General features: G+C 51.8%; 5 protein-coding genes and 1 pseudogene across 16 annotated transcripts in view; 3 read left to right on the top strand and 3 right to left on the bottom strand.

Moving 5' to 3' along the window:
• Positions 1 to 20,134, top strand: part of SIN3B (SIN3 transcription regulator family member B) — a 37,707-nt gene extending 17,573 nt beyond the window's left edge. The window contains exons 6-19 of one of the 2 annotated variants that reach the window (XM_059918167.1): positions 2,113 to 2,235; positions 3,306 to 3,395; positions 3,853 to 3,971; positions 7,812 to 8,019; positions 9,314 to 9,430; positions 10,512 to 10,750; positions 11,486 to 11,669; positions 12,430 to 13,033; positions 13,249 to 13,418; positions 15,946 to 16,083; positions 16,372 to 16,464; positions 17,616 to 17,710; positions 17,920 to 18,124; positions 18,224 to 20,134. In XM_059918167.1, the coding sequence (XP_059774150.1) occupies positions 2,113 to 2,235; positions 3,306 to 3,395; positions 3,853 to 3,971; positions 7,812 to 8,019; positions 9,314 to 9,430; positions 10,512 to 10,750; positions 11,486 to 11,669; positions 12,430 to 13,033; positions 13,249 to 13,418; positions 15,946 to 16,083; positions 16,372 to 16,464; positions 17,616 to 17,710; positions 17,920 to 18,124; positions 18,224 to 18,454 (2,616 nt within the window). In that variant the 3' untranslated portion in view covers positions 18,455 to 20,134. Of the gene's footprint in view, positions 1 to 2,112; positions 2,236 to 3,305; positions 3,396 to 3,852; positions 3,972 to 7,811; positions 8,020 to 9,313; positions 9,431 to 10,511; positions 10,751 to 11,485; positions 11,670 to 12,429; positions 13,034 to 13,248; positions 13,419 to 15,909; positions 16,084 to 16,371; positions 16,465 to 17,615; positions 17,711 to 17,919; positions 18,125 to 18,223 lie in introns of both variants that reach the window. The other variant, XM_059918166.1, reaches the window with a different exon arrangement.
• Positions 20,135 to 25,219: 5,085 nt separating this feature from the next.
• On the top strand, positions 25,220 to 27,090 carry F2RL3 (F2R like thrombin or trypsin receptor 3). Its single transcript, XM_059919770.1, has 2 exons — positions 25,220 to 25,328; positions 25,623 to 27,090. Exons 1-2 carry the CDS (start codon positions 25,220 to 25,222, stop codon positions 26,654 to 26,656), a joined length of 1,143 nt encoding a protein of 380 aa, XP_059775753.1. The 3' UTR covers positions 26,657 to 27,090.
• Positions 27,091 to 28,180: 1,090 nt separating this feature from the next.
• Positions 28,181 to 126,092, bottom strand: CPAMD8 (C3 and PZP like alpha-2-macroglobulin domain containing 8). The gene is made up of 42 exons (XM_059919769.1): positions 126,001 to 126,092; positions 122,335 to 122,486; positions 120,589 to 120,611; positions 115,356 to 115,521; positions 115,227 to 115,279; positions 111,651 to 111,668; positions 111,170 to 111,224; positions 109,972 to 110,085; positions 108,784 to 108,868; positions 106,963 to 107,071; positions 104,289 to 104,516; positions 101,982 to 102,152; positions 99,158 to 99,286; positions 92,417 to 92,600; positions 90,951 to 91,123; positions 90,198 to 90,347; positions 89,664 to 89,825; positions 88,016 to 88,158; positions 84,551 to 84,613; positions 74,033 to 74,264; positions 67,846 to 67,999; positions 67,300 to 67,430; positions 62,522 to 62,573; positions 56,917 to 57,215; positions 56,083 to 56,308; positions 54,269 to 54,445; positions 51,122 to 51,203; positions 44,271 to 44,427; positions 44,066 to 44,140; positions 40,550 to 40,715; positions 38,976 to 39,062; positions 38,748 to 38,884; positions 38,209 to 38,364; positions 38,034 to 38,096; positions 37,127 to 37,308; positions 35,278 to 35,365; positions 34,410 to 34,484; positions 33,626 to 33,731; positions 33,427 to 33,537; positions 31,970 to 32,179; positions 31,543 to 31,654; positions 28,181 to 29,214 (listed from the first exon to the last, which is right to left on the bottom strand). The coding sequence occupies exons 1-42, from the start codon at positions 126,090 to 126,092 to the stop codon at positions 29,193 to 29,195; spliced, it is 5,370 nt and encodes a 1,789-aa protein (XP_059775752.1). The 3' UTR covers positions 28,181 to 29,192.
• An 18,640-nt stretch (positions 126,093 to 144,732) lies between these two features.
• On the bottom strand, positions 144,733 to 147,038 carry LOC132364022 (SHC SH2 domain-binding protein 1-like; annotated as a pseudogene).
• A 23,610-nt stretch (positions 147,039 to 170,648) lies between these two features.
• On the bottom strand, positions 170,649 to 193,828 carry HAUS8 (HAUS augmin like complex subunit 8). 2 transcript variants are annotated; one of them, XM_059918163.1, is made up of 11 exons: positions 193,603 to 193,828; positions 190,572 to 190,636; positions 186,853 to 186,920; positions 182,285 to 182,366; positions 178,866 to 178,958; positions 178,059 to 178,153; positions 177,097 to 177,162; positions 176,832 to 176,990; positions 175,332 to 175,473; positions 172,354 to 172,495; positions 170,649 to 171,210 (listed from the first exon to the last, which is right to left on the bottom strand). In XM_059918163.1, the coding sequence occupies exons 1-11, from the start codon at positions 193,629 to 193,631 to the stop codon at positions 171,018 to 171,020; spliced, it is 1,134 nt and encodes a 377-aa protein (XP_059774146.1). In that variant the 5' UTR covers positions 193,632 to 193,828; the 3' UTR covers positions 170,649 to 171,017. The 2 variants fall into 2 exon arrangements, with proteins under 2 accessions (XP_059774146.1, XP_059774148.1); XM_059918165.1 differs by having other exon boundaries at positions 186,865 to 186,920.
• Positions 193,829 to 193,971: 143 nt separating this feature from the next.
• Positions 193,972 to 283,426, top strand: MYO9B (myosin IXB). 10 transcript variants are annotated; one of them, XM_059918153.1, is made up of 42 exons: positions 193,972 to 194,058; positions 211,158 to 212,065; positions 236,673 to 236,767; positions 242,421 to 242,483; positions 242,957 to 243,056; positions 243,322 to 243,422; positions 245,366 to 245,495; positions 248,360 to 248,449; positions 249,818 to 249,934; positions 250,292 to 250,426; positions 252,503 to 252,624; positions 254,628 to 254,769; positions 255,103 to 255,307; positions 256,662 to 256,740; positions 257,817 to 257,906; positions 259,181 to 259,294; positions 260,768 to 260,807; positions 261,882 to 262,004; positions 262,886 to 262,966; positions 264,771 to 264,881; positions 266,618 to 266,740; positions 267,733 to 267,882; positions 267,966 to 268,132; positions 268,797 to 269,678; positions 270,399 to 270,471; positions 270,620 to 270,741; positions 272,519 to 272,652; positions 272,953 to 273,143; positions 274,390 to 274,488; positions 274,599 to 274,772; positions 274,882 to 274,923; positions 275,132 to 275,243; positions 276,004 to 276,077; positions 276,602 to 276,794; positions 276,905 to 277,033; positions 277,233 to 277,338; positions 277,632 to 277,763; positions 279,859 to 279,982; positions 280,490 to 280,537; positions 280,888 to 281,030; positions 281,739 to 281,866; positions 281,987 to 283,426. In XM_059918153.1, exons 2-42 carry the CDS (start codon positions 211,214 to 211,216, stop codon positions 282,400 to 282,402), a joined length of 6,552 nt encoding a protein of 2,183 aa, XP_059774136.1. In that variant the 5' UTR covers positions 193,972 to 194,058; positions 211,158 to 211,213; the 3' UTR covers positions 282,403 to 283,426. The 10 variants fall into 10 exon arrangements, with proteins under 10 accessions (XP_059774136.1, XP_059774138.1, XP_059774135.1 ...); XM_059918155.1 differs by having other exon boundaries at positions 256,659 to 256,740; positions 274,885 to 274,923; XM_059918152.1 differs by having other exon boundaries at positions 256,659 to 256,740.
• Positions 283,427 to 284,435: the final 1,009 nt, after the last annotated feature.

The raw sequence follows: 284,435 nt of genomic DNA, 5'->3' as shown, positions 1-284,435 counted from the left end.
CGACACTGACAAAGCCCACCCTAGAAAAATAAGCATTTCTCTTAGAAAAGCACCTGCCCACAGAGTTTCTTTAAATGGCATTTGTTATCAATTCAGCAGTGTTTTTTTAAGTGTACATTGTGTAATTAGAACTGTCTTGTACATTTTAAAAGATTTAATCAACTTTTAAAAATTACTAAAATGCTCATAATTTGTCATATAGAATGATCTTTTCATTAACTTTTAGATTTCTGTTAAAACTGCAGGAAAAAGAAACCAAAGGTGAAATTTGATATTGTCCTAATTAAACTCGACTGCTTCACGTAGATCAGAGCTTAGCAAAGTTTTTCTATAAAGGGCCAGACAGTAAGTATCTTAGGCTTTGCAGACCAGACAGTCTCTGTGGCAAAGACTCAGCTCTGCCGTGGTAGCGGGAAAGCAGCCACAGGCCCGTACATCATCGAATGGGCATGGCTGTGTGCCAGCACAATTTTATATACAAACGCAAGCCGAGCCAGTCCCTATATGAATGGTCTTTGGGGGTCTTCTGCCTCAGGCATTTGCACATTGGGACGTTTAACTGAAACAAAAGAACTGCCTGAACTGTTAGGGGAAGATCGGTGGTACTGAGCTTGCCTTGCAGCTGGGTGAGCTTAGCTGGGCGAGCAGTGGGTTACCCCCTTTCCTCCCAACCCCCCCCCCCCAAGTCCTACTCAGCGCGTCATATCGTCACCTGTCCCCCTCCTTTAGGAATTGGTGTTTGCACCTGTTCTGGGATCTACAGCAAATACCAGTTGAGAATTATTCCACTTTAGGTTCTTGCAGTAGCCTTGGGTCTTCGGATAACTAATCCCTCCAAAGAAGCTTAATCCTCTAAGGGACAGGTTTTGCCTGTAGTTAAACAATAGGTCTTTATTATTATTATTATGAATATAGAAATAGTACATGCGCATGAGAAAAATCAAGCATTAGTGAGAGCATCAAGTATGAAAAGTTAACTTCCCTTTTTCGTAGCCTCAGTTTCCTCAGAGTTAAGTATTTACAAGTGTCTTATGTATCTTTCCAGAAATCTCCTCTGACTGTGCAAACAAATGTTTATCCTTTTAAAAAAGATGGCCTCCCATTTGTTCTGCCCCTAGGGGTTTTTTCTGTTTGTCATAACAGTGTATCAGGTATGCCTGTCCCTAGCAGTGACACAGTGGACACAGAGACACAGAGCTAACTCATAGCTGACAGTTGCCTCTGTTTGGTTTGGATGCACCACGACTTGTTCACCCAGCCCACGCTTTGGCCTGACAGCACACCCTTCACGTAGTGTCTCTGCGTATAGGCCCCGTGGTGGGAGTGGGTGCAGGCAACGTGAACGTAGTGGGGGTGATTGCAGTGTGCCTCTCCAGCCCAGCCCTGAAGAAAAGCCATGGTCTGTTCACCTTCCCCCTGCCTGCTCTAACTTTCATACAGATGCAAATGCCGAATAGATCCTTCCAGAACCATTCTTCATAAATATTGCCAACACCCTGACCTGTTATCAGTGCTTGGTGTAGAGCCTGGGAGGACTAGCAGTGAGCACCCCACCAAGTGATGACATTGCCCCCAAGATGCGTTTTCTCATTCATAGGAAAGAATACAAACTTGGCTGGAACCCTTCCTCCCCCGCCCCAGTGACCTGGCACCGTCAGCTGCTTCCTCTTGCTGCCAGGGCCTTGCACGTTGCTGGTCCTCTAGCCTGAAATTCTTTTCCTTTCTGTGGTGCACTCGAACACACAGGCAGACACCCTGTCAGTGGTCTGCTGGGTGAGCCCCGCACGCCAAGGCCCAGCTTCAGTGTCTCCCCACTGAGCCCTCCCTCACCTGTCAGGACCCTCGCCCATCGAGGCCTTCCATGAGCCTTCTCCCAGCCTCACAGTGCGTGACTGTGGTGAGCTGGGTCTTTCCTCCAGTAAGTGTGAGCATCTTGAGAGCCAGGGTCACCTCGCACTGGGACAGAGCCCCTGGCCCGTGGCAGGCAGTGCTTGCTGGGTCCATGAGCTGAGCTGCAAGTGGTTCCATGCACTAGGATACATTGAGAACCAGCACTGACGGGCCCGGCTGTGTCTCTCCAACGCTGACCACTTCCTGTGTTTGTGTCCTTAGTTCACAGGAAATGGGCCGTGCGAAATGAACAGTGTCCAAAAGAGTGAGCACGAGAAGAATCTGGAACACGGCAAAAAGCGCTCTCGGCCCTCACTCCTCCGTCCCGTGTCTGCACCAGCCAAGGTAACTGTCAGCTGTGCACATAGATGTGTGCATGCGTGGACACCCAGCAGCCTGGCCTTCTCCGTAGATGAGGAGCAATATGCAGAGACCTGGGGCATGAGGCCGAGTCCAGGCTCCAGTCCAGCTTGAAATTGACTGGCTGTGGGACCTTGAGAAGTCGACTCACCTGTGAGGTGTCCGGTCACCTATTCCCCCTGGCTTACAAGATTGTGTGAGAAGGCGGGTCACCTCCTCTCGCCGAAACCGAATGTACTGCTCAGTCTGCTCCTTTTCACCATCACAGCTCTTTCACAGGCAGGGCCCCTGTGTACAGTTGCGCAGGTCGGTTACTGCACAAGGTGCCCTGCTAGGGGGTGAGAGGCGCTGAGGTCCAGCTCCTGTTGTTCTCATCACCTGTGATGGTGATTTTCTAATTCCATCATTCTTTATGCATTTACTAGTTGGCTTTCTACTGTAAGGAAGAGCTTTTTTTCACCTCCATTTATTTAATTGTGTATATCATCATAGACTCGGGTTATAATCCGTGACTATCACTGTTTATCTTGTTGCCTAAACCGTCCCAGACCTGGCCAGTGGGGCCCTTTGGGCTGGCTCTTGTGTCCTCTTGACACATCCCCATCATTCTTCAGGCATGTGGGAGATGGTTCTGTAGTGTCCTCGATGTCTCAGCAGAGTGGGCAAGTTCAAGTCCCCTTCCCATCACCATCACGGCCCACAGGACGAAACAGGCAGGGGAAGAGGTTTCTGATACAGTATCTAGGGGCATGTTTCCCTGGCTGTTCTTACTCTATGACAATCCCTCCTGACATCAAAAGCACTAGACTGCTGAAAGTTAGATCCCAGATTGTGGGCAGAGTGGTTGTGTGACCCTTCACTAGGTCATGGAGGCTGAGGTGGGTGGTCCTGAGAGGTTCATCCACAGGGGTCTTGGGCAGACCTCATCCAGCACCTGATGGAGGTTCCCATCAGGAGAGCTCAGTGTTGGTGATGTTATGATTCTAATAAAGATGGACCCAGGGGCTGCCCGTGGGAGGCACACAGCATCCATGGCATGGAATTTCTCTCCACAGAAGAAAATGAAACTCCGTGGTACCAAAGATCTGTCCATCGCCACCGTGGGGAAGTACGGGACTCTGCAGGAGTTCTCCTTCTTTGACAAGGTGAGCGGTGGGACCGTGACTTCTGGGCCTTCCCCCGTCCAGGCTGGCCTCGCCCAGCTCAGATCTGAGCAGGCAGGGTTGGGAGCAGGCGGCAGGCGGCCAGTGGTGGGCAGCGGGCAGGAGGTAGCGAAACAGGTGGGAAAGGCAGAGCTCAGAGCCCACACCAAGTTTGGGGGCACGTGTCTGCCACTCAGAAGCTGCGTGGCATCTCTAAAGCTGGGATGGTCCTGGGGCTTCTGTCCAGAGTCAATGGGCAGAGCCAGGGAGATGGCTCTGGGCACATGCTGTCTGAGCCAAAGATCACTGCACGGAGAGCAGTCCGCTGCAGACCACAGCCAGTCCCTTTAGAACACGCCTGTGTTGGTGACTCTGTGTGCACCTGGTGATAGCAGAACCAAGTGTGCTCAGGAGCGGGAGTTGGGCCCAGTAGGGGCACCCTGACTCACTCTCCCCACAGGTGCGCAGGGTGCTGAAGAGCCAGGAGGTCTACGAGAACTTCCTCCGCTGCATCGCGCTCTTCAACCAGGAGCTTGTGTCCGGCTCTGAGCTCCTGCAGCTGGTCAGCCCATTTCTAGGGTGAGCGACACTTCTCGGGGTTCCCCGCTTGGGTTTTGTTTCCGTAAACTCCTTTCACCCTTCTTTCGGCTATTGTTTTTGGAAAACAGTATATGTGTTTTTTTCGATCTTGTCTTTAAGTTGAAGTTGTTACAGAGATCGTTATAGATTCACCGGCAGTTGTAAGAAAGAACACAGAGAGGTCCTGGGGAGCGTTCCCCCGGGGTAACATCTCTAGTCAGTGTCATAGCCAGTATGTTGATATTCACACAAGCCACCCATCTTTTCAGGTTTCCCATTTTACCTGTGTGTGTGTGTGTACAGCTGTATCACCTGTGAAGGCTGGTGTGTCCACCACCACTGTCCAGGTACCGAGCAGCTTCAGAACCACGAAGATCCTTGCGTTGGCCTTTGATACCCATACCCACGTCCCTCCCACACCGCAAGCCCCTGACAACCCCTAAAACCTGTGTTCCTTCTCTAAAGTTATATAGCAAAAGTATTATGTAAATGGAATCACACTGTGTAACCATTCAGGATCAGCTTTTTTCACCCAGCATAATTCCCTGGAGATGCACTATGCTTTTTAAAATTCTAAGAATCAGAAATTACTGGGAAGAATGAAATGACCGCGCAGCATCCCCGCTGCCCCGAGAGAAACTCTGTTAGCAGATCCGTTACCCGCTTCCAGCACGTCCTGCTGCCCTGTGAGAGCTGCCCCCCGAGGGGCCCGGCAGCCTCTGAGGGGCGGAGCGGTCCTGGGGGGTGCCTGCGCCTCGCAGGCCGTGCACCCGTGCTGTGGGCAGGGCAGTCGCTGGCTCCCCGCGTGCTTCCCGCTCCCCTGCCCTCTCATGCCCAGCGAGTTCCTAGCCCGTCTGCGCCTCAGTTTCCATTCTGTCAAAGGGGGATCATAAATATGCCTGCGCAGGGTTTCAGAAAGTTTCAAATGGGCTCTGCCTGAAGACCCTTAAAATAGCATCTCGAACACGGGGAGTTCGCATTATACGTGACGTGTGCGGCGCCCTGTTTAGCCCCCAAGACAGCCCCAGAGGCTGCCGGCCCCTGGGGGCAGCGACCTGATTCCCTTTCTATTAATTAAAAAAGTTTTTTTAACTTTTTTTTTTTAATGTAAAATAAAACACAGATCCAGGAAACCACGTAACAGAAGAACGGCTTAGTGAATCATTATTAGGCAGACACCCTTGTGCCCACCACCCAGGTCACAAATGGACCTTTGCCAACCTGCAGGAGCCCCTCCACCTGCCATCTGAGTCATGCTCCCTCCCTTGCCTTGGGAGTGACCACCTCCCTACACTAATTACGGCGCAGCCAACCCAGGTGGCCACCGCCAGACACACGGCTCAGTCTCACCTCGCGGTCTGGGTTTTGTTTTCTAATACGTCTTGTACGTCCCTCTTCATCTCTAGGTTCCCTTTGCAAGTTTATTCCTTACCGTGTCTGCATCGGCATCCCCATGGCGTGGGTGCATTTTGCCGAATGCACCTTCACATTCCCCCACATCCCCCCTGTCTGTCAGGAGGCAGTGGTATCCTCTGAGTTCTTTCTGTGGTTTATTCCTTTGTTTATTCATTCACCGCAGGTTGCAAAAGAGAGCATCTCAACAGTATTTATCACCTTTTGGTGACCCAAGGTAGATGCTTGATTTCTCCCTTTATTACAGTGTCAGGGTGATGAGTCGCTTTCCTGTCTCATCAGGCCAATTAGGAACTGAAAAGGGGACCAATTTCTTTGGCGTTACATGAACTCATGAATTTAAACACATTCGATGTGTCTCAATACATTTTCAGCTGAGGAAGCTGAGGCCCAGAATGGATACCTCTCACTCTCTCCAGGATAAGCTCTCGTAAGAGAGCTTTGCGTGGTGATGGGCGAGTTCAGGGGGATGCGGCCTGGAAGCCCACCCTTCGCTCATCCTCTGCTCTCGGGATCTGAGTGTGGCTGTTGAGTTTCACATAAATGGCATCACACTGTCAGGCTGGGCTGTAGTCTTCTCTTTTTTTCTTTTTTAAACTCGGCAATTCTTAGACCCGAACGACCGTTTTTAGCGACTGCACAGTGTATGTACCATGGTTTTCTCAGCAGGGTCTGCAACAATGGATGTTTATCTCCAGTTTCCCCCTGTAATCCGTGCTGAGATTATGCTCTTGGGCTGGGATACTCAAAGGTCGAGTTAGGGTCATCAGGAGGTGCTTCCTTGGTGGTCCCAAGAGTGTACACACATCAGGGTGACCTTTTCACTTGGATTAACTTTCTGGGGCTGCTAAAGACCTGTTAACGCTCTGAAAAACCACCCAGAGCAGGGTGGCAGGCGTCACACAGTCTCGGCTAAAACGTGGCTGGTTTTTTACGTGGATTTGGACACGCTCACATCGACGTACATCTGCGCAGCTCAGAATCCAGTGCTCTGAGCTCGGTCAGGGTCAGCTATTCCCGTTTCGACATGTGAGCAGCAGTTAGAGACTCCAGGCGGGGGAGAGGGCCATGGGAGGGTGCAGCAGAGCGGAGAAATGAAGCGGCTTCTGCTCGCGCATCTTGACCTGATGCCCAGCTGGGTTAGCGTTCACGCCCACCCCCCTCCCCACCATGAGGCCTGTGTTTGCATGGGCAAGCTTCTTTCTGGGTTTGTACACCCACGGGCAGCTGAGTGCAGTGGCCCAGAGAGCTGTCACCTGGTGACAGCGTGGCTGGAGTTGGGGCTGGAGTGGGGTAAGCCTCCCCTTCAGAGTGGTTTATCCCGCTGTAACCTCAGGCATCCTCCGCACCGATGTTGATGATGTCTCCCTTCCCTGCATTTCCGTTGGCTTGCGGGTTTTCCTTGTGATCTGAGTTGGCGGGGGTCCTTACAGGCGGGCCGCCTCGGGGCACATAGTTAATGAGGGGAGACTGCCAGGCTTAGTCATGGCAGGATCATCACACCAGCTGTCAAAATATCTGCACCCTTTCTGTAGGATTTGATACTCGTTTAAACATTAATGCAGATGACATTGGGGGTCAGTTGCGTTAAAATCTTCCTGTCGACATGCACGACCATTACGTGATGAGAATTTGTCTAGGGAGGGGGTCTCCCTCGTGAGGGAGGAAGGCCCTGGAGCAGGGAGGCAGATTTTATCTATCAAGGGCCAAGGGTCACTGCTAACCAGCTTCTGGCATTATGCGCAAGCAGCCACAGGCAATACTAAGCGAGTGGCCGTGACCGACTATTTACAGACAGATGTGGGGGAGGTTGACTAGTTTGCTGATCCTTGACCTAATGCCCGGCCTCTTCCAGTCAGGGGACATCGCTGACCCCAGCTGCCGCCAGGCCAGGTCATCTTATCTGGCGTGTTCAAGGACCTCCCGCAAGTGGTGGGGCCTGGTTGGTGGCAGAGGCTGGAGGGCAGATTCACACACACGGCAGCTTCACGCGTGTTGGATGCTCGTCCTGCCTCTCGCCCCTCCTCTCTGATGTTGATTCTGACCATCTTTAACTGCCGGCATCAACGTGAAGCCGTTTTAACATCTCTAGATCATTCTCAGAAGGCCCTCGGGATGCTACTTGCCATTTGTCTTTATTTCTTTTTTTTTTTTAGACTTTTTAAAAAAAAAAATTGAAGTATAGTTGATTTACAGTGTTGTGTTAGTTTTTGGTGTACAGCAAAGGGATTCAGATATATATATTTGTTTATTCTTTCTCAGATTCTGTTCTATTATAGGTTATTATAAGATACCAAATATAGTTTCCTGTGCTATACAGTAGGACCTTGTTGTTTATCTATTTTATATATAGTAGTGTGTATTTGCTAATCCCAAACTCCTAATTTGTCCCTCCCACCTCCCTCCGACTTGTCTTTATTTCTGAAGGAAATTTCCAGAACTCTTTGCACAGTTCAAGTCCTTCCTGGGGGTGAAAGAGCTGTCCTTCGCCCCACCCATGAGTGACAGATCCGGGGATGGAATAAGCCGGGAAATCGACTACGCCTCATGCAAGCGCATCGGATCCAGCTACCGGGCGCTCCCCAAAACCTACCAGCAGCCCAAGTGCAGCGGGAGGACGGCCATCTGCAAGGAGGTAGCACTTCCCGGGGCTCACGTCAGCTTGTGTGCTGCATGCTCCTTACCCCCTCCTGTGTTCCACATGGAAGACCAAGTGTTGATCCCCCCGATAGTGAATGGTGGATGGTGCCGGGATGTGCCAAAACAAAATGCATGGGTAGAGATGACAGTTTCTCACCCTGCTGGTGGTTCTGGCAAGCCGCAGAGCACACGGCGCCAGCATAGGGTTTGGCCTGTTCCTCCGTCATTTAGACTGAGATTTATTTCTGCCTTGAGCCCACTCTGTTCCAGGTTCACTGCCCTCAGCATGTTTCTGTTTAGCTTGACCACTGAACACTTTTTCAGGGTTAGTAGACAGGCTTACTGCATTTCCAGAATTCAAGAGTGCCTGCTGGATTCCAGGATATGTAGTCTGGGAGTCAGCAGACTATGGCCCATGAGCCAAATCCGGCCCACTGCCTGTGTTTGTAAGTAAAGTTTTATTGGCAAACAGACATGCCCATTTGTTTACATACTGCCTGCGGCTGCTTTACCAGGACGAGAGCAGAGTTGAGTACAGGCGTGCCTTGGAGCTATTGTGGGTTTGGTTCCAGAGCACTGCAATAAAGCAAACATCGCAATAAAGCCAGTCACACAAATTTTTTGGTCTCCCAGTGCATATAGAAGTTATGTTTATACTGTACTGTAGCCTATTAAGTGCGCAGTAGTGTTACGTCTGAACAAAACAATGTATATACCTTAGTTTAAAATATTTTATTGCTAAAATATGCTAACCATCATCTGAGCCTTCAGCGAGTCACTGATCACAGATCCCTGTAACAAATATAATAATAATGAAAAAGCTTGAAATATTGTGAGAATCACCACAGCGTGACACAGAGACACAAAGCGAGCAAATGCTGTTGGAAAAAATGGCACTGATAAGCTTGCTCGATACAGGGTTGCCGCAAACCTTCACATTGTTTAAAAAAAAAAAAAAAAAAAGCAGTATCTGTGAAGCGCAATAAAACGATGTATCCCTGTAGACCTGACAGACCAAATGACCTGCAAAACCTAAAATATTTATCTGGCCCTTTACAGAGAAAGTTTGCCAACCCCAAAGTATTGATAGTAAGATTTCTTCACTTGATCAAAGCCACGTTTTCCCTTAAAACCACTTTAAAAGTAATTTTACTATTTGTATGATAAGGCAATTTCCTGTAAAATCAGTATTGTTACTTATCCTCGTATCTTCTACGCTGGACAACACAGTAAACCACTCTGGCAGCGGGGGCCTGCCGCGCTGGTCACGGCATTTCCTCTTGGAGCAGGTACTGAACGACACCTGGGTGTCCTTCCCCTCCTGGTCAGAGGACTCCACCTTCGTCAGCTCCAAGAAGACGCCCTATGAGGAGCAGCTGCACCGCTGTGAGGACGAGCGTTTCGAGGTGTGTGTGCGGGCCCGCCTTCTCCACGGCCCTGCCCTCGCTTTCCCCACTTCATCTCCTCTGCACCCTGGGACTTATCGTGATCCTCCTTGAGCCCTCTGGTCTCCTTTAGAGTATCAGGGATTCCAGTGCTTTCCAGCAGGGGGCAGCTCCTGAAAGCCTCCCTTTTCTGCCTTGCTGGCCTCCAGGCTGGCCAGGCGTTGGTACTGTGTGTGTGTGGTTTCATTAACTAAAATTAGGTTCACTTAAGTTAATTTTTTTAATAGAAATTTTTACCGAGGTCATTGTAGGTTCACATGCAGCTTAAAAAATAACACAGAGTGATCCGGGTGCCCTTTCCCCAGTGGTAACAGCTTGTAAATCTCTGGCACAGTGTCAGAGCCGGGATATGGACATTGACCCGGCCATGATCTTATTCACGTCTCCCTAGTTGGACTTGTATTCGTGGGGGGGCGCGGGGGGGGGGGCAGGGTATCTTGTGCACAAGCACGCGCATGTGTGTTTAGCGCTGTGCGGTTCTCTCACCTGTGGAGCTCCATGTATCCAGCACCACAGCCAAGATACTGAACAGTTCCCCCAGCAGGAGGATCTCTCACACTGTTCCCTTATATCCCCATCCACCTCCCTCCCCAACTCCCAGCATCCGTCAGCCTATCCTCCACCTCCTTCACTTTGTCCTAAGTGGAATCAGTCACACGGTACATAACTTTTGGGGATTGGCTCCCCCCAGCACGCGTTCTGGGGCGTCACCCGGGGGCGCGTCCCTTCCTCTGCATTGCTGAGTGTAACGTGCTTTTGATGCCTGTGGAAAGGGTCAGCCTAGGACCCGTTCCCCTCCTCAGATGGGTCCACCAGTGGTGAGGTCCAGGTGACGCCATCATCGCCCAGGTCTGGACCGGCCCTCTCACCCCCGTAACCAGCTGTGCTCGCTCCAGTCCCCCGGACCCACGTCAGGGCCACCACACCCTGATGTCTGTCGTCCCCTCCTCAGTTCTGCACATCCCTTCTGCCGGCCCAGGCCCGTCCCTAGGGCCCCGCTGACGCCCCGACAGCTGACCCCTTTCTGCTTTCTTTTCCATAGTTAGACGTTGTCCTGGAGACCAACCTGGCCACGATCCGGGTGTTGGAAAGCGTGCAGAAGAAGCTCTCCCGGATGGCGCCGGAAGACCAGGAGAAGTTCCGGCTGGACGACTGTCTGGGAGGCACGTCGGAGGTGATCCAGCGCCGCGCCATCCACCGCATTTACGGCGACAAGGCTCCGGAGATCATTGAGAGCCTCAAGAAGAACCCTGTCACTGCTGTCCCCGTCGTCCTGAAAAGGTGTCCTCGCGCTTCTGACCACCCTGCCTGCTGCAGGGAGCCCCCCAGCAGCTCATTAGTGCTGTGTGTCACGGGTGTAATCGTGAGGGGGTCCCTGGCGTCTCAGTCTGGTTGACTACAGTGTTTTCCAGTCTTGCTTCATCTCCCCATTCCACTCTCGAGAGGAAAGCACAACTGTCAACAGTTGTTTGTGTCCTCCTGGAACCTTTTGCCATGCACATAATCATATCTAAACATGAACATGAAAGGTAACTACTTTAAAGCACAAATGGGACCATCCTGTATCACGGCTTGCCTTTTGTTTAATCATATGTTTGGGACCCTCACTGTGCCGGTGAACATGTATTGGTTAAGCGGCTGCCCTCAGCCAGGTGCTGTGCCCAGCCCTGGGGCTGCAGAGCCAAGCGAGCCCGACACAGTCCCTTCCATTGCAGGGTTCACAGTTGAGCAAGGGAGCCCGGTGGTCGAGCCAGCAGCTGCATAGAGCGCAGTCAGTTCTGTGGGCCAGGACAGCGATGTTTGAGAAACCGTAAAACTGGCTGTGCGGGTTCCACGGGGCCGTTACCCCTCCCACCTTTATACAGCACAGAGCCCACTGCACAGGCCTGGAGCTGGCTGTCCCGAGTGTGGAACGTGTCCAGTGGGTCTGTGGGTGGAAGACAGGCTGGCCCTGCACAGGGATGACTCGGGCGGGTGTCCGGGCTGTCCCTGTGCTGAGCCCCTCTGGCCCTGCAGGCTGAAGGCCAAAGAGGAGGAGTGGCGGGAGGCCCAGCAGGGCTTCAACAAGATCTGGCGGGAGCAGTATGAGAAGGCGTACCTCAAGTCCCTGGACCACCAGGCCGTGAACTTCAAGCAGAACGACACCAAGGCCCTTCGCTCCAAGAGCTTGCTCAATGAGATTGAGAGCGTCTATGACGAGGTGAGGCCCTCCTCAGCCGGGGTCGGGGCAGGCTGCCCGCGCCCAAGCTCTGGCTCTCCTGGCCTCGGGCAGATGGCCAGCTCTCTTGTGTCTCCGTTGCCCTCGCAGGGCTGCATAGGGGTGAGGATGGGTGTTTCCGTAGCACCCAGCATAGGGCTGGCCCAGGAGGCGGATTGAGGCCACCCTGCCATTGTCAGCAGAGGGGGGCGACTAGGGCTGACCGTGCTCTTGTGTGGCTCTGGACTCAGTGAGGGGAGTGGTTGGCGTGGGCTGGTGAACGGGAGCGAGCAGGTGGGAGGCTTGTGCCGGCACCGGGTGATGGCAGGACCATGGAAGGGCTGGTGGCAGGTGGGGAAAGGACAGAGGCAGGGGACGTTGCGGGGTGGTGATGGACCGGGTGTGCAGGGCTGGGGGTGGTGGGGCTGGAGTGCAAGCAGTCGCAGGTCTTCCGGGGTCTAGCCAAGTGTCTGTGAACGGATGATGGTGGGCAGAGGCCCGTGGTCCTCCCTGAGCCTTCCTCACCCCCGAGGCAGCCTGGGTCAGCTGGACGCGAATAATCAGGGTGCCGCTCCCCTCGTTTCCCCCAGCCTCTGAGTGCTGCTGCAGGCCTTGGTAGTGGGAGTTCGGCCTCGTTTTGGTCCCAGAGCTCAGCTGGGCCCCCAGCCACTGTGATGCCCTCAGAGCCCCGTGGCCCTGGACCCCCTACTTGGAGTTCTCCCAGTGGGCCGCTTCCCGTCTCACGGCCGCCCCGTCTCCCCAGCACCAGGAGCAGCACTCGGAGGGCCGCAGCGCCCCCTCCAGCGAGCCGCACCTCATCTTCGTGTACGAGGACCGGCAGATCCTGGAGGACGCGGCCGCCCTCATCAGCTACTATGTGAAGCGGCAGCCGGCCATCCAGAAGGAGGACCAGGGCACCATCCACCAGCTGGTGCACCAGTTCGTGCCCAGCCTCTTCTTCTCCCAGCAGCTGGACCTGGGCGCGTCCGAGGACTCTGCCGATGAGGGCCGGGGGAGCCCCCAGGGGCAGAGTGCAGACCCTGGTGACCGGAAGAAGCCAGCGCCCGGGCCGCAGAGCAGCGCCCCGGAGGAGAAGGGGGCCTCGGGCGAGGCGCCGGCCACGGAGCAGCCGCCGCCGCAGCACAAGCCCCTGGACGACGTCTACAGCCTCTTCTTCGCCAACAACAACTGGTATTTCTTCCTGCGCCTCCATCAGACCCTGTGCTCCAGGCTTCTGAAGATCTACCGCCAGGCACAGAAGCAGCTCCTAGAGTACCGGACGGAGAAGGAAAGGGAGAAACTGCTCTGCGAGGGCCGCCGGGAGAAGGGCAACGACCCCGCCATGGAGCTGCGGCTGAAGCAGCCAAGTGAGCCCCTGGGCCCAGGGGTGACACCGTGGGGGCTTGCCTCTGAGATCCGGGAGGGGAGGCGGGCCCGCCGAGCAGCCGCCCCAGAGCCACGGGCCACGTGCGGTGGGAGGCGGTGAACGTGGGCTGCTCACGTTCAGTGGAGACTCCAGATCCTTCCCGGTGGTGGCCACGTGGGAGCCGGGCCCTCGGTGACCGCGGTGCCGCCCCCTCAGGTGAGGTGGAGCTGGAGGAGTACTACCCGGCCTTCCTGGACATGGTGCGGAGCCTGCTGGAGGGCAGCATCGACCCCACGCAGTACGAGGACACCCTGCGCGAGATGTTCACCATCCACGCCTACGTGGGCTTCACCATGGACAAGCTGGTGCAGAGCATCGCCCGGCAGGTGAGCAGGCGCGGGCGGGCGGCGGGCAGCACCTCCCTGCGCGTCCCTTCCTTCACTCCTGCGCCTGCGGTTGATCCCGTGCTTGGCACCTTTCCTTTTTTTTTTTCAATTAAGGTAGAACTCTTGTAATGTAAAATTCTCCAGTTTTAAGTGAACGTTTCAGTGGAATTTAGCACATTTGCAGTGTTGTGCAACCATCATTTCTGACTAGTTCTAGAACATTTCCATCTTCCCCCAAAGAAACCCTGTCTCCATTAGCAGTCACTCCCCATCCCTCCTCTCCTAGCCCTTTTCTGTCTCTCTGGATTTGCCTGTTCTGGGTATTCCACATAAACAGAATCACATACTATGTGGCCTTTTTGTGTCTGGCTTCTTTCACTCAGCATAACATTTTTAAGGTTCATCCACATTGTAGCGTGTGTTAGTATATCATCCATTTTTATGGTCAGATAACATTCCGTTGTGTGGATGGACCACATTGTGTTCTTCCATTCATCCGTTGATGGACACTTGGGTTGTTTCCACCTTTTGGCGATGGCGACCAGTGCTGCTGTGGGTGTGCGTGTGCGAGGATATGTCTGAGCCCCTGTTGAAAAACCTTTCGTGAGGGTTGTTTGGCAACATGTAAAGAACCTTTGGCCCACTTTTCCTGGCGGGGGAATGTCGGTGACGTGCATCAGCATCACGCACGGCTGAAGGCCAACAAGAGGAAATTGGTCATAAGTATATAAACAGCAAAGCCCCAGACAAGTCGGGTGCGGTCCCGGGACGTGGGTCCTGCTTGGTGACCGCTCGAGTTGTTGTTCAACTTGACTTCCATTTCCTGGTTATCAAGTGAGGCTGTTCATCATAAAGTGGAAAAGAAGCAGAGGAAGGAGTGATGTCATTGCTCTGCCACGCAGGTACAGTTACTAGAAACATTTTAAAGATGGCAGTTCCTTCCAGGTTTTACACATTTCTTATTGAAGTAAAACACATACAGAAAAGTGCCAACTCCTCAGTGTGCAGCCCGGTGGGTCTTCACAAATGGACACCCCACCCGTGCGCCCTCCAGCCACCCCCCGCTCACGGGCACCCGCTGCCGATTTCTGACACTGGGATAGAGTCCCTGGTTTTGAAGCTGTATAAACTCAGCGTCTGGCTATGTCCAGGCAGCGTGATTCTCTGAGATTCCTGTCTGCTGAGACGCCCGTTGGCTCCTTCATCGTCCACCAGGGAAGGGTTCCAGGAAGGAGCTCCCATTCGGGCCCTTGGAGCAGCGCTTTGCATCCCCTGTGGGCCGTATGTGTGCATGACCTCTGCTCCCCCAGGTCGGGTGCAGGCAGGCACAGCCAGCCTTGGGGGAAGCTTCCAGATGCCTGGCCCACTCTGGTCCTGCCCAGGGGCGGGGGGTTGGTGGTAGAGGAGGAGGGCTCTCTCATCTCTCCTGCACCGAGCGAGTCGGCTCCCAACAGGCCACAGCTCTCAGGACGGCGGCCCCAGCTGTAGCACCAGGAGGACTGGACCATATACTTTGACTCATGCCTTTTTAAAAAAAAAAAAAACTCCTTCTCTCCACAAATGTCTCCGGTAAAACCTGTTTTAAAAGATAAAAGACGCAATAAAAATGGAGCTGTTTAGTTGGAGGCATAGTGAGGGCAGGACCCCCACGTGTGGCTCACAGGGCCCCTCCACGCAACCCCTGTAACCTGCAGCGTCGTATCCACACTCTTTACTTCCTTTTATTTATTTTTTAAATTAGCATTTCTTATTTTCAGTAACAGCAGCTAATGTTGATTGGGAATGTGCCGGATGTCAGGCACCGTATGAGACCCACGTATGTCCACGCGTCGCTGTGTTCACTCAGCAGAGGGACACACAGAGCAGAGCCTGAGGCCCTAAGCCTGCAGTAGCCTGTCTGGGCCACAGCTCGCGCGCAGAGGGGCCGACTCACGCCGGCTCCGTCTGACCCTGCGGCCTCGGCTTTTTCCAATCCTTGTGTCATCCTAAGCCTAAAGGTTTTAAGTATGTTTATCGGTATTAAAGGAGTTACTTGTGTTTATGACTGAACACTGGGGGAAGATAATCACTGCTCTTATGATTACCATCCCCATTTTGGCACATTTTCTTTTGTATTTTTTCTGTGCGTTTCTCATACCCAGGCAGGGTTTGCTGGTCTGCTCTAGTTTGCTCTGGTTTGCTCTTGTCTGGTTTGGTCTAGTTTGGTCTCGTTTTTGGTCTGGTCCAGTTTGCTAGTTTGCTCTGATTTAGTCTGGCCTGGTCTGCCCCAGTCTGGTCTGGTTTAGTCTGGTCTAGTTTGCTCTGTCTGCATCCGGCATGGAGGTCGCCCTGCACAGCCCGCTGGACGCTGGTCTTCGCCCCCACCCCGTGGACTTTGCCACACCGTCTCTGGGTCAGGTGGGGGCTCCAGCAGGAGGCGGGAGCGGTGGCTGTGCCTCACCCCTCCTGGCGGGCACACGCCAGGCACCCACCGGCCCTCCCTCCCCGGCAGCTGCACCACCTCGTGAGCGACGATGTCTGTCTGAAGGTGGTGGAGCTCTACCTGAACGAGAAGAAGCGGGGCGCTGCCGGCGGCAACCTGTCCTCCCGCTGTGTCCGCGCCGCCAGGGAGACCAGCTATCAGTGGAAGGCCGAGCGGTGCATGGCTGACGAGAACTGCTTTAAGGTGAGAGGCCAGCCACGCTCAGCCCCACACAAGGCTGGGGGGAGCACGGCGGGCGCCCACGACAGGAGCCCAGTACCGTGTGCTGCTTTCGCTGGGCCTCTGGATGCAGGCCCCGGCCCCGGAGGGCACCACAGGGCCTGTGAGGTGGGCGCCCAGCACGTGGTTCCTCAAGGAAGGATGGGGCTTGGAGGCTGGTGAAGAGGGATCATTGATGACCTTTTGACCTCATCCTCTGCCGGCCTGGGCTGTTCTCGTGGCTTCAGGCTGTTTGTCCCCCTCCTTCCCCAGGTGATGTTCCTCCAGCGGAAAGGGCAGGTGATCATGACCATTGAGCTCCTGGACACCGAGGAAGCCCAGACAGAGGACCCACTAGAGGTGCAGGTGAGGACCGCAGCCCTGTGCTCTGTGCCTTGTACACACCGTGGGGGCCGGGGGCAGCCACAGGCAGCATCGTGGGGCTCCCACCACGGGAGCCCAGGCACATGCTGGCTGAGCACAGGCCGCAAAACGTCCACCAGAGAAGCCTCTGTGCAGGCTGAACGCTCTCCTTGGAAATGCAACAGGAGGTGGGAGTTGCGGGTGGCCTCTCAGGAGCCAGGGGTGTGTGTCCCAGGGCCGGAAGGCCGTGTGGGAGCCAGGCCAGCTTCCCCCCAAACCCCGGCTCCTGCCACCTGCTGCCGACACCATGCCATCCGCCCATGGCCAGCCCAGTCACTCAGACCCCACAGCATGTGGCCGCTGCGCTCCCCGTGCATGAAGCTCAGAGCTCTGGTTGCCCCCCGACCACCAGGAGAAAACCCGCCTGGCCCACACGTTGAGGTGCACATTCCACTTGGTGCCCGCACGCCAGGGAGCAGGGCCCAGAAGCCCCAAGCCGCCTTCACAGAGCTGGGGCACCGCCCACCACAGCCTTGGGGGCTCCCTTCACAGCGCCCTTCGCTGGAAACACTTTCCAAAACAAGGGAGGGTAGGGGCCTGCACACCCGGTCCCTTCCAGAAGTTTCCAGCAAATGTGGTTTTGTTAAGCTTGAGTCTGGAGGAGCCTCGTGCTTTAACAGGGCGGTGAGCAGTTGAAGGATCCCTCGGACGCTGCAGGCCGTGTCTGCCCTGGACCTGGTGACCCCTTCGGGCCCCACCCTTTGCTCACCCGCAACTCCTGCCAGCTCTCTCCCCCTTCCTCCCTGCTGTTTGTGTCCTCATGTCTGTCCCTGCCCACACGTCCCCCAGACCCCGCTCCCCTCCGTGTCAGGGGCCTCCTGTTCCACGTGAACTTACCACGTGATGGATACAGAAAAGTCGTTAAACAGCAGGGATTTATCCACTTAAGCACGAAAGGCCATAAATCATCTGAATGGTGGCCTGGGTGTGTGTGTCCCACTCCAGCTGAGCCCTTTATCGGGAGCTGCAGTCTGCTGGTCTCTGTCACACATCAGGGTCCTCCATAGCTGTTATCCTAGTGCTTCAGGAGGGGTGGGGACAAAGTCCCCGGGAGCCTCTGATGACCTGGGCTGTGTCTCCCTCTGTCCCCCAAGCACCTGGCTCGGTACGTGGAGCAGTACGTGGGGACCGAGGGTGCGTCCAGCTCGCCCACCGAGGGCTTCCTCCTGAAGCCTGTGTTCCTGCAGAGGTGAGCGGACTTCGGGCCCGGGGGCCTCTCCCACCATTGCCAGCACCCAGCGTGACGGGGTTTTATTAGTTTTCACGGAATCAAAGGGTTTGGGTGGTGGTTTTCATTGCTTCAGATTGCGTTTCTCCAGCCCTGGGAGGTCAGGCATCTTCCCAGTGTTTCTGGGCCACAAGGACCTTCTGGTCTGCAGATCCTCCTCTCGCCCCCAGGAACCTCAAGAAGTTCCGCAGGTGGCAGTGTGAGCAGGTGCGTGCGCTGCGGGGCGAGGCCAAGAGCTCCTGGAAGCGGCTGGTCGGGGTGGAGAGCGCCTGCAACGTGGACTGCCGCTTCAAGCTCAGCACCCACAAGATGATGTTCATCGTCAACTCCGAGGACTACATGTACCGCCGCGGGACGCTCGGCCGGGCCAAGCAGGTGCCCCTCCCTGCCCACGTCCCGGGACCCTGGGGGCCAGCCCACAGCTGTCTGGGGTGCCTGGGCCATCCTGATTCTTCTCTCCCCCGCCCCCTGCAGGTGCAGCCCCTGGTCCTGCTGCGCCACCACCAGCACTTTGAGGAGTGGCACAGCCGCTGGCTGGAGGACAACGTGCCGGTGGAGGCAGCCAGCCTGGTGCAGGACTGGCTGATGGGCGAGGAGGACGAGGACATGGTGCCCTGCAAGACGCTCTGCGAGACGGCTCACGTGCACGGGCTGCCGGTGACCCGCTACCGAGTGCAGTACAGCCGCCGCCCGGCCTCGCCCTGACGCTCCCACACGGGCACCACGACTCGCACTTAGTGCAGTTGCTTCCTTGGCCTCCGTGTCCATCGGGCATTTTCATGAACAGTGTGAGGGGAGCAGAGCGTCCCCCAGCCTTGCTGCTATGGGCTGTGAGCTCCAGAGAAGGGCGGGTTGTGTCGGCTCTCGGCCCCACGCTGCCATCCCTCTTGGCTTCCCCGCTTCCTTTGGGCCCGTCCTGTGCCAGACGTAAACCACCCCCCCCCCCCCCCGCACTTGAACTCTAGGGGCTTAGTTCCCACTGGAAGGGGGAGGAGCAGTGCACCGGTCAAGGCACAAGAGAGTGCATTCACATGCCTGCTGGGCTACTCCCGTCACACGTGCCAAATCCCCAGGCTTGGGCACCGCTGGTCGTTTTCTGCGTTTGGTGAAAGTGGGTGAAGAGCCGCGCGAGGGCTCATGTTCGGGAGGGGTCAGCGTTTGAGGGTCCCTGACATCGGAGGAGTCGGGCCCAGGTGGACCTGCTTGAAAAGCATGTCCTTCCCAAGCTTCTAGAAACATTTCCCAAGCTGGGCGACAGCCTGCATCTGACAGTTCGGGCATCGGCTTGGCCCAGCGGGTGCCTGGGGTCCTCAGTCACTTTGAAAGTGAGAAGAGCCCTTTCAGCCAAGCTGTTGGGATCCTGCTTTGACATCCAGACATAGAGTGGGCAGGCAGCACCAGAGCTGCCCAGAAGACCCTGCTCTGGAAAAAAAAGAGACTCAAACCCCATGTTGATCCGACAGCTGGACTCTGGGCACGTGAGGGGAGGGGGCCTGGCCTGCCGCACCCACTGAGCTCGAGTGGTCCCACCCTGGGAGGGCCCTGGGGTGCGGTTGTGTACCTAAGATGGACATTCTAGAAGTATATATATGCACACACATATTTATTCCTTTATGCTCTCTTAGTGGTTGTAAGTTCTACAACGGCCAAGTCCCACGGCCTCTCTGGGGGTGACAGCCCTCTTCGTGGACTTCCGCATACCCGCCCCAACGCCTCCGTTCCGGCGGCCGCCACCCGGGGCGGGTACCGTGTGAGGGGCAAAAGCTTCTTCTGTGCCAAGAATGCCAAGCAGTTCGGGCTAGGAACCAGCTTTTTGAACTTCCTGCACCGTGAGAAGCTCTGGCCGGGCCCCTGACACCATCAGCGAGTGGGCTCCACTGAGCCGTGGGCCTGGAAGAACCCCCGTGCAGCCGCCTCTGCCAGCCGCAGCCCTTGCCTTCCTGCAGCTGAGCTGTGCCAAACCCAAGGTTCCGGGAATCGGAGACGTGTTTCTAGAAGTTTACCTGTGGAACTCGAGGTTTGCAAAGCCTGTGACTCCAGGCCTGGGCGATTCCAAGGCCAACCTGTCCCACCTGGGTGTCTCCTCACCCGGGTTTTCTCACGTGTAATCCATGCACTTTGTACGCACCCTTGTTTTATAAGAAGGAAACTTACCAGAATTCCTGAACCAGACCCTGCCGGCAGCCGTCCTCCTCGGGAGCCCGCAGCCCCTCCTGGGCCCCCTGCCTGGGCCCTACCCCGCCCTGCATGCCTCTAGGGAGCGTCTCTTCTGTTTCTGAACAATTTCTGTTCTGGGGCTTGTTCTTCCTTTGCAGCTGTTTTGAATGTAGTTTTCCTTTTCTATTTATTTGCACATTAAAGTTAAAAATTAAATATTAATCTAAAGCTGTGAGGTTCGGTCAGTCATTTCCCGTGAGCAAATCTGGGGGTGACGTCTCACTGCCAGGGGAGTTGGCCTGACCGCAGGGAGTGTCAGCACAGGCGCGCCTGGGAGCCCTCAGACCCCATGTGGGGACCCCCCGTGGCTTCCCTGTGGCTGCGCAACAGGGTCCTGTTTCCCCCGGGGCACGGCCCCGCCTCCAGAGCGTTTTCTAGAATACAGTAAGTCCCCTACAGACAAACAAGTTCTGTTCCGAGAGCGCGTTCCCAAGTCCAATTTGTTCCAACGAAGTTAGCCTAGGCACCCAACTAACACCATCGGCTATATGGTACTGTACTGTAATCGGTTTATAATACTTTTCACACAAATAATACATTAAAAAAATAAAACAATTTTGAACCTTACAGTACAGTACCTTGAAAAGGACAGTAGTACAGTACAACAGCTGGCATACAGGGCTGGCGTCAAGTGAACAGGTGAGAAGAGTTACTGACTGGAGGAGGCAGAGGAGGTGGGAGATAGTAGAGCTGAAGGACGGTCAGCAGTAGGAGACGGAGGGCAAGCTGCAATTTCACTCACGCCCGACGCTGATGGAACCCACGTTCGCAACTTGAAGGTTCGTACGTAGGGGACTTGGTGTGTTCATTCCCCTCAGTTTTCGTATTTGCTGGAAATGAGAAGTGTTTCCTTCCAGTGTTGCACGTGCAAAACAATCTGAAGACTGCAGCGTTTGCTGTGAGCTTTCTGTGCCTGCCCACCCGCTTCTGACACCAGGTCCAGAAGCCCACAGATGGCAGGGGTTGCGGGGTCTCTCCTTCCTCCAGCCCTACAAAACCACCCTCCGTGCTCTCTGGTCCCCCCTCCCAGCTGCCCCCCTGCCCCCTCCTTTCCTCTCACCTCCTGTGTCTTCACCATCATTGGGTCCCCTGAACATCTCCAGGACCCCCTCCTACCAGCCCCACACCTGCCTCCAGGTAAGAGGGAGCCCTCAGCTCTGCTTAGGGTCCTCTTAGCTGTCCCCCCACCCTGAGGCTTTTGCAGCGCAACTGGCCGACCCCCTCCCCTCACTCCCACTCAGTGCCCACTGCCAGGCCTCACCCATTGGGTCCCTGAGCTCAGTTGGCCCTGCCTTCTGCCCAGCCCACCCTGCCACCTGGCAAGTCCTCTCCCAAGAGTTGTCCCCAAGGGGGACACAAGGGGCACAAGTTGTTCCCAAGGGGCCACAGCTGCCTCCCAGGGACCCGCCCTACACGCCCCTGGCAGTGCACAACTCCCCAGAGGGTCAGAGCTCCTGGGGAGTTTGTGACCGAGGCTTGGTGCTGCCCTAGATGTCTCACATCCAGGGATGGCCAGGGCCCCCTCTGTGCTCCCAGACTGGCTTTTGTTGGAAGCCCTGGGAGGGGAGGCCTGGGAGGCAGATGGTGGCCGCTGCAGCTCCCAGGAAGGACACCTGGTCCCAGGAGAGCAGACAAGAGCAGTCCCCAGGGACCTCTGTGGCCGGGCGGAACTCTTGGCCCCAGGATTCCAGCCCTAGTGGACACCTCCCAGAAGAGTCCCTGCCCTCGAGTGGGCAGTGCCTGTGACTGGGATGAGGTTCCTGGGCAAGAGACAGGAGGGAGGGTCTCCGCTGGCCTGAAAGACAGCAGCTCCACGTGGCAGAGGGGGCTCGGCAAATGCGGATGAGGACCTGGGCCCTGCGCCTACCTATGGCTGCTAATAAAGCAGCCCTCATCCTAACCGCCCTGCAGCTCCCCTTCCGGCCTCCTTCAAGTGGTGCGGAGCTGCAGGACCAGGTGGGCTGCCCTCCCCCTCCCTAGCATGGTGGAGGTGGGGGGTGCCTGTGGTGCTTGGGGCAGCAGTGGAGTTGGGGGGCTCAGGTAGAACATTTACTCTGTTACTAGTGAGGTGTTTGCCTTGCTGGCTCTTTGCAAAATAGAACTAGCGCAATGCACCTGATGTCTTGGCTGAGAATGAGGCTGATTGTCCTAAAAAGCAAGTTGACCTAAAATCAGTCTCAGGAGGCCCGTGGCGGGGGGGAGGGGGTGGGGGTGGGGGGGTAGAACTGGTAGGGGTGGGACTGGTGGGGGTGGAACGTGCCCAGAAAGATCCTGCAGGGATGGGGGCTGACGAGCATGCAATACCTGCAGCCCTGCCGGAGGCTCTCCAGAACCTTCTCCATGCAGCCCTGTGTGCGGGAGCTCCAGCCCACAGGACAGGTGAGCAGACTCAGATTTGGGGTTCCAGGGATGAAGCATAGGGCTTCTGTGGTTGGGAGGGCTGGACCTCAAACCTTGGTGCCCGGCAAGTGGGGGGGGGGGGGTGGTGGTCACAGCACCCACCTCTCGTCCCGGTCCGAGGGTTAATGTCCCTGGCCGCAGGCCGAGGCCCAGCCCGGGAATGAGGCGAGATCCGGGCACCCATCTGGCTTCAAAGTACAACATAAAGAGAACACAATTTCCACAAAGATGGCCACCCCGAGAAGCATTGCCTCGGGACTTGAGGGGCTGAGTCATCGGTGACGTCCATCTTCCACTGGAGACGGTGGGGCAGGGAGGGGACAGCCAGGGAGGATAGGCTTGGGTGAGGGGCCTTGGGGGGTCCAGATGGGGCTGGAGGATGAGGGATCCCAGGACTGGCTTAGGGCTGTTTGCCTTTTTTATCACTTATTTAAATTGTGGTAAAACACACGTAACACAGTTTACCACGCTGACCATTTTAAGCGTACAGTTCAGTGACATAACGTACACCCATGTTGGGAATTCCCTGGCGGTCCAGTGGTTAGGACTCGGCGCTTTCACTGCTGACAGCGCGGGTTCGATCCCTGGTTGGGGAACTAGGATCGCGCAAGCCTTGCAGCACAGCCATAAGTAAATGAGTAAATAAATAAACAAATAAAGTACATCCACGTGGTTGTGTAACCATGCCCGCCATCCATCTCCAGACCCTGTTCATCTTCCCAAACTGAAACTCTATCCTCGACTAAACACTAACTCCCCATTCCCCACACCCCTAGCCCCTGGCAACTACCCTTCTGCTTCTTTCGGTCTCTATGCATTTGGCCACTCTAGGGACTTCATGTAAGTGGAATCATACAGTATTTGTCCTTTGGTGACTGGCTTATTTCACTCAGCACAGTGTCTTCAAGGTTCATCCATGTTGTAGCCTGTGTCAGAATTTCCTTCCTTTTAAAGCTACTATTATGCCTTTTTGGAAACATGAGTTTTTATGGAAAGTGACGCACGGCACAGAAAATTCCAATAGCACAAAAAAAGCTCACAGAGAAGAGTAGGTGCCCAAGTCCCTCTCCCCGAAGGCAGCTGCCCCCAGTGTCCCCCAGGAGGTATTCAAGTGGCTTGTCATCCGATTGGAAACAGCGGCCCTGCACCTCCACGGCTGTTTCCATGGCGGCAGGGGTGAAGGGGGTTTGTTTATGGGCCCCCGCCCCGCTGCCGGAAATTTCCCTGTACAGACGTCTTCCTGACCGTCTCCCTGTACAGACCCGCCATAAATTCCTAGACGCGGAATTCCTGAGTGAAACCACCCTCCTCAGGCTCCAGTCTGCCCTATGCCTGGCCGGGAAGAGCTGCCGGGCCCAGCTTCCCCTGAGCAGGTTCCCTGCTCGCTCCTGGAGGGCAGCAGGGGGTCCCCACCCCCGTTTTCCTGTGCGCTGAGGGCGTCATCATCATCACTGGTCACGTGTGCTGTGAGGCGTAGGTGTGGGATGAATTCGTCATCGGTGCTGGTGGAAACTGCTCAGAAATGAGGGAGAGATTCCTGGCTGAGACCCCCTGCCCTGACTGGAGCTCTCCAGGCCTCGATCCCCGCCGACCAACCCTGGGGCTGGGGGCAGGGACCTCGGCATCTCGGCCTCTGGCTGCACTGACTCTGTCCAGGACTGCTCGGTCATTTCCTGGCTGGTTCCCATGTCCCCGAGTGTGTGGCTAGATTAGGGTTCGCCGTACCAGGACATGGCTGCATCCGACCCCCTCTCCCACCCCTAGTTCACTTCTTCTTCCCTGACCCCCACTGCCCCCTTGGGGTCCACCTGCTCCCAGACATTGCCCCCACCACTGTGGCCCAGCCCTGACCTCACAGAGACCGAGAACCCCCAGTGCAGGGCTCCCCCGGGGTAGGACGGTGTAGCTGCTCTGAGGTCTGGAGAGGGGATCGTATTCAGGAGAGAGGAGTACCCTCCCCTCTGGGTGGGACGTGGAGAGGTCTGAGGGGTGAGGACCCCAAGGGAAGGTGGTTCAGGGGGCTCTCTGGGCTGGCTGGGCCACCTCCCTCTGGCTCACGTATGGCTGTGGCCCCTGGTCACACCTCGGACCCCAGGCTGAGCGTGGGGTCAGGACCAGAGGAGAAGCGGCTTTGAGAACTGGAAATGGGCACCCCCCCAGAGGGGGCTGCAGCCACGCTCCCCTAAGACCCCCAGGACAGCGCATGGTCAGCATCGGGGGTCCTGGCTGAGGACCAAGACCTCCCCAGCAGGCTCACAAGGCCTTCCCCTCTCTGCTCCTTACTCTGCGCCTGCCGGGGGACCTGTGCTGGGGTGTGGGTGAGGCTGCATAAGGCAGGGTGACCTCCACAGAGGGCCAGGGGCATCTGGGGGGGTCCACTCACCTGCTCTGGCCTCTGACTTGGGGTCCTGCCTGCCAGAGTCAGGGGTGGGGTTTGGGAGGAGGAGGCTTCAGGAAGGGCCAAGAGTTCCTGATGGAGGGAGGGGAGCGTGGCACAGAGGGCTGGGCTGTCATGAGGATGGGGCCAAGATGTGATTGGCCAGCAGGAAGTGGCCATTTGGCCTACAGAGGCTTCCTAGGCTATACGGGGGCTGCAGCCTGGCACCTCCTCTCCCATCATACTGGCCCAGCACCTAGACCCCAAGTAACCCCAGCTGCCAGGCCTCCTCAGGCCAGGCTTTGGGACTCCCATGGGCTCGTGGGGGGCAGGGACTGGTTTATCTCACCCGACCCTGTCCCCTCCTCCGCAGGCACTCAGGAAGCTGGGGGTGGGGGGGTGGGGGTTCCAGCCAGGCAGGAAGCCTGAGGTCAGCCGGCCACAGCCCAGAGCAGCCGGCACCCAGCACCGGCAGCATGTGGGCTCTCCTGCTGCTGTGGCCCCTAGCGCTGGGGTTCAGTCTGGATGACACCCAGACCCCCATCATCTACGACGACGACGGGGGCAGCACAGAGAGAGGTGGTGGTGAGTGACCTCGGGCCCTGCCTTGGGACTGGGAGGGCGCCCAGAGCCGGTGAAGGGGAGACAGGGAACGGGGGTGGGGCTTCTCCAGCCCAGCCCTGAGTCCACAGGGCTGGGGGTTTCCATGTCCAGCTCTGTCCCACCAGCCCAGGGGCTCCTGAGAGCTGGGGCTAGGTCTACAGATTCTCAGGGGCAGCGCCATCCAGCCGGGGAACCAGATGAGGGGCTGGGGTGGGGGGCTGACTCCTGGCCTCTCAGCGCTTCTATCCCCTTTCCCTCTGGGCCTCTCTCCCCCAGATAGCACACCGGGGCCCCACCCGCGCAGCTTCCCTGGCCAGCCCTGTGCCAATGACAGCAACACTCTGGAGGTCCCGGGCAGCTCTCGGGCACTGCTGCTAGGCTGGGTGCCCACGAGACTGGTGCCCGCGCTCTACGGGCTGGCCCTGGCAGTGGGGCTGCCCGCCAATGGCCTGGCGCTGTGGGTGCTGGCCACGCGGGTGCCACGACTGCCCTCCACGGTGCTGCTGATGAACTTGGCGGCGGCTGACCTGCTGCTGGCCCTGGCGCTGCCGCCACGCATCACCTACCACCTGCGGGGCCAGCGCTGGCCCTTCGGCGAGGCCGTCTGCCGCCTGGACACGGCCGCGCTCTATGGTCACATGTACGGCTCCGTGCTGCTACTGGCTGCCGTCAGCCTGGACCGCTACCTGGCCGTGGTGCACCCGCTGCGGGCCCGCACCCTGCGAGGCCAGCGCCTGGCCATCGGGCTCTGTGTCACGGCCTGGCTGGTGGCAGCCGCCCTGGCGCTGCCCCTGGCGCTGCAGCAGCAGACCTTCCGGCTGTCGCGTTCGGACCACGTGCTCTGCCACGACGTGCTGCCCGTCGGTGCCCAGGCCTCCTACTGGCGGCCCGCCTTCATCTGCCTGGCGGTGCTCGGCTGCTTCCTGCCGCTGCTGGCCATGCTGCTGAGTTACGGGGCCACCCTGCGCACGCTGGCGGCCGGCGGCCGGCGTTACGGCCACGCGCTGAGGCTGACCGCACTGGTGCTGACCTCGGCCGTGGCCCTCTTTGCGCCCAGCAACGTGCTGCTGCTCCTGCACTACTCAAACCCGGACCCCGACGCCTGGGGGGAGCTGTACGCCGCCTACCTGCCCAGCCTGGCGCTCAGCACCCTCAACAGCTGTGTAGACCCCTTCATCTACTACTACGTGTCGGCCGAGTTCAGGAGCAAGGTGCACGAAGCGGTGCTGCGCCGGGCGCCTGGAGGGGCCACGGCTTCCAGGGAGGGGTGCAGCCCGGCGACCGGCACCCGGTCCTCCTCGTTTGTGTGACAGCCCCTCCACAGGCCGGACAAACAGGAACGAGGTTGCACTGGGTTGAACAGGGTCCCCTCCCAATTCATGTCCACTGAGAACCTCCAACAGTGAGCTTATTTGGAAATAAGGTGTTTGCAGGTGTAATTAGTTAGGATGAGGTCACACTAGAGTAGGGTGGGCCCTAAAAATCCGATGTGACTGGTGTCCTTATAAGAAGAAGACACAGAGACACACAGGGAAGGCCATGTGACCACAGAGGCAGAGATGGGGTGATATGGCCACAAGCCAAGGGACGCCACAGACTGCTGGCAGCCACAAGCAGCCAGGAGACCAGCCTGGGACAGACTCTCCCTCAGAGCCCCCAGGAGGAGCCAACCCTGCCCACACCTTTATCTCAGACTTCTGGCCTCCAGAACTGTCAGAGAATAAATTTCTGTTGTTTTAAGCCACCTGGTACGTGGTACTTGGTTACGGCAGCCCCAGGAAACTAAGACAAGCATTAAATGCAGGTTCCCAGGCCCAGCCAGCTCGCCTGTGTCCGTGTCCAAGGTGTGGACAAGGCGAAGCCGGTGCTGCCTTGGACCCGCTGCAGGACCCCACCCAGGAGGAGGCTCGGGCCCCCTACCCGCTTGTGGCCAAGGCGGCTGGGAGCCCCGTTGGCGGTCCTCGTTCCCAGGATGGGCCTTCGTGTTCTGGGGCATCTCCTGAGCAGTGGAGACCTCTACTCTGCTCCCCAAAGCCTGGTGCAACCCATCACCGGGAGCCACAGGGCTCAGCCTCCTACTGTCACCCTGGCTGCAAGACATCACCTCCTCCTGCTTTCCCATGGTCTGATTCCTCTTCTCAGGTAACTCCCCCACGGACTGGGTGGGTGGAGCGATGCAAGGATTTACGGTGTACACCCAGGGTCACGGGGCTGCAGCTTTGCAGAACCCACCCCCAGCCAGCTGAAGGCTGCTTTGAATCAAGTCAGGGGGGCACCACATGGGGAAGGGCAGCCCCAGACACACATGCACACACACCCTGCCGTTCCCCACCCCAGCAGGCAGCACAGGGCAGTGTCAGGAGGCATCACTTGTGGGGGAGTACACAAGCCCTCTCCAGAGGCAGAGGGGAATGGGTGCCGTTCCTGGGCTCCCCATCAAGTTCATATGTCTCTGGTCTGGGGAGGAGTGAGCCGGAAGCCCCAGGATGGGGGACACACACACACACACACACACACACACACATGCACACGCACACACGCACACTCGCCCATATAAAAGTGAACCTGGGGCCGTGTGAATAAAGTCAACAAAGAATATCATGTCAGTAGCCTGGTGTGATGATGTACTAGAGTCTTCCAAGATGTTACCACTGGGGGAGGCTGGGTAAAGGGTAGCCAGGACCTCTCTGCATTGGTCTGATTTCTTACACGTGCATGGGAATCTATGATTACCCTGGGACGCAAGTGTTCCAAAGCCTCCTCCCCACCCTGCTCTGAAAGGCTGGGCTGTAGATGAAGGAATGGAGGTGAGGGGCCAGAAGTGAGCCGGGCTCCAGCCCTTAGAGCTGCCCCTCAGCCTCCCCTGCCCGCAGGAGGCCCAAGTCTGTCAGGGACTCTATGGAAATGAGCTTTTATTACACCAGCAGCCTCTAAGGCAAGTGGCAACGGGGCCTCGGCAAGGGCACTGTAACCTTGCAGGATGGCAGGGGTCAGGGGCGTGGAAAGTGGCCGGTGCTGCACGACGGGGACCCACAGGCTGGGCAGCCCCCTCAGGGTCTCCGTGCTGTCCAGAGATGAGCAGTGTTGGCTGAAATAAATTACCACCGTGGAGGCGGAAGACAGGAGAATGCAGGAGGGGGAACAGAGAGCCGGGAGGCAGGTCTGAGCACACGGCTTCGGTAGGTCCAGAGCTAGGACACCCTCCCAGGCTGCTAGGAGGGGGACAATCTTCCAGGCAGGGCATTGGAAGATCAGGGGTTCAGAGGTCGAGGTCAGGAAGTGGGAAGTTGAAGGTGCATCGGTCTGGAGCCCAGGACTTTCTCTGCAGAGCCTGGTGCTGTCGAGGCCAAACATTCAGGGACCCCTGGGGTGAGGCAGGGGCCCAGGCAGTCATTCTGCAGAAAAGCAGCCTGTTTCGTTTCTAAGTTGCTGACGCTACGTCCTTGATTTGGCCAGAGTCATGTCCCCTCAGAAACAGGTGTTTGGCTATGAGTCCTTCCCAGAAATGTCCCTTCTCCGGGGAGCAGAACGTCAGGCTGTGGGAGCTGCTCTGGCCACCCAGCCCAAGGGCTGTAGGGTGAGGCGACTGGTACTCCAGCTGCAGCTGGCGAGGTGGCGGGGAGGGGGGTGCCTCCAGCCACCTCGCTGACCATCCTTCCTGTTCAGGTGTGGGCTGAGCCCCCAGGATGCCCACCATCGTCTCTGCTGGTCTGTTGATCGGGTTCGTTTGGAAGCAGGGGTCACCTGGGCAGGGTCCGGCAGCCCCCAGACAGTCAAGTCTCCTGTCAGTGACCCTCTTCCAGTGGGATGAAATCACAGCCAGATCACGTCTTCCTGCTCGGAGCTTTAGGAAGAGAAGCCGCTCTGACTGATGGAGAGAGAAGCCGAAAAATGCCTGTGGGCTGCCAGGCCTGGCGGGGGCGGGACTGCGGACCATTCCCTAAACCCGCCTCCAAGTGGCTCCACCTGGTTGCCTCCGCCCACTGAGACACGAGCGCCCCACCTGGAGCCGGGGTTGGGAGGGACATGGTCCAGCAGGGCCCCTCAGGACCCTGCCCACCCCCACCAGGCCACAGTGATGGGATGGGACCTTCACTTCTGGTAAGAATGAGTGCAGCTTGCAAGGAACCACTGACCAAATAGAAAACTTATCTGTGGAACTCAATCAGCTATGAGAAGGGAGGAACTATTGATACAACACCATGGATGGACAGCAAGGGAAATCTGTTGAGTGAGAAAAAGCCAATCTCAAAAGGTTACGTACCCCACAATTCTGTTTACAAAGCATCCCTGAAATGGCAAAAGTATAGAGCGGGAGAACAGATGAATGGTTGGGGGGCGGGGGGGAGTGCGGAAATTGAGGTGAGTTTGGCTATAAACCTGCAGCTAAAGTGATCCTTGAGGTGATGGGCTGTCCTGTATCTTGACTGTGGTCATGATTACACAGATCTACACATGGGGGAAAACTGCAGACTCAATTGCAAACGAGTGCATGTAAAAGTGGTGAAATAGGAGTAAGACGGGTAGACTGTATTGATCTCAATTTCCTGGTGTTACACTGTAACTCGAGTTCTGGGAGATGTTACCACTGGGGGGAACTGGATGAAGGGCACCTAAGGTCTCTCTGTTATTTCTTCCAACTGCATGTGAACCTATGGTATCTCAAATTTAGAAGTTTAATAAAAATCTTCCCCTCCAAAAGGAAAATAAAAGCAGACCTCTCTCAGAAGACACTGGATAGGGTGGGCAACACTTGGGCGACCTTAAAGTTATACATATGATAATTATAGCATGAGAGATGGGAGGGGACAACACATGGACAGAAACGGCTTCAAAGTTGCTACATTTTGCTGAAAGTGGTTACAATACTCCCACCAAGTAGACTGTGAAAAATTTAAAGATGAATAGTCTTATCCCCAGAGTTACCACTAAAAAAAATCATGCTAAAACAACAATAACTGAATCAAAATGGAATTCTAAAAGATATTCAAAAGAGGGCATGGAAGGAGAAACACAGGGGGGCAAAACAAAATTAGTAAAACAGTAACCCTAAACCCAGCCCTATCGATAATTATATTATATGCATGTGAACTAAACCCAGTGCCTGGTGCAAGAGGACCCACCCCTAAATCTCTGGGACTTTGGTTGGTGCTGGTGGAATAGCTTTCCTACTGGGTTTGCTGAGTGGGGATGTAAACCAGCCTTTGCCACCAGCATGGGGTGGAGAGACCCTTGCCACCAGGAAGGCAGGGCTCTGAGGTCCACCAGTGCAGCCAGCCTCCAGGACCTGGCACTTACCTGAGCTGATAGATCAACCTGTTCTTTAAACCTCTTGAGTTGAGTTTGCTCGACCCAAAAGATGTGCCTCGTCCAGGAAGTCTGCCCAGCAGCCCCTTCCGAGCCTCACCCCACAGGGCTCTCTGGTCTCCTGACCATTTCCTCCATCCTTCCTTCAGGGGGTCAAAGATTCTCTACCTAACCAAACTCCACTTGGGCTCCTCTGAACTCTTTTTCACCTCGGTCTCAAATTCTAGGCTTCCATGTTCATCTCAGCACTGCCCAACTGTAGCAAGAATCTGCTAATATGTCAGTTTAGCCAGAAACCCCCCTCCTCCGTACTGATCGCCCTTGATATCTGATTGGGTTCCTCTTCCTCCACCATCCACCCCCCGCCCCCTGTAATGTCTCATCACCCTGGCCTGCCTTCAGCAACAATCAGGTGCAGTCGGTTTAGCTAGAATATCCCCCCTTCACCCCTGATGTTTCCTCCTAGTAACTTTCCATCCACTGACTGCCACCCCCTACTCCTTGGCTATAAATTCCCACTTTTTCTTTTTTTATTATTAAGAGTTGGTTACAATCTCTATCCTCACTGCAAGACTCCACAGTGCTCCCCCTTGAAAAATATATTCCTTGCGTCATGAATAATTTCTTCTTTAATAGGGGTCCCAGGCCCAGTGGGTCTCAGGGACAGGTCTGTCCTGGGGTCCAGTCCTTGGGAGGGTTCGCTAAGCTCACCCTACACATACAGGCTGCTCTTCTAGGTGTGCTGGGTGGATGGGGGTCAAGGGAGAACGGATCCCCCACCTCATCCCCTGAAACCCTACAGCAGGCTGACCCCCTCCATCAGTCACTCCCACTCCCTGCCAGGTTCCAGGGCCAGTGGAGGGAGGTTGGGGGCGGGCCCAGCTCTCACCTGTCCTCTGTTTCCCCATCCAAGTCCTCATGGCCGGCTGCCACATGCCCAGCGTCCGGGGCACCCAGGTCATAGTCGTAGCTGTACAAAGCAGAGGCTGGTGTCGGCTGCTCTGGAAGGAAGGAGGACTGAGTCGGTAGGGAAGGCACTGGAGGGAGAGGATCTGGATGACCAACAGCCCCGGGGGCCCGAGGGGAGGAGATCTGAGGCCCAGAGCAACAGATAGGAGGTGAGGTCACAAGGTGCGGAAGCGGACACAAATCAGAGATGAGGAGACGCAGAAAAGCACAAAGTTGGGGTGGGGCTGGGGAGAGACTGACCAAGACTGAGGAGATGCAAAGGGACCCAGACGCAAAGAGGAGAAGGTGGAGCGATACATTCCGGGACAAGGTGGGGTCCCCGAGGCGGGGTGTGGGTGGATCCTCACCAAGGGCACAGCGGCTCGGGGGCGCGGGTTCCAATCTCATGCGTCCGCGGCAGGCAGCCTCCTGGAGGTGGCAGGTGCTGGCGTAGACGACACCGTCGGAGCCACATACCGGGTCCCCGCTGGTGGCGCAGTCGCGTGCGCAGCCGCAGCGCGTGATCTTCGTCCCCTCCTCCGGGATGGCTGCGGGACCTCCCTCACCGGGGGACCAGCCTGGCGGGCGAGGTGAAATGGGCAGGGCCCCGGGAACTCCACCCCCCAACTTGATCCCCGCCTCCACCTGGGCCTGGGGTGGGGGAGAAGTCCCTGGGGTCCGGACCACACTCCACAGCGTGGAGACAGTTCCTAGGAAGCCCTGAGCCCTGACCTGGTAGAATTTCACACAAGCATTTGCCTAGTGTTTACCAAAATAAAATTTAAAAAGAAAATTTTTATGTTCATTGCAGCTCTACTTACAATAGCCAGGACATGGAAGCAACCTAAGTGTCCATCGACAGATGAATGAATAAAGAAGATGTGGCACATATATACAAATGGAATATTACTCAGCCATAAAAAGAAACAAAATTGAGTTATCTGTAGTGAGGTGGATGGACCTAGAGTCTGTCATACAGAGTGAAGTAAGTCAGAAAGAGAAAAACAAATACCGTATGCTAACACATATATATGGAATCTAAATTTCAAAAAAAATTGATTCTGAAGAACCTAGGAGCAGGATAGGAATAAAGACACAGACGTAGAGAATGGACTTGAGGATATGGGGAGGCGGAAGTGTAAGCTGGGACGAAGTGAGAGAGTAGCATTGACATATATACACTACCAAATGTAAAATGGATTACTAGTGGGAAGCAGCCGCATAGCACAGGGAGATCAGCTCGGTGGTTTGTGACCACCTAGAGGGGTGGGATATGGAGGGTGGGAGGGAGGGAGACGCAAGAGGGAAGGGATATGAGGATATATGTACATGTACAGCTGATTCACTTTATTATATAGCAGAAACTAACACACCATTGTAAAGCAATTATATTCCAATAAAGATGTTAATAAATAAATAAATGAAAAAGAAAAAGAAAACTTTTAAATTAAAAGCAATCTAAACTCATTTCAAGAAGTTTGGAAAATACAGAAAAGGGTCCCGAGGGACCCCTAGCCCATCCTGTCCTTCGCTGTGGCCGATTGGGGCTCCCGGCCTGGGTCCCGACACCCTCTGGCTTGTGGGGAAGGGGAGGCAAGGGCTCTCCTTTGGGCCTCCCACTTCTACACCCGCCCCCTCACACCCCGCTAAGCCCCGCCTCCTTCTCACTGCCTGCCCACTCTGCTCAACCCCAAGCCCCTCCGCTCAGGCAGTGCGCCCTTGACCGTGCCGGGTCCTCCTGCCTTTACCATGCTGTACCCTCCTCTGCCGCGGGTGGGGTCGGGGTGGCGGGTGGTCGGAAGGGGCAATGGCCCCACGCACTTACCAGGGCCCTGGGCCAAGGCACGCTCCACCTCGTTGCACGCAGGCCCCGCGCACAGCTCCCGGGCGAGGGGACTGCGCGAGCTGACGTTGTAGAAGCGCGTGGCCTCGAAGGCTGCGGGACAAGGGGAGAAGGGTGACCAAGTGATGGATGACAGGGTGAGGGACTGAGCTAGAGTTGTGGGTGTTGGGCGCGGACCTACCAGGCTCGTAGTAGTCGTACACGGAGATGGGCAGCGCCGACGTCCTGCCCACGACGTGCTGGCGGAGCGCCCGGAACCTCACGCACGTCAAACACCCGCTGGGGATCTGCGGGGGCAGCGAGCGGGCTCAGGCTCGGCCGGGGCCACTAGGGCCAGAGACTGAGCTCCGGCCTCTGTGCTCTGTGACGCCGCAAAATGTGGGCCCAGAACTGGCTGATTTCGGGATGCCCAGGAGGCGTGAAACAGAAACGTGATCCCATTTTAATTTTGTGGGTCCTTCCATCCCACTTGGGAAAAACATCTCAGCTGGTCTTTCATCCCCCACTCCCCCCATGGCAGGTGCCCTCCCTCCCTGTGTGTGTGTGTGTGTGTGTGTGTGTGTGGACATTCACAAACTTGTGCAACCACTATCCATCTGCAGAATATTTCCATCACCTCAAAAGGAAACCCTATCCCCATTTGCACTCCCCATCCCCCCAACTCCTGGCAACCACCAATCTGCTTTCTGTCTCTTCACTCCGCATGTTTTTGAGGTTCAAACCATCACTGCTTCATTCCTTTTGATGCCCAAATACTATCCCACACCCCTCCCAACTTTCTGCACCAAAGCAAACTGGCTAGGGCACAGGGCAGGCAGCCGTGCCAACTCTGCCTGAGTTGACTCTCCCAGTTTCTTTTTCTTGGTATGAGATCATTGCAGGAACCACACCGGGCCATGGCAGCTGTGCCCTCGCCAACGTGGCTGCCGTGGAGGCCTCCACCCCCCACCCCCGGCCAGCAGTACCTCATCGAAGTAGAAGAGCACTCTGCGACCAGCCACCTCGTACCTCTTCAGTGCCACGTGCTTGTCGAGGAGCAGCTGGCAGGGAAGCCAGAGGTCAGCGTCTGCCCGGCCCTTCAGACCCCAATGCTCTCTTCCTCCCCGATCTCCAAGGGCCCAAGGTGGGCTGGACCCATGAGGAGCCAAGGCCCCGGAGGCTGAGGAGTTTGCCCACGGTCGTCCAGCAAGTCCCCACGGGCCAGGCCAGGGGGTGGAGGTCAGCACCCAGGAGAGGGCATTCAAGGCTGGTTACCACTGTCCCGAGTGCCTGCTTCCCCTTCCCTGCCTGCAGTCTCCCCTGATCGAGCCTCAGTCCCAGGCCGGGCCTCCCTGTGGCCCCCTAGGCGCCCACAGAACCCTGCCACCTGCTCCTGCCTCACCTGCACCATTCAAACCCCCTCCCCCAGGACAGGCCCTACTTTCCTGTCCCTCCCCACTGCAGACATCCTCAGGTAAGGCTGCTCCGCCCACTTTGTGACCCTCTTCCCCTCCCTCCCCCAAAAGGGGGCCAGTCTCCCTTTAAGTTGAGGATGGTGGCAAATCTCTCCCTGGTATCCGAGATCATCCCCAAAGCGCAGGCAGGTTCGTTGAAGCCTTCCTCTGCCACATGGATAACAGCACAGGTGGCCCACTGAGTGACACCTACTGGGAAAGCCCCCACCCCTCCCCACCTGCCCCTCAGCAGCTGGCCAGCCCCCAAACACCAACTTTGCCCGGAAAGACAAAAGCAAAAAACCAAAACCCGTTTTATGAAGGGCTGGGAATTTGCAACCTGGGCAGGGCCACCAGCCAGAGACCCCGACCCGAGCCCCGCCCAGCAGGGCCACCTCACCTGCTCCAGGCTCTCAACGTCCGCCCGGAACCCCGACAGCAGGGGCACCTCCAGGACCGCCATGTTGGAGGAGCCTGTGTGCATCCACCTTCCGATGAGGGGAGACAGGGAGGCCCTTGAACGCAAGCCCCGCCGTGGAATTCATGGACCTCTCTGTCCCCGCAACCCCCGAGCCCGCCTGCCTGGCAGCCCATCTGCACAGACACCCTTGGCTGGGTCATCGGTCAGCCCATTTCACAGCTAAGACACTGAGACCACAAAGAAAAGGCCTTGCCAAGGGTTCTGGGCCTGACCCAGGTCCAGCGACTCTGGGCTGTGTTTTGACCCGAACTCCATGCTGTGCCCCCAGTGTGGGGAGCTGCTCCATGGGGCTGAGGGAGCCCAGGCTACTGGGGGAGACCCGGTCACTCTCCAGTGCCAGCCCTCAGTTTCCCCTTCTGTGACATGGGGGTGGGGGTAAATATGGCCTCTGGGGCCTGCTATGTGCCAGGCCCTCCCTGTGCTGGGTGCTGGTGACAGGGAGACTGACATTGAGGGAGGAACCTGCAGACTGTGGCCCAAGGGGACAGGGTGGCCACAGCTCCTGGGGCAGGCGGGGGAGGCTTCCTGCAGGGGTGAGGCCTGAGAGATGCTACATCCGGGTGGCACACAGTGGGGGTTTTTTCTTAACACATCTGAGGGAGGAACAGAGATGCCCCAGCAGGCCTGCCGGGGCCAGACAGCTGGGCCAGTCCAGCTGCTTCTCGCTCCCCCACCTGATTAGACGGTGATCACAGCCCTGCTTAGTGGAACCATCCTGAGTCTCACTGTGGAGCAGGAAACACAGCTGGAGGTTTGGGAAGCCACTCAGCCAGGGCTCCCGGGCTCGGACCAAGTTGGGCTTGTTCTTCAGAACTTCCTAAGATGGGAGCCTTGGACATGTGAGGGCTGAGGGTCAAGGTTAAAGAAGGTGTCTGGGCAGCTCTGATGGGCTTCAGGTGCCATAGCTTCCAACCACCTTTGGGGTCCGCCATCGTTGCCATGGTAATGAGCATCCTTTGTGGGCAGCCGCATGCACCCACCACCGAGGACCCTCTGTGGCCTGGTCCTAGGGTCACACCTGGGGCTGGTGGGTCGCACAGGGGCCACAAACAGCCATCCCACCCAGCCCCACCTGTCACTGGGGTTTGCTGCACCCATTCAGAAGCACTTCCATTTCTTTCATGTCAAAAATCATTTGGAGTGTAAGCTTCTGATTGCAAAGGCATCCATTTCGAAGACATCCATCTTGAATAAAGATACTGGCAGCTGTATGACACAACTACTAGCAAAACAACCAGAAGAGGAATCAGGCTGCCCCCACCCACGAAGTTCCCTCTTTCAGAAAGCCCTGGGTAACCTAGATGACGGACCACTTGGGTCACCCTGCCTTCCCCTTCCAGCACCCTAATTCCTGCTCTTAAATTCGCCAATAAAGAGTGAATCCACAAAAATGTAGGCAACCCCCCTCGGACCCCAATATAGGCAGAACCTCAGGTCCATGCCTTCTCTCTGTCTCTCTACCTGTGACCTCGCTGTGTGACCCTCGGGAGGGTCATGTACCCTCCAGGACCTGTGAGTAAGAAATCTTGTTCTTCAAAGTTCCCTGATGGGTGTTGCTGAGGTGTGTCTTGTGATCAGACCAAGGACCACAAGGGCTGGTCCAGCCACAACTTTGGCTCGAGTCGGTGAAATGTCTGTGGGGCTCCCACAGGTAGTAGAGGCCCAGATGAATGCCCGAGGCGTTCCTAGCCAAGAGCGTCACTATATAATACGCCGTCCACCGGTGGACGCCGGTGGCGGTGCCAGCCAGCGGGGCAGGAGGGCTTACCTGGTGCACACCTCCAGGGTCACCGGGTACTCCTGCTGATGCTGGTCGGCTGCTGGGTCGTCATCGTCAGCCGAGGAGGCAGGCGCAGGGGGCCGCCGCTCGGCCTCGGGCTCCTGGAGGTTCACAAGCAGCTGGAAGGACGGCTTGGCCACTGGGTCGGGCACATTGTAGGTAACGTCGATCTGGGGGGGGGTGGGAGGACAGAGGCTGAGGGGACAGGGGAGTGGGCAGGGGAGAGGCAAGGGCAGGGCAAGGTGGGGGACAGCCAGAACGACGACAGTGGTGACATCAACAACAGTTCTGGGCACTACGGTCATTCCATTTCGCCCTGATGGTGTAGGTACGACCATCATCCCATTTTTCCACATTTCAAGCCCAGGTCTATCTGCCTCTCAGGCTCCGTCTCCTATCCACTGTGTTGTCTGGGCTCCCACTTTCCAGATGGAGAAGCTGAGAATGCGAGGGTCTCCTGGCAGACTCGCCCTCTGACCGCTGGCCAGAGCCTAGGAGGCCAGCCTGTCTCCGCCCAGAGTGTGACTAAAGCCTGAGCCTGGTGACTGAGGGGTCGTGGGGAGCGCCAGGCTGGGCATCTCCATTCAGGCCCTGGCAGTGAGAATAACAAGTCCCACCATGGGGGGTGAAGGGAGGGGTCTGCTTAAGGTCAGAGACCACCGGAACGAGGATCAGATGGAGTTTCTGGGGGGACTCCATCCTCAAGGGGGCACATTGCCATCTGCCTTGGGTCCTGCCTTGGGCAGAGTGGATGGCATTTCAGGGGGCTGACAGGCTGCCCTGGGGTGGCTCTCACACACACATCCACCCCACTCAACCTGGCCCAACACGGAGCTCCCTCCCGCCCGCCCCTCCAGGGGTGCCCTTGAAGCGCCCCCTCTCCCCGCAGCCTCACCTGCATCAGGCAGCAGCCTTCGCCCTTGGCGCTCACAAACAGCCCTGTGGGGAGGCTGGGGATCTGGGGAGAGAAGATGCCGTGGTTTCCCCCGCAGACACACGTGGACAGACAGGCAGCAGGGAGGGGCCGCCGTCGCTGCCCACCCCCCGGGCCTGGTCCGGGGAACACGCACCGCCGCCATCTGTAGAAGCTTCTGGTTGGCCCTGTGCAGCTCGAAGGTCTCCTGGTAGTCCAAGTTGGTGGAGGCCAGGGAGACAGTGAGGTTGATGCCGCCCGCGTAAGACAAGATGGCATACTCTGCCAAGGCCTGCAGAGCCACGCAGGTGTCCTAGGGACAGAGCAGGAGGCTGAGGTCGGCCCCAGGAGCAGGAGGTCTGGCCCACACTGCGGGCGCCACGGACCCTCTCTGGATACCAGCGACCCGTGAGGCTGGCACAGAGAGCACTGGGTGTCCGGTGTAGATACCCACAGGGCTGGGGAGCATCTCCATGGAGGTGGGGGCTGGGTCCCTGTCCCAGAGCCAGGCACATCTGTCCCTCGGCCCCATCCTCCTGCCCTCTCTTGGACATCAGGCCCCCAGGGGCTGTGGGCAAGGAGCCGTCCTGAGACTTGAAGCAGCCACTGGCTTCCTACCTGGCTCTTGAGTCCCAAGCCTGGGCCGCAGTAACCCCGCTCAGACCCGAGCCCCTCTTTTGGCCCTTCCTGGCTCACCTGAGTGGAGGAGAAGCCCCCAAGGGCGTTCCGCTGCTGGGACAGCCACTTCACCACAGGCAGGGCAGTGGCCACATCTCCCAGGAGCGTGTAGGTCAGCAGGGCATAGGCTGTCATTTCCACCTCGGCCGAGACCACTGCAACGGAAGAGGCCAGCTGGGGCCCTTTTGACACTGGGACCCAGGACCCGGTGCCCACAGCAGGCACCGCAGGTGGGGTGGCCAGTACCTGTCTGATAGACCCCGTCACTGAAGCTCAGGAACGCATCCTTGTCCACATCCCGGGAACCCGTCAGGCTCCAGTGGGTCACCCCATCTGTAAGGCCAGAACAGGTCAGGGGCCACAACCCCTCTTGGCACTCAGCCTGGCAACCCATGCTGAGTGTCAGCGCATGTGGTCTCAAGAAGAGACATCAGGCGGCTGGGCCCCAGGGGGAGAGGGTACCAGGGGAAGACGGCTGGGACAGGAAGGGTCTTGGGGCTACATCTCAGATCTGCAACTACAGCGACAAACCCAGCCCCTCCTGCACCGTTGGCAGACATCACCAATCCCTGGCTGCTTTTCTGTACCCCGGCAGACATCACTAATCAATGGCCTCCCTCCTGGCTGGGGCCCTGAGGCTGGCCTCAGTCTACCCAACTTGGGGACCAGGAAGCCACTCCGTACTTGCAAAGGCTCCAAAGATTCTGAGCTCATGTGTGGTGTAAAAAGCCCTCAAACCATTGAGAAATCAGCCCTCCCTGCCTCAGATCTTGAGCAGTTAGTCCTAAATTGACACCGCCATCCAACTGGATGGTTTTAGAATTTCGCTTTTTAAGGTTTTTTTTCTTCTTCTTCTTCTTCTTCTTAAGCAGTGAAAGCAATTCTTCAGGTGACATCTTAAGCAGAGAAGCTGGATGGAATCCCAGCGCAGCTCCTGGGAAAGCCCAGGGGTTGGGGGGAAGGAGACTGAGTTTGGGGACCTTCCGAGAAGTCACAGCTCAGTGACTGGGGCTCCCCAAACACAATGGGGAGTCATTTTGTAGATGGGGAGACTGACACTCCAAGATGGAAAAGGCTTTCCGAGGCTCACCCAGTGGTGGGGGGCAGCGTGGGAGCCGGCTGCAGCCCTCCCCTGCCTCCCAGCACCCTGCCCAGTGATGGTTTCCAGGAAGCCTGGGGGATCCTCTACCGGGGATCTCTGAGCACTGTTTTCCCTGGTGGGGGCGGGGTGGCATCCCCACTTCATAGGGGAAGAAAATGATGCTCAAGCTCAAGCCACTTCATCAAATGAAGCCACTAGTAGATGCAATAATGAATGAGTAATAAATGAGTAAAAAAAACCGAGTGAGGGACTTCCCTGGTGGCCCAGTGGTTAAGAATCCGCCTGCCAATGCAGGGGACACGGGTTCGATCCCTGGTCCAGGAGGATCCCACATGCCGCGGAGCAACTAAGCCCGTGTGCCACAACTACTGAGCCTGTGCTCTAGAGCCCGCGAGCCACAACTACTGAGGTCCGTGCACCTAGAGCCCGTGCTCTGCAACAAGAGAAGCCACTGCAATGAGAAGCCCGCTCACCGTGACGAAGAGTAGCCCCCGCTCGCCACAAGTAGAGAAAACCGCATGCAGCAACGAAGACCCAAAGCAGCCAAAAATAAAATAAAATAATTTAAAAAATAAATTTATAAAAAAAAAAAAACAACAACAGAGTGAGCAAAGGATGCCTCCTTAGTTCCATGCACGTGTTCATGAGCTGTTTACTGGGGCCCGCAGTGGGCTGGTCCCACACCGTGTCCGCTGGGGTGGCAGGCAGGGGCACCTACCCTGGGTGATGGCCAGGCTGCGGAGCTTTCGCAGAGCGGCGGGGGCTGCAGGGCTGCGGAGCAGGGTCAGCGCGTAGGCGGTCAGGGCACTGCTGTAGGGGTCCACAGCCAGGGGCGCGCCGGACTCCAGGAAGTGCCTGGCTTTGGCAATGGCACCCCTCTCCTCCTGCGGGGTGCAGCGGGGGGTGGGAATTGGAGCCCTGGGAGGCTGCTCTGCCTTCACCCCACCCACCACGCTTCCGAAGGTTCTCAGGAGATGCCTGGGGAAAGCACTGGATGGCTTGCAGCCCCTCACTTTGTATCCTTCTGGTGCCCCACTGCCTGCAGCCTCAGCTTTCAAAGCCCCATTCCCTTTCTTTTATGTTGGTGCCATGTTTTGCAAATGAAGTCTGAGCACGACAAATCAATTCAGAGACACTCTGGGGGAAGCAGGCAGACCCCTGGCCGCCCCGCCCCATCCCACTCTATCACTAGGCTGGCTTCTAAGACCCCCAGCTCAGGCCCACCTCATCCTCCAGGCCTTGCTTCAATTGTCACCTCCTCCAGGAAGCCCACCAACCCTCATCATGCCTGACCCACAGTGTGAGTGGCTGGAGGACAGAAACCAAGTCCATTGTCCAGTGATGGGCTTAGTTCAGAGAAGCTGCCCAATAATATAGGTTAAATGGAAAAAGGAGTGATTCAAAGCATTCGGGAATTTAGCAAATGAGCAATGGTGCTCCTGTGGGCACCGGTGGAGCCATGGAGTTAAGATAACTCTGCTTTGGTGATTGTTTAGATTGCAGAAAGAATGCTCTCCCAAAGCTTTCCATCTTTAGATCAGGATAAAGCATGGGAACCTCCCTTACGGCACGTTGTTAAGACGTACCATCTCCCTCCCGGGGCATGTATCAGGGACGACAGAGCAAATTAACTGGACCCCAAGCCTGAGCCACATAAGCCCAGAGCCTGGGGTGGGGGTGGCTGGACGCTTTTGCAGAGGTGGAACTGATGTCCTTATAAGAAGAGAGGATGAAGAGACACAGAAAATAGGCCGTGGAAAGACAGGCAGAGATTGGAGTGATGCAGTCACAAGCCAAGGAATGCTGGGAGTTCCCAGAAGCTGAAAGAGGCTAGGAAGCATCCTCCCCTAGACCTCCAGAGGAGCCATGGCCCTGCCCACACACTGACTTCAGACCTTGGCCTCCAGAACTGCGAGAGAATAAACTCCCGTTGTTTAAAGCCACTGTTTGTGGTACGTTGTTACAAATGCCACAAGACAGGAGTCCAGGGGCCTTTATTCAGCCTAAGGCACAGGGGCCTTCACATTCTTAAGTTCAGGAAAAAACACTTGGTTCAGCTCTAGAAAAGTCTGATAAGGTCAGAATGACCTAAATGTCGATTTTACCTAAACAAAAAGCAGAACCAGAGGATGGAGGAGAGGCCCACCTTGGGAACGCCAAGGAGCCTGGGTTCCTCAGTCTCAGGTGCAGGCAGGGAGGAGGCACCCACGAGGCCTGCATCTGCGGAATCCCTTGGTCCCAGGCCAACCAAGTTGGTTGGTCTTCCTAGAGGCAGGGTGTATGAGTCTGCTGGGGCTGCGTAACAAAGTACCACAAATTGGGTGGCTTAAAAAAGTAGAAATTTCTTGTCTCGTGGATCTGGAGGCCAGAAGTCCAATATCAAGGTGTTAGCAGGGCTGGTTCCTTCTGAGGGCCATGAGGAAAGGATCTGTTCCAGGCCTCTCTCTTGGCTTGTAGCTAGCCATCTTCTCCCTTTATCTTCACATCATCTTCCCTCTGTGCTGGTCTCTGTGTCCTAATGTCCCCCTTTGCCAAGGATGCCAGTCATAGTGGATTAGTACCCACCCTAAAGGCTACATTTTAACGTGACTACCTCTTTAAAGGCCCTGTCTCTAAATACAATCACATTCTGAAGTCTTGGGGCTGTTATGTACCGAATGTCTGTGTCTCCCCGCACCCCCACAAATTTATATGTTAAAGCCCTAACCTCCAATATGATGGTGTTAGGAAGGGGTGCCTTTGGGAGGTGATTAGGTTTAGATGAGGCCAAGAGGGTGGAACCTCTATAATCAATGAGGCTGCTTATAAGAAGACAAAGAGACACCAGAGTGATCTCTCTCTCAATCTCTCCCCCAACCCCATCCCACCTCTCTCCATGGTCACGCGCCAAGAAAAGGCCACGTGAGGACACGGAAAGAAGATGGCTGTCTACAAGCCAGGAAGAGATCCCTCATTAAGAACTGAATCAGAGGGCTTCCCTGGTGGTGCAGTGGTTGGGAATCTGCCTGCTAATGCAGGGGACACGGGTTCGCGCCCTGGTCTGGGAAGATCCCACATGCCGCGGAGCGACTGGGCCCGTGAGCCACAACTACTGAGCGTGCGCGTCTGGAGCCTGTGCTCCGCAACGGGAGAGGCCGCGAGAGTGAGAGGTCCGCGCATCGCGATGAAGAGTGGCCCCCGCTTGCCACAACTGGAGAAAGCCCTCGCACAGAAACGAAGACCCAACACAGCCAAAAATTAATTAATTAATTAATTAATTTAAAAAAAAAAAAAAAAAAGAACTGAATCAGAAAAAAAAAAAAAGAACTAAATCGACCAGAACCTTGACCTTGGACTTTCCAGTCTCTAGAACCATAAGAAATAAATGTCCGTTGTTGAAGTCCCCCAGTCTGTGGTATTTTGTGATGGCAGCCTGAGCTGACTAAGATGGGGGTTGGGATTTCAGGATATGAATTTTGGGGGCGACACAATTCAGCCCCTTAACACAGGGCAAGCAAGGGGCTCTCTGGGCAAAGCGTGTGGGATGTGGAGGGTCTTAGGTCACACCAAAGCCTAGACACAGTCAAATCGGGATTGTGAGGCTGAAAATTCTGAGAAGTGCCACAATTCACAATTCATCACCAGAGGATTTAGAATTGACACAGGTATTAGGAATGGTGGAATCCCTACCCCAGCGGCTGAGATCCATCTAAAGCTCTCACTGCCGGGGACATGCCACACCCATCTGGGACAGCCTCACAGAAGTGCCGATGGCCCTTGAGTTCCTTGGGACGTCTAAGCTCTGCTGGGTCTAGTACCGTCCCTGAAGGTTCTAGACTCTTCCCCGCAAAAGCATTCATGAGTCCAACATTTCGTACAGGGCTCCCTGAAGCCAGCCCGTGGGTCCCTGGCCAGGAACCTGATTGGGCCCAAAATGATTCTCCGAATGGGCCTGGGGGCTGTAGACAGTCCTGCGAGGGCTCGTACTCAGGATACAACCACCCCTACCCCACTCTCCCACACGCATGTCCCCCGTGATTACTGCTGGAATCTCTCACACCTCTGCTCAGGCCACAAGAAGTTGGATGTTCTGTGACCATTGAAAAGCATCAAAAAGTCTCATTAATGAGCAGAAGCGGGGCAGCAAGGAATAAATAGAAGCTGAAGATGGCCAGAAGATGCCCAACCTGGCCTGCAGGGGGAAACTGTCCGCTCGCTCCTCCAGCCCGGCATCTCCCGGGCCCCCTGCGCTTACCTCCGAGGCCAGGCCCATCTCCAGGAGCGCGGCCACCACGTAGGCTGTCAGCGGGACTGTGCCGTGGATCCCACCCTGTAAGAGGATTTGTAGGTTTCATCCCAAGCCTGAGGGGACAGTCCCCTGCCCCCACTGGGCCCAGACAACACCGGGGAGCAGCCAGGGCAAGGCCAAGACCCCAGGAGGAGGCTGGGAGGCTGCCAACCTGGATGTCCTTGTTCAGAATCCTGCCCACCGCCGGGAAGGAGCCGTCTGCCCGCTGCTGCTGGACAATCCAGCCCTTGGCGGCTGCCAGCTCCTGAGGGTCAATGAAGATAAAGCTGCGCGCCTGGGCGAAGGACTTCAGGACAAAGGCTGTGAGCCTGAAACAGGATGAGGTGGGGGCTGGGAGAGCCATGGGCTGGGGAGTTGCAAAACAGAGTCACCTCCCATGTGCCCCACCAGGGACTGTGGCACGCTCCCCACATCACCCAAGACTCTGCAAGACAGGAGGGTCCTGCCTGCCCTCGAAGGGCTGTTGTGAGCACTTGATGGAAGTGTGTGGGCACCCAGCAGGACCTGATGATGGAGCCCAGGCTCCCCGTTTGCTCCCTCCCCCCCACAGAAGCACCCGGGTCTGCTCCTTGCCTGGCACTCAAGGCCTTTTTGTGAGCTGGTCCAGTCCCCCCCACCCACCCCCACCCCCGCCATGTGCAGAAAACCTTCCTTGTTGCTCCTCCATAACCACTCCCCAAGAGATCCCAGGTCTTGCTGAGAGATCCCAGGAAAAACTGGCAACCATGTACACTGGACACTTGGGCTCCTCTATAGCCCTAGCCAGCCACAGCCATGGGCTTTCCAGTCCCCAGACCTGCAAATGGCTTTGGAATGGGCACATGCGGTGATGCTGGGAGCAGCTGCAGCCATTTTGCCACCACGAGGAGAGCAGCCGCTGTGCCGAGGATGGCCACAGGGACCAAGGGGAAGAACCAGGAACCCCAGTGGATTGTGGGGCTGCCAGACTGGCCAATCTTGGAGCCTCCCCAGCTCTATGGTGTGAGCAGATGTTCAGAATTGCTTTTTTAGCCAGTTTTCTTTTGTTTGCAGCTGAAAACATCCCACCAACCCACTAGCTTCAGTTACTCAGTTACCCAGGCCCTGGATGCACCATGCTCCTACCTCCCTTCTTTACAGGATGAAGTCTTACTTGTCTCTCAGTGTTCAACCCAGGGGTCTCTCCTCAGAGAAAGCCTCCCAGACACCTCCACTCTGTGATGCGCATGCTGCCTCTGGACCCCCAGGCCCTCCCTCTGTGTCATTGTTTTCTATCTGTATCTCTGCAGCCTGCCCCTTGTCCACCACATCCCCCCAGCCCAACTGTTGCTAGTGCACCCTGAATGGGAGACGATGAAGCTGGAGAATGAATGAATGAAAAAATGAATTCAGGAGAACCACCAGATGGAAACCAGGGAGCCAAGAGGGACAAACAGCAAAACTATCAGCAGGGGAAACACCCCAACTCAGGATGAAAGAGTAATCCATCCTTTTCAAAATCAAGTGGCTCCCCCACCTGACACGCATCAGGATGGCTACTATAAAACAAAAACCAGACAACACAGAAAACAACACGTGCTGATGAAGATGCAGAGAAATTGGAACCCTTGTGCGCTGCTGGTGGGAATGGACAATGGTACAGCCACTGTGAGAAAACAATATGGCAGTTCCTAAAAAAATTGAACACAGAATTATCATATGATCCAGCAATTCCACTTCTGGGTTTATACCCAAAAGAAATGAAAGCAGAGTCTTAAAGAGCTATCTGTGCACCCATATTTGTAGCAGCATTATTCACAATGGCCAAACTATGGAAGCAACCCAGTGTCCACTGACAGATGAATGGACAAGCAAAATGCGGTATTGAGGTAGGATGTAGATGGGCCCCTGGGCTGAGTGGCTGGTGTTTGTCAAGCTGAGTAAATTGAAGCTTGTTTCCCCCTGATATTTCAACGGAAAAGTTAATGGCAGGAGCAGAGGAGAGCTGAGCTCTGCTGGAGTAAAAAGATAAGATGACCACATCTTTCATTCTTGAGGTCAAGGAGACCTCCCCAGCTGCCCATGCACAAAAAAGCTCCTTTGGGGATCAAAAAGGGAGGGAACACTAGCCCATAATTTCTGTTCTGTCAATCTCCCAGAGACCCCCCCCCCCCACACTGGAATACATTTTGGCTAAAAGATGCATGCGCATATCAGGCAGGGCCCTGGGTCAGGTCAGATGTGGAAAACCAAGAAAGATGATTGGTGAGAGGAAAACAAAAACCCGGAAAAACTGCCCCCATATAAGTGATTTAAATCATCTCGCTGGTGTACTCCTCATTAGGGAGGATGCCCGCACTCTTCTCTGGGTGTGTATTTCTGCTTTACAAAGTCTCTTTGTGGAATTCTTTCTCTAAAGACGACAAGGACCAAGGTCCTCTCACCTGCCGACACCAGTATAGCCATACAATGGAATATCATTCAGCCTTGAAAAGGAAAGAAACTCTGCAAAGTGCTATAACATGGACGAACACTGAGGACATTAGGCTGAGTGGAATAAGCCAATCACAAAAGACACTGTATGATTCCACTTCTATGAGGCACTTAAGAGTAGTCCGAATCATAGAGACAGAGAGTAGGATGGTGGTTGCCAGGGGCTGGGGGGAGGGGGGAATGGGGAGTTAGCATTTAATAAGTATAGAGTTTCAGATTTACAAGATGAAAAGAGTTATGGTGATGGACGGTGGTGATGGCTGCTCAACAGTATGAATGTACTTAATACCACTGAACTGTATACTTAAAAATAGTTAAGACAGTAAATTTTCTGTTATGTGTATTTTAAAACAGTTTAAAAAAAGAAAAAGAAAGAAATCAAGTGGCTCCAAGCTCTGTTTCTGTGAATCACCAAAACCTGAAATATTAACCTTACAATGTACCCCAAACCCAGGAGTCAGCTTGTCCTGGCCACTCTCCTTCCAAGATACCTCAAATCCATCCTCTTCCTTCTACCCCCATGGCTCCTGTGTCAGCCAGGCCACCCCATGGCTCCCACTGCTTCCACCAGCCCAGCCCTGCCCCATCACCTACTCTGTATGCAGCAGCCAGAGGGAAATTCCAAACACTGGGGGGCCAAGATGGAACTTAGTTGCCCCTGTGCTGGGAACTGTGGAATTTCCACATTCTGCTACACTGTTCTCTTTATTTTTCCATCTTAAAACACAAACAGGGATAAACAAACTGTGGTACATCCATACAACTGAATATTATTCAGCAACAAAAAGAGCTAACAAGCCACGATATGAGCTAACAAGCCACGATATGACCCGGAGGAAATTTAAATGCATATTACAGAGTGAAAGGAGAAATCTGAAAAGGCTGCATACTGTATGATTCCAACTCTATGACATTCTGGAAAAGGCAAAACTATAGAGACAGTAAAAGTATCAGTGGTTGCCAGGGGCTGGGGGGAGGGAGAGACAAATGTGCACAGCACAGGGGATTTTTAGGGCAGTGAAACTATTCTGTATGATACCTTAATTGTCCAAACCCATACACTATGCAACACAAAGAGTGAACCCTAAACTATGGACCTCAGTTAATAATAATGTAGCAATACTGGTCCATCATTTGTAACAAATGTACATCACTAATGCAGGACAGCAGGGGAAACTCTGTGTGTGTAGGGGAGAGGGGGTGTATGGGAACTCATTTCTACCTACTTAATTTTTCTATGAAACTAAAACTGTTCTACAAAAATAAACTCTATTAATTAAACACACACAGCCCAGCATGACTCAGATTACAGCCATGCTTTGTTCTAAGCCCTCCGGCTCCATCTGGAATAAAATCCAAACTCCTCCCCCTGCTCAGTCTGGCCCTGCCACCCTCTCCTCCCTCATGTTGGACCACTCTCCTCCTCATCTGTGCTGCTCCAGCCATACTGGTCTCCTTCTGTGGCTCAAACTCGTCAAGCTCAGTTCTGCCTCAGGGCCTTTGCACAGGCTGTTACCTCTGCCTGAAATCTTCTCCCTTGGATTTTCATACAGCTCCTCTCTCATCTTCTTCAGGTGACCTCCTCAGGGGCACCTTTCCTGACCACCCCATGTAACTGTGTGCCTCATCATACCCTACCCCCTTAGCATGCTTCATAGATATGAGAAATTATATAGGTGATGTAGTAGCTTTAAAATATATCCACAAATGCCTTGCTTCTTTTCCTTTCAAGCAGTAGAACCCAATTCCCCCCTTCTTGAGTATAGGCTGTACATAGTGACTTGCTTCTACAGAACTTAATGTGGTGGGGACTTCTTGGTGGCGCAGTGGTTAAGAATCCGCCTGCCAATGCAGGGGACACAGGTTCAAGCCCTGGTCCGGGAAGATCCCACATGCTGTGGAGCAACTAAGCCCATGCACCACAACTACTGAGCCTGCTCTCTAGAGCCTGCGAGCGATAACTACTGAGCCTACGTGCCACAACCACTGAAGACTGCGCACCTAGAGCCCACGCTCTGCAACAAGAAAAGCCACCACAGTGAGAAGCCCCCACACCACAACGAAGAGAGTAGCCCCCCGCTTGCTGCAACTAGAGAAAGCCCACACACAACAATGAAGACACAATACAGCCATAAATAAATAAATAAATAATTTTTTTTAAAAAAGTAGAATGTGGTGGAGGTGACAGTATGACTTGGGAAACCAGATGATAAAAGGCATGTGGCATCCTCCTTGTTTTCTCTCTTGGAGTTTTTATTCAAAGGGAAGTCAGCTGCCATGTTGTAAGGACACTCAAGCAGCCCTATGGGATAGTCTTCAGTGAGGAACTGAGGCCTCCTGCCAATAGCCATGTGAGAGAACCAACTTGGAAACAAATGCTCCAGCCCCATTCAAGCTTTCAGATGATGGCAGCCCCAGCCAACACCCTGACTGCAACCTTGGGAGAGATCCTGAGCCAGCAGTGCTAGCTAAGCTGCTCCTGAATTCCTGACCCACAGAACTGTGACTAAATGTTTGTTTTAGATGGTTGTGTTTGGGGGTAACTTGTTACACAGCAGTAGATAACCATTACATCTTGTACAGGGTCTCTCTCTCTTGGGCAATGAGCTCCTGGAGGCAGGGACCATGTGTTTCTTGTTCCCTCAGGAGTAAGAAAAGAGCCTGACACATAGTAGACACTTGAATAAACAAACAAATGGGGCTTCCCTGGTGGCGCAGTGGTTGAGAGTCTGCCTGCCAGTGCAGGGGACACGGGTTCGGGTCCTTGTCTGGGAGGGTCCCACATGCCGCGGAGCGACTGGGCCCATGAGCCACAATTACTGAGCCTGCGCGTCTGGAGCCTGTGCTCCGCAACAGGAGAGGCCGCGATAGTGAGAGGCCCGCACACCGCGATGAAGAGCGGCCCCCACTTGCCGCAACTGGAGAAAGCCCTCGCACAGAAACGAAGACCCAACACAGCCATAAATAAATAAATAAAAATTAAAAACAAACAAACAAATGAATTAATGAATGAACATTGGATGCACCAGAACCTATCTATAACGGATCCTGAGTTTTAAGGAAGTTGAGGAAGCTGGACTGGATCCTGGACTCCCTGGCCAAATATTTAGGGAGCTGCTAACAGGGTATCCATCCCAGTGGGTACCTGGCACCGTAATGAGCACGCCTGCACCCTTATCCTATTGCCTCCCAGATCCCAGTCCAGAGAGGGATGTGTGGTGAGGAAACAGGTTCAGAGAAGTTGAGCATCTGGTCTAAGGCTGCCACAGTTCACACGAGACAGAGCCTGGGTTTGCCCAGCCCCAGGGTGGGTGTTGTTGCCACTGTCCTGTGCATCCTGCAGTTTTGTCCTACAGGGAGGTTTCACAAGGCCAAGGGGGAGAGGCAAGCTGCTGGGTGTCACATTTCCATGACCACAGTAGAACTGGTCTTTTCTTGCTCACTCTGTGTGTGTGTGTTTGTGTGTGTGTGTGTGTGAACTGTGGGAGGACATACAAAGGTCACAGCTCACTATTTCTGACTGGTGGAGGCCTCTGGGAGCTGCCAGGACTTGGCCAGCTTTCAGAGAGTGACTCAGTGGCTTTGGCCAACCCCACAGCGGGTGGGGGCCTCTGCTTGCTAGTGCGTGACTGTGGCCTTGCCTCATGGGCTGTCAGCAAGGCAGGGCCCTGGGACCAGAACTGGGTCAGACGATTGGCTTCTGGGGACTGGGGGACTGAGCAGGTCATCAAGGCAGGGCCCCTCGGGAGCCAAGCGAGTGACACTGCACCACAGTGTGGGCTCAGCCAGCCGTGTTCCTGTTCCCCCGGCCCCTGGCACTGACGCTGGGCAGTGGACACTGTCGATTTAAGGACTGGATACTTTCCATGCCCATAGCTGCTGCAGGCGCCATCAGGGTGTTGCTCTGAGAAGGAGGCCCCACTAGGGACAGAAAGTTCGGGGTGCCCCACTTCCTCAGTAAGCCCCAAAGTGGACGAGGCAAATCCCTGATGATGCCAAGAACTGCTGTGGCCCAAAGATCCCAGGGAATAAGACCCAGGTGCACCCAGGCCCTCCCTGCTCTGGTTGACCCTGAAAGCCAGAGGGAGCCGCTCGCAAGGGAAACCGGACCCCAGGACGTGCCTCCAGAACCCCACAACCCAGCTTTGAGGCAGTGGTCTGGCCTCTCCAGGCCCATCCCCTCCTGCTCAGGGTCACCCCATTCCTGGGTCCAGTGGGCTCTGAGGAGGACCAGAGCGCCAGGACCCATCCTTCAGGGGCCACAGGGCAGGGGTTCAGTTCCTGGGCGCTGTGGCAACAACAGCAGAAGGAGTAATAGTAACTGTCACCGCCGCCAGCTCCACCATGCACAGGCCAGGCAGAACCCACCCCCCAACAATCCAGACCTCTAAACCCCAGGGGCTAGGACCATGGCCATCTCCATTTCCCATGCAGGCTCCTCAGCACCCTGGGGATCAGGCCCCAGGGGTCCTGGCTACGCTGTGCTGGACATGAGGCTGTGGCTTCAAGTGGAAGAACCTCAGTAGCCGTGCCTGGGGAGTGAGGACTCACCACATACTCCCCGACTTGTCCCGCTCCCCGAAAGCACTATAGGAGCCATCTTGGTGCTTGTAGGTCAACTGTCTCTGGTAGCCTGTGGGGCAAGAAGAGGGGACAGCACCCTGGTGTATGGTTGGCCAGCCAACGTCTTACCCCAGGACCCTGAAACGATGCCACACCCACATCGGGGGGCCCTTGAAACTGCCCCATGCCCACATCTGGGGTCCTTGAAACTGCCCCATGCCCACAGCTGGGGTCCTTGAAACTGCCCCACGTCCACAACTGGGGTCCTTGAAACTGCCCCACACCCACAGCTTGGGGGATTGAAACCTCTACTTTATTCTTCTTCTGTTTCCTGATATCGCCCCTTTGTGACTCCTGGTCACACACCGGCCCCTCAGTCATACCTGGGGCAGGGGGCAGTCAGTGAAATGCACCATCTCCAGGCGCCCTGGAGCTTGGTTTGCTCAGAGCACAGAGTGGCCAGAGCAAGGGAGCAAGGAGGGACGAGAGGGAGGGAGGTCAGGTGGGTTATTGGGGCCTCCAAGGCTGGGCTGGGCAGTTGGTCTTATTGTGAGGGCAGCAGGGGGCATGAGTGGAAGGGGTGAGGGGAGCAGGGGATGGGTGTGAGGGGACAAATGTAGTGGGTGGATTGTAGGGTCCGGAGAGGAAGCAGAGAAACTGGGCAGGTGGGGACTGTCTAGGCGAGCACGACCATGGGCTTGGAGCCGGTGGTGGGGACAGGCAGGGAGGGGTTCTGCGGTATAGGCAGAGCTGCCTTAGCTGAATAAGATGTGAAGGAAAAAAAGAAGGATGCCGAGGGCGTCAAGGTTTGCGGCCTGAAAGGCAGGAAGGACGGAGCTGTGCCCATGGAGGTGGGGAAAGAGGCAGGAGGAGCTCTGAACTGGGTGGACAGTGTCCCCCCGCCAAATTAATGTCCACCTGGAACCTCAAAATGTGACCTTATCGGGAGTGAGGTTCTTTGCAGATGGAATTATGCTCCTGGATTAGGCTGGACCCTAAATCCAATGACTGGTGTCCTTCTCAGAGGAAAGAAAGGGAAACACACAGATATAAAAGGGCTTGTGAAGACGGAGGCAGAGAGCGTGGTGATGTGTCCACGAGCCAAAGACCACCTGGAGTCACCAGAATTCCACCAGGACAGAGGCCTAGGACAGATGCTCCCTCGGAGCCTCCAGACGGAATGAGGGCCTGAGCCCAGGTGAGTCCACTGAGGTACGCCTGGCCCTGGGAGGCCAGGGCCCACCCACCTCCAAGACCCTCACAGCGCATCAACCTGAGCCCCCCATCCCCACGGTGGACCAAGCAGACCTGGGGTTCTGAGCAGTCTGCGGTCAGCCGTCACGAAGCCAAACCTTCAGCCCATGGCAACCCCTGAGTTCTCTTTTCATCTGAGAGTTGTACGTTCTTCATAGTAAGTTTTTTCATTTTCTCATCCACAGGGACAGATGGTTCTAGATCATCAGGACTGCCCTTGGAGCACAGTAACTGAGGGAACCGTAACAGGCCAGGAGGCAGGGACCCCAGACTCGCCTTAGGAATCGAGAGGTTCATATGCCTCAGTTTCCCCATCTGATAGGGGCCAGCATCGTCTGAGTCCGGCACCCGCGGGTCCTTTTCGGTGGTAGAAATTTCCAAGGTTGTGCCCGTGGGTTCTCATCTCCCTCTGGCTGGGTCTAGTGCCCTGGCTGCGCCTCGTGCCCCAATCCAGGGGAGCCTGCGGTCTGAGAAGCCCCCGCCACTTGCCCCTGTGAGGTCTTGGGCACCTCTTCACTCCCAGGGGCCTCACTTTGCTCATCTGGGAAATGAGGACCATCAGTGTGGAGGCTGCCGGGAGGGCAACTCAGGGCAGCGTGGATGGAGCGGCACGTGCCTGGCACAAGATGGATGCCAGCTTCAGAGCTGGGTCCAGCCCCCTCCATGCTCTCCTTTCACTTCAGCTCCAGCCCAAGGCTAGAGGCGGAGCCCAGGAGGCCCCAGGACCTGGGGATCAACTGACAACTCCCTTGTTACACAGGTAGGAAACCAAGTTACTGAGAAAAGCAGGCCCTACCCGAGGACACAGAGTGGGAATCCATGACAGAAGTGAGACCCCACCTCCAGCCTCCCCCCACCCTTCCTCCTACCTGTGGGGCCTAGATGTGCAGAGTGGGTGAGACAGGGCACTCAGAGGCCCTGTCCGCCCCCCCCCCCCACCTCCGCCCCCTCCGCCATAAGGCTGTTCCCTACTCTAAGGACCTGAGTCATGGCAATCGAAGATGTTCAGTGCTGTGTTATTTATTTCTGAAGTTCAATGCTGCTTTGTTTATTTCTGAAGAAGTTCAGTGCTGGGGGTTTATTTCTGAAGACGTTCAGTGCTGCATTATTTAGAAAAAAAAATAAAACTGGAAATAACCCCAGTATGTCCAAGAGGAGAGTTCAGTATGTTGTGCTCCATAAATGCACGTGATGAACAAATAGCGTAGCCTCCAAAGGGATTATGAACTGAACACATCCTGAGACCCAGCGGTTTCACCCCACAGAAATTTGGACGTGTTGTCACCAAGTACACTAAGAGGGTGATTAACGGCAGCACCATTCTAAAAGCCCTGAGTTGGAAGCTGCTCCAAAGCCCATCAACAGACACACTGACTATGGTCTCCCCACACAGCAATGGAGGTGAACAGACCACAGGTCCCCACAGCCCAGTGGACGAATCTTATGCACACAGTGCGGAGTTGGGGGTGGAGGGCACGCCATAGGATGCCATGTTATGAGACACCAAGAGTGGCAAAGCTAATCTTTGCTCCTGGAGGGCAGAGGAGTAAACCCAGAGCCAGCAAGACAGGGAGGTTATAGGGATTTTTTTTCCTTTCCAGATGTTTTTTATAATGCTATTATATTGCTCTGGTTGTTCAAAATATCTACATTTTTAAAAGATGCTATTCCTCTCCCCATGGCTGATTACCAGCATTCAGAGCCTTTTCCTAACAGGTGCAGACACCAGGTTCCTATTAACAGAAGAGTGGCCTCTTTCACCCACTTCTTTCCCTTCTTCTCCATCCGCCGCACCTGGCATGTGAGGTGTGGCATGTGACCCAGCATGGTCAAGGCTACCTGCAGCCCCACCCCCTCCACCCAGGCAGTGCCGCCCAGTACCTTGTACCAGGTAATCAGTGGTCTCCCTTTCCACCTCAGGGCTGAGCTGTCGGGTTTTCTGGAGATACTTCAGGACAAAGACGTTGGGTGCAAAGTGGATCATGTTTTGCTCTCCGCAGCCAAAGGGCAGGCGCAGGTGGTTGCTGAGATGGTTCAGAGTTGGCCCCATGACATCTCCTGGTGGGAAGAAAAAGAAGGATGGGCTGGGGACTGGCCTCACCCAGTGCCCTGGCTGTCCTACAGACAGCTTTCCTTAGAAAGAGCCCACTTGTGGCCTAACACCAGCAACCCATCCTCTGATTGCCAGTGCTGCCTTCTGAAACTGGGCTGCACCCTTGCCCACTCAGCCTGCTTGGTCTCCTGGCTTTGGTGAACACCCGCTGGCCCTTTCCTACATACCTCCCTCTGTGTTCTTTAGTTTTAACTCGGGTGTTCTTTCTCTACCTTTTCATTATGTTAAATGCTCTTTCCTTTCTGGCTTTTTAAACAGGTGCAATTAAGGCTATACATTTCCCTCTTAGTACAATTTTGGCTGCATCCCACAGACGTTAAGATGTCAATCCAGCCATGCGATTCCATTCTAAATATTTTTTCTAACTTCCAATATGAAATGTGATTTTCTCTCTAACCATGAGTATTTAGATTTTTTATAAGAAAAAAATCTTTCCTACATGTGTGGTATTGTTGGTGTGTTTTTAAAAGTTCTTTTTTTCTCTTATTTCTGACCTATTGTGTTCTCATCCCTTCAGTACTGTCTTCCTCTCCCTGGCCTCTATGCCCCAAACATTGCTGATGGGCCCTCCGGAATCCCCACTGTCCCCTGATTGCACCTCCCTTCCTTCCTCGGCCTTTCCTCCTGCCCCACTGAGGCTGCCACTGCTCTTGCAGCCTCCTCTTGTGGCAGGGCCTACCTGGTTACTTTCTCATCACCCTATTCTGGGTTTTCCAGCTTCTTCTCCAATCTTCCATCCCACTGTGCTGATGACACTCACTGGCACACAGGTCCCTGCCTTCACCTCCTCTCCATTGCTGTCCATCTGCCTTCTCCCCTACATCCCTCACCTCCATCTGGGCCACTCATCCCCAAGGCCACATTTGACTTGATCTCATGCTTCAGAAATCATAAACTCCAACATCCTCTGATCTGGTCACAACCACCACCCTGCCCAGGCCCCAGGGCTTCCATCCTCTGATGTCAGAGAGACCCAAGACCCCCTCCTTCAGGTCTGTCTGCCTCCTCCTGGCATCTCACCCTCACCTCACCCTTCCAATTCCCAGCACTAGATGGATCACACAGTCCCCACTTTCCACTCCCATGCCTGGGCTATGGGAGACCATCCACAGCCCAAGAGATCCCCGGCCACAGCCTCTTACCCCTGCTCAGTAAATGCTCTAAGCATTTGAAATGGTCCTGCCTGCTCAGCTGGATACCCAGGACCCCCGCCCTCCACCCCATACCTGGCTAACTTCACCTGGCCTTTCAGCCTTCTTGTATATCACCCCAGACCCACTGCCCTCACGGAGTTCACCACCCACCCTCCCGGTCGCCCCACACAGGGCAAGGACCTGCCTTCTCGGCCAGACTAGGAAGCCCTGAAAGTCAGGTTTGAGGTCATCTCTGAGTCTGGCCCCAGCGCCCAGCATGGAGAAGGCACTGGAAGCTGCTTGTCAGGTGAGTGGGTGTGTGGCTGGAGGCCCTGGGGCACAGGTCCCCAGCAAAGCCTGGTATGAGACTGAGCCCAGAGTAAACACTTGTCCCTTGGCCTGGGTTCTTGCTCCTGTCCTCCCCAAATCAGGCTGCAGGGCAGACGTACCTATGATGGAGGCGGCTGCACGCTCGGACCCAGGGATGGCGCTGTGCGGGACCCCCAGGGTGAAGGCTTCACTGTAGCTCTCATCTACTTCCACCTTCCTCCAGATGCGGAACTCGCCCACAGAACCCCAGCCAGTGGAGAAACCGATGAACTGGACCTCTGGTGGCTTGGGGAGGGTCCAGGCCATGATGACAGAGTCATTGGATGGCTCTGGACCATGGCCAACCTGGAAAAAGAGGCCAAGGCTGCTGGGTGCTGGCAAGAAGCATGAAGCTGTGCTCAGACATGGTCAGAGGCCTTGGCCACGCTCATAGGTTGGGGCGGGGTTCTCAAGGGGTCAGAGATGAGAGAAACTAGAGACCACACTGTTCATTAAACACCCAACAGAGACACAAGTGTGGCATCTGCAGGTTCCAAAGTCGCTGGGCTCCCTGGAACCTCTGTATCTTAGCATATGCCTGGCAAACTCCTCTATTTGTACTTCAAAACCCCACTTGGCTATATCCCTCCTCTAGGAAGCTGTGTCAGCTGCTTCTTTGCTATGTCACCTTTGCTTGGCCCAGAAAGAGTCCACAGTCCCCATTTTACCTGTTCTATCCACTTTCTTTCTCCCAGACCACCCACCACCCTTCAGCTCCCAGATCCCTGGGCACTTCCTCTGCCACAGCTCTCACCACCTGTTTTTTGTAAGTAACTCCAGGCAGACTATGAGCAACTTGAGAGCTGCCTTGTGTTTCCCCTCTCTCCTCCCCACCCCTATCACATGTATCAGGAAGCAACAATGCCAGAGGACCAGGAAGTTCCCGTGCCCACCCCAGGGAAGCCCAGCCATGCCTGGATGAGCCCGTTGTGCCAGCTGATCCAGAATGTTCTGAATTCATCCCAGGAGAGGATCTTGGCTGTGTGTGTGCTGGCCATGGGCTCGCCCATCTTGCTGGTGGAGATCCAGGACCTGGTGTTCTGGTGCCCTCCCAGAACGATCTCGATCATGCCCGCCGTGTCCTGGGGTCCTGGGGACAAGGCCACGCGGGCATCGTTGTGGGCTCGCACAGCCACGTCAAAATGGGTGAGGCGCAGCGGCCGCTGCACATACTGGAACTCGTACTTGTTGGGTGTGGAAATGTGGACTCTCTCTGGATGGAGGGAAGGAGAAGGGGTGTTGAGGGGGCACCGAAGCATCCTGCCCCCACCCCCCCACCCATGCCCAGAGCTGAGCATCGGGACCTCAGGGGGCCAGCCTCACTGTGGCTCCCCATGAAGCTGCGGGAAGCATGGTGGAACAGAGCTGGCTTAATGACCGTTTTGTCAATAGCACACAAAAGATGAAAAGCTCACAGAGATAAGTCCTACAGAAGACGTGCAAGACCCATAAGCTGGGAACTGCAAAATGCTGCTGAAACTAAAGACACAAATCAATGGAGAGCTAGACCGTGTTCGTGGGTCAGAAGATAATACTGCAAAGATGTTAATTATTCCCCAAACTGATTTATAGATTCGATCCAATCCCAATCAAAATCTCAGCAGAGTCTTCTGAAGAAACTGCCAAGCTGATTCCAGAATTTATATGGAAACTCAAAGGATCTAGAAGAGCCAAAACAACTTTGATAAACAAGAACCAAGTTTACTCACACCCTCTGACACTGAGACGTACTCTAAAGCTAGAGCAATCGCAAGAGTGTAGCACTGTTGTCAACGTAGACAAATGCTTGATGGAACAGAACAGGGAGTCCAGAAATGGACCCACACATGTATAAGCAACTGATTTTCAACAAAGGTGCAAAAGCAATTCAATAGCAAAAGTCTTTTCAACAAATGATGCCAGGACAACTGGGCCTCCAGATGCAGAAAAAGGAACACTTATCCATACCTTGCATGGGCTTCAGGAAGTAACTCGAAACGGATCATAGCCATTTTATAAACGTAAAACCTGAAACTATAATACTTTGAGAAGAAAATGTGGGGTTGGGCAAAGATTTCTTAGATAAAACAACAAAAAATAATCCATAAAAGGAAAAAGTGATAAGCTGGGCTTCGTTAAAATGAAAAACTTCTGTTCTTTAAAAGACACTATTAAGAGAATGAAAAGGGCTTCCCTGGTGGCGCAGTGGTTGAGAATCCGCCTGTCAATGCGGGGGACACGGGTTCGAGCCCTGGTCTGGGAAGATCCCACATGCCGCGGAGCGACTGGGCCCATGAGCCACAACTGCTGAGCCTGCGCGTCTGGAGCCTGTGCTCCGCAACAAGAGAGGCCGCGACAGTGAGAGACCCGTGCACCGCGGATGAAGAGTGGCCCCCGCTCGCCGCAACTAGAGAAAGCCCTTGCACAGAAACGAAGACCCAACACAGTCATAAATAAATAAATTTATAAAAAAAAAAATTAAAAAAAAAGAGAATGAAAAGACAAGCCACAGACTGGGAGAAATACCTTTGCAAAGCATTTATCTGATAAAAGACTTGTATCCAGAACACATTTTTTAAATCTCTCAAAACTCAATGTAAATAAAGAACTCAATTTTATTTTATTTTATTTCACTTTGGCTGCACCATGCAGCTTGTGAGATCTTAGTTCCCCAACCAGGGATTGAACCCAGACTATGGCAGTGAAAGCACTGAATCCCAACCACTGGACCACCAGGGAACTCCCAACAACTCAATTTTAAAAAGGTTAAAAGACACTTCACAAAAAAAGATATACTAATAGCAGATAAGCATATGAAAAGACGCTTACCGCCATTAGTCATGATGGAAATGCAAATTAAAACCACAATGACATACCACTAGACACCTATTAGAATGGCTAAAATTAAACAGACAATACTAAGTATTGGTAAGAATGGGGCAGAACTGGCTTATCCAGTGCTGGTGGGAATGCAAAATAGTACTACCACTTTGGGAAACAATTGACAGTTTCTTAAAAAGTTAAACACATACCTACTACATGAGTTAGCTATTCCACTCCTAGACATTGACTCAAGAGAAAGGAAAACACATCACCCATACAAAGACTTGTGCATGAATGTTCATAGCAGCTTTATATGAAATAGCCCCAAATGAGAAATAACTTGAATGTCCAAAGAGTGAATGGATAAACTAAGTGTGACACATCCATCCAATGGACTCCTACTCAGCCTTAAAATGACTGAATTATTGATACACACAGTATGGTTGAATCTCAAAATTATTATGCTGAGTGAAAGAGGCCAGACAAAAAGAGAACATTCCATATGATTCCATTTATGTAAAATTCTAGAAAGTGCAAAGTAATCTATAGAGAAACAAAGCAGATCACTAGTTCCCTAGTGACAAGAGTGGATAGGGTGAGGGATTCCAAAGGGATATGACTTTAGGGTTAATGGAAATCTTCATTATCTTAATTGTGGTGATGGCTTCACAGATGTACACACATGTCAACATTTATCAAACTACCCTTAAAATATGTCCAATTTATTGTATGTCAATTATACCTCAATAAACATGTTAAAATGTTACTGACCTTACTTTGAATACAAATATATTCAGCCTAGTGTTGATTATGATATAAGAAGTACAAACAATATATAAATGTCCAGTAATGTTTCAAAATGTTCCATAATGATCAAATTTTGGAGCAGTCATTTGATGGAGCATACTGAATCTGTTTTGAAATGCTGTTTATAACGACTTTACAATAACAAGGAAAAGTTCTCAGGATGTGTTAAGTGAGAAAGGCAAGATATAAAATTACATAGCTCATGAGTCACAACTATGCTAAAACAAACAATAATCAATCCTATGAAACTGAATACAACAAAATGTCAAAACAGGTCATCTTTGGGTATGAACCAGAGGAGACAGTTTCTGTCTTTCTCTCTTTCTAAATTTTCTCTAATACACAGGTATTGCTTTTTCCTTTCCCAATTTTTAAAATTATGGTAAAATACACACAATGTAAAATTTGCCATCTTAACCATCTTTAAGTGTACAGTTCAGTGGCATTAAATACATTCACATTGTGCTAACATCACCACCATCCACCTCAAGAACTCTTTTCATCTTGTAAAACTGAAGCTCTATACTCGTTAAACAATAAACTCCCATTTTCCCCTCCCCCCAGCCCCTGGCAACCACCACTCGACTTTCTGACCCTATGATTTTGACTACTCTAGGGAGCTCATATAAGTGGAATCATATGGTATTTGTACACATGCATTGCTTTTTTAAAACGTTTTTAATTTAAATTTTACTGAGATAATTATAGATTTATATGTGACTCTAAGAAATAACACACAGAAATCTGTGTACTCTTGACCCAGTTTCCCCAGTGGTAACATCTCACAAAATTCTAGTATAGTATCACTACCAGGATATTGGCACTGTTACAATCCTCATTCAGATTTCTCCAATTTTATTTTATGGGAGAAAAATAAATATTGCCATTTTATCATCACACCCACACCCTTTCTCCTTGCCCTAACAACCAATAATATGACAACCATCTCTAAAATTTTGTCATTTCGAAAATGTCATATAAACAGAATATTTTATGTACCCTTTTAGGATTTTTTTTTTTTTTTTTTTTTTTTTTTTACTTAATCCACTTCATCCAAGTTGCTGCATGTTATAAATAGTTTCTTCCTTTTTACTCTGGATAGTATTCTAAGATATGGATGGACCACAATTTTTTAACCATTCACCCACTGAAGGACATCTAGACTGTTTTCAGTTTGAGGCTATTGCAGATAAAGCTGATATGAACAGTTGTATACAGGTTTTTGTGTGAACATAAGTCTTCATTTCTCTGGGATAAATGCCTAAGAGTGTAGTTACTGGTGGGTATGCTGACGGCATGCTGTCTTTTAAGAAACCACCAAACTGTTTTAAGAAACCACCAGCAGCGACTGTACCACTTTACATTCCCACCAGCAACGTGTGAGAGATCCAGTGTCTCCACATCCAGGCCATCTTTTGGTGCTATCTCTACTTTTTATTTAGTCATTCTGGTAGGTGTGTACTGATAACTCACTGCATTTCAATGTGCATTTCTCTAATGGTTAACAATATTGAGCACCTTTTCATGTGTTTATTTGCCATCTGTACATCTTCTTCAGTGAACTGTTTATTTGTTTTGCCCATTTTCTAATTGGTTGTTTGCTTTATTTACTGTTAAATTTTGAGAGCTCTTTATATATTCTAGATCCTAGTCCTTTGTCAGATCTGAGTTTGGAAATATTTTCTTCCAGTCAGTAACTTGAATTTCCCCCCATTAACAGCATCTTTCACAGAGCAAACATTTTTCATTTTGATGAGGTCCATTTATCAATGTTTCCTTTTGTCGTTCATACTCTTGGTGGTATGTCTAAGAATTCTTTACCTAGCCCTAGATCCCAAATATTCTTCCCATATTTTTTTTCCTAAAAGTTGTACAGTTTTACATGTAAGTTAGTGCTCCGTTTTGAGTTAATTCTTGTATAAGGTATGATCTTTCAGTCGAATTTCATGTTTTTGCCAATGGATGTCCAATTGCTCTAGCATCATTTGTTGAGAAGGTTCTCCATCCTCCATTGAATTGCTTGTGCACCATTGTCAAAACTCATTTGAGCACATATGTGATGTATTGCTATTTACTGAAAAAAGGGAGGGGGGATGTTAAAAAGAAGCCTGTGTCCAGAGTGTGCTGTGGGTCAGGGGACCTGTTGTGCTGAACGCTTTGGGAACAAGGAGGTGGTACATCTAGGGGGTAGGCATCACCAGGGGACTCCACTTCAGATCCTCTGCTGTGCCTCTTGGCAAAACCTGCCAGGTGAGTGCCCAGTGCCAGGCCCAGCCCAACCTCCAAGCTGGAGGGCTCTTTGGGGAGGGACTGGATGGGGAAGGGGCAGACCCTCCCATAGGCAGCTCAGACTCATGCTCCTCCCAGCACTACCCTGACCCCACAAGGCAGAGGTGTGGACAGGCCTTTGTCTTGCCACTCCACCCACTGGGCACTCTGTGCCCATTTCCTGTTCACAGATCATGGGCAGGTATAATGTCAATTTCAGGGGGGATCAAGGTGGACCCCAGATCTCACACTTTCTGGAACCCACCTTAATTTCCCACATCCTCCTTTGCTATCCCTGGGTTCTGGGTCACCCTCATTCCCACAGCTTTCCCATGATGTGACTCTAAGACCTCCTTTCCCCAGACCCTGGGCTCCTCACCCAGGGCCCAAGGACAGCCCTACCCCTGATGGCAGTCTCTTCTCATTGGTGCCTGCAGTCTACCATCGTATGTGCTCACTTCCTGCATGGCAGATGCCCAGTCCTCACTCTGGCTTACAGGTGCCCCCAGCTGGGACATATCAGTGCTTTGCTGCTGTGTCCCCAGCTCCCAGGGATGGTGGGTGTCCCCTCAGCAACAGGAAAGCTGCAGAAGTGCAGGGGTAAGGGCCAAAGTCCTTGGCAGGGTGGGCATGGGAACTCACCATTGGGACAGAAGAAAGCGCTGTAGGTGTATGACCGGGGGGCTCCTTCAGGCTGAAACAGAGAAATGGGGAGAACTGAGAAATGGGGGGTGGCAGTCAGTGCAAGGGCGAAGCCGCCCTCCGACAGCAGCAGCTCTGAGTGTGGATCCCGCAGGGTGATACCACAACCACAGGTGCACAGAGATGGACCAGGTCACCTACCTCCCATGCCCAGATAGGGAAACTGAGGCTCACTTCCCCTTCTCTGGGCTCGAATCAAACAAACTCACCAACCGCTCCTAGACTTATCATGTTTCTCACACCCCCATCCTACCCTCCCAGCCACCCCTTTGGCCCAGCTCCAAGCCCAGCTTCTCCCTCTGGGCAGCGAACACTATGACTCGAAGGCTGCCAGGATCTGAGGCCCCATCCAACGTCCAAGAGCACTGAGAAGGGGGCACCCAGGTCTGCCAAGGACGGGGTCTCTGTCCCACTGTCCGATGCATCCCTTGTCTCCTGTCCATCATGCTCCTGCTTCCACCCCTTCCACAACGTCCCCCAAATAATAGAAGGCAGCTGGCTTGCTCTCTTATTTATTTATTTTAAAAATTTATCTATTTTTGGCCACACCACGCGGCATGAGGAACTTCCCCTGACCAGGGATCGAACCTGTGCCCCCTGCAGTGGAAGCGTGGATTCTTAACCACTGGACCGCCAGGGAAGTCCTGGCTTGTTCTCTTAAAAGGGAGCACTGGGAATTTAACCCGATACGCCTTGTGGGCTTTCGTCTGACCAGAACGGCCCCTGTGGGGCTCTCGCTTTTCCAGATCTCTTTTAGCGCCATCAGCAAATCGGTGAGCTGGGGCCACCTGAGGTCAGACCTCAAGACGGTTAATGCTTGGCCACTGCAGCAAGGCAGCCTCTTGGGGTCCCAGCTCCTCCTACTGTGAGGGCCATTGTATCTGTCAACTCGTGTAAAAGCCAGGGGATGCTTAAACATCTGGCCAAATGTTACTTCTGGGCATACCTGTGAGGACATGTCTTCAAGGAGTCAGCATTTGAATTGGTGGGCAGTGATGCAGATGGCCCTCCCCAACGTGGTGGCCCCCAAACACTCCATTGAGGGCCCAGATACAACAAAAGGCAGAGGAAGGATGACTGCTTGAGTTGGGGCATCAATCTTCTCTGCCCTCGATGCTTCTGGCCTTCAAACTCACAGACGGCAGACTTCTCAGCCTCCATGATCGTGTAAGCCAATTGCTTACAATAAATCTCTTCCTAGAGAGATGTATAGGTCCTATTGGCTCTGTTTATCCGGAGCACCCTGACTAATACACCCACTCCTTGCTGGGTGACCGAGACCCACTCACTTAACCTCTCTGGACCTCTGTTTGTCATCTCTGAGATGGGGGTGATGAAGGCACCGACCTCACCGCGATGTGAGGGTTAGGTGTATTTCAGACAGAGCCTGGCATCTTCTCAGTGTTCCTAACAGTCAGCTCTTGTTAAGAGTTTCTCATCCCCCTCTTCCCCCCACCCCCGCCCCCAGTCCTCTGTTGAAGCTGCAAAGATGGGCGTCATCCATCCTGGGTCTGTACTGATGAGTCCAGGAGGCACCTGTCTGGATCATGCCCACTTCCTGCTACCATCCCGGGGCCACGCCCAGGGGCCTGCACCGGGGTCCTGCCTCACCCACGCAAGCCACCACCTGACACCCACACTGCACACCTCGCTAGCAAACCTTTAGCAAAATCACCCGTGGTTGGCACCGAGAGGCCAAGCGCACCCTTGTGGACGACGCTGAGCTGTCCGCCAGCCGGACTGTCATCTCACACCCAGCAGGCCTGCCATGGAGCCCACGGGCCATCTGCTCAGCCACAGGCTCCAGGGTGAGCCCCCGAGATTTTGCTTGGACCTGAGCAGCCCCCTCACCGATCTATCAGCTCAGCCCCTTGTTGGAAAAGGGGTTGGGTCACTGGACAGGGCCTGGCCATTGTAAGCCCATGATAGCTATACAATCATAAAAACGATTCATAACTCAGGTGTCTATCAATGGATGAATGGATAAACAAAATGTGGTCCATGCATGCAATGGAACATTATACAGCCGTGAAAAAGGATGAAGCACTGACACATGCTACAACGGAAATGGACCTCAAAAACATCATGCTAAGTGAAAGAAGCCAGACAGGAAAGGCCACAGAGTGTATGGTTCCATTTATATGAAATGTCCAGAACAAGCAAATCCAGAGACAGAATCTGAGCCCTTCTGCTGGTGCTGAGCATGCCCTAACCATCCAGGGCCTCCTGGACACACCCCCACCCCCAGCATAGCCTCTGAAGCAGCCAACGGGGCCGCTCGTGGCCGCTCCACCCTGTCTTCTTTTCCGGCTCAACTCAGAGGGGACCCTGGTGCCAGCCTCTCTCCTCCACGCTGCCCTGGCTTTTAGCTGATCCTGGGTTCCAATCTCCTTCACCTCTGTGCTCAAGGCAGCTCCTGACCAGGTTCCAAAACATGGTCACTGCATGATGTCACTATTATTACCTCTGGCAAGACTTTTCTACAACCTTGTAGCACGGGTCAGTGCTTCATTCTTGTCTGTTCTATGGATTTATCTATTCTGGACATTTCATATAAATAGGGTTATACACTATGTGGCCTTTTGTGTCTGGCTTCTTTCACGCAGCATAATGTTTTCAAGGTTCATCTACATTGTTGCATGAATCAGTGCTTCATTCCTTTTTATGACTGAGTAATATTCCATGGTATTGGGTAACTGGATCCCCTTGCACCACATTTATCCATTCATCAGCTGATGGCCATATCCTAAAACGGAAAGAGTGTCCCTGGTTTATGTCCAGGTTCCCCCAGTTGACCATTATAAATGCCTGGATGACAACAGATCACTTTTCTTTAGCACTCAGGCCAGGCATCAAGAGATGCCTTCCACGCACTCTCATTTAACCGTCCAGCAGTTTCCTGTTTGAACCCAGGGCTCTCAGTCCAGAGCCCACCCCCAGCCAAGAAGGCAGACTTCCTCTCACTCCTGTGATGTCCGCCAGGCTCCCCTCATGGGTCTGAATTATGTCGGCCTCCTCTCTGATCCTGTGAACTTCACTGAGACACGGTGGGGTGATGGAAGGCTCTCAGCCTTCCAGCAGAAGCGCAAAAGGTCACAATCCCCTGGGCCAGCTGGGGATCCAGGAGGGATGGCGTTCGCCGCCCCTCCTCCTGATACACACCCACGACAGCTCGGCCATCACCTGCTTCCCCACCACGTGTCTCTCAGGAATGGCCTTTCTGTTGTATTCGGACTCCTGCCCGGCAGGTGGCATGTGGTGTCTTGGGAGGGTCCATCGTATAACTGATGGAGCGAGCGACCCATGCGCTCAGAGCTCTGTGGTGGGATGAGATGCGAGAAGCCGTGCACCCAGTGCCTCCTATTTCATAAATCCATTTTTCTAATTCATGCTTCATTTTTTTGCACTGACATTTCAGGTCTTCTGATGCCTAACGCGTACCTCCTGTCCTCCAGTGCTGTCTGTACAGGGCTGGACCAGTGAATGCTGCAGACGTAGGACACTGCTGAACAGCATGAAAGGGAGGAAAGGCTGGAGGATAAGAGAGTCCTTCTCCGTGCATCTAGAAATTCCTCCTGCAGAGGAAGGAGACAAGAGCTCCAGGCCTCCAGGTCAGGCTGGCCGCGCTGGGGGGCTCGCTGCCTCCTTGCACTGAGGTAGGGCAGGCTGTGGTCCAGGGAGCGTGCTCAGGCTGTGCAAAGGGTCACCAGGGGTCTCTGCATTTCCTGTGGAGGCCATCCCCTCCTGCTGGCTCACAGAGATCGCGTGCCTCATCTGATGACACGCTCGTACCGGAGGACTCCATCACGTCGTGTCAACAAAGCTGCAGCAGTAACCCAGCCACCTCCAGGAGTTCCGCCCAGCGCATGTGTGACTCTGGGCGCTGATGGAAACCATTTGTGCTCAGCTCCGCCAGGACCGCAGCCGGGAGGGAGGGCAGCTGTTTGCAGCTGGGCTACTGGGGAGGGGCAGAGACTCGGGGCCACTGTGAGGAGCTTCAGTGGGGCTGCTGTGTGCTCTCCATGCAGCACTAAACGGGAGTCTCTCCAGAGCTCTGGGTTCTGATACATCTGAGCAGCCCAAAAAAGATGGGGCACCGTTGCTGCTACAAGCCCAGCACTGTGAAGTGCCTGTGCATTCTCCAGCCTTCCCCCACGCTATGGGGTGAGCGTGAGCATTGCAGTCTTACAGAGCAGAGTCGGAATAACAAGACACTCGCTGAGCCCCATGCGTAAGTGGCAGATCCCAGATTCACAGCTCGGGGATGGGTCGGGGGGAGGGGGCGGAGGTGGGGGTGGAGGGCGGGGGGGGGGGGATGGTCTGGGCGTCCCTGCTGGAGGCTCCGTGTCCTTCCCACACGGGCATTCCAAGGACAACCCTCCTCACAGTCCCTACAATTGCCTACTGACAAACGGACAGCCAGGAGACAGAGGCACACCACCTTCCAAGGTGATCAACCCGGGGGTCAGGGGGACACTTCCCTGCAGCCCGTTTGAGTCCCAAATCACTTCACCAAAGCCCGCTCTGCGCCTCGGAGAGGAGATGGATGCCGCAGTCCTCCAGCAAGGAAGCCCCGTCACCTGCCCCAAGCCCCAGAGCAGGACTCATGGGGGCTGCCCTGGCCCTGGCTTGGGAAGGGACCACACTCTCCGGCCCCAACCTCACTGTTGAGGTAATCAGGCCCTGGCCAAGTGCCTCGAGTGAGGACATAGGCTTACCTCAACCATCACACCGCGCCGGATGTGATCCCTCCCAATGGGGACCCTCCTGTCAGCGTAATTCTCCTCCGGGGGTCTGACCGACTTCCCATCCCGGCAGCAGCTCGTTTCTCTGTAAGCCAGGGCTTTGGCTGCGGAGATTTGAGTACTCGGTGCTGGCTCTCAGAACAGGGCCCTACCCGGCGCTGTTCTGTACCCCACCCTTGTCCCAGGCTTCCCAGGTGTGCATGCACACATACGTGTGTGTATGTGCATATGCGCGTGTGTGCATGGTGTAGGCTGGATGTGTGTGCATGCATATGGATGCATGTGTGCAAGTGTGCGTGCATGTGTGTGCTACATCAGTTTGGCATCTTAAGAGACTGGCTTCCCCCAGATGAGGCCCCCTACCTCCTGATCATTCCCTCTGGCTTGCATCCCCAGCAGCTGTCTTGTCCTTGGTCTCGTCTTCTGCCCCACTGACCCTGCACCTGTGCCTGGACTCTGCACCTGAACCCCTTGGCGGCCTGGAGAGTGGAGATGCCCAAAGAAGCACATGACCCTCACCTGTGATGTTGCTGAGACCCAGGTCGCCAAAGGACAGAACCACCCAGGAGGGTTCCATCTCCCCGGGGACCACACACGTCTTCTTGGTCAGATGGCGTTTGCCAGGATGTCCGACAAATTGGATGCCCTTGGGAACTGAGATCTTCACGTAGACCTGGAGAGTGTGGCGAGAACCATGGTGCCCGGAATCTGTGTGCCCTCCCAGCACACCCCACTGCCCACCGCACTCCGTCCACCCTGGCAGCCTTCCCCCCAAAGCCATGCTCTCTTTGGGAGGCTCTCTTTCCATTTCTGATCAGAACAAACTACTTACCATTGTCCTGCTGGGAGCCCCCTCCTTTCCTCAGCTCCCTGCACCCTCACTGGTCCAGCTCTCCCTTGGGACCAAGGTCAATTCAAGGGCTGTCTCTTTAGCCAAGCATGGGATAAGAGGGGCCGCTCCACATGCAGGCCCCCACAGGGAACTTCCTCTGACCCTCTCTCCAACCACTGAGGTCCAATGAGTCATAATAGAGTTCGGTGTGCACACGTGTTATGTGTCATGTGTGTGCTGTGCACGCATGCGTCTCTGTGTGCACACCTATGTGTGTAGGCGTAGCATTACACGATGTGTGAGTGCACATGAGTGAAGGCAAGTGTCTCTGCACACATGTGCAAGCATGCCTCTCTACATGTGTGTGCTTGTGCACACCGTGTCTCTGTGTGCATGTTGTGTACGTGTGTGTGTTTATAACCCTCAATCTACAACAGGCTCTTTGTTCTACATGCATTTGTCCAACCAGCACATAGGCAGCACCTGGTGGGTTCAGGAGCCCTGCTAGGAGCTCACGAAACAGATCTGAACAGACAAGAGCGATCCCTGGGCCTCAGAGGCTTGACGTGCCTAAGTCACACACACATGCAGGTGTGTACAAGGAAGCTTCACAGTGGCAAGTGTGACAGTGTCTGAATCCTGCCCAAGGGCAGGCCCAGTAGAACCTGAATGAGAACAGTTGGTGCAGGGTGCTTTGGGGGCGCCCCCATTCCCCTCGAGACAGCATTCTTCTAGAAAGTTCTTCCAGGGAGGAAAGAAGAAATTCAAGCATCAAGCATCGGTGAGATACATTTTCCAGGTCTTGGATGGAACCCGCTGTCCAGGCTGAGGGGTCTGGATGTGACTCTTTTCCTGGAACCTCAGCACAAGCACATGGAGGCGGGGGGCGGGGGGGTGGAGGCAGTTCCTGAAATTGACATGTGGTGATCCCTGGACACACCTGCTGCCCGGCAGGGCTTCCTTCTTCCGGCTGACAAGCCAACCACCAGTGCTTGCTAGGAGCTGAAATGGGCACCTGGGGGGCCTGCCTGCAGTTCAGGAGGGAGCCTCCCTCAGGGGCCACCCTGTGATTAGGGACCAGCCTACATTTATTCCGGCTTTCTGAAACTAGGGTCCTATTCCTCCTAGCCATAAGCTACATAAAAAGGATGAATGACAAAGGTTCTGGGTTTGGGGTCACCTTTATCCCGGCTGATTGCCCTGAGCCCCTCACATGTCCTTCTTGGCCCCTCCAGGCCACCGCGTGGCCACTGCCGTGGTTCTCACTCAGTGGCTCTCACTCAGATTACTGCACAAGCATCCCCCTTCTCTCCTGCTTTTCCAACCAGACCCTAAAGCCCAGCCAGATTGTGTCACGGGCAGTTCCTGGGACAGGCCAAGCTGCCTCCTGCCTGTCACTTGTGCATACTATCCCCTCTTCCAGGAATGCCCTTCCAGGGCTGATGCCCGGCTTAAGCATTGCCCAAAGACTTCGGCGTTCAGGGAAAGCCACCCCTCCTCAGGGCCTCCCTGGCTTCCTGCAGACAATTCTTTTTTTTTTCTGGCCGCACCATGTGACACGGCTTGCGGGATCTTAGTTCCCCAACCAGGAATGGAACGTCTGCCCACTGCAGTGGAAGGGCAGAGTCCTAACCACTGGACGGCTGGGGGATTCCCGACACCTAATTCTAACACAGGTCTGCCCCTCACTCCCTGGGGGACCTTGTACGATGATGCTTCTCTGAGCTTCCCACGCGGGAATGATTCCATCACAGCCCCTCCTTCCTCAGCCCACGTGGGCACTTGATAATGATACAGTTAAAATCATCCACCCAGCACTGGGCACAGGGATGCGTGCCCAAGAACACCGAGTTAGTGGCATCAGAGTTCCAGGTGAGCTCAGGCAGACCCCACGTCCTGAGCCTTGGGGTCTTCAGATTCCCACACAGAGCCCGGCACGCATCAGGTGTTGGGCGATTGTTTTTGAGTGAATGAATTAGAATCACTCACATTTTACATGTAGGAATTCCTTTCTGGTAGCCTCTGGGTGTTTCATTTCTATTCCAGACCTGCACTGACCACTTTTTTTTTTTCACTTGGAATTTTCTTTTCATTAAAGACCCAAGACAGAAGTTCCTGTGTGACAGTACATTACGTGTGGCTCTTCCACAGGTCAAATAAGCATCGGGAAGTCAAATGCAAATACCAGCCCCAAACCTGGACTGTGTCGGCAGAGGGCAATGGGAGGGGTCCTTTACTGGCTTCAGGGCCAGCATACGGCATTCTGTACAACATGTTCTTGGGTAGATGTAATCAGTCAGCAGAGGTATAGAATTTGCAAAGGAAAAAAGGAGTAAATGATTTCATGGAAGCTCAAGGTCAGCCTCTGAGCTGAGACTCAGAGACTCAGAACACTGCTGTCTCCACTCTGGGCCAGGCTCAGAAAAGAGCACAGACACAGCCGAGGGGGCAGGGGGTGAAGGTAGATCTCTCACACCCAGATAAGGAAACTGAGACAAAGGGGGCTGGTAAATGGAAACAGCAAGCTGAAGTCCAAAGGGTCGTCTGGGGGATGCTGAGACACGTATGCGCTGGGACTACAGCGGTGCCGTGGGGGATCCGCCACCTCCACTCAGGACCTCCACCCCCAGCAGCCTCGGCCCTTCAGGTGGCAAATCCGAATCACTCCCTGGCCAGAAGGCCTTGTTTTTCAGGAAAAGCCAGAGATCTGGGCAGGGGGTGGATAAAATCTCTCGGTTTCCCGTGTCTTTGGCCTGGGGCTGCCCCTCCCATCTCTGCCCTTGGCGGGGGAATGTGTCAGCAGCCTTGGGGGGGGAGGAGGGGTGCACACACACGGGCAGGGCCAGGACAAGGTTAGCAGGCTCACCTGGCTGGCTGGGGTGAGGCTGAGACCTGTAGCCTGACCTCCAGGCCAACCTGCGGAAAGCAGGCTTGCTCCCAGCTAGATCCCTGGCCCTGCACCCCACTCACTCCTCCATTGGCGGCCTCGGCTCCCAGCTCCCACTCCTGAGGGCTGCCCCTAACTCTGGGAGCCCACCTCCTCTCTCTTCCTGCCACCCCCCAGCTGACATCCAGGCTGAGATGGTGCAGAAGGATTACAAAGGCAGGGGAAGAGGGTGCCCCTGCCCTCCTGCAGCCACACTGATGCTCAGGCCCCCAAATACCCCTTCCCTATCCTGTCCCCACCTGACCCTGGTCCTCACGGCTCCCTCCACATTGCCTGCCATCCCTCCTCCTCATCAGGGTCTGAAATCCCCAAGCCCACCTCCTTGGGGTAGCTGTTATCGGTTGAATTGTGTCCCCCAGGAAGATATGTTGAAATCCTAACCCCCGGTACCTATAAATGTGACCTCATTTGGAACTACGGTCTCTGCAGATGTCATCAAGTTCCAATGAGGTCATTAGGGTAGACCCTAATCCAATAAGACAGGGACCCTTCTCAGAGGAAATTTGGACACAGAGATGTCTATTCACAGAAGGAAGATGATGTAGAGACACACAGGAAGAAGAAGGCCATGGGAAGACGGAGGCAAAGATTGGAATGTGGCAGCCACAAGCCAAAAGAACGCCAAGGATTTGGGGGCAGCTGCCAGAAGCGAGGAGAGAGATCAGCGACAGACTGTCCCTCAGAGCCTCAAGAAGAAGCCAACCTTGCCCACACCTTGATCTTGGACTCCAGCCTCCAGAACTATGAGACAATACGTTTCCATGGTTTTAAACCACCCAGTTTGTGCTACTTTGTTATGGCAGCCGCAAGAAACTTACACAGTAGCCTTTCCACCTCCTCTGAGAAGGAGTCATGCCCCTCCCCACTGCACAGCACCCTGCAGGCCCTGAGACCCCAAAAGCAGCATCAACAAGATCCGTGGCACGTCCATGATCACTGTTCTTAGCACCTAGGTGGACTAACCCATTTAACCACCCGTTAAAAGACTCCTGTCTGCTTGACATTTGTAGAAACTGACACACCAATGGGTGGAATAATAGGGCCAAGGTCGGTCAACTGAGATTTGGAGCACCTGCTCTGGGCACCACCAGGATTCCCTGCCTCTGTGCTGGGATCAGCACAACCCGACCCAAATCTGACCCATCGCCTGTTTCTGTGAGGCCAGGGAGCTAAGAATGGTTTTTACATTTTTTTTTTTTTCAATGATTGAGGTGAGGGGGAATTTTTTTTAAAAAAAAGAATGGTATTTTGTGACCATTCAAATGAAATTCAAATTTCAAGTATCCAGAAATAAAGATTTATGGGAACACAGCCAGGCCCATTCATGGGTATATTATCTGTGGCTGCTTTCCTGTTCAAATGTAGCTGCAAGAGAGACCCTCTGGCTGGCAAAGACTGAAATATTTACTATCTGGCCCTTTACAGAGAACATTTGCTGACCCCGTGAGGCAGGAGGTAGATGGCCCCTGGTTACAATAATTCTTTTACTGATCTTTGGCCCCTGCCTTCTTTTAATCTACTTGTTAAGTTTGTCTCTTCCAGATTACAACAGTTTCATATCAAGATAATGGTGATGCAGAGATTCCAGCCACTCCTCGGAACAGATCCTGCTGGAATAACAACAGAAGTCACCCTGGGGCCCCTTGATGAGATAAGGCGACAGCTCTGTGACCCCAACTGGGTAGGGTCTACCAGTCCCTTGCCAGCCTGAAGAAGCTACAGAAGACAGACTCTGTCGCACTTTATCCTCCCGATTAAAATTTCTTGGGGTTCACATCTCTCAGGGGGTATTTGAGGTAGGAGGTAGAGGGGGCCCCTGAGCTGGACAGCTGGAGTTTGTCAAGCCCAGTAAATTGGAGCTTTGTTTTCCCCAGACACTCTAAGGCCAAAGTTAATGGCCGGAGCTGAGCTCTGCTGGAGCAAAGAGATAAGATGACCACTCCTAAGGTCAAGGAGACCTCCCTGACTACACATGCGCAGAAAGGCTCCTCAGGGGTCAAAAAGGAGGGGGCACCACTCCATAATAGGTGATGCCAAAACTCCCACAGGCCTCTGTGCTAGAATCCATCTTGGCAAAAAGATACGCAAGCATGTTGGAGCGGGTCTTAGGGCAGGTCAGATGTGGGAGGAGAAGCGAGACAATTGGCCAAAGGTAAACAAAGACGGGGAGAAGTGCCCTGTATAAATGATTTAACCGCCTCTGTACTGGGCTCCTTCTCATTAGGGAGGACGCCCACACCCTTTCTCTCTGGGTGTGTATCTCTGCCTTACTCTGTGTTAAATAAACAACTGTTTCTCTGTGTGTTCTCCCACTTGTTGCGCTGTGTCTCTCATAATAAACTTCACCTGTTTCTGCAGGTTTTGCCTCTTTGAGAAATTCATTTTTCACACAGGGCAAGAGCCAGGGAAACTTTGCTTCTAGCCTCGAGCCCCTGGTGGTCTAGTGGCTAGGATTCCTGGTTTTCATCCAGGCTACCCAGGTCCAATTCCTGGGCAGAGAACTAAGACCCTGCTTCAAGACCGCTTGCTGCTGTCTCTCCGAGATCACCTGACTCCATGCCATTACATATGATACTCACCCTCCCACACCCCTGCAGGGTCAGGAGTCAACGACAGTGGCTCCGTCACATCTGTCACCCTCTAACCGCACCATGCACACACTCCCACCCCCAACCTGCCCAGGTGTAGACAGCTGGTGAAGTAGAAGCTGACTCATCTAGCCTCTGCCTCACTAGTATCACAGATGCTGTCCCCCACGGCCCTCCAGGATGACCCCATTCCGCCCTGCCTGCCCCACATCCCAGGTGCTGTGCCCCTCCAACCCCTCCCCCCAGGATGACCCCACCTCCCTCTGCCTCCTGCCATTAAGGATGCCACCCCTCTCCCCCATAATGGGAAAGGCTGTGTATGGAGGGCGGGTTCGGTACCTCGACGCAGGTGTCCATGTAGTTGTAGATGCTGAGCGGGATCTTGGCCTGCTCCCCGCGGACCACGTTGGGGGGCAGGGTGAAGTCGACGAAGAAGGGCTTGAAGGTCTTCAGCAGAGTGGGCTCGGCAATGCCCAGGCCCCTCTCGGCAGACAGACCCACCGCCTCACCCACCCAGCTGGTGATGGAGTCGGGGACCCGCACGCTGAGTGTGTCCTCGCCTGATGGATCACTGCGGAAAGATGGACAACCGTGTGCTCCTCTCCACGGCCGTGCCGCAGCGGCCAGGTGGGAACAGAGGAATCCAGCCATATGGCCTTGGGCCCCAGGGTGGTGCCCCCCTCCACTGCCCTGACAGCTTGGAAATAAGCATTAAAGGCACCCCACAGCGTGTGACGGGAGAAAGTCATCCCTCAGCCCTGACTCGCCATAATCAGAAACATGAATGTCTCTCAGGACAGCTGTGATCACAGGACCATCCAAAACATGGGTTCAGAGAGGCAAACTCTGGCAGTGTGTGCTCTGCCCAGTTTAGGGGAGAAAGACACTGAATCAAGGGGACTGGTCACTTAGAGCATGCTTGTGTCTCCCAGAAAGACATGTCCACGTCCTAACCCCTGGTAACCTGTGAATGGGACATTATTTGGAAATAGGGTCTTTGCAGACGCCACTAGTTAAGAGGAAGTCACACTGGAGTAGAGTGGGCCCTAATCCATTGACAGGTGTCCTTATAAGAAGAGGGAAATTCAGACACAGAGAGAAGAAGGCCAGGCGAAGATGGAGGCAGAGACTGGAGTGATGCAGCCACAAGCCAAGGAATGCCTGCCTGTGGGGGACACCCACACTTCCTGGCCTGGCATCCTTGTCCCATACACTCTGGCGGAGCCCAGCTCCCTGTTAAGAATGTATGTGTGATTTTTCAGGCCTGCCCACAGGCCTGCAGGTCTCACAGGGTGGGGGTAGGGTAAGGAGGTGAGGGGTGGGTGTGCACGGGGGTCTCTGAGGGGAGCTGCAGCCAAGGACTCAGGGCCCCCTGGCTGGCCATGCTCTTTGCATGTTTGCATTCCCAGCCCAGAATTTCCACTCCTAGGTCTCTTTAGCATAAGGGACCATGGGCAGAGGTTTTCTTCAGACACCTCTGCCAAGGCCTCTTTATGGTCAGAAGGAAACACTGAAGACATCCTTCCCCACTTGGAGTACTTTCCCACTCCTAACTCTCTCCCCTGTCCACCCCCAACCCCACCCCATGGTCCATTAAGCTGCTGGAGCCTTCTGTTCAGGGCTCCCTCCAAGTGAGATGACCCCTATGTCTTGGCCCATCCACCTGACAGTGGGCCATTCTGTGGGGCACAGAACAGGGGGAGACATATACAGAACACTCTACCCAACAACAACAATGGAACACACATTCGTCTGAAGTGCACTTGGGGTATTTTCCAGGACAGACCCATAGGTTAAGCTACAAACTAAGCCTCAATGGACTTAAAAAGAGAGATAGCATACAGAGTGTCTTCTCTGACCACAATAAGATGAAGTTAGAAATCAACAAGAGAAGGAAAGCTGGAAAATTTACAAATTTGTGGAAATTAACACATTCTTAAACACCAAAGGATCAAAGAAGAGATCACAAAGGAAATTAAAAAGTACTTAGAACTCCCTCTTGCTAGAGCACTGGAATCACAACTAACTGCTGAACAATCATCGACAGGAAGACACTGGAACTCACTGAAAAAATACCCCACATCCAAAGACAAAGGAGAGGCTGCAATGAGACGGTAGGAGGGGTGCAATCACAATAAAATCAAATCCCATAACCGATGGGTGGGTGACTCACAGACTGGCGAACACTTATACCACAGAAGTCCACCCACTGGAGTGAAGGTGCTGAGCCCCACATCAGGCTTCCCAACCTGGGATCCAGAAACAGGAATTCCCAGAGAATCAGAGTTTGAAGGCTAGCAGGAATTGATTGCAGGACTTCAACAGGACTGGGCGAAACAGCGACTCCACTCTTGAAGGGCACACACAAAATGTGTGCATCAGGACCCAGGGGGAAGGAGCAGTGACCCCATAGGAGACTGAACCAGACCTACCTGCTAGTGTTGATGGGTCTTCTGCAGAGGTGGGGGTGGGTGGCTGTGGCTCACCGCGGGGACAAGGACACTGGCAGCAGAAGTTATGGGAAGTACTCATTGGTGTGAGCCCTCCCGGAGTCCTCCATTAGCCCCACCAAAGAGCCTGTAGGCTCCAGTGCTGGGTCGCCTCAGGCCAAACAACCAACAGCGAGGGAACACAGCCCCACCCATCAGCAGACAAGTGGATTAAAGTTTTACTGAGCTCTGCCCACCAGAGCAACACCTAGCTCTACCCATCACCAGTCCTTCCCATCAGGAAGCTTGCACGAGCCTCTTAGATAGCTTCAACCACCAGAGGGCAGACAGCAGACGCAAGAAGGACTACAATCTTGCAGCCTGCAGAATGAAAACCACATTCACAGAAAGACAGACAAAATGAAAAGGCAGAGGATTATGTCCCAGATGAAGGAACAAGATAAAACCCCAGAAAAACAACTAAAAGAAGTGGAGATAGGAAACCTTCCAGAAAAAGAATTCAGAACAATGATAGTGAAGATGATCCAGGACCTCGGAAAAAGAATGGAGGCAAAGATCGAGAAGATGAAAGAAATGTTTAACAAAGACCTAGGAAAATTAAAGAACAAACAAACGGAGATGAACAATACAATAACTGAAATGAAAAATACACTACAAGGAATCAATAGCAGAAAAACTGAGGCAGAAGAACAGATAAGTAACCTGGAAGACAGAATGGTGGAATTCACTGCCAAAGAACAGAATAAAGAAAAAAGAATGAAAAGAAATGAAGACAGCCTAAGAGACCTCTGGGACAACATTCACATTATAGGGGTCCCAGAAGGAGAAGAGACAGAGAAAGGACCCGAGAAAATATGTGAAGAGATTATAGTCAAAAACTTCCCTAACATGGGAAAGGAAATAGCCACCCACGTCAGGAAGTGCAGACAGTCCCAGGCAGGATAAACCCAAGGAGAAACACGTCGAGACACATAGTAATCAAACTGAGAAAAATTAAGGACAAAGGAAAATTATTAAAAGCAACAAGGGAAAAACGACAAATAACATACAAGGGAACTCCATAAGGTTAACAGCTGATTTCTCAGCAGAAACTCTACAAGCCAGAAGGAAGTGGCACAATATATTTAAAGTGATGAAAGGGGAGAACCTACAACCAAGACTACTCTACCCGGCAAAGATTTCATTCAGATTTGACAGAGAAATCAAAAGCTTTACAGACAAACAAAAGCTAAGAGAATTCAGCACCACCAAACCAGCTCTACGACAAATGCTAAAGGAACTTCTCTAAGTGGGAAACACAAGAGAAGAAAAGGACCTGTAAAAACAAACCCATAACAATTAAGAAAATGGTAATAGGAACATACATGTTGATAATTACCTTAAACATGAATGGATTAAATGCTCCAACCAAAAGACACAGTTTCAATGAATGGATACAAAAACAAGACCCATACACATGCTGTCTACAAGAGACCCACTTCAGACCTAGGGACACATACAGACCGAAAGTGAGGGGATGGAAAAAGATATTCCACACAAATAGAAATCAAAAGAAAGCTGGAGTAGCAATATTCATATCAGATAAAACAGACTTTAAAATAAAGAATGTTACAAGAGACAAGGAAGGACACTACATAATGATCAAGGGATCAATCCAAGAAGAAGATATAACAATTATAAATATATATGCACCCAACATAGGAGCACCTCAATACATAAGGCAAATGCTAAGAGCTATAAAAGAGGAAATCGACAGTAACACAATAATAGTGGGGGACTTTAACACCTCACTTACACCAATAGACAGATCATCCAGACAGAAAATTAATAAGGAAACACAAGCTTTAAATGACACAGTAGACCAGATAGATTTAATTGATATTTATAGGACATTCCATCCAAAAACAGCAGATTACATTTTCTTCTCAAGTGCACATGGAACATTCTCCAGGACAGATCACATCTTGGGTCACCAATCAAGCCTCAGTAAATTTAAGAAAACTGAAATCATATCAAGCATCATTTCTGACCACAACACTATGAGATTAGAAATAAATTACAGGGGAAAAAATGTAAAAAACCACAAACACATGGAGGCTAAACAATATGTTACTAAATAACCAAGAGATCACTGAAGAAATCAAAGAGGAAATCAAAAAATACCTAGAGACAAATGACAATGAAAACACGATGATCCAAAACCTATGGGATGCAGCAAAAGCAGTTCTAAGAGGGAAGTTTATAGCAATACAATCCTACCTCAAGAAACAAGAAAAATCTCAAATAAACAACCCAGCCTTACACCTAAAGGAACTAGAGAAAGAAGAACAAACAAAGCCCAAAGTTAGCAGGAGGAAAGAAATCATAAAGATCAGAGCAGAAATAAATGAAATAGAAACAAAGAAAACAATAGCAAAGATCAATAAAACTAAAAGCTGGTTCTTTGAGAAGATAAACAAAATTGATAAACCTTTAGCCAGACTAGTCAAGAAAAAGAGGGAGAGGACTCAAATCAATAATATTAGAAATGAAAAAGGAGAAGTTACAATGGACACCACAGAAATACAAAGCATCCTAAGACACTACTATAAGCAACTCTATGCCAATAAAATGGACAACCTGGAAGAAATGGACAAATTCTTAGAAAGGTATAACCTTCCAAGATTGAACCAGGAAGAAATAGAAAATATGAACAGACCAATCACACATAATGAAATTGAAACTGTGATTAAAAACCTTCCAACAAACCAAAGTCCAGGACCAGATGGCTTCACAGGTGAATTCTGTCAAACATTTAGAGAAGAGCTAACACCCATCCTTCTCAAACTCTTCCAAAAAATTGTAGAGGAAGGAACACTCCCAAACTCATTCTACAAGGCCACCATCACCCTGATACCAAAACCAGACAAAGAGACTACAGAAAAAGAAGATTAAGACCAATATCACTGATGAATATAGATGCAAATATCCTCAACAAAATACTAGCAAACAGAATCCAACAACACATTAAAAAGATCAAACACCATGATCAAGTGGGATTTATCCCAAGGATGCAAGGATTCCTCAATATACGCAAATCAATCAATGTGATACACCATATTAACAGATTGAAGAATAAAAACCATATGATGATCTCAATAGATGCAGAAAAAGCTTTTGACAAAATTCAACACCCATTTATGATAAAAACTCTCCAGAAAGTGGGCATAGAGGGAACTTACCTCAAAATAATAAAGGCCATATATGACAAACCCACAGCAAACATCATTCTCAATAGTGAAAAACTGAAAGCATTTCCTCTAAGATCAGGAACGAGACAAGGATGTCCACTCTTGCCACTATTATTCAACATAGTTTTGGAAGTCCTAGCCAGGGCAATCAGAGAAGAAAAAGAAACAAAAGGAATCCAAATTGGAAAAGAAGAAGTAAAACTGTCACTGTTTGCAGATGACATGATACTATACATAGATAATCCTAAAGATGCCACCAGAAAACTACTAGAGTTAATTAATGAATTTGGTAAAGTTGCAGGATACAAAATTAATGCACAGAAATCTCTTGCATTCCTATACACTAACAATGAAAGATCAGAAAGAGAAATTAAGGAAACAATCCCATTCACCATTGTAACAAAAAGAATAAACTATGTAGGAATAAACCTACATAAGGAGGTAAAAGACCTGTACTCAGAAAACTATCAGACACTGATGAAAGAAATCAAAGATGACACAAACAGATGGAGAGATAGACCATGTTCTTGGATTGGAGGAATCAATATTGTGAAAATGACTATATGACCCAAAGCAATCTACAGATTCAATGCAATCCCTCTCAAATTACCAATGGCATTTTTTACATAACTAGAACAAAAAATCTTAAAATTTGTATGGCGACGCAAAAGACCCCGAAGAGCCAAAGCAATCTTCAGGGAAAAAAACCAAGCTGGATGAATCAGACTCCCTGACTTCAGACTATACTATAAAGCTACAGTCATCAAGACAATATGGTACTAGCACAAAAACAGAAATATAGATCAATGGAACAGGATAGAAAGCCCAGAGGTAAACCCATGCACATATGGTCAACTAATCTATGACAAAGGAGGCAAGGATATACAATGGAGAAAAGACAGTCTCTTCAATAAGTGGTGCTGGGAAAACTGGACAGCTACATGTAAAAGAATGAAATTAGAACACTCCCTAACACCATACACAAAAATAAACTCAACATGGATTAGAGACTTATATGTAAGACTGGACACTATAAAACTCTTAGAGGAAAACAGAGGAAGAACACTCTTTGACATAAATCACAGCAAGATCTTTTTTGATCCACCTCCTAGAGTAATGGAAATAAAAACAAAAATAAACAAATAGGACCTAATGAAACTTAAAAGCTTTTGCACAGAGAAGGAAACTATAAACAAGACGAAAAGACAACCCTCAGAATGGGAGAAAATATTTGCAAACGAATCAACAGACAAAGGATTAATCTCCAAAATATATAAACAGATCATGCAGCTCAATATTAAAAAAACAAACAACCCAATCAACAAAAGGGGAGAAGACCTAAATAGACATTTCTCCAAAGACGACATACAGATGGCCAAGAGGCACATGAAAAGCTGCTCAACATCATTAATTATTAGAGAAATGCAAATCAAACGACAATGAGGTATCACCTCACACTGGTCAGAATGGCCATCATCAGAAGATCTACAAACAACAAATGCTGGAGAGGGTGTGGAGAAAAGGGAACCCTCTTGCACTGTTGGTGGGAATGTAAATTGATACAGCCACTATGGAGAACAGTATGGAGGTTCCTTAAAAAAACTAAACCTAGAATTACCATATGACCCAACAATCCCACTACTGGGCGTATACCCAGAGAAAACCATAATTCACAAAGACACATGCACCCTAATGTTCATTGCAGCACTTTTTACAATAGCCAGGTCATGGAAGCAACCATGAAGTGTCCATCAACAGACAAATGGATAAAGAAGTTGTGGTACATATATACAATGGAATATTACTCAGCCATAAAAAAGAACGAAATTGGGTCATTTGTAGAGACGTGGATGGACCTAGAGACTGTCATACAGAGTGAAGTAAGTCAGAGAGAGAAAAACAAATACTGCATATTAATGCATATATGTGGAATCTAGAAAAATGGCACAGATGAACCAGTTTGCAAGGCAGAAATCGAGACACAGATGTAGAGAACAAACATATGGACACCAAGTGGGGAAAATGAGGTGGGTGGTGTGGTGGTGGGATGAATTGGGATATTGGGATTGACATATATACACTAATATATATATAAAATAGATAACTAGTAAGAACCTGCTGTATAAAATAAATAAATAAAATAAAATTCAAAAAGAAAAGTTTTTGCAAAGATAAATGATATGTCAAAAATTAAGTGTTATACTTTGCTACTCAAATTATCTCTGGATTTGAAAGGAATTTTTAAAAATCTCTGCAAAAAAAAAAAAAAAAAAGGACTTAGAGATGAATGAAAACAAAAGCACAACACACCAAAACTCACAGGATGCATCAAAAGCAGTGTTAAGGGGGAAATTCATAGCTGTAAATGCTTACATTGAAAAATAAGATCTCAAATAAACAGCCTAACTTTGCAACTTAAAGAACTTGAAAAAGAAAAACTAAAGAGATCAAATAATAAAGAAGCAGAAATAAATGAAATAAAGAATACAAAAATAATAGAGAGGGACTTCCCTCGTGGTCCGGTGGTTAGGACTCTGTGCTCCCAATGCAGGGGGCCCAGGTTCGATCCCTTGTCAGGGAACTAGATCTCGCATGCTGCAACTAAAAGGATCCCACATGCTGCAATGAAGATCTCGCATACCGCAACTAAGACACGGCACAGCCAAATAAATAAATAAATAAATAAACAAATTTTTTTTAAAAAGAAAAATCATAGAGAAAATCAATGAAACCAAAAGTTGGTTCTCTGAAAAGATTAATAAAATTGACAAACCTTTAGCTAGATGATCTAAGAAAAAAGAGAAAAGACTTCAATTACTAAAATCCAAAACGAAAGTGGGGACATTACTACCAATTCCACAGAAATTAAAAAAGATTTTAAGAGACTACTATGAACTACTGTACACCAACAACTTGGATAATCTAGATGAATGGACAAATTCTTAGAAACACAAAACCTACCAAGACTGAATCACAAGGAAATAACAAATCTGAATAGATCTCTAACAAGTAAGGAGATTGAATCAGCAATCAAAATCTTCCCAAAAAGGGAAGCTCTGGATGTGATGGCTTCACTGGTAAATTCTATCCAACATTTAAAGAAGAACCCTTGTGCACTGTTGGTGGGAATGCAAAATGGTGCAACCACTGTGGAAAACAATATGGTGAATTCTCAAAAAATTAAACACAGAATTACCGTATGATCCAGCAACTCCACTTCTGGGTATATACCCAAAAGAACTGAAAGCAGGATCTCGAAGTGATATTTGCACACCCATATTCATAGAAGGATTATTCCTAATAACCAAAAGGTGGAAGCAACCTAAGTGTCCACCAAAGGATGAATGCATACACGAAATGTGGTCCACCCATACAACGGAATGCTATTCAGGCTTAAAAAGAAAGCAAATTTTGACACATGCCACAACAAGGATGAACCATGAGGACACCATGCTAAGTGAAATGAGCCAGTCACAAAAGGACAAATACTATATGATTCCACGTACATGAGGTCCTTAGAGCAGTAAGATTCATAGAGGCAAAAAGTAGAAGAGTGGACGCTAGGGGGCTGAGGGGAGGGAGGATTGGGGAGTTAGTATTTAATGGGGACATAGTTTCAGTTTTGCAAGATGAAAAGAGTTTTGGAGACGGAGGGTGGTGATGGCAGCACAACAATACGAATGCACTTATTACCACTGAACCGTACACCCAAAAATGGTTAAGGTGGTAAATTTTATGTTACGTGTATTTTACTAATTTTAAAAATTAGAAAAGAAAAAAAAAAAAAAAGAGCTGACGAGTCCTTGCCTGGGCCCAGCAGGAACCTGCTCCTTGGTCTCAGATCGGTACTCTCTGACTCATCCTTGCTCCAGCCGACAGAGGGAGAGAGAATGTCTCAAATCCCAAATGCCTCCCAGCAACCCTCTGTGGCTCTCCACACCCCCACCACAGACCACACGGCCTTCACACTCCCTGCCTCGTCCTCTTAGCCCCACCTGCCTCATCCCAACCATGTGGAAATCACCAGCCTCTCCCATGCCCCAACTCTTGCCCATGCTGGTCCCGCCTCCTGGATACCCTTCCCCCCTTCTTGTTTATCTATCCTGTGGGACCCAGCTTGGGCTCCACCTGCCCTGGGAGTCTCTCTGGCTTCCCCAAAGGGTCCCTCTACTTCCTCCCAAGCCCCGGGCCAAGCCCTCCGTGAGAACACTGGCCCTACTGAAGCATGAAGCCTTTGGGGGCATAAAACATAAATTCTACACATGAGGGGACCCTATCTGCCTTGTTCAAGGTGCCATCCCTGGCACCAAAAACACTACCCAGGACCCAAAACATCACCCAGCACACAGAAAATAGATACATTTTTACTTTCCGTACATCTCTGATGATGGACCGACAGCCCATCTTAAATCTGGACTCCCAGAACAAAATGCAGTAATCAGCTTCTGTTCTGACCAGCGGGGAAGACCGCCCATAATGGGGACACGCACATCCGTGAAAGCAGCCTGAGGAACCCCCAGCTGAGTGCTTGGCTCTGTGCTGAGCATGTGCCATGGCATCTCATGCCAAGAAGGAGACCCCAGCTCAGCAGTAGGTCCACCCGCTGGCCAACCCACTGGCCCCAGGGTCTGAACTTTCATGCCTAACTGGTTTCCCAGGGCAAGTCACCACTACCTTCTGACACTAAGCATTGAAAGAAAAAAGCCAACTGCATCTGGCAAGAATTTAGCACAGCACTGCTGCTTCAAGGCGAACTAAAAGAGAAAACAATGTAGAAAGGAAATGTGCTGAGAGAAGCAGCCTGTTTTGCGGGCAGGAGCCTGAGTCCCCGGAGGAGTGAGGAGGGGGTGGGTGGGTGGAATTGAGTTCATGTTCCAGGGAACTGTAATCATTTTAATGAGCTCGTTATATAAACAGAGCGGATAGAGTTACCCCAAGAGGGAGTTGTTAAGAGGCATGAAGCCCTCAAATTTCATATTTCATGGGCAGATGTCTGAGGCTGCAGAGGGATTTGGGGCTGACTTCATAGCTTTGAGTTTTATGTGTTAGAAAAGGATGCCCAATGTCTTACTCAGATGTTGGTGTCAGATCTCCAGGCAAACCGACTGGGAACCATCTTTCATGAGTGCCTCTGAGTCAGCCCACAAAGGCAGCAAAGGAAAGAAATCATACTGTACCTGATGTTGAGACAGTGCCAAATCCATGTTTCAGGGAAGTAGGTCCTTTTCCTCTTCTCTGCTCTATGAAAATTAAAAAAAAAAAAAAAGAGAAATGATTAAAGTTTCACAGACATAACTTAATTCTGTTACCTGGCAGGTTAACATTCTACTTGATTAGCCTATAACATGTTAATTCTCTTACCCAGCAGCTTAACATTCTACACGTTTTAATTCTCTGACCTGGAAAGGTCAGTATTCTACTCTAATAGGACATAATGTGTTAATTCTTTCACCTGGCAGGGTTAATATTCTACTTGATTAGGACTAGTAAAAGCGAGGCATCAAAGGCTTGACAGAGGCTTCTTAAAATGATAGTGGTGCCTCGCATCCTGAATTTAGAAGGTAAGAAGGGCCACAGGGACCACCCCGTGTCCTCTCCTTTGTTAATTTCCCTCCCTGGGTTTGCCATGTTTTTCTGCATCATTACATAGAGCTCTCCTATCCCCTCTCCCCCTTCCTCTGTGCTTTCTTTTTTTTTTTTAAGTTTTTTTTAATTGAAGTATAGTTGACTTACGACATTGTGTTAGTTTCTGAAGTACAGCAAAGTGATTCAGTTATACATACATACATTCTTTCATGTGCTTTCATTCTTGGTTTATCCTCAGAAGCCTCACAGCCCACCTTCCTCAGGGGTTGTCCTATTCTTTTTTTTTTTTTACAGTCTTTATTGAATTTGTTACAATATTGCTTCTGTTTTATGTTTTGGTTTTTGGGCCCCGAGGCAGGTAGGATCTTAGCTCCCCAACCAGAGATCGAACCTGCACCCCCTGCATTGGAAGGCAAAGTCTTAACCACTGGACTGCCAAGGAAGTCCTGGGACTGTCCTATTCTTTAAAAAAATAATATTAATAAGCCCTACTTGACATCTGGCAAAACTTCTCAAGATTAAAAATGCTCACATCTCTTTCAACCTGAGGTTACCTCTCCCAGGGATGGACCCTGAAATTAACCACAGACACATGTGCAAAGACAGACTATGGTGTGGTTCACTGCAGCACTGTGAGAAATAACAAACAGCCAAAATCTCCATCAATAGGGCGTTTGGTTAATCAAATGATAGTATATTCACACCGTGGAATATTACATGTCAGTGAAAAAGGGTGAGGTAAGTATATATGTACTGGTATGGAATGGTCTCTAAGGTTTATCACTGACATTTAAAAGGAAGGCACAGAACAGTATTACAGTATTCTCCCATTGCGTTTTTTTAAAAAAATCCTTGTGTATACACAGAAAATTTCTAGAAGGATATCTAAGGAATTATTGACCATTATTGCCTCTTAGAAGGGAACGGAGGATCTGGAGGAGGGAGGGAGACTTCCATTTCACTATATACCCTTTCATACTCTTTGAAAAAAAATTTAACCACATGCATATGGTTAAGAAAAATATCCTTCAGAATAAGGATGCATTATCCAATTACAAAAAGGCAAAACCACTTGCTTTTTAAGGCATTTCTTATGCCTTTCTGCACTGGGATTTACAATTCCCTTTGAGGTTTTGGGTTTCGAGGCTGCTTGCATATCCACTTCAGGCCAAGCTCTCAGGAGGCACGCACATGGGAGGCTCCAGGCTTCCAGAGTAGTGTCTGGCTGAAGGATGCTCAGGGGCCAATACTCCACCTCCTCACTCAACCACATCTCAGAAATGCCTTCGTGTGTGTCCAAAGTACCATAGGGGGAGCCTGGTCTGCCTATGCCCTGATGTGGAGTTTGGAAACGAGGACCCCTGTGGGCCTGTCTAAATGTGTGACTTGGGCAGGAAGAACCTAGGGGATCCAGGTATCCAGAAATCACTGCAGAGGAGACTGGGGGGACTGGGAAGGTTCCCAATCTGGGAAGAGAGGGCTTGAAAGAAGAAGAGGGCTTTCATGGACAGGCCTGCCAGGGTGGGAGATCCTCTGGGCCACTTCTGGCTCAGAACAAGGGCTAAGGAGTATGGGTGCCACCCTCAAGGTCTCCAAAGAGACCCAGATGCTGGGGCACTGCTGACCACACTGACCCCATCCCTGGCCCACTTGGTTCTGTGCCTCTCACTGAATGAGTTGGCAGGAAAGGGTACATCCAAGGCCTGCCTCCCCTTTCCCAGCCTACACACCCCTAAATTCAGAGAGAGTGAAAAGGCAAGGTCTTCAAAACACCCTACCCTCCCCAAGCTGACTGGAGTTGAGGAGCTAGTGGGAGAGGCAGAGAATGAAGAAGGTGGGAAAGAAGACAGGTGGGTGATGGGGGAGCAGAAGGGAGGGGACAAAGGCAGAGACAGGAGAGAACAGGAAACACTACCTCCTGTGAAACAAAGGTTTCCATGAGACCAGGGACAAAGCCACAAATCTAAGGGGGAGATGTGAACTCCTCTCTCTCAGTAATTGATAAGTTAGCAAACAAACAAAGAAACAAAATGAGCAAGGATATGGAGGGTTTGGGCACCATCTACCATAGACTTGACCAAAAGTACTCAAAGAGAATCCTATACCCAATGACAGGAGCTTGGACATTCTTTTCAAGTAGATATGAGCATTTACAAAAACAGACCATATACCATATAGCCAGTCTCCAAAATAAAAACCAGATGATGGGTATCATACAGACTATGTTTGTTGACCATAGTGGATATCATACAGACCATGTTCCCTGGCCATGATGCACATCTGACACAAATTTATAAAACACATAATATAATAATAATTTTAAAAATCACTTGAAAATTGAAAACACATCTGGGTAAGTCACTTGCCACATCTGGGCAAATCAATTTTTCCTCTAGTAAGAATCTATTTGGAAGCCAGCAATAATGGAAACACTTCATAGCACAACTTGGGTGCAGCCAAAGCAACACTCTGAGGCTTAAACATTTGATTTAAAATAAGAAAGACTGAAAAGTAATTACTTGGTGTCTAACTCCAAAAGGTAAAGAGTTGGAGGGGAAGGGGGAAGAGAGAGGAAGAGAAGGAAGGAGGAAATGGTGGGAGGAAGGAGAAAGGGTAATAGAAAGAATTTTCTAAGCAGAGTGTCTGGGAGTGGGAGGATAAAGTCGCAGTTGCCCACCCTGCCCCAATTTGTCTGTCCCTAGGTAGATCTGCTCCCCTGTTACACCTTCCTCTCTCTTCTGCACCCCCAACCCCCAATTCCGTGCACTTGGATGGGTCCAAGGACCAGGGGGAGCAGGGCCAAAGTGCTCAGTGCCCCAGCCCACTAGGCCATTGGTGAGTCTGGCCCCAAGGAGACATTGGGCAATGTCTGAAGACATTTTTGGTCGTCACAACTGGGGGTAGGGGCGGGGGGTTACTGGCATCTGGTTGGTGGAGACCAGGGATGCCACTCAACACCCTACAATGCGTGGGACAGCCCCACTGCAGAAAATGATCCAGCCCCAAATGTCAACAGTATGAGTTTAGACAACCCTGCTCGAGGCAGTGGCAATTACCTGGGGGGCTGTCTGGAGGACACTGCTGCCATCAGGCTCCCTGTGTGGGGCTGGAAGGCAGGGATAGCCTCATCAGTGTACAGGCCGCCGTCTTGCCGGTGGTTCAGGCTCACCAGGTCTGTCATCACCACCAATCCTGTTTCCTAGGCAACAGACAACGCCCAGACCCACAGTGGGGAAGTGGACATTGTAGTCCCAGAGGTCACTGCCCCAACATCACTGCTGCGTAGCCCTGAGGGAGTCAGTCCTCTCTCCAGGCTTGGTGACACGGACTAAGGGGGTCATGGGACCCAGTAACCATCCAGGGCAGAGCAGAGGGGAGGCCAGCGCGTTTGTGGTCTAGGCACAAAAGGCCACATCTTGTATGATTCCATTTATATGAGATGTCCAAAACCACAGGCAGATCAGTGGTTGCCAGGTGCTGGGGGAGGGTGGGTGTCGAGTGACTGCTAATGGGGACAGGTCTCCTTTTGGGGTGATGGAAATGTTCTGGAAATAGACAGAGGTGCTGGTTTGCACAGCACTGTGAATGTACTAAATGCCACTGAATTGTTCACTTTAAAATGGGTTAATTTTCTGCTATGTGAATTTCACCTCTATTTAAAACAAATCAATTGGTGCAGTGCCTAATCCGGACCAAGAGCCAATGACTGTGGGCTGCAGTTCTTACTGTTATAATATAGGGACTTCCCTGGTGGTCCAGTGGTTAAGACTTCACCTTCCAGTGTAGGGGGTGAGGGTTTGATCCCTGGTCGGGGAGGTAAGATCCCACGTGCCTCACGACCAAAACACATAAAACAGAAGCAATTGTAACAAATTCAATAAAAACTTTTAAAAAATGGTCCACATCAAAAATATTCTTTAATAAAAAAATAATATATATGTATATATATTGGTATATATATTTGATACAGCAAAATGTTAACTGTGGGATCCAAGTGGTGGATCTACAGGTGTTCGCTAATTCGTTCAACTTTTCTGTATGTTTGAAAATTTTCCATAATAAAAATGGGAGGAAAAGGATGCCTTTTATTTATTTTATTTTTTTTTGGCTATGCTGCAGGGCTTGCAGGATCTTAGTTCCCCGACCAGGGATTGAACCCGGGCCCCAGCACTGAAAGCACAGAGTCCTAACCACTGGACCACCAGAGGATTCCCAAGGATGCCTTTTAAATGATTTAAAACCTGGGATGAAAAGTGCCCTCATGCATTTGAGTGGAGACCGCCAGCATGCTAAAGTGGGCTAGAATGACATTTGTGTGTATTGCGTCTCCAGCAGCGCCCTGGTCCCCGGAGCCAGGAAGGAAGGGGACAGATTTGAACTATAAATGTCAACAAGGGTGAGGCCACCACCTGAGAACACGGCACCTGCACCCACAGTGTAGGTTTTCCTTCCACCAAAGCACTTTCATCGTCATTGCTCCAGAACAAGTTCAAGTTATCAATGGATATTCATTCTGTTCTCGTCCGTTTTGCAAATTGGGAGGGTCCACATATGAGCTTTCACTGGGGAGAATCAAAAAAGATCCTGCAATGCTATAAGTTTGGAAACTTCCACCCCAACCCATCTCTGTACCCCGAGACCCTTTGTTTCAAAGGAAGAGGAGCTCAGAAGGGGGCGGTGGGGTCCAAGACCACCTCTCCTTACGGCAAAGGCAAACCCGGAGTCCTTGGTGATGCCCCAGGGCCACAAGAAGATGGAGGAGCGCCGGCGTCGTCGGGCCATCAGCCCAGCCCACCAGAAGGGTCCATCTTCCCTGGACACCCCAAAAGCATCGGAAACATCATAATCTTCCAATTCCCGGAAAACCTACAAACAAAGGGGAGCAGGAACTGGTCAACTGAGGGTTTCTTTTCAACCCAAACTGGCCTGGCATGCTCCCATCTCAACCTCCTCTCACATGTATCACTTGGAACCAATCTTAGGAGACAGGAGTTGGTGGCATTAACCCATTTTTAAGATGGGCAGCATGGGGCTGAAGAGGTGGGACCCGGAAAATGTCACATTGGATTTGACTCCAAGATCTTTTAACTGCACCCAAACAGCGACAAGGATGGGGTTTGCTGAGAATGAACCCAGTGAAGACAGACAATCTGGATTTATACGGGGCTTTTCAGTTATTGGAAAGGAAGAAACATCCGTGAAGATGCTGGAGCCCAGCGCCCAAGGGCCCCCGCTCACCTGGGTGGGAGTCAGCCGAAACCCAGACCTGAGCAAGTAGATGCTCTTGTCAACCGCAGCAACACACACGCAGCTGCCCCTTGCAGCCCTGACCCGCAGATCGATGACTTCCCCGGGTTGGGTCTCATTTGCTGAATATGTCAGTGAAACCTGGACCCAAACACAGCAGAAAAATCGGGAGCTTGGCCAAACTCTCCAGACCCACCCACGCACCCTCTCTGCCCTCCGAGAAGAGTCGGTCCTCGCCAGCTCAGCTGGGACCCTGGCTTTGCTGCCCAGATGAGGACAAGGATGGGAGGCTGAATGACGGGAACTAGGCTGGTGCAACTGGTACATTCTGTGCAGAAGATGGGAGGGGAGAAGAGAGGTGGGGAGATGGGCGGTGACAGAGGACATGTTGCAGCCAGTTTTGGAGGGTGCAGGGAGAGGACGTGGGGGGCTGAGCCCGTCTGGGGGGACGTGAGTGGTGTCCCTTAGGTCTGGAGTCCAGCAGGGAGAGAGAACTGCTGTCCACTTTTCCTGTGTGTAATGAAGGCAATCCCCACTTGGGTAACTTTTGGAGGATCTCCAGTAAAGACGCAACTTAGGATCCTGAAGGTAGGGCAACCCTTAAAAGTCCTGCCTGTCATACTATGTGGGGTCTGACGGGCAGCTTTGCGAAGTCCACCCCAGCCTCGACACCCTGGAGCCCTCAGCCCTGATGACTCTTGCCCATCTCCTCTCCCTCCCCCAGTTTGGTTCCCGATGCTCTACCTGGTTTTCAAAGAAGGTCTCAACAGCAAACTGGAGGCTGTCAGCCACGCCTTCTCCATTCTCCCTGACGTAGAAGGCCAGCAGGCGGCCGAGCGGGACCATGCTGGGGGTCACGGTCAGCCGGAGAGAGGTCACGCACACATTGACCTCTGCTGCTGGGGCTGGAGAGGGCTCTTAGACAAGTCAAAGGTGGGGAGAGACATGAAAACTCAGCATCCCACAGTAGAACCACTGATGCCCCAGTTGCCCTGGGGGTTACATAGGGTGTAGCACGAAGAGATGCCAGCCCAGGGCTGGCCCAGGGCAACTACTCCATGAATACTCACATCCCCTGTTATTTCACCCAGAAGGGAAGATAAACCCAAGAGGATGTGGGTGCACAATGTCCAAAGCACCATTCAGGCCAGTGGTTCTCAACCATGGCAATGCTACTCCCCAGGGGACTTTTGGTAATTTTGGTTGCCACAACTTGGGGGTGTTACTGGCATCTAGTGAGTGGAGGCCAGGGATGCCATCCAACACCCTACAATGCACAGGACAGCCCCACAGAGAATAATCCGGCCCCAAACATCAGTAGTGTGGAGGATGAGAAAGTGACTTGGATGAGAGAGACCCTGTCTGACGTCCTGTCTGCCTGTCTGCCTGCCTTCCTATCCATCATCCATCTAACTATCCATCCATCCATCCATCCATGACTCTATCTAACCATCCATCTATCAATTTATCTATTGATGATTCTATCTATAAAGCTATCTATTTATCCACCCACCTATCCATGACTCTATCCATCCATCAATTTATTTATTGATAATTCTATCTATGAATCTGTCTCCCTATCTATCTATCTATCTATCTATCTATCTCAGTGATTCACACCCAGGAGTCACTTTGCCCCCTAGAGACATTGGTGATATCTGGAGACATTTTAGGTCGTCATACTGTGTGTAGGGGGGTTGCCACTGGCATCTAGTGGGGGGAGACCAGGTATGTTGCTCAGCACCCTACAGTGCACAGCACAGGCTCCACCACAAATAATATCCTGCAAGTGTCCATAGTCCTTAGTTAGGGGATCCTGCTTTAGGCAGAAGGGCTGTGAAGAGGAGGGGGCTGGGAAGACCCAGGGGAGGAGGTGGGTCTTGTGAGGAACATGCGGAGTCAAGGAGAGGGAAAAGAAGGACCCCTAAATGGGGAATCAGTCTGGGGCAAAGGCAGAGGGGGCCTGGCAGATGGCAACCTGGCACAGCAGGGGCCCAGCCCACGGCAGCCTCAAGAGGAGCTGCCTCCAACAGCTGGCCACTGCCCACTCTCCTGGCCCCAACCCGGTCTTGCCTGGGACATGTGCCCTCCACCCTGAGGCAGGCCCCCCTCCTGGCTGCACCCTGCCTACTCCTCCTTGCTGGGGCACCCACCCCAGTCTCAATGGTTCAGAAGGAATACAGGAACCTCCAGCCTGTGGCCTAGCTCACCTGTCTCGGAAAGGTGCATTAAGCGGATGGGTTTCTCCGGGGCTGCCCGCTTGCTTCTCTGCTGGGTGATGTGGGCAGGCTGCTGGCCCGAGAGCACAATGTTGCCCCTCGCAGCCACCTCATAGTACAGAGTGAAATTGCAGGGACACGTGGACTTCACTGGGAAATGGGCATCCTCCCCGACCTGTGGGAGACATGCAGCATGGGGAGCCGTGCCTGGCACCAATGCCACAGCCTACCCTAGGGAGGCGGCCACTGTGGGGCCACAGGGAGGCCAAGAAAGCTGAGGGAGGAGCACTGGCTTCAGAGCTGAGTGCTCAGCATCTGGTCCTGGCTGTGGCCACATCCCCACGGCAACCTCAGCTGATGCTCTGTAAATGGGGCTGTGCTGTGGATGAAATGTGATAAGGGTATGGAAACTCTCAGTGAGTGCAGTGTAGTAAGGATCTGAACCTAGCCCCAGAGAGGTCTGGCCTTTGTCCCCTGCTCCTGGGAGGTGATCTCTAAGGCCCTGAGATGCCCTGCCTGATGAGTCTTTTGTTTACCTGGGGTCTGGGGCCACACCAGATACTAACAATATAATTTATGGTAGGGACATTGGGCCACACTACATCAGTTTGACCTCTGGAGGGGCTGAGACTAGGGTCGGCCAGGCAGGTGGTCAGCCATGTCTATGTGACTAACCTCCAATAAAAACCCTGGACACTGAGGCTCAGGTGAACATCCCTGGTTGGCAGTACACCACGCATGTAGTCACACATTGTTGGCGGCAAAGCAACACTGTCCTTGACTCTGTGGGGGGGAGGACAACTGGAAGTTCACATTCAGAACTCACCTGGCCCCTGCCTTATGATCCTCTTGCCTTGCCTGATTTTAATCTGTATCTTTCACTGTATTAAACTGTAACTGTGATTCTAAGAGCTTTCAGTGATTCTGTGACTCCCTCTAGAGATTAAAGAAACTGAAAGTGGTTTGGTGACCCCCCCCCAAATTCTGCAATTGGTGGGGGGGATGGTCTTGGGGACTATTCCCTAACTTCACAGGCACCAGTGCTGGCAATGGGCTGGAACTTCTCATTGGATATACACTTGATGAGTTGGGTTCTATCACAATCCCCAAGTTTCCAGAGGGGGTTTGGTCCCTTCCCAACATCAGTGAGTGGTGGGGACAGGATTCAAACCCCAAAGGGCTGAAGCCAGAGCCCCATGCTTAACCTCCAAGCTGCCCTCATTCCCTGTGTTACAGCTGAGGTCTCCCAGGTCCTGTGACCTCCTCAAGAGCTTGGAGTGTGACCATATCCAACACTGAGGTTACAGGCTGCATGAGAAGTCATCCTCTGGACTTTTGCCCCAGAGGTTCCCTCCCCTGCCCCATGTTTTACAATCCATGACTCTCCCCAAACATCTGGGCCACTCTGAATGCCCAGAGGAGGGTAACGTGAGGTGGTGAGTGGTGAGTATCATTCTCACTGTGGGTCCTTGGGCAAGTCATTCCACCTCTCTGATCCTCAGTTTCCCCATTTGTAAAATAAGGTTATATCTCCTGGACAGAAGGTCCTGAGGATCCAATGAAATGATGAATGTATCATTCTCAACACCACACCTGTTCACTGTGGGTGGTTAATAAATGTCATTCTACTACCCACTGAAGACAAGAACCCACCTGTTTAAGGAGCTGACCCAAAGGTACTCACTCCCATAGCCAAATTTGGGAAACTGCAGTAGCAGAAAGAAGAATGAACTCTTCAAGAGTGTCAAGGTCATGAAAGACAAGGAAAGACCAAGAAACCATCAGACTGGAGGACACGAAATGCAGTGTGAGATCCTGCATGGGATCCTGGACCAAAAAAGCAGGTGCCTGGAAAAACTAGGGAAATCCAAATAAAGTCCAGGGTTTAGTTAATAATCATGTCCAGTGCTGATTTCTTAGTTTTGACAAATGTGTCATGGTTTCATAAGATGGTAACATTAGGGGGAAGCCTAACAAAGTGCCAGTGGCCTTTTTGGTCCAAGTGCAAAAGCTGATCCTAAAATTCACATGGAAATGCAAAGGATCCAGGATAACCAAAACAATCTTGAAAAAGAACAAAGTTGTAGGACTCGCATTTGCCAATTTCAAAACTTACTACAAAGCTACAGTATCAAGACAGTGTGGTATTGGTATAAGGACAGACATATAGATCAATAGGATAGAACTGAGAGTCCAGAAATAAACATCTGTGGCAAATTGATTCTCATCAAGGGTGCCGAGACCTTTTCATGGGGAAAGAACAGTCTTTTCAACAGATGATTCTGGAACAACTGGATCTCCACATTCAAAAGAATGAAGTTGGACCTTACCTCACACCATATACAAAAGTTAACTCAAAATGGTTCAAAGACTTATGTAAGTGCTAAAACCATAAACTGTTAGGAGAAAACATAGGGGTAAACCTTCATGGCCTTGGATTTGGCAATGGTTTCTTTGAGATATGGCACCAAAAGCACAAACAACAAAAGAAAAATATTAGATAAATTGGATTTCACCAAAATTAAAAACCTTTGTTGCATCAAATGACACTATCAGGAAAGTGAAAAGACAACCCACAGAATGAGAGAAAATACTTCCAAGTCATATATCTGATAAGGGTCTAATGTCCAAAATATATAAAGTACTCTCACAAAAACAAAAAGACAAACAATTTAAAACACTAGGGAAAGAAAGCTGGATGAAGGATATGCAGGAACTCTCTGCACTCTATGAGCAACTCTTCTGTAAGTCTAAAGTTATTCCAAAATCTAAAATGAAAAAAGGAAGCATGGTGGTAACAGATTATAACACATTGAATAATTTTTTAGAAGTTCACAAGTCCATAGGCACACTGAAAACAACAATAACACAGCAAAACTAATAGTGGGGCAAGTTCTTTTTTTACCAGCTAATAAATTCAGAAGGAATGTCAGAATCATAATAAGTGCAGAAATCAGAATAGCCATCATAAAGCCAACGTGATAACTGATTGCAGCAAGAATCATCAAAGATGCCAAAGGCACTGGGTGAAAGGTTGCTGGGGCTCAGGACACTGTGGCAGGGACCTCAGAGTGTCACCCAGATTATTTATTAGCCTCCCCTGCAGAGGGAAAGAGCTGGTAGGAACCAGACCCAAACCAAGGATAAGATCAGCTTCAGCAAGGGTGGGGCTGCCCAAATCTGTGCCTCCTGATGGGACTCAACAAAAGCAGTACGTACATAGTAGTTTTGCCAGAACCATGTTTTAACCTGAATCTCACTCATAATGTGGGATAATCTACAAGGTCACAGGCTTGAATTCTTTACAAAAGTCATGGCAATGAAAAGGCAGGGAGACTGTTCTAGATCAAGAACGATTATGGACACAGAAGAGCCAAATGCAACTTTTAAATTGATCCTGAGTAAAATGCATGCACGCACACACACATGCACACACAGGTGAGCACACACACATGTGCACATGCACAAGCATGCATCTGCAAGACATGCATACACATGCACACTCACACGTGTGCACATGTGCAGGCATGCATGGGTGTGTACACACACTATATATAAACTATATCTCAAGGACACCTTTGAGAATCTGAATATTGCCTGTGAATTAAACAATATGATTGAGTTAATATAATTTTCTTAGATATAACAATGACCTTGTGGTCATGTTGAAGAATGTCCCTATTTTTAAGACATATTATGCTCAAGTATTTAAGAGTGAAGCATCATATCTGTAATTTACTTTCAAATATTGCAGTGAAAAAAGGTGGAAAGAAATAGATGGATAAATAGATGAGTGGATGGATGGATGGATTGATGGATGGGTGGGGGAATGGGTGGTAGGTGGATGATGGGTGCATGGGTGGGTAGATGGGAGGATGGATGGATGGATTCACATGAATGAATGGGTGGATATGTGAGTGGATGAGTGGATCGATGGGTGGATGGAGGATAGATGGATGGATGGATGGGTGGATGGATGGATGGATGGGTGGATGGATGGATGGGTGGGTGGGTGGATGGACGGGCTGAGGATGGATGGATGGGTTGATGGGTGGTAGGTGGATGGATGGGTGGGTAGATGGGAGGATGGATGGATGGGTGGATGGGTGGGGGGATGGGTAGATGGGTGGGGGGATGGGGGGATGGAGAGAAATAGATGAGTGGATGGATGGGTGGATGGGAGGATGGATGGGTGGATGGGAGGATGGATGGGTGGATGGGTAGATGGATGGGTAGGTGGGTGAGTGGGTGGGTAGATGGGTGGGTAGATGGATGGAGGCAAAATATTAATTCATAAATCTAGGTGAAAAGCCTATGGTTATTTATTATACTTTTTTTTTTTAATTTCTCTCTAAATTTGTAAATATCCTCCTTATAACAACACCCAAACAAAAGTCTCTTTCTGTTTGAGATGTTGGAGAAAAAAAGAAGGAAAGAGTGCAAATCTTTTTCTTCTCATGAACTAACCCCATGGCATCAGAGCAACCCTAAAATATTGGGGTGACAGCCCCATTTACAGAGCAGCTCCTCCCTGCACATCCCTTGGTGCTGGAGGAAGAAGAAAGGGCCCCAACACAGAGCTGGGACTGCACCAAGCATGGCCACTCTTGCCTCAATGCCCTGAGGTCACACTCAGGGCCCCTCGATGACAGTCTGGGACGGGGAGAGCTGGCGCCTGCTGACCTGACTGAGGCAGGACAGAGGTGTCCCTCCAAGAAGAAACTCTGAGCGGCCCAGCCAAGTCCTCGCCTACGGGAACAGTGGTCCCAGCAGACATGACACAGGACTCCTTCCCACCCCCACAGGACGGTGGCCAACACCAGCATCCCCATGCTGCACGGATGGTTAAACAGTATTAAAACAAGAACAGCGTGTGCAGCCAAGCTGGGCACGATCTCACCGGAGTTTCTCATTCTCATAACCCCCGCAGAGCGCCACTAAGCCCAGGGAATAGGCAGACCTGCCATCTCAGTTCCTCCAAGCTGCATCCCAGGGGCCCCTCGGGTCTGGGCAGCACCCTCAGAGAGGGGGTCTCAGAGGTTTACGGGGCTGGTAGGGCCTGGGAGTCCCATCGGCAAGTGGTTTCCATTAGAGGCAATGCTGGCAAGCTTGCCACCACCCACGGCAGCCGGGCTCAGCCCTCAGGACATCAAGTAGGGGAATTAACGGAGCGCTTTATAAAACGTACATATACGTATATATCGTTTAATAGGTGAGGGGACAAACAAACCGCAGTTGATCCAAACCATATGATGCAATATAATTCGCCACGAAAATGAAAGGCCCTCTCAAGTCAGGAAAAGACTCGGAGGTAGTTCGATGCAAATTGCTAAGCGAAAGAAGCCATTGTGGGGACTTCCCTGGTGGTCCAGTGGCTAAGACTCCGCACTCCCAATGCAGGGGGCCCGGGTTCAATCCCTGGTCAGGGAACTAGATCCCACATGTCGCAACTAAAAAAGATCCCACATGCCTCAACGAAGATCCCGCAAGTGGCAACAAAGATCCCACGTGCTGCAACTAAGACCCGGCACAGGACTTCCCTGGTGGCACAATGGTTAAGAATCCGCCTGCTAGTGCAGGGGACACAGGTTCAATCCCTGGTCCAGGAAGATCCCACGTGCCATGGAGCAATTAAGCCCATGCACCACAACTACTGAGCCCATGCGCCACAACTACTAAGCCCACGTGCCAAAACTATTGAAGCCCATGTGCCTAGATCCCGTGCTCCGCAACAAGAGAAGCCACCACAATGAGAAGCACGCGCACCGCAATGAAGAGTAGCACCCCCTCGTTGCAACTAGAGAAAGCCCTCGCGTAGCAAGGAAGACCCAACACAGGCAAAAAAAAAAAAAGACCCATTGCAGCCAAATAAATAAATAAATATTAAAAAAAAAAGAAGCCAATTTGAAAAGGACACACACTGTATAATTCTGACTCTATGGCATTCTGGAAAAGGCAAAAGTATAAAGACAGTGAAAAGCTCAGCCTGTGCAGGGGTTGAAGGGAGGGAGGGATGAATATTTAGAGCACAGTGGATTTTTCGGGAAGTGAAACCATTCTGTTTGACATTGTAACGGTGGATACGTGACATTGTGCATTTGTCATAAAATGTGCACCACCAAGAGGGAACCCTGACATACACTGGGGACTTTAGTTCATAATCACATATTAATAGTGGCTCATCAATTTTAACAGATGGTAATAATCAGGGAAACTGCGTGCAGGGGAGGTGGGTATATGGGAAGTCTCCGTATTTTCTGCTCAGTGTTTACAGATCCCTATTTCCACACACATCTTCAAGCATCTTACTTAATTTGGATCATGGAATAACAGACTTAGGAAGAACTAACGTGAGACCCAGCCCTGAGTTCGTTTCATCTTTGCACTTGGTGTGTCTGCAAGCGTCTGGTGGGTGACTTCCGGTGCCTTTGCACAAGAAACTCCAGACAGTGGGGAACCAGGGCCAACAGTAGGGGAATTGTCTCATGGGTGGGAGCAACAGGACCCTGAGGGCAGGTGACATCACAGTAAACCCTGGCCTTGGACTATATGTCCATCATAAATAAATGACAGGCATTCATTCCGCGGCATACTCCCCTTGCTGGAGGGATGGGGCTCCTGTGTCAGCATCAGCATTAACCCTGCTGGGGCACGTGCAGGTCCCCTGGAGGCACGTGCACGCTGCTTCTTGGGCCCCGTCCTGCTCGAGGAGGGCACACCTGAAAGCCTTACCTGCAGGGGGAGGGAGGGCGGCTGCAGCTGCAGGTAGCACTGGCTGGGGGAGTACCAGCTGCTGAGGGACAGGTAGCTGGGCAGGTACTGGGCCCCCACGAGCTTTCCGCGGAGTGCTGTCACCTTGGTCTAAAGAAGAGAGGGTATTTGATCAAGGCTTGGATGCTTGGTGTAAGAAGGGGGTCTTAATCAAGCCTACGTAATGAAACCCCAATAATAACTGTGGACACCGAGATGGGAGTGAGCTTCCCTATTGGCAGCGCGCTGTGTGTAGCGTCAGGAGGGTGATGTGTCCCGACTCCATGCTTCTGCCTGCCCCGCCCCGCCCTGCAGTGAGATCCTCTCATGCTCCAATTTCCCTTTAGAGAACCTCCTCCCCAATTCTCAGAGTATGGGGTCCAGTGTGGCTAGCTTGTTCTTCCCCAGCTCCACGGGAAGTAAGTGTCCAAGGCTGGCCACAGGGTGTTGGGGGTTGGCTCAGGCAACGGCAGGTGGCCCACGTGGCCACTGAGAGACAGTTCCATCATGGGCATATTAGGGAAGCCCATGTTCTGGGCTTGCCAGCAGCCTCAGTGGCTTCTCGGAGGGTAAAACCTGCTTGGGAAGTGAGCACAGGGGAGATGGTGGTCAGGAGAAGGAGCAGCCGCGCTGGACAGCATGCCCAGAGCTCTGGATGCCGCTTCACCTGGAGCTCTGCGTCCTCCCCCTTCACGCCCCAGGGACCGGCAGTTATGTTACTTTTGCTCCTTTGGGAGTTTGAACCTGTTGCCTTCACTTGCTGCTGGAAAAGTGTGGCTAACACAAGAGAGACGCCAGAAGTGGGGGCAGGAGGGGGGTAGTCTAAGACCTAAGTGTGGTAAAGAATAAAGAAGCTGGGGACTTCCCTGGTGGTGCAGTGGTTAAGAATCCGCCTGCCAATGCAGGGGACACAGGTTCGAGCCCTGGTCTGGGAAGACCCCACATGCCACAGAGCAACTAAGCCCGTGAGCCACAACTCCTGAGCCTGCACTCTAGAGCCCACGAGCCACAACTACTGAAGCCCGTATGCCTAGAGCCCATGCTCTGCAACAAGAGAAGCCACCACAGTGAGAAGCCCGCACCTCAACGAAGAGTAACCCCCACTCGCCGCAACTAGAGAAAAGCCTGCGTGCAGCAATGAAGACCCAACACAGCTAAACTAATTGATTAATTAATTAATTAAAAAAAGAAGCTGGCCCACCTTTATCTCAGTTACTGGCAGATAGCCTCTAAACCCCTAAAATTTCCCAAGTGATGCGGGTGTCTTTGTTATTCATGGTGGGTCCTGACAATATGAGCTAATGAGATAATTCGGGATGGGGACAATCATGTCAGAAAGACCAATCATGGGATTAGAGGGTTTGGGGCTTTGAGCCACGTGATGTGGTATCAACTTGACCTCTAGGGAGGAGAGGCAGCTAGAGACTGAGTTCAGTCACGGGGCCAATGATTAATCAATCAAGCCTATGTAATGAAACCCCAATAATAACTGTGGACACCGAAGTGGGAGTGAGCATTCCTGTTGGCAGTGCTCTGTGTGTAGTGCCAGGAGGGTGACATGTCCCGACTCCATGGGGACAGCACACGAAGCTACAAATTTGGGACCCTCCCAGCTCTCGTCCTATGCGTGTGTGTCTCTCTCTTTGGTTGGTCCTAATTTGTATCATTTTGCTATAATAAAACTGTAATTGCAAAAAATACAAACTTCCAGTTATAAATTCAGTCCTGGGGATGTAACGTACAGTATGGTGTCTATAGTTAATAATATCGTATTGTACATTTGAGAAAGTTGCTAAGAGAATAGATCTTAGAGGTTCTCATCACAAGAAAAAAAAAAGTGTAACTATGAATGGTAACTGGACATATTGTGGTGTCATTCCACAATATATACATACATTAAATCATTATGTTGAACACCTGAAATGAATATAATGTTACATGTCCACAGTTGCTGTAATTGTAAGGTAGTGGGGTAGCAGGAACCTCCAAATTTGTAGCCAGGTGGTAAAAAGTGTCGGTGGCCTGGGGATCCCCGGCTGTTAAAAATCTTTAAGGACATGTCGCCCACAGGGGACATAGTGACCACAAGTGTCCTTGGCTCCCACCTACACATTTATTCTCAGCTGCCTTCTGTCCCCCCCATGCCAGTGTCCGTGGGGCCACCACGCCCACCACCAGCTATAGAGGTGAGGGCTGGGACATCCTCTTTGCCACACCTGCTCCTCCCTCCCCTGACAAGGGGACACCAGGTCCTGCCAATTCTACCTCCACAGCTCCAGGCTCAGTGTCCTCTCCATCATCACCTCCCGTCTGCCCACCTGTGGCCCCACCCAGACATCCCCCACTATGGGCGCTGGAGTGACAGACTGCCTTCTGGGTAAGCCCTGAGCACCCCTGTGAGGTGAGGGGAAGCCCCACTGACTCCCTCCTCCATATCTTCTTGAAATGGCTTGGCTGGCTGGGCATTTGCAGGATCCAATTACACTAGGACTGTGGGCCTCTGGGGCTCTGCATATGCTGTTCCACCTTCCTGGAGGCAGCCTGGCTGGACCTCTCTCTTGTCAGGAGCCCACCTGGGAAGATCCCCCCACAGGAGCCAGGCACCCTCATCTCTTCTCAGCCTCCCGCCTCACTCTGGGGTGGTTGGGTTATCTGACTCCCTGTCAGCCTCCCCCATCAGACTTGGAACTCCCTCAGGGCAGGGGCAGGACCCAGGTCCACTGACCCAGTGCCCCAGCATGGCCTGGAGGAGGGACCAAATCCATGCCTGCTGGCTGAATGACAAGGGTCTAGGTGACTCACCCACCTCCAGCCACACGTGCTGGGCTGACACAGGGATGGAGGGGATTTCAAACCCTACCAGCCCACCCCGGGACACAGACTCGGTGGTGTATATGTTGTCCTTCGGCGTCAGCTCTGCCCTGATCTGGACCGTCACCCCCTCAGCCGGGCTGCCGTCTGGGTAGGACAGCTCCACCTGGAAAGAGTCACCAATGATTCAACGTGGTTAGGGTGGCAACACTTCCCAAACGGATCTATAGATTCAACCCAATCCCCCAGCAGACTCCCAGCCAGCTTCCTTGCAGCAATCAACAATCTAATGCTAAAATTCATACAGAATTGCAAGTGGCCCCAAACAGCCAAAGCAATCCTGAAAAAGAACCAAGAATTCATACATCCCAATTTCAAAACTTACTACAAAGGTACAATAATTAAGACACGTGGTACTGGTATAAGGACAGATATGCAGACCAGTGGAGTAGAAGAACTGAGAGTCCAGAAATAAATCCACCCATCTATAGTCAATTGATTCAAAAAAATAAGATTAAAATATGGTGAGGGGGAATTCTCTGGCAGTCCAGTGGTTAGGACTCCACACTTCCACTGCAGGGGGCATGGGTTCAATTCCCGCTCAGGGAACTAAGATCCTGCATGCCGAGTGGCACAGCAAAAAAAAAGAAAAGAAAAAGATTATAGTCAATTGATTTATGACAAGGGTGCCAAGACCATTCAATGGGGAAAGAACAATTCCTTCAACAAATGGCTCTGGGACAACTGGATCTCCACATGCAAAAGAATGCAGTTGAACCCCTACCTCACACCATATACCAAAATTAACTCAAAATGGATCAGAGACCTAAATGTAATGGCTAGAACTACAAAACACTTCGAGGATAACATAGGGGAAAACTTTTATGACCTTAGACTTGGCAAAGAAGTCACAAGGCACAAATCACCACATGCCAGCCATTCTCCTGGTGCCATAGCCAGGTAGGAACGGGGCGGGCAATGCCATGGACAGTTCCACGTGACTCTCAGACCTCACTCACTCAGGCAGGTAGAAAAGGCAGTCAGAATGAGGGGTTCAGATATTGTGAAGAAATACGGTCAGTGGTTCCTGAAGGACCCTGGAGCACCCCTCAACTGTGTAGGTATCTGGTGATGGGGTGACCAGCTTCAGCTCCATTCTTTAAGGCAGACAGCAGGAAATTTCTTGGGTGTAGATGAAATGCTCCCCTTTCACTGAATGGACAGCCCCAAGCCCCTTCTTCATACACAATCTGACCCTGCACATGGTGCCTTAGCTTCTACTCAAGCTGGTACCCTCAAAGCCAGGGGCACACAAGCCATGTCTCTGTGTGTGGGACAGTGGGGGCTGAGATCTCATCATGGAGGAGAAAAGAGAGGTCCCAGAGCAGAGAAGGAGGGGTAGGACACAGCATGAGGACAGACCGCTAGGATCCTGTGGGTGACCCATGGAACATAAAAGGGGACAGGGGTGTGGGTGCTGGGTAGAGGCAGGGGTTAGAGGGTATGGCCAGCTTCCCCCTGAGGTGATGCTAGGCTCCACCGGCCTTGCCTCCCCCAGCTGCAATTGAGACACAGACGCCCCAGTTCAGCTATTAGGATAAGGATCTCGAATTTCTAGTCACCTCAACTTTACTGTGTACAAAAAATGGTGTGGTGGGTGGGAGCAAGATGGGGGCTTGTTCAAAATGCTGTTCCCCACAGGGGATCTGAATCAGTCTGTCTCAGGGACGGGGATCTGCCTTTTAGGGACTTAGTTGTTAAGTCATCCAGAGATAAAGTCAACCCAATTAAGGAAGGTGATTTAATAAGTGGATACGTTTGGTAGTGTATATGGGGGGGGAGATGCAAGAGGGAGGAGATATGGGGATATATGTATATGTATAGCTGACTCACTTTGTTATAAAGCAGAAACTAACACACAATTGTAAAGCAATTATACGCCAATAAAGATGTTAAAATAATAAGTGGATACGTAACATCCTGGTTTAACGCTCTAGGTATGGAAATGTCTAACTATGTGGATTAAAGGAAACCATGCTTTTAGGTGGAGCAGAATGTCCAGTGTCCCCTGCCCTGGGTACCAGCTCTCATCACACTCAGCAAAGCAGTCCCTTGATCCCAAGAGGGCAAAAGTTCTGCTGGCACAATCAAACGACGTGGTTTTCAGCCAAGTCACGGCTGTGGGGCCCGTGGCATGCACTGCAGTGGTTACACAGTGGTCCTTGGGCAGGAGCTGGGCTGGGAGGCAGCACAGAGCCTGTGACCTTGACAGCCCCTGCTGGGCACCACGCCCAGGGCTTACCTTCCCCACATAGGACAGACCCGGCTTAAACTGCTTCCTGGTGTCCTTGGAGTACCGGACATCCACCAGCTGTCTCTGGACGGGGGTGGAGTCATCAAAAGCCACCTGTTGGCTCCCGTCCATGCTGGTCACCATGGCCCAGATGCTGACGGTGCCCCGGAAGTGCTCAGGGACATCGGCCAGGATCATGTCCTTCACGCAGATGTTGAAGTCCTGGGAGCCGTGGATCTGGAGGCGGGAAACCCACAGGTCATGCTCGCCGGGAGCTGGAGTGGCTTTGAGAGACGACTCACAAGCACAGAGCTCAAGTAGGTGACTCTGGGGACTTCCCTGGTGGTCCAATGGTTTAAGATTCCGCACTCCCAATCTGGGGGGCCCAAGTTCGATCCCTGGTCAGAGAACTAGATTCCACATGCCGCAACGAAGATCCCGCGTGCCGCAACTAAGACCCGGCGCAGCCAAATAAATAAATATTAAAACAACAAAAAAAGTAGGTGTCTCTGGCTGCTTGGAGGGCCAGGGGGCCACTCGGTGACCCACCCGACCTATGCCGTGAGTCACTGTGTGGGGACTGAATCCCTGGCTGGACATGCATTATGTCCCAGGAGGAAGGGAGTCAGCTCCTTGGGCAGAAGGTGAGACAACCCCTCGGGCCAGACGGCAGGCAGGGACTTGAACCTGGTCAGCCACACTCTGGAGCACTGGCTCGCCTCCCACGCCTGGGGTACACAACCCCCTCAATCAACCCCTACCTCAGGACCTGGGGGCGGAGGCTGGCAAATAATCCACATCCACAAACAGCTGTGGAGTGAATTACTCAGTAAAGGAGAAAATTAAGACAAGGGCCACCAGGGGCAGCCTCCAGGGACAACGGCTAGGATACCAAGGGCACCAACACCAGGCACGAAAGAGGTGAGGGGCCAGGGTGTCCACTCTACAGAAGAGAAGCCTCAGGGACAGAGAGGGGGGACACATCCCAGGCGGCAAAGGGATGAAGAAGTAGCTTCGGGTGGAAATGGGAAGGAGGTGGCAGTGACAGGGTTTAATGCCTACAGAGGCACAGAATCTCCAAGACGTGTGTGTATGTTACATAGTAGCACACTCACAACTTAATGTTAAGTTGAAAAAGAAAAACAAAAACCAGGTTATAAAACTTTACATGCACGGGAACGTGAAATCATGCAGCCACTTTGGAAAGCAGTCTGGGAGTTCTTCAAACAACTAAACATAGAGACACCACTGAGAGACTGAATATACGAATGGACCAGGGCCAGATAATACAGAAAAAAGAGAACTCGGACCCACACTCTGCAGGCACCAGCAAGGAAGCCAACCCATTTCAGTCGGCTCTCCGTATTCGCGGTTCCACATTTGCGGATTCAACCAACTTCGAAGAGTTTCAATCTGGGATCCTGGGATGCAGAATCCTCAGACATGGGAGGGCCAACTGTACCTATAAGTCAGACTTGTAAGAAGTCAGACCCCTATCTCAATAGCAACCAAACAATAACTCCCGTAACAACCAGCCCCAAATAGCCAGGACCAGATTAATAACTGACATTCTTTCTGATTTTGGCTCCCACTTCCATCTTAAGACCAATTGGAAAAAGCCAAATATGCACCCTTCATCAATCACTTTGGATGCCTGCTTCTAGTTACCCGCCCATGGCTTCTGCACACCAACAGCCTCCCATCATGGCACACTGGAAGCCTTCCCTTTCTTTCACTATAAAGCTTTCCCACTTCTCCACCTGCCTTTGAGTCTCTGCCAAACACAGGTGATGGTGGCTGACTCCCTTGCTGCAAGCTTCGAATAAATAGCCTTTGCTTGTTCTTGTTTGGACGGTCTTCATTTCATTGCACGCCATACAACCCAGGGATTCCAAATCCAAAAGAAATGAAAACATCTGGCCACACAAAAACTTGTACATGAATGTTCATAGCATCACCCATAATAGCCGAAAAGTAGAAACAACTCAAATGTCCATCAGCTAATGAACGGATAAACAAAATGTGGTCCAACCACGCAACGGAATATTACTCAGCCATAAAAAAGGATGAAGTACCTACACACAATACAATGTGGATGAACCTTGAAAACATCAGGCTGAGTGAAAGAAACCAGACACAAAAGGTCACATGGTGCATGATTCCATTTATATGAAATGTCCAGAAATCCATAGAGACAGACTATGTAAGTAAGTGGTTGTCAGGGGCTGGAGATGCAAACAGGGCTTAACTGCAAAAGGATGTGAGAGATTGGTGGGGGTGGGGGGACGGTTAGCAGAAATATTCTAAAACTGTATGGTGGTGGTGGTTGTACAACTCTGTAATATACTAAAAACCACCGACTCGTACATTCTATACGGGGATCTGAATTTTATGATATGTGAATTATGTCTCAAGAGAACTTTTTTTTTAACTTTACACACAACATCCTAAGAGGAAACACATCAAAATACCAATAGTGGCTGTGTCTGCCTATCAGAGGACAAGTCGACTTTACTACTCCTTTTTTATATGTTCTAGCCTCTACGTTCAGCCTGCAGGAATTTTATCATCGGAATATCCCCACCATCTAAACTGTTTTGGAAAGCAAAATAAAACGGATGATCACAGAGCTGAAGCTGGTGGGAAGGGACCCACCGAGTGGGTCGGGGTTCCTGCTCCTCACCTTGGTGGTCCTGAGGATGGGGCGCCCCACCTCCTGGCTGTAGTACCCCACGCCATTTACAGTCATGTTGATGGTTAAAGTGCCCGAGACAGGTTTCCCAAAGGTATACCTGGAACAAAAGGACAAAGGGTAGTAAGTTTCGCAAGCAGGAGATGCCCAGGAGACAGCGGGGGAGGGGTCAGTTTCAGGAAGGCCAGGCCCTGCAAGATGTGGTCAGTGGTACAGTGGCTAATCCAGGGATGCTTCCCATCCTACATTCCATCCTTACAGCCCTCCCTGTAGCCCTGAGTAAGGACAGATCATGTCAGGGCCCTGTGATCGTCTGCACCAAGCCTCATGTTGGACAGAAAAAGAGATCAAGGGTCAGAGAGGAACTCTGGACCCAAAGCAGCAGGGTATATGAGACAACCACTGAGGCTGGCCACACATTGGAGCAAGGCAGCACAGAGGATCAAGCAACCGTGGACAACGGGAAGGCCTGGCTGGGCTTAAGTGCCCAGGAAGTTCAACTTTGGACCAGAGATCTGAACTTTCTGAGCTTTGGTTTCCTCACCGGGAGAATGAGAATAAAACCATCCTCTCAGGGATGTTGGTAAAATACTTAAATATACATATGTCATGCCTGATGCAGTGGAGACACCTGCTTACTGGGACACAGGGGCAAAATGGGAGCAAAATTTAAAAAATAACACCCAGAATTTTGATAGTATTTTCTAGACTATAAAATGTGTGTATCCAGCAGCACTATTTACAATTGCCAGGACATGGAAGCAACCTAAGTGTCCATCAACAGATGAATGGATAAAGAATATGTGGCACATATATACAATGGAATATTACTCAGCCATAAAAAGAAACGAAATTGAGTTATTTGTAGTGAGGTGGATGGACCTAGAGTCTGTCATACAGAGTGAAGTAAGTCAGAAAGAGAAAAACAAATACCGTATGCTAACACATATATATGGAATCTAAAAAAAAAAAAAAAAAAAAAAGGTTCTGATGACCCTAGTGGCAGTACAGGAATAAAGACGCAGACGTAGAGAATGGACTTGAGGACATGCACGGGGAGGGGGAAGGCTAAGTTGGGATGAAGTGAGAGAGTGGCATGGACATATATACACTACCAAATGTAAAATAGATAGCTAGTGGGAAGCAGCCACAAAGCACAGGGAGATCAGCTCGGTGCTTTATGACCACCTAGAGGGGTGGGAAAGGGAGGGTGGGAGGGAGACACAAGAGGGAGGGGATATGGGGATATATGTATACGCATAGCTGATTCACTTTGTTATACAGCAGAAACTAACACAACAATGTAAAGCAATTATACTCCAATAAAGATGTAAAAAAAAAAAAATGTATCCAGCACGTCCCTGGATTTTAAAACACACACAGCCAGGGGAGACACACCAGGGAGAAGTCTCAGCAACAACCTCCGGCAGGTGGCAGAGATGGGGCGGGGACACGGGCCATGTAGGGCTCTCCCAGGGGCCCCAGAAAGGGACAGAGCCTCTTGACTCCCTCTGGTCGACACTCACATCGGGCTCCGTCAACAGCCTGGTCATTAGGCAGGTCAGCCCACTGGCTGTGGGTCAGCCCACTGGCTGTGGATGTTTCCCGCAGGGTAAGGGGCATGGCCTGGAGGAGGGGCTTCCCTGGGGAGGGGCAAGTACTAGGGGAGGAGCAAGTCCTAAGGGGAATGGGTGTGCTCTGGAGGAGGGGCGTGTCCTAGGGGAGGAGCATTGCCTGGGAAGGGGTGGGTCCTAGGGGAGGGGCGTGCCCACAGTGGGAAGGGCTCACCGACAGTGGCCGCCTCTTTCTCACCTGGCCCGCACAGTGCCGGTCTCACAAGTGTCCAGGTCCTGGATATATCGGGGCGGGTCAATAAGGAGCTCAAACTTCGGCAACACTGAAGGGAGAGAGCAGAGAGGAGGGAGGCAGGGTGGCTTCCACCTCTGGGGTGGCCCCAGAAGGGTACTGGAGATGTGGGAGGGAGGAACACAAAGGCAACTCTGGGGTTTTCTATGCTGCTGACACCATAGGAATCCACACCACCCGTTGCTGAGCACGGGCAGCTCTCTGGGGATTTTGCCGGCCGCATCTGTTTCCTATCTTTGGGGGACCAGCACATCGTTTTTCTCAGGGGGCCACGTATCATCAGTTTTAGGCCACCTGAATTGAGTGCAGCCAATTCCAGCCCATCCCAGGGGTGCACAAGCAGCCAGGCTTCTGGACCCGTCAGGGGCATCCTGAGGGTGCTTGCAGCTGGAAAGGGTCACTCTTTGCTGCCCCGGGTACGTCCAGCCATCTCGTCCCCCTGCACAGCCCACGGAGAGATGGACACCGAGGAGCAGAATGGAGGAAACGTGAAGACTCTGGTCCTGAGAGCTTGTTACACGAGCCTATAACCCCTTCCTTTTGCTTACTGAGTCTGCACCAGGCTTCTGTGGCTTGCAACCCATAACCCTGACCTCTAAGGATTTTCCTTCCGAGACCTGCCTTGTGAAAGGAAGAGAAATCCTTGACCCCACAAGGGAGAATTTTAGCACAGAAGCAGAGTATGTGGCTCTGGCCCAGGTTCATTCCCCAGCTCTTATTACTTGAGCAGTTTCCTTAACAGCTCTCTCAGCCTCAGTTTCCCCATCTGTAAAATGGAGATACCTCATAGGTTCAGGACAAGGATGAAAGAACAAAAGCAAGTGACAACCTTAAAGAGGAAGGACATTCAGACACATGTTGCAACATGGATGAACTTTGAGGACATTATGCTCCGTGAAATAAGCTACTCACAAAAAGACAAATACCTTATGATTCTACTCGTATGAAGTCATACATTTTACAATTTTTTTTAAAAGACATGACAAAGGCCCAGCCTTCCATATCGTGCCTGGCCCTACTGAGCCCTCAGTGAATGAAGCTCCTGCCATCATCTCCCTTGTCATGTGTGTTGTCACTAGGGCTGTGGTTTCTCCCAGATCTGAAATCCTAGGGTCCTAAGATTCTCCGACTTACCATACTTCTGAACTTCAAAGGACTTGTTGTACACGTGGCCTTGCATTTCGACAAAAATGAACCATTCTCCCAGTACCGGCTGGTCAGACAAGGGGAAGGTCATGTTGGTGATGCCTGTGTGGAGAGAGACGCCCCCCCTCATCCTGGGGCAAGTGAGTGTGTAGAGGGCCTGGCATCTGGTGGTGAGGTCAGGGCAGGGGCGCCCCGGGGACCCTGCGCCTCCCCCTGGCCGAACAGTCCCTCGGGGAAGCCAGAAGCCACCCGAGGCTGGCGGGGATTTGTGCAGAACAAGCACCTCTGCAGTCTGAAGCGGAAGCAGCGAGACACTGCACCTTGGGTTCCTGGGGAACCCCTGAGGCCAAGGCCAGGTGCAGGCAGTGAGCTGGATGAGCCAGAGAGACAGGCCATCCAGCTCACCCACTCTGCTCCCCACCCGAGTCGTTCCCTTGGTGACAGAGAATCACACAAGCCCTGTCCCTACTTGGCAGCCCTCTCTAGGCATCTCAGAATCAGGAAGAGGGAAATGGACATGGAGAGGGGTCAAGGCCAGGTCAGGAGACCTGGAGGCCTGCGTGACACTGCACAAACCACCACAGCCCACACGTCGGCTAGAGACCCCATTCTCTGTGTCTGGTTCACAGAGGCAAGCGGGGGCCAGGAGCCCCCGAGCAGGACTCAGGGGTCTGTCATGTCTGTGCATTTCCCAGGTCGAGGGTGCACAGCTGTCCTCAGTCTCCCCAAATCCCACCTACAGCTCCCCTCTCCCAGGACTCCACTTCCCTTAGGGCCAAAGCACAAAGGGAGATGTCAATTACATGGCCCTTATCGTCATAGAGAAAGAAAAAAATGCCAGCTCCTCAGCCAAAGCAAAGCCTTCTGACTCCTAGCTGGAAAAGAACTGTCTCGTGTTGGGTTGGAGATGAGGATGAGGAAGATCTGCAGCAGGAGGAAGGTGGGGGGTGCCGACAAACAAGGCCCTGATATTCCAGAAAGATCTCAAGTTATAGGAGGCTCCCCAGCTGGGATCCCAGGCACAGAGGAATGTGGGCGGAGGGTCCGAACGCCGCAGGGAAGGAGTGGCAGGTGCCCAGACAGAGCACATTCTATTTCCCTGGAAGGTTTATCACATCTGCCACCCAAAGGTGCAGCCCCCAAGCCACAGAAGGAATTGGGAGAGAGGATGAGAAGAGAGACTTACCGCAGCATAAGGGCTGCAAGTGTCTCCACTCCATCATCCGTGAGCCCCGGGGGTCCTGCAGGGGGACAGATGCACAGTAAACTCAAGGCAGACTGTGTGTGCCCGGCGTGCATGCGGACCTTCCAAGCCTGCTCTCTAGGGCAGGACAAGTGAGGAGGGCAGGCCCCAAGATTAGCTATTTACATGAAGCAAACAGAAGCTCGGGGCATAGAAGGGACTTGTCTGAGGACAAGGTGGCGGAAAGGGCCGGCCTGCCTCCTCATTTAGGGAGCTGCGTGCAAATCTACAAAGAGATGGACAGACACAAGCTCGGTTTATCCCAGGGTGGACCCAGGGATCGGGATGGACCGGGTCCCAGTCTATGGGGTGCCGGGGCAGGCAGGGATCAACCCAGAGGGTGGGTGTTAGGCAAAGACAGACCAGGTCTTGCAGAGAGCGGCTAACTGTCTCTGAGCCAGCTGCGGAGGGGCAGGCCACTCACCAGGACATAAGCTTCCAGCTGCAACAGAGACAGACAGAGGCAGTGAGCAAACCCTCCCATAAGACCCGAGTCCTCTGTGCATGCTGAATGTTCATCCCTCGGGACAGGCACAGGTTCTGTAATGGGTTGAATGGTGCCCCCCTCCTCCCAAAATTCACATGTTGATGTCCTCAGGCTCAGTGTCTCAGAATGTGACTGTATTTGGAGACGGGTCTTTATAGTGGTGATTAGTTAAAATAAGGTCCCTAGCATAGGTCCCAGTCCAATAGGACTGGTGTCATAAGAAGGGGAAATTTGGACACAGATGCGCATAGAGGGAAGACAATATGAAGACACAGAGAGAAGATGGCCAGCTACAAGCCAAGGAGGGAGGCCTGGAACAAATCCCTCCTTTACGGTCCCTGGAAGGAACCAATTCTGCCCCCACCTTGATCTTAGACTTCTGGCCTCCAGAACTGGGAAAGAATACATTTCTGCCCTTTAAGTCACTGAGCAAACTCATTGCCAGTGGCCACTGGCAATGAGGGTGGCCGAGCCCCATCCGGAACCTCTGTGTTCCTCGCTCCCCATCACAGCCCTGCCCTCCTCTCCAGACTCCCCCACGCCCCAACCAGGGACAGCTCCTCCAGGCAGCCCTCCTATGTTGCAGCTGGGTTGTTTTTTCAAGGGATCATGCCAGGTTCCTTGAAGGTCTGGAATGCACGCTTTCATCCCTGAACCCCCAGCACCTGCCTGGAGCCTGGCTTCTAGCTCCATCAATGTCAAACTGAACAGTCAACACTGACTCCAGTGAAGGTCAACTGCTTGCACAACTGTGCCGCCTGAACCCAGCAACATGCCCGGCCTGGTACCCATGCATAGCTGACCCTGTGCACGCAGATCCGTCCCCATCAGCTCAGGGCTGTCCAGGGGTGTCCGTGTTGAGCCCGGGGGCACCTGGAAGCTTTACACTTTGAATTCAATGATTTGAATTCATTGTCCTGTGATTTGTCCTTGCTGGACTTCCACCAACCTCCAGAGGAAGATAGGCAGCTGCACACATACATCCAGGCACCTTCCTTCTATCATTTGTGGGAAGCCGTTTCTGGCAAAAACTGGACATTAGGCAGGAGCTGATGTCACTAAACCCCCTAATCCCCCCTCTCCGGGGAAGGCTGTGGGCAGAAGACCCCCTCCAACAACTGGGCACAGAGACTCAGCACCATCCGCTCAGAAACATACACGTTTGGGACCTTCAACACCTCCCTGGCCGTGGACCTCAGTATCCCACTCCTGGGGTCCAGCTGCGCCTAAGGAAGGACACACCAGTGGAAAAGAAGGTTTGAGCATAAAAACAATCATGGCAGCATTTCTGACAATGACCAAAACCTGGAAACAAGCAAATGTCCACCAGGAGGGGGCAGTTGGGTATGAAGCCTTCCTTTGGCAGAAGGACCTCAGGCACTGAGGTGAGTTTGCAAGGCTGTGTCAAAAACGTGGGCAAGTGCATTCAAAGATCCAATGAAAAAAGTAGTGTGGAAACTCGGGCTGGTGAAAGTTAAGAAAAAGCTGCGTGTACCCAATGGAACTGTGCTTCTAGGCTGGGGCCCACTGGGGAACTCAGCAGGATTATTTTCCAGAATGAGCCCCCTGGGGTGGGGTCTGGGTCTGCTCTGCTCAATCATGTGCCCCAAGTGTTAGAACAGTGCCTGGCACGCAGTAAGCACTGTACACGTGACCCCTGAGGGACCCCTCAACTGAAGTCACCCCAGACTGCATTCCCATCTTTGCTCTGGATATGTACAGTTTACTTAAATCTCTTCCTTTACAATCTCTTTCCTTCTGAAAGCGCCTCTTTGCAGCAGAATGCCAACTAATAAATACAGAAGAAGCAACATAGTTGGAAAAATCACCACTTTGCAAGCATCATAGCAAGTTTAGATTCACGTAATTCTGAACTCATCTGTGGAGGCTAGAACTAGCGGGTGATCATTGTGACTGGTAACAGGGTGGCCACACAGTCTCAAGTGTCCCCCACAGATTACTTACTGATTACAAAGGGGAAACAGTGACTTTTGCGGGGAGAAACCAGGCAGACTCTATCTGAGCTACCGTCAGGTACCTCGGGATACGACACACTGGGGAGGACCAGCACGGCTCCTGTGGATCCTCCCTCATGACGCACAACTTGAACCTGATCGCAGAGAACAAGCCGGCAGACCAGCCCGCTGGGGAACACCATTCAAAACAACTGCCTGGAGTCTCCAAAAATGTCAATGCCGTGAAACACAGGGAAAGGCTGAGGAGCTGATTCAGAGTAAAGGATGCGAGAGACATGACGACTAAATTCGACACGTCGTCAGAGACTAGGTCCTGGACCAGCAAAGAAACATGCTATAAAGTACATTATTGGAACCATATGGATTCTGTATTAGATAATATTATTGTATCGATGTCAAAATTCCTAAATGTAATGATTGTACTTTAGTTGTATGAAAGAATGTTCTTGCTCTTAAAGGATACAGGAAGTGTTTGGGGACAAAGAGATGTGATATCTGCAAATTATTCTCAAATGATTTATCATTAAAATAATTTTAAAGCTATATATGTACATGTACATATATACATACAATACATGTATATGTACATATATGTGTATACACACACTGAGAGAGAAAGCACATAAATATCATAAAATGTTTTGTAATTGGTGAATCTAGATACGTGGTTCTCAAAGTGGGTTCCCAGAGCAGCAGCAGAAACCAGGAACTTGTTAGAAATACAGATCCTTGGGGCCCATCCAGGAAGCTCCTGAATCAAAAATTCTGGGGAGGGCCCAATCACTTGTATGTGAACAAGCCCTCCAGGTGGTTCTGCTGCACACTCCAGTTTGAGAACTTCTGTTCCTGATCAGAGCTTAGCCAACTATGACCCTTGGGCTAAATCTGGCCCTCTGCCTGTTTGTGTAAATAAAGCTTTATTGGCACCCAGGCACACCCATTCATTCACGTGTTGTCTGTAGCTGAGTCCACTTAAGTTGTGACAGAATCCCTCTGACTGGCAGACCCGAACATACTTACTACCTGGCCCTTTACAGGAAGTTTGCCCACCCCTGGGCTCCATGAAGGGCCTATGGGAAGTTCTCTGTAACTTTCTTCCAACTTTTCTGTACATTTGAAGTTATTTCCAAATAAAAATTAAGAGAAAATCAAAGCCTTTTTTATGTGAGTGTATTTATTTTGAAGGAGAAACGGTGGGTTTTAAGTGGCAATCATATTTTCTTTCTAATAAACGTTAAATAAATGCAGGGCTATTAAGATTTTAAATGATGGGCCACGGCCCCGACCCCACACAGAGGGGTACTGCCCACTGCGGGGACCACTGGTGCCCCTTGCGGAAGAAGCATGCCCACAAGCGCTCTTGTCACATAGAACTTCCCCTGGGTCCCCCAAGGGACGTGGAGCCCCAGGAAGAAACCAAGAATGGAGGTAGAAATTGGAAGAGGCAGGGGGAAAGGCCAGTTGTGGATGGTGGCCCTGGCCAGGCCGAACCCAGGTGGGTATGTTCCGGGCCCACGGTTTTAGGAGCCAATCTCACCTTCTCGCTGACGGGCCTCAGGTCTGGAGTGACAGTGAAGACGCTGATGAGCACTGGAAGAAAGGAGATAGGCGTGTGGCAGCTCCAGGCCATGGCTGGCCCTCCCCCCGGCGCGCACCGGCCACCCACCTCGGTGCTGGGGCCTGTACACCGGCTTGTCGGTCTGGATGAACACAGAGGCTCCCCGGCTGTCCACAGTCACTGAAGTCTGGTTGTGGAAGAAGGGGCCCTCCTCTGCCCACCAACCACGGCCCCACACCTTCAGAAGAGCCTGGCCCCAGAGGCCCGTGGGCACCTGCAGGCAGAGCACAGAGCTTTGGGCAGGGGGTGTCACCCTGGAAGGTACCCAGGTATTGGGAAAGCAGCATGGAGGTCTAGGGCAGGGGAGCACACCCGGGGGCAACTGTGCACCCATGGGACACTCAGCAGTTTCTGGAGATGTTTTGGGTGTCACAGCTTCGGGGAGCAGGCGCTACTGGGCATCTGGTGGGTGAGGCCAGGGATGCTGTTCAAGACCCTGTGATGCACAGGACGGCTGTGAGCAGCGCTGCGAAGGAGAAGCACTGGTCTCGCTTGACAAGACAGAGCCTTCTCCTCTCCTGACACTGCACGCTTGCAGAGATATTCTCATCCCTGTAGAGCTACAAGAATTATCTCCCATCTTACCCAAATGCAGTCATAGCTGGTAAGCTGGGAGGTATGGAGACCCTAGCCCCTTCATATACATATACACATATGAATACATGTATGCATATGTATGTATATTTTCATACTTCATTTATGGATATAATGTTTGTGCCTCTGTGCTTTGTCTCCCTGTAAACACTGCACACACATTATACAATCCCATTTATATGAAATGTCCACAATAGGCAAATCCATAGAGACAGAAAGCAGATTAGTGGGTACCAGGAGCTGGAGGGAGATGGGGAATGGGGAATGACAGCTAATGGGGATGGGGCTTCCTTCTGGGGTAATGAAAATGTTCTGGAACTAGATAGGGTTGGTGGTTGCACAACAGTGTGAATGTTCTAAATGCCACTGAACTGTCCACTTTAAAATGGTTAAAGTGGTAAAAAAAAAAGTTGATTTTTTTTTGGCCACCTAGATGGATAAAACAAACAAAAAAAATACTCACTGCAGTCTTAAGGATTCACCCTGGAGTTCAAATTCTTCTAGGGCAAAATTTCCAACATTTAGGGAATGGAGACTACCCTATATAATTCCCTCTTTTTTTTTTTTTTTTTTAAGTCATGAGCAGAACACCCGTGCATGTGAGTCATAACCTATAGAAACTCCTTTTGTGACTAAAGCAAACAAAAGTCATGACTCTGGATGTGACCATGTGCCATGAATGCGATGCTCGCGGCCATCCCTGGGTGCCTGGCGGGCGGACGTTACGTGGTCATCAGTTCACACTGGGAGCTACAGCACCACCTGTTCCTAAGACCATCCAAATGCGGGGGTGTTCTTCTCCCAGTTGTTCGTCAGCATCCACCTGTGTGGTTGCTCAAGGGGTGAAAAAGTCCTCGTCACCATCACAGCAAGCAACCATGCTAAGTATCCTGGTGAATTATCTGACCGGTCCTCACACCAGTGTGCCCATTTTATGGATGAGGTCGGGGCATGCCAGGACCTTCTCCATCCTTCCAGCACCTGGCTCTGGCTGCCTCTCTTGTCTGCTCTGAACAGCAGCAGAGGGACCCTGCCTGCCTGCCTGCCCACCTGCCACCCTCAGGGTGGGGCGTCTCAGGACTCTGGGGTCCCTCCTAACTGCAGTTAACCTTGAGAACCTTTAGGACGAACTTGAGGATAATCCCCTTACTTTGACCCCCAAATCCTTACCTGCCTTTGTTTCTGGAAACCACTCAGCATCAGCCAAAGACCTCCATGCAAGGAGGAAAAAATCCCAGGCCACCCAGGGGAGCAGGCATGGACAGGTAAGAAGGAGCTGGCGGGCGAGGTGGGGGGGGGGGGGGGCGTCATGTGGGCTGTGTGCCAGCGGGGGATTGTGGGTGCTGGGACCAAGAAGCTGCCCCTGAGAACAGAAAGGATCAGATGTGACCTTTGGGGACATGAAGTGACCCGCCCCGGGTCTTGAAAGCTGCAGAGCTGCCGTTCCCAATCAAGTCTCAGCTCAAAGTGGCGCTCCTACCTGGTCCTGCACGTGCCAGCCCTCAGAGGTCTTGCCGGAAGGTTCTGGACTGAGCTGATCCCCATCCCCACCCCTGACCACAGTGATCCACATTTGCTCCTTTAGCATCAGTGACAGCCAAGGACTCGGGGGCCGAGATCCAAGCAAGGGAGACAGCCAGGCAAAGCTGGTGTAGCTGGCAGCTGAGTACAAAGGTGGGAGGCTTGGGGCCCAGCTAAAGAAAGAGGCCGGCTGTCCTCTGGGGAAGGATGTGTGGAGGGGCCAGTCCTATGGCAGGCCAATCCACCACCCTGATGAACGCCCAGCTCCAGGCAGGGGAGGCCCCTGGGGCTCTGGGTGTGGGTCCCAGATTACCGGACTCTGTAGGCATCCACCAAACATACCCGAGAGAGAAGCCACCAGACTCACTAGACCCTGAGTTTCCAACATATTGTTGTGCAGATGGGTGATGGAACTATAAAGGCATGGCACACAATAGACACCCATGGTTGGTGGCGACAGGTATTCACGATTCTTCTCCTAAATGGAAACCATCCAAAGCAGAGGGATTCAGGTGAAAGCTGATTCCACAGATTGGAAATCTCCCTCCCACTCCTCATGGGAGCTCCTGGCTGGCTCCACTCCAGGCCACTGGCTGCCTCTTTTTGCCTCCTTCCTGCCCCAGGGCTTTTGCACCTGCGGTTCCCTCTGCCTGGAAAGCCCTGCCCCCATATTCCTGCATGTCGGTTCCTCCTGGTTTCAGCTCAGAGGGGCCTTGCTGCCATATAAAATGTGACTCTACACCCCACTCCTCAGCATTCTCTTTCTCTGACACATTTTAAAATAAAATGTTAGAATTTGATTAACATTTAGTGTCCTAAAATAGGACACTTGCTACTCTCTGAGGTGATCATGTTTATGTAATTGGGGGTTTACTGTCTGACCCACCCCTTTGCCCAGCACCAATAAGGCTGGTGGCTGAGAGCAGGGAATGTGGCCAACTTCCTGCTTGAAACTGAATAGATGCTTAAGACATTTGTTACACAGATGCACGGGTTAAGTCTGAAAAATCGGAATAAAGCAAACATCACGAGGCTTTAGGTATGCTTTCTTGAAAGTTCCATCAAGGGCCTCTTACCGGCATCCTCGCTGCTGCACAGATGAGAAGGATGAGACACAGACTGGGCAGAGCCTGCCCGTGGCAGTCAGTGGCAACACTAGGTCCCCACAACAAGGGTTTCCAAAACCTGTACCCGGAAGCACTCAGGTCCCCAAGGCAGGCACGGCTGGGGAGTGGGTGGGGTAGTGGGCAGGGGGGGTCCTACACCCACAAGAGCAGCTTCTCTCTTGTCTGAGGCCCACACCATGGTTCCATAGAGCAGAGTTTCTCAACTCAGCCTCGGCACTACTGACGTTTAGGGCTGAATCATCCTCTGCAGTGACGGGGACGGGGGGCGTCCCCATCACTGTAGGGTGTTGAACAGCATCCCTGGCCTCCACCCACTAGATGGCAGTAGCACCCTCACCCCCAGTTACCATAACCAGAAATATCTCCAGACACTGCCATTGTCCCCCAGGGTCGGGGGGGGGGGGGGGAGCATCCTTCCCCACCCCCCAAGTTGAGAAAGGCTCATCCAGAGCTCTTCTAAATGCTAAGGATCCCAAGACCCTTTGGAAAGTCTCCAGTCTAGGGATCTCCTGCCCTTCTCCCAAAGTTATATGGCCCTTTACTGGTTTCTTATACAAATCCACAGCATCTAGCCTGTGAAGAGTGCCTTCTTATGTGCGGTGGCCGGGCACAGAGCATAATCTTAACCCCGCTGGGGCAGCCCTGCTTTCTTTCTTTCTTTTTCTTTTTGGTAAGTAATATGCTTTATTAAAAGTACTTCTCTAAATAAAATATACGAGGCTTTCTTTTTCCCTAAGTAGTTCATCTGTCAGTGGATAGGGCAGCCCTGCATTCTGATTCACAAGAAAGCAGATCTGCTCACAGGAAGCCGGCAGGGGCGGCTCTAGCCTATTTATCCAGGGTTTTCCAAATGTTGACATCTGGGGCTGGCTCATTCTCAGTGGAGGGGCCGTCCTGTGTATTATAGGATTTGAGCAGCATCCTTGGTCTCTACCCACTAGAAGCCAGTAGCAACCTCCATCCCTGCCCCCCAAGCTGTGACAACCAGAACGGTCTCCAGACCCTGCAAACCTCACCCACGGGAGAGAACTCTAGAGAGGAAATTCTAACATTGACAAGAGGGCAGGAAGACCACTGCCCCACAGCAATTAGACACTAATGATGCATCCCATCCCATGGAAGAGGAACCACCTCGGACTTAGTTCTAATTACTGGGAGAGAGCACATTACAATTTGGAATGATTCTCTACTTAGCCCAACCTTTCAGGGACTCCTTTGAGCATCTGGTAAGCGTTAAGGACTAGCTAACCCAGAAAAAGCCGACAATTTCAGGGCTTACGACTGCCTTGAAATCCAAGGACTCCAGTTAAAAAACCCATGTCAGAGAATGACCTACCTGTAGTTTGGTATGTAAAATAATTTTAAAATAATAATATTCAATGCCAACAAGGCTGCGGGAAATTTGGTCTCTAATGTATAGCTGGTGGTGCCATGCACGTGCACTGCTGTGTCTTCCAAGACAAAACAGGACCCAGCAAGAGCCTTGGATCCTAATTTGGTAGTTCTTCTTTCAGGGTGTTCAGTCTAAGGCAGGCATCCAGAACGTTAACAGCTTTACGCACAAAGATGCTCTCAACTTTTGGATTACATTATCAAAACCCTGAAAACAAGAAAAAGATCTAACCATGTACAAGCGATGTGTGTGTGAGGGGGAGGTGTTAGTAAATTAGTATATAAAACAGATACAGTGGGATGTTATTTACAATAGGATGCAATTATAGTGACTTGGAAACATGGACGTATGTTTATGCAACGTGTGAAGAGAAAATGGCATGACAGACCACAATATACCCTTTAACTGCAACTATGAAAGAAAATGTCTTTATGTGGACAAGGATTTATGGGAAACATGAAAAAGTGAAAAGTATGAGGGATGGGATTATGGGTGAGTTTCTCCTTTTGTAAACTGTTTTTTCCTTCATTATTCTTTTTTTTTTTTACATCACCATTAATGATTTTTTTCACAACACATGCAACTTCTCTGGTTCCATTCTTTATTTCCAAGGTAGGGTTTCTGATTTTAAAAATTCATAGCTTACCTTGAGTTTGATCGTCCCTTTATCTAAAAAATGAAAATAAAATGAAAACAGTTAAATCAGGAGCTGTGTTTTCCTGCCTCCTTGAGCTGCAGCCTTACAAACAGGGGCTCTCTCAACCCAGAGGGATTTTCTGCGGACAAACACACACCCTGGGTCATGTTGGTCTGGCCTGGGCTGGGATCGGCAGAAGTGAGAGGTTTCCTCCAAGCTGGAGAGTACTGAAGACTGGAGGGGATGGACAAAGCCAAGCTATTCAGGGAAAGGTTGGCCAGCCTGCATACTTTATTCACTTCACCCCTGGCCCCTGACCAAGGTAAGCTGTGAGGGGAGCAAAGAGAAAACTCCACGGGAGAGGAACAAGGAGAAAGGTGGAGAGAAGAAAGAGGAGCCTGAGGTCCCCAGTGGACCTCACTCCAATGGATCTAACTAGTCATCCATCAACCTCTCTCTTCTACCCAAACTGAGTCATTTGTCGTCTGACACTTCTCCAGGCTCTTTGGCCTCCAGGACTTAATTAGGCATCTACTGTTTTTGCCTCCCAGTGTCCATTTCCCCCATTTCCTGCTAGCAGAAGCCCAATTTTCTTGGAGGAGCCTACCTACCCAACTCCTAATTCTTAAGGTTTAGTGGGTTCTGCCCATCTTCCCTGAGGCTCTGTGCAGATCTACATAGGCCTTCCTCCTAGACACAGTGATTGGTTCAGGGTTGAGCACATGTCCTAAAATGGGCCAATCAGCATGGGCCATCCACCTGGTCACAGGACTTGGTTCAGAGTTGAGCACATGACCCACATGGGCCAATCAGCATAGGCCTTCCCTCTGGTCATGGGGATTGGTTCAGGATTGAGCACATGACCCAACATGAGCCAATCAGAGGGAATCCTGGGACTTTCCCCAAAGGTCCTGTAACTGCCATTCCCTCCCTGCTCTGGGGAGACACAGGCACATCCAGAAGTGGAGCTGGGAGACTGGGCCAGTGATGCCAGGGGACTTTTCCAGTTATAAGAGCCCATAAACTCTCTGTTGCTGAAGCCAACCTGATTTGGGTTTCAGGACTGGCCAGTGGAGTCGGGACTGCCTGCACTTCTCCTGCCTACCCAAGTCTCCCTCTCCCAGGGGACGGAGGCTGCCTTGTTGGCCTTGGGAGACCTGACATCATCTCTCGGTGTCTCCTGTGGCCGCACCACACCCTGCATGATGAATGAGTTACCTGCCCTGCTGGACTACAGGCCCTAAGGCAGGGGCCTGCTCTCCACACTTTGTCCAAGAGGCCAACGCTGCTGTTATCTGCAGTTTACAAAGGACAGCCAGGGAGAGGCTGGCTGAGGGCCTGAGCTCAGCTCAGTGGCAGGCTGGCTGTGAGCCCAGCTCCGGGTCTAACACCACAGGGGTGCTAGAAGCTCAACAAAGGATCTGAAAAGGTCACAAGATTCCCTCTGGGCCCCCTTCCCACCTCTAGCCAAAACTGGCACGAAAGGGTGCCCAAATCTATCCAGATCTGCACCCACTGAACCTGAGCTGCTGAGGAACAAGGCACTCTGATTTCCCAGACTGGGCAGGTGGCTTCCCCTGCTGGGCCTTACTCTCTCCATCTGTAAAGTGAGGAGAATGCAACCTGTCCTCCTACTCCTGCCAGGGTTCTGGGGGTGGAGTGGGAAGGAAGCAAAGCAATGCCGACACTGCCTGAGCCCTAAAGACCACTTTGCAAAGCGAGGGGAAGGCCTGGTCAGGCACCCCAGGGACCTACCCAGGATGGCTCCCTGGCTCTGCGCCACCGCCTCGCCCTGGGCCACCAGCTGAGCATGGACCATGACTTCCCTTGGGGAGTTAAAGATGGTCACACTGATGACTTCCTCCACTCCTGAGCGGAAGACGGAGGGTGCAGCGATCAAATAGCCCCTGCAGAAGAGGAGAACCGCAGTGAAGCCCAAAGGTTCTGACCCATCCCTAGCCTCACTGTCACCTGGCTAAATCAGGGTGCACCCTAGGTGGACTCCCACCTATGCCTGACCACACTCCGATGGCACTGTCACTTTATGTGTCCGTGTCCCCTACCAACCTGTGAGCTCCTTGAGGCTTGTTCACCTTTGAAGTCCCCCCCGAGTAAGTAAGAATCTGGCTTCTCTGGATCTACCCGGAACCACACCCCCTTCGATCTCTGCATTATAGCCTCTGGACTTTTTTTGCAGCTCCTTCTGCCACAGGACCTTTGCACATGCCACACCCACAAACTAAAATACTCTCCCCTGTAGACTGAGTAACTGGTAGGATCCCACTTCATCCTCAAAGCCACCCGTGAGACATGCTAACATCTCCCATTTACAGAGTCAGAAATTAAGCCCCAGAGAAGCCAATTCATGTGCCCGAGTCAGTGAGAGATTAGGCTACAAACCCAGGCAGCCAGACTCTGGAACCCGGTGGAAAGAAGCAAGGAACTACCTGCAGCATTAATTTTAAGAATAAGACCCTGAAAACAAACTAAATGGCCTGAAACAGGAAAAGCACTGTGAACAATGGAGTCAAAACAGCGCTCTCTTTCTGAAAAGACTCAGCTTGACTGTGAAGACATTTCTGGAAGAGAGGCGTTATTATCCTGTTTTCCAGATGGGAAGGCTGACCTTGCAGAAGGAGAAGGAACGTGCACCAGATCACACAGCCAGGCAGGGGAGGGCCCTGGGGTCCCCTTATGGCACCGGACCTGGAGGCCTAGGTCCTCCCCACCTGAGCTCCTGCTTCCCCGTTATTTTGCAGCCTTAGGTAGAAAACCACAAAGGCTCATCCATAACCGCGGGACCCACTCACAGTGCAATGGCAAGTGCCAGGAGCCTGGCAGCAAAGGCAGCACGATTCCAACGGTGCAGAACTACAGGCACCAGGAGGAAATAGGAGAAAGGGAAAACACTGGGCAAACACTGAGATCAGGAGAGATGTTTTTATTTCTCAACATCCTCTCTGGGACAACCCCAGGTCCACACACAAAGAGATGAATTTAGACCCTTACCACACACCATACACGAAGAGGACCTTCGAGACATGCCATGCACTATATGACTCCAGCACTGATAAGAGTGTGCAAAGACCCTAGTTTCATGGGTGCACTGCCCAGCAGTGGCTGGACCCAGTAACAACCCTGGGGTCCGATGTTCTGTCTGACTCCAGCACCGACAAGCGCCTGCAATGACAGGGTTCCTCTGTGCAGTGTCAGGCCTTCGCCATGCACAGAGCATACATTGATCCTGGGTATGTAACTGCACCAGCCGGAGCATGCAATGACCCTGGGTTTCATGGATGTTCTGTCCGGATCCAGCACTGACCACAATGTGTACTGACCCTGCGTCCTATATGTTCTGTCCCACTCCAGCATCAAACACAGCATTCAATGACACTGGGACAGACATGTACTGCCTCAAGCATGGGAAGACCCTTGCTTCATGTGTGATGTGCACCATCCAGCTCCAGCACTGACCAGAGGGTGCAATGACCCTGGGGTCCCCTGTGCAGTGTCTGGCCTCAGCAGTGCACAGAGCCTGCAATGATCCTGGGTACGTAACTGTACTGTCTGGAGCACACAATCACTCCACATACGTGATGTGTACTATCTTAACTCCAACACCGACCTGCACGGGCAATGACCCTGGGTTCCTGTGTGTCCTGTCCCACTGCAGCACGGGAATACGGCCACCTTCAGGACAGAACCTTTCTGCCCAGCTCCCAGATGACCCCCAGGGCCTCCCACATAGCACCTGCTGCATGTGGAAGAGTACTGGGGGAAATACACAATCCACGTGTTCACTTTCCTTGGGCACTTCTAAAGTCCGTATCCAGATCTGAGTTAGGGTCTTCGCTCAAAGGCCCAGAGAACCTGATGGAACCAAATTTACTTTCCCTGCGACTCAGGAATTACAGCTGTTGGAGTGCTCGCCAGCCAATCACTGTCTACCTGATACACCCCTGCCATCTGGGCTGACACTGGCTTCCCATCCTTTGGTCCTGGAAGGTCCCATCCTGGGAAGGGTGGTATTTGGTAAAGTGTAGACAGTATGGGTCTCACAACAGTGTGCAAATCCATGGGGCTTTCTGGCATCAGGCATTCCTCACACTACAATCAAATGGATCATAGAAGTGGGTGTCCGGGGCTATTCCTAAAACGGGATCCTTCGGGCTGGTGAGCCATGGCTCTGGCTTAGAGGTCGGCTAATCTGGACCCCTGGGTTGGTCATTGTGTGTCTCCCAGCACAGGAGTTCCATTTGACTCAACAGTAGGTAAGATCCCAGGGCAACTTTAGTCAGAGGCAAATACTCCTGAGAACTATTTAAAACTCTGCAACACAGGGACTCTGAACTTGGTCCTTATAAGGCGGGGTCTCTCATGGAGGGCAGGGTCATGCTTCGTGCTGGGGACTGTCCTGTGCATGGCAGGACGTGTAGCAGCATCCCTGGCCTCCACCCAGTAGATTCCAGCCGCATGGCCTCCCCCTAGATGTGACAACCAAAAATGCCTCCGGACATTGCTGAATGACCCCAGGGAGACAAAAATCGCCCCTTGGCTGAAAACTGCTATTCTGAGGGATGTCAGCTCTGAAAGCATCAGGTCAAAAGTTTGCCGGGTTCCAATTTCACAAGGCCCAGGGGAGGTAAGTCCCATGGTTCCAATTGCAGCATGGTGTCTTACTTTTCAAACTGTGATCCAAAGGGGCAGCACGAGAGGTGCCTCCGCCCACCTAGTCTCACTGTTGACCTGTTTTCTGGGAACTCCTATACAAGGGCTGCTTGAACAAGGCTCAGAAAGTCCGGTCTGCACTAAATGGCTGAGCTTGAGCAGCTGGAGGCAGGCCCCCACCCAGCCCACAACCCCGCAGGGCTCACCCAAACTTGGCAGGTCTGCGAATAGTCCCTGTGAAGCCAACTCATGGGAAATTCTCCTTAGCAGCTAGTTAATTCACCTCCTCACTGTGTCAACTCACCAGAAGCTCTGTAAGCAAACTTCAAGAAAAATGTGGAAGCAAAATAAACACTTCCTCCCCACCCCACGCCCTCCCAAGGAAAACGGAACGGCAGGTCTCTCCTTCCATTTCTCAGCCAAGACACGCACCTCTTACCTTCAGGCCACGGACAACTGGAAGTCGCCACCCAAGAAGACAGCCCTGGTCACACCAAGGGAGCGAGGTGGGATGGGGGGTGCCTCGCCGCCTTAGCTCTGAGGAGTCCCTGCACCTCCACGGGGCCACTTCTGAAGCCTCAGGCTGCCCTCTTCCCAGTCCGACTCTTGGGGGCTAGGGGGTCAAGATTCTAGGTCCCGCCCAGCCCGGAGGCTGTGTGGCCTTGGACAGGTCGTTGCGTCTCTCTGAACCAGACCCCGCGACCCCCACCCCGAGAAGGCGGCCAGCCTCCTCCGTCGCCCGCGGATACTCACGGGGCCTGGGGCTGCGCAGCGCGCACGCCGTCCCGCGGCGACAGCAGCAGCACCAGGAGCCGGAGCAGCGGCCGGAGCAGGGCGACCCACATTTTCCGGCTCCGCGGGGCTGCCGCGCCCGGGTAGGGGGCCGGGCCGGGGTCAGGCCAGGTCCGGGGTCCGAGCGCGGCCGTCCCCGCTGCGCCGCCGGGGGCCCTTTGTTCGCAGCCCCCGCGCAGTGCGCCCGGCGCCATGCGCCCAACTCCGCGCCCGGCTAGGCTGGGGCAGCGCGGGACCAGCCCCCTCCCCGGACCCGCCTTGTCCCCGGGCCCGCCCCCACCCGGACCCGCCCCGCTCACCCCCTCCTGGCCTCCCGCCCCGCCCCCTCTCTGGACCTCGTCCCGCCCCCTCCCCCCGCTCCCTTCCCGGGACTCATCCACCCCCCCCAACACCGACTCTCCCCCAATCTCTCCTGGGACCCGCCCCGCCCCCTGCCCGGATGCACCCCCAGACCTGACCCATTCCCTGACCCTTCGTCGGACCCGACCCATCCCACTCTTCGCCCCCCCCCCCCCAACCCGGCCCCGCACTCTGGGACCCGCCCCCTCCCTGGACTGTCCCCTTCCGAGCTCCCTGCCTGGCCGCCTCCCCACTGCCCCGACCCCGCGGACCAGCCCGGCCCCGCCCCGCCCCACGCGGGGGCCGCTCGGTCTCCGCGCCGCCTTCACCCCGCATCTCGTCGGCACCCCGCACCTGCCCCAGCCTGGACCCGGCGACCTGTGCAGTGCACGCACAGGAGGAGCTGAGCCCTTTGGGGAAAGGAAGGCTGGCCAAGGGATGAGACTTCCTGACCCGCAGCTTCCCCCGGCGCCTGACTGCCGCTCCTCACTTCTTCCCTCTCCCCACCTCCTCCATCCGCAAATCCCCTAGGCCAGGCCCCTCCCTCTCTGGGCCTCACTTTCCCTTCTGGCAAACAGCAGGGGTGAGACGGCACCCCTCTCTCTCTGAGAGCAGGGTGCCCCCTCCTGCCCCTCCCAGTGTGCCCAACTCAGTGATGGCCTCACTGTCGTAGGTCCCTCTGGAAGGGGGCACCTCCTTTTTATGTCATGTCCAAGTCCTGTCCCTCCTCTAGTTACCCCCCAACTGTCCCAGGTGGTCCCTCTAGTGAGGACCCCTGCAGCGACGAGGGCCTTACTTCTAAAACTCTAGAGCTGACCACATGGCCCTCCTGCCCCAAATCCTCCCGGCTCTCTATTTATCCAGGCCAAGTCCAAACACCGGGCTGCCCTGAGGCTGCCCTGATGGCTCCCACCTCATCCTAGTTCCTAGGTGCCCTGTGCCACCCTGTGCCGATCCCCACTGCCAGCCTTTGCCCAAACCCTGCCCCTCTGCCCTCCTCCTTTGCCTGGCCAACTCCTGCTTCTTCCAGAAACCTCCCTTGCGCCCTCCCTGCCCTACGGGCGTGGTGGGTCCTCCAGGCAGCCTCTCCCACCAGCCCTCTCCACGGGCTTTTGGCCAAGCCCTGGCCACCCAGTGAGCACCAAGCCCTGGGCAGGCAGTGGGGACTTCAGGACAGACAGGATCTGCTGTCCTAGATGGCGGAGGGGGCTGCGCAGGGGCCGGAGTGGCCTGGGGAGCAGCCGCGGTGCCGAGAGACCAGGCGGAGTTGCCAGCCTCCAGTCCCAGCCACACTGGCACCGAGCAGGGTGGTCTAGCGTAATCCCCATAATTCACGTCTGCCCAGCCCCTGCGCGCCTCCCCTTGCTCCTCCATAAACCAGGCTCCACTCTCCAGTCTCGCGAGGCCAGCCTCCTGCCCCTCTGTTTTCTCCCTCATCTGCTGAGCTCTGGCTGCACAGGCTTCCAGGGTTCCGTGGATGCCGACTCACTACCACCACCACCTCCTCCAGCCGAGGTGCCAGCTGGCCCCTCTGCCTGGGATGCTCTTCCTCCTGCATCCCAAGGCTGGCCCCCCTCTACCTTCAGGACTAGCTCTACCGTCCCTCCTTGCCTGACTACCTGTAAGATAAAGCCTCAGATTTCAGGTCCCCAAAAGCCTGAGCTCCCTGCTCTTGCCAGGTCTGCCCCCACTCAGCAGGAGAGGCTGAACCCCACCTGGCTAGCAGTTCCCCGACCAGTCCTAACCACTGGCCCGCCAGGGAATTCCCTCACTTTCTTGTTATTCAAGTAAGCCCATCACGTCCTCCCGAGGGAAGCAGGGGCACCCCGACCGCTTGTTACTACAAAGCCTGCCTCCCACAGCCTCTGGCTGTCCACCCGGCTCCTAAGTGCAACCCTCATGTGGTCCTGCATGGCCAGCTGTGTCTTCCCCCAACCCCGCCCAGGGTTGAGAATATATGTAACTAACAGACCACTCTCTACCTCACCTGTTCAGTGTTGGGTATTGTGTGTTTGGCTATCTTGTACTATTTAGCATGAGGGATCCTTCCTTCCCTAATGGGGTGAATAAGAGGCAAATAGAACACCACTGTGCTCTCAACACCCAATTTAACTCGCTCCATGGTGCCCAGTACGGAGGCCATGATCTTATTATCCCAGTGAACCTACTTCCTGTCTGTCTCCCCTGGGGCATGAGTGCCACTTGCTACTGGATGCCGGGCCTCTGCTTTGAAGTGGACATCAGTACATGTGACATCCTCCCTGGTCCCCTGAGCTGCAGTGGGGAACTGGGGAAGAGTCCCACATTTGATACATTTCCAGCACTTGTGTGAGTCCCTGGTTAACAGAGCCATTATTAGAAATTGTTACACCAACTTTCAATTTAGTATATGATATTAAAAATAAAAACAGTAAGTATGCAAAAGTTATCAGTTCCTCATTATTTCACTACATCATACTATTCTCTGTGCTCTTGAGAGTATCCCTGACCTTTGTATCTGATGGTGAAAAGACTCTGTAATGATACACATCTCTTCCCATGTAGTGACTTCCTGCTGGCAGCTTGAAACTGGCCATGGGGGGAGTACAGTCAATTCTGCTCTAACACTAGTTTTGAAAACAAAAATTTGTTCCAACATGATGGATACATAAGGGAAGGATTTGAGCGTAATTTGATGGAATGTGGTATTGCTTATGCAGGATTTGGTCTGCAAGAAACACGGAGTGAATGCAGGAAATGGCACCCCACTGACCAGAGCCACATGGGAATATACAACCCCTGACACACACACACACACACACACACACACACACACACGCCCTCAACATCTACACTCTCTGAGCTATTAGGAGCCACCCCGCCCTCCCCTGTCTGGGATGACAATGTCCCATCTCATTTCAGCAAACCTCCTCCTGGTACCTCTCAGAGACACGAAGGCTACAACCTTCCCACACCACATCCACACATGAACCTCAGGTCTTCTCCAAGGTCAAGTGCCACATGTGCGGTAGTATTCATGTCATTCTTAGGGTTTAACGTGTGTATAATGGTGCTATCAGTTTTTAGTAAATGCCTATCTTTTTAAACTGTGTTACTGACACAGTTTTTTTTTGTAATTTATTTATTTAATTTATTTATTTTTGGCTGCATTGGGTCTTCGTTGCTGTGCGCGGGCTTTCTCTGGTTGTGGCAAGCGGGGGCTACTCTTCGTTGCGGTGCGTGGGCTTTTCATTGCGGTGGCTTCTCTTGTTGCAGAGCACGGACGCTAGGTGCACAGGCTCAGTAGTTGTGGCTCACGGGCTTAGCTGCTCCGCGGCATGTGGGATTTTCCCAGACCAGGGCTCGAACCCGTGTCCCCTGCACTGGCAGGCAGATTCTTAACCACTGCGCCACCAGGGAAGCCCTTGACACAGTTTTTGAGTGTGGTGTCCTGACTCCTTTTTTCCATGAGCCCTGTGGTTGGTGTGAAGAACATAGTCATTTTCAAGAATATGTCAGGGAAGAACTGGCTGCTTTTACCCCCTCAGGAAGAGATTGCTAAATATCTCCTAGCTCACCAGTGATGAATGGCATAGCAGTCTGGGTCTGGGTGGGAGGACGAGGAAGACAGTCCAATTGTGAGAAGCATTTTGTTCTTCCAAGGAGCCAGCCTGGTCCTGGGCCCGCTGAGCACCAGGCAGTCAGGATGTGGCAGGGGATGACAGCCCCACCGCTGGCAGGAGGTGGGAGCTGAGCACAGCATGGCCAGGACCCCAAAGCCAGAGGGGGAACAGGGCATGCCATGTGCAGGAGTGGCTGTGGTGAGTGTTGTTTGCTGCTCAGGAGGACACAGCCAGTTCGTCACTTGGGGAGTGGCCAGTGATATTAATGAAGCTGAAACTGCATGTGACCTCTGACCCTGCTAGAAGGACATGAATGCGTCCAAGGTGACCCAGCCAAGAGCTTTCACAGCTGCGTCATTCAAGGGTGGTGAATAGCCAGAAGCAGACTGTGTGTCCATCCATGGGACAAGGGGCAGATAAAGGAAGGATGTGCCATGTGTGATTGCCACAAATCAGGGAAGGTGGGGTATGGGGGTTGGGGGGAGAAGAGTAGCCAGAGAGAGGGATGCAGGAAGGCGATTTCAACAAGACCCAAGCACTTTCACCTCCTGCTGCCTGGGGAGCAGGAACCTGGAGGGGAGGGAAGGATGACTGGGGGGATCTTCCTGCACCTGTGTGATCTCTTTCACCCTGTGTCCTTTATGCCCCCAGCATGTGAAGAGCAGAGGCTTTTCCACACAACCAGTGTGAGCCCCCTTCCCAGGGTGGACTTTGAGAAAGGCTCCTCCAAAGAAGATATACAAATGGCCCACAAGTATGTGAAAAGATGTTCAACATTACTAATCAGTAGGAAAATGTAAACCAAAACCACAATGAGCTCCTACTTCACACCTATTACAATGATAGTATTTTTTTTTAAAATAGATAATAACAAGTGTTGGTGAGGAAGTGGAGAAATTGAACCCCTTGTGTATTTCTCACGGGAATGTAAAATGATGCGGCCATGCGGGAAAAAGTCTGGCCGTTCCTCAAAAAGTTAAACAGAATTACCATATACGCCACCAGTTTCCACTCTGGGATATATACCCAAAGACAGAGAGATTGTAAATAAGCAATGGGGCTAAATAGCAATGTTTTCACCCGAGATAAGGCATGAATTAGGTGTAGGTTTGCCAGAGTTAGCAAAGAAAAATACAATTAAATTTGACTCAGATAAACAACAACAAAAACTTTTAGCATAAGCGTAGCCCATGCAATATTTGGGACATGCTTACACTAATAAATTTTATTTGTTCCTTATGTGGGATTCACATTTGACAGGGTGTCTTATGCTCTATGTGACATTTCTAACTGGGTGAGGACAGAGAGATAATCTTCATTATTATCTTTAAAATAATCTCAAAAAAGAAGGGAATGATTCCTCCAAAAGTTAAACATAGAGTTTGCATATGACCCAGCAATTCCACCCCTAGGTGTAGACCTGAAGACTTGAAAGTAGGTGTTCAAACAAATTGTACACACACGTCATAGCACCACTCTTCACAGTAGCCAAAAGGTGGAAATGACCCAAATGCCCATCAATAGATGAATGGAGAAACAAAATGTGGTTCATCCGTACAATGGAATATTATTCAGCCATAGAAAGGAATGAAGCACTGACATGGCTACAATGTGACGAACCTTGAAACCATTATCCATTATGCTCAGTGAAAGAAGCCAGACCCAAAAGACCACATAGTGCATGATTCAGTTTGTTTGAAATGTGCAAAACAGACAGCAGATTGGTGGTTGCCAGGAACAGATTGAGGTGGATGAAGAGTGGAGAGTGACTGCTAATGGGTATGAGGTTTCTTTATGGGGTGATGAAAATATTCTGGAACTAGATAGAGGTGATGGTTGGCTGTGAGCAAAGATTAATGGTGAAATGACACAAGGGATATTTTGGGGGTGACGGAAATATTCTAAAACTAGATTGTCATGATGTTGTAAAATCTTGTAAATTTATGAGGAATCATTGATTTGTATACTGAAAACAGGTAAATTTGATGGCATGTCAATGATATCTCAATAGAGCAAAACATGGCATATGGAAATACATGCAAATATAGTTGTTTGCATATATATTTCTGAACAAGCAAACAATGTGCTTTGGGAATGCCCACACTGACAGGTCTTTGCTTCCTTTTGCTCCCTCCCTCTCTGGCTCTGTATTTCCAGCATCTCACGGAAGCCCCAAACAGCTCAATTCCACTTGCAGTTGAATTAATAAAGATCAGTAATGAGAAGGTGGATTTCACACACCTCACCTGGAGGTGCCCAGCCCAGGGCTCAGCAGAGGTCAAGGAAAAAGCTAATGACGTGAGCTCTGCCATGCAGATTCCCTAAAGCCAGCTCCATCTGATGCTGCTTCTGTGCATGGTGTGTCCTGCTCCTTTGCATCATGAAAATGTCCAAGGAATTTCGCAGCAGTGTAGAGGGAACACGCACGTGGGCCGAGGGCTTTCCAGTTGTTATTTGCGGTTACATTCCACGGCAGAGTGAATGCTGTTTGCAGATGCAACAACCGTTTCTGGGGTCTGTTAGTGTCCTGTAGCTGCTATAATGTAGGACCACAGACTGAGTGACTTAAAACAACAGGATTTCTTCCCTCATGGTTCTGGGAGCCTGAAATCCAAAATCAAGTTTTGGCAGGGTTGGTTCCTTCTGAAGACTGTGAGGGCGAATCTATTCCATGCCTCTCTCCCAGCTTTTGGTGGCCTCTGAAAGTCTTTGGCTTACCTTGGCTAATTGATACATTGCTCCCATTGTTACTGACTAGGGTCCTTGGACTCTTTAATCAATAGAAATTGATAAGAGGCCAGATGAGAAATTCAGGCAAGGCTTTAGAGGGAGCGAGAACAAGAAACAGGTGCCTTTGCTCACTCCCTGAGCTGGGGGTTAAGGGGCTTCCTTACATGGGGTGAGGGGGGGCGGGCAGATCAGTGGGTTGGGCAGGAGGCGTAGTTTAGGTAGTCTGCCCACTCCCTTGGTGGTGCTCTGTGCAGGGATCACGGGCAGTACCCTGCTTTTGCTCCTGGCACGTCAGAAGTGGCAGTTGGTCTGTGGCCTTTTGGTATCTTATTGTTTATAATTGCCTCTACTACACATGCGTGCAGTTATTTTTAGTCCCTTATAGTTTCTTTGTATTCTTTTGCTCCAGGAGAACTTTGTCCAGGCGCAAGCACTGCAGTAAAGGGTCCCAGGTCCCAGTTCATCTCACAGTCTCTGCCTCCATCATCACATGGTTTTCTCTCCTCGTGTGTGTGTCTGTGTGTGTGTGTGTGTGTCCAAATTTCCCTCTTCTTATAAGGACACCAGTCCTATTGGATTGAGGGCCCACCCTAATCCAATATGACCTCCTTTTATTTTAAAAAAAAAATTTTTAATGGTATTATTATTTTTTAATTAAATTTATTTATTTTTGGCTGTGTTGGGTCTTTGTTGCTGCGCCCGGGCTTTCTCTAGTTGTGGCGAGCAGGGGCCACTCTTCGATGCGGTGCACGGGCTTCTCATTGTGGTGGCTTCTCTTGTTGCGGAGCATAGGCTCCAGGCGCATGGGCTTCAGTAGTTGTGGCGTGCGTGCTCAGCAGTTGTGGCTCGCGGGCTCTAGAGCGCCGGCTCAGGAGTTGTGGCGCACGGGCTTGGTTGCTCTGCGGCATGTGAGATCTTCCCGGACCAGGCCTTGAACCCATGTCCCCTGCATTGGCAGGCGGATTCTTAACCACTGTGCCACCAGGGAAGTCCCTGATCTCATTGTAATAACTGATTACATTGGCAAAGACCCAAACCCATTTGGACTTGTGATGCAAATAGGATCATATTCTGAGATTCTGGGTGGACATGAATTTTAGGGGGATCCTATTCATGCTGGCACAGGGACCTTTCAGCAAATAATCTTAAGTGATTTCTTAGGCCCTTCCCAGGAAGGGAATAATATCTATATAAATTGAAGTCTGTGCATAAGTCCAATTTGTCAGTTCCTTGGCCTGAGTTAGGTTTGCCCCACTGTGTCATTCTGTTAGCCTCAGAGTACAGACCACAGCAAGTGAAGGGCTGGGTGTGGGTGGGGGCTTGGAGCCAGGCCTAGGGGTCCCAACCCAGCTTCACATCTGGGGCAGTGCCAAGCAATCTGGACTTCGTCTTCCTTGTCCATCACATAGGGATAGTCATAACCCCACCCTCCTACATGCTGCGAGGACTAAACAAGGCGACGGGTGCGTGCAGAGAGTTTGACTCTGGGCCTGGCCCAGGAGCGGCACCCAGGAAACCAGAGCCGGTTCTGGGCTCCTTTCCCATGCCTCCACTTCCTGGGTCTCCTTCCAAAATCCGGAATCTGGAGGATGTGGGCCTCTTGTGCCGTCAACAGCATCTCATCCTGGGCTCCCACAGCTGATGGCTAATATTGTGGGTCAGTCATGAGCTGCAACCCAAGAGGGCGCCGGGATTCAATGAGGATTCCTGCAGAGAACGGGGTCCCACTGAACCTTGTGGCCTGAGAAGGCTTCCCCCTCTCCCCATCTCGGTTCCCTGGGCCGCCCTGTGCTCCCCTGGAAGGTTCTAGAGTCCATCCGAACTGGGGATGGATTTTGTCTGTTCTGTGTATGCCCGTGGCACGCTGGCAAGTGTATCTAGGACCATTTCTCTGTCCTCTCACTGCCTGCTTCCAAAGGTCCCAAGGTCCTCACCTTATCGCATTATGTATCTTAAGCATTTTAACCCCCTTGACCCAGTGTGCTCTATAAGTTCCCCCATTTCACAAACGAGCAGTCTGGGGCTCAGTGAGGGGAAGCACAGAGGAGAAAGATGGCAAAAGCAGAGCAGGACAGAGGCTCAAGTGGGCCTTGCCTTAACAAGGGTGTGATGAAGCCCCCACCACCAGGACCAAGGCCAAGATCAAGGTCAGTTCCTGCCCCTCCAACCTCCCTCCCACACGCCAGACCTGGTCCCACCTCCTGGCCTTTGCCCAGGCTGTGTCCACTGCCTGACGGGCCCTTCCCCCAGCGTTATTCCAGGGTTTCTCTGCCCTGGCACTGCTGACATTTGGGGCCAGATCATTCTTTGCCATGGGGGGCTGTCTGTGCTTTATGAGATGCTGAGCAGACCCAGTAGATGCCAGTAAAACCACCCCCGGTTGAGAACCACTGGTTTAGAGGATTCCAAGCTTTTCACTTTGCAAACCAAATCCTTGGTTTTTGCACACAATACCCACCCCCTAAGAAAGTCATGTTTGGAAAGATGCCATCACACTATGGGTTCTTTCAAGTAATGATTCACAGCCCCTTTTTTTTTTTTTTAATTAATTAATTTATTTATTTATTTTTGGCTGTGTTGGGTCTTCGTTTCTGTGCAAGGGCTTTCTCTAGTTGCAGTGAGTGGGGGCCACTCTTCATCGCAGTGCGCGGGCCTCTCACTGTCGCGGCCTCTCTTGTTGAGGAGCACAGGCTCCAGACGCTCAGGCTCAGTAACTGTGGCTCACGGGCCCAGTTGCTCCACGGCATGTGGGATCTTCCCAGACCAGGGCTCAAACCATGTCCCCTGCATTAGCAGGCAGATTCTCAACCACTGCACCACCAGGGAAGCCCTCACAGCCCGTTTTTATCAGCTGTCAGCCACCAGGAGAGTCAACAGGTTAGACTATCACCTAATAAACTGAGACAAGTGATGGGGATATAGAAATGCCCTTTGTCAACCACCAGGAAGGTAGCTGGTTCAGGCAGGATCATAATAGACACTAAGGCTGATGATAGGAGAGGTGGAAAGAACAGGTGATTGGTGTAGACACAAAGGATCTGCTTGCAAAATACCTACCAGTGACAAAAGGAAAAACAGAGCCTCATGGTGGAGACCCTTGTTGTCAAGGCGTGAAATTAGGGAACACAAGACCACCCTCACTTCTTTTTTTTTTCATATTTATTTATTTATTTATTTGGTTGTGTCCAGTCTTAGTTGTGGCACGTGGGCTCTTTAATTGCAGCAGGTGAGCTCCTTAGTTGCAGCTTGCCAGCTCCTTAGCTGTGGCATGCGAACTCTTAGTTGCAGCATGCATGTGGGATGTAGTTCCTGGACCAGGGATCAAACCCAGGCCCCCTGCATTGGGAGCGTGGAGTCTTAAGCACTGTGCCACCAGAGAAGTCCCAAGACCACCCTCACTTCTCACACCAACTGCAAGTTTAGGAGTCCTAAGACCACCCTCAGGTTCAATAATTTTCTAGAAGGATTCACAGAACTCACTGAAAATTGTTATACTCACAGTTACAGTTTATGACAGTGAAAGGATATAAGTTAAAAACAGCCAAGAGAAAAGTCTAGGAGGAATCCAGGCATGGGTTTCCAGAAGTGCCCCCCTCCCCCCACAGTGCAGTCAGGAAAGAGTTATTTTCCTGGCAATGATGTGTGACAACCCACGTGGTGTACTGCCAACCAAGGAGGCTCATCCAAGACTCAGTGTCCAGAGTTTTTATTGAGGGGTCCAAGGTCAACTGTCCATGTGGTTGACCTTTAGTCTCCAGACCACCTGGAGGTCAAGCTGAGACCATATGGCCTGAGGCCCCCATCATAAATTAGACTATTTGGTGTGGCCCAAGGTTCCAGGTAAACAAAGACACTCTTCTTAGGCAGGACATCCCAGAAGTTTAGAAGGCACCTCCAAAGAGTCAACGGCAACGGCCAGACTCTCTTTGAATCAGGTTCAATTCTTTACTACACACAAGATAACACCCAGTGGAGGGACCAGATGGCAGGGGGGCCTCCTGATGTGGTGTCCTGAGAAGAGTACATCACTGATTCTGTGGTTCTGCCAAGAATGTAGGGCCTGACCCTGGACATAAGGATATACTGATAGCTCCAGATTGAGGGTCATCTACAGAATGAAAAGTCTGTATTCTTTTTTCCCAACAGTTTTATTGAGATATAATTCACACACCATACGATTTGACCATTTAAAGGGTCCAATGCAAGGGTGTTTTTAGTATATACACATGTATGTGCGACCATAATCACAATCAATTACAGAACATTTTCGATTGGCTCAACACTGTAAATCAACTATACTTCAATTAAGAAAATAAAATTTTTAAAAAATATTGTAAAAAAAAATGATTGGCACAGCAATGTAAATCAACTATATTTCAATTTAAAAAAAAGAAAAGTAGGGGGCTTCCCTGGTGGTCCTGTGGTTAAGAATCCACCTTCCAATTCAGGAGACACAGGTTCGATCCCTGGTCAGGGAACTAAGATCCCACGTGCTGCAGGGCAACTAAGCCGGCGTGCTCTAGAGCCCATGCATCACAACTAGAGAGAAGCCCACGTGCCACAACAAAGATCCCACCTGCCACAACTAAGACCCAACACAGCCAAATAAAAAATTAAATACTTTTTTTAAAAAAAGTATTGTAGAACATTTTCATCACTTCAAAAAGCAACCTCATACTCCTTAGCTATCATAACAGCCCTCCATCCTCCCACCAGCCCTAAGCAACCACTCATCTGTCTTCCATCTCTATTAAATCTCTATATAAAACTATCAGAGCCATGAAGGCCAGGGAAAGATTGAGAAATGTTCTAGGCTAAAGGGGCAGTTGGAGTCCAAATGGAGTCTGGAGACTGCCCGGTGGTGCCGCCCTAGTGGTGGTGTTGGATTCATGCAGTGGCAAGCAGGTTTTGTAGGAGAGTGTCCTTGTTTGGGGGATAGCATCAGGGTGATAGGGCAGCATGTCTGCCAATTGTTCTGGGATGATTCAGAAAGAAAAATCGCTACGATGAGTGGAGATGTAGAGAACAAGGAGCAGGGGGCAAACATGATAAAATTCCACCTTCGGGGAATCCAAGTGAAAGGGGGTTCTTTGGATGGTTCTTGCCATGTTTCTGCAAGTCTGAAATTATTTCAGAAGAAATTATGAAAATGATTTAAATTTTTATTTAATTATTTTGTTATTGAAATTTTTAAAAATAATTTAAATTTTTATTTTTCTTTATTAAAAAGTATTTTTTAATTTAATAACATTTGTCAGATCTATTAATATTACTTTTTCTCTCTAATTTTTCACATATATTTGCAATCATTGCAATGTAATCACTACTGTATTGCATTTTTTTTTTTAATTAATAGATTTTTTTTTTTGAGCAGCTTTGAGTTTACAGAAAAGTAAACTGTAAAGTATAGAGTTCCCCTTGCAACAGTTTCCCCTATTATTAACATTTTGCACTGGGATGGTGTATTTGTTACAATCGATGAATGAATATTGATACATTACAACTAACTTAAGGCCACAGTTTACATTAGGGTGTTGTACATTCCATGGGTTTTCACAAACGCAAGACGTCATATATCCACAATTACATGATCCTACAGAACAGCATATTCTTTTAAAATGATTCTAAAAGAGAGAGAGGGGGAGAGAGGGAAGAAGAAAAGGAAGAAAGAAAGTCAAAGTCACTCTCCTGGTCTTTGTCCCTCTCGCCTGTGCTGGAGCCATCACCCTCTCCTGCCCACCGTCAAAGATCAGCTCGACAGCAGTGGAGTGGGGAAAGAGGTGGTCGGACCTGGACCACTGACCATCAGTCGTGTTACATTCCAGAATCCAACCTGAGCCAGGAGCCCCTGCCCCCACCCCTGTCCTGAACCATCAGTCCCCAGAGATCCCTCAGCCCCAGGACCCCACTTGGCAGATTCACTGTCCTTCTGTTTTATTTTAGATAGGACACTAAAAGCACACGCAACAAAGGAAAAATAGATTAATTGGACTCTATCGAAATGTAAAACGTTTGTGCATCAAAAGACTATCAAGAAAGTGAAAAGACAATGCACAAAATGGGACAAAATATTTGCAGACCATATAGCCGATAAGGGATTAATATCCAGAATATATGAAGAATTCTTATAACTCAACAACAACAACAAAAAAGGACAAACAACCTAATTTAAAAATGGGCAGGGCTTCCCTGGTGGCGCAGTGGTTGAGAGTCTGCCTGCTAGTGCAGGGGACACGGGTTCGAGCCCTGGTCTGGGGAGATCCCACATGCCGCAGAGCAACTAGGCCCATGAGCCACAACTGCTGAGCCTGCGCGTCTGGAGCCTGTGCTCCGCAACAAGAGAGGCCGCGACAGTGAGAGGCCCATGCACCGCGATGAAGAGTGGCCCCCGCTCGCCACAGCTGGAGAAAGCCCTCGCACAGAAACGAAGACCCAACACAGCCAAAAATAAATAAATAGATTAAAAATAACAACAACAAAAAAAAAAGATAAAGGACTTAAAAAGTAATTATTATAAAAATAAATAAATAAATAAATAAAAATGGGCAAAGGACTTGAATAGACATTTCACCAAAGATGATACAGAAATGGCCAATAAGAACGTGAGAAGTTGCTCAAAATCCCTAGTCATCAGGGAAATGAAAAGCAGAACCACAAGGAGATACCACCTCCCACCCATCAGGATGGCTACTATCAAAACAACAGAAACTAACAAGTGTCCATGAGGATGTGGGGAAATTGGAACCCTCCTGCACTGCTGGTAGGAATTTAAAATCGTGTGGTAGCTATGGAAAACAGTCTGGCAATTCCTCAGTAAGATAAATATGGAATTAGCGTATGATCCAGCAATTCTACTCATAGGTATATACCTGAGAGATTTGAAAACAGGGACTCAAACAGGTACTTGTACACGCACATCCACAGCACTAGTCACAACTGCCAAAAGGTGGAAACAGCCCAAATGTCCATCAGTGGATGAAAGGGTAAACAAAATGTGGTCCATTCATACAATGGAGTATTACTCAGCCATAAAAAGGAATGAAGCACTGACACAGGCTACTATATGGATGAAATCTAAAAACATCATGCTGAAAGAAAGAAGCCAGACACAAATGGACAGATAGTGTATGATTCCTTTTATGTGAAATATCCAGAACAGACAAATCCACAGAGACAGAAAGCAGATTAGTGGTTGGGGTGGGCGGGGGGGGGGGGGGGGCAGGGGGCGTGTTTCAGCAGGGGATGGGGAGTGACTACTCATGGGGATGGGGTCTCTTTTTGGGGTGATGGAAATGTTCTAAAATGGACTGTGGTGGTAGTTGCCCAGCTCTGGGGATATACTAAAAACCATTAAATTGGACCCTTTAAAATGGGTGAATTGTATCTCACTAAACCTGTGAGATAGAAGAAAGAAGAAGAAAGAAGATTCAAGAGAAAGAAGCCCCACGCATGGCTCTTTGGCGGGAGCACGGCTGGCAGGGAGGGTCTGGCACTGCTGGCCACAGCCAGGCCCTACGTGCCTCTTGGGCAGCAACCTGCAGCCCAAGAGGGAGCTGGTTAATTTGCTTTGGAAATTTGGATCTAGAAGTCCATCCTGGCTCCGGGTCCCTGTGCTGAGAACGGCTTCCCTGCCTCGGGCCTCCGCCCCTGCCCCTGGGATGCCAAGGTTTTTCTCCGTGGTGCTGTTGCAGGAGTAACAACTTCTGCTTGGCTCAGGGGGAAAATATGCTGAGATTCAGCATCATAGGAACCTGGACAGGCCACAGGGGACGGTTCTGGTCTGTGCCGAGCAGGAGAGCTGGCTCCAGGCCAGCACGGCTCTGCAGACACAGGGGACCGCTCAGAAGTGGAAACCCCAGGGCAGGAGCTGGGATTTCCTCTCTACCTCTGGTCATGCATGGGGCAGGGGGTGCGGGACCTCCACTCACAGAGCCTGGTCACCTTTTCCTACCTGCACTGCAGAGCAGCCGAGGGGGTGGTGAGGGGGTGGGGGGCAGGCGGGCGCACATTGACCTCTGCAACAGGGACAGATGTGGGGAGGTCATATTGGAAATTTGACTACTGGCTGCTTTCAGGATTCAAAGGAAGTAACTGCTAATGGGGATGGGGTTTCTTTGGGGGGTGAAAAAAATGTTCTAGGACTAGACAGAGGTGAGAGTTGCACAACATCTTGAATATACTAAATGCCACTGAGTTGTTCCCTTTAAAATGGTTACTCTTCTGGTATGTGAATCTCACCTCCATAAAAGAAAAAGAAAAGAGAAGAAAAGTAAAGGAAAAAAATCCATCTTGCTGCTGAGGAACCCAGGGTGGCCAGGGTTTCAGAGGGACCTGATGAAAGAAATTTTCACCTATTGAAATATAGGGAAGTCATTCTGGCTTATACAAGAGTTAACTTGAATTTTATGCTAACTAAAATAGGCTGTTTGCGGCCTGTCATACATATGTTGTACATCTGCTTTAATTATTTAAGAAAAGTGGACGTTGACCAGAAGTAAAGAGTGTCCATGTTAAAAATAAAGATTAAATGCCCCTCTTCCTGGGATGCCAATGCTGGTCTCCCTTTGATGATAAGACTCCCTTCCCAGGTGCAAGGCCATGCTAACTCGCTGGGTACGTGCTGGTCTGTTCTTTTTTTTGAACCACTGGAGAGATGTAACCTTGACTTGTTTAATGTTCTTTGTTCTGACAAGATAGAAAACTGTGCTGAAAACGCCACTGCTCCGGACCAGCTTCTCAGAGTAAGCTGGGGAGATGGCTTCCGGGCTAGTCCTTAGTTTGGCTCAAATAAAACTCTTTTCTATTCTTGTTATAGATTGTTTATTGATAACAGACCCCTGTATAGGGCAGCCATCCAGTGGAGCAAGTGAATTTTGGAGCCAGATGTAAGTTCAAATTCTGACTCTTGCATTTACCAGCTGTGTGACCTGTAAGAAGTCAAGCCTTCTAATTGCCTCGGCTGTCAAGCGGAGACCACAACACTTCCTTGCAGACCAGTTTGGGGATTAAAACTCAATTTGGAGGGACTTCCCCGGTGGCACAGTGGTTAAGAATCCGCCTGCCAATGCAGGAGACACAGGTTCAATCCCTGGTCCGGGAGGATCCCACATGCCGTGGAGCAACTAAGCCTGTGCGCCACAACTACTGAGCCTGCACTCTAGGGCCCGCGAGCCACAACTACTGAGCCCGCATGCCACAGCTACTGAAGCCCGTGCACCTAGAGCCCATGCTCCGCAACAGGAGAAGCCACCACAATGAGAAGCCCGCGTACCACGATGAAGAGTAGCCCCCGCTCGCCACAACTAGAGAAAGCCCACGTGCAGCAACGAAGACCCAACGCAGCCAAAAATTAATTAATTAATTAATTAAAAAATTTTTTTTAAAACTCAATTTGGAGATTCAACTCACTGGGACAGTGCCTGGCATATAAAAAGCACTTGATAGAAAGGAATCATGTCCATGCAATGGAACACAATCCATGAAGCAATGAAAAGGAAAGAAATACTGACACGTGCAACGATATGGACAGATCTCAAAATAATGTGCTAATTGAGAGAAGACAAAGAGTACTTACTGTACAGTTCCACTTATAGAAAATTCTAGAAAGTGCATACTAATCTAGAGTGACCCAAAGTGGATGCTTGAGAAAGAAGGGGAGGGGCAGGTGGGAGGGATTAGGAAGTGTCCTGTTATTGTCTTGTTATTGTGATGTAACAAGGAATCTATATCTGGTCTTCATCCCCAGCTTCCGGCACAGAGCTCCTAAAACCCCTGTCATCTCCTAAGTGATAAGAGCAACAGGAGTATCTTTGGTTAAAATATTTGGTTTCTGTCCCCAGTTTCTGAAATAGGAGTGTCTTTTGTTGTTCATAACAAGCCACTTTCAACCACACCTGAGCTTCTGGTACTAAGGTGACTTCCAGAAAGCACCTAAAGATGAGGGCTGGTTGCCTGGGGAACTAACCACACAATTAGAGGGTTGGACCTTTCAGTTCTACCACCCGAACCTCCGGGGAGAGCAGAGGGGCTGGAGGTTGATACTGAATCACTAATAACCAACGATTTAATCAGTCGTGCCTGTGTCGTGAAGCCTCCGTAGAAACCCAGAAGGGTGGGGTCAGAGAGCTTCTGAGTTGGTGAACACGTGGAGGTGCTGGGAGGGTGACCTTGTCCAGAGAGGGCACGGAAGTTCCGTGCTCCTTCCCACGTACCTTGCCCTGTGCATCTCCTCCATCTGGCTGTTCCTGAGTCGTATCCTTTATTTAAAAAAACAAAAAACTGGGGCTTCCCTGGTGGCGCAGTGGTTGAGAGTCTGCCTGCCAATGCAGGGGACACGGGTTTGAGCCTTGGTCTGGGAAGATCCCACATGCCGCGGAGCAACTAGGCCCGTGAGCCACAACTACTGAGCCTGCGCGTCTGGAGCCTGTGCTCCGCAACAAGAGAGGCCGCGATAGTGAGAGGCCCGCGCACCGCGATGAAGAGTGGCCCCTGCTTGCCGCAACTAGAGAAAGCCCTCGCACAGAAACGAAGACCCAACACAGCCAAAAATAAATAAATAAATAAATTTTAAAAAAACAAAAACAAAAAAAAAACAAACAACAACAACAAAAAAGTAATTGTTAAGTGTTTTCCTGAGTTCTGTGAGCCATTCTAGCAAATTGTTGAACCCAAGAAGGGGGTCTTTGGAACCCATGATGTATAACTGGTCTTTCAGAAATCCTGGAGGCCTAGCCTTGCGACTGGCACTGGAAATGGGGCCAGTCTTGTGGGACTGAGCACTTCACCTGAGCGCTCCACGTGTGGGGTTTGCGCTAACTCCAGGGGGGCTAGTGTCAGAATTCCTTGGTGTGGAAAACCCACACGTCTGGTGTCAGAAGTGCTGCGGGTAGAAGACAGCAAACAGTTTTCTTTTAGGTCCTGAGGGACTTTTGGGGGGGTGACGGTTGTGTCCGCTCTCTCGATTGCGGTGGTGGTTTCACAGGCGGATACATGTGTCAAAACTTAGCCAGTTGAATACATATGTGCAGTTTATTGTATGTCAGCTATACCTCAATCAATCTGTTTATAAAAAACATACTTTTCTGATGTTTAGAGTGCACATAATTTTATTTGTTGCTGTTTCATTTTTGGTTTGGGTTTTTGTTTAATTTTTATTTTTTTAATAAATGTTTTTGATTTCATCATTATAATTTTAATCAGTAGGAATTTTAATGTCACATATACTTTTTAAAAATATAAAGACTTTTAAAAGCTGTATTTTACAATATGATATCAAGAACACAGAGCTGATACAGGTTGTATAGGTAATCATTTTGACTATGTAAGAAATCTGATCAGAATACTGTTATGGTGAAAGAAAAGCACCTTCTTTTTAATCATTCATATTCAGCAATAGTGAAAATGCTCTATGTATGCACTGGCTCTGAATAACACGATTCATTTCTGTTTCAAACTTGCTATGCTATTACTGTTTTGATGATTACATAGTTCAACATAAAAAGGCATTCCCACTCAGATTCTCAATAATAAGCCTGATAAGGCAGATAACCTCCCAATCATAAAAGCTTTTAAGACAAGTATTATGCAAATAAAGCATGGATATCAGACTCATTATAATTGGGATTAAAAAGACAACTATAAGAATACTGCACATTGAGGCCTATTGCGTTTTTGTGCACTCACCTTGCATTCCCTGCCTTTCTTCCTCCTCTTTGAAGTGCTAAAGTGTATTTATACTCGAAAGTTACTAATAGACTTAATAGGAGAACTATGTGTTTGAAAAAGCAAGACTTTCTAGATAAGAAATCTCCAAGTATTTTCTATTTTATATTTTTATGACCTTCTTTATAAAGTGTTTTATGTGCAACACCTGCAGACAGAAATAAATCTACATTTCACTCAATCCCAATCGAATATATCAGATACAAAATATAGACATGAAACAAAGTATGATAGCAGCAGTGATTCTTGGGGACAGCATGTGCAAAATCCAATCTTTTGCTATCTATTTACATCACAGCGGTCAGAACAGAAACGTGCCAAAACTCCCTTTCCCATTCCACTTGAACTGGTTCCCCACAATTGAAACAAACATCTCCTGTGACATTAAGTTGTCATCAGCTTTCGTGATCCCCAGTTCACTCAACCTTTTCTTCTTCATCTGGCCTTTTTTGTGTGGAGGCAGCAAATAGTTCATTTACAATTTCGCAATTGCTTTCAACTTGCTCAGAAAGGTCAGCTCTCACATAAAGCTCCATTTTACCAGTTGCACATTGAATCAGCTCTTCTAGATCCACTCTTTCAGCTACATCTGTCTCTCCACTTGTCTGAACTTTAAGTGCTTTATTTTCTTCAGTTTCGTCTTGGGCATTTTCTTGCAGGTCAGAGAAAATTGTAGGTTTCACCAAGACAACACCATAACCTTCGTTATTATGTATGACATTATTCACCACGGATATTTTGGGAATGTCATAATGTTCATCTAAGAAGTCCTTAATGAGGATCCCTTCTTCGCAGCGATCCCTTCCTTGCAGTGATGGATCCGATTGTCACTCAGGGTGCACTTACTCCCGCGATATATTTCTATACCTGCACCCTTGGCACCATATAAATCTGAGCTCTTCATTAAAAATTCTGCTGATGTTCGTACTGTGACTCCTGTAGTTTCACACTGTAGTTTTCCAATGTAGTCTTGCCACGGTGAATAATTAAGATTCCTTCCACGGCATCATGCTAAACAAATTTTATGCTTGAGATTTTAATATCCGCACCCGTACAATCCACAAAAGTGTCTCCTTTGCCTCCCTTTTCTATCACAATATCATCTGGTGGACCATACCCTTTCAAATCAATGGAGTCAGTAGTGGAGAATGTACCATGTACCACGTAATGGCCAGGACAAACAACAACAGTGTTGCCCTCATAGCAGGCATTTACAGCAGACAATGGATCACTATGGAACTGAATTTCTATTTCTTCCTTACAAGGCTCTGGACAAAGCTTATCCCTGAGCAGGGACTACAGCAGACCAGTCGTCATGGTGGAGGAGACCACATGGGTGACCTTCTGGCCATTTGGACGGATGCCCTTTGCTTGTATATTAGAATTCTTCTGATAACCAAACACATATCTCAACAAAGGATTCTCAATGAGTTTTAGCTTTCGCTTCAACTGTTCGATCTCTGAATACAATTTTAACCCTTCCAGCATGGAGACGTTTTCCTGCTCAGAATCAGAGTTACAATTTGACAAACAACTTCTCAGATTTAAAAATTTCCTGTAACTCTCCTCACATTGAGTCAACAGATTTTTTTTTTTTTTTTTTTTTTTTTTTGGCTGTGTTGGGTCTTCGTTTCTGTGCGAGGGCTTTCTCTAGTTGCGGCAAGCGGGGGCCACTCTTCATCGCGGTGCGCGGGCCTCTCATTATCACGGCCTCTCTTGTTGCGGAGCACAGGCTCCAGACGCGCAGGCTCAGTAGTTGTGGCTCACGGGCCTAGTTGCTACGCAGCATGTGGGATCTTCCCAGACCAGGGCTCGAACCCGTGTCCCCTGCATTAGCAGGCAGATTCTCAACCACTGCGCCACCAGGGAAGCCCGAGTCAACAGATTTTGATAGTCAACAATAAGTCCTGAAGGAACTTGGTCTTCAAGAATGTCATAATGCAATCTCAGTCGAGGTTCAACACATCTAACAAAATAATCATACTCCTCCTCTTCTTCTTCAGCCCAACTCCTCCAAATGTTCTGATAAGAAAACCTGACATGCACAATTGCAAGTGCTGTCTGGTCAAATACTCCAGAATCATCAAACACCACCCACAGCTCCTGCAACCAGTGTTCCTTCAGATCAAGGAGCTCTTTCACACACTCCAAAGTATAAGTGCTCACTTGAGATTCACAGAGGTACGGGTCCGGGTCAGCAAGCCTCACCACTGCCTTCAAGGCTGCAAAGTCCACATGTGTGACTGCAACCAGCACCGCGAACACATTAGTGTGTCAGGCTGCCCGCCATTCAGATGATTCAAGGACCTGCTCTAAGAGATCAGCTGTGAATTCTTTTACCTCAGAGGCCTTGCAGTCAGCTAAAATGTAATCTTGATAAGCGCTGAATCACTCATAGAACAAAAGTTGACTTTCTGGCACGAAAAGTCATTTCTTCAGTGGTTCTGGTTTATCATGATTGCTACAATCACCGCAGGAATCTTCATCTTCGAGCAAACCTTTCTCGAGGGGCCCCGGCTCCTCTTCCGCAGCTCAGCCGGTGCGCTCGGGGTCCGGCGCCATAGCCTCCGACCCCAGCCCACCACCTGCCAGCAACCCGTCATCCATTTCAAGTTTCCGCGGGTGGCCGCCCAGCCCAGAAATGCGATGACGCAGCTGCTTCTCTAATAAATTTTTAAAGGTCACACTCTGTTTACACTTATTACAAAATACTGGCCATATTCCCCTACATTTTTTTTTTTAAAAATGGAGACGCAGGAGAATGGGACACAGGACCAAGGCTTTCAAGGAGGGGGAGACATCTGAGAACTCTGCCGAGTGGGACAAATGGGTCTGAAACATTCTCTTGGACTCTGCCCTGCCTGGGTCTGGGAGAAGCCAGCAGTCCCCAGATGCCCCTCTGAGCACAGCGATGTCACATAGTGCCCTGTCGACAGGAAGGAGTTCGTGCCTGCTCCAAGGAGCATGGGGAAGTGGGGAGGGTTGCGTCTGGCTGCTGTGGACCATCTTGGAATGGGGGTACCCAGAGATCAAGCCGGGCTCCTCTCTTGGCCCCATGGGGCCCATCCCATCTCCTCGGGGCTGGGAGTGCACACAAGCCCGGTGAGGGCAGTGATGGGCAGGCGGTCCCCAGGCCAGCCATGTCCAGCCCGTCAGTTCTCAGGTCAGATACGGGCCCCGGGGCAGTGTCAGCGTGGCCCTGAAGGCCTGCAGGTGCCTTGCCTGCACTTCTAAGCGCATGCACCGGCCTTGCTATTCCACACTTGACAGCAGAAACGTCTGATAGGATGTCCCCAGAATCACTTCCCTGAAACCCCAGTTTGCCGGGTTTTCTCCTTCAGGGCAAAAGACACACCCTCCGTGATCATCAGACCCCAGACCGCTGGTCAGCTTGTCTCCCTTGGGGCCCCCAAACAGCCACGTCGTCGCTGGGACAGACCCCAGGCATCCCCAGCAGGCCACCCTTGGGGGACCACTCAGTGATGCACCCTCTGCACCCCTGCGCCTCCTTCTCAGCTTTCAGGTCCTGTCCGGTGCTTCATCATCGTGAAGCCCCCCCTGGGGTGCTCCCTCAGCTGGGTGACTGTGCCTCAAAGTGAGTCCCCCTAACATGTGCTGTCTGCACCCGCCCACCTGACCTGGGGGCTGTCTCTACCCGCCCACCTGACCTGAGGGCTGTCTACACCCATCTACATCACCCAGGGCCGTAAACCTTCAGGGAGAGTGCCATCTGAGGCCCTTCTTACCAGCACCAGAGCCCTCAGCACGGCTCAGAGTCAGACACCTCCAGGCACCGGCGTCTGGGGGGTCGGCACCTTTGTCTGTCCCTTGGGCTTCAACCTGGCCTCGATCATTCATTCTTGGAGTCTCCTGAGAGGTGAGAGAGCAGGAACCTGCCTCAGATGGCACGCCAGTTCTGAGATCTGATGGAGGAGAAAACTGAGGGCCAGACAACTCAGTCCCACATGGGCGTCCTGGCTGGTTCTGTCTTCTGGGCAAACAGGCTGGAAATAAAAGTGCCACAGTGAATGCTCTGGCTCTGCCAGCCAGGCTGTTTCTGTCCTGGGGAAGATGCCAGCTCAGTGCCAGGAATGTTCTGGACACGCCCTGGGCCAGGAGAGAACTAAAGAGTCACTAGGCCACCAGCAGCTCCAAGCACCCTCTGCTCTGTGGGTGGGCTCACCTGGCTCTGCAGGAGACTGGGTCTATAGCAGGCAGGGCCTGAGATGGCCACTGGGCCAACAGTACCGCTGACCCACTCGCAGGGGGACAGGGACAGGCCCCCCTGGATGAGGTAGGTAGGTGTAGACAGCTCCCAGGTGATGTGGGCAAGTGTAGACAGCCCCCCAGGTGTGGTGGGCAGGTGTAGATAGCTCCCAGGTGAGGTGACCAGTTCTTCCCCTTCTCCCCTTCCTCACCGAGTACTATGGAAACCGCCCACAAGGCCAGTGAACCACATGCTCAAAGACGGACCAGGCTGGCCCAGCCCTCAGCAACTCACAATATTCAGGAAGATCAGTTCTAACAGGTGAGTTCCAGAACCTCTGAGAGCAGGGCTCACATCCCAGAGCATCAGTGGGGACCGAAAACCGGGATATAAAACCAGCCCCAAGCCCAGGGCATAGTCCATGGTCCGTAGAGGACAACTCTTCCCACAGCGCAGGTGGGTGGCCTCCCAGGTGTGACACCTTGCAGCCCGGGAGCAAGACAGACCAGCTCCCAAGGCAGCTGCTTTGCAGGAGGAGACAGTTCACGGCTCCCCAAGCCCATGCCCTCGCCTCCACCGGCACTCGGCCTCCCGCTGCCCTGTGAGCCAGAAAGGCTCATGCCCACCTCCCCCAGCTCATCCCTCCTCACCTTCCACATCTCCTATGGGCTTCAGCTCTGGGGACAAGCCTCACCCCTCTTCTACCTCTATATGGAGATATAGTTCACTTCCTAGAAAGTTCACCCAACTGGATAGATACATGTAAAGAATAAAATGAGAACACTAACACCACACACAAAAATAAACTCAAAATGGATTAAAGACCTAAATATAAGACCGGATACTATAAAACTCCTAGAGGAAAACATAGGCAGAACACTCTTTGACATAAATGGCAGCAATATGTCTTTGGATCTTTCTCCTAGAGTAATGGAAATAAAAATAAGCAAATGGGACCTAATTAAACTTAAAAGATTTGCACGGCAAAGGAAACTATAAACAAGACCAAAAAAAAAAAAAAAAACAGACAAAAAGACAACCTACAGAATGGGAGAAAATATTTGCAAATGATGCAACCAACAAGGAATTAATCTCCAAAACATACAAACAGCTCATACAGCTCAATATCAAAAAAGCAAACAACCCAATCAAAAAATGGGCAGAAAGGGCTTTCCTGGTGGCACAGTGGTTAAGAATCCGCCTGCCAATGCAGGGGATACGGGTTCGAGCCCTGGTCCGGGAAGATCCCACATGCCGTGGATCAACTAAGCCTGTGTGCCACAACTACTGAGCCTGCATGCCACAACTACTGAAGCCTGTGCACCTAGAGCCCATGCTCCGCAACAAGAGAAGCCACTGCAATGAGAAGCCCTTGCACAGCAACGAAGAGTAGCCCCCACTCACCACAACTAGAGAAAGCCCACATGCAGCAAGGAAGACCCAACGCAGCCAAAAATAAAATAAATAAATAAATGAAAATAAATTTTTTTTAAAAATGGGCAGAAAATCTAAATAGACTTTTCTCCAAAGAAGACATACAGGGCTTCCCTGGTGGCGCAGTGGTTGAGAATCTGCCTGCCAATGCAGGGAACACGGGTTCGAGCCCCGGTCTGGGAAGATCCCACATGCCGCGGAGCGACTGGGCCCGTGAGCCACAATTACTGAGCCTGCACGTCTGGAGCCTGTGCTCCGCAACAAGAGAGGCCGCGATAGTGAGAGGCCCGCGCACCGCGATGAAGAGTGGCCCCCACTTGCCGCAACTAGAGAAAGCCCTCGCACAGAAACGAAGACCCAACACAAGCCATAAATAAATAAATAAAATTTAAATAAATAAATAAATAAAAAATTTAAAAAAAAAAAAAAAGAAGACATACAGATGGCCAGTAGGCACATGAAAAGATGTGCTAATTATTAGAGAAATGCAAATCAAAACTACAATGAGGTATCACCTCACATAGGTCAGAGTGGCCATCATCAAAAAGTCTACAATAATATATGCTGGAGAGGGTGTGGAGAAAAAGGAACCCTCCTACACTGTTGGTGGGAATGTAAATTGGTGCAGCCACTGTGGAGAACAGTATGGTGGTTCCTTAAAAAAACAAAAATAGAGCTACCGTATGATCCAGCAATCCCACTCCTGGCATATATCTGGGGAAAACCATAATTCGAAAAGATACATGCAACTCAATGTTCACTGCAGCACTATTTACAATAGCCAAGACATGGAAGCAACCTAAATGTCCATCGACAGATGAATGGATAAAGAAGATGTGGTATATTTATACAGTGGAATATTACTCAGTCATGGAAAAGAATGAGATAATGCCATTTACAGCAACATGAATGGATCTAGAGATTATCATACTAAGTGAAATAAGCGAGACCGAGAAAGACAAATATATGATATCGCTTATATGTGGTATCTAAAAAAAATGATACACATGAACTCATATACAAAACAGAAATAGATCCACAGACATAGAAAACAAACTTACGGGTACCAAAAGGGAAAGGGGGGGAGGGATAAATTAGGAGTTTGGGATTAACATATGCACACTACTGTATATAAAATAACCAACAAGGACCTACTGTATATAACAGAGAACTATACTCAGTATTTTGTAATAACCTGTAAGGGAAAAGAATCTGAAAAAAAGAAAAAAAATAGATATATATGTATGTATAACTGAATCACTTTGCTGTACACCTGAAACTAACACAACCTTGTAAATCAACTAAACTTTAATAAAAATAAATAAATAAAATTTTAAAAAGATAAGAAAGTTAACCCATTTAAACTGTACAATTCAACTGTTTTTAGTATTTTACAGAGTTGTGCAACCATCACCATAACCTATTCTAGGACATTTCCATCACCCCAAAAGGAGACCCCCATCCCCATTAGCAGTCACTCTCTAATCCCCCTGCAGCCCCTGGCAACCATTAATCTGCTGTCTCTATACATTTGCCTGCTTTGAAGATTTCATGTAAACCGAATCATACAACGTGTGGACTTTGGGGCCTGGCTTCTCTCACTCAGCATGATGTTTTCCAGGTTCCTTCCTGAGGCACCCTTCACAGCTTATCAAAGTTGGTGGAGAAAACCAACCATGGTTCTGCTGAGGACTGGAAAGGGCCCCACAAAGTCCCTGATGTGAAAAAGACCATCAACAACAATAATAGCATCAATAATAATAATAATAATAATGGTTGGCCTTTATGATTGTGGTTCATCATACACCACATACTGGCTATGAATCATGTCATTTTTCTTTTTTCTTTTTTCTCATAACCACCTTGAGTAAGGATGACTGTTCTCTGCAGTCCTCGCATGAGAAGGCTGCGTCCGGGAGACGGTGGCTGTCCCAGAATCTCACCGCCCTCCTCTCTCCCTTGCCCACATACCCCAACCAGGTGCTTCCCTCCTGCGCCCTGCTCTGGGCACTCAGCCTGAAAGGCTATTCCCAGCAGCCTTTGCATGGCTCATTCCTTCCTTGGGGGGGTAGAGCCCTGCAGCCCCCTGCACCTACAAGGGTTCCCCGGGATGGCAGCCTGGAGACTAGGCACCAGGCAGAGAACTTGGCCCCAACTTAAATGTTCTCATTGAAAGAAAAAAAAAAAGATCAACAAGGAGCTGTTTTTCAGTCAGATGTATTATACAAATCCGTGAGCATCTTAAAAAAATTTTTTAGAATCCTCTGCTGGTATTAGTGCATGGACTAAACTCTGCATTGCATATCGTAGTTTGTCATCTGCTGATAATTTACTATACCAGAATAGTGTTGGGTTGGCCAAAAAGATCGTTTGGGTTTGGCCGTTCTGGAAAACCCCGAACGAACTTTTTGGCCAACCAAATAGAACTGCGTTTCCAACTTAAATCTACACTACTTCCATTAAGATACAAGTCTCTGGGGCTTCCCTGGTGGCGCGGTGGTTAAAGAATCCGCCTGCCAATGCAGGGGACACGGGTTCGAGCCCTGGTCTGGGAGGATCCCACATGCCGCAGAGCAACTAAGCCCGTGCGCCACTACTGAGCTTGCGCGTCTGGAGCCTGTGCTCCGCAACAAGAGAGGCCGCGATAGTGAGAGGCCCGCGCACCACGATGAAGAGTGGCCCCCGCTTGCCACAACTAGAGAAAGCCCTCACACAGAAACGAAGGCACAACACAGCCATAAATAAATAAATAAAATATTAAAATATATAACATTAAATCTTCAAAAAAAAAAAAAAGATACAAGTCTCTAAGAGAAAATCTCTTATTTACCGTTAATCCACAAATGATTTGTTTCATAGTATTGAGATTAATTTGCTGTTAGGAAAATTTTGTCAGTAAAAAAGTAAGTGCTGTTAGAATTGAAGGAGAAAAAGACCCCTGTAAGCGAGTTGAAATGTATCCCCTGGCAAAAAATTATATCCTTAGTCCTACTTCTTGCCCTGGAACTTGTGAATGTGATCTTATTTGGAAATAGGGTCTTTGGGTCTCCAGCTGTCAAAGGAGACGCAGGGAGACAGGAGATGCAAAGACATTGCATGGGACGGGGCTTTAAAAGGGTTACAGGAAAGAGCTCACAAAGAGTGGGATGCGCCCGAAATCACTTTTCCCCTGTGTGACTAGATTACAGGCAGTGATTAGATCACAGGCGGTTAGAAAGTATAGCTCATAAATGTTTGTCTGTTCGAGGGTCATCATGTAATTTCACAAGTCATTTTGCATAAAATATCTTCAGAATTCTTCAAGACATGTCCTATTCTGCTTCATAACTGCAGAATAATTGCAAATTGCTTTGGCTCAGCCATTGCCTGGGCCCGCCTTGCAACTCCGCAGATCTGCCCCCCTCCCTGTTTGTCCCTGACACTAAATCTGTGGATGTTGATCCCAACGGCCTCGTGTTCCCGGGCCTCTCAAGACAGCTCAGGGGGGCTGATGCAGACACCGCCATGTGACTGCACAAATCGCTGGCCCGTGGCCAGGTCAGCTCTGGACCCGAAGGCCAGGAGCTTCTAGCTCTCTGCGGGCAAGTGTGGTGCCAGCAGGAAAATCTTTGTTTGGTTTGTAAGTTGAGCCAGCCCACTGTGGAAGTGATGGAAGGGATAATAAAGATGGAAACCCTTGTGGTCATGGTGTGGTCAAGGCTCTGAACTTGGCTTTGATGGGCAACGTCGCGGGCATGGCCCTAGGGGGCTCCGCAGAGAGTTGACGGACATGACCCTCGACCCTTTCGCTTTCTGAAATCATCAGACATCTGCTGAGTGAGCTGTTTGGGAACTGGTCCCAGGCCAAGGTCGTGGAGGGAGCGGAGTGTGGGATGCGGGGCAGATAATCTCAAGGGCCCTTTTCATCAGGAACACACATGAGTCATTTTTAATCAATCAAAGAAAAGAGACCAAATGCAGTTAATGAAGGCTCGCATACCATGCTGTGATGAAACTTCCAGAAGTCGGATGGGCAACGTTGTAAAACCTTGGAGACAGCTTAAATGTCCATCAGAAGGGAGAATGGCTAAGTAAATAAGGTTACCTCCCCACAGTGAGATATCAGGGAGTTGATAAAAAGAGCAAAGGAGAGCTACGTATGCTGACACGGAAAGATATATGACATATTGTTCAATGAAAGAACAATCTGCAAAACAGTCTGTATTCCTACAGCTGCTGTAACAAATTACCACCAGCCTAGTGGCTTAAAACAACATACACTTATTCTCTTACAGTTCTGGAGGCCGGCAGTCTGAAACCAGTGTCATCAGGCTAAGTCAAGGTGTCGGCAGGGCTAGTTCCTTCTGGAAGCTCAAGGGGAGAATCTTTTTTGAAAATATTTATTTGGCTGCGCCAGGTCTTAGTTGCGGCACGTGGGATCTTCGTTGCTGTGTGTGGGATCTTCGTTGCAGCATGCAGGATTTTTTTTTTGTAGTTGTGGCAGTTGGGGTCTTCAGTTGCGGCATGTGGGATCTAGTTCCCTGACCAGGGATTGAACACTGGCCCCCAGCATTGGGAGCGCGGAGTCAGCCACTGGACCACCAGGGAAGTCCCTCAAGGGGAGAATCTTTGTCCTTGACTTTCTAGGCATCTTAGGCTGCCTGAGTTCCTCGTCGAGTGACCCTTTCCTGATGGCACCCACCTCTTGCTTCTGTTGCCACATCTCCTATTTCTGTGTGAGACTGCCTTCTGCTCTGCTTCCCTCTCATAAAGACACTTGCTTGTGACTATATTTAGGACACGCCTGCAAATGCAGAGTAATCTCACTATCGTCTCAAGATCTTTAACGTAATCACATCTGCAAAGTCTTTTTTGTCGTAACCATGATATTTACAGGTTTTGAGGATAAGGACCCAAATATCTTTGGGAGGGGGGAGGACATTATTCAGCCTACCACATTCATCCTTGAGGGTGGCTGAAATTGTGTCTAGTTCTACTGACGTATCACAATTTATTATGTGTCATAACATAGTGTATCAGTCAGGGATCAAGGCGGGAAACAGAAGTCACTTGAGATCTTTTAACAGAAAGGGGTTTAATACAGGAAATCCACAACAACTCAACTCTGCCACTGGAGAATGAAAGCAGCCACAGATGATATGTAAATGAATGAGCATGGCCTTGTGCCAATAAAACTTTATTTATAAAAACAGGCTGCAGGCTGGATTTGGCCTGGGGGCGGTAGTTTGCCACCTCTGGATGATACCACACCAAACAATGCAAACAAATGGCATAGCCCTCACTTTTCTGCTCCAAACCCCCTGGAGGCTCCTGGTCTGGCCAGAGCACTCTTGCCCCAGGGCCTTTGCACTGGCTGTTCCCTCTGTGTGTAATATACTTCACCTGGATACTCCCATGGCAAAACTCCTCACCACCTCCTCAGTAAGAGGTACGATTGCTGTTCTGACACCTTGATCTCCTCACCCTCCTAGCCTTCTCAGTTGTTGTTGTTTTTTGTTTTTGTTTTTTTACTTTTTCATAATATAGTTAGTCCTCTGTATCTGAGGATGTGGAGCCCACCAATACAGAGGGCTTACTATACTACACAATGCTATATAAGGAACTTGAGCATCAGCAGATTTTGGTATCTGCAGGGGGGTCCTGGAACCAATACCCCGTGGATACTTAGGGACAACTATGCAGGAATACCTCATTTCATTGTGCTTCGAAGATACTGTGTTTTTCACAAATCGAAGGTTTGCAGCAACTCTGCATCAAGCAAGTCTATCGGCGCCATTTTTCCAATAGCATTTGCTCACTTCGTGTCTCTGTCACATTTTGGTAATTCTCGAAATATTTCAAAATATTTTTTGGCTGTGTTGGGTCTTTGTTGCTGCACATGGGCTCTCTCTAGTTGCAGCGAGCAGGGGCTACTCTTCATTGTAGTGCATGGGCTTCTCATTGCAGTGGCTTCTCTTGCTGCAGAGCACGGGCTCTAGGCGCGCGGGCTTCAGTAGTTGCAGCACGTGGGCTCAGTAGTTGTGGCACACAGGCTTTGCTGCTCCACAGCACGTGGGATCTTCCCGTACCAGGGTTCAAACCTGTGTCCCCTGCACTGGCAGGCAGATTCTTAACCACTGTGCCACCAGGGAAGTCCATCAAACTTTTTCATCATTATTATATTTGTTATGAGGATCTGTGATCAGTGATCTTTGACTTTACTACTATGACTCACTGAAGGCTCAGATGATGGTGGGCATTTTTTAGCAATAAAATATTTTTAAATTAAGGTATGTACATTGTTTTTTAGGCATCATGCTATTACACTCTTAATAGACTACAGTATAGTGTAAACATAATTTTATATGCACTGGGAGACCAAAAAATTTGTGTGACTGGCTTTATTGCGATATTTGCTTTATTGCAGTGGTCTGGAAACAAACCCACAATATCTCCAAGGTATGCCTGTGCTTATTCCTTTCTGATATACTATATAACTTATTTATTGTGTTTATCATGTCTTGGCTTTCTCCCCTCACTAGAGGGTAAACCCCACCAGAGCAGGGATCTTTGGATCAATTTTCTACATATGAATACCTTTTGGTTGAATGAGTGACAGTTCTGCGTGCGTGCACGCGCGCACGCACGTGTGTGTGTGTGTGTGTGTGTGTATGCAGGCATGAGTGTTCATAAAGATACATACACATATCAGGAAAGGTCCACGCCAAACTATTGGAGAGAAACTAGGGAGAGATTCTCTCTTTTTATCTCACATACTTTATAAGAGCCTGGAACCAATAGAAAATGTATAAAGGGAAAACACTTAATTTGGGCATACCTTTTAGTGAGGAAAAAAACCCAGGATTTCTGAGTGAAAATGGACAAAATAGCCAGGGTCTCTTTGTAATCTGTTTCTGGTCTTAGAGTTCACGTTGTGACGAAGCCATGTGTTAAAATGCCCTGATGAAACAAATGGGCAGATCTCAGCGCGGGAAGTGGGAGGAACAGACATACCTGGAGTCCCCTGGGGCAGGCCCTGGGCTGGGGGTGCCATCCAGAGTCAGTGTTGCACCCCAGATGGGAGGGGGCTGCACAGGGAGACCTGAAAGTTCAGCTACTTCAGGTGCGCTTTTACCAGCTGGATGAATGTCCCGGGGCTGCCATAGCAAAGTACCACAAACTGGGTGGCATTAAACAACAGGGATTTCTTCTCTTATAGTTCTGGAGGCCTGAAGTCTGAAATCAAGGTGTTGGCAGGGCCATGCTCCCTCTGAAGGCCCTAGGGGAGGAACTTCCTTGTTTCCTCCAGCTTCTGGGGGCTCTAGGTATCCTTGGTCTGTGGCCGCATCACTCCAATCTCTGCCTCCGTCTTCACATGGCTTCCTCCTTCCGTATCTTCACACTGTCTTCCCTCTATGCTTGTCTCTGTGTCCAAATTTCCCCTTCTTATAAGGACACCAGTCGTGTTAGATTAGGGCTGGCCCTAATGACATCATCTTAACTTGCTTAAGTCTACAAGACCCTATTTCCAAATAAGGCCACATTGTGAAGTACTGGGGGTTAGGATTCCAACATGTCTTTTTTAGGGGACATGATTCAACTGGTAACAGAGGCCGTGTCCTCTTCACAGGGCACCAAGAGATGATACGTGTCTGTCTGTCTGTCTGTCTGTCTGTCTGTCTGTCTGTCGGGGACGGCTGAGGGCTATGTGTGCCAGGCCTGCCAGGTGGACTCTCATCCTGCAGCCGCGGATCCTGGAGAAATGCTCACCTCTCTTCTCTACCTCCCAGTAGCCTCTGGCCAGGTGAGCTAACCCGCTGGAGGCAGGAGACACAACAGGCTTCCACTGTGAATAAACTGTTACCCGGCGTATCATGCCCATCACATGCTTATCAGAAGGGCACCCGTGATGGCTATAGGGCAATTACTGGAGGGAGAAAACAGCATCCTCAAAGAGTCTTATTTTGCTAAAATGTTAAAAGTGAGAGGAGGGAATTCCCTGGCGGTCCAGTGGTCAGGACTCAGAGCTTTCACTGTGGTGGCCCGGGTTCAATCCCTGGCTGGGGAACTAAGATCCTGCAAGTCCCATGGCGTGGCCAAACCAAAAAAAAAAAAAAAGTGAGAGGAAAATGAATCTCTCCCACGGTATGAACCAGAACATTCTGACTCAGCACAGGGAGAAGGAAAGAGAACCACAAAGGAAGAGGAAGGATGAACGCCCGCCTGAGTCCCCTGTGATAGGGATTACAGGACGCCAGGATTCGCCAAGCACAAGCCAAATCCCACCTGGGTCCGCAGCGAGGGCGTCCTGGCCTGAGTTCTGCGTCCACAGCGGCGGTGCTCACTGTGTCAGCAAATGCTCCTAATTGCTTAGGGTCAGCGGTTCACTGAGCTAATCCTCACGATAGCAGAGGTCTCTGCAACCGCTGAGGGGGGCTTCCGGAACTCCCTGGAACCCAATCAGTTCCAATTAGCCAAAAAGGCAGGAATGTGGGCTGTGGATGGAGCCGGGATGAAAGGGCTTCTCAGCAGGAGAGGAAGTCTGGTCCAGGGGCTGCCTCGTGGAAACAGGCGTGGACTCCGGCCACAACCAGAGGAGGAAGGGAAGGAACCCGGGTTTCGTGGTCAGTGGGGTCTCCCTGTTTGGTGGGGCTGCCAGGCCATGGGATCAAGCAACACTACCCTTTATAGTTAATTTGATCATTTAAAAGCCACGTTTCAGTAAGCTAGACAGAGAAGGACAAATTTGCATGACTCCACTTATATGAGGTCCCTGGAATAGGCAAATCCTTAGAGATGGAAAGTAAAATTGAGACGACCAGGACCTGGGGGTTTGGGGGTGTGAGGGGGCAGGGGAATTTAGTGTTAATGAGCAAAGAGTTTATGACGGGGCTGACAAAAAGCTTCTGGGCATAGATAGTGGTGATGGTTACACAACATGGTGAATGCATTTTGTTCCTAATTGTGCACTTACAAATGGTAAAAATGATAAATATTATGTGATGTGTAGAGTCTATCACACTGCATTCATTCAAGGCAAAGAAAACAAAAAACAAACTGTCTTGTGCATAAAAGCCAGCTTCCTCGGAAGTGGCCGTCACCGTCCCTGTTTGCAGGGGACGGATGTGCGGTGGAGGGAGATAGCTCCGTCTATTCCACGGTCACCTGGTGCACCATGGGGCGGGATTCAAGTGCAGCCTCTGGCTCCACAGTCCCTCACCCCCACCCATGTTCACTGTCATTCCTCGAGGTCAAGTGGAGTCTGCAATTTGCCTGCGTGAGCCCATCCCAGCCCCTGGCTATGGCAGGTCCTTGGAAAGGAGTGTCTGAACTTGAGTTATGGCAGTGAGATGGTCCAGATCCAGATTGTTCTGCCTTGTTCTGATAACGGCCCAACCAGCTCTCACCAGTTAATTCAAGGCTTTCTCACTCATCCGGGTGGATTCCTCCCCGCCTCTCCTCGTTCACTCCAGCGCATACACATGGCGGCCACAGCTTCTGCCTTGGATCGAGGCAGCCTAGGGAGGAGTTTGAAAGCTGCTTCTTGTCCAGACTCACTAAACAATCTTAGGCCAGAGGACCACGCCCCAATCTGTGCAGTGAGAGGGTCAGCCCAGGAGACAGAGGTGGTCCCTGGCAGCAAAGCCGAGGCACCCTCTTTTTCCTACAGAAGCCCCTTCATGTATCTGATTGAACCCTGTGTTAGTTTCCTAGGGCTACTGCAACAAACAGCCACAGACTTGGTGGCTTAAAACCACAGAAATTTATTCTCTTGAAGCTCTGAAGGCCAGAAGTCTGAAATGAAGGTGTCAGCAATTTATGGTTACCAAAGAGGAAGGTGGGTGGGGAGGGATAAATTAGGAGTTTGGGACTAGCAGATACAAACTACTATATATAAAATAGATACTGTATAGCATAGGGAACTATATTCAATATCTTGTAATAATCGATAATGGAAAAGAATATGAAAAAGAATATATATATATTCTTTATATATATATATATATATATATATATGACTGAATCACTTTCCTGTACACCAAAAACTAACACAACATTGTAAATTAACTATAAATTTTTTTTCAATTTAATAAAAGAAAAAAAGGTGTCAGCAGGGCCATGCACCCTCCTAAGGCTCCAGGGGAGGAGTCTTCTTGCTTCTTCCAGCTTCTGGGAGCTCCCAGCATTCCTTGGCTTATGGCTGCATCACTTCAATCTCTGTCTTCACACGACTTTCTTTTTTCTCTGTCTCAAATCTCCCTCTGCCTTTCTCTTATAAGGACACTTATCACCAGATTTAGGGCCCACCCAGATAAACCAGATGATCTCATCTCAAGATCCTTCACTTAATTACATCTACAAAAATCCTTTTCCAAATAAATTCACAGTCACAGGTTCCGGGGGTCAGGATTCGGACGTAACTTTTGGGGGGGCCAACATTCTCCCTACTACGGCCCCCAAGCGCATTCTCCGTGAAGGCCAGGTGTCTGCCTGAGCCTCACCAGCTCTTTGGGCAAATCTCCTTCTTTTTATCTCCCTCCCAGGTAGTGCCCAAAACAGACCCAACCTTCTCCTGATGCAGAATTTTCTGTGAAGACCAACAACCCCAGTATTGAAACCTCCATCACGTGAATCCCCTGGCGGTCCAGCGGTTAAGACTCCGTGCTTTCACTGGAGAGGCGTGGGTTCAATCCCCGGTTGCGGAACTAAGATCCAGCCTGCCCCACGGCGCGGCCAAAAAAAAAACCTCCACCACAGTTCACCACCACTCGAGTGCTCCACGTGACGTAGTCAGACAGGCTACACAAGGCCAGGCAACCATCCAGGGTGCAGAGCTGAGAGGTTCCAGGGGAGAGTTGGGGCTCATACCCCACCCTGACGATGCGGGTGCAGCACCAACACGTGAAACAAAGCCATAAAGAGTGATGACATTCAAGGACACTTGAAACAAAAAGATGCCCATGCTATTGCAGGTGGCAGGTTACCAGTGTACATTTCCACTTCATTTCTGTCTGAAATTCGAGTGGAGTTTTATGCTTCAGAATGTGAGTTGTGCTTATCTCTCACTGGTGACAATTCTGGATGATTTGCGACTCTCTGCTTGATGATCTCAATTTTCTGCAATGAACCTGTCAAAAGAATTCCTCTAAGATATAAGAAATACTGAAACACGAATACAATCTGTGAACGTCGAGGCTTTATTTTTTTAAAGTGTGAAAAGACATGAGCAATTTCATCTGAATTGATGGGTGATGGCCTGGGCAGGACGGAACTGGCCAGAGGGCTGATAAAGGTGGATGCTGGCAAGCCAGGGACTTGCTGCCCCCTAGAGTCCGTCTGGAGAACCTCAGCACCAGCACCAGAAGAGGGAAGATGGAAGGGCATTGAAGTCAGGCAGAAAGGCTGTGTAAGACCCCTCTGCACAGTGTTCTGATGCCTGAAAGCCCCCCTTCCTTATCTCCTCCTTGAAGATCTGGCCTGGCAGTGGCCCCTCAGGGGTGCTTTGCTCCCCCACCCACACCCACGAGCAGGGGCGCTGTCCACTTTGGGCCCCCAGTTTACTTCTCAGCTGACCTGAGTTCCGTCCCGTCGACAGAACTGCCACCCAGCTGAGGACATTGCAGAGAGTGGGTGCCCTATCTCACCTCCCAGCCTGGGCGCCTGGCCAGAGTGGGCACCTCAAAGATAATCGGAGGCACAAGTGACCTCAGGACTGCATCTCTGTGGCCTCTTCCTTCTGGTCTCATCTCCTCTGTCTAGTTCAGTCCATTCTGTGTGGACTAGAGGTTCCAACATGTGGTCCAGCAGTTCCACTTCGGGGTACTTATCCAAAGGAAACAAAATCACTAACTCAACAAGATATATGCACCCTCATGTTCACTGCAGCATTATTTACAATAGCCAAGACAGAAGCAACCTAAGTGCCCATGGATAAAGAAAATGTGAGATATGTATATATGTAATGGAATATTATTCAGCCATAAAAAGAAGGAAATGTTGCCATTTGTGACAATATGGGTGGAACTTGAGGGCAGTATGCTAAATGAAATAAGTCAGATAGAGAAAGACAAGTACTATATGATCTCATTTAGAGGTGGAATCTTTTAAAAAATGGACAAAGGATTTGAATAGATATTTGCTATGGACTGAATATTTGTGTCCCCCTTAAATTCATAGTCTGAAATTTAAATCCCCAGTGTGATGGTATTAGGAGGTTGAGACTTTGGGAATGATTAGGTCATGAGGGTGGAGTCCCCATGAATGGGATTAGTGCCCTTATAAGAAGAGATACGAAAGAGGAAATGATCTCTCTCTCTCTCTTTCTTTTCTGCCATGTGAGGATACAGAAAGAAGATGGCCATCTATAAATCAGAAAGAGGGCTGTCACCAAGAACCCAACCATGATGTCAGACTCCATCAGCCTCCAGAACTGTGAGAAATAAGTTCGTTGTTTAAGCCACTCAGTTTATGGTAAATTTGTTATAGCAGCACAAACTGAGACAACATTTCTCCAAAGAAGATATACAAGTGGTCCATATGCACTTGAAAATGTGCTCAACATCACCAATCATTAAGGAAATACAAATCAAACCCAAAATGAGATACCACCTGGAATGCACTAGAATGGTTACAATCAAAAGTCAGATAATAACAAATTTTGATGAGGATGAATTAAAAATTGGAAATCTCTTAATTGCTGGTGGAAATGCAAATTGTGCAGCAACTTTGGAAAACAGTTTGGCAATTCCTGAAAAAGTTCACCATAGAGTTCCCATATGACCTAGCAATTCCACATTTAAGTATATATACCCAAATGAAATGGAAACATATGTCCACACAAAATTAATTCTTGAATAGTCACTTCAACTTTACTGTAACAGCCAAAAAGTGGAAACAACCTAAATACCATCAACAGACAAATGGATAAGCAAAATGTGGTACATCCATACAATTGAATATTATACAGCTATAAAAAGGAATGAAGTTCTGATTCACACTGCAATGTGGATGAACCTCAAAGCATCATGGTGAGCGAAAGAAGCCAGATAAAAAAGATCACATAGTGTATGAGTCCATTCATACGAAATGTCCAGAATAGGCAAAGCCACACCTACCGAAGGTAGACTAGTGCTTGCCTAGGCCTGGGGTTGTGTGTGTGGAAGGGTGGGGAAAGGGGCTGAATGCTAGAGTATGGTGATTCTTTCTGAGGTGATGAAAATACTTTAAAATTGATTATGGTAATGGCTGCACAAGTCTGTGGATATACTAAAAATCCTTTAATTATACACTTTAAATGAGTGAATTATGTGGTTTGTGGATTATATCAATAAGTATATAAAAAAAAAACCTTGTAGGTAGAGGTGAAAAAGTAATAATAGACCCACTATTATATTCTCACCCCCAAGTTAAAGAGTTGCTGCTCCCTGATTGTAACCTCCTTTTTTTTTTTTTTTTTTTGGCTGCGTTGGGACTTTGTTACTGCGTGTGTGCTTTCTCTAGTTGTGGCAAGCGGGGGCTACTCTTCGTTGCAGTGCACGGGTTTCTTATTGCGGTGGCTTCTCTTGTTGCAGAGCGTGGGCTCCAGCACGCAGGCTTCAGTAGTTGCAACACACAGGCTCAGTAGTTGCGGCGCGTGGGCCTTAGAGCACACGGGCTTCAGTAGTTGCAGCGCGCGGGCTCTAGGGTGTGCGGGCTTCAGTAGTTGTGGTGCACAGCCTCAGTAGTTGTGGCTCATGGGCTCTAGAGTGCAGGCTCTGTAGTTGTGGTGCACAGGCTTAGTTGCTCCACGGCATGTGGGATCTTCCCAGACCAGGTCTCAAACCCGTGTCCCCTGCATTGGTAGTGGATTCTTAACCGCTGCGCCACCAGGGAAGTCCTGTAACTTCCCTTTTGAAAGTAACCATAAATTTGTGTGTGGCAATTGTTGTCTTGTTTTTTGACAGTTCTACCACCTGTATGTGGAGCCCCCATGATATATTTTAGTTTTGAAAAACCTGAGTGTCACCCAGATAAGACCTAGCTCCGCTCTCTTCCAGCTGCCCATGTTGCTATTGAGAATTCAGACATCATGACTTTCTGTTTCTTCTTCTCTGCAAGTTTGAAAATCTTTCCTTTAATCCCTAGTGTTCTGAAACATACGCTGACTTGTTCAGTGTGAAAGGCAGCTTCTAACATGGCCTTTGGGAGATGATTAGGTCATGAGGGTGGAGCCCTCATGAATGGGATTATTGCCCTCATAAAAGAGACCCCAGAAAACTCCCTTGCCCTTTTCACCATGTGAGGACACAGCAAGAAGACACTGCCTATGAACCAGGAAGCAGCCTTCACCAGACACTGAATCTGCTGGTGCCTTGAGCTTGGATTTCCAGAACTGCAAGAAATATAGTTTCTGTTGTTTGTAAGTTGCCCAGTCTATGGTATTCAGTTATAGCAGCCCAAACGGACTAAGATAACCTGTTTTCAATTCTTTGGGGTATATAACTAGGAGGGGAATTGCAAATGTATTTAATGGCAGAAGGAGAGTGTGAAACAGCTCTGATTTTCAGGTAGTAATGAGCATGGTGGCAAATTTTGTTTCAGGTATATGAAGTTAAAAATCCCTCGCTCCTTATTGGAAGGGTCAGAAGAAGGAGCTGGCAAAGAGTTTTGGTGTGATGGCCGATTTGGGGGTATCGCGGGGTTAGGGAGGATGTGGGGAAGTGGGGGGAGTTTATAACTCCCCCACAGAGATGGTCACTTCCTTCCCTGTGTGCCCCCAGAGAAGAGCTGTGTCACCATGGTGGCACTGCTTTTTTGCATTATTTCTTTGTTTTGTGATTGTTTCCCCCACAGTGCTCTGACAGCAGGATTTTCAGAGAGGATTTGAGTACTGCCTTGAGTTGTGTCTTCTTATCTCCCATCTGCTATGATTGCCTCCCCAACCCCTCCTTCTAGAAGCAGACACCAAATTGATATGAAACCACAGTTTTTCTGATTGTAGACCTGACATGTGATCATTACCAAAAATATGGAAAACGTAAACCAGGAGGGCGGAAGCTCACTCATGATCTGTCACTCAGACCATCACTGTCAGCATATTTGGTGTTCAATTGTAGTCAGTGTCCTCATTCTATAAGAAGTCTTGGAAGGTCCCTCGCCAGAGCAGCACTTTGTCCAACTCCTTGCATGCCTGCTTCTCCAGCAATAGTGGACAGCTTTTCTTTTGCATGGGAGCAATTCACAAAAAGCAAAACTCTTTCTTGGCCCACAAACCATCATTCAAAAATGGTGACAACTTTTGAGTCCCACAGGAAAAAGCTAACTATGTTCTTTTACACCTTAGATTTCCTACTTTACTGTTTCGATTGGGGTCAGCAAACTTTTGCTAGGTCAGATGGAAAGTACTTTAGGCTTTGCAGGCCAGATGGTCTCTGTCACAAAGACTCAACTCTGCCATTATAGAGTGAAAGCAGCCACAGACCATATGTACACAAATGGGTGTGGCTATGTTTCAATAAAACGTTATGTGAAGGCACGAGAGGAAGTTCAGATTTGGCTTGAAGTCTGTAGTTTGCCAACCCTTGTCGAGATTTTTGCCAGACTTTGTGTTAATTCTCAGCCCAGTCATGGTCGAGAAGCAGTCACACAGAGCTGCATTCTCGTCTTTTCTTCTGCAATGAATGAATGAGGTCAATGAATGAAGACGGTGTGGCTGATGGGGTGGGGGTGGGGGCAGGCACAGGGAATGGGCCTGCCCCATCATAGGGGTTACCACACAGAGCAATTCCAACCCTTGGGGTCACTGCGCAATGTCCAGACACGTTTTTGGTTGGGGGAATGCTACTGGCATCTGGTGAATGAAGGTCAGGGATGATGCCCAACATCCCTCAATGTGCGGGATGGGGACTTCCCTGGTGGTGCAGTGGTTAAGACTCTGCACTCCCAATGCAGGGGGCCCAGGTTCAATCCCTGGTTAGGGAACTAGATCCCACATGCATGCTGCAGCTAAGAGTTCGCATGCGGCAACTAAGGAGCCCACGTGCCACAACTAAGACCTGGTGCAACCAAATAAATAAAAATAATAAAATAAAATAAAATGTGCAGGATGGCTTCCGCTGCAAAAAAATGATCTGGCTCCAAACATCAACAGTGCTGAGGGCTTCCCTGGTGGCGCAGTGGTTGAGAGTCTGCCTGCCAATGCAGGGGACGCGGGTTCAAGCCCTGGTCTGGGAGGATCCCACATGCCGCGGAGCGACTCGGCCCGTGAGCCACAATTACTGAGCCTGCGCATCTGGAGCCTGTGCTCGGCAAGGAGGGGCCGCGATAGTGAGAGGCCCGCGCACCGCGATGAAGAGTGGCCCCCACTTGTCGCAACTAGAGAGAGTCCTCGCACAGAAACGAAGACCCAACACAGCCATACATACATACATACATACATACATAAAAAGAATGTAAGCAGACAAGAATAGCATTAAAAAAATAAAAAATTTAAAAAAAAAAAAGTGCTGGGGCTGAGACACCATAACTTGAACGTAAGCATGGCAATTTAGAAAACCTGTTTGCTTGAATTCCATGCATGAATTTCTTGTGGAAATGTGATACATGCAGATGAGAAAATACTTGACCAAAGCAACACAAAATGCAACAAGAATCACAAGCAAGCATCCCTCTAACCTCAGGGTCCCCAGTGCCCCCACCCTGGACACAGCTTCTCTCAACACATTTTTGTTTATCTTTCCAGATTTTTAGAAATTTTAACACAAATTGTTCCACACCCTACACATTATTTTGACCAGTTTTCATTTAAAAAATCATGGCAATCTTTCCATGTGATTCATCTTCACAATGAATAGTTTTTTCTTAAATAGTTTTAAGTTTAGTTCCTAACATGACAGAGTGTATTTTACATACCATCTGTTCATTCTGCAGCCCTCTGGAGCCCTTGTTTAATTGAAGCATGCAGTACACCACTGCTCATTTTAGACGGTGGGTGGCATAATTTCACAATTGCTAATAGAGGCCAAAAGATGAAGGGAACTACAGGGAAGATGAATAGTCTAAAAGCTGCTGGAGAAAGAAGAAAAAAGAACAGAGGGAAAAACAAGCATATGGCAGATTATCAGACACTTATATCCTGAATATAGGGCAACAGGAGGGTTTGGCCTAAGTGCTAGAAGTTTGGACTGTCATTGGTGGAGATGGGGAAGGCTGCAGAAGGAGGGTTGTGTATGTGTGCATGTGTGTGCTTATCATTGTAAAGTGTACCATTCAGTGGTGTATTTTTTCCTGGGTCTGACATAACAAATTAACACAATCTGGGAGGCTTAAAACTATGGAAATTTATTCTAACCATTCTGGTGGCCAGAAAACTAAAATCAAGGTGTGGGCAGGGATGGTTCCTGCTGGAGGCTCTACGGGAGAATCCTTCCCATGCCTCTCTCCTAGCTTCTGGTGGCTGCTGGCAATGCTTGGCCTTCCTCAGCTTGTAGCTACATGGCTCCAATCTCTGCTTCTGTCATCACATGGCCTTTTCTCTGTGTCTTATGTCTGTTTTCCCTGATCTTTTCTTATAAGGTCACCTGTTATTGGACTTAGGGCCCACTGCCAATCCAAGATGATCTCACCTTGAGATCCTTGTGTTAATTACATCTGCAAAAATCCTTATTCCAAATTCGATCTCATTCTGAGGTTCCAGATGGATGTATATTCTGGGGGTCACAATTTGACCCACTACAAGTGGTTTTTAATATATTCAGAGTTGTGCAACCAATACCTCTATCTAGTTCCAGAATATTTCATCACCCTACAGGAAACCCCACACCAATTAGCAGTCACTCCCATTCCTCTCTTCCCCCAGCCGCTGGCAACCACTGATCTGCTTTCTATCTCTATGGATTTACCTATTCTGGACATTTCACGTAAATGAAATCATAAAACACTTGGCCTTTTATGTCTGGCTTCTTCATTCAGCATGTTTTCAAGGTTCATCCATGTTGTAGCATGAATCAGAGTTTCACTCTTTTTTATGACTGTGTAATATTCCATTGCATAGATGCACTACATTCTGTTCTTCCATTCACCCACTGATGGACATTTGGGTTGTTTCCACCTTTTGGCAATTGTGAATAGTGCTGCTATAAGCATTTGTACTCAAGTATCTATTTGAGTCTCTGGGTTCAATTTTTTTTAAGGTCCATACCTAGGAGTGAAATGGCTGAATCACATGGTAATTCTACATTTAACTTTTTTTTTTTTTAATAAATTTATTTATTTTTCAGCTGTGTTGGGTCCTCGTTTCTGTGCGAGGGCTTTCTCCAGTTGCGGCAAGGGGGGGCCACTCTTCATCGCGGTGCATGGGCCTCTCACTATAACGGCCTCTCTTGTTGTGGAGCACAGGCCCCAGACGCACAGGCTCAGTAGTTGTGGCTCACGGGCCCAGTTGCTCCGCGGCATGTGGGATCCTTCCAGACCAGGGCTCGAACCCATGTCCCCTGCATTGGCAGGCAGACTCTCAACCACTGCACCACCAGGGAAGCCCTACGTTTAACTTTTTGAGGAACCATCACATTTCCACAGAGGTAGGACCACTCCCCACGCTTCTGACACCTATTGCAAACTGGAGGGTTCCCAAAACCATCTCAGGTGGATTTGAGATGGTTAAGTAATAATTAACCAATAGTTAATTATTGGTTAGTTCATAATTATTGGTTAATCAATAGTTAGCTATCAGTTAATAATTAACTGATAGTTAATTATTGGTTAATCAATAATCAATAATTCACCAGGACTCACAGAACTCATTGGAAGCTGTTATACTCACGGTTACAGTTTATTACAGTGGTAAGATACAATTAAAACCAACCCAAGAAAGAGATGCATGGGGCAGGGTCCAGGAGGGGTCCAAACATGGGGCTTCCAGTTGCTCTCTCCCTGGAGACTCACAGACGGCAATTCCCCCTACCAGCCACACTGTGTGACAACACACACCAATGTTGTTCACTAGGGAATCTCACCCAAGCCTCAGTACTCAGAGTTTTTGTTGGGGCATGGTCATGTACAGCTGCATGGCTGACTTTCAGTCTCCAGTCTCTTCCAAAGGCAGTACTCAAGCCCTCCATGGCCCAAAGTCCTCATGCACACAGATACTTCTATCCAGCAGAACATTCCAGGGGCCTAGAAGTCACCTCCTAAGAGCTGAGAGCACAGGCCCAATTTCTCTTAGGCAAGGTTAGTTCTTCACCATACACATGTATTGAAGAGTTTCTTCTGCTATTGTTTTCTATCCTGTTCCTGGATTGTGAATAATTACTCTCCCCCCATTGTTTAAATGTTTGTATTGTGGTAAGAAATACATAAAATTTACCGTAGTAAACATTTCTAAGCATACAGGTCACTGGTGTTAAGTATATTCACACGGGTGTGCAACCATCAGCACCATCTTGCAAAACTGAGACTTTTTCAGACTTTTCATCTTGCAAAACTGAGACTCTGTCCCCATTAAACCCTAACTCAGAAACCACCGTATAACCAAGGTCAGAGAATGTGGGATTTGCTAGAATGGCCCTGGCTCATGGAAACATGGAGGTTGGGAAGATAAAGGATGAAAGTGTTGGGGGTGAGGAACCTTGGATTCTTGGGTGAACGTCAGCTTAGCTGCCATCAGTTAAAGATAAAATTTACCATTGAAATGTAGAGCTGGATCCAACTCCACTGGTGCTTAGGGATACGCAAATAAACAAGAAAAATGGTGAAGTCTAACCTCTGGCTATTGTTATAAGCAGTAGCTCTAATGAAAGTAAAGAGAATGTTGGGTCACACCTTCCTGCCAGAGCAAGGTCAGATTTCTATAGATCTGAGCTTTGGCCACCAGCCCAAGAAGGGAAAAGTTATGTGAGGACAACAGAGTGCCTCTTAGGCCTCTGGTCACCAGGAAGGTAATCCACATGACATGCGGGCAGGCGAACCAAGAAACTACTGATAGTGGGATGGGGTGTAGTGTCAAAAAGTTGCTTGTAGATGGGAACTGGTAGCTGTCAACAGAGGCAGGCTCCACGGGAACCAGGAAGACTGCCAGGGCCCACGTGGTGTAGACAGAAGCCCAAGCGTGGGCTGGACCGATCCTCTGTGCCATAGTCCCGAGTGGGGTGTAGATCGCAGCTATGGCAAAACCGTGTAGGCGTCCCCCAAGGATGGCCACTGGGACTTTGGACTGGATGGGGAATTTCCATTTGAGGGTCAACTCTGAACTTGCTGTGGGTTATTGAACAGAACTGCCCTGTGACTGAAGGACATGAAATCATCTTGAAAGTGAAATACAATTTACCCTTGAACAACACGGGGTTAGGGGCTGTGCGGTGGAAAATCTGCATAGAACTTACAGTCTGCCCTCCGTATCCGCAGTTATAAATCGTGGATTCAACCAACCACGGATCGTGTCGTGCTACAGTATTTACTACTGAAAAAGATCCACGTATAAGTGGACCTGCAATTCAAACCCACAGTGTTCAAGGGTCAACTGGACTCATAATGTCTGTGAGGTTCTGAGGCTCAGGACCAGCTCTTTGGAATAAGTTGGGACAACACGCGCCTTCCACTGCCCCTTACAGAGAAACCAAGGCTCAACTGCAGAACACTTTTATTTGTTAAATTATCAAACGAGATTATCATACAAAACAATAACTATACGACTAGGCTAAGTGTATAAAGTGCTCAAGTTTCCAGAACATCACTGCCCCTTACAGAGAAACCAAGGCTCAACTGCAGAACACTTTTATTTGTTAAATTATCAAACGAGATTATCATACGAAACAATAACTATACGACTAGGCTAAGTGTATAAAGTGCTCAAGTTTCCAGAACATCATATGTGGGTCACTGCAGGTCCACCCCCTCTCCCCACCCCAAACACGGGGCACAGGACGTGCTTCCTTCCCCATGGTGTGCGGGAAGGGCCCCCCTCCGGTCGGGGACACAGCCTGCGTGTGGATTCACGGCTCGTCGTGGCCCGAAAGGGGCAGGCTCCTTAGCTCTCCCCAAGTTTCCCCACCAATGGCCTCCTCAGGATTGAAATACCACTGGCTGGGGGCCTTGGGGCCCTGCGCCTTTTCCCAGGCCTCCTGGTTGATTAAGGCTGCCTCTTTACTCGCCTCGGCGGAGAGTTCCATAACATGGGTAAAGCTCCTGTGGAAACAAGACGATGATGAAAGCTTTTCACCCTCTGTGCCCGAGCACCTTCGCAGCTGCGATGTTGGGGTGCGGGGGGCAGGTTCAGGGTGACCCTCCTTGGGCTCGTGGGAAAGCGGCGGTGAATAAGTTTTGTCTGAACAGGACTCATACAGGGAAGCCCTGAGAGCAGGACCGGGCAGGTGTGAAAGAAAAGAGTTGTTTACTCGACAAATATTTAGGGAATATCAACACTTTGACAGGAACCATCCTAAGAGCGGGAGGCAGAGCCATGAACGGGGGACCGTCCCAGCAACCACACAAAATAAACGGCAGTGGGGAAATCAGCACAAAACGAGCGTGTTTCCCCATTCACTCCTGTGACCCTGGCCATCTAGAACACTTTGGTGTGTCTGATTTCATCCCGGGGCACATAGTAATGAAGGGGATGCCATAGCAGGTGGTGTTTATCATGAGTACCTTTCAAACCTCTCAGGTACCTCGGGAAGTACATTTGGCATTGTAAAGGAGAAGAAAACTACATTCTTTTTTGGAAGAGGTGGAGGAAAGCCTCATGGTTAGAAATGTCCTGGAGGAGAGAGAGAAGGGGACCGGGTGGCTTTCAGGGGCTGGACATGGACTGAATGGACCTGGGCACTGGTTACACAAGGATGCCCAGTAGTGAAAGCCATTGAGCTGTACCGTTACAATCTGTGGCTTTTCTATATGTATTTATACATCAATAAGAAGTTCCAGGGAATTCCCTGGTGGTCCAGTGGTTAGGACCCTGTGCTTTCACTGCTGTGGCCTGGGTTTGATCCCTGGCTGGGGAACTAAGACCTCACGAGCCACACAGAGCGTCAAAAAACTATCTGAGGGCCCCCGAACTGCTGTGTTACCCCAAGGAAGTGATCGCCCCCTTCTATTTTGGCTGCTCAAGAACGCACACAGGAGTTTTGGTTGGGTTGAAGGCGTCTTGCCCATTCCCCTCTCCCTGCCTGGCTGGACCCTCGTACCCTCGGCCCCTGCAAACACCAGAGCGGCCCGCCCTCCGGAACACAGCACACCTTCCACAGGGCAGCCGCCAACAGCCCATCTCTGCCCGACGAGGAGATGCGGGGAGAGGGGCGCTATTTTTTTTAAAAATATCTTCTGTAATACCTTTGGAGCTCCAGATCCTTCTCTTGGGTCATTTCCTTGAGTTCCCTCACCAGGTCCAAGGCCGTCGCGTTTTCTTCTGAGCTGCTGATGCCAAGTTCTCCCAGCAGATGGCATGTGGTCGTCAATTCCCCCTGCAACTTGTCTGGAGGGGAAAAGGGGTTGTCAGCCATGGTTTCAAGGTGCCCCAAGCAATGGATGCACGAGCTGGCTGGCTGACTGTATTTTTCTCCTTTTGCTGGAATGCTCTCATGTTATGCAGGAATTGTGATGAACTCAAGGCAGAAAGGGTCGTGAAGGAAGATACTTGTGCACTGCTACTGCCTCTGTGCCCCTTGCCTAAGACCACGGGGCTCCGAGGTGGTGGGCCACGTGTGTCTGCCAGCCAGGCAGTCATCGGAACACACCTGGAATGGTGCACCGGTGTCCTCAACGGAAGCAAATCCAAAAGACAGAGAAGATCTGGGCTAGGAGTAACTTAAGAGCAAACCCACGGTTCCCACTCCCGGTTCCCAGCACTTCTGCCCCCAACGCCCCCCCAGCAGAGAGCCGCCTGCAACTGCGCTGGGTGCCCCCTGCTCTAACAAAACCAGCATCTCTCCGAGGCCAGCACATGTCACAGCTGTAAATTATAACACTTGGGGAACCTTATAAGTGTTCTTACAAACACATACCTTCTTTGCCAGGGGACTGAACTGTGTCCTCCCAAAAAGACATGTTCAGGTCCTAATCTCAAGTACCTGTGAACGTGACCTAACTGGAAATGAGGTCTTTGTAGATGTAACGGAGTTAGAATGAGGTCATTAGGGAGGGGCCTAATCCAATAGCTGGTGTCCTTCTAAGAAAAGGGCAGTTTAGACACAGAGGTGCTCAGAAACAAGGCCATGTGAAGACAGAGGCAGCAGCACAACACTGTAAATCAACTATATATACTGCAATAAAAATTTTAAAAAACAAAAAACAAAACCAAAATAAAATAAAATAAAATAAAGCTTGGTGACTTCCCTGGTGGTCCAGTGGTTAAGAATGCTCCTTCCAACGAAGGGGACGCAGGTTCGATCCCTGGATCCCACGTGCCGTGGGGCAACTGAGCCCGCACGCCGCAGCAACGGAGCACACAAGCCACAACTAGAGAGCCACAACTACAGAGCCCACACACTCTGGAGCCTGCACGCCGCAATGAAGAGCCCACGCGCTGCTACGAAAAGATCCCGCGTGCCACAACTAAGACCCGACGCAGCCAAAAATAAACAAATAAATAAATATTTTTTAAAAGCTTAATAAAAACAATAATAAAAAAAAAAGACAGAGGCAGAGTTTGAAGGAATGCTCCATGAGGCAAGATTGCCAGAACACTAAAAGCCAGGAGAGAGGCATGGGATGCATTCTCCCCTAGAGCCTCCAGAAGAATCCAACCCCAATGACGCCTTGATTTCGGACTTCTAGCCCCCTAAACTGGGAGGGAATAAATTTCTGTTGTTTTAAGCCACCTGGTTTGTGGTATTTTGTTACAGAAGCCCTAGGAAACTCAAACAGTCCCCAATCCCAACTCCTGGCAACTATCTAGGGCATTTATCAGAGATGGAGACCAAGAGATATAGACGTGCGGTTGGTTGCCATAATTATAAAATTAGAAACCCGGACACAGATGATGGTTCAACATGGCTCAGTTTTCAAGGTCCCGTTTCATACGTATACTATTTCACGTTAGAAAAGGCTTGATTTTACAGCAGTAAAATCAAGCTAAACATGTTCAGGTGGCTCATGAGAACTTTGCTTAGAAATAACCAAACTCTACATCGTATGATCCAGCAATCCCACTCCTGGGCATATATCCGGACAAAACTATAATTCAAAAAGATACATGCATCCCTATGTTCATAGCAGCACTATTCACAATAGCCAAGACATGGAAGCAACCTAAATGTCCATGGACAGATGAATGGATAAAGAATATGTGGTATGTATATACAATGGAATACTACTCAGCCATAAGAAAGAACGAAATAATGCCATTTGCAGCAACACAGATGGACCTAGAGATTATCATAGTAAGTGCCGTAAGCCGGAAAAAGACAAATATCATATCACATCACTTATATGTGGAATCTAAAATATGACATAAATGAATTTATCTACGAAACAGAAACAGACTCACAGACACAGAGAACAGACCTGTGGTTGCCAAGGGGCAGGGGGAGGGATGGAGTGGGAGTCTGGGGTTAGCAGATGCAAACTAGTATATATAGGATGGATAAACAACAAGGACCCACTATATAGCACAGGGAACTATATTCAGTATCTTGTGATAAACCATAATGGAAAAGAATACAAAAAAAAGAGAATGTCTGTATGTGTATAACTAAGTCACTTTTCAGTACAGCAGAAACTACCACAACATCGTATTGGTAAATCAACTATACTTCAGAGAGAGAAAGGGAGGAAGGGAGGGTGGGGTGTGGGGGAGGGAGGACCAAACTGTAGGGCAGCTGTAGACTTGTTTGGGGAAGATACTTGTTCTAAAGAGAATTTCAGGATCGAGGATGGCACTCTTCACACTTGCCGCCTTCTTCAAGTGAAGTATTAGGTGGGAACGCTATACAGGAAAGGGACCCTCTCAGCTCTGCTTAGAAGGCAGGACAGGGTTGGGGTCGGTGGCCCTGTTGTTCCGCAGCCGCCAAAGCACCTCTGTAGAGACCGCAGGCTCCCCAGGAGGCCTTTCAGCAGGACGGGAGATCACCGCGGGGGTCCTACAGACCTAGGTTCACATCCCAACGCAGTCCTTACTCAGGGCATGACCCCAGACAAACCGCAGCCTTGCCGGCCCCGTGTCCTCTGCCATTTGATGGGGTACGCGCCGTCTACCTGAGAGGAGGCCCGTGACCTGACGTGAAGGGACAGAGGCGCCCAGGACACAGGAGGTGCCGACGCGCACGGGAGGTTCGTCCCACCCCTTGCCAGGCAGTCGCCCCGTCTCCTACCTAAGAAGCACTGCCCGTCTCCATCCAGGTGGACCGACCTCACGGGCAGTTCATGCCTCGTGGTGTCCAGGGCCGTCGCAAACGTCTTGTATCGTTCCTTAAAGCAGCCAGCTATGGCCTCACAGGGGCTCAGCATCTCGATCTGCGGGCAGAAAGGGAAGGAGCCTGTGGGACGAGGCCCTGCACTCACCTCCCCAGAAGTTTACCAGATGGCACCTGTGAGGTTAAGACACAGCACTGTTCTGCCAGGTCTCCCAGAGAAACTTCCAAAGTGCGGTGGGCTCTCCTCTCACTCCCAGGTGCCCCCAAGATGACCCGGCCAGTAGCAAGGTGGCTTGGACCTCCTCACCAGGAACATGTGTCCGCCTTCCAGCTTGTTCCAGGGCTGGGCCCTCAACTGGGATCACAGTGAGGAGGGCCCGGAAGGCTGGGCCTTCCTGCTTCAGAGCACTGAGCTGACATGCCTGCCCCTACCAAGGCCGTGCCCGGCAACCCCCTTTTCCCTTGTACACGCCGTCTGGGGGTTGTAAGGATTCGTTTGTTTGACTGTCTTTCCTTTCCCTTCCATTGTGAGTTCCACGAGGACGGGGAGCCTGTTCTCAGCTCAGGGCCAGGCCGCCGGGCACACTCATGTGTACATGCTGGGTGTTACAGGCTGAATTGTGTCCCCACAAATTCCTCTGTTGACATCCCAACCCCCAGCACCTCAGAATGTGACCTGATTTGGAGACTTTACAGAGGTAATTCAGTTAAGGTGGGGTCATTAAGCTGGGCCTTGATCAGTATGACAGGTGCCCTTACAAAAGGGGGAAATGTGGAGACAGACACTCAGAGGGAGAGAGTCAGGTGACAAGACACAGGGAGAAGATGCCATCGACAAGCCTAGGAGAGAAGCTGGGACACATCCTTCTCTCATGGCCCTTGGAAGGAACCAACCCTGCAGACATCTTGATCTCAGACTTACAGCCTCCAGAACTGAGAGAGAATAAATGTCAATTGTTTAAGCCGCCGCGCACTCTGTGGTCCTTTGTTATGGCGGCCCCAGGATACATACTTACTGGGTGAGGAGCCCCATTCCCTGAATTGGCCCTTTCTAGGCTCCCAGGGTTCGCTGTGACCTTCCCTGGCGTGGACACTCCCGTCCCAGCACTGACCACACAGCACCAAGCCCAAGTCTCCCACCAGCACCCTGGCCCAACTGGGCAGGTCTGGAGTACATCTGTGTCACTGGGCACAAGTCTCAGGATACAAGTCACAAGAATACATGCCCATGTTTGTTGAAGGGACAGAGCCCTCTTGCTGGTTGGTTCTGACATTACCGCCTTGTCCTCTGATAAACTGTCACACAGCAACACCCAGTGGTGTCAAAAGCCGGGCACAGAGTTAGAGCGAGGCAAGGCGCGACACTCACAATAAAGGCTCCCTCCAACCACTCCACCACCACCCCCATGGGATGATGCTGCCGGGATGCGCCTCTTGGAGGCTGCGGTCACCCCTGACCTGCGCGTCCAGGACATCTGCCAGCTCCCGCTTCCTCTGACACAGGAGAAATTGGCGCTTCAGCTCGTGGGCTTTTTCCTGGAGCTTCTCCTTCTCTTTGCACATAATTAATAAATTCTTTTCTGCCTTTTCTTCGAATGCAGCAAGACCGCTTTCCATCTGGGAAATGCAAAACAAAAGCTCAGGCCAGAGGGGAGCTCACCTCCGCGGCTGAGAGTGGCCGCCCTTCCACCCACGACATGCGTGCAGGAGGCTCCGTCCTCACCTTCAGGGTCAGCAGAGTCATGAGTAGTGTTTGGGATTCCATCATTTCCATCGCTTCGGAGAGATCCTTCAGGAGAAGAAAAAGATACTCCTGGTTCCCCGCGAACTGGTATAAAGCCAGCTCTCTTCCCCGGGGAGGGGCAGAATCCTAACCCGTCTGTACTTTTTTTCAATCAGTAATTCAACAATTCTAGACTGTGTATCAACTCGTTTCTATTTCCTCATTTAGTCTTTCGAGTCCTCTGTGAAAAGGAAGGTGGTTTGGTCCCTTCCTGCAAGCTGGGCCGTCAAGCGCGAGCTGAAGGGCACCCCCCAACTTGTTGCCTTGCCAGAACCAGGACTTGGGGTTCCCACCTGGGTGAGACCACAGCCTGGCCGCCCTCCCTGCCGTGAACAGGGCCTGGCCTCGTGCCTTCCCTAGCGTGGCACTGGCAAACAAGGCCTCAATCTCGTTTTTCACATGATCCTGCATTTGTATCCCCTCCTGTACATGTAGCTGGGGAAACTGAAACTCTGCAAATCCTCTAAGGATGGGTGAGGGTTTTGTTCTAAAAGGCACAGCTAGGGCTTCCCTGGTGGTGCAGTGGTTGAGAATCTGCCTGCCAATGCAGAGGACATGGGTTCGAGCCCTGGTCTGGGAAGATCCCACATGCCGCGGAGCAACTAGGCCCGTGAGCCACAGCTACTGAGCCTGCGCGTCTGGAGCCTGTGCTCCGCAACAAGAGAGGCCGCGATAGTGAGAGGCCCGCGCACCGCGATGAAGAGTGGCCCCCGCTTGCCACAACTAGAGAAAGCCCTCACACAGAAACGAAGACCCAACACAGCCAAAAATAAATAAATAAATAAATAAAAGGCACAGCTGGCTTGTTCATTCTTGGAGCCCCAGGGTTTCGAGGGGCACGTGGCACAGGGCACATTTAGCCAACCCGCTATAGCGGCTTCCCTCTCATTTCAGAGACTTACTGGGCTCTTTTTCCTCGAGGCAGAAAATGATGATGACTCAGCTTTCTTTGACATCGTTTTTTCTAATTGTGGAGTCTTTCGGACCACACTTTTGTCTAAGATCAAGAAAAGCGTTTTATCCATAATTTGAAAAGATACATGCACCCCAGTGTTCATAGCAGCACTATTTACAATACCCAAGACATGGAAGCAACTTAAATGTCCATCAACAGATGAACGGATAAAGATGATGTTGTATATATACACAACAGAATATTAGCCATATAAAAGAATGAAATAATGCCATTTGCAGCAACATGGATGGACCTAGAGATTATCATACTAAGTGAAACAAGTGAGACAGAGAAAGACAAATATCATATGATATCGCTTATATGTGGAATCTTAAAAAAAAAATGATACAAATGAACTTATAAAAAACAGAAACAGACCTACAGACATAGAAAACAAACTTATGGTTACCAAAGGGTGGGGGGGGGGATAAATTAGGAGGTTGGGATTAACATATACACACTACTGTATATAAAATAGATAGCCAACAAGGACCTACTGTATAGCACAGGGAACTATACTCAATATTTTGTAATAACCTATAAGGGAAAAGAATCTGAAAAAGAATAGATATATATACGTATAACTGAATCAATTTGCTGTACACCTGAAACTAATACAACATTGTAAATCAACTATGCTTCAATTAAAAAAAAAGAAAAGTGTTTTTAAGGTGAGAAGAGCATATTTTGGGAGCCCTCAGACATGCATTGCAACCCCCAGCTGGGGAAAGGACAGGTACAGCCAATGACTTACCATTAATGGCCGAGAGATCCAGGTCAGGTGGGGCAGTGCCGTGCCCTTCCAGCAAGGTAGACTGCAGGTCGCCTTTGCCAATTCCACTGCTGTCTGTGGGCCCAATGAGAATCCCCAGAAGTCAGCAGTCAGCAAGATACTCTATACTTAAGCCCGGGAGCAGGTAACTTTTCTGTACAATATCACCTACTTCTAAAAACTCAGTTTCTTACGAGGGAGCAGTAGAGAAGGCTGAAAAACCTTTGGAAATTCCCACCCATCAATTTGAATATATTTTAAAGTAGAACTAGAAAAGAGATGCAGTCTTTACAACTGAAAGATACAAATAAGCTTTTCTGCTTAGTTTAAGTACAAGATGCTGTATACAAATGAACTTATTTACAAAACAGAAATAGACCCAGAGACATAGAAAACAAATTTATGGTTACCAAAGGGGAAGGGGGGGATAAATTAGGAGTTTGGGATTAACATATACACACTACTATGTATAAAACATATAGGGCTTCCCTGGTGGCGCAGTGGTTGAGAGTCTGCCTGCCAATGCAGGGAACACGGGTTCGAGCCCTGGTCTGGGAAGATCCCACATGCCGCGGAGCAACTGGGCCCGTGAGCCACAACTACTGAGCCTGCGCGTCTGGAGCCTGTGCTCCGCAGCAAGAGAGGCCGCGATAGTGAGAGGCCCGCGTGCCGCGATGAAGAGTGGCCCCCGCTTGCCGCAACTGGAGGAAACCCTCGCACAGAAACGAAGACCCAACACAGCCAAAAATAAAAAAATAATAAATAAATAATAAATTTAAAAAAAAAAAAAAAAAAAAAAAAAAAAAAACATATAAACAAGGACCTACTGTATAGCATAGGGAACTCTACTCAATGTTTTGTAATAACCCATAAGGGAAAAGAATCTGAAAATATATATATATATCTGTGTGTGTGTGTGTGTGTGTGTGTGTGTATATAAAAAAAATATATATATGTATGTATAACTGAACCACTCTGCTGTAATACCTGAAACTAACACAACACTGTAAATCAACTATACTTCAATTAAAAATAAAATAAAATAAAATAAAAGATGCTGTGTTCAGGATATAAGAATCTAATAACACATGATATACTTGTTCTGCCCTCTGCTCTTTTTTCCTTCTCCTGTAGCTTCTGGACTGTTCGTCTTCCCTGGGAGTTCCCTTCATCTTTTAGCTTCTATTTAGAAATGTGAAACTATTCCTTGTATCATCTAAAATGGGCACTTAGTGTATTGCACGCTTCAATTAAACAAGGGTTCCAGAAGGCTGCAGAAAGAGCAAATGGTATGTAAAACGCACTGTTGTGTTAGCAAGTAGACAGAAAACTATTTAATGAACAACTATGCAGTTGAGGAAACGAATATGTGGAAATGAAAAGAGTGAAGTCACAATACGTATAAGTTACGGTACCATTTGTGTTAGAATTTTTAAAAAATGCTAGGTAGATAAATAAAAATCTATCAAGAGTGGTTGCCTCCTAGGTGAGAAATGGGAACTAGAGGTGGGAGATGATGACTTTTTATTGCGTTTCCACTGGTTTGAATGTTCTGTCATCTCCATGTATAGCATTTCCGTTAAGAAAAGTAATTTCCTATCAAACCATACAATGGAACTCAAACAAGCAGTCCCTCTAAGTTATCATGACTATGTTTAAATTATGGTTTCTCAGCCTTGGTACTACTGACATCAGGGACCAGTTCATTGTTTGCTGCGGGCAGTCCTGTGCACTGCTGGGTGTCAAGCAGCATCCCTGGCCTCCACGCACCAGCATCCCATACCTCCCCCCTCAATAACCCACAGCTGAGAACCCTGATTTTTTATTTATTTATTTATTTATTTTTGGCTGTGTTGGGTCTTTGTTGCTGCACGTGGGCTTTCCCTAGTTGCGGCGAGTGGGAGCTACTCCTTTGCAGTGCATGGGCTTCTCACTGCGGTGGCTTCTCTTGCTGCAGAGCATGGGCTCTAGGCACGCGGGGCTCAGTAGCTGCAGCACGCGGGCTCAGTACTTGTGGCTCGCGGGCTCTAGAGCGCAGGCTCAGTCGTTGGGGCACACGGGCTTAGTTGCTCTGCAGCATGTGGGATCTTCCTGGACCAGGGATTGAACCCGTGTCCCCTGCATTGGCAGGCGGACTCTTAACCACTGTGCCACCAGGGAAGCCCTGAGAACCCTGATTGTTAAATGTGGCAGGCCCAGTTTTTGACCCCTCTGGCCATGCCAGCTTTCCCAGCTTCACACATGGCCTTCAACCCCACTGCATGAGAAACGACTAGAAGGCCGGCTCCAGCTCCATGTGCTTGCTTCTCAGTCATGCCTGGGTCAAGGAACAGCACAATTTCTGACAAACATCCAAGCCAGGATCAGCGAGCTCTAGCATGTAGGCCAGATCCGGCCCACTTCCTGTGTTTGTAAATAACTGGGGCACAGACACACACATTTGTGTACACATTGTCTGTGGCTGCTTTCACGCTGCGATAAGGCAGAGTTAAGTTTCTATGACAGAGACCGCCTGGCCTGTGAAGCCTAAAATATTAACCACTGGCTCAGAAAAGTTTTGCTGACCCTTGATCTGAACAATAAAGCAGGAAATCTAAGCTGTAAAAGAACATACTTAGTATTCTACTATGGGACTCAAAGTTGTCACCATTTTGAATGAGGGTTTGCAGGCCGAGAAACAGTTTTGCTTTTTGTGACTTGCTCTTATGCAAGAGAAGAGTTGCCCACCACTGCTGGTGAAGCAGGCACCGGAGGAGTTGGATGAAGTGCTACTCTGGAGAGGGGCCTTCCCAGACTTCTAGAATTGAGGCACACTGACTAGGAATGAAGAGCAAATATACCAACAGCGATGGTCCGAGTGGTAGATCATACGTGAGCGTCCGCCCTTCTGGGCTACATTCTCCAATTTTGTTTAATAACAAACACATATGTCTACCACCAGAAAAACTGAAAGTTTTTCATATCACTTTGGTGAAAGCTTCTAGTAGAAAGGGTATGGGGAGACCATTACGAGGAAGACCCAACCCAAGGTAGTGAGAGGCAGGAAAATGAGGTCTCATACCCTCTCTGAAAGTCCTGCTCTCAGAGCTCTGGTGGGGAAACAGTCACATGATCAAGGAACTGGTGCCCCAAGGGAGCACCATGATGGCAATGTGGCTCTTCTCTGGGGTCACACAGAAAGGAAATGACTCTCCCCCCATTCCCCTGCCATCCCCCTTCAGATCTTCATATGCCCCAAATCTGTCTTTACGCTGAAACTCTCTGCCAAGCTCCTTTTCCTCATACTTCCCAGAAAGGAAAGGGAGTTTTAAACTTGCATACTTAAAAACAAAATTCACCACCACACTCATCACTTCCTAAGCCTCGGTGCTGTTTCACACCCTCCTTCCATCTTTACGTACCTTTGCTCTTCTGGAGTGGGTTGGGTTTTCTTCCACCTTCAGGCATCTTCCCACTGGCCTTTAATGCATCTGCTGCAGGAGCCTGTTAGGGGAATACATGACATTCAGGGGACAAGACACTTTCCTTCCACAAGAAGGGGCCCCTCTGCAGTTTGCAAGGTCTGCATCTGCTCTTACCTTGAGGCAAGGGATAGATTCAAGGAGTTCTGACATTTAATTGCATTCATACAGGATGAACTAATTTTGTCAAAAGGATACCCTCACATGCATAGAACATAGGAAACCACCAAAATGTTTGCTGGTGATGATCTCTGACATGGCAGATTACAGATGACTGATTTTCTGTATAATTTTTAGTACTGGCCAGTTTAGGAAAGAGAACATATTACTTCAGTTGTCAGAAAAAACAAAGCTTTTGTACAGGTATTAATCTTCAAAAGTTATAAAAAAAGCAAGCAATGCATGGAGCTAGCAAGCCATTATAACAATATAAAAGCAAAAAGAGGGAATTCCCTGGTGGTCCAGTAGTTAGGACTCGGCACTTTCACTGCCAAGGCCCAGGTTCAATCCCCGGTCAAGGAACTATGATCCCACCACAAGCCATGTGGCGCTGCCAAAAAATAAAATAAAAAAAAGCAAAAAGAAGACCTTATAAAAAGTGAGAATATTTTGATGTACAGACACCACTCCTATTCAACCTCCCATTGGAAGTCCAGGAATAAGAAATAAAAGGCAAACAGGTTACAAAAGAAGAAATAAAACTCTCTTCTTGCAGACATGACTCTTCACATAGAAAATCTCAAAACGTACTAAAAAACACTACTAAAACTAACAAGTTTAGCAAGGTTGCAGGATACAGGGTCAATATAAAAAGATATTTCTAGCAATGAACAACTTTGGAAATTGAAATTAAAAGATAGCACCAAGGGACTTCCCTGGTGGTCCAGTGGGTAAGACTCTGAGCTCCCAATGCAGGGGACCCAGGTTCGATCCCTGGTCAGGGAACTAGATCCCACACGCATGCCGCAACTAAGAGTTCGCATGCTGCACCTAAGAAGTCTGCATGCCACAACTAAGACATCTGCACGCCGCAACTAAGAGTCCGCATGCCACAACTAAAGATCCCACGTGCCACACGAAGATCCTACATGCCGCAACTAGGACCTGGAGCAGCCTAAATAAATAAATATTAAAAAAAAAAAAAGTACCATGTAAAAGTTCTGAGCAAAGAAAAAAATTTTGTAACTATGTGCGGTGATGGATGTTAACTAGACTTACTGTGATGATCATTTTGCAATATTTGCAAAGATTGAATCATTATGTTGTACATCTAAAACTAATATCGGGACTTCCCTGGTGGTATAGTGGTTAAGAATCCACCTGCCAATGCAGGGGACACGGGTTTGATTCCTGGTCTGGGAAGATCCCACATGCCACAGAGCAACTAAGCCCGTGTGCCACAACTATGGAGCCTGTGCTCTAGAGCCCGTGAGCTACAACTACTGAAGCCCGAGTGCCTAGAGCCAGTGCTCGGCAACAAGAGAAGCCACCGCAATGAGAAGCTCAAGCACCACATCAGAGTGTAGCCCGCACTCCCCACAACTAGAGAAAGCCTGCACACAGCAACGAAGACCCAATGCAGCCAAAAATTAAAAATAAATAAATAACATTAAAACTAATATAATGTTATATGTGAATTATTTCTAAACAAACAAATAAAATTTCTTCAAGAAAGAAAGAAAAAAAAAGATAGTACCTTGCACAATAGCACTAAAAAAACACCAAATACTTAGGTGTAAACCTAAGCAAACATGGGGAAGGTCTGTATGCTGGAAATTACAAAAACACTGATGAAAAAAATCTAAGCTCAAATAAAGGGAGAGGTATACCATGTTCATGGATTGAAAGACTTGGGTGTTTTTAGGATGTTATTCTCCCTGAACTAATGCATAGATTCAATACAATTAAAATCCCCGAAGTTTTGGTAGGAAATGGCAAGCTAAGGCTAAAATTCATATGGAAAGGCAAAGGAACTAGAAGAGTCAGTTTTGGAAAAGAACAGAGTGGGAAAATTCACACAACCCAATTTCAAGACTTACTATAATACAAAGCTACAGTAACCTGGGCAGTATGGAGATGGACTGAAGATAGACATGTAGAACAATGGAAAAGAATAGAGTCCAGAAATGATGCATACATATATAGTCCACTGCTTTCCAACAGAGGTGATGAGACAATACAACAGGGAAAGGAAAGTCATTTCAACGAATGGTGTTGGAACAAGAGGACATCCATACACTTAAAAACGAACTTTAATTCCATCATCACACCAGATACAAAAATTAATTCAAAATGAACCACAGACCTAAACTCATATAGAAGAGAACATGGGAGAAAATCTTTATGGTCTTAGGTAAAGCAAAGATTTCTTAGAGAGGACACCAAAAGCACATTTCATAAAAGCAGAAATCGATAAATTGGACCTCATCAAAATCGAGAACTTCTGCTCCTCACCAGACACTTAAGAGAATGGAAAGCCAAGCCACACACTGGGAGAAAATATTTGCAAATCACCATAAAGAGTTGGTATCTAAAAAAAAAAATTTAAAAAAAAAAAAAAAGAGTTGGTATCTAAGATATAGAAAGAGCCCTCAAAACTCAATAATGAGAAAACAAACAACCCCATTTTTTTTAATGCGCAAAAGATTTGAAAGGACACATCACCAAAGATATAGGACTGGCCAATAAGCACATGAAAAGATGCTCAATATCATTAGTTGTTATGGAAATGCAATTTAAAACCACAATGAGATACCACTTCACACCCACTAGAATGGTTTCAGTCCTAAAGTACTGACTCTCCTCTGTGGCTCATGGGAATGTAAAAAGGGGCAGCCACTTTGCATAACAGCTGTGCAGTTACTTACAAAGTCAAACAGACATTTACCCTACAATTCCCCTCCTGGGAGAAATGAAAACACTTCCACACAGAATTCTGCACAGGAATGTTTAAGGTGGCTTTATTCATAATTGCCAAAATCGGGAAACAAACCAAATGTCCTTTGCCAGGGAATGACTGTGCACACTGTGGTCCATCCGTACACTGGAATATTCTTCAGCCATCAGAAGGAACTAGCACTAACTGTAAAAGGCAACGACAGGGAGGGATCTTTATATGAAAGCAACCAGACTGCAAGAGTCTGCATCCTGGGTGGCACCTTTTAAATGAGCCTACTGCAAAGGCAAAGCTACAGGGACAGAAAACAGATCATGGTTGCCTGGGGTGGGGAGGGGCTGGTTCCATGGGAGCACAAGGGGACTTTGCGGGGGGTGGGGGGGTGGGGGTGGTGACAGAGTGTTCCCTATCTTGACTGTGGTGGGTCTGTGACTGGATGTGTTTGTCAAAACTCAGAGAACTGTACGCTGAAGAGTGACACTTCCTCTATGTAAATTACACCTTAATTTAAAAGATGGAAAAAAAAAAGAAAACGGAGAAGCTCTTAAAGATCTAAAATACTAGAGCATGCAAACACATGGGGGTGCTGTAACCAAGTCTGCCAGGCAACGTTAAAATTATGAAGTGTGGACTAGTATCCTCTGTTGAGAATCATTTCAATACTGTAAACCACAGACTCTGGGTAAGGATGTGTCAATGTAGGTTCATCGACTGTAAATATGCCCCACTCTGGTGCGGGATGTTGACAACAGGGAAGCTACGCATGTGAGGGGGCAGGCGGGGGTGTGTGTGAGAAATCTCTGTACTTTCCACTCAGTTTTGCTTTGAACCTAAAACTGCTCTAAAAAAATTAAGTCCATTAAAAAAAAAATCACTCCAAGAAGCATATCAGTTTGCGTAAAGGTATCCTTTTTCTTCAAGCCAAATCTTAAGCCACATTAACCTGCCATTCACCCTACCAGAGTAAAAGAAAGGCAGCAGAAATTAATATTTAACTAAACTTTATCATAAACAAAGATTTGGAAAATGGAATAACACAACCTCACCACACTATCAGTACGTACACACTGAAACAAAATATGTCATTGGGTAATCTAATGATTATTTTCATTAAACATCACACAAAGCAGGTTCCCAAGTTGTTAAGTGTTTCATGCCATCATTTTCAATGGTTTCATCATTTCTGTGGTGTGGCTAGTTCACTGAACTCTTCCTGTAACACTGGGTGATTCAGCCATGTCTTTTTTCCCCTAAAACCCTTTCTCTAAAACCCTACGGGTATTTTTTACAATACCAGCCAAGGCCAGGTAACCATGTGCCAGGCATTAGGCAGAATTGTTTCAGGACAGAATCCAGAAAGGAATTACCAGGTTGAGAGACAGGAATAGTTTTATGATTCACTAGAGATCATGGCTTTGCAAAAGAGATTCTCAAAGTGATCAGCCACCCACGACAGAGATCCCTGCCTTGGCACAAAGGGCATGACAGCCCCAAAGGCAACTGGACCAAGTCCCCAAAATGCTTCTTTCAGGACCAGGCTGTGTCTGGCCGGCGTGACTTGTCTCAGAATTCCAAGTTCGTCGAACTCTGTTCAGAACTGTTTCAAACGTACATTGTATGTTACCTTTTTGGTGGTTTTCTTCTCATACTGCAAGTACCGGGACTCGACCACTCTTCCACCTGTGGGGGACACACTGTTGGTTTCTAATAAAACTGTGACATAGACTGTGAGGACCCACCATGCACCTAGGATGCCCGCCCCCCACCCTGAGAGCTGGGTGCTATCAGCCCTCCCCGCTCAGCCTCAAGCATGTATGGGACACCTACTATATGCAAGAACATATATGGAGGGAGTTCCCTGGTGGTGCAGCGGTTAAGAATCTGACTGCCAATGCAGGGGAAACAGGTTCGATCCCTCGTCCGGGAAGCAACTAAGCCCATGCACCACAACTACTGAGCCTGCGCTCTAGAGCCCACAGCCACAACTACTGAGCCCTCATGCCACAACTACTGAAGCCTGTGCACCTAGAGCCCATGCTCCGCAACAAGAGAAGCCACCGCAATGAGAAGCCCACGCACAGCAACGAAGAGTAGCCCCCGCTCGCAGCAACTAGAGAAAAGCCCGCACGCAGCAACAAAGACCCAGCACAGCCAAAAATAAATTAAAAGAAGTAAATAATTCTCTTTTAAAAACTTTTTTAAAAGAACATATATGGAACACCTACTGTATGCAAGAACATTTATGGGATACCTGCTGTATACAAGCACCAGGGCTAGAGTCGGAGACAAAGAGACCCACAGGAGCTACGATCGAGGAAGATCAGGAATATGTGCCAAAGATCAAAACAGAAAGTGGACTCAGGGGCAGGGCAGGGAAAGGAAGAAAGATCTTCCAAAGATGGCCACCTGTTCTCCTCCTCTTCCCTCCCCAACTCACTCCCTGTGGTCATGACCCCAACTGCCCTTCTCCCACCCAAGCCCATCTTTGATCCACTCATGGTACTGCCTTTCACATCCCCCACACCCCTCACCTAGCTCAGGACTGCTCTCCTGAGACACACTAGGCACCGATGCTCTTCCTGGACACGTCTGTATCCCTTGGTGACAGCCCAGCCCCAGGTGCCTTTCCACCCTGACCCTGGGGCGCTGAAGGTGTGTGAAGGAAACCCATGTGTCCCCCCAACCTCCAGGGGCTCTCGCTGCAGCCCCTGTGATCATCCACAGTCCTCTGTTCTGATCCCCCAGAACCCTCTCCCAGACCCTCCTGCCCACTTCCTACACCGGGTCATCCCTCTGGTCAGCTGGTAACCTGTTTCCTACTTCATTGGGAAGACAAAAGCAGCCCCAGGAGATCCTCCCACCTGGGCATCTAGCTGCCTCCCAACCTCAGGGCCATATCCTGGGCCCCCCACGTGGAGCGACCTCTGTGCTTTAGGGTAAAACAAACCCCCCACTCTGGGTGCTAGAGCCCAGCCCTCACTCCGTTAGGAAACTGCCCTGGCAACCCCTCTCCCCCTGCCCCACCCTGTATCACCCCACTTCCTCTCTCCAGTGGTCACACTGCTCATCCCCCCCCCCACTTCTCTGCTCCCCTTTGCCATGCTGGATCCTCTTCTTCTCCTCTCTCCTTCCCTTGAATCCCCCCACACCCCAGCCTGGCTCTCACAGTCACCACGGCACCAGAGAAACTCCTTTCACCCAGACCACGGAGACCTCCCTGCTCTGATGCCCACCCGCCCCTTCTCAGTCCTCGTTCTGAGCCAGCGGCAGCGCTGCACACAGCACTCACTCGCACCCTTCTTTTTCTTTTTCTTTTTTTAAATTTATTTTATTTATTTATTTTTGGCTGCACTGGGTCTTCGTTGCTGCATGCGGGCCCTCTCTAGTTGCAGTGAGCGGGGGCCACTCCTCGCTGTGGTGCGCAGTCTTATTGCAGTGGCTTCTGTTGCGGAGCACGGGGTCTAGGTGCATGGGCTTCAGTAGTTGTGGCCCACGGGCTCAGTAGTTGTGGCCCACGGGCTCAGTAGTTGTGGCCCACGGGCTCAGCAGTTGTGGCGCACGGGCCCAGTTGCTCCGCGGCATGTGGGATCTTCCCAGACCAGGGCTCGAACCCGTGTCCATTGCATTGGCAGGCGGATTCTCAACCACTGTGCCACGAGGGAAGCCCTGCACCCTCCCTGAGATGCTCTGTCCTCTAGGCTGACTGGCCCTCTGGCAGCTGCAGCAGGCTGTCTTCCGGGTCCATTAGCTGGTGAAGGGTGAGTGCCTCCAGACACCTTGCAGGTCCCGTGTCACCTGTTCCTCCAGCCAGCGGGCACATGCCACCCCTACCGCCTTCACGACTCTGCTCGGCCCAGCCCCTCCCTTAGGCCGGAAGCTACCCCCATCCTGCTGTTTTATCCACAGCCACTGTCATTGTCCAATACACCCTGTGTCTCCTTATGTCTCCTGATTCACCGCCTGTGTCCAGGTGGCAAGCCCCCTGAGGGTAGGGATTCTTGTCTGTTTTGCTTGCTGCCACGTTCCACCACCTCACAGGGAGGAGATGCTCAGCAATGTGTCAAATGCATGATTCTGCGCTTTTCCTAGGTGCCCCCAGAGCTCAGGGCTCTCCCTTTTTACTAGGGAGAGTGATGTGGTCAGTGTCACCTGCCTTGACAGTTCAGTCCCGAGACTGGGATTTCAATTACATTATCTTCATGCCCTAATTTGCATCCTTCTTTAGATGGGGGTTGCAGCCGCAAGCTTGAGTGGAAAAGAGGTACAACCACAGTTAACAGGCTGCCTGGAGCTGTACACGGAGGTGTTGGTTGCCCCGGGCGTGCCCCAGGCAGGGATGAGCCGTGCCTGCAGGGCAAGTGGCTCAGACATTCAGGCAGGAGGCGCCTAAGGGTTGACGCCAGGACCAGGCGGGGTCTAGGGGAGAGAATCGAGCCACACCTAGGGTCTGCCACTGGATGTCCAGTGAAGGATTGGGGCGAAGAACACCCCCAGTTCCAAGAGGGGGAGACCATCCTGCACTGGATCTTTCTAATACCATCAGCAAAGGGTAGGAAGGAGGCTCTGGGTTCCTTGCACAGTTGAAAAGCAGTTTCAAGTTTCTGGAAAACTAGAATGCACCTGTTTGTTTTCAAGAGTGGTGGATTTTCCACAGAAGCATGTTACAATGAAGGATATAATTTGTGTCCAAGAACTAGACCCTGTGTAAATATAACAGATATTACAGACCAGATCATCCAGCGATGCTGTGATGCTATAACATATAAACCTCCAGTCATTTGGAACTGGAATTCTGCTCCAAGTTCTCTGAGACCTGCACTAGTGCACAGGCACAAAAAAATACTTCATCATTAACAGAGGCTTGAGAGCCAACGTGGGAGATCCTTGGGTCTACAGCCCCAAACTGGGCACTGCCAAGAGTCAAGGGGGGCTGTTGACAGTGACCCCGGACCCACAGGTGGACATCGGAGGTGTGGGCACCCCCAAGGGTCTGACACGCTTACTGAGAAGAAACAGACTTTGATGTTTCCTAATGAATTCAGCTCACACTCTCCTCACCCACACTTCCAAGTGATGAGTCCTGGGTACAACCCGTGACCCCCATGGCCGGAAGGGCCCACTGCCCTAGATGACCCCCACCAGGTCCTGGCTGCAGGGCTGGGTAACCAGACTTGGGGTCCCCAAAGGTGTGACTAGAAGGCGGTAAAGCCCCAGCTCCCCTGCTCTGGCCTGTTTTTCTCTTCCCCAAAAGCACTTACTGGGGGGGGAAGAAAAAATCAGTTTTTATTCCAGTGGATTCCATTTCAAAAGGTAGATTCCAATTTTACTCACCTTGTATTCTTCTTCCTCTCATCTTAGCACCGCTAGGAGTACTGGGACCCCCTGCAGAAGGCTTCCTAAAAGAGGGAAACGGGGGTCTTGTTAATGCAGTTGGATAGAAAGCTCAGGGAAGCCAGCCAGGAACCTGGGCTTCCTCGGGACAGCCCAGTCCCAGCACCCACCACCCATGCCCATCTCTGCGAGGTGGGGCCGCCTCCATGGCAGGAGGAAAACGGAGCCCCAGCCCCGTCACCTGGGGACAACACCTAAGTGAGAAGAGCGAGCATTTTTGCCGAACCTCAAAGGTCTCGATCTCATTAATTCGTCGGGCGTTTGTGTGCCAGCTGTATACCACTGAGGATACAAGGTGAACAGCAGACAAAGCTCCTTCCCTGAGAGGGATGACCAGCATTTTCCTATCAGGCAAGTGTGAAGAGGGAGCGCTCCAGACAAGAAACGGGTGGGGATTGGGGGTGAGTGACAAAGAACCATTTGCTCAGGTACATGAGGATGAATATTCCCAGACAGGGATCACCAAGACCAAGGGCACAGGCGCAGAGGAGAATGATGCAGAATTGGAACTGATCAGCCCTATGGCTTAGCTGGAGAAGACTGAATTTGAGGAGGGGGTGAGGGATGATACACACATTCAGTCCCTAACAGCCTGGCAGACAGGAGGCACTTGATAAATATTTGTCAGACAAATAACTCAGGGGTGCTCACTTGAGGGCAATTCTGACTCTTAGGAGACATTTGGCGATGTGTGAAGACACCTGTGATTGTCACAACAGAGGGGGCTGCTATCGGCTCAGTGGGTAGAGACCAGGGACGCTGCTCAACACCCTACAAGGCACAGGACGGCCCCCATCACAGAGACGATCGCACCCCAGATGTCAACACTGTCAAGGTTGGGGGACCCCTGGCATGGTGAAAGAGTGATCGGGAGCGCGGGACGGAAGTCTGCTGCAAAACTCCTGTCAAGAAATAATGAACCCTGGGGCTTCCCTGGTGGTGCAGTGATTGGGAATCCGCCTGCCAATGCAAGGGACACGGACAGGTTCGAGCCCTGGTCCGGGAAGATCCCACATGTCGCGGAGCAACGAAGCCCGTGCGCCACAACTAACTAAGCCTGCGCTCTAGAGCCCGCGTGTCACACCTACTGAAGCCCGCGCACCTAGAGTCCGTGCTCCACAACAAGAGAAGCCACCGCAATAAGAAGCCTGCGCACCACAACGAAGAGTAGCCCCTGCTCGCCTCAACTAGAGAAAGCCCACGCACAGCAACAAAGACCCAGTGCAGCCAAAAATAAATAAATAAATAAAAAAGAAATCATGACCCTGAATACTATTAAGTCCTAAAAAGGAATGAAGTACTGATAATGCTGAAACGAATTAATCTCAAAAATGTTATCCTGAGTCAAACAAGCCAGGCACTAAGGCCACGTGGTGTATGATTCCATGGATATGAAATGTCCAGAACAGGCAAATCCACAGAGACAGAAAGCAGACTGGTGGTTACCAGGAGCAAACTGAGGAGCATGAAGGATGGGGGGGTGACTGCAAATGGACACAGGGTTTCCTTCTGGGCTGATGAAAATGTTCTAGAACTAGATAGAGGTGGTGATTGCACAACGTTGTGAATGTCTTAATGCCATCGAATTGCTCGCTTTACAATGGTTAATTTGACGTTATGTGCATTTTGCCTCAATTTAAAAAAAGAATGAAGCCTGGCATGATAGAGGAGAGGGTCCCATGAAGTAGGAATCACTGACTAATCAGCTGGTGGGTGTGGGAGAGTCAGGGATGCCTCCCAGGTGTCCAGTGTGGGCCAGCAGGATGCCAGGCAGGGGTCTGGGCGCAGTAAATCCTGCTGTCATCACAAGATGGGCTCCACTGGTGACAGCAGTGGTGGTCCGCTTGCTCAGCTCACTGCAGCCACCTGTGTAGTGGGCTCTGGAGACTCCAACGTGAGACCCAGGCCATGCTGAGGGGCACCTCCAAGCCACAGTGGGGAGAGGCAACTTAACAAATGCTGGCTGGGTGCCAGCTGCTCTGCTCCTTCATGGAATCCTCCCAACCCTACAAATACCTAACTGTTCGCCTGCTTTATCTTTGTTTTCCAGACAAGGACCCAAAGCTTATACAGATCACCCCTGGGAAGTCTCAGAGCTGGAAAGAGACAGAGCAAGGATTCCCTCTGGGGTCTGAGCCAGGGCTCTGGAGCCAAACCAAATGGACTTAGGCCAAACCTGCAGGGACAAGGGGTGGGGGAGGGGTGTCACTACATATATTCCAGCCTCAAGTACTTCCCCTGAACCTCGGAGAGGCTAACGTCAATCTCACAGTTAGGACAAGGGGCTGTGGAGTAAACAAGTGATTTCAGATGGCCCACTAAATTTTAATTCGCACAGGCACAATAAACATCGGCAGAATGAACAAAGCCCAGGAATCACGCCCGGCACCAGGTCATTGTTCGACGTCTGTCTCCCTTGTTCTTGCTGTGTGAGCCTGGGCAAATGACCTTCCCTCCCTAGGCCTCCATCATCTCATTTGTAAATGGGGAGAATAGAAAAAAGCGTGTGGGAGAATGAAAGGAGATACTTCAGTGGTCCAACAGTTATCCACTACAAAACGGTAATCGTAATAGCGACGGACCACACTTAGGGGCCAGACACTATTCTAAACGCTCTTAAGTCTCACACTAGGCCTACAAAACTGAACGGCGGCGTCATCAGCCAGGTTTCGCGACGGAGGAAAGCGAGGCACGGAGAGGTTAAGCCACTCGCCGGAAATCGCCCCGGATCGAAACGGCTGACCAGGGACCCGAACGCGCCCTAACGTCCTGAGCCCACGCTCCCGAGCATGCGCAAGGCCGCATCCCATCTCCCAGAACTTGCGCATCTTCGGTGGTTCTTAGAGGAGTCTGATCCGGACTCACCCCAAGGACCCTCCCTCCCCAACTCTGTTGCCCCTCTGTCCCCAGCCCTTGACCAGGGTCCTCCAGCTGGCACCCATAAATCCAGACCCACGGCGCCTCGACTCACCCAGCACCACGCCCCGAGGTATCCGCCATTTTCCCGCCTTCAACTCAAAGGCCGGGTCTTCAAGTCGAACCCCCCCGCCCCCGCCCCGACCAGGCCATATTGCGAAGCTACAAGAGGGGTGGCCGCGGGCCGTGTAGCGCGTGGCTGTGGGCGGAGAGGGCGCCTCCTGCGCGTGCGTCTCTCTGTCCTCCCCTCACACTTGGTTTCGCCCAGCAGCGGCAGGGGGCGGTGACGAGGCCGGGTCGGAAGTGATGGGCGGGGATTCGTGTTTCTCCGCCCCCTTGGCGCCCTGGCGTCACGCCCCCGGGCCCGCCCCTCCGGAACCCGGAAGCGGGAGCGCGCGGGGGAGCGGCGGGAGCGGCGGGCGCGGTGGGGCGGAGCGCCCGAAGAGCAGCGGGCTGGCTGCCGGGCGGGGACCCGGGCCGGGACCGGCGGCGCGCGGCGGCCAAGGCCCAGGTGAGTGCCGGGCGGCCGCGGGTCGAGTGTTTGATCTCGAAGCTCGCAGCGGCGGGCTGCCTTGTAGAGGGATGGGGCTAAGGGTTAGTTGCGGGGGGGCGCGAAAGCAGGGGTCGAGGAGGCGGGAACGAGCTTGGGGGGTCGTGGAGAGTTTGCAGGAGACGGAGTGGGAACGGGACGATGAAGGAGAAAGTTGATGTGATGGGCCTGGTGAGGGAGTTTTTGGGCGAGTGTGGAGGCAGATCTTGTGGCTTTGAGCAGCTTCTCTGAAGAGGACGTGGCTTAAGTGGTAGTTGGGGGGTCGCAGGAAACGGGGCTGGGAGGGGGAGAAGCAAGGAGGCGGGGTTGAGAGGCCCAGGCTGGGGGTTGAGAGGAGCAAGGCCGGTGGGGGAACAGCCGGGGTGCGATTGGGGGGGAACGGTGCAGGACGGCCTGGGGGCGTCTGCCTACGGTGAAGAGGTAGAGGAATGGTGCCTGAGGGAGGGCAGCGCCTGGGACTCAGTGGGTGCTCAGTAAATGTGAGGGGCTCTGAACCCACTGGTGCGGTGGCCGGCCGAATTGGTAAGAGGGGAAATGGGGGATGGGAGGGGAGGCAGAAGGGGTGTAGAAGCCATGGCAAGAAGTGAGGTCTGGTCCAGGGAGAGCCTGGGGAGGAGGGGAGGAAAGGAAAGGACTAGAATGGCCCCGTTCAGACACTGGGGTGCAGACCATGGAGATTTGGGGGCCTGTCTTACCCTCTTGATTCATCTTATCCCTGACTTCACCCCCAACTGCTGGGTGACCCAGGCTAGTTTCAGCGCCTTCTGGGCGGTATTCAGGACTTGAAAACCCAACACTGTCCTCCTAAAAGCGGACCGGCTAGAGCCTGGGGATTCTAGGGAGCAAGGAAGGAGCTCTTGGGCCCCCCCCCACCCCAGCTGTGAGGCCGGAACTGGGTTTCGGGAGGGGGTGCGCACACACCCGCATGTGCTAGGCTGTCACCACCTCCTCCGAGTTGCATCCTTGGACTTAAATGGGTAAAACGACATACAGGAAATCTGTCCCCCGGTGGCTGTGAGCTCAGCCTGGGAGAGGCACGGTAGCCGCAGGCAGGCGCCTTGTAGGCCAGGAGTCTTTAAGGGAAAGCCTCTCCCACACCTCTTTGTCTGAGGTGGGAGCTGGTGGGGACATTGTGCCTTACAGTTGGAGGGTCCCAGCTCCTACCTTCCTGAGGTATGTTCTGGTCTTGGAGTCTCCAAACACTTAAGGCATCCAGGAGCAGTGGGAGGTGACATGGGCAGCTGGAAAGTTGTCTGATGGGCCTGGCTCTGGGGAGGGCCTTGCTCTAAACCGTTTTGATCAGCATTAATTTCTCTTCTTTCCCGACCCTGGGGATCCTTGTCTGGGACCTGCTAGAAGGGCCAGGGAGCCTGGGTTTATAGTGCGTTCAGGACACGAGTCTGGATAGCTTGAATGTAAAGAGGGCCACAGAAAGATAACCACCCCGTTCACTTCTAGAATGTTCTGGCCCTTATGGAAGCTTCCGTAAGCAAGACTCTCAGCCTCGCTTGCCCCAGAACACATGACTAGAGCCCACAGTCATGCCTCGTGCAGGTTCTGAGTATGGGCCTGCCCTGGCTGGGACACTCCCACTCCCCCTCTCCCCACCCCCATGAACTGGACCAGAATCTTCTGGTTCCACAGCCCTGCTGTTGTCTCCTTCCTCTGGGAGCGTGGCCAGGCAGGCTGTCATGGAGGGTCTTCTGTTGGGGGTCCTAACCTCCGTCAAGTCTCTTTGTCTGTTTCTTTACTTGCAAAATGAATGGATTGGCCTAATCAGTGTTCTGCAACTTTGAAACCCAACCTTGGTGTCTCCAGCACACAGCCCTGTCTAGTTTTATGGAGCCCCCAACAGGTGAATCCCCACCACGGTGATCCCACTTTTGTTGGGCTTTCCGTTCTACAGTTTATATCCGAATATGATTATCTTACTGCTTCCTTATCTTTCACGTGGGAAATTGCAGTGCCAAATGTGCTTTTGCACATCATACCTGTTCCCAGGGTTTCAGCTGCATCCTTCTGGCTGGAAATCCCTGGGTGAGACCCTCCCTCAGGTCCAGGCCTGTGACTTGGTGAAGCAGGTGGGGACTTGGGAATCTCCCCATTCTGTTTCACTGTAGGATCCATCTTCTATCCCCAACAGAGGCTTGTTAACTTGCCGCTTCCCTTTCCTTGTGTCCCTGAAGTTGTGTGTCTTGGGTGGACCCAGAGTTCAGTGAAGCAAGGGCTGATCATGCAAAGTGCTGTGGGCTGGGTCCCAGGGGCAGAGATGAGCCCTTGTGCCCTGGGGGAGGGACATTCTAGTGGGCCGCCCTCCCCACCAGGAATAATGGAGTTCAGAGTAGTTGGTCAGTGCAGCAACACAGGTGGCACAAGAAGTTGTGGGGACAGAATCAGGAACAACCAGCACAAGCTTCAGGGCATGGGGGATTCCAGCAAGTTTCCTCAGGAGAGGTGGCTGGCCCTAAGCCAAGCCTTGAAGGATACAGAGGTGTTAAACCAAGTGGGGAAGAGGGAACCACATAAGCACGTCCATGTGCAGCTCTTTATTGAGCATCTTCTGTGATAGGCGCTTTTATACCCAACTCTTTTATTCTGCCAACCAGCAGCAAGGGGATTGCAGTTCCTATTTTCTCGATATAGAAACTAGGCTCAGGCAGGTGACGACTTCAGAGATGGCTCCCTGTGCTTTCTAGAAGTACGAAGGATCATTAGTAACCTCACTTTGGCGAAGACCAAATTGCTACAGCAGTTTCTCAACTGCAGCACCATTGACATCTGGGGCCGGGTCATTCTTTGCTGTGGGGGCCACCCCGTGCATTATAGGATGTCGAGCAGCATCCCTGGCCTTCACACACGAGATGCCAATACTACACACCCACCCCAAGTTATGACAACCAAAAATGTCCCCAGACATGGCTGTGTGTCCCCTGGGGGACAGGAGCACTGCTCTGTAGTAAAATCTGGTTCCCGCTCCAGGCCCACCATTGCCTCAGTGGGTCTTTGGTGTTTGGTGGGCTCCCAGCAAATTGCTGCCAAGGGCAGGTGTGGGGAAAAGAGGCCAGCAATTGAATTCTGCCATCCGCTCGGTTCTTAATCTGGAGTCCTGATAAAAAGGAGACACCACTGGGAATGGACTGAGGGGGAGTTAGAGAACGTGCCCCGAGAATGTTCAGCAGAGGAGGAAGAGGAGGTGAGCTAGGGCCATCATCACTCGCTGGCACAGCAGATGCCATTGTCTGTCTCTTCTTTGTCTTCCCACTGACCTGGATTTCTGCAGGAACTGTCCTTGTCTCGGAACAAATTGTTGCTTTTCTTCCGAGATTAGAGGTATCAGATTCTCCTCTCAAAGAGCTACTTTGGAGGTAGCCCCAGATCACTGTGGCTCTTGAAGCCATGTTATCTTCTCCCATTTGCCCTCTTGGCTCCAGACACCAGTCCGTCCTCAAGCACAGACTAAGTTTTGCTCTTCATGTGTCCTCCTCTGCTTGTTCCCTGACCATGACATTGCTGCTTTAACTCCAGGGGAGGAAACCGCACATTCTGGGGCCGTCTGACCCCTTCTGGATGCTGCCCTCCCCCCAGTCCCCATCCACCAGCCCTTTGTGCACCCAGCATCCCCAACAAACTGTGCCAGGCAGCCCCTGCTCGGCCTCCCCGCCGAGCAAGACAGGCCCTTCTCTCTGCCCTCGTCCCGGAGACGGAGGGACAGAACAAAGGGCTCTGTCTGAGCACCGCCGGGCCCCCGACGAGCCAGCGCACTGCCGGCCGAGGTGCAGAGCCCATCACTTCACCTCTTTGCTTTTTTTCACGTTGGCCCAGAAAGGGCCTTGGAGATTAGGCATGTCTCAAAAACTCAGCCGATGAGTTTGGGTTCTACTCATTTCCTCGTTGAGACTCTGAGCCCGAGCCCCGATGATAAATAAAGTAGTGATTCAAGGGTTCGGCCTGTGGCTTAGTCGGAGCAATGAATAAGCTGTCCTGGTCTGACTCATTCGTTTACATCCCAGCTCTGCCCCGTTTCTTAGGGTTGTGTGTGCGAGAGGGGAGCCAGCTCCAAGCATTTCATGACTGTCACTGCCGCGTGTGCAAGTTTCCTGGGGCTGCCGTAGCAAAGTACCACAGGCTAGGTGGCTTAAGCAACAGAAATGTATTGTCTCATGGATCTGGGGGCCAGAAGTCCAAATCAGGGTGTGGGCAGGGTTGGTTCCTTCCAAAGGCCACGAGGGAAGGATGCATTCAGGCCTTCCTCCTTGGCTTGTCTACGGCTGTCTTCTCTCTGAGTCTTCACCTCTATGTGAGTCTTCACCTTACTTCTGTGTGAGTCCGTGTCCTGATTGTCCCTTTGGATCAGGGCCCACCCTAATGACCTCCTTTTAACCGAATCACCTCTTTAAAGGCCCTGTCTCCAAATACAGTCACATTCTCAGGTCCTGGGAAGTAGGACTTCAACATAATGAATTGGGGGCATAGGGGGCAGGCACACAATTCAGGCTGTAACACTGGGTAAGAGACAGATTTCATTTTTATTTAGTGAGGGAATTTTCAATAAATAATGGTACTTATAGAGAATAAGCTCGTTTAGTTTTGTCTCATTTATTTAAATAAACATTTGGGTAGCTAGGCAGGTTGGCCATGTCAACTTTGGAAGTGCCCTGTTAGGGAATTTTCCAGATCTTGCGCAGGTCCTTATACTTGGGGTGACAGTAGAGAGGCAAGAACAGGACTCGGGGGGAGCAGACCTCGTGAGACTTTACAAGGGGTGTGTTTAGAGCCAGGCCTGGGAGACAGTGTGTGCCCGCCCAGGGGCCGGCCAAGGTTCATAATTGGGTTGTACGGGGGTCCCTGTCCTCAGTATTGCCAGGGTCAAGAGGGGAGTCCAAAAACAACCCATTCGTGGAACAAAGTGACTTTGGGACCGGCTGCTGTCACAGGTGATGAGACAAAAGAAGTTTCTGGAAAATCTGAAAGTCATTCCGCAAAAAGCGTTAACAAGCCAGGTGCAGATTTGGCTCTCAGAGATACTGAGGGAGCGGGAATAGCCCTCATCTCTCTGCTCAGAGCACAGATGTCCGGCCCGCAGTCATGTCCACGGAAGTCAGTTTACCAGCCCGGTGAGGGCCGTGAAGTACCCGGCACCAGCGAGCTTGGAACAGGAGCCTGGGCCTGGCTTGAGCTGGCTGATGGAGGAAGAGGAAGGCCCAAGGGCCCTGGCGTGGTCATCTGCCTCCAAGGCCGCTGTTACTGCTGCTGCTTCCTCGCAAACAAAAGCAGGACAGTGTCAGCATCAGGACCGCCTGGGGCTTTGCCACTATCTTCCTACTCATCTCTCAGAGCCTGTCCATCCCATTCGAGGGTGGACGGAACCTGGTGAGCCCAGAGGAGACTTTGAGATTTTGCTTCTCAGATCCTGGGGACGCACCTGCGGCTTTCATTTCCTGGCAAGCATGCCAGGGTCCCAGGCCACTGCTTGGGAAGATCACCAGAGTCCTTGGCTGTCACGCGGAGATGCTGTTTATCAGAACGCGTGACACAAAGAAAGTGTAAGAGCGTAGGCTGGCCCATAGACCCTCAGGGGGCTGGTCCCTTTCCTCCTGGTGGTCTCGAGGAAGTCTGCCCCCTGGTTTAGCAGGGAGAGGAGAGGATGAAGGTGGGGAAGCTAAGGAACAGGGTATCTGGAGTGGAGAAAGTGACCTGAACGGGGGCAGGTGGCCCTAGGCCCCAACAGCTGGGGCAGTCACCCCACAAAGCCAGCTCCCTCTCTTGATCCCTCCTTCTAAATATTGTGTAGTCGGGTGAACATGGGCTTGGAATCATGCTAACATCTTGTGTGCCTGTGAGGCCCTGGGGAGACCCTGAAGTGTGCAAACATTTTTCTTATTTATTTAAAGCATGCTTTCTCAGCCTTGGCATTGGTGACGTCTGGGGCTAGATCATGCTCTGTGGTGGGGACCGTCCTGTGCATTGTAGGGTGTTGAGCAGCGTCCCTGGCCTCCACCCACCAGATGCCAGTAGCACCCGCCCCCCAAGTTGTCACAACCAAAACTGTCTCCAGACATTGCCAGGTGTCCCCTAGGAGAAGAGTCACACCCAGCCCCCGGTGACCGGGCTGGCACAGCAGCCTCCAGAGCCCTACCCGGGGATCTGAACTGCCTTTAAAAGCCAAGCGGGGTTCCCTTGTTCTCCGGGAGCTGCTCAATCTGGTCTCAGGCAGGGCTTTGGTGTGTTGTCACCGCAGCTCTGCCCGTATAAGGTTCTCAAGGTGGCTTTCCACCAGGGCATGATGACAGGTGGACCATGTCATTGGAGAGGAGGGTCCCAAAGGGTTCTCCTCTGCCCGCGCAGACCCACTTCCCAGGCTACTTTCCATGTCTTTGTGAGCCTACCGGTCAACAGGGAAGGACCCGGAGCCCAGCCCCCCACAGGGCCTTGCGGCTCTGCCTTCCCCTTGTAACCGGAACCCACCTGTGTCCCATGGGCCTGACCCGAACCACCGTCAGTCCCCGCAACCCACACCTGCAGGAGCCGCCGAATACCTGCCCCCCACCCCGGTCTGCCTGCCACACTAGGCTTGGCTGATCCCTTCCTGATGTCACTCATGTCTCGGTCCTCCCTGTCTCCAACTAGCTGGGGTTCCCCATCAGGCTTGCGTGAAAATCCGGACTCCTTCCCATGTTCACAAGGCCCTGTGGGATCTGACCTTCCTGACCTCGGCCCTTCCCCCTCCTGCCGGCCACACTGGTCCCCTTGTTCTAAGGCCAGCCCCAGCTGCCCCTGCCCATGGCGCTCACCGCCCTCGCCTGGGCCGCCATCGCCAAGCTCAGCCCGTCCATCCTGTCTCACTGCGCAGGCCTCGGCAACTATCTCCTCTGAGCGCCTCCCTGCCTCCTGGTTAATCCAAAGTGACCACCCTGCTCTGGTCAGTTTCTGTCCCCGTGACGGCACTGCTGACGTCCAGGGCCAGATCACTCTCTGCTGTGGGGGCCTGTCCTGCACATTGTAGGGTGTTGAGCGGCATCCCTGGCCTCCACCCACCAGATGCCAGAAGTACCTCCCCTCCCCCCCCCCGTGGTGACAACCAAATATGTCTCCAGCCATTGCCAACTGTCCCATGGGGTAGGACAGAATTGCTCCCCCCCAATCCCCACCCCGTTGAGAGCTGCTGCTTGAACACACTGCATTTTTCCTGTCCAAAGCACTATTGCTGTTGGAAATGCCTCTTCTCTGGTGGGTTGATTTGTCAAGTTCCCTGAAGACCAGACACTGCCACATTCTTACTCTATTTTGCTGTCAGCCTGGCCTGGCCCGGGGTGGGGTGTGGGCAGTGGAGAAACATTTGTTGACCGGACAGACTTTGAAAGAAGACAGCCTCGTTGGGGACATATCCGCAGACCCCAAGGAGAGGGATCAGCCTCAGGGACAGGTGAATGGACCAGGCTGCCCCAGCACTTGCCTGGAGGGAGAGCTTTCTTTAGGACTCAGACCGGTTGGGCCAGACTGGAAGGCCTAGGGGAACGAATTAGGGAAGTAAGGGACAGTCATGAGAGGGTGTTTGGGATGGGCTTCTCCAGGGATATTTAAGTAAGGCAAAGGAGAGGTGGTGGCCGTTCCTGACCGTGGCTTCAATCAGAGCATCCAGTACCTTCTGCACCAGACCCCTGGATTCGTGTCCTGGGGCTGCCGTAAATTGGTACCACAAACTGAGTGGCTTAAACAATAGAAATTGATTCCCTTGCAGCTCTGGAGGCCAGAAGTCCAAAACCAAGGCATCAGCAGGGCTGTGACTCTCCAGAGACTCCAGGGGGAGACCCCTCCTTGCCCCTTCCAGCTTCTGGGGGCTCCGGACGTTCCGTGGCCTGTGGCCGCATCCCCCCTCACCCAACCTAAACCCTAAGCTGTTCTCCAGCTCTGAGCTGCCAAGACTGAGAAACATACTTCTTTTGTAGCTATTTCTCAGCATGTCCATCTTTCCAATAACTTCATGTGATCATTTCCTTAAAAAAATCCCAACAGGCTCAAGGAAACACGTGTGGAAAAGTGGAAACGCGCTGACTTCTAAACGGTGTTTCCTAACTGATTCTGCTGTAACGCCGGCCTTCTCCTTTTAACTTGAGGATGATTTCATCCGATAAACATGTGGCTTCAAATTATGGCCTTATATAAACGAAGCGGCTATGCTACACTTTTTGGAGGCCCCCGTCCTGCTTATTTTCCAGTCAATTCCAAGTCATTCCCCAAGCTGTTCGGCAGAACCTCACTTTTTCACGCATGAGACCTTGGCCGGGCCTTGAGAGCGGCTCATTCACATTTGTCCACTCACCCCGAGGGCCGAATTTTTGGTTGCCTCCCCCTCTTCCCTGTGCCTCCTTTCTCTGAGAGCATGAGAGAAAGGCCCTGAACTGAGGCTCATATCCCCTCCAAGCGCTGAAAGGACACCAGTATGGCATTTGCAAAAGCCTTTTTAATTTTTCAATGTTCAGGTTTTTCAGCGGGAATTCATTTTATCGTGCGCAGAAGATTGGCCATTAGTAACATTTAGATTCACAGTGATCTGCAGCCACCACCTCTATCTAGTTCCAGAACGTTCCCATCACCCCAAAAGGAAACCCTGTCCCCATCAACAGTCTCTCCCATTGCCCCTCCCCCAGCCCCTGGCAACCACTAATCTGCCTTCTGTCTCTGTGGATTTGCGTATTCTGGACGTTTCACGTCAATGGGATCATACTTAGTATCTGGCTTCTTTCACTCAGCATGATGTTTTGGAGGTTCATCCACATTGTAGGGTGTGTCACCGCTTCATTCCATTTTATGACTGAGTAATATTCCACTGGGTCGGTGGACCATATTTTGTTTATCCACTCATCCTTTTTTTTTTGGCTGCTCCGGGTCTTAGTGGCGGCACTCGGGATCTTTGTTGCCATGTGCAGGATCTTCTTTGCGGCATGTGGGATCTCTTAGTTGCAGCATGCGAACTCTTAGTTGCAGCATGCATGTGGGATCTAGCTCCCTGACCAGGGATCGAACCCGGGCCCCCTGCATTGGGAGCTCGGAGTCTTAACCACTGGACCAGCAGGAAAGTCCCATATCCACTCATCCTTTGATGGGCATTTCCCTTCCACCTTTTTGGCTCTTTCATCCAGGAATTTTATAGTCTGCCAGTTTGGTTTCCATTTTGTGATGAGGGCATAGTTCTCCGATGAGTTCCAGGTAGACGGATCCTATCAGTTTAGGGATGGGTTTTGCTTCCTGTTCACATTGCGTGTGCTTCTGTGAGCATTAGTCAGAAGGCAGAACAGGCATTTTAACTTCGGGGCATTTGAAGAGGCGGTTTGGCTCAAAGACAGACACACGGGTTTTCAGGACCTGCTGCCCCCAACACACGGCCACAGCATGCAATTGCCACTTCGCCGAGCTATCCCCCCTGGGGACCCAGGGCCCCCAGTTCCTCAGTCCCAGACCTGCTTCCTTTCATTCCAGACACAGTCTGGGGATTCTTGGGGTGCAGGTTTCACATCCACTTGTGGAAAGGACCTTAAGCCACAACATGACTGGCTTCCAGGTCTCAGGCTCTGTTAAGACTCCGTGAGGAAGGCGTGCTTAGAAGCCAGAGAAAACAGCTGAGCTCCTCCAAGAGAGATGTCACTGTTTAAGGACATCCCCTGAAGCTGTGGTAATCACAGTGTGGCACCACGCAGGTATCAACAGCCCAGAGGCAGACCCGCGTGTGTAACATAACTTAACGTATGATCTTTAACAAAGGAGCCTCCCTGGTCTGGGGAGAGATAGATTCTTTAAGAAAAAGCATTAAAACGATTGCTTCACTCTTTGGAGACCATCTGGATTCTCCTTGCACTTCCCATACTGTACCGGGTTGACTGGTGTCCCCCAAAATTCATTCCACCCGGAACCTCAGAATGTGACCTTGATTAGAAATAAGGTGTCTGAGGATGTAAAGGTCTCAAGGTGGCTTCATCCTGAATCCAATAACAGGTGTCTTTATAAGAAGAGGGGAGGACACAGAGACAGAGAAGGCCTCCATGTGATGTTGGGCCAGGAAATCGGAGTGATGCACCTACAAGCCAAGGGTCACCGGAAGCCAGGAGAGTCATGGGACGGTTTCTCCCTCAGAGCCTCCAGAAGGAGCCAGCCCTGCCCACACCTTGATTTTGGACTCATCCAGAAATGCAAGACAGTACATTTCTCTTGTTTTAAGCCACCTGGTTTATAGTACTCTTTTACAGCAGCCCTAGGAAACTCTCACACCCTCCAGTATAATTTCCAGATAGATAAAGACTGAAATGTAAAGAGTAAGTCCAGGGAGGGAGAGGAGTACAGAGTGTGGTTCCATGTTCATCAGCTCTGGGAGGGGAATGGGTGATAGACATCTTGAAAGAAATGACCCACAGATCTGACTGCCTGGAAACTGTAGTATTTGTATCAAAAAACACCATATGTAAAAGTAAATCTGTATGAATTAGATTCATCAGACGTCGCAAAGAGTTAATACCCTTCCTATACAAAGAGCGCCTCCAAATCAATGAGCTAGGTGGGCATGGTTCAGTGGGGAAAAAAGGGCAACTGACATGAACAGCTTCCAGAAACAGAAAAATCGTTACTGAATACAGTGAATTCTCAAAAAACCCAGCCTGACAGAGGATTATAAGTGACAAAATGCTCTTTTGTGCCCACTGATGGCCATGGGTTGAGAAAAATATTGATCGTCGGTGCCAGTGAGGATGCTTTGAGGCAGCACTTCTCAGGCTGCTCCGGGCAGACCTCTCACTTGGGTGGGCCTCTCCGGAAGTCACTTTGGCAGAAGGGGTCAGGGGCCTTCATAGTGAGGATGTAGAGCCGATCAGATCAGCCCAGTGTTTAGGTTCAAGTGGTGCCACCTGTAGAATGAGGAGTCTCTGGGTCTAAGAGGGTACATCCACATTGGGAACAGAACTGCCTGGGATCTGATGGAGGGGTCCGAGGGGCATTCCAACCTGAGGACGAGGACAGGGGACACGGATGGCACTGGAAGGAGGCAGCAGTGTGGGGCCGGCCCCCGTCTGAGATGCAGGGGAGGGAAGGGGAGGGCAGGGTGCCAGGCCCGTGGTGATGGCCTGGTCAGTGTCTCACGGGGATGCAGCCCGGGCTGGGGGAAGCAGACTTCCCCTGTGGGTTGGGGGCTTTGGGCAGCTTCTCCGTGACTGGAGGGGGCCTGCAAGCCTGGGCCTGGCTGGGTGGGGAACAACCAGAGTATGTCCAAGAACTGCTCGCTGCAGCAGCCAATCTACCAGAGGGGGGCTGTGCTATATGGGCCTTGATGGCCAGGGGCTAAGAACTGGCCAGAGGGGGTCCCCGAGGGGCTCTGTGTTGGGACACCCACACCTAGACCGATGCTTCCAGGCACTGCCCTGCAGTAGCCCAGAGGATGGAGACAGCGGTCCCTCAGGGGCCCTCCTGACCTCCTGGGGAGAAGAGAAGGCTGTTCTGGGGACAGCAGACAGGATGTGGTCAGTGGGAGGAGCAGGGGACAAACACCCTGGGTGTTTGGGGCTGGAGGTGGGGTGGGCATCCCTGGGCGTGAGCTCAGCCCCTGATGGGGGAGTGCAACAGAGTGGATGGGCTCCAGGGGCAGGTCCAGGTGACACCTGGTCCCCACGGCTGCAGAGCAAGTGAGCAGGACCAGGAAAGGCGAGATTGGCAGGAGCTTGGTGGCATCTTTGGAGAGGGGAGCAGTGGTTTCTACTGCACGGGGTCATAGCGGACCGAGGGACGGGTGGGAGCAGGAAGGGCCAACTCCAGGCTGCGTGGAAGCCAGGAGGGAACTCGACCCTGGGCTGGAGAAGGATTTACTAGTGTCTCCGGTTTTCAGGGCCATGAGCTATTTCAGTGGGAGGGTCCTCCCCCAGGAAGGGGGAAAAGGGAGCCGCTCTGAGAGGAGAGTGCAGGCTCCCTGGGGAGGAGGACCAGGTGAGGCTGGCTGGGCGTGGGGAGGGCCCCACAGGCAGGTGCAGGGTGGAGTTTCCCAGGATGCAGATGTGGTGGGCCTGGGTGGGCTATGATGGCTGGAGGGGCAGCTGCTGCAGGGTGGGTCAGGTGGGCCCTGCGGGGGACTCCCGTGAGGGCCCCCAGCTGGTGTCCACCCTGCCCCACCCCTTCTCTTTGGCCGGCCCATTCCCTGCAGCTCCAGCGGTCAGCAGGCCCCTTGAGCAAGGCTTATCTATTAATACTTCCTCCTGGCCTGGGGGTGGGGTGTGCATTGGCTGGACCTGTGACTGCCCGCATGGCCCCCAGTCTCAGAGTATGGAGTCCCCTGCTCCTCCCACCAAGGGGCCCAGAGCTGTAAAAGTCCCCCGTGGGCTCCGAGGGTGCCTCATGATCAGCGAGCCCTGGAGGACGTGGGACAGCACAGAGCTCAGCGGGCCACACAGCCTTCAGCCTGTCCCAGCGTCAACCAGACCCTTGTCAGGGCAGGTGACAGGCCCCGCGGGCAAGATCACGTGGTTGGGCCCTGATGGCTTCTCGCTCAGCCCAGCTCGGTGTCCGCTGGGAGGAGAAAGCAGGCGCATCCATGTGACCTTTCTGCCGCCTGCTTCCAGGCAGCTTGGGCGTGAGACCATGCAAAGCCCCTGGTCCTTGAGCTGGAACATGCCCGCAGAAGTTGTGGCGCTCGTGAGCCGTGTCTCCACGAGTGCGTGTCACAGAGGTTCAGGCTCTGCCTGAAGCCCTGGGTCTGCGCACGTGTGTGTGTGTGCACGCGCGCGTGTGTGTGTGCACGCACGTGAGTGTGGGCGTGTTCAAATGAAATTCTATTTGTGCATGTGTGTCCACTTTTCTGTGCGTGCGTGTGTGAGCACGGTCGTATGAGGGTGTGTATTCAATCACGCGTGTCCGTGTCTGCACGTGTGCTCACATTCGTACATGTATGTTCACAAGCACACACGTGCGTTCATGTGGCCGTGGTTAAGGTGCAGCTCTACAGTTTGGGCTCCTGCCTCTCTCACCAGGCTCGGAAGCGCATAAACTACCCACCCTCCACAGCCTTCTGGGGCTGCCCAGGAACATCCTGCAGTTAGCTCTCAGAGTTTCCAGGGGACGGTCAGGTGGGCGGCACCACCTGGCACCTCTGAACACAGACAAGTTCATAGATTCCCAGCCGTTTCCTTGCAGTGGCATCTGAGGAACTCGGTGGCTGGGCTCGAGGATTGGGCATTTTGAAAAGTAAGCAAGAGGTTTTTAAAAGTTGCACTCCTGGGGAATGGGGTCCTTTCATAATCCACATGCTTTGTTTTAAACAGCTTTATTGGGTATAATCGATACACTATAAATGGCACTTATTGGAAGTGTGTGATTGGATGAGTTGTGACACATGCAAGCACCCAGGAGCCCACGACCACGATCAAGATAGTGAGCACATCCACCACCCAAAAACTCTCCCTGGCTCCTTTGTCCTCCCGCCCTGTCCCCCTCCTCCAAGCAGCCAACAATCAGTTTTCTGTCTCTAATTAGTTTACACTTTTTAGAAATTTACGTACAGTTGACCCTTGAACAACACAGGGGTTAAGGACGCTGACCCTCATATACACACGCAGTCAAAAACCCATGTCTAAGGACTTCCCTGGTGGTCCAGCGGTTAAGACTCCATGCTCCCATTGCAGGGGGCCCGGGATCAATCCCTGGTCAGGGAACTAGATCCTGCGTGCCACCTAAGAGCCCTCATGCGCAACTGAAAGAGCCCGCATGCCGCAACTAAAAAAGATCCCACATGCCGCAATTGGAAAAAAAAAAAAAAAAAATCCTGTGTGCTGCAGCTAAGACCAGTCTCAGCCAAATAAATAATTATTAAAAAAAAAAAAAATTAGCATTAAATCCGTGTATAACTTTACAGTTGGCTCTCCATATCTGTGGCTCTCCATCCTGGGGTTCAACCAACCACAGATTATGTACTACTAAAGTACATATTTAGTGAAAAAAATCTGCATATAAGTGAACCCACGGAGTACAAACCCATGTTGTTCAAGGGTCACCTGTATGTGGAATCATATAATATGTACTCTTGAAAATTTTATTGAGATGAAATTTGTATAACATTAAATTAACCACTTAAAGTGAACAATTCAATGGTATTTAGCATATTCGTAATGTTTTGCAACCATCACCTCTATCTAGCTCCAGAACTTTTCCATCACCCCAAAAGGAAACCCTGTGTCCATCAGGAATCTCTCCCCATTCCCCCACCTCTTCACTTCCCAGCCCCTGGGAACCACTGGTCTACTTTCTATTTCTATGGATTTGCCTGTTCTGGACATTTCATATAAATGGGCTCATACAACATGTGGCCTTTGGTCTCTGTCTTCTTTCATGCAGCATAATGTTTTCAGAGTTCATCCACATTGTAGCATGAATCAGTAACATTCCATTGTGTGGATGGACCACATTCTGTTCATCCATTCATCAGCTGATGGAAATTTGGGTTGTTTCCACCTTTTGGCTATTGTGAATAGGGTTGCTGTGAACGTGTGTGTCCAAGTATCTGTTTGAATCCTTGTTTTTAAGTCTTTTTGGGTCCATACCTAGGAGTAGAATTGCTGGGTCTACAGGTACTCTTTTTCATCTTCTGTCTTTCACTCAGCACACAGATTCTGAGATTGTTCCGTGTTGTTCCATGCTGTTGTGAGGATTGTGTTGTGTCCCTTCTCACAGCTGAGTCATGTTCCATTGTGTGGCTGGTTTATTCGTCCATTCACCGGTTTGTGTATGTTCAGGTTGTTTCTAGTCTGGGACTTTTAGAAACAATGCCATTAAGAACATTCACGTAGGGACTTCCCTGGTGGTGCAGTGGTTAAGAATCCGCCTGCCAATGCAGGGGACACGGGTTCAAGCCCTGGTCCAGGAAGATCCCAGGTGCGGCAGAGCAACTAAGCCTGTGCACCACAACTACTGAGCCTGCGCTCTAGAGCCCATGAGCCACAACTACTGAAGCCCGCACACCTAGAGCCCGTGCTCCACAACAAGAGAAGCCACCACAATAAGAAGCCCGCGCACCGCAGCAAAGAGTAGCCCCCGCTCACCGCAATTAGAGAAAGCCCACGTGCAGCAACAAAGACCCAGCGCAGCCATAAATTAATTAATTAATTAATTAATTTTAGAAAAAAAGAACATTCATGTACAATCTCTGTATGAACATCTGCTTCATTTCTCTTAAGTCCTAGGAGTGGCTCCTAGGAGTGGGTCACATGCTAGGCGTATAATTAACTTTTAAAGAAACTGCCAAAGTGTTTCCAGAGTAGATGAGCCCCACCGTTTCATAGAATTTTTCTGCAGGATACTGTGGCTTTTTGAATAAAGACACTTATCAATGTTCATATCCATTTATCTGCTAATTCTACATGAGTGAACTGATCCCAAGGAAATGCTCAGACTTGGACACGAAGATGTGTGTCCAAGAACTCAGAAATCATGTTTCAAAGCGTATTTCATGACACAGAGAAATGTTCATCTGTACCAACATACCACATTAAGAGCAATTCAGGTTTTATTAAAACATGTAACATCTATTAAACTGGAAGGAAATATACCAAAGTTACTTAATAATTTGGGGGAAAGTTTAGAAAATTAAATATTCCCATCTCCCCCAACCTTCCCACCTGTTGCCACTACCTACCTACCTGTTTGTAGCAGCTTCATAATGTCTGGTTTTGTTCAGCCTCACCCGTCCCCCACCCTCCTAACACTGCTGTGGGACTCAGTTTCCCAGAACCCAGATCATCTCAGCCTCTGAGTCATGCTTCTGCCCAGGGCAGAGGTCTGCATACTGTTTCTATAAAAGACTGGAAAATAAGTATGTTCAACTTTCCAGTTCTTAAGGTTACTAATCTGTGTCGTGACTATTCACTTATGCTGATATAACAAAGGCAGCTGTGGACAATATGTACATGAATGGGCAGAGCTTCATTGTGAACTCCTCTTCATCCTTCAGAACCCCTCTTAGATGTTACCATTCCCCTAAAGCCTTCTCTGGCTCTTGGGAACAGTAACTTCTCACGCTCATGGTTGATATTCTCTCACATTTGTTTGCATATCAGCTTCTCCCGCTGGGCTTTGAGCCAAGGTCTGGTTCATCTTTGTATCTTCAGCCACGCTTGGGTGGCACACAGTGGGCCCCCACGTGACCCACACTGCCTTTCTGCCTTTTGCTCCAAGACACAAAATGAGCTGTTGCCAGCATTGGCTGCCTTTTCTCTCTTTCCCGAAATGTCTTTAGGAGCAAATGCATTTGGTCCAGGGAACCCTGTTACATTGTCATCATGTCTCCCCAGTTTCCTCTGCCTGGGATGACTCCTTGGTCTTTCCTTGTTGCTCATGACCTTCACAATCTTGGGGAGGACTGCAGGCGTCCCACAGGATGCCCCTAATTTGGGGCTGATGTTCTTGTCATGATTGGAATGGGGTTGTGGGTTCTAGAAGCAAATGTACTCTGAGCAGTTCTCTCGAGCGAGTTTTTGGGGGCTCTCCCTGACTTCATCCTCCTCAGTGGGGTTTCATGTACCCGGGGGTTTCAAGGTCCCTGAGTTTCGGGGCAGGTTCAGTCTTGCTCATCCCAACCTTCCTCTCGCAACCTTCCTCATGTGTTTTGGGGACATAACCAAGGCCCATGAGGCCGCGTCTTCGTCCGCTTAGGGATCTGCCAGGGGAGGTTTTGCCAGAGAGGAGAGTCCTCTCTCCTGCGCCCTCTCCAGCTCAGGAAGGGCTGAGCTCTGAGATGGTTGTGGCCATTGGACTTGAGGGTTGAGAGGCTGGTTGGGAGGGATGGGGCCTGGGACGGAGCAAACTCCAGGGGAAGGGTTTGATCTTGGCAGGAGGGGCCTGGTGATGTCGCTCTGCAGGAGCCACAAACCTTAGGTGAGTGTCACGTTTAAGGACAGATAAGGCTCTTCGGCCCTTCTGGCTCTTCAGGAGAGCCCACGGATTCAGGCCATGGGTCTGAGGCTTTCTGTCCAGAGGTGAATGTCAGTGTCCTCCCACCCCCACCTTCGCCCTTCTGATTTTGCCACCCCCCTCCCTTCCAGCTCCAGGACGCGCGCCCCGAGCCCGGGAGGCATGCTGAGGCCAGGCCGCCGGCAGGATGAGTGTGAAAGAGGCGGGCAGCTCCGGCCACCGGGGGCAGGCGGCCTACCACCTGCACATCTACCCGCAGCTGGCCACCAGCGAGAGCCAGACCCCGTGCCAGGCCTCGTGCCGCGTGACAGCCACCAAGGACAGCACCACGTCCGACGTCATCCAGGACGCCATCACCAGCCTGCAGCTGGACGGCAGCAAGCGCTACGTGCTGGTGGAGGTCAAGGAGACGGGCGGGGAGGAGTGGGTGCTGGATGCCAACGACTCGCCTGTGCACCGTGTGCTGCTGTGGCCACGGCGGGCGCAGGACGAGCACCCCCAGGAGGACGGCTACTACTTCCTGCTGCAGGAGCGCAACGCAGACGGGACCATCAAGTACGTGCACATGCAGCTCATGTCCCAGGCCACGGCCACCCGGCGCCTGGTGGAGCGTGGCCTCCTGCCCCGGCCGCAGGCGGACTTTGATGACCTGTGCAACCTCCCCGAACTGACCGAGGAGAACCTCCTGAAGAACCTCAAACACCGCTTCCTGCAGCAGAAGATCTACACGTATGCCGGGAGCATCCTCGTGGCCGTCAACCCCTTCAAGTTCCTCCCCATCTACAACCCCAAGTACGTGAAGATGTACGAGAACCAGCAGCTGGGCAAGCTGGAGCCGCACGTGTTCGCGCTGGCCGACGTCACCTACTACGCCATGCTCCGGAAGCACGTCAACCAGTGCATCGTCATCTCAGGCGAGAGCGGCTCCGGCAAGACGCAGAGCACCAACTTCCTGATCCACTGCCTCACCGCCCTGAGCCAGAAGGGCTACGCCAGCGGCGTCGAGAGGACCATCCTCGGTGCTGGTCCGGTGCTGGAGGTGAGCGGGACCGCTCGGCGGGAGGGACCTTAACACGTGGGTTTGGTTATCGTTCAGATAACGGCCGTGGAGGAAACAGTTATACTCACGTTTTCCAGAAACAGGAGACTTGGCACGCCGTGCAGGGCCACACAGGGGGGCACCAGGGCTCATCAGGAGGCAGCAGGAGCCAGGGGAGGGTGTAGGCAGGTGTCTGTCGTGGTTTTCGCGGGAAGGGTCCGGTGAGGCAGGGTAAGCAGGCTTAGGGTGGCCAGTTTGAATAATTTCAGAGTTTGGGAGCATAAGGGCTGCCCTGGTTGTCTGGTACCTGGCCCTGGGGTGAGCAGGGCAGGGAGAGAGTAGCCCGGAGTGTGAGAACGTGATAATGGTGGGGGGCGGGCGTAGGCTCTGAAGTGGTTGGTTTGTGTTTGGAGGGCGTGTTTGTAGGAGAGTCCTTTGCTCTCTCTAGGACTCGGCCAGCCCTGGCGGGGGCAGTCCCTCCAGGGTCAGCCAGGCCCCAGGTGTCAAAGCATCAGAATAGAGAAGATAACCAGGCCTGATCAACGCCTTGATGTCCTCTTAATGTACTCCCAGTGTCTGGACGGGGCGGCGGTCTGCACTCCGGGTCCCAGAAAGAAAAGGATGGCGTGTCCAAACTGAATAGTTCATGGCGGGGTGTTTCTGGCAGGGGGTGGGACCGTGGGCTAGAAGGAAGCCAGCAAGGTGAGTTCAGGCCTGGGGGCTGGGGACGGGCTAGAGGAGGGGCTGCTTGGTAGTGCCAAAGAGTCAGCGGGGGAGGAAATGCCCCAGCTTCCTGCGCCCTCTCCAGTGTTCCCATTGGCCAGACCCCACAGGAGTCACGGATGTGTCACTGTGGGTGAGCCTTCTGGACACGGGGGCAGTGGAAGCGATCGCAGTGATCACTCACTCTCAGGGTCTTAGGACGAGATGCATCCACGTCTCAGAACATAACTTAACCGTCGTCACCTGGTGAGGGCCAGGGCCGCGTATGGGCCCGGGGTGTGCGCCTCTGGGTTTGGGGTCTAAGACTCTGCTTGCTTTCTTTCTGCTTTTAATAAGATTTTGCAGTGATTAAATGATTTTAAGTATGTAACTTAAATAGTTAAATTTTATTAAATATAATGACATAAGTCACTCTATTTCTTCGAGCAGTTTTAGGTTTATAGAAATACTGAACAGACAGTACGGAGAGTTCCCGTATTCTCCTGCCACTTCTGCTCTTCCCCCTGTCATTAACATGTTGTATTTGTTAACAATTGGTGAGCCAGTATTGACATTATCATTATTAACTAAAGTCCACGGTGTACATTAGGATTCACTCAGTGTTGCATCTGCTGCGCGTTTGTTTGGACAAATGCACAATGTCACGTCACCCCACTCCCTCCCTCCAGCTCCCGGAAACCACTGATCCTTTTACTGTCTCCATAGTTTTGCCTTTTCCAGGATGCTGGATGGCTGGAATCATACCGTCTGTAGTCTTTTCAGACTGGCTTCTTTCACTTAGTACTAAATACTAGTACTAAGGTTCCTCTGCGTCTTTTCTCGGCTCGAGACCTCATATCTTCACGTTGCTGAGTAACACCCGCTGGATGTGCTGCAGTCTGTCCATCCGCAGGACCCCAGACCCTCTGTCCGAGGAGTAGGCTCGGGGTGGGGTGGGGACGGGGGTAGGTTCAGGGGTCCCACCCGCCCTGAAACATTGACCTCCAGCTTCTTACTGAAATTCACTGAAATCCCATCTGAGCTGTGCCGGCTGAATACGCTTCAGTTCCTCTTCCTCTCTGACGATCTCTGAGATCATGAGCAAGAAATTAGCTGGGGCTGTACAGCCTGGCCCCGTGCCAGGACACATGGCCTATATCTGTCTTCTCCTATACATGTAATGTAAAGATTCATTGTCATTTTTTACGCAAGCATTTCAAAGACTACCTAGTGATCCGGCCGCAGAACGGACGCTTTTCTCTTCAGTGCTGTGTACCCTGCATGCGTTCCCTCCTCTAATCGTCCATTCATTCTGCAAATATTCCGCGTGCAGGCACCGTTCTTGGCACCGGGCTATGCAGTGGCCAAAATCAACACAGAGGCCTGCCCACAGGGAGCTGCCGCCTGGTGACGAGGAGGCAGGCAGCAAGACAGACAGCGGCCTCGCGTGTGAGCTAAGAGCCGATGAGAACAGTGGGCGGGTTCGCGGAAGAAGGGGTAAGGGGGCAGGACGCGAGAAGGTGATGCCGAGCCGGGCCCGGAAGCGGGTGGGGCGAGCGATGCGACGTCTGGGAGGGGGACACGGCCAGTGCAAAAAGCCGGGAGGCTGGACCGTGCCTGGCGTGTTGAAGAAAGTCAGGGGCCCTGGAGGGCACGGGAAGGAGCCGGAGTGGGGTGAGCAAGGGGCAGAGCAGGAGGCGGTGGGGACAGGGAGGTGACAGCAGATCATTCAGGGCCTTGCAGGATCACGGGGTGGGCACTGTGTGATGTGGGAGCTACGGAGGGTGTCCCAGGTTCAATCTGGCTCCATCCCAGCTCTGGAACTCAGCTGCCGTGAAACCACCAACGGCCCCACTGTCCTCCCAGCAATGGCCGGGGCCCATAACAGGTGCTCTAGGACAGGATAAAGCAATGCAGGCCCTGAGTGACTTTAGAAGTCGGGGACAGGAACAAGAGGACGGACCCAGCATTTACCGAGCAGGGCATTTTGCCAAGTGGGCCCTTCACCCCTCACAGAACCGGGCAGGCGGGTGGGTGTGGCAAGGTTCGATGAGGATGCCGAGCCCCAGGGTTTCAGTGCACCACAACGAGGAGGCAGGTTTGGCCCCGCGGTGCAGCTTCCTCTTCTAGCTGAGGACCATCCAGGGCACCGGGATGAGGTTCCTGGCGCTGCCCTAACAAAGTACCACAGACTGGGTGGCGTCAGAGAGAGGAATTTACTCTCTCTCACGGTTCTGGAGGCCCGAAGTCTGAAGTCTAGGTGTGGGCAGGGCCACACTCCCTCGGAAGGCTCTTGGGGCAGATGCTTTCTTGCCTCTTTGCACTTCTGGGGGCTCCAGGCACGCGCTCCTTGGCTTGTGTTGCTCCGATCCCAGCCTCTGTCATCACATTGCCTTCTATTCCTATAAAGACACCGGTCATCATTGGGTTTAGCGGCCACCCCAATCCAGGATGACCTCATCCTAACTAATTACGTCAGCAAAGACCCATTTCCACATCAGGCCACGTTCACAGGTTCCAGCGTCAGGACAATATAGACGAGCCTTTTGCGGGGGGGGACACAAATCAGCCCGCAGCAGTCCCCCGCCGAGCGACAGCTGGACGTGTCTTGTGCCTTCTTCCCCAAGGGCCGCCACTGGTGATCCTGGGGGCCCATCCGTCCTCCTGCTGGCCTCCATGCTCCTCCCCTGCCATTGCCCCGAAGGATTCTGGTACATTCTATGAGGGCCGTTAGTCACCTCCGTGGCGGGTGTCTGCACCCCGTGAGTCAGATGCCTCTGACCTTGCCTGGCTGCCTCCCTCGAGCCTCAGCAGTGGGAGGCGGCAAGGCCAAATTTCCCCAGGGGTTAGGAGCTGCTGGAGGGCGGTGCCCATGCCAGCTTCCAAAACAGGCTTGAGCCAGATCCACGTCACAGCCATAAATGTGCTTCCTGAGGCGACCATTTGGAAAAGGGAGAAGGTTGTTTTAGTTTAGAGCCAGGCTTTGCAGCCAGAGCACCACTGACGTCTGGGGCCGGGTCAGTCTCTGGGCTGGGGGCCGTCGTGTACGCTGTGGGGTGTTGAGCAGCACCCCTGGCCTCCACCCACCTGATGCCAGTAGCACCCCCTCCCCCCAGTGGCAACAACCGAAAAATGTCCCCAGACATCACCAAGTGTCCCCTGGGAGCAGAATCTCCCCTGGGTGAGAACAGCTGCCTTAGTCACAGCTTGTAATCCCACAAGACCCAGTCACCGTTTCTTTCAAGTGCTGATGGTTTAGAAATTGTCCATAAGTAAGTCCCAACCATTCTGAGCTAACTTGAGAGTTACTTTCTAATAACAGGAATAACTAGCTACCATGCCTTCGGGCCCACTGTGTGTCAGGCTTTGGGTGCCACGGTCTTCATCCATCGTCTCTCTGAGGACTCACAACAGCTCTGCTCATTTTAAAGACGAGAAAACAGAGCCCCAGAGAGGTGTGCTGGTGTGTAAATGTCCTGGGGCTGCCATCACAGAGTACTGTAAATGGGAGAGGGTGGAGGTGGAGGGCTTAAAACAACAGGAATTTATTCTCTCGCAGTTCTGGGGGCCAGAAGTCTGAAATCAAGGTGTAGGCAGGGCTGGCTCCTTCTGGAGGCTCCGACGGAGAAGCCATCCTGTGCCTCTCTCCTGGTTTCTGGTGGCTGCCAGCAACCCTTTGGCATTCCTTGGCTTGTGGCCTCATCACTCCAGGCTCTGTCTCTGTGTCCATATGGCCTTCTCCCCCTCTGCCTCTGTATCTCAAATCTCCTTTCTCTTACAAGAACACCGTCATTAGATTTAGGGCCTACCCTAAATCCAAGATGATCTCACCTCAAGATCCTTACTTTAATTCCATCTGCAAAGACCCTATTTCCAAAGAAGGTCCCACTCACAGGTTCCAGAGATCAGGACTTGGACATATCTTTTTGAGGGACACAAGTCGACCCAGTACAGTCTGGGTACCCCAGGCCACACTGCAGGCAGCCACAGCCAGACCACCGTTAGAACCCAGCCTGAGTCTAAGTTCACGGTACCCCTCTGCACCTTCGTGAAAGATTTCCTCTCTCAGCTTGGCTGGGGCCGCAGGAAGCCGATCGGGACTTTTTCTCAGCTCCCTGAAAGGAGAAGTTGAGTTGTTTTGAGGTTTGGGTATCGCCGGGCACCCCCCCAGGCAGGGGTTGCAAACTTGCTGTGCAATTCTGACCAGAAAACAGGAAGGCGGCACTGTGGAAAGCCGGTTCCAATCAGCTGATCTGCCCACCCGCTGCAGTTAACTGTTACTGTCACTGTTTCACACGGTGTCGCTCGGCCACCCTGCAGCCTGCCCCCTGAACCACCCCCAGAAACGCGACGTTTGTGCAGGAGTGTTGCCTTAGCTCAGAAATACTGAAGGTGCAGAAGGCAGGCTCACCAGGGCAGTGCAGTCTGGGGTCCGTTACCCATGCCGGGTGCCCTCTGAGAACCTGGCGACATTGTGATGCAGCCGCCCCGGCATCAGCCACCGGGCTGGCCACAAAGCCCACCCAGGACGTGCCCCTCTGCCTCGGCATCAGGGCTGAGGGTGGAGGGTGCTTAGGCCAGGGTTCTCTTTGTCCTTCCTGAACCGTAACACACGCCACTGACATTTGCCAACGCGCACAGGGTTTTAATTTCGAAAGCAGAAATGAAACGAGGATCCTTGCTGGCTGGGCCATTTTCCCAAGCGGCCAGAGGCCGGGGTTTTGGGAACTCCATGTAGCCACTGTGTCCCGGCCCACGCAGAGAGAGAAGGCTGGGAGATGGTGGCACCCCGAGCTGCCTGGCACACCCACAGGAGGCTGGTGACCAGGACAGCAGGGCGTGGGACCGAGGGTGTCCTGGAGCTCTCTGCTGCCCCTGACCCACCTTGGGGGCCCTGAAGGAGCCTGTCCTGGGACGGATATGTGCCGGCCTTGGTCCTGAGCACCAGCCCCGACTGAGGGCCCCACAGACCCAGTGTCACATGACCCCAGACTCCCCCAGTCTCCGCCCACCCTCAGGCCAATGGGTTTGTTCCCACTACCCTCTGTCAGCACTGGCCGGCCTACCCGAGCAGGTCACCCTGAACCAACATGCCATCGTTCACCTTGACTTTTACCCACAGGGACACCTGCCCAGAACATGTCTTTCCCTCCCACAGGGTGAGGATGCGCCAGCCTCTGCCCATCACTGGGGACACACGGGCAAAGCCACTCAACCGGTGTGACACAAGGTTCCAGAACCAGGGGTGTGCCTCTGCAGTTAGGTTTTCTGTTTAAGAGCTTTGTTGAGGTATAATTCACCCATATCGAATGAACAATTCAGTATTTTTTTAGCAGATTCACAATGTTGTGCAACCTTCACCTCTATCTAGCACTAGAACATTTTCATCACCCTCAAAAGGAGACCCCATGAGCAGTCACTCCCCGTCACCCTTGCCCCAGCCCCTGACAGCCACTGATCTGCTTTCTGTCTCTGTGGGTTTGCCTGTTCTGGACATTTCATGGGATCACACAAGATGTGGCCTTTTGTGTCTGGCTCCTGGCGCTCAGCTTGGTTTTTTCCAGGTTTATGCGCACTGTAGCGTGTGTCAGTGCTTCATTCCTTCTTCTGGCTAACAGTCCACTGTATGGATAAGACCACATTTTTTTTTTACCTCTCACCAGTTTTCTCAGGATTTCAATCCTTTGTATGGCTGACTCTGCAGTTGAGTTTCCTCCTCAGTCCTGACCCCCTCCCTGCCCCAGCCAGGCCAGCGTCCCCCCATCAGTGTCCCCCGCCGTCAACAACGGGAGGGTGGAGGGTGTGGGGCGGAAGTGGAGATGATGCCACTGGAGACTCTCGGGATGGACTGAGCCGATCCGGGGAGGAGGGCGGAGCCCTGGCCAGCAGCCTGCTCTGCGTGGGCGGGCCTCCCGGGCGTGCCGAGGGCGGGCCGTGGGCGGGCGGACACACCTAGGTCCGTCCGTCTGTGTCATCCATCTACATGGGCCTGCCACACCTGCGAAGAGGCTGGTGACCAGAAGGGGGCTGGCATTCGGGAGCAGTGAGAAGTGAATGTGTGGCGCAAGCCACCCGAAGCCTCGGAAAGCAGACCGGGCTCCCCGAGCCAGGGTATCAGATCAGAGCAGACAGAGTCCGAGGGGGAGGAGGAGGCGGGCTCAGAGACGGCTGCACAGCGCTGTCAGGATCTGCTCCCCGGACGCTTGCGAGGACCGCGGTCTGGGGTGCTTCATCCAAGGGATGCGCCGGCAGCACAAAGACCCCCTTGACCCCAGCCTTGTCAGGCCTTAGAGGTTGTCCAGTCATGCAGCAGCAAGCGGCAAGCTGAGGCACCTCCCGGCCTTGCTCGTTAGCTACGGGAGGAGGTAAGTTTGCCAGGAGGAGTGAATGTTGAGAAAAGGACATGGGGCCACGGACAGGCCTCTGGGGACCATTCTGGGGACGTGGGCCCCGGCAGAGAGGAGACTCAGGATCAGGTCAGAAGGAGGGAAGTTACTGAAGTCGCACCTCTACCCCCACGCCCAACCCGCAAAGGGGGCCAAAGCATTCACAGCAAGAGGGGTATCCGGGCTGGGAGCCTTTATCTGGGGCTTGTCTGTCTGTCTCCAGGGTCCTAGGGCCCCAGAGGCCCAGACTGTGTCTGCTTTGCGTTTTGGGGTGTTTCTCTGGTCTGTTGATGGGAACGTCGGGCATCAGCAGGCAGCTGGGTGGGGAGGCAGCGGGATTAGGCTCGGGAGAGGCTGGGGCAGCAGCATGGGGCGCTCCAGGGAGAGGTGTGCCAGCCAGACATCCCCCGACCCCCAGCCAGTGGTCAAGGCTCAGCTGGACCTGGGCTGTCCTCGAGGCTGGGTGGCTGGAAGGTCGGCACTGTGAACATCGGGGTCAACACTCTACGCAGGGGAAGGAGGGGAGTGAGAGCCAGGCCAGGGTGGGCTCCCGGGAGAATAAGCATTATAGGGAGACAGGCAAAAGGATGGAGGAGAGGACGCCGTGGGGCCTGGAGGCTGATCGCTGAGAGCCTCGGAGGGTTGTCCCACCCGGGCAGCTGCAGGGAGGGAGGAATCGAATTACTGGCTGCTTCTGTGCCCCGAATGGCTTCCCCAGGATGTTTGGGGAAGTCGTTGGGGGGCCCTGGGTTGGCAGAGCAGCCCGAGGGAGGGCAGGAGCTGAGGCTGGAATCCAGGGTAGGAGGGGGACAGCAGGAGGGCCGATCCCACAGAGGATGACAGGGTGAATGAGGCCTCGTGTGGGGTCAGCTTCAGGCCTCGCAGACAGAAACGCAGAGGGGCCAAGGCTGTGCTTCCGCGCTGCTGACACCTGGGGCCAGATCCTTCTCTGGGGTGGGGACTGTCCCGTGCACTGTGGGATGTTAAGCAGCACCCCTGGCCTCCACCCACCAGATGCCAGTAGCGCCCCCTCTCTCAGTCAGGACAATCATAAATGTCCCCAGACATCACCAAGTGTCCCCTGAGGGGCAGAATCACCCCCGTTGAGAAGAATTTTTAGGCCGACTGCAGGCAAAGAATGATTTCAGTGTTACAGATGTCCTGTGCCCAAATAGGTTCAAATTTGGGGGTGAACATCGTGCTGTTGTACTTACACGTCAACCCAGCTGTGCTGAGTTCTGTCTCACCAGCTTAACAAGGGGTGGCTGGCGGGTGGGGATGCAGTTTCTGGCTGGCGATCTGCTTCGTTTCCGGGAACGGGTGGCTGGTCCTTTTTCCTGCCCTGTGGCCAGCGACGGCCAGGAGAACGGCCACTGCCCACCCACCACCAGAAACCTCCTCACGTCTTTCTCACCAACAACGAAGCATGTTCGGATGCAAGGGTCAGGTTTTCCATCCAAGTTTGGTCTTCCAAGCGCACTTGGGGCGAAGTCTTCAAGTGTTATTTGAAAAGCTGCTCATCAATACAAAAAAAAAAATGCAGTCACTCACGTGGTGACCCCCAGAGCTGAGAAGTCACACACTCCCTGCGGGTTTTCTTGCAGGCGAACGTCATGAAAGAGCTTTAGTGGATTTTGGGTGCGGTTCATGCTGGTTCCTATGCGCTGGAATTTTGTCATCCCCTCCACCCCTGTCGTCCTGCAGGGTGACTTTCTGAACCTCACGCCAGGTGCTGACTGTGGTTCAGCTCTTTTTTAAGTGTCTCCCCAACAGGAAACAAACCAGGGCTGCCACGGTGGTTTTTGCTGCTGGGAAGCACGCGTGGTTATATGCCCCACTTCGGTAAAATTGTGACATTATTTTGTTATAGCTTTTGGTTGCGCCTTGGTGCTTTGCTTTGTTCAGATAACGGTTCATTTTTTTAGTATCTTTTTCCCTATTTGACGTATAATTTCTTTTTGCATGTACCAGGGATTGGCCCACTACAGCCCACAGGTTAAATCTGCTTGTTTCTACACATAAAGTTTTATTAGTACTCAGCCACGGCTGCTCATTTACATATTGTCTGTGGTGGCTCTCAAGGCAGAGTGGGGCAGTTGTGACAGAGACACTGTATGGCCCCCAGAGCCAAAAATATTGAACCCCTGGCCCATTACAGGAAAGGTTTGCCGACCGCTTGTACTTTGTGCACGTGGAACATGCTAGAACATTCCAGTTACTTTCTCTGGGCACACTTCTGTCTTCTGCTCTGCTCTCCCTTCCCAAACATAAGGAAACCAGGTTCCCACCCTCGTTCCAGATGACTCCTGTCACCAGCTCAAATTTTCTGCGTTGGTCTGTGCCACGTGTGTATTCATATATTCATAAACATACATCTATCTACAGGGGAGTCTGAAAGCGGTCTTGGGGGGTCAGAAAAGAAGGACTTGGATGTAGATGTCCCAGAAGTTCATCTCATAAGTTCACCTTTCAGCTCTCCCTCTCCTGCTCGAGTGCTCTGTGTTCCACAGGCAGCTGGGAGCGCTTGTGCAGCCAGGGTGTTTGAGCTCTGGCTGGGGGTAGTGGGAGCTGTGTATGGGGCCCCCCCCGATCTCACATATCCAGGAGGGGCCCTCGGAGGGTTTCCAGCCGCACCCTGGGCCCTAAGACCACCTGCATCCTGCCTGCAGGGCAACACGGTCTGCCGGAGCACAGCAGGACGAGGACACCAAGCAAGACCCCAATGCCTCCCGGACCCACCCTCCCCCCCGCCCAACCCCTGGGCCCTCCCTCCACAAGCTGCCAGGAGAGGCAGCATGAACTCGCTGGGGCTGATGGGGCCAGGCCAGAGGTGCACACTCAGGGCCACAGCACCCCTGGAGGAAGCTACCGTGTGGGGTGCCAGATGTGTGCCCAGGAGGATGCGCTGGAGCTCACGGCAGAGGGAGAATTCAGCCAGAGGGATATGAGCATACGGACAAGCTTCTCGTAGCCTGGGGTTGGGGTGGCCATGTTGCCAGCCCTGGTGCTCAGTACGTACTAGCAGGCATGGGTGTTCCCAGCTCACCACAAGGATGTTACAAGATGTGGAAAATGGTGGGAGCCGCTACAAGGAGCCACGTGGATCGGAAGGAGGGAACGGGGGCAGAGTGACAGACAGCCCAGAGACTGCCCAGCTGAGAAGTAGGGCCACACCAGAGCAGGATGCGGGTACAGAAGGGTGAGAGGTTGTCTTTGCGGGTGTGGAGAGGATCGGGGTGCCCTACAGCTGTGAGTGCCTAGGCCTTTGATCAAGGGGACCTTGGAAGCGTTAGGGAGGGGACGGCCACCTGGAAGCCAAGGCCCACCGGCATTCTCTACCCCTCCCATGCCCTGAAGACCCGCAAGGCTGCCTTTCTGGCCTGCTGCCTAAACGGGCAGAGCCCTGACGCATTGCAGTAATCTAAGGCTATTTTAGACCAAAGTGGAAGTTATATTTTTGGGAACGTTGCATCTAAGAGAAGAGTGAAATTATGGGTGTATTTTAAGCAACCAGAAAGGCTTCCTTGGAATTTGCAAAAAGAGTTGATTAAAAGGCAAAGCATAGCTCCGGGCCCAGGACACCCCTGCCATGGCTGCTGCCCTTTCAGAATATTCTGGGCACTTTGCTGCACCAGGGCTGGGTGGTGGGTGGGGATGTCCGTCCATCATCTATCAGCTACATCCGCCTCGCTGTTTGGATGCAGCCGGGCGTCGAGTGACCACAGGGCCTGGCAGCCGATTTGTTTCCTAGCGATTATCCAGGATGGAGTGGCTTCAGGGCCCTGTCTCCAGCATCACTGGGGAGTTTCCCTCTGGAAGTTTCCTTCTGTGTCATTCAGCCACTGCTGGCTGCAGCCAGTTCCCAAGGCCAGGCCCAGCAAGACCTCAGTTACCTGAGGCCCAGAAGTGATCTGTCTTTTGGAAAGGCCAAGGGGTCAAGCCCAAGGCTCTCGGTCAACCGCCCAGCCACTGACCAGCCCTGTGACCCCAGCTCATGGCTGTAGACCGGCTCCTCCTGGGTGGAGGGCGAAACGGCCACCCGCTGGGAGTGGTCAGGCGCCCGGACCCAAAGCCTTCCATGATGTGAGCTATCAGGATACGCTAGATGGTATCCTCACCCCTTTAACGGAGAGTAAGTCACAGCAACCTGTGAGTATTTACACACTTCCACTTAGCCCTTCCTGAGGGGCCAGGAATCTCCAGGGCAGCCAATTAAAAAAAAAAATTTTTTTTAATTGAAGTATAGTTGATTTACAATGCTGTGCCAATCTCTGCTGTACAGCAAAGTGACTCAGTTATACACATACAGACGTTCTTTTTCTTCATATTCTTTTCCATTATGGTTTATCACAGGATGTTGAGTATAGTTCCCTGTGCTCTACAGTAGGACCTTGTTGTTTATTCATCCTGTGTATAATAGTTTACACCTGCTCATCCCAAACTCCCAGCTTTTCCCTCCCCCACCCCACTCCCCCTTGGCAACCACAAGTCTGTTCTCTATGTCTGTGAGTCTGTTTCTGTTTTGTAGATAGGTTCATTTGTGCTACATTTTAGATTCCACATATAAGTGATATCATATGGTATTTGTCTTTCTCTTTCTGACTTACTTCACTTAGTATGATAATCTCTAGTTGCATCCATGTTGCTGCAAATGGCATTATTTTTTTCTTTTCTTTGGCTGAGTTGTATTCCATTGTATATGTGTACCACATCTTCTTTATCCATTCATCTGTCAATGGACATTTAGGTTGTTTCCAGGTTTTGGCTATTGTGAATAGTGCTGCTGTGGACGTAAGGGTGCGTGTATCTTTTTGAATTACGCTCGGTTCTTAGCCAGGGGTGATTCTGCCATCAGGGGACATTTGGAAACGTCTGGAGATGTTTTTCGGTTGGCCAAGGATGCTGCTCAACATCCTACAGTGCACAGAACAGCCCCTCTGCAAAGGATGGTACGTCTCCAAATGCCAGTAGTGCTGAGGCCGAGAAACCCGCTCTAGTTTAGGGGCCTTTAGGATGTACAGTTGAAAATCAGGCCTGGGGCTCTGGACAGAGTCTGCAGGGAGCTGTGTGGATCCAGGAGCCACTGCAGGGACAGAGCTGCTTATTGGAGGTGTGAATATTGGTGAGATTGTGGGGAGGGGGAGAGAGAAGATTACAGGGACCTGCAGCCCCAGAGGGAACTTCTCCAGTTCTGCCAAAGTGCCTGGACCAGTTCTTTCCCCTCAGCATGTGACTGTGTCCCTCCCCTCGGAATTTACCACCTCCAGGTCCTCTGGGCCAAGAGCCACCTCTGCCAGGAAGCCCGACTCAGCAGTGCATGTGCTGTGTGACCTACGGCAAGTTGACCTCTCTGCTCTGCCTGCTGATCTCTCCTGCCCCAGGGCCTTTACACGTGCTGCACCCGCCTGCGTCATCACCTAAAGGCCACCCTGAAGCCTCCTGGGAGAGGCAGAGGAGAGCTCCAGAAGGTCACGAGGCCAGCAGAGTCCTAGCACAGAACCAGCACAGTGTGGCTCCCTGCCCCACACCCTGAGGCTCTGAGGGGCCCTTTGGTGTTCAGGGCCCATTTGTTTCCTGCAGGAGCTAGTCTAGCTTAGCAGCCCCAGATTTCAGCTATGACAGAGCAGGGAGTGAGTGCGCCCTGGGATGAGGTCCTGGCAATGCTGAGGTTGGGGGGACACCTCATGGGGATCCAGCCCTCCTGTGCATGGGCAGCCTTCTGCACCCGTTCCAGAGCTGCCCCATAAAGAAGATGGGAGATGCCAAGGAGGGGCCCCCCACGAGAGAAACGAAGGCTGGGGCAGGCCTGTGATGGAAGGTCGAAGGAAGGATCGCATCCACCCGAAAAAGAGGTGACTGGAAGCACTTTACCCCAGAGCACTGGGGACATCAAAGGGCCTTTGGACCCAGTGATCCTCCTGGACTCAGGCCAGCACCAGCCGTGGTTTCCCCAGACCCAAGGAAGACGGAGTAACCCGCCAAGGCAGGCCTGGCCATTCCTCCTACTGCCCCTTTTCAAAGAGTGGATACAATGGAGATCACTCAGCCATAAAGAGGGATGAAACACTGACACATGCTACAGCGTGGATGAACCTCGAAAATGTTATGCTGAGTGAAAGAAGCCAGACACAAAAGGCTACATATTTATGATCCCATCTACATGAAGTAGTCCGGAACAGGCAAATCCAAGGAGACAGAAAGCAGATTAGCGGTTGCCAGGGGGCTGGAGGAGGGGGGATGGGGAGTGGCTGCTCACGGGGACAGCGTTTCCTTTTGGGGTGATGAAACGTTCTGGAACTTGATAGAGGTGACAGTTGCACAACATAGCGCACATGTCAAATGCCACCGAATCGTACGTTAAACGGGTGAATTTTATGTTATATGAATTTTAGCACAATTAAAACAGAAATGCAGAGCGGGCTGTACACATCCGGAACGCTCCCCGTCAGGTCCCACGACATCCACCCCTCGGATTCCTTCCCATCGATCTTGCAATGGGCAGACAGGAGCCCAGCCATGCTAGAGCCGGTCCTATCAGCTCTGGCCTCTGGGGTGGCCCCAGGGGTACCTGAGCTCCATCTCCCAGGGCCTCACCCCAGCCCCTGATCCAGCAGCAGGATGTGGGACTGGCTTGAAGTCAGACCTGAGCCCCGTCCCTACGGAACAGGCCCCCTTAGGTGGAATTTCTCAAGCAAGTGTGGGAAGTGCCTCCAGAATGTTTCATCCAGCCACTTGTCTTGAACATCACCACTTCCACCCATGAATGTTCGAAGTGGAACATTCATTATGCTAATTGGCAAAACCCTCCCCCGAGGTTGAGTGACAATAAAATTGGCCAGAGCGGGTTTGCAGTGGCTCCTCCCGTGGAGTGTATCCTGGATCAAGCAGTTTAAGCTTAAGCCCTGACATAGTAGTTTATACCAGGGATCTGCAAACTGTTTCTGTAAAAGGCCACGTTAATTAGCATTTCCAGATTTTAGTGCCACGCAGTCTCTGTCACTACTTAGCTCGCAGCTACTCACTCTGCATCGTAGAGCAAAAGCAATACGTAAACAAACGGGTGGGGTCGTTTGCCAGTAAAACTTTATTTGCAAAAACAGGCAGTGGGAGAGAAGCATCAAAGATACCCAGATTGAAGGACATTTTACAATATACTCAACCTGTCCTCCTTAAAACTGTCAAGGTCTCAAAAAACGAGTCCGAGAAACTTGGCGTGGAGCCGTCAAGGAGATGTGAGGACCGAATGTAACGTGGGATCCTGGGACAGAAAAGGGACATTGGGGGGGAAATGAGGACATCCAAATGAAATGCTAACTTAGTTTAATAATAATATATCAGTCAATATTGGTTCCTTTGTTCCTTGTGACAAATGTGCCACCATAATATTAACAGTAGGGGAAACTGAGTGTGGGGTACTTGGGAGTTCTCTGTAATATTCTTAGAAATTTCCTGTAAATCTAAAACTGTGCGAAAATTTAAAAAGTTATTAAAGAAAAAAAACGTATCAAGCCAGATTTGGCCTGTGGGGCATAGTCTGTGGACCCCCCCGCCAACACAGACACACACACACACACACACACACACACACACACACACACACACTTAGACAAAATCCCACCACATCCATGAGATGTGCAAAGCAAATCTCAGGTAAGGTCCTGGCAAACTGAACTTTGACCCCACACACCTCTGCCCTCTCCTCCTCCTCCATTTCGGTCGGGTGAGCCATCACCACTGGTCTTTGGTGCTTTCCTCTATCGCCTGCACGCTCGCTATCACCATATCCTGTTGTCTCTTCCTCTGAAATATTTCCTACCACTGCCCGGGCTCCAGCTGGTGGCCCCGCTGGTGTGTACAAGTGACAGTGTCCAGAAGCCGGGGTGGTGTCCGCGGTACTGGCTTCCCAGCCGGGCCTGCATCAGAACAAAGCACAACCTCTTGTCAGGACTGGGGCCAAGCCGCTGAGCCCAGTTTCCCAGATAATCCCTTGCTTCTTGGGGCTGTGAGGAATCACAGCTGAGAGGTGGCTCTGGACAATGATTTTTCTTCCTGCGCCTGTTCCTTCATCATCACGGGGGCCTGATTTCTTCTCCCTCTCCCCTCCACCTTAACAGTGCCTGGCTGAACAAGGCTACCGAGTGGCAGTCAGGATGTGAATTGGACCCATCTGGGGTTGGGGTACTGGTGGGGAGTGGCTGATCTCAGTGAAACCCTGCAATATGAAAGTTTCCTGTCTCTCGGGGCTAAGCGTGAGGAAAGCTGTCTAATTAAACTAAGTATACTGAGTACGAAGCTCTTTGCTCTGTCCCGCTCTTGACTAACAAGACCCTTACTCCAGGTGTTCAAGAAAGAGGGAGGGGTGTAAGTAGACATGCTCTTGCTTTATTTCTCCCTAGAGATACTTCATTCTCATAATAAACCCTAGGGCAGTAGTTCTCACCCTTCCAGGAATCAGAATAGCCTCAGGCTCTGGTTTAGGAATTTTGACTCCTTAGCCTTTCCAGAAATTCTGCAAGTCTGGGTTGAGGCCCAAGTCTGTATCTTTAGCTAGTCCCCACAGCTCATACTTGGATTCTCAACCTTTTCTCTCTCTCACCGTAACCTACCAGAGCAGCAAGGTAATGGTGACTCATGGTGGGGGGGGCGGGGGAATCTTGACAATTCTGACTCTCCTTCCCCAGTGTTGTAAGCAGGGGAGCCCCAGGATGACAGGTTTGCTCACCCCAGGTATGGAGGGTGGGCCCAAGGGGAGCCTGGGGCCCCAAGGGGCATCCCCCTCCCCAAGAGTTTGGAGAGAGGCTACAACACCTGTAGGGAGGGTGGAGGGAGCTCTGGAGACCACAGACTGTCCCTCCAGCCCACCCCTGGGAGCTCAACTTACCTCACATATGCCAATGCTTAGTTTTGCTGCATGGAAAGTATCAGAAGTCCTTGCTGTTCTCATCAGCAGCACCATGCAGTTTGGGATTTGTGTAGGGAGACAAACATCATCCTAAAATGAAACCTTCCATAATGAGCCGCCCACTTACGGAACAAGCCCTCCACTCACACGCCCCACTTGGCTCAGCCTAAGTATGGCTCCTTGCAGTCCGCCGGGCCCAGTGGGTCCTCTCTCCCAGATGCATCCCACCACGCAAATGCAAACCAAATCAGTTGCAAAGTGAGGTTGAAAAATCTTGCAAAAGGTGCATGATTTCAGGAAGTCATCAAAAGTGACCTGGAGAGTTGCTCTGACTTCTGGTTACTCAGCCACACTCACAAGCAGCAGATGGGGAAGAGAGCTAGTGATGGAAGCCTGAATTTCAGGAGGGAATGAGTCCATCGTGTTGCTAAATCTAAACAGGTTCATTCTGCCTAAACGGAGAGAATTTTCAGCTTGGCTCACAAAGCAAAGTTCAACTCCATGCTTTATGAACAAGACACAACTAAACCAAAGTAGTTCAGGAAGCTAAAAGTAAAGGGACAGGCACAGATGTATCAGGTAGATAGAAACAGGATAGAACACAGCTGCAATTCTGACCTGTAGAGCTCAGGCCTCTGAACATCACATGATGAAGAAGATTCATCATAATGCCAAAATCCTCAACTTACTCTCAAGGTATAATAGTTGTCAATATCTATGCATCATACAACACAGCAGCTGCTTTTACAAAGCAGAAATTATAAAAGATACTGGGAGAAATAGTTACAAACACATAACATAAGCCTCGTTGAGTGGACAGCAAATAAGCAGGGATGTAAGATGCCCAAACCACACATTTAGGCAGATCTTGTGGCCGTGTTGCAAACCCTTCACTCCAATATGAGAATAAGTCTTAAGTATTCATGGAATGTTCACAAAACTCATCCCTATATCAGGTCACAGAGAAAGCATCTAGAATTTCCAAAATGGGAAATATTACAGTCAATGCTCTTAACAATGCAATAAAACTAGAAATTAATTTTTTTAAAGCCCTTCCATATGGAAAAAAAAATTTTTTAAGAAAAAGTAGCCTTCTGTTAAGTCTTGGATGAAGGGGGAGTTATAAACCAAAATTGTGGATTTTCTGAAAATCAGTGACCAAAACTGTATATTATCAGAATCCATGAGATGTGTTTAAAGCAGTAATGAGAGGACAATTCGTAGCCGTAAACACTTTATATCCATAAATATGAACAAATGAAAGTAAGCGAATTAATTTCCCAACTCTAAAACCTGAAAAAAAGAACCAAGTAAACCCCAAAGAGAATGATTTGGGTATCAAATGGATAAGATGAGCCCTCAGGGATCTTGATGAATCCCTCAAATATTTTGGGTACAGTAAGAACCAAGCAAGACCCTCCCCAATAAAAGCTTAATTTATTCTTTATTCTTTCTGTGATCTACATGTGGTTTCATTTATAACCTAAACCAAAATTCAGTGAAGTATGAGATACAATAACTTGTTTCATATTTGATTTCTTTTTTCTTTTTTTTCTAAGATTCTATCACCCCACCTCCCCGCCACTCACTCCACGGCACAGTTTACCATGAAACTTCAGCCCCTGGTAGGAATCTGTCCATTTCAAAGGGCCTTGTTCTGGCGCCAGGAGCCCTTGTTTTCAGCGTTTCTGTCCATGTCTGTGGCTGACAGTCAGTAGTGACAGTATCCCTTCCGGACAAGAGTAACAGAGCCTGTTAGAAACTGGGGCACGGAGATGGGGTGAGTCTTATGTCCTGTCGGCACTCAGCTTTCTCTACGTGCCTCCATCCGCCCGTCTGTCCGTCCATCCAGCCTGCCAGGTGTCCCAAGCCCCGTGGGCAACAGGAAGAGAACAGAACCCGGGCTAAGGCTGAATGTCAGCCAGGCCCTGGAAAGTTTCCACTTCCTCATCTGAGATTTGGGGAGCCATGAGGTTGGGGGTGATTCCTCCACTTCCTGCCCGGCATCCACAGGCCCACTGAGCCTGCAGCTATCACCTACGTGGGCTGGCAGGGGGTCGGGGGTCCCATCTTCCTCCCCACAGCCACCGCCTCTCACCACCATCATCGCCACCCCCTTCCCACCATCATCCTTGTCCTCACCCTCCCTGGATCCATCTCCCTCCATCTGTTCTCTGCACAGCAGCTCTGTGGAAATCACGTCAGCCGTGCTTCTCCCTTCCCCACCTCCCACCCCCTCCGCTCCCAGCTCCCAGGGAGCTTTTCTGTCTCTCCACACAGCCCCTCTGAGCCTGTGACTCCACTGGCCCATTCTGCCCTCCATGCTTCCTGGTCCTGCTTCTCTGTGTCCCTACTGTGCTTTGGGGGGAGACCAGTCAGCCCAGGCAACACTCACACCCTGTCATGCTCACCTTGCATGTCTGAGTGTTGGAGTCTTCTCCCGGCCCCAGCACTGCCCTGGCCCCCTTTGGGAGAAGGGGACGTTTAACCGAGAGCCTCTAGAACAGTGGCTGGCACACCTACCCTGTAAAGGGCCCAAGGGTCAGTATGGTCAGCTCTGCTGGACCAGTCTTCACCACCACGACTCAACTCTGCCATAGTCCAAAAGCAGACACAGACCGTCCGTAAACAGACATGGCTGTGCGCCAACAGAACTTTATTCATGGTGACTGCAAGTTGAATTTCATATCACTTTCATGTGTTGTGACATATTCTTTTGATTTTTTTTTCCAAGCGTTTAAAAATGTGACAACCATTCTTAGCTCACAGACCACACAGAAACAGGTGGCTGGCCGTAATTTGCTGACCCCGGTAGAGGTCAATGTCTAAGCCTGCCACCCACCCCGCATTCCCCCCATCCTGGGCATCATGTAGGTGTCCTCCCCATGGCCACGTCCACTCATGTACGGGTCATCTGTGGCTGCTTCACGCTCCCACACTAGAGTTGAGTTGTTGCAGCAGAGCCCCAAATATTTATTAGCTGGCCCTTCATGGAACAAGTTGCCCCCGACCTGGTTCACACAGATGGTCCCGTTTCGTCCTCAAACAACCTGAGAAGACAAGGGTTTACCCCTTCATTTTACAGGAGAGGAACTTGAAACTCGAGAGCAGTGAACTAATTTGTCCGAATCCCCTGCTGATGCAGAGCTGTTCTTCCGGGCTCCTCACCAGAAGTAGCCCTCCACCCCGCACACACCTGGGGGTTATTTTCCTGGCATTTCCACACAGGAAAGCCCCAGCCTGACTGGATGCCCCCGGGGATGTTTGCTCAGCGGACACAGCAGAGCAGATCTCCAGGGCGCCTCGGTCCACGGGCCGTGGGACGCCTCCCAGCTCTCCTCCTGCAGGTCCGACAGTCGCCTGTGTCCCCAGATGGACACGATCTGGGCATGGGCTGAGTGCTGTTTCACGTAGAAAGGTACGCCTGGAACTTGGAGAGCACTTGGGAAAATAAAATAACCCGAGTTCCAGCGGTGGGGCTGCCGTGCCAGGGCTGGTTCCCAGTCACCCTTGGGTGTTGCCTTTCTGCACCCACACCCAGGGCTGGAACAAGAGGGCTCCTGCAGGCCGGTGAGCGGGAGACAGTCTCCCTTTCAGCCCCATTTTTAGGCTTCACAGTGGCCTAATATTTGCTAGTGTTCTCTTACCATTCGCAGCCTCTCCTGGCAACTGTGGTCACTCCTCCCTGGCCTTGACTGGACACAAGAGATTCGGAAGTCCTGTATGGCATGGCTTGTGGTACCAGGGTGGGGAACAGAGGCTCTGCCCAGATGTGGCATCGCAGGGGGAGGGGCAGTGTCAAGGTCACGAGAGGCAGTGGGCAGCCTCCAGGGTGTTGGGAGGTGGTGACATCTAAGCCATGGCCAAGGTGGACGTGGAGGGGGCGTCCCTGTCGGAGCACCACCAGGGAGGGGGCTCTCTGAGGCTAGAACGGTGCCAGACACAACGGCAGCCGACCAATACAGTGTTGTCAAGTGAATGAATGAAACCACATGTACAAAAGCACCACACACTTGGGAAGGGAGGTCCCTGCGGCTAGATGAGGAAAACAGAAGGCCAACCCCACAACCAAGACGAAACCACCGCAGCAAGTGAGGACGGCTGCAGGTGTATCTGAGGGCAAAGGAGTTATCCCAGTTCAGGCCACCTCCGCCTGGCTGGAAGGACCACCACCCTGCAAGGTGAGGCTGAGGGACTTCTCTCCAGGGAAACCCCTACTCTGGGGTCAACTGTCAACACAGGAGATAGCAAGCACGTTTGCCTTGGTGAGCTCATTCCGTGGGGCTTTTCAGTTTTGAAATCTGAAAGCAAAACACTGTTTGCCTAATGCAGTCCGTCTCAAGGCTTGTCCGGTTTTCACGTGGGATGCACAAGAGACCAGGTGTGAACTCAAGGCTCGGGAATCCGCCTGCCGGGCTGCCGAGGCAGGCAGACGCCCCGAAAAGTCTCAGGCCTGCTCACCTGGCTCCCAGCTCTGAGAACCAGCCGGGACCAGGGACTGAGCAGCTACGGGCATGGTGTGGGTTGGGAGTCGGGACACGGTTCCAACCCGGGACCATGTCAGCCACCTGCTCTCAGACTTCGGGGAGGTCAGTTGACCTCTCTGTCCCTCAGTTTCCTCATCGGAAATGGGGAAGGCAGGTCTGTCCCTTAGAGGAATTCGAACAAAGGAAAGAGTCACAAGCCCGCAGCACTCCTGGCGTGGGGCTGGTATACACCACAGGTCATTCTTTGACGTTATATCGCCGTTCTTCCTAAAATACTTATTGCGCATTCCAACAGAGAGAAGAGCCATCCTGTTTAGACAGAAAATGCACTGTCTAGAAATTTCTGGCTATGTAGGCTGCTCAACCCTGGATGTTGGGTCTTAGTTGCGGCGCGCAGAATCTTTCGTTGTGGTGCACAGACTCTTCGCTTCATTGAGGTGCACGGGCTTCTCTCTAGTTCTGGCGCGCAGGCTTAGTTGCCCCGCGGCATGTGGGATCTTAGTTCCCCGACCAGGGATTGAACCGGTGTCGCCTGCATTGGAAGACAGATTCTTAACCACTGGACCACCAGGGAAGTCCCCAACCCTGGATGTCTTTGATTTAAAAAAGCTTTTTCAGTCTCCCCAAAGAAGAACCTCAAAGACAGAGGCAGTTAGCAGACAGCCAGACATCCCCTGGCTCTTGGCATCCTTGTCAGGGTAGGGGGGGCCACCTGGAGGGGGCACACGATCTGAGGAAGTCGGGGTATGGCTGCTTCGTTCATTTTACCTAGAAATCGTGCTTGGGGGCGGGGTTGAATTAATGGGTCATCTCTTTATGGTTTTTTCCTTTCGTTAGGTAAACTTTGAGCATGGTTCTATCTTTTTTTCCAAGTGTACAGCTTATATTAGAAACATGTCTTTTATATTATAAAAGGGAAAAAAAGCATTTCAAAGAAAGTAGAGGCCTTTCTCGAATAGCGTTTTGCCAGAGCCGTGGATCGTCTGACGTGATGGGAAGACAGCACTAGCATGTGGCCACGCCTGCCCCAGTGCCAGATCATGTCGCATCACTGCTGGCACCCAAGTCCCGCTTCATCCCTTCCATCCATCCCCAACCCCACATGATCCACCGGGCACACCAGCCACCCTTGTGCTTGGAGGCAGTGCACAGCCCCGGGAACCGCTACACAATAGCTCCCCTGGCTTCGGGTGCCAGGCCAGCATTTCCTCCTCCTCTAAGGGACGTATAATAGCACCAACCGGATATTTTTAGATCAGCTTTGAAAAGTCGCAGTGTGTTGAGACCGCATACCAGACGCATGAGGTCACTAGGCCCCCGCGCTGGTAATCGCAGAACCAGAGAGATGGTGGGCCCTCACATCCCGAAGACATTCCCGCTTATCCCCAGGACGCCAGGCCTGGTTGTTTCCTTAGAAATCGCCACAGAGGCTTGTCCCGAGTTCGGAAGGGACCACTGTGGCTCTTCAGGATGCAAATGTGCATTTCTGGGCTGTCTCTGCGGAGGCCCTGAACACAGGCGCTGCAGGGACTGAGGACTTGCCCCCGGAGGGAGCCCACTCGGTGTCGGGCACCCCTCTGCCATCTGTTTGAAGTTAGGACAGGCAGGACTTGGCACGCTCGCTCGTGGGAGCTCGTTTTACCACAAAGCAGGTCTGTCCTCAGCTCAGACACCACCCTGCAGGGTCTGGAAGGAAAGGAGGAGACAGATCTGCTGTCTGCTTTTCTCAGAGCTGTGGCTTTACCCCATGGGCTTTACCCCCTTTAAAAGCTGAACTTAGAGGGAACAGGAGGTTAAACCTGGAAAGACAGTTTTCTTCGCCAGGGAGCCCATCAACGCCTGCAGTGCACGTGGGGACCCTCATGACAGGAGGGAGCCCCCGACAACCCGACCCTGCAAAACCCCTTTTACCGCCATGTGTACACAGAAGTGCTTCTCAGCTCGGGCAATCGAGCTCTCTCTGGGGATGCTCTGGGTTGTCCCAGATGCTACCGGCACCTGGTGGGTGGAGACCAGGGATGCTGTTCAACACCCTTCAGTGCACAGAACAACGGCCCCACCCTGAAGGTACCCCCTTTGCAGTCGGGGCCGGGTCGCCTCTCTGGGGCCGCCGCCTCCCCTGTCACTCCCCTGCTTGGCACCTTGGCGGTTGGTTCAGGTTTTACAGCGAGGCCCGTTTCTGGGGTCTGGAGCCCCAGGGGCAGCCGGGCAGGAAGTCACTCATCCTGTGACCTGATCGGCCAAGAGCGTGACAGGCACATGGGCCCAACCGGGGCCTCAGCCCTGATCGCGAGCTCTGCTGAATGGAACCATTTTCCGAGGAAGTACCCCCAGGCCTTCCAGCAGATGCTTTTCTATGGGGCTTCTGCCTTCAGGCGGTCGCACCAGAAGCTCTGATCAATGAGGGACCTGCCTCCATCCCCCCTGCAGAATGAGGGCTTCAAGAAAATCCCGGCTCCTCTCGGGGTCTCCCTTTTCCTGGCTCCCCTGAGAGCCTGGCCACCTCTCTTGTCCTGCCCTTGTCCCCCGCCCCCCACACACATACCCCATAGCAGACCTTGGCAGTGGCCCTCCCACCTCCTTCCAGCTGCGGCCTTCCTCCCTCCAACCTCCTCTGCCCGGCTCAGCCTCCTCAAACGGGAACCGTGTGAGCCTGACACCTTTTTCGTTTCTGCCAAGCTTCCCTTTTCGCATGTGCCTTCGGGGTGTCACGTCCCCCCATACCATCTCTGCCTCTTCCCTTCCTCTGCCCGGCCTCACCACCCCCAGTTCTACTGGCCTCTCACTCCCCCAAAACAGGGAACCCCACTCCCCAGATACCTTTCCTGCCCTGAGTCCCCCCCCAAGACTCCACCACACCCTCTCCCTGGCTGTTCTCCCTGTCTGGGTACCATGTGGAAAGGAGGTACCCCAGGAACCTGGGTGGGGGACAGAGGGTGTTCTCTGTTGTAATCTGGATGGTGGTCACATGGGAGACCCCCTGGGGACTTCACCAAGCCACAGGCTCTCAGCACTACGCAGACTTTCCTCTACATACTGGGAACGAAGCCCTGATTCTTACCACAATGTGGCTGAACCCCGAAAACATCAGTCTGAGGGAAAGAAGCCGGAGGCAAAAGGCCACCTAGTGTATGCCCTCACTTATGTGAAATGTCCAGAACAGGCAAATCCAGAGACAGAAAGCAGATTCGTGGTTACCAGGGGCTGGGGGAGGGAGGATGGGGAGTGAGTGCTCACGGGGACGGGTCTCCCTGTGGGGTGACGGAAATGTTCTGGAACTAGATAGAGGTGATGGGTGCACAACATTATGAAGGTACTAAATGTCACTGAAGTGTTCACCTTTAAAAACTCAGTTTTATATTATGCCAGTTTTACCCCAATTTAAAACAAAAAAAATTTGCAGTGAACCAGCTTGTCATCCCATGGAATTGCAGGACCCCCTCCAGCCTGGGACCTGTCCCCACATCTGCTCCCTCACGCGGCAGGTGTCCAGCCTGGAGCCCGTATCAACCCAGGGCCTAGCAGACTCCTTCTGGAAGTAAATATTCTGGATAATAAATATTTTCGGCCTTGCGGGCCAGATGGTCTCTGTCACAGCTACCCTGCCATCACGGCACAAAGGCAGTTGTGGACAGTCAGTAAATGAACGGTCCTGACCGTGTGCCCTTCACACGTCATTGACGGATGCTGACACGGGAATAGGATTTTTACATGGCAGGGAATGTTACTCATCTTGGGGTTTTTTGTTTTTTTGGGCTTTGGGGGGGTTTTTTTTTGAAACCATTTACAAATGTAAAAAGCACTCTTGGCTGACAGGCAATACAAAAACATGCAGTGGACTGGATTTGGCCCACAGGCCGGAGTTTGCTGCGTGAACAATTATTACTGAAAAAGAATTCTGACGATTGGCATTTCTAACGTCCAGGACTTAAAACTTGAACCCCTCCCACACCCCCAAACACAGAGATAAAGAGTAAGCCCGTGGGATGCGCTGGGGCTACCTACCTTTCTGTTCTCCAGGCCTCACCTGGAGTCTCTGCGTGACTTCCAGGGAGCCCCCAGGCTCCAGGCTGAGGCCTGTAGAAACTTCATCCTCGCAACCTGAAAACCTGCTTTTGTTTTCCTCCCAGGCCTTCGGGAATGCTAAAACGGCTCACAACAACAATTCCAGCCGATTTGGGAAATTCATCCAGGTCAACTACCTGGAGAGCGGCATCGTGAGAGGGTGAGTCTGTAGCCACCCACGCTGTGCACTCAGCCCTCGGTCTGAGGTCCTGAGCTTCCCTGCGGCGCGGTGCCAGGACTGAGCCAGCAGAGAGCTGGGTGCTGAAAGCGTGGGCTGGCAGGCATTTGTGAATCGTACAGGGAAGCAAGTGTGATTTTCAGTCGTTGATGTGAAAGTCTGAGCGGTGGGTCCAGGTGGGAGTGTGGGTGGGGGAGGGGCGGCACCTTCGTAACCAACCCTACCTTCCCCAGGGCAGCCCCGTGGGCCCAGGCACCCACGGAGTAAGTATAATGAGCTAGAGGTCCTAGCATGATAGAGTTTGCCAAGAACAGGCAAGGGCACGCCACAGGTGCCCTCGTGTTGATGTTTCTAATTCAGTGGGTCTAAGGATGCCACAGGGGGAGTTGATGTGGACTCTGGCATTTGCCAAACATGCCCCTTTAGCTAGAAGGAGATGTGATACTGGGTAGCAAAGCGGGGCAGTTGTCCAGGGAAGTACGCAAAGGAGGCGGGTGGGCGGGAGGGAGGGTATGTAGATTGATGGATGGATTCATGGGTGGGTGGGTGGATGGATGGATGGGTGAAAAAATGGATAGATTGATGGATGGATGGGTGGGTAGATTCATGGATGGATGGATGGACCCATTGGTAGATGGGTAGATTCATGAGAGGATGGTGGGTAGATTGATGGATTTGGATGGACAGATGGATGAGTAGGTGGGTGAGTCCATAGGTGGTAACTGGATTGTAAAGTTGACTGCCTGGTGGAAGTTAAAACAGGTCTACATTTTGTGCCAGAAATGTGAGTTCCTTAGGTGAGGGCACAGTTAAATTCAACTAAATGTGTAATGTTGAAATTGTGTTCAAAAAAAAAAGAAAGAAAGAAAGAAATTGTGTTCATTTGCACTCTGTGCAATGGTTATACTAATGAAAATATCTGGCAGCTTTATGCAATGAGTTAATGTTACAAGGAATTATCTATTTTGTCATAACATCATTTCAGAATTTAATACTATAGCATTTTTTTTTCTTTAAAAAAATTATATTCTGGGTAGTTTCAAGTAGTTAAAAAAATGTAATTGTGATTTAATACTGCATAGGGTTTTGGATGTTTTTCTAATAGGCAAAGGTCTTATGAGCCAATAAAACTATTTCACAGTGGGAAAAAAAAAAAAGGCTTTTCGGCACAGTCCATTGCCTGGTGACTCGAAGGAACCCACCCCCTCCACATTCTGACGTGAGGGTCTGCGGTGGCAGTGGGATTTGCGAAGGCTCCAGGTGATGTTCTGAGCAGCAGGATAAGAAGCCTTAAACGTTAGACGCGGGGAGACCCGAGCAACAGGCCCCTGGAGGCCGTGAGAAGGCACCGGTGTTTCAGGAAGGGAGAGGTCCTCCAGGACTTCAAAGTATCCAGGTTCTTCTGTCCATCTAAACCTAACTGACGATCATTTCAGTTGATGGTGCCTGTTCAAGACGAGGACAGAAATGTTATTTTCCCAAATCCTTCAGCCTCTGGCTTCTTTCCTTTTTGGGCAGTGGTGCGGGAGAGAGACCCTCAATAAACGCAGCATCTGCTCTGGCCCCTTAGCCCTCAGGGACACTTGGAAGTGGGCCTCAGCCCCCCATGGGCTGTCCAGTGGTCTCTTCCCGACTACTGCTGGGCCCAGCTTGGCATCTGCATGGGCGGAGCCACCCAGCTGTTCCCACCTGCCCCGCAGGTCTCAACCCTTTCTCCACAAAGACCCTCACTCGTTTTATTTTATTTTATTCTAGTCTAGTCTACTCTAATCTACTCTATGCTGTGCTGCGTGGCTTGCAGGATCTTAGTTCCCCGACCAGGGATTGAACCCGGGCCCCGGCAGTGAAAGTGCTGAGTCCTGACCACTGGACCGCCAGGGAGTTCCCCCTCATTCCTTATTTTAAATCTGCTTTTCTCCCTTGGGTCCATATTTTGCACAGTTGTATCTGCCACATTGCAGAGCCTCTGACCAGCAGGAAAGGCCCGGCGTATCTTACTGGGTAGAGGACACAGAAACAAACTGTTTCTTTAGTTTCAGTGGCTCCTTGGGAGCAGAGACACCAAAAGGGTGCCACGTGTTTTCCTGGGTCCCAGGCTGGCTCTGCAGGCCAGAAGCCAGAGCCTTTGCTGCCAGTGGGCACCGCTCCCCGCCTTCTCCGCCCAGATCGCTCCTTCCTGCGTTCTCCATTTCATGTCCTGTGGCTGCTGAAACAAAGTACCACAGACCGATTGGCTCAAAACAATAGTTTATTCTCTCACAGTTCTGGAGGTCAGAAGTCCAAGATCAAGGTGTGGGCAGGGCCACGCTGCCTCCAGAGGCTCTAGGGGTGGATCCCTCCTGGCCTCTTGCAGCTTCTGGGGGCTCCAGGCATCCTTGGCTTGTGGCCGCATCACCCCAATCTCTGCCTCTGTCTTCACGTGGTCTTCTCCCCTGAGTCTCTCTGTGATCTCCTCTTCTGTCTTTTGGGACACTTTTCCTTGGATTTAGGGCCCATCTGGACCATGGAGGAAGATCTGATCTCCAGATCCTTCACTGAATTACACCCGCAAAGACCTTTTTTCACAGTCACAGTCACATGTTCCAGCTAGACATGTCTTCTGGGGGCCACCATTCGATCCAGCACACCAGCAGGGCTGGCCCTCAGCTAAGTGGCCAGCGGGTCCCACCTCAGCTCCTGTCAGGCTCCGGGCCACTGTGGCCCTGGGTGGCTGGATCTCATAGACCAGCTTCAGAGTCCTATCTATGGCATCAGATTCAGGAAAGGAAGTCCTGCCTCGGCCCTCGACTGTGGCCTGCCCACACTCGGAGGAGGGAGGTACACTTCCTATCCAGGGAGCAGCTGCCGCCAGCTCACGAGGAGTAGACCCAGACCCGGTTCTGCTTTTGGGCAGGTGACACTTCTCGATGCCACTTCCCGCTGAGGCCAAGGGTCAGGGGCAGTCCAAGTCTTTCCCTGGTTCCCCAATTTTGCAAGGCCTCGTCTTCCTGTGGGCTCAAGGGCTCAGTGCCAGCGGGATCCCTGGCTCCCTCAAGACCCCCGTAGGGGCCTAGGCTCCCAGAATGATCAGCAAAGGGGAGGGGCTGTAGCCCGTCAAATGACAGCTCGGGGGCTTCCCTGGTGGCGCAGTGGTTGAGAATCTGCCTGCCAATGCGGGGGACACGGGTTCGAGCCCTGGTCTGGGAGGATCCCACGTGCCGCGGAGCAACTAGGCCCGTGAGCCACAATTGCTGAGCCTGCGCGTCCAGAGCCTGTGCTCCGCAACAAGAGAGGCCGCGCCAGTGAGAGGTCCGCGCACCGCGATGAAGAGTGGCCCCCGCTTGCCGCAACTGGAGAAAGCCCTCGCACGGAAACAAAGACCCAACACAGCCATAAATAAATAAACAAATAAATAAAAATTTAAGGAAAAAAAAAAAAAATGACAGCTCGGTGCCCCTGAGGGGTCGCTGTCCTCCCGCATATGCCGACACAGTACAGGGAATCGGCTACAGACTGAGGTGAAAACGTGAGTCTAGGAACAGACGCAGCCTTCTCCCCCAGGAGAACAAAATGCTGAGGACTACAAGTTACTGGCCAGTGGAAGGAATGGAAGAAAATACAGGTTTGAAAGAAGAGACAGCACAGGCTGAGCCCTTGGAAACCCACCCGTGCAGGTTGTGTGTGCGCATGTGTCTGTGCAAGGCTGCAGACAGAAGACTGCCGTCCTGTGAGAGAGGCTGGCAGCATCCGGCAGGCCATGGACCAGGGGCCCGAGCCTGCCACCCCTCGGGCACCAGCTTCCTCTTCTGTGTCACAAGATGGGTGCAGATGAGGGTGACCTGCAGACCTGCGCAGCTCACACACGTGGTGACAGTGGATCCCATGAGAGGCAGGGCCACTGCCAGGGTCAGGTCCCTGCCAGGCCACCTCCCTCCTGTGGGGTCCCAAGCAACGTGTGGCCTCTCCCAATTTTTAGCACCTCATCCAATCCATCGGTGGGAGCCACAGTGCCCATCCCCCGGGGGGCATTTAAATCCAGGTCATTGAATCCCTGCAAAACAGTGCCTAGAACTTCGTAGTAGATCTCCAGGGAGTGTTTGATGTCTCCGTTAGCACTGAGGATGTGGCCGCAGACATGCCTTGTTCCTGCCCCAGAGCCCACATAGCCTCGTGGACCCAGGTCCTTCAGATGTCCATCAACTAATAAACAGATAAGCAAAATGCGGTGTGTCTGTACGTGCAGCCTATTATTCAGCCATAAAAAAGTATGAAGTTCTGATACACGCTACAATGTGGCTGAATCTCAGAATCATTGGGTTGAGTGGAAAGTAAGCAGACACAATATTCGGTTGACCCTTGAACAATGCAGGGGTTAGTCGAAAATCCAAGGATTACTTAGAGTTGGTCCTCTGTATCTGAGGTTCCTCCAAATCCACGGTTCCTACGTATCTGGTTCCACATCCATGGATTGAACCACCCTCAGATCACGTAAGACTGTAGCATTTACTATTGAAAAAATCCATGTATAAGCAGACCCATGGTTCAAACCTGTGCTATTCAAGGGTCAGCTGTACTGTACATACTAAATGAGTCGATTTTTTAATTAATTTATTTATTTATTTATTTATTTTGGCTGTGCTGGTTCTTTGTTGCGCACGCGAGCTTCTCTAGTTGCGGCACGCGGGCTGTAGAGCGCACGGGCTCAGTAGTTGTGGTGCAGGAGCTTAGTTGCAGTATGTGGGATCTTAGTGCCCTGACCAGGGATGGAACCTGGGCCCCCTGCATTAGGAGCACGGAGTCCTAACCACTGGACCACCAGGGAAATCCCCTATTTTTTTTTTTTTAATTCTAGAACATCCAAACTAATCTTTAGGGGTTGGTCAGTGGCTGCTTGGGGGTGGGTGGCAGGGAGAAATGACAAAGGGCCCACAGAGACTTCTCAGGGTGATGGATGTGATCAGTATCTTGGTCATGGCGGTGGACTCACAGGGATTTGCATGTGTCACAACTCATCCAGTCACACACTCTAAGTCTATTGTGCATCAATTATGCCTAATAAGGCTATTTTTGAAAATTACGTGAAAGGACCCAGTCAAAACTCATCCCGTTGCGTGCTTTGAGTATGTACAGTTTATCGTGTATCAATCATCAATAAAGTTGTTTCGAAAAGAATAGAAAAGTAAATCCATTATCTTGTATTTCGATTTTCAATTAGAGAAACATTTCATGGCTGGGGAGATGGTGGGAGCAGGGTTCAACCTTCCAGTGTTATTCGTGGGCACATGGGTCCAATCGTTTCAATTCCTGCCACCTGTGGGGCGTCCTGCGTGATGCCAGGTTGGGCTTCCATACAGCTGTCATCCCAAATCTGGTCTGGAGGGCAGAAATGGCCAGCCCAGGTTCCTTATTTTTATAGATGGTAGTCGTAGGGCGAGGCACATTTATGATGATTGTATTTACCTTTAGAGTAAGATTTTCAACATTTAGGTTGCTTGTTTACCACACTCAAGGTGATTACCTTTCGGTCCCTGTGTTTACCGTGGGTCCAGGGATGTTCATCTGCAGCTGGCTTTTCCATGGTAACAAATCACTCTTGTTCTTCAAGGAAACAGTATTAACGTGTAACACTTGTCCTTCTTTTTCCTCTTGATGACAGAGCTGTTGTCGAAAAGTACCTGCTTGAAAAGTCTCGCCTGGTCTCTCAAGAGAAGGATGAGAGGTAGGGGGATATTTCCTTGGTGATCCATCACATCTGCCTTCTTCCCTATGAAGGAGAGAAGCAGATGTCCTGAGATGGGGGAAATCTACAGGAGGCCATGGCGGATCTCCTGGGAGCGTGAGCTTTGCCACCTTCTTGTGCCTCCGCGGGGCTTTTACTGGAGTAGGTGCTCAGATGTCTGCCAGAATGTGGTTAGATTAGAAGCATCTCTGACCCGCCAGTGAGCAAGACATATGCCCACCGCCTGAGGGATCTACTCGCTGGAGAAGCTCCTGGTTTGATTTTTGGGTTTGTTTTTGTTTTTTTTTTTTCTTAAGACATTATAAGAATCGACTTATTGTCTCAAATTTGTACATAGTCGAGCTGCTGTTTCCTCCCTGGCCTGGTCTCCAAAGCAATATTAGTAGTGGTTTGAAGAGTAGCTGTCACTAGGCCTCCAAAAACAACTTTTTTCTCCTAATTTTGACCTACAGGAACTACCATGTGTTTTATTATTTGTTACTTGGCGTCAGCGAGGAAGAGCGTCAGGAATTTCAACTCAAGCAGCCTGAAGATTATTTCTACCTCAACCAGGTAAACAGCCCCGAGACCCAACCACAAATGCAGCCTCTGTTCCCCACGGGCTCTTTACGCGCTGCTGGGGGGTCAGAGGCCGTCCGCCTTGGCCCTCTCTAGCCCCCAAGCCGACTCCAAGGAGGCCCAGAGGGGGGCGGCATAAAGGACCCCATTCATTCCCCACGTCCTGGGCCATACCCCATCAGTTCCAGCCAAAATCATCCTCGCGCACCACCCTCACCAGCCCAGAAGTACCCAGAGCACTGCCGACTTTGTTTTTCAGCATAACTTGAAGATTGAAGATGGGGAGGACCTCAAGCACGACTTTGAAAGACTCAAGCAGGCCATGGAGATGGTGGGCTTCCTCCCTGCCACCAAGAAGCAGTAAGTGGGCGGGCGCAGCCGCCCTGCCATCTCCCACACAGGCACCCCTGGGGCTTACCAGTCACTCTGAGATGTGACCCACCCCCTCGTAGGAGCCTCACTAAGGAGAGTAGCGCAGTGACAGGGGATGCTCGTCATTAGCCATTGAGAGATGCCAGTTAAAACCACAGGGCTTTTCAAAGGTCATTCATCATTTTAAAATCTTTTTTTTTTTTTTGGCTGCATCACTTGGCTTGTGGGATCTTAGTTGCCCGACCAGGGATCGAATCCGGGCCCTCGGCAGTGAAAGCACAGACTCCTAACCACTGGACCGCCAGGGAATTCCTCCATCATATAAAAATCTTAAGCCCCACATTAACAGACTAATTAACAGATTCTGTTAATTAGCAGAAAGCTACACTATCTCAGTAGATGAAGAAAGAAATCTAATAAAATAAAATTTACTCAGGTATATTTACCCAAAAAACAAAAAACCACAGGGCTTTTGCCCAACAGTGTGGGTATACCTCACAGTGCGGAGCCATACACCTAAAAACGGTCAAGAAAGCAAATTTTATATGATGTGTATTTGACCACAATTAAAAATTGTTTTAATTCTTCAAAACCACACAGGGTGTCCTCCACACCTGCCCGGGCGACCAGGATACCCAGAGGGAACATCTCTGCCGAGCATGGTGCTAGGGGGGCACGAATGGGGCCAACTGCTGTGGACAACCATTTGGCAGTTTCTACTACGGATGCGTGTACACAACCAAATGCATACATTTGCTCACCCAGAGACACGCACATGAAGGCACACAGCAGCCTTGTTTATAACGGCCCCCAAACCTGGAAACCCTCCCAAATGCCCACCAACCAGAGATTAAATAAATAAACACATTGTGATATATCCCTTCAGGGGTCAGCAAACTTTCTGGAGAGAGACAGATAGTAAATATTCTCAGCTTCGTGGGCCACATGGTCTCTGTGGCGTGTTCTTTGCGTTCTGTTTTCTTTCTTAACGACCCTTTAAAAATTGAAGAACCGTTCCTCCCCACCACCCCACCCAGCGGGATCTTAGTTCCCTGACCAGGGATTGAACCCGTGCCCTCGGCAGTGAAAGTGCAGACCACCAGGAATTCCCTTAAGAACCGTTCTTAGCTAAGGGGCTGTACAAAAATGGGACCCCAGTTTGCCGACTACCTGGACAACCCCACACACAGCAGTGGTTCTCACTGGGGCCCCAGTTCCGCCCCCAGGGGACACCTGGGCTTGCCTGGAGACATTTTAGAGTGTCACACTGCAGGGGTGGGAAGGGAGCCGGGTAGGTAGAAGCCAGGTGCCAGCAGTGCGGAGGCTGAGAAGTGCTGGTCGGCAGCATTAAGAAGGGACAGTGCTACACACGGTAACACGCCTGGCTCCCATCTCACACCTTTTCAGTAAGAGGCCAGATGCAAGTACACGTGATTTCACCGAAGTCAGGTTCACAGACGGTGTTAGATGTCAGGACAGTGGTTCCTCTGTGTGGGCTTGGTGGGGCCGGGGGGATGGTTCCAGGGCCCAAAATGTTCTATTCCTTGGTCTGAGTGCCAGTTACAGGTATCTGTACATTTTGTGACACTTCATCAAAACTCTATACTTGGGGAATTGTGTGCTTTTTTTTTTTTGGGGGGGGGGGTTTTTTTGTATGCATGTTATGCCTCCATAAAAAGAAAAATTTTAAGCTCCCCCCAACACCACTACCACCAAAAAAAAAAATAGAGATATGTGCCTCCCAAGTCCTATTCCACAAAGAGTCCCCAGTGGAGGATTGGACATCTTTCGGATTTCGTGTGTTCTGACTGGAATTGCTGGTTTTACGAATTCAGCCTCGTTCACTGGAAACTTGGGCCCAGTTCACTGGAAACTATTGCTGTCTCACGACTGGGGAAGGTGCCCCGACCTAGGTTCCTTTTCTCCTCCAGGATCTTTTCCATCCTCTCGGCCATCCTGTACCTGGGCAACGTCACTTACAAGAAGAAAGCCACGGGCCGAGACGAAGGCTTGGAGGTGGGGCCCCCTGCGGTGCTTGACACACTGTCACAGCTCCTGAAGGTACTGCCCCCTGTCCTCAGCCACAGTGGCCACCGAGGCCCAGAACTTCCTTCACTGACTGCGCTTCTGTAAACTGGGGCCTGTCTGCCTGCTTCCTCCCCTCACCATCACTGCTGTGTCCCTTCCTCATTTCTTTTTTTTTTTTTTTTAATTAAGGTATAATTAACATACGACATTATTTTAGTTTCAGGTATACAACATAATGATTCGGTATCTGTATATGTTGCAAAATGATCACCGCAGTAAGTCTAGTTACATTTGTCACCCTAGGTGGCAACAGGGTTTTCTTTTCTCTTGTGATGAGAACTTCTAAGGTCTACTCTCTTAGCAACTTTCAATTATGCAATACGGTAATGTTAGCCACAGTCGCCATGCTGTACACTACATCCCCATGACTTATTTTATAACCAGAAGTTTGTGCCTTTTGACCACCTTCACACATTTTGCCCACCCTCCATCTCTGGCAGCCACCATTCTCTTCTCTGTATCTAGGAGCTTGGGGGGGAGTTGGGGGCTGCTTTTCGTTTTTTGAAATTCCATATATAAGTGAGAGATTTTTTTCCATTATAGGTTATTAAAAGATATTGAGTATAGTTCCCTTTGCTGTATGCTGTACAGTTGGTTGTGTATTTTATATATAGTAGTGTGTATACTTTATTTTTTTATATAAATTTATTTTTTCTTTTGGCTGCGTTGGGTCTTCGTTGCTGCACACGGGCTTTTCTCTGGTTGCGGAGAGCGGGGGCTACTCTTCGTTGCGGTGCGCGGGCTTCTCATTGCGGTGGCTTCTCTTGTTGCGGAGCACGGGCTCTAGGCACGTGGGCTTTAGTTGTGGCTCGTGGGCTCTAGAGCGCAGGCTCAGTAGTTGTAGTGCACGGGCTTAGTTGTTCTGCAGCATGTGGGCTTTTCCCAGACCAGGGCTCGAACCTGTGTCCCCTGCATTGGCAGGCGAATTCTGAACCACTGCACCACCAGGGAAGCCCCATAGTGTGTATACTTTAATCCCAAACACCTAATTTATCCCTCGCCCCACCCTTTCCCCTTTGGTAACCATAAGTTTGTTTTCTATGTCTGTGATTCTGTTTCTCTCTTGTAAATAAGTTTGTATCATTTTTTAAATTTTTTTAAATTTTTTTTATTTTTGGTTGCATCGGTTTTTAGTTGCGGCACGTGGGATCTTCATTGCGGCATGCGGGTTCTTCCTTGTGGCGCATGGGCTTCTCTCTAGTTGTGGCGTGTGGGTTTTCTCTCTCTAGTTGTGGCTCACGGGCTTAGTTGCCCCATGGCATGTGGGATCTTAGTTCCCTGACCAGGGATCGAACCCGCATCTCCTGCATTGGAAGGCGGATTCTTTACCACTGGACCACCAGGGAAGTCCCTGTATCCTTTTTTTTTAGATTCCACATATAAGCGATATCATATGATATTTATCTTTCTCTGTCTGACTTACTTCACTTAGAATGATAGTCTCTTAAGTCCATCCATGTTGCTGTAAATGGCATTATTTCATTCTTTTTTATGGCTGAATAATATTCAATTGTATATATGTGCCACATCTTTATCCATTCATCTGTTGACGGACACTTGGATTGCTTCCATGTCTCAGCTATTGTAAATAGTGCTGCTGTGAACATTGGGGTACAGGTATCTTTTTGACCCTTCCTCATTTCAGAAGGACTCCCTCTGGGGCTCTCCCATCTCAGCCCCTCACTTGAAAGGCTCTTCAAAATTATCGTTTATATATATACATAAAACTGAATCACTTTGCTGTACACCTGTAACTAACATAATATTGTAAATCAACTATACTTCATTTTTTTAAAACAATCATCTTTTGATCAGCGAGGTCATTTTGTGATTGGACCATCCCCTCGTCCGCTTGTCCTCAACCCCAGGAGCACTGGGCAGTCGTTTGGGGGGTACTACTGTCATCTGGTGGATGGAGGCCAGGGATGCTGTTTGACATAATGGAATGCACAAGACAGTCCCCCTACAGCAAAGAATGACCCAGCCCCAAATACCTGTGGTGCTGAGGCTGTCTTCTAAGCATGCATTCCATCTGTGGCTCTTAAAGTGCGCCTGCGTCAGGGAGCCCCAGCTCCTGTTGTGCTCATGAGGATGAGTGAGCACATCTGCTGGGAGACCGGGGGCTGCTCTGCTGCCCCAACACTTGACTTCTCATGGATGGGACTCGGCAGTCAGGGAGAGCCAGGCCCCTTGCTCAGCCCCTGCACCCAGGCCAGGAACCCACTCCAACAGCGACAGCTTTAACACAGGTCGCCAGGCAGCACCTGGGCCCGAGGCCCGCGGTGACACCCAGGCCTGTGTGACCACACTGTCAGGGCCATCGAGCAAGCCTGTGGGTGGGGATAATTTTGAGACACACCAGGCGTAGCACACACCGTGGATTGGCAGCCCTGAGGGTGGGCTTTGGGCCCACTTCCCGGCCCAGCTGCTGGGTGTCCTTCTCCCTCCCTCCCCACGCCTTGCCTCAGTGACACAAGGATCCAGTCCATGAGCTCTCCAACTTTCCTCCCCTTCTCTCTCTCTCTCTCATTTTTTTTTAATTAATTAATTAATTTTTTTAATTGAAGCATAGTTGGTTTACAATGCTGTGTTAGTTTCTGGTGTATAGCGAAGTGTTTCATATATATGTGTTTGTGTGTGCGTATGAATATATATATATATATATTCTTTTTTAGATTCTTTTCCATTATAGGTTATTCCAAGATATTGAATATAGTTCACTGTGCTATACAGTAGGACCTCGTTGTTTATCTATTTTATATAAAAATAGTAGTGTGTATCTGTTAATCCCAAGCTTCTAATTTATCCCTCCCCCCCACCCCTTGACCCTGAAACAGGTGAAGCGAGAAATCTTAGTGGAAGTTCTGACCAAAAGAAAAACGGTGACCTCCAATGACAAACTCATCCTTCCCTATAGTCTCAGCGAGGTGAGTGCTGCCCTGGGCTTCCGTGAGGTGCCAGGCCCAGAAATATGAGTGCTCAGGGCAGAGGGGGAGTCCTTTGGGAACAGCTGGCATGGGTAGTCTTTTTCCTGCCCCTAAAGTGACAGAGGAGAACCCTGGCGACATTCTGGTTTTCACGTGAGCTCAGGTGTGGCGCAAAGCAGCCTATACAGCTCGAAGGCCAGAGCCGGGGCCACGTGTGTTGGTGTCTACGTCCAGCTGCTCAGCGGGCACGCTGGTTCTCACCAGCAGAGGATAGCCACCTGCGGCCCACAGGCCAAACTCGGCCCACTGCCTGCTTCTGTCAATAAAGCTTTATTTTCATACAGCCACGCCCATTCATTCACATGCTGCTCTCCTGCTGCAGCGACAGAGCTGGCCTGCAAAGCTGATCCTATTGACTCACTGGCCCTTGCCCGAAAAAGCTTGCCGACCCCAGGGCTTGAGCATGACCTTTACAACCGTTGTGTGGGTCCCTAAATCTTGATAAGGCACCTCTCCCTGGCCTTTGCCCCAGCCTCGATGTTTTCTCTGTGATGTGTTTTTCTTATGTTTTTACACCTCTAGACTTGTAGCTTGGGGAGCAGCAGGAAAGTACCTAGCCACGGTGAGCGGGGGGGGAGGATTTTTAGCTGGTGGTGGAAGCTGCTCAGGCATCTGAAATGGGTACTGCAGACAGCTGGAGCCCCCGTGGGCAAAGGCACCCAGCCGTGGTACGTGAAAGGTGCCGCAGGTCACCTGAGCCTGCAGCACGGCTGCTCCCCAGAGGCGCCAAGCTGAGCAGAAAAGGACCAGGTACAGGGCTGCGTCCTACACGGCTCCATTTCCACAAAACCAGAGGGACTCGTTCTAGATCTTGATAGCAGGCCAAGTGAGTCTTGTCGCAACTTAGATCTGAGAACATACAGAGAAGGAATTCCTTGTATGTAAATTAGACCCCAACAAGCCTTTTTAAAAAATGGTAAAGACCATCACTGCTTTTAGGCACCCAGTGGTGGGGCCCATGGTGCTCCCAGAACCACAAGGGACCTGGCTTTGAACCCAGCCCAGCCTCCTGGTTCGTTCTCCCACGGTGCCCTCCCTGAGCCTGCGTTCCCACCCCAGCAGTCCCCAGGGTGCTTTGAGGCCAGCCGGCCCATGAGAAAGACTTGGCCAAACCGCAGGCTGCCAGGTCAGGGCTTCACGCTTCATGCTTGGGTGGGCCAGGGCAGCCAAGCTGACAGGACAGCATGCAAAGCGAGAAGGGGGCTTGTCAGATGAGTTGGGTGTTTCAAGTCACCACTTCAATCTCCCTGTGCATACAGACCTCAGGGCCTGCCCTGCCAAGGTGTGACACCCCCTCTGTGCCCACAGGCCGTCACCGCCCGCGACTCCATGGCCAAGTCACTATACAGCGCCCTGTTCGATTGGATCGTGCTGCGGATCAACCACGCCCTCCTCAACAAGAAGGACATGGAAGAGTCCGTCTCGGTGAGGACTACACACCCTCGGCAGGCAACCCATGACATCAGCTGCAGTCAGTCGGGCATGGGCCAGTTCCTCCCAGGCCGGGGCCAGGGAACCAACGGGATGTGATTCTCAGGGCCCAGCACAGAATGAAAACACAGGACTCCAGGCTTCCACTGCAGGGGGCACCGGTTCAATCCCTGGTCCAGGAACTAATATCCTGCATGCCATGCAGCGTGGCCCAAAACAAAACAGAAACCAAAAATCAAAAAACCATAGGGCTCCTTGTTTAATATTACAGGTTCTAAGGCCCCCACCACCAGACAGGTTGCTCCTGAGGGAGGGCCCACCAGTAATAACCATCCTCTCTGTCTCCCCCAGTGCTTGTCCATCGGGGTCCTCGACATCTTTGGGTTTGAAGACTTTGAGAGGAACAGTTTTGAACAGTTCTGCATCAACTACGCCAACGAGCAGCTCCAGTATTACTTCAACCAGCACATTTTCAAACTGGAGCAGGTAAGGAAATACCATCTTATTTGCCCATCCCACCCAAGGAGGAACAGAATGAGCCAGAACCAGGATCTCGCTTGGGACCTGGTTTGTCATCAAACCCGCCCCAGAATTTTTCTCTGCAAGAAAAGGGAGAGTCTGGGAACATTCCCACCCAGCCCAGGATGAGGCAAACGGCAGGAATATTTGGGGCCACAGGTCAATTTTGTACCTTCTCTCTGCTCAGACATGAAAGTCCTTTTGGTGGGAGAGAAACTGAGTTGCCTTGTAAGGATTTGCTTCAGTCAACAATAAAGATACACCGTCTTACGCATCTTCTCACTGAGAAATAACCAGCCGTCTTTACCCAAGTATCATCCTTCCCATGATTGATTCTGATGGGGAAAGAAAACTGATGGGTTTATAGAGATGTTTAGCTAGTTTTACTATTACGCCTTTTGGCTGAAACTCACATTTCTCACTTGAAATATGGCTGGTCCGAATTGAGTTGTGCAGGAAATGCAAAATACATAGCGGATTGCAAAGACATAGCTTGGGGGCAAAAAGCGAATGTAAAATGCCTTGTTGGTAATTTTTTATGTCAATTACGTGTTGACATACATCATACACCTTGGGCATGTTGGGTTAAATTAAGTATATTGTTAAAGTTAACTTCACCTGTTTCTTTTCACATTTTTAAACATGGCTGTTAGAAATTCGAAGTGACATGGGTCTCTCACATTATATGACTATCGGACATTGCAGTTCCAGAGCAGGGGCCGCCCAAAGTTATTGGCACATGGCCACGCCCATTTGTTGACATAGCATCTGTGGCTGCTTTCACGATACAACAGCAAAGCTGAGTCATCGTGTAGACACCATCTAACTTGTAAAGCCTAACATATTTACCATCTGGCCCTTTACAAAGAAAGCTTGCTGACCCCTGGGGGGTTTTACGTGTGATTTTCAGCACTTTACTGTGATACAGTAAATCCCCTACATTACGAATGAGTTCCGTTCCGAGGGCGCATTTGTAAGTACAATTTGTTCGTAAGTCCAACAAAGTTAGCCTAGGTATGCAACTAACACCATTAGCTATATAGTACTGTACTGTAATAGGTTTATAATACTTTTCACACAAATAATACATAAAAAACAAACAAACAGGGACTTCCCTGGTGGCACAGTGGTTAAGAATCCACCTGCCAATGCAGGGGACACGGGTTCGAGCCCTGGTCTGGGAAGATCCCACATGCCGCGGAGCAACTAGGCCTGTGCGCCACAACTACCGAGCCTGTGCTCTGGAGCCCACGAGCCACAACTACTGAGCCCACGTGCCACAACTACTGAAGCCCGCGCGCCTAGAGCCCGTGCTCCACAACAAGAGAAGCCACCGCAATGAGACGCCCGCGCACTGCACCGAAGAGTAGCCCCCGCTCATTGCAACTAGAGAAAGCCCGCGCACAGCAACAAAGACCCAATGCAGCCAAAAATAAATTAATTAATTAATTTTTAAAAAAATAACAAACAAACACAAAAAATAAAGAAAACATTTTTAATCTTACAATACAGTACCTTGAAAAGTACAGTAGTACAGTACAACAGCTGGCATACAGAGACTGGCATCGAGTGAACAGGAAAGAAGGGTGACTGACTGGAGGAGGGAGAGGAGGTAGGCGATGGTAGAGCTGAAGGATCATCAGCAATAGGAGACAGAGGGCAAGCTGCACAACCACTTGTAGAGGACACACGCATGTGACAGTGTACGCCAGACACGTGAACTAACTTAAGTGATTGGACATGCAAATGCACATTTGCATCTTTGCAAGTTCGCAACTTGAAGGTTCGTATGTAGGGGACTTACTGTAGATGTTTGAGAATGTGCGTCCCTGTGGCTAACTGTTCATTTATTGAATAATTTTCTATTTTTATTGTTATATTCCTGTTGGTACATTAATGTGCATTCTGTGTTATTTGCACATTTATATTTAAATATGTACAGGCATGCGTAAATAAAACATGTTTTTTATGCGACGTGTGCTACGTAAATATTAACCTGTCCATGAAATGATGAACTTACCGGATACCCCTCGAACCCTGCAGGAGGAGTACCAGAGCGAAGGGATCTCGTGGCACAACATCGACTACACGGACAACGTTGGCTGCATCCATCTGATCAGCAAGAAGCCCACCGGCCTCTTCTATCTCCTGGATGAAGAGAGCAAGTGAGTGTCCACGGCCCAGTGCGTCCGCTGGCACTCATTCCGGCTCTGCAGCCCCAGAGCCTTACCCCAAATCCATACCATCCCAAGAACTTCCAAGTTGCTCAGACTCATGCGGCCACAAATCCTGACCTCACGTTTGCAAAATACAGTACCATCCACCACAGAAATATTAACACTTGAGATAGCTATGAACTTGGAAACACACCCTCCTGGGAGTCCTCGGGAAAGTATTGTGGGACCTGAATCTAGAAACTGGGCACGGGCTTGGTGCGTCCTTGCAAAGGGCAGGGCATGGAATCAGGGGCCCAAATGCGAGACTCTCCACCAAGCCTGCCGCCCCTCGTCTGCAGGACACGATGCAGGCTGAAGGTATTTTTAAGGTGCTTCATGCTTGGTCACCCAGCCAGAGTTCCTGAAATCACAGACAGCCTAAACCAACAAATGTATTCTCTCACCGTTTTGGAGAAGTCCAAAATCAGTACTGGTGGGCTGAAATCAAAGTGTGGGAAGGGCCACCCTCCCTCCAAAGGCTCTAGGGGAGGATGTTTCTTTGCATCTTCCAGCTTCTGGGGGTCCAGGTGTTCTTGGCTTGTGGCCGTATCACTCCAATCAATCTCTGCCTCTTTAGTTACATCATCTTCTCTCTTTCTGTCTCATCCCCTCTTATAAGGACTCCAGTCCTATTAGATTAGTGCCAACCCTAATGACCTCCCTTTTTTTTTTTTTTTGGTCATACCACCACGCAGCTTGTGGGATCTTAGTTCCCCGACCAGGTTGAACCCTGGGCCCTCAGTAGTGAAAGCTCTGAGACCCAACCACTGGACTGCCAGGGAATTTCCCCCTGATGACCTCATCTTAACTTGATTACATCTAAGGTCACGTTCACAGGTTCTGGGGGTCCGGATGTGGACAGTCTTTTTATCAACCACTTTATCAGGCCCCTTGTTTGCTGCTGAAGTCCCCTCAGGGCTGGTGTGAATCAGGCATACCTCCTGTCTCAGACCAAGTCCCGTCCAGGACAGGACACATCCATCCTAGGCCGGGATCTGGGGAGAGAATGTTTAGACAAGGGAAGAGGCAGGGTGCTAGGAAGGGCTAAGTCATCACTCCCAGGAAACTCCCAGAGCCGAATCTGGGGGAAGCGTGCAAGACAGGGCGGGGCTGAGCAGGGTCGGATTTGTCTTTGTTTAAAATCTTGCTATTTAAAGAAAAAAAAAAAAGAAAATCTTGCTATTTTAGTTCATCATGGAGTTGGGGGAATGGGGGCAGGGGCGGAGAAGGCATTGAATTGAATTTTCTAAAATAGTGCGTTAAAATGTTATTTATTTCCACAACTGAGTGAATGGATCTCTCACTCTCCACACCGTGGCCCTGGCAATGATGTGCCTTGTAGCTGCAGAATCGCCTCCTCTGCCCCCTGTTAAGCCATGGAGCCAGGCGTCGGGGATTTGGAGGCACGTCTTGCTGCCCGTGTTTTGCGGTGAGGCTGGGCAGAGGCTGGGGATGCCAGAGCTGGCTGTGGCATTTCCTTCCAGGGAGGCCAAAATAGCCAGGTACAACGGCTCCCTTATTCTGCCCCCAGCCCCCCTCCCTGCTTCATCCTGGTCTCCCGGCCCCTCCCTCTAACAGAGGAGCATGGGCAAGACCCACTCCAAGACACAGCACCCAGGTACAGATGGACCTGAGACCAGAAGTCACCCCGTCCTGGAATTATTCCAGGAGCTGCCCCTGGTAGGCCCAGGTCCCAGTCTTGCCTGGACCGCACGTTCGCGTGAGCCCTGGGCTGCTCTGCCCGTTCCAAGTTTGCTCCGCAGCCCCAAGTGCATCACTTTGCTCGTGGCCTCTTCAAGCCAGGTGGCAGGTTCCCGGCCCTCGGCCCCGTGCTCAGCCTGCAGCAGCCCAAGCACTCGTCCCCCTCATCCACGGAGGGCCCGCGACCTGCAACACAGAGCGGGTGACCGGCCGCAGTTCCTGCAGTTAAAGGTCTTACATCCTCTTCCCAGCTTTCCCCACGCCACGAGCCAGACCCTGCTGGCCAAGTTCAAACAGCAGCATGAGGACAACAGATACTTCCTCGGCACCCCCGTCATGGAGCCGGCGTTCATCATTCAGCACTTCGCAGGGAAAGTGAAATATCAGATCAAGGTACACAGCCATCCGCTGCCATCATCAGTCAAGTCACGCTCTGCCCGGGAGGCGGGAAGGGGACCGCGTGGGTACCCTGGAGGCCCCTTCCCTCTGGCACTTGCTCCGTCCCTCCTCTTTATTGCTTTTGCTGGGCGAGGTTCCAGGGCTCTCGGACCCAGTGTCAAACCCCTGGCTCTACTGTCGAGGGCTCCACGGGCAGGAACCACCTCTCTGTTGTTGAGATGCACCGCCCGCTAGCCCTTCCCGTGCCGGCCCCCAGGGCCTCGGCCGGCACTGGCAAGGGACCACCCGCCTCCATCATCCCTCCTGCCACCCCCCCCCCCCCACCAGGACTTCCGGGAGAAGAACATGGACTACATGCGGCCAGACATAGTGGCCCTCCTGCGGGGCAGCGACAGCTCCTACGTGCGGGAGCTCATCGGCATGGACCCCGTGGCCGTGTTCCGCTGGGCGGTGCTCCGGGCTGCCATCCAGGCCATGGCCGTGCTCCGGGAGGCCGGGCGTCTGCGGGCCGAGAGGGCTGAAAAGGCTGCAGGTAGGAGGGTCCCCAGGTCACTGTTGAGAAGAGGGCGTTCATAGTCCATTGCAAAGCGTAAAATTTCATTGCCTTTAGCACATTCCCGAGGTTGTACAGCCAGCACTTCTGTCTGGCTCCCCAAACTCTTTTTTTTTTTTTTCTTTTCCATTATAGTTTATTGCAAGATATTGACTATAGTTCCCAGTGCTATACAGTAGGACTTTGTTGTTTATTTTATATATAATAGTTTGTATCTGCTAATCCCAAACTCCTAATTTATCCCTCCCGCCACCCTTTTCCTTCGGTTAACCATAGGTTTGTTTTCTATATCTATGAGTCTGTTTAGTAAATAAGTTCATTTGTACTATTTTTCAGATGCGACGTATAAGTGATAGCATATAAAATTTGTCTTTCTCTGTCTGACTCACTTCATTTAGTATGATAATTTCTAGGTCCATCCGTGTTCTGCAAATGGCATTGTTTCATTCTTTTTTTTTTTTCCTTTGGTAATCTTTTATTTATTTATTTATTTTTATATTTATTTTTGGCTGTGTTAGATCTTCGTTTCTGTGCGAGGGCTTTCTCTAGTTGCGGCAAGCGGGGGCCAATCTTCATCACGGTGCACGGGCCTCTTCACTATCGCGGCCTCTCTTGTTGCGGAGCACAGGCTCCAGACGCGCAGGCTCAGTAGTTGTGGCTCACGGGCCTAGTTGCTCCGCGGCATGTGGGATCTTCCCAGACCAGGGCTCGAACCCGTGTTCCCTGCATTGGCAGGCAGATTCTCAACCACCGCACCACCAGGGAAGCCCCCTGTTTCATTCTTTTTTATGGCTGAGTAATATTCCATTGTGTAAATATACCACATCTTCTTTATCCATTCATCTGTTGATGGACATTTAGGTTGCTTTCATGCCTTGGCTGTTGTAAATTAGCTCCCAAGGTCTTTTATCGTCCCAAACGGAAAGTCTGTAGCGGGGTGTATAATTTAACCTCCTCATCCGCACAAGGCAGGAAGGTGTGTCACCACTTTTCTGTGAGGATAACCTGAGGCCCAGAAGAGCTGAGTGGCTCCCCCAGGGTCACTCAGCTCCAGATACCAGCCACGGCATGCCGTTTTAGGAAGGGTGTCGACTAAAGGAGGACCAAAAGGTTAAAGCCTTTATGAGAAGCAGGAAATAGATGGTGCTGTTTTGTAGGGAATGAAACATTTCACAGTTCCCCGTTCTGCCCAAATTTGAGTGTCAAGCCCTTTTTTTTTTTTTTTTAAACGGGCTCAAGTCAGGATCACAGCCTCCATGGAAAAGTTACAAAGCCCTTCAGCTGCAGGCGACCCCCACCCCCCCAAACTTCATCTGCTCTGTGTCCCCAGCAGGTCTGGGCAGCTCTGGTGCCCGAGGTCACCTGGGAGAGCTGCAGAGAGGAGCCAGCACCCCATCGGAAAAACTGTACCGGTGAGCGAGACCTTGATTTATCCCAAGTGAAGCCAGTAGGCAGCGGCATTGTTTAAAATGGCGCCAGAAACCCGACACTCTGAACCCAGGTCGGGTTGACCAGAATAAGGAACACAGCAGCCGCTTGAACCAGAAAGACCCAGAAGTAACGGCATCTGGTGGCCGCATTTCTGCGAGGCAGGCCTCGTGCATCATCTGCGTTAGGGGGATGTGGGCGGCTCAGTTTACAAAGGATCTTTTCATGGCCGGTCGTGACCGTTGGCGGGTGGGGCCAAAGGGCTGCTGGTCTCACAGAGCAACAAGCTTGATTTAAGAGCACTTCCGCCCTTAGCCTGCCTGGGGTGTCCCGAAAGCTGATCGACTAAGTTACTTCACTCTCAGTCAGAAACACAGATGCACCATTGCCTATAAGGTGACACAGGGTGTCATGTGGCCACCTAGCAATGGCCAAGGGTCCTCCACGTACCCCAGTTGCTACTGAGCGTAAAAGTGAGCGGGCTTGTGCTTCCAGGATTAAAAAAGGCTACACTGGACAGACATCTGAGGCCGTGACAAAGCCAGGGGAGGGACCCTTCTGGCAGCCTGAGAGAGGCAGGCTACATTGAGAAGGGAACCACTTGGGCCAGACAAGGCAGGCAGGGTGTGCTAGCCATGGAGGCAGCATATGCAAAGGCCCTGGGGCAGCTGAGTCCCCAAACTCTTTCTCAAGACTCAATAAATTCCCCAGGAGCGAGTCACTAAATTTCGAAACATGAAAAAGTCATTTTATTTTTGAACACTTTATAATAAAAACTCCCTCAGGAGATTCACAAACGCATATGTGTGGAGGTAGAGCTTAGCACCTAGGTAAGTGACCCCATGTCGTTTGTCTGAAAGCAGCGTGTCATTTTCCTGCTTTTAAAAAGGTGCATTTTTAAATCAGCTTTTTCACCCAAAAGGAGGCAAAAGAAAAAAAAAAACCACTTCCCAGTATTTGAAAGTGGCCCCTGACCCACTTGGTCTCCCCAGGGCCTGGCCCCCGGGCTGCGAGTCCTGCCCCAAGAGCGCATTTAGTTTATACAGATTCTCCCTTTCAGCTGCTCAATGCTAGATTTCTCATTTGACGGCTCTGAGGAGTTCGATATTAACGCTTTTGAGGACATCATTGCTTTCTATGAAAGCAAGAAGTAAGTAGAAGCAAGGGCCTTCGAACCCAAGACCAGGGAGGCACGCCCAGAGGAGCCGTCATCCGAGGTGCTCAGCGCAGCATCCAGAGCGAGAGAGGGGATCGGCGAGCCGAGGGGCACTCTCGCCAGCTTTGGCCATGTCGGGGAGGTGTGGGCTGAAGCCGAGGGCCTCGTTGTCATCAGGAGCTCTGGCCGCTGCACTGACCGCTCAGGGTGTGGAGGTGAAACGTGACCCCTCTGTTGTCTTTGCTCTGTGCCTCCCTGGAGGGTGAGGGAGCAGAGGTAAGTGTGGCCAGTCCGGCCCTGGGCATGGTGCATGGAACACAGACAAGGGGCTGCCGATCGGGCTCTTCCCAGGCCAACTGCTCAGAGCTTAAACATGTATTTAAAATAACTGGAACGAGGAATTTTTACAAAAGAGAGAAAGTCCCAGCTCATCCTGCAGCCATCACTACCTACCTCATTTCTAGACGTTCTATCCAAAACATTTGTCATCTAGACATTTTTGGCGAATGTCCATTTTCAGAGCATTCAATTTTTGTCTCTAAGCCATTCTCATCCTCACACCTAAAACGTATGCTCAGCCCTGAAACCACGGCGACTGAACAAAGGAAAGCTAATAAGGTCGGATTTTGGGGGGTAAGGATCTTCAGCTAGGGTTTCTCACCCTTGGCACTCGGCCGGGTCACCCTGTGGTCGGGCCGTCCTGTGCACTGCAAGGAATTGAGGGCATCCCTGGCCTCCACCCTCCAGATGCCAGTAGCGCTCCCTCCCCCAGTCAGGACAGCCAAGCGTGGGGGATGGGGGGCAGGGGGCGGCATGGCCCCCGGTTGATAATCCGCCTGTGAATTCCAGTTTGTTCTTCCCAAGGCATTTCTTGAAGCCCACAAGGAGGCAGCCCACAGAACCATCAAGAGAAACTAATCTGCTGCTTCCCACAGAGACCTCCCCGGTCTTCTGTTTTCAGTAGCCCCTTGATACTTTTTACACACTCCAAGAGGCTCTTAAACGTGAGGCCTTTTCCAGCGATCCGAGATGCCATGTTGCAAACTCTGTTCAGCCGGAAGTGGCCCCAGCCCCCTGCCTCCCGGGAGGGCTGAACCCCTCTTCTTGGTGCAGGAGGGAGTGGCAGCAGTGTTCAGGCTTCCCCCAGCTGCATGTTTTGGCTCCAGTGGCCTGGGGACGGTCCCGACCGTGCCAGGGACCCCGAGGTGGCGGGCCCGCTGCTCTAACTTGGTCTTCTCTCTATCACTGCACCCCTCCCCTCCACCCAGCGATTTGCATGACCAAATCATCAAGACCATCAAAGGATTGCCCTGGCAGGGTGACGACCCCCGTAGGCTTCTCCAGTCCCTCAGTCGGCTCCAGAAACCCCGCACCTTCATCCTGTGAGTCCCCCCTGAGGCTGTGGGCACCCCCCGCTCCCCCACAAGTGCAACGACCGCCTCCCCACTCCGGACCCCCGGCCCGGCCCACGTGGGCTTCCTGTAACACTGAATCAGCCGCTCTAAACGCTGCGCTGCCTTGTGGTTCTGTTCTCACACCGGCCGTCGCTAAGTGGTCCTCGTAATACTCCCTCCCCGGTGTCTGCGCTGTGACCCAAATCCTTGCCAGCTCCCCAGTGCCCAGCACAGCTTCACAGGAATGCTCCCCCACGAAGCATCTGATTTTCTGCCCCCAAATGTGCAGAGCAAGGCTTGCTTCCCCTCGCCCCACCCCCGCCTTTGCCACTGTGAGCTTATAAAGACGCCCGTCAGAAGGAGGGTGTGCGATTTTGCGGGCCTCCGCGCATCCCGTGACCCTGTTTTGTGGGCGTGATGTGATAAAAAGGGCCAGAAGCCACACAGACTAGGTTTGGACCTCCCACTAACTCACTGCATGACCTGAGTGCTCTGAGCATTTGGCCTCTGTCTGCAAAGCAGGGGTGATGATTTTCATAGCCACATACCAGGTGGGCAGCAGCCTCAACCGATGGGCACAAGCAACCGCTCGGGGCTCAGGCCAGCAGAGAGCAAAGCTTGTGCCTGCCGTGGAGCCTGTTTGCAAAGTCATTTTTATTATGCCTTATTCCACCCCACCGGGATTAACATGAAACCTGACACACACAGAACCTCACAGCCGAGCATCTTGCAAATCTGTGGGGAACCATTTCCTCAGCGGGTCTTAAAATCAGGCCAAGCTGCAATTTTTTAAAAACTCTTCCTCTCCTCTGCAAGATTCCATAAATGTCTAAGAGTGTGGGGTTCATCCCCCCTCCCTTGGCCAAAAGATCAGCTTTCATTTTTAACCTTCTGCCAGTTCGAGTGCAAAGGCTCCGCTACCCAGGCCCCATCTCAGTTCTTTGCGAGACAGACCCCTGCCCTGCTGCCGGGGCGGGGGTCCGGAAGGGTCTCTGTGGACCGGCTTGATGTTTGCCAACGTGTAGCAAATAGAGCTGGGACACCTGGTAGGCGTCAGAGCCTCGCGGGATCCCCCGAAGCCCCATTTGGGGCATCCCACCATCGTTCTGTGAGATCCCAGCTCCCCCATAGCCAGCCCTGTGCTCTGCCCTGTAGATGACCAGCCGCCCCTTCTCCCAGACGTCCAAGTGGCCCCCAGACCAAGTGCTCCTGCCACCCCAGGGGCAGCCGCTGGCCCAGTGAGGCCGGTGTGCACAGTCACAGGAGCCACAGCCCCCCACACGTGTGCAGAGCAGCCCACCAGGTCCCCGGCGAGGCGGCGGCCTCGTTGCACTTGTGCCTCCGACTCTTCCTCTCTCTGTTCTGACTCCATCTAACCCGCAAGGTGTGGCTTGCTGAACTAACCCAGATCCAGACATCGTGTTCCTTCTGTTCACAAAACCATTTTTAATATTTTGACAGGAAAAGTAAAGGTATCAAACAAAAGCAGATCATTCCAAAGGTAAACACGTGCGACACCGTCTGACACCGCCTTGCGAGCGCCTGGCTCAAGTTTTTCTGGAAAACTGGGGCGGGGGGCGGGAGGTGGCTTTTAACATCTCAAGCTTCTTTGATTCCTTCCCTTTCCTATCATCTCCCCCTTCCCCTCTAGAAAACAGTGTCTCCCGTTGAAATGATACAGAGGTGCCTTTGTTTGGGTTTCCTAGAGGCAGGGCCTGTGATGGGGATCTTTGCACAAGTGGTGTATAAGGGGGAGCTCCCAGGAGAAACCCGAGGTGGGGGAGGGAGGGGGGAAGCAGTCTGCGCAGGGTCCGGACTGAGCCAGGAGGTGGGCTCAGCCTGATCCCCCGGGGGGCCCAGGAGTGTTTACCACAGAGCTTAGCTCGCCAAGAGGCGATGGGACCCTTCTGTCATATCCCCACATCAGGGGTCTTTAGCTGTGAGCCACCTCCAGAGGGCGGGATGGCTGCAGCACCTCGTGGGCGTCCAGGGAGAGGAGGCCCTTCAGCCAGGGGGGTCCTGTCAGGAAGGGGGCAGCTGTGCACCGCTGGCAGCCAAGACCCCAGCAGCCGGCCTTGGGTCAAGTGCACCCAGACGCTCTGCCTAGTCTCTACGTACAGCGTGCAGACGGAGAGTAAAAGCAACCCCTCAGTCTGGCCAACAGGTGGGACAGCGCTAGTCCCCCTCGTCAGCGACAGTAAGGGTTGGCCCATGAGGGAGGGCTGGCCGGATGAGCGCACGTGGAAACACAGGGTGCTTGGCATTCCTTGAGCTGCGAGGAAGGAAGCCAGCACTCCGTAGCTTTTGGCTTCTGGGCACTCGGGCCACAAGAGGCTGTAATCAGCCCACCCGGAGGCAGCGCCATCCACAGGACACAGCCCAGGCTCAGTCCCCCTGTCACCCCCACCAGGCCCACCTGCCCCCACCCTGTCTCTGACAGCACAGCCCCAAGACTGAGCCTCAGAGCTGCCACCCGGGAGGGGCATTGTTGTGGCTCCGGGGACGTCCGAGAGGCCTCTCCCAGTGCCCGCTGGGGTTTTGGGAGGGCAGGCCGGACCCTGTGTTTCTATCCTAGAACCTGCTGGACTCCAAATCCCTGAAGCTCATCATCAGTATGACCCTGCACGACCGCACCACCAAGTCCCTGCTGCACCTGCACAAGAAGAAGAAGCCGCCCAGCATCAGCGCCCAGTTCCAGGTAGGTGGCCCAAGGGGGCAGGAGGCGGTGCTGAACTCAGCCTGACACTCACGTGGCTGGGTCAAAACAAACCCAACACAGGCAGCCTACTGTTATCCCGGGGGCTCCTGACCTTGTCGCAGGTCGACATTTGGGGTTGGGTCATTCTCCGTGGTGGGGGCCGTCCTGTGAGTTGTGGGGTGCTGAGCAGCGTCTCTAGCCTCCACCCACCAGATGCCAGTAGCGTCGTCCAGTCATGACAACCAAAAAGTCTCCGGATCTTGCCAAATTCCCCTGGGGTAACAGAATCACCCCTGGTTGAGAACCACCAAGTTAAAAGAGTCATGAATCAGCACATGAGTTGATGTGACCACCAAACTGTGTCCTTAGGTCATGTTTCCCTTTTTTTACCTGGTTGCCAGGAAGCTCAGGGACACTTTCTTTCTTTTTTTCAGTGGGGTCCAATGGCCGCTGGCCCTTTTTGTTTTGTTTTTTTTTTGTAATTACCTCATGTAGGAACTTCCACAAATCCTCTTTGGAAACAGCAGGCCAGAGACTAAAACCACTGCATCCATGGTCCCTTCTGAGGCTGACCCGTATTTTAAATCCCTACAAAGAGTCTATCTGGTTCCACCACCTTCCCCCCACTTTTCACCTGAGGCAGAAACAGGAGCTGGATGGTCCTGGGAAGATGGTGGCTCTCAGCCATGGGGACCCCTCAGCTCCCTTGGGGGCTCCCCAGGGTAGCACAGCCTCTGGTCAGAATGTCCTGCTGCAACCTCCCATGTCCCACATCAACACAGATGCCCCCCTGCCGATACAGGCAGGTGACCTGGCTCCCCTCCCACCGAGGAGTGTGCCCCTGGGGGTCCCAGCTCAGCACCTTCCCCCTCTCTCCCCAGACGTCCCTTAATAAGCTCCTGGAGGCGCTGGGGAAGGCAGAGCCCTTCTTCATCCGCTGCATCCGCTCCAACGCCGAGAAGGTGAGGGGCTCCCACGTCTCCGTCTCCGGGGAGGTGAAAGCCAAGCCGAGGTCTGGTGGCTCGGCAGGGGGTGTTCCTGTTGGGGGGGGAGGGGGAGGGCTGGTCAGGAGAGTCCTCAAGGAATCAAGTGTCCACACAGGTTTCGGGAACTGTAAACGTGTGCTGTAGCCGGCTGGGGGTAGAGGGGGGTCAGCAGGAGGCAGCAAGGGGAACCTGGTGACGAGCCAAGAATAGAGACGTCGTCTGGAACATGGCGGGGCCCCAGAGAAAGTTTGTTTGAAGAGGGACAGGTCGGGGGTGCTCTTCAGATATATCCCAAAGGCAATCCGTGCAGAGAATGTGCTGGAAGGGAGAGGCTGAAGTCAGGCAACAGGAGCACAGAGCCTGCCGCTCATCCTGAACTTTCTGGAAAGACAGAGCACCAGTGGGGGCCCACGGTGGCGGGCTCAGCCCTTGCAGCCAGGCTTCCTTCTCCCCAGGGGTCCACTGGCCACTCCATCCCCTCAGGGACTTTGCTGGAGGCCATTTGGGACCTGGGCTCCCTCCCAGGCACAAACCGATCTCCGAGCAAGTGCCTCCTGGCCACTCTGTTCACCCACGCTCTCTGTCTCCACTCCTCCTGTTTCCCTGCCTCTCCCCTGCTCCTGGGACGCTCTGCTAACGTCCAGAGCCCAGCTTGGCCCTGCCAGGTGCCACGGCTTTCCGTCCCCAGGCGAGGACCTGGACTCACCCTGTCTCCCCTCCCTTCCCATTCCTGGTCCCCCAGTGGCGTCTCAGAGATTTCTGTCCCCCTTCCCTACCTTCCACCAGCAGCAGAATCAGGCCTGTCTTCTCCACCCATTTGGATTTTGCCTCAGCTTTGGGCAACTCGGGAAACACTCCATCAGCACCTGCTTTGGACAAGGGCCATGCCTGCAGATCATTCTTTGCTGTAGGGGGCGCTATGCTATGCTTTTTAGTGTATTGAGTAGAATCCCTAGTCTCCAAGAGCCCACCACATACCAGAAGCCCCCCCCACAACCCAATCATGACATCCCTCCCCTCATGCCATTCCCTCGCCTCCATCCACTTAAAATAACCCCCACCAACATGGAGTCCAGGCCCCTGAGCTCTGGGCTGGAAGCTCACTGATCCAGCCTCATTTCAGCCCCTCCTCCCCCTCACCCCCACCCCTCCAGCAGCAAGCGTCTCCCTGCATCCCTGTCCACCCCTCGGCTTCCCCTTCCTCCTTCGGGCCTTCACCCAGATGCTCCCTGCCTGTCCTCTACTCGGCCCTCAGGACTCAGCCCAGGGTCCCCTCTCCTGTGACACCTCCCACAGGGGGCCCAGCAGTGTGTTCTGTCTGCCAAATCCCCACCACTCACCCTGATACGTGGCACAGGGTATGAGTTTAACAGGTTTGGGAAGGGGCCTTTAGGAAATAACTCTTTGCAGCAAATTATCTTGAGTGAGGCAGTGAGAAGTGGCATCTGTCTCCCGGACAGCAGGGAATAGAGCAGATCAGATGGCCAAGTTTTCTAGAAGAGATGAATGCCTTAGGCATCACTGCTGAGTGGCCCCATGTCTTTATTCCAAAAAAAAATGTCTGGAGCAAGGAAAAAAAAAAAAAACAGATCCTCCAGGTGCCCACGGCTGCCAGGTTGGGGACATTCCCAGATCAGCCCCAGCCCACGGGTGTGCCCTGACTGCATCCGTATCTGGAGTCCCGAGGGACGGCAGTCACGTGGGAATAGACACCTCCTCCCAGGGATCCCGTCCCCAGCCACCTGCAGGCATCTGCCCTGATTGCTCGATCCTGTTTCAGAAAGAGCTGTGTTTCGATGATGAGCTGGTGCTGCAGCAGCTGCGCTACACAGGCATGCTGGAGACCGTGCGGATCCGGAGGTCGGGCTACAGCGCCAAGTACACGTTCCAGGTAGGATGCTCTCGTGCACATGCGTGGCTGCCTGGGACACTAGCCACCTCCAGAAAGAGCGCTTCTATGGAGCATGGGCCTGGCAGGTCACTTTCCATTAGGGTTTCTCCACGCTGGCACTGTTGGCATTTGTACCAGATCATTCTTCCTCACGGTGGGGGACACAGTTCCTCGCAAGAGGTGTGTTAAACCAAGTGGGGAAGAGGGAACTGCACAAGCAGATCCCTGTGCAGCTCGGCCCTTTATTGAGCATCTTCTGTAATACACACTTTCTTTCTTATTTATTTGTTTGTTTGTTTGTTTGTTTAGGGCTGTGTTGGGTCTTCGTTTCTGTGCGAGGGTTTTCTCTAGTTGCAGCAAGCGGGGGCCACTCTTCATCGCAGTGCGCGGGCCTCTCACTATCGCGGCCTCTCTTGTCGCGGAGCACAGGCTCCAGACGTGCAGGCTCAGTAATTGTGGCTCACGGGCCTAGTTGCTCCGCAGCATATGGGATCCTCCCAGACCAGGGCTCAAACCCGTGTCCCCCGCATTGGCAGGCAGATTCTCAACCACTGCGCCACCAGGGAAGCCCTGTAATACACACTTTTATACCCAGCTCTTTTATTCTGTCAACCAGCAGCAAGGGGGCCCTGGTTCCTATTTTCCCAATATGGAAACTGAGGCCCAAGGAGGTGATGACTTCAGAGATGACTCCCTGGGCTTTCTAGAAACACAGAAGATCACCAGTAACCTCAAATTGGTGAAGACCAAATTACAGCAGTTTCTCAACCACGTCACCATGGACACTTGGGGCTGGGTCATTCTCTGTGGTGAGGGCCGCCCTGTGCACCATTGGGTGTTGAGCAGCATCCCTGGCCTCCACCCGCAAGATGCCAGGAACACTATTCCCCTGAGTTCTGACAACCCAAGATGTCTCCATGTATCACTGAATGTCCCCAGGGGTCAACATGGCCCAGGTTGAGAACCCCTGGCTCATGCTGGGAGCTGGCAGCAGCTGTGTGGCGCTCAAGTGAGCACTGGGCCTGAAACCAGAGGTGGCAGCACCTGGTCCCCGTTCAGGTTTTACCCGTATGGCCTCAGGGACATGGCTTCATTGTGGCATGCCTCCCTTTTTCATCCACAGAGTGGGAATATCGTCTTTCTGATCCTGCATAAATAGGAAAGGCAAATTACCAAAAAGGGAGAAAATGCTGGTGTGTCTCATTAATGGCTTGGCTCTTAAAAATTTGGCGTAATTGTTTACTTAAAAAGGGCATACCTTGGGACTTGCCTGGTGGTGCAGTGGTTAGGATGCCGTGCTTCCACTGCAGAGGGCAAGGGTTCTATCCCTGTTGGGGAACTAAGATCCCGCATGCCGTGCAACACGGCCAGAAAAACTGGGGCAGTGGGGGGACATGCCTCCAGCTACGATTCAGCTTTATAATGAGCCAGACTGTGGGCCCCCCAAGAGCAGCTCCATCTCCTGGCTGCCCCCCAACAACGCCAGCACCCAGCAGGTCCTCAATGGTCACTGGCCGACTGACTGAAAGATCGGTGCTCTATGTCTGCGACAGTCTTCCTTAAGCTTTAGACTGTTTCAGAAAGTCCAAGATTTTAGCTTTGTCAGTACTGTTGACGTCAAACCAAGTTTTGCCTTCGGAAACTCGGCTTGACCAGGGAATTGCTGGAGCCCCGTCTTCTTGTCGGGTGGCAGAAACACTCACGCAGATTCTCCTTTCTCGGCCAAAACCACCCAGGATTTCACGGAGCAGTTCCAGGTACTGTTGCCCAAGAATGCCCAGCCCTGCAGGGAGGTTATCTCTGCCCTGCTGGAGAAGATGGACATAGACAAGAGGAGCTACCAGATCGGCAAGACCAAGGTCAGTGTTTGCACCCCTCAGGGTGGCTGCAAACTGTCCCCCACCTTCTGCCACACACAGAGTCCTCCCACGGCCCAAGCCACTCACTGAAAAATAAGGGGCTCTGCTGAGGAAGTGCGTTTCTTGGGGCCCAGCACGTTATTTCTTCCTGGAAGCCAGAGGGGCAGACCTAAGGTGTGGGGCTCAGGCATCAGACCATCACACCATAGAACAGGATGTTCAGGAACTTTGTAATGTCTGGCAGCTCCCCAACAGGGCTCTACCAGATGTGACAAGTCCCCTCACAGCGCCCCAACGAGTTAATCATATAGAGTTACCATGTGGCCCGGCAATTCCGCTCCTAGGTATCAACCCAAAAGAACTGAAAATAGATGTGCAAACAAATCCTTGTACGTGTATGTTCATAGCGGCACTAGTCACTTGCCAAAAGGTAGAAATAATTCATGTATCCATCAACAGATGATAGAGAAACAAAACGTGGGTCATTCCCTTAGTGGAGTATTATTCAGCCCTGATACACGCTTACGTGGATGAACCTTGAAAACATCATGCTGAGTGAAAGAAGTCAGACACAAAAGGCCGCAGATTGTGTGATCTCATTAATATGAAATGTCCAGAACATGTAAATCCATAGAGACAGAAAGCAGATTAGTGGTTGCCAGGGGCTAGGGGAGGGGGATTAGGAAATGACTGCTAATGGGCACGGAGTTTCCCTTTGGGGTGATGGAAATGTTTCAGAGCTAGATAGAGGTGATGGCTGCACAATCTTGTGAATGTACTAAATGCCACTGAATTGTTCACTTTAAATGGTTAATTTTATGTTCTGGGAATTCTATCTCAATTTTTTTTTTAAAAAAAAAAAAACTCCCCTTGGTCAGGTCAGTCAGCACACCAGCTTGGTCTCACGCACTCCCGGGGTGGGCCGAGCAGACCTGCCGGGTACAGGGGTTCTGGAGGCCATGTTGACCCCTCCTGTGCCCACTCCCTGCTAGGTTTTCCTGAAGGAGACGGAGAGGCAGGCCCTGCAGGAGACACTGCACCGGGAGGTCGTGCGCAAGATCCTGCTCCTGCAGAGCTGGTTCCGGATGGTGCTGGAGCGCAGGCACTTCCTACAGATGAGGCGGGCGGCCGTCACCATCCAGGTCCTGAGGGGGCCCGTGGGGCCGGGGGCGGGGGTGGCCGGGGTCTCGCCCTCCCAGCCCCTGAACGCCCCCTCCACTCTCAGGCCTGCTGGCGGTCCTACCGCGTCCGCCGGGCACTGGAGAGGACGCAGGCAGCGGTGTCCCTCCAGGCCGCGTGGAGGGGCTGCCAGCAGCGGGCAGCCTACCAACTGCAGAGACAGAGCATCATCCGCCTGCAGAGCCTCTGCCGGGGGCACCTGCAGCGCAGGAGGTGAGCGGAATGGGACCAAGCCCCCCGCCCCCCCCCCCCAGAACATGCCACTCACCCGAGGGTTGCCTGAGACACCGTCTGGCCAGTGGAGCTGTCTGGACACAGGGAGGCTGAGGAGGGGCTGGCAGGCATCTAGCCGTCTGGGCACACAGGACCCTAGAGAGACGCTCCAGGGCTGGTAGGTGGCACCTACTGGCAAAACCCCAGGTCACCATTGGAGGTACTCAGTCTCTGCCAGGGACCCCCGCACCACCACTGCACCTTCCCACCCCAGGCAGGTTGGCAGAGCACCTGGATTCAGAGCTGGAGGGTTCAGGCCACCAGGACCAGCCATCGGGGGCTCCCCTCACCCCCGCTCACACACGAAGCCTGGGAATCGACCAGGCCAGGGACCCCAGAGGAATTCAGATCCCTCCCACAACAGACCTAATAAAAGTCCCCCTGAACCAGCCAGGCAGACGTGGCCATGACAACAAGAGGCCACTCCGTGTCTCCCCCTTCCCTGGCTGAGGAGGCTCTGCCTTTCCAGAAGCATCTCTGAGGGCCAGGGTCTCGCCACATGCCACCTGGCCCCCCACCCGTGCACCTGCAGGTAGAAAAGGGGTCCCCAACGCCCTTGGTGGATTTGTTCCTGAAACCACCCCCTTCACTTTCCCCCCACCAGCTTCAGCCAGATGGTGGCAGAGAAGCACAAGGCGGCGGAGAAGGAGAGGGAAGCCCAGCGAGCCGCCCGAGAGGAAACCGCAGAGGCCGGGCCGGGCTGGGCAGCTGGGCAGGAACCCGTGCAGGGCCCAGAACCATCCAAGGACGGCGAGCATTTGGAGCTGGAGCCCGAGGTGTGGCCCAGTGACAGGTCCCCCGTGGAGAGCTCCCAACCGGAGAAGGCACCCCCAGCCCAGAAAAACGCAGCCGAAAGTCACGAGAAAGTGCCCAGCAGCCGGGAGAAGCGCGAGTCGCGCCGGCAAAGGGGGCTGGAGCACGTGAAACTCCAGAACAAGCACATCCAGTCCTGTAAAGAAGAGCACGCCCTCAGAGAACCTTCCAGAAGGGCCGTCCCAGAGCCAGAAGAGAACCTCCCAGAAGACAGAAAGGAGGACAGAGAAGATGAAAGCCCTCGGGACGCAAGGACGGACACAGGGATGGCTCCTCCTGAAAAGCAGCCCGAGGAGCCCCCGCAGCCCGCGCCGGGCAGCCCGGTCTCAGCTGAAGCCCAGGGCGGGAGCCCCAGGCCCGGCCACGTGGAACGACCCACCAGCCTGGCCCTGGACAGCAGGGTCGGCGTGCCGGCCCCCGGTGCCACCCCGGAGACTCCCAAGGACAAGAGCAAGCCGGGGGTTGGCCCGAGGGCCCAGGACAGGCCCGAGAGCCCAGGAGGCTCCACCCAGATTCAGCGGTACAGGGACCCGGACGCCGAGCGGCTGGCCAGCGCCGTGGAGCTGTGGCGGGGCAAGAAGCTGATGACAGCTGGGCCCAGCACCATGCTGAGCCAGTCCCTGGACCTCAGCGAGCGGCACCGGGCCGAGGGGGTTGCCCTCACGCCCACAGAGTAAGCCCTGTACCCTCCTTTCTCCAAGGGCTGGGGTGGGCGGGCAGGGTCGGGGGATACATAGCCAAAGCCTGGAGCAGGACCAGGGCAGCACCATGCGTCCCAGAAACGTGTGAGGCTCTGTGCCTGAGAGCTGACGCCAGGTGGGTGGGAGCCCCAAGGAAGAAGGGCCCAGGGAGCGGGGAAAGGCTTAGGGAAGACGAGGCACCTTCTGGGGACCCTGAAGCCCCTGTCCAAAGGGGCCCAGTTCACACAGAAAGCCTCCAGCCTTGTGGAAGGTGGCCCCTTGGGTTGAGGTCCACCCCCCTCCCCAGCCTGCCTGGACCTCAGTTCCCTCATCAACAGTGGGAGTGATTACACGCACCCAGAGGCTGAAAGAGCAGCTCTCGACACACTTGGACCCCAGTTGGCTAAATATCGGTGACTCCAAATCACCAGCCCCTTGTCCCAGAGGGCTGCCTGTCCAAAGGAATACAGAGATGCAGGAAGATGCAGGCCTTTTGCTAGGACAGGCTTTCTCGGCCTTGGCACAGTGGACCCCTGGGGCCGTCTCGATCTCTGTGGTGGGGGCCGTCCTGGGCACCGTGGGGGGCAGAGCAGCATCCCTGGTTTTCGCCCACCAGATGCCAGTAGCACTACCCTCTCCCTCTCAGTCATGACAACCCCAAACGTCTCCTACTCACCCTCGTCAGTAAAAGCCACATTTCTGTGATCTCGCAGGGAGAGGCGCATTTCCTTATCCACGAGCGACGTCCCCAAGCTCCTCTCGTCCCCGTCCCAGACCAAGACTCAGGTAAAGCTTTAGGCGGCAGCTCTCACCCCTGAGGGTCCAAGCGCCACCAGAAGGGAACGGTGGATAGAATGCATGGTGGCACCGGGACCCCCAACTTCCCTCCGGAGAGGCCGCCTGCCCTTGCTTACCCAGCCCCCCGCCCCTACAGCCTTCCGCAGAAACCATGGACGGGGAGCCCAGCACGAAGAAGCTGGCCATCCAGAAGAAGAAGTCGGGTGACGCATCCTTGGGGACAGATGCTGGGCTGTCCCCAGGCTCCGTCGATTCTAAGTAAGTGTGGGGTTTTGGGGGTGGGCTCAGGCCGCCAGAGGACACCCAGGGTGTCCGGGTCCTCCAGTCCCAGAGCAGTCTGATCTCCTAAGCTGATCACACTTTTCTCACTTTTTTTTTTTTTTTTTTTTTTTTGGCCACATGGCTTGAAGGATCTTAGTTCCCTGACCAGGATTGAACCTGGGCCCTGGCAGTGAAAGCACAGAGTCCTAACCACTGAACCACCAGGAAATTCCCATAAGCCGATTGCACCTTATTATGAAGCTCTTTTGGGGAGATGTTCGCTTAGCAGTTCCGTGAGGAGAAACCCATGCGGAGCTTGGGTTGTGGCCACATTGGGGTGAAATGATTCCCATTGAAACCTAGAGCCAGTGTGGGTCACCTCCTCTGAGGCCACAGACAGACAGTGTCCATTTGGCTGTTTATGGAATGAGAACCAGCTCCCAGCTCCTCTGTCCCCACATCCGGGAACCCCTCCTTGGTCCTTAGATAGCAAAAACTGGGCCAAGGCTCTGTCCCCAGAAAGCCTCTGCCACAGTGCTCTAGGCGGTTCACAGAGCAGAGGGGTTGGGCCCTGGGTCAGGGGAGCTTTGACCCAAAGTCAGGACAGGACCCTGAGGACAGTGAGGAACGGGCTGCAGTGGGAGGAGAGAGCCCCCTGCTTTCAGGAGACCCCACCACCAAAACAAAGTACCACAAACAGGGTGTCTTCAAACAATAGGAGTTTACTCTCTCGTGGTTCTGGAGGCCAGAAGTGTGAAATCAAGGTGTGGGCAGGGCCGTGTCTCCCTCCAAAGGATCTCGGGGAGGATCCTTCCTTGCCTCTTCCAGCTTCTGGGGGCTCCAGGCATTCGTTGGCTTGTGGCTGCATCACCCCCCCTCCAATCTCAGCCTCTGTCTTCACATGACATTCATCTCTCCCCTGTGTCTTCTCTTTTTCTGTCTCTTATAAAGACACTTGTCATTGGCTTTAGAGCGCATCCGGGTAATCCAGGATGACTCAGAATCTTGAGATCCTTCATTTAGTGTCTTAGTCCATTCGGGCTGCTGTAACAAAACACCACAGACTGACCTGGAGCCTGGAAGTCCAAGATCAAGGTGCCAGCAGATTTGGTATCTGGTTCATAGACACCTTCTTCTTGCTGTGTCCTCACATGGCGGAAGTGGTGAGGGAGCTCTCTGGTGTCTCTTATAAGGGCATTAATCCCATTCATGATGGCTCCACCCTCGTGACCTAATCAACTCCCAAGGGCCCCACCTCCCGATAACCATCACACTGAGAGTTAGGCTTCAGCATACAGATACGGGGGGACACAAATATTCAGTCCATGGCATTTAGTCACATCTTCAAAGACCATTTTCCCAGATAAGATCATGCTTATAGGCCCCAAGGGTTAGCACATGGACATATCTTTTGGGTGGAGCCACCATTCACCCCATCACGTACCCAGTATCCATAGTACATGATTTGGTATTTATTCTTTAAGGTTTTTTTCCCCTAACCTTGTGCCTATAAAATAATCTTGGGGGAGGGGATGGGGGTAATTTTTTTTTAATATGAAAATGGGGTCACGCTGTGACATCTGCTCAGCATCTCGCTCTTTTGCCCGACTCCCCTGTCAGTTCACACAGATCAACCGTATTTTTAGTGGCATCCCCTTCCAATGATAACCAAGAAAAGGGCTATTTCTCATTACAGTAAGTGGACCCTTGCTTTGGCCTCACATCTGCCTTCATTTCCTGAGGCTTAAGCGGAATCCCTTACTTTGTCCTACAGATCCACGTTTAAGAGACTTTTCCTGCATAAGAACAAGGATAAGAAATACAACCTGGAGGGCACAGAGGAGACAGAGAACACAGTACCCGGGCAAGTCGTACTGGAAGCCGCCGCCATGAAGAAGAATCTAGAAGGTTGGTCTCAGGGACAGACAGCAGAGCCACTGGGGCCCTTGAGGACCCAGCAGAGCCACTGGGGCCCTTGAGGACCGTCCCCAGATGGGGCCTTGAGTCAGCTGTGGGCCAAGCCCTGGTTGCGGGGCTTCGGGACTGGTCCCCATCCCCAGAGGCGCTCTCTGGCCGCGGACCTCAGTATGCGACAGCACAGGGCCCTGGTTCTCTGCACTCGTGACCATGCCCCAGAGGCCAACCTCAGTCCTCCCCAGGAACCCACTGCCCTTACCAGCTTCTCCTGCCTCCCGTCCCCCTCCCCAGCCCCCTCCAGCCACCAGCACCGCCACGTCACCGGCGAGAAGCACGCCAAGGAGCCAGGAGGCAAAGGGAAGAAGAACCGAAACCTCAAGATTGGCAAAATCACAGTGTCGGAGAAGTGGCGAGAGTCAGTGTTCCGCAAGATCACCAACGCCAACGAGCTCAAGTACCTGGATGAGTTCCTGCTCAACAAGGTGGGCCAGCCAGGGCCCTGGGCCTCCCCAGAAGGCCGTCTCCACCTGGCAGTTTTGCAAACCGTCACACCAAAGCCTTTATCAGGCGGGACTGGAAAGTCCAGGTCCACGGTTCCAACACACAGAAAGTTCTGGAAACCACACGCTTGTTCCTAAGTTTGGCATCAGCTGCTTTTCTGTAAAACCTGGCAGGGGTTCCCGAGAGATCGCTTATAGCCTACATTCATCCTGCTTGGTGGGGATGCTTACATTTTGCTACAAAATGTGTGTCTTACTATGGGGGGCTGCACAGAACGTGTGGAAGCGAGTCACACCTGAATCATCTGATTCTGGGACCCCCGCCCCTGCCGGAATCATCTAGAGCACACGTGCATGTGCACACATGGGTTGGGCGCCCAGCAGAGGCATTCTGTCCTGCAGTTCCTGCCCAGGAAGTTTGAGATCCGCTGTTTAAAGACACTTGGTTTGCTGTCTCAGAGCGCCCCTTGGGGACGGTGGCCCACTTTCTCACACATGTGAGAAAAGGGAAGCACTAGCATCCAGAATAATCTTCCAGGCAAGGCACCTGACACACCCGAGTCCTGCCAGGCTGCTCCTAGGTCATGTAACCTTTCTTTGTCCTGCCGCTCAGCTGCAGCTGAGCGTGAACAAATTATTTTATTTAGAACCCACTTTTACAAAATGCATGCAGTTCCAGGCAGTGATTGAGCACTTAGCGTGTGAGACAGAGGTGAAGAAATCACAGCCTGCACTCAGGGTATTCATGGCCCCAGCTGCAGGCAATCCCACAGCAAACAGTGTGGTGTTTGAGAGCTTCAGAGGGAGACAGCAGGCTGACAGGGACAGTTGAGGGGTGGAGGCATGGTGAAATGACCGGGCCATTTGAGGCAGCCCCCGTCCTGGAGCACAGCCGGGCATTGAGCGCCGGGGTGGGGCGGCAGGAAGGGCCCCAGTTAAACCAGTGTTTCTCAACCAGGGGTGAGTCTGCCCCCAGGGGACACCTGGCAACATCGGCAGATGTTTTTGGTCCCCACGAGCTACCGGCATCTGGTGGGGGAGGCCAGGGGTGCTGCTCAGTTCCCACAGTGAGTGATCCCCAAGACATCAGGGCTGCCACGAGGGCCGGGATGTTTCCCTGCAAGCCCAGGGGAGCCAAGGAAGGACTTGGGACAGGGCAGAGCTATGGCCGCCCAGATGCCCGGCCTGAGGAAACATGGGGTCAGCACATCTCTCCCTTCCTCTCCAGATAAATGACCTGCGTTCCCAGAAGACTCCCATCGAGAGCTTATTCATCGAAGCCACCGAGAAGTTCCGAAGCAACCTCAAGACCATGTATTCCGTCCCTGTACGTGGAGCCCCCAGCCCCAGGGAGGGCCCCCGCGGCAGACCCCATGCCCTCCCCCGGGCACCCCCGTCCGTCTGTCTCACAGAGGGTCACACCCTGCATTGCCGCAGAACGGGAAGATCCATGTCGGCTACAAGGACCTGATGGAGAACTACCAGATCGTCGTGAGCAACCTGGCGGCCGAGCGCGGCGAGAAGGACACCAACCTGGTCCTCAATCTCTTCCAGTCGCTGCTGGACGAGTTCACCCGCGGGCACACCAAGAACGACTTCGAGCCTCCCAAGGTGGGTGCTACCGCTCCGGGCGAGGGAGGGTCCCGGCGCCAGGACGTCGCTGGGGTCGGGGTGTCCCCAGGGGACCCCACACAGAGCTGGCCTTTGTGCTCCCTCACAGCAGAGCAAAGCTCAGAAGAAGAAGCGGAAGCAGGAGCGTGCTGTGAGTATGTGTGTTCTCGCGTGCACGCGCACGTGTGTGCGCGTGTCTGTGTGTGCGCATGTGCACGCGGGCGGGCGTGTGTTTTCCTACCCGGCCTTAAGGGATCCCGGTCCTGAGACGCCGCAGGCAGTGTCCCCACTGTGCGGCCCCGTGGCGACCCCGTTGGGGGTCCACCTTCCCACTCGGCCCCCCGCCCCCACTGCTCCAGGTCCAGCAGCACAACGGGCACGTGTTCGCCAGCTACCAAGTGAGCATCCCCCAGTCATGCGAGCAGTGCCTCTCCTACATCTGGCTCATGGACAAGGCCCTGCTCTGCAGTGGTGAGTGCCCCTCGCCCACCGATCGCCCACTGCGCCCCTGACCCCCCCAGGCCCCCCGACTCCCACCGCACAACCCCTGACCCCCCACCATGTCCCCAACCCCTCACGGTGCACCCAGGCCTTCACCCCAGCTACAGGGCCGATCCTCCCAGAGCACTGCCCTCACCACAGGGGCAGTAAGGCCGCACCTCACCCACTCAAACCCCCCGCTGTCACGCTGGGGCAGAGGCCAGTCCTCAACTGACCCCCAGGCCCCCGCCCCAACTCCGCAGTCTCCCCTCTGCATGCCTACCTGGGCAAGTCACCCTGGGCCCTATCTCCGGGTCTTTGTTCATGCTGCTCTCGCTGCCTGAAGTGCCGGCCCCTCCCCCATGTGCCAGGCGAGGCCAGTCAGTCCCCACAGGGACCCTGAGAGACAGGTGCAGCCCAGGGTGACCCAGCTGGCCCACAGTCAGGCAGCCAGGAGGTGGCCAAGGCCGGGTGGGAAGCCAGTCAGCCCCCCCGGGCCCAGGCTGGGTCAGGCAGGCCTCTCGCACTGCTGTTTTCCTGCCAGGACCAGTCAGGGTTGGCTTTCTTTTCGGGCCAGGGTAACCTCTCCCCTTGGCCCCTGTGAGGAGCAGCCCACCACTCCGTGTCCATCGTAAATACCCAGGCAGTTGTCACTGTCCTGAGACACGGGGACAGGCGGCCACGGGACCCGTGGGTCCCCGATGTGCTGTCAGTGACTACCCTCTCCCCCTCCCTCACCATGACCTCCTAGTGTGCAAGATGACCTGCCACAAGAAGTGTGTGCACAAGATTCAGACCTACTGCTCTTACACAAGTGGGAAGAAGGTGAGCCCGCTGGGGCCGGGAACTTTCCAGAACACCTGGGGGAGGCCGTTCTGAGGGATGTGGAGGAGAGGGTGTGCGAGGTGCCAGGCCAAGGCTGGGTGTCAGGTGGGAGCACGGAGCTGGTGGGAGGGGCTGGCCCCGAAGCAGAGCGCACCCCGGTCCTGTCAGAGCCCCCAGAGGGCCCCCCAAAGCTGGGGCCAGGCTTGTGTGTGCACCCCAAGCCTTGGCCCTGCTCTTCCCTCCTCCAGGTGGAAGGAAACCCCTACCCTGCACAGGGGAGGCGGGGTCCTACGGGCTGGCACAAGCCAGGATCAGCTGGGCCGAGGGGACTGTGGCACCTCACACAGGGACCCCCTGCCAGCAGCCATCCGGGGACCTCCCCAGCCCGGCACCTCTGGCAGCCGTGCAAGAGAAGACGAGGAGCAGGGTGGGACGGCGGCCACAGAGGAAGCCGGGCTGGCGGGGGGTGACAGGGAGGACAACCAGCCCAGGCCCGACCCTCACCCCCATCCCCGTCGTCGCAGATCGAGCCAGGCACTGAGCCGGGCCACTTTGGCGTGTGCGTGGACAGCCTGACCAGCGACAAGGTCTCAGTGCCCGTCGTGCTGGAGAAGCTTCTGGAACACGTGGAGATGCACGGCTTGTACACCGAGGGCCTCTACCGCAAGTCAGGTGCCGCTAACCGCACAAGGGAGCTCCGGCAGGCGCTGCAGACAGGTGGGTGCTGCGGACGGGTAGGTGTCAAGGGCAGGAGGGCGCCGCGTGGGGCTCCAGGCTCAGCCCTCCTGCCTTCCCCGAGCTCACCGGCCGCCGCGCCCTCCCCGCAGACCCCACGGCGGTCAAACTGGAGAACTTTCCCATCCACGCCATCACCGGGGTGCTCAAGCAGTGGCTGCGGGAGCTGCCCGAGCCCCTCATGACCTTCGCCCAGTACGGCGACTTCCTCCGCGCCGTCGGTGAGTCCCACCGTGGCGAGAGCCGGCAGGTGGTCGAGGTCGGGGGTCAGAGCCTCGAGCATGTGCTGTGGCCGGTCAGGGAGGAGGGACCCCGTTGCCCCCAGCTGAGAAACCGGGCCCCAGACAGTCCGAGGCTACCCGGCGCCCTGGGGCCTGTCGGGTGAGGGCCGCAGGGAGCTGACCCCCGGGACCCTCCTAGAGCTGCCAGAGAAGCAGGAGCAGCTGGCCGCCATCTACGCCGTCCTGGAGCACCTGCCAGAAGCCAACCACAACTCCTTGGAGAGGCTCATCTTCCACCTGGTCAAGCAAGTGCCTGCCCTCCTGTTGCCCCGCCCTCTGGGGGGTGGGGTCCCAGCAAGAGCCGCGCCACGGCGTTCCCCGGGCTGGCGTTCTCTGGTGGCTCCACACCAGGATGTGAGCCCATACTGGGGGGTCCAGGAGGGGGGCCCCCGGCTTCTTTGTGGCGCCTCTCCACCCTGCAGGGGCGAGCGTTTCTCACCTGCCAGCTGCGGCAGCATCTTCCCAGCACCTTCCCGGGATCTGGACTCCGGGCTTGGGGCTCCCTGTGGCCACCCCCTAACTGCCGCTTGCTGCACAGGGTAGCCCTGCTTGAGGACGTGAACCGAATGTCACCCAGCGCACTGGCCATCATCTTTGCGCCCTGCCTCCTGCGCTGCCCCGACAACTCGGACCCACTGACCAGCATGAAGGATGTCCTCAAAATCACCACGTGAGTACCAGGACCGGCTGGCCCCCACCCCCCAACATGCGCTCAGGGCAGCCGAGCCAGGGATCCCACAACCTAAAGACGAGAGCCCTCTCCAGAATCCTAGGACTGGCCTGGCCTCGGTAGTGTGTAAGTGTGCCTGCAGAGGAAAGTCTAGAAGAACACAGCCCGATCACAACGGCCCCGGGAGGTGTCCTGAGCACTGGGGTCCTGGGTAAACTTCGTTTGGTCTGTCCACCCTTCTTTCTTTGCTAACGAACACACGTGACTTTTGTACTAAAACCGAACTTCTAACAAAGTCTGCGTGTGTGCTGGCTGCTGTGAGCGGCGAGCAGGGCTCTCCTGACAGACGAGGGACAAGAAGCAGCCTGGCCTCATGGTGGCATCGTAGGGCTCACACGTGCCCACACCCGGGTGGAGACCTGGCAGCATCTCCTCAAGCAGCAAGAGCATGCCTTCTGAGTTCTCTTGAGGGTGAAAAACCAAAAAAGGGGAGAAACCCCTCATCCTCTGTCCAGGGTGAGGGGCAGGTGGTGAAGCCCCACATTCCCAGCCTCTGGGAGCAGTGAGAGCCTGCAGCAAACAGAAGCGGTTTTCTCGAGGTTCCTTCTTCCCCGCAAACGATCTTCGAAAGTTCTCAGAAAGTGCTTCAAAAAAAAAAAAAAGTTCTCAGAAAGCGCCGCAAGGGACTTCCCTGGTGGTCCAGCGGTTAGGACTCAGTGCTCCCAATGCAGGGGGCCCAGGTTCGATCCCTGGTCCGGGAACTAGATCCCACATGCATGCCACAACTAAGATCCCACGTGCCACAACTGAGACCCCACGCAGCCAAATAAATAAATAAATATTTTTTTTTAAAAACACACACACGAAAAAAAGAAAGTGCCTCAAAAAGAACTCAGAAAGGGACTTCCCTGGTGGTCCAGTGGTTAAGACTCCACGCATCCACTGCAGGGGGCACGGGTTCGATCCCTGGTTGGGAAATGAAGATCCCACATTCCTCGCAGCACAGCCAAAATATAAAAATTAATTAAGAGGAAAAAAAAAACTCAGAAGGAGGTCAGCAGACATCCATCACTAAAAGGACATTGTTTAGACTTCGAGTTGTAAAAATAACCTGGGGACTTCCCTGGTGGCGCAGTGGTTAAGAATCCGCCTGCCAATGCAGGGGACACAGGTTCGAGCCCTGGTCCGGGAAGATCCCACATGCCGCGGAGCAACTAGGCCCGTGAGCCACAACTACTGAGTCTGCGCTCTGGAGCCCGCAAGCCACAGCTACTGAAGCCCACACACCACAACAAAGAGTAGCCCCCGCTCGCCGCAACTAGAGAAAGCCCGCGCGCAGCAATGAAGACCCAACGCAGCCAAAAATAAATAATAAATAAAATAAATAAATTAAAAAATAATAATAATAAGAACCTGTCACCCAAGGTGGTTTCAGGAGGCAAAACACAGGAAGGCCCAAGGGCTACGCCTGACAGTGCACACCCCACACCCCGGGCCACACTCGAGATCAATGAACAGCTGCTGGTAGGCAGAGTGGAGGAGAGTCCAGTGTGGCCCTGACACTACCTGGGCAGCGGTATGCTGTTGATGGATTTGCTTCCAGCATGTTCCTTGCGTTTTTTTTTTCTTATGTGGTCATGACAATGGGAAACCTGAGTCATGACTGCTTCTCCTCCAGGCTGAGTCTGTCCGGTCCCACCACACCCTCCCTGCCTCGGTACTGACCACTGAGGCTGGCCCTGACCACTGAGCAGATGTGCCTTGGGTCACAGCGCAGTTCTAGAGCCCTTGGGGCAGCTGCCTGCAGCCCCTGGGACAAATCACCCAACCTCCATGGTACTGTACTTCCTCCTTCAGACGAGGAGGCTTATTAAGACAAGGATTCAGGCTCAGAGAGGTGGGGTGAGCTACACGAGGTCACACAGTGAGTGAACTGGGGCCACGATGGGAGCCACAGCCATGTCCGTGGCCCTGCCTGGTCTCTGGGTCTCTGTCTCAGCCACCATGCCCCAGTCTCGGGCCAGCATCTCCCTAGATGCAGGCCCCCATGTTGACCATACCCCCCGAGGCGGTAGCTGAGTCGCCTTCTCCACAGGTGCGTGGAGATGCTGATCAAAGAACAGATGAGGAAGTACAAAGTGAAGATGGAGGAGATCACCCAGCTGGAGGCCGCCGAGAGCATCGCCTTCCGGAGGCTCTCTCTCCTGCGACAAAACGCTGTGAGCAACGCAGGGCGGGGCTTCGGTGGGGGCGGGGCCTGGTGGGAGTGGGGACCGGTGGGCGGGGTTTGGACATTGGGCGGGGTCTCACTTATCCGTCCAGCACACTCTCCCAGCACACCCTGGGCCACCGACAGCCTGACCTGAGGTCTCGTGGCAGCATGTTTAGGGGCTGATTCCTCACCTCGGCCAAAAGACCACCATCCTAGCTCAGCCTCAAGGCCAGCTGCCGCTCTCAGCAGTGGGGGTCCTGTCACCTACTTGGTGGTGGTCCTGGTCATCCTCCAGCCATGTCCCTGGCTGCCCTGGGCCCCCCCCACAGGGAAACGTTGCCACAGCAGAAGTGGCCTCACAGTGGGGGGGTAGAGGGATAAGAGGCCAGTCCCAGGCTCCTGTGGGAGGGTCCTGTCCTTGTCCCGACAGTCAGACGTGGCCTTATGCCCATGACTAGCGCCTGTGCCCTGGTCATGGCCCTGTGTGGTCACCTACTCTTCATCTCTCCCCCAGCCCTGGCCTCTCAAACTGGGGTTTTCGTCTCCTTATGAGGGGGTCCTGGTATGTACACGTACGGTGGGTCCTCCTCGCATGTCTCCCAGTGCGGTGCATGCTGGGGTTCCTCTCAACCCCTAGGGTCCTCGTAGGATAGAGCGAGCGTGTCCTAACCTTCTGGAAGTGCATGCTGGGGGAAACCCATTGCCTGCTGATTGCCTGTGCTGAAGATGACTAATGAGCCACGTGCCGGCCACTCGGTCCCTGCATGATCCCCGGAGAAGCCTCTCTAAGCCTAGCCATCCATGTCAGAACTAACCTCCCCCGGAGCTGCTCGCTCCACCCTCTCTCCATCCACAAGCACTGACCCCCACCCACCCAGAGGGGCTGGCCAGACCTGCCGCTTCTCTTTGCAGATCAAGAACCCCAAGGCCCGGATGAGCAGCAGCGGTGGCCTGGAGGAGCTGGGGGTGCTGCCAGAGGAGGAAGTGGCCGGCGGTGAAGAGGATCGCGAGAAAGAGATCCTAATTGAGCGGATCCAGTCCATCAAGGAGGAGAAGCAAGTGTCTCTCCGAACCCTTGCCACACTCGGCCGCCCTGTCCAGCCCCCATCCACTGGCCCCCCCCACTATAGGGGATCTGGCTGTTAGGAAGCTGATGGGCTAGGCTCAGTCCCGTGGTCCAGTGCCCACCTCACGGGGTGCTGCTGTCCTAAAACACAGCCTAAGCTCGTTAAACCCCCTGCTTGACCACAGGGAATCACGGTGGTCCATAGGGAGAGAAGGGAAACAGAGGGGTGATGCCTGAACTTTGTCTTAAACTTGGCCTTAGCTAGGGCGATCCACCAGTTTGTTGTCCGGTCAAGATGGAAGTATGAAGGGAGATGCTGTTTAAAAATTATGCCAGGAGAACAGGTGTAATCCAGGCCCCCTGGGCATCCTAGCCTTAGGAGTAGGGTAGGGCACTCCAGGCAGAGGGAACAACATGTGCAAAGGTCCTGAGGCAGGAGCCCCTCACTAGCTGAGTACTAACTAGGCCAGATGCCTGGCTTCCCTCAGCAGCCTGACACCTTCCTCACATGAGCTTCACTGAGTCAGGGGCATTTTGGGCCAGGTGTGCTTTTGGGGTTGGGTTTGGGGTGCTGGGGGCAGGGAGACCCCTCCAGGACCAGGATGACCTACTCTGTCCCCTACTGGCCTGGCACTTTTCCGTGGGGTGGTCTTCCACCATGGAACAGCCTTAGACACTGTGACCCTGTCATCCCCAGGGAGGACATCACGTACCGGCTGCCAGAGCTGGACCCTCGAGGCTCCGATGAGGAGAACCTGGACTCAGAGACATCAGCTAGCACCGAGAGCCTGTTGGAAGAGCGGGCTGGGCGGGGGGCCTCGGAAGGTCAGTATTAAGGTAGCGTCTGCTTTTTTCCTTCCCATGTCCACACCCAGCAGGCCCCCGGGCGAGGGTCCATCTGCCGACCCTGAAGCTGCAGTAACCCTGCCATCTGTCTCTCAAAAGGGCCCCTCGCGCCTGCTCTCCCCTGCCCCAGCGCACCCACCCCGAGCCCCCTCCCCGAGGCGGCTGCCCCTCCTCGACGAAGGCCGTCGTCCTTCATGACGGTTAGAGTGAAGACCCCCCGGCGGACCCCCATCATGCCCACGGCCAACATCAAGCTCCCGCCCGGCCTGCCCTCCTATCTCCCTGGCCGGGCGCCAGGTGCCCAGGAAGCTGCCACCCCGGTGAGGCGCCGAGAGCCACCTGCTCGCCGCCCAGACCAGGTACACTCTGTGTATATCACACCCGGCACCCACCTGCCCACTCAGGGCCCTCAGGAGCCCCTGGACAAGGACGACCGGCCACCCGGGACCAAGCGGAGGTACTCGGACCCCCCAACCTACTGCCTGCCCCCTGCCTCGGGCCAGGCCAATGGCTGAGGGCCCACAGCTGTCAGAGTCCGCATATCCAAGGACGACCCGGTGCCAGAGCTGGGTGCCAGAGCTCCAGAGCCAGCATTCAGTGGTCTGAGAAGGATCCGGAATGAAAAGCTCCAAGAGCGATGTGAGGTGGGCACCGACTCCAAGTGAGTGCAGGCAGGGAGAGGCCGGCTGAGGCCCGGCTGCCCTTGCTGAGCCCCTACGTCACACGGAGTCGCCCGCCCAGAGCACCGAATCATGGCGGGCAGCCTGGCATCTCCCATCTCCCCTTTTGTACGTTTTTCTGGTCACTGTTTCTTTGGGCGTGGTTTACATAACTTTAAACTGTAACAGCCTTAACAGAAGACCAAATTGTTTTTTTATATGTGTATGTACAAACTTTTATATTAACGCCCTGCATCTCCCTTATAACCTGGACATGAGTCTTCAGAGTAAAGGCCACACAGCCGCGAAGCTTTGGAGGCTCAGACCCACGCTGAGGGACAGCTCTGGGGACAGTCTGAGGGCTAGGACCCTGCACGAGGGGTTTGAACACTTGTGGCCCCTGACTGCCCCAAGTCTGTCTTGGACTCGTATTCTGGCCCGGCCAGTGGCCACCTGGCCGACGTGCATTCGAGGGAACAGTGAGCCTTCCGTGGTGATCAAGACTGTTGGCTGGAGACAGGACACGAGGTTGTAGGCAGCCTCCACTCCAGGCACCACAGACCTCACATCCCAGGGAGACTCGAAGGTGGCCATCACTCCTTGGTCCACTGTGCCCTGGACACAGGAGGCTGGAGGAGGCCACCCTTGGCACTGCCCGCCCCATGTGGCAGAACAGGAGCCCGCAACTCAGGACCGCTCATGGGTGGGGAGGGCAAGGCCTGGGGTTGTATGTCCCTACAAGTCTACAGTGACAGCCTGGACATCTGGCATCTCCGGAGCGGGGCTCCCCTCTTAGGCTCAGCCCACTCTCTGGACACATGGCCCCAGGTCTGGAACAAAAGGCACCCACAGGCCGTGTGAAATTAAAAAAAAAAAAGTGCCTGAGAGGTGTCTGCATGCAGTTCCTACTCAGGCCAGCTCCAGGCTGAAAGGGCAGGGGTTGGCGGGTGGGGGTCAGCCCTGTGGCCTCAGCCAAGAGGGGTACAGGGCAGGGATTGGGCCCCTTGCCTGGAAGGAGCTGCCTTGTTCCTCCAACTGACTTTGCTGTTTGTTACTAGAATTTCACACATAGTTTTCACACAAGGGACGTGGGCTTTGCTGGAAGTTCTTTTTATTGATCCAGAAAGCTGGGAAAGCAGGCAGCTCCTGGCAGAGCCACATTCAGTGAGGAGAGCCTGCTGTCCTGGGAGCTGCCTCCTGTCACACCTAGCCTCTCCCCAGCCAGGGCTTAAATGTCAACTGATGGGGCCGTCCACCCTGGGTGGGGAGTGGGGAGTCAGTCCTGGTGGACCCACTACAACCAGAAGCAACACTACCACCACCACCACCCCCAACCGCCACAGAAGAGCTCCCAGGTTGCAACCAAATGGGCAGTTGTGGGAACTGGCTGGCAGGTGGGTCCTTTGGGGCGGGGGAGTTGGAGACCGTGACAAACTGGAGTTTCAATGGCACATGCAAGGAAGAGTTGGTGGGCTAGTCCAAGGCCACACAGCTGGAGCGGGGCAGGGCTGGGATTCAGACCCTGCCCTGTCTGCCTCTAGAGCCCCCCTTTAGCAATACCCTGAGTTTGGTCTCATCCATGGTACTTTACAGGGCACCAGGCCCACCTGTGTGACCTGGACACAGGTGACCTGAAGGATGGGGAGATGGTTAAGGGCTGCATGCCAGGCTTCAGTCCCTGTGAAGCCCCTATCCTCACCCTGTCCACTCCAGGAGGGGGGACTCGAACAAGGGGCCTTGGCTTCCTGGGGACGCAGGGGGGGGTTCCGTCCATGGGGGTCTGGGCATTGGGGGTGACCTCTTGCTCCCAGGTTTAGTCCATGTCACTGCCACACTGCCAGTTTCCCAAGGGAGGAGACAGGTCCAGAAAAACTTAAACGCAGAAGGCC

The sequence above is a fragment of the Balaenoptera ricei genome, chromosome 3 (assembly GCF_028023285.1).
Source record: "Balaenoptera ricei isolate mBalRic1 chromosome 3, mBalRic1.hap2, whole genome shotgun sequence".
NCBI lineage: Eukaryota > Metazoa > Chordata > Mammalia > Artiodactyla > Balaenopteridae > Balaenoptera > Balaenoptera ricei.
The sequence above is the reverse complement of the archived record's forward strand: the minus strand, read 5'-3'. Positions and strand labels throughout refer to the sequence as shown.

What these genes read in the sequence shown, in the direction of transcription:
- CPAMD8 (XM_059919769.1), bottom strand. Translation starts at nt 126,092, where the DNA reads ATGTGGGTCGCCCTGCTCCGGCCGCTGCTCCGGCTCCTGGTGCTGCTG. An exon ending in CTTGCAGCCCTTATGCTGCG is followed by an intron (nt 110,086 to 111,169) that starts GTAAGTCTCTCT and finishes CTCTCCACACAG; the next exon opens with GCATCACCAACATGACCTTC. An exon ending in GACAAGTCGGGGAGTATGTG is followed by an intron (nt 44,428 to 51,121) that starts GTGAGTCCTCAC and finishes ATCCTGTTTCAG; the next exon opens with GCTCACAGCCTTTGTCCTGA.
- F2RL3 (XM_059919770.1), top strand. Translation starts at nt 25,220, where the DNA reads ATGTGGGCTCTCCTGCTGCTGTGGCCCCTAGCGCTGGGGTTCAGTCTG. An exon ending in CAGCACAGAGAGAGGTGGTG is followed by an intron (nt 25,329 to 25,622) that starts GTGAGTGACCTC and finishes TCTCTCCCCCAG; the next exon opens with ATAGCACACCGGGGCCCCAC.
- MYO9B (XM_059918152.1), top strand. Translation starts at nt 211,214, where the DNA reads ATGAGTGTGAAAGAGGCGGGCAGCTCCGGCCACCGGGGGCAGGCGGCC. An exon ending in GAGAGCGGCATCGTGAGAGG is followed by an intron (nt 236,768 to 242,420) that starts GTGAGTCTGTAG and finishes TCTTGATGACAG; the next exon opens with AGCTGTTGTCGAAAAGTACC. An exon ending in TGGGCGGGGGGCCTCGGAAG is followed by an intron (nt 281,867 to 281,986) that starts GTCAGTATTAAG and finishes GTCTCTCAAAAG; the next exon opens with GGCCCCTCGCGCCTGCTCTC.
- HAUS8 (XM_059918163.1), bottom strand. Translation starts at nt 193,631, where the DNA reads ATGGCGGATACCTCGGGGCGTGGTGCTGG. An exon ending in CCCACTCCAGAAGAGCAAAG is followed by an intron (nt 178,959 to 182,284) that starts GTACGTAAAGAT and finishes TTGGGCCCACAG; the next exon opens with ACAGCAGTGGAATTGGCAAA. An exon ending in GGATCTCTCGGCCATTAATG is followed by an intron (nt 178,154 to 178,865) that starts GTAAGTCATTGG and finishes TCTTGATCTTAG; the next exon opens with ACAAAAGTGTGGTCCGAAAG.